The following is a 275,529-nucleotide window of genomic DNA, read 5'->3' on the forward strand; positions in this document are numbered from 1 at the left end:
CCCACTTCAACTAAGCCTTGACTGCAAATGATTTCCATACATCTTTAACCCTGAAATCCAATTTGATTTCTAACTAGGTCATCCACTAGCACTATAACATTAAGTTAATCAAAATTAACCAAAGAACTTGTATGCATATTTGCATAACCCATGGACACAGACAATAGGGTGGTAAAGGCCTGGGGGTGGGGGAAACAGGGGACAATCCTATCTAATAAAAGAGTAATATGCAAATTGACTGTCACTCCAACACAAGATGGCTGCCCCCATGTGGACACAAGCTGGCCACCACAAGATGGCCAGCAGGGGAGGGCAGTTGGGAGGGACCAGGCCTGCAAGGCAGGGCAGTTGTGGGTGATCAGGCCAGCAGGGGAGGGCAGTTGGGAGGGACCAGGCCTGCAAGGGAGGGCAGTTGGGGGTGATCAAGCCTGCAGGGGAGGGCAGTTAGGGGTGACCAGGCCGGCAGAGGAGGGAAGTTGGGGGCAACCAGGCCTGCAGGGGAGAGCAGTTGGGGGAACCAGGCCTGCAGGGGTGGGAAGTTAGGGGCAATCAGGCTGGGAGGGGAGTGGTTAGGGGGTGATCAGGCTGGCAGGCAGAAGCAGTTAGGAGCAACCAGGAAGGCAGGCAGGCGAGCAGTTGGGAGCCAGTAGTCCTGGATTGTGAGAGGGATGTCCGACTGCCCGTTTAGGCCCGATCCCACCGGGATCAGGTCTAAACGGGCAGTTGGACATCCCTTGAGGGGTCCCAGATTGGAGAGGGTGCAGGCTGGGCTGAGGAACACACACCCCCGTGCACGAATTTCGTGCACCAGGCCTCTAGTATGTAATACTTTTAACAATAAAGATTTAAAAAACAAAACAAACCTGATTTGTCATCTTCCATATGCTCTTGCTTCTCACTTTCCTGTATTTATTACAATTGCATCTTTTTTCTGGGCACGTGGTCTCACAATCTCAAAGGGATCTCCTTCACGTGTATCAGTACACACCTTTCCATTCCCACCTCCACTACCCTAGTTCACGGCCTGCCTTTATAAAAGTTGAAATGTTTCAATAGCTTCTAACTGGTCAACTTTTAACCCTGGATGCATGTAAGTATCACCTGGGAAGCTAAAAAATCCCGATGCCCAGGCTACCCCCAATCCAATCACATCAGAATCTCATGGGGTGGGTCAATGCTTCTGTATTTTCTAATACTCCCCAAGAGATTCCAGGGTGCAGTCAGGACCGGAAACTCCAGTCTAGACTCTTTCCCTTTGCAATGTAATCCACACATCAGTTTGTTTACATACCCTAAAGGGCAGTTGCCATTTTGCAACTCACTCACTCAAAAGTGTTTCACTTTCGCACCATGGAGCCTATGGAGCCCAATGCAAAACCAGTCACACAATCAACTCTCAAAAGTGACCCATGGTAAAAGATTAGAAACAAACAAACAAACAAACAATGGCAACAATGACAACAAGATAACCACATCATCTTGAGAAAGCTCAGACTATTTTCAAATCATGATAAAATATTTAAATAAACATAGATTAGAATCTAAGCTTCTTATTTTTCTAAAAATAAAGTGTTTTAGTTTATTTTCTTTCCTCAAGTCATCTACTGCTTTCCCCTGAAGTTCCAGTCTCCTTTGGAAGGGTTTCCAGGCTAAGATGGGAAAGTGCTATAAAAATCTCAGGCCTCACAGTGTGCTTAGAAATTTGGGACAGACGATTTTTTTTAGTTCTGAGATCAAGATAGATATTATAATATGGTGCAAATTAGAATGAAGATACTAAATAATTTACGCTAATGCTCTCAGTTATAAAGATAACTGCCTCACTTTGCAACTGATATAAATTAAGGGAATATATTTAAATGTATATTTTAATCAATCAAGAAGGCTCATCTGCCAGCCGGTGTCAGATGCTAATGCATGCTCTCAATGAAACGGTCTGTTTATTAACTAATTAAGTGCCAACTGACTGAGCTACTGAATTCAGACACAGGCATGGTGACAGTGTTCCCTTCAGGTCACCGGGTGTGCCTCACAGTAGGATGTTCAGCCCCTACCTAACCGTGAAAGGTAGTTTATTGCTAAGTGACCTAAACTGTCCTTTATCCAAAATGTGCGGTCTGTGGTAGAACTAACACAAATGAGATGTAAGAAGTAAGAATATACTGCAGAAAGCAGTATTAAGAAGAGCTTAATAGACTAAGATCCCTGGTTCCCGGATGTTGCTGACCAGCTGCTGAGTGCATAGTAGGTTTCTCGGTGAAGGTTTGTGGCATTGAATTGAATGAATTTAATGTGCTATTCAGTACCCTGATGAATTGGAAGAAAGATGTCTTTTCAGGGGATCTTGGGGACTTGATAAAAAGCATTTCTAAATAACTGCCAGTATCAAAAGACATAGAACAATAACAGAGATGGAGAAGTACAGGTATAGGTAGTGAATGCCTGAGTTGGAAGCAGAACCAACAAATTAGTGCACATTAACAGCTCAGGGAGCATAAGACATGGAAGAAAAGGCTTTTGAAAAGAAAGCCAGAAGAATGAAACAAACTGGAAATTCACAATCAGGACCATTTCCTTACTAATCAAAATCCATTTTTCAGCTTTTTATTTTTTTGTGCGCTGGCATTTTTCTCGCACGTCCTGGGCACAGAAAATACATCAGCCGGGAAAGTAGCAGCTCTTCGATGTCGCCAATGAGTTGCTATCAGACTTATTTTCAGAATCTTCTTATTTTTAAATTTGTCTGCTTTATTTTTTTGAAATTAAACAGGAAAACTTGAAGTTGATTCATACCGCATCTAGCCTGCTCAAATCATGGATTTTCTAAAGAAAAGTTCCCTATCCAAATTTCTTCCTCAAATGAATTGGCCTTATCATGACATATTATTTTATTTTATTTGCATTGTAAGATTTCACAGAACACTTTAAAAATGCACTAACTAGAATGCGATTATGTGAAATGTGGTAGTTACTGAACATAAAGCAAATGTAAATATAATTTTGGATTGAAAGTAGTTAATATATTTTTTAACTATAAATTTGAAAGCAGACTTAAGCAGAAAAACCCAAGTGGCAGATATTCTATGAAAATAATTTTTAATATCTATAATTTTTGAAGTTCTATTTTTGTCCTTTATTTGGTATCTTTTGATTTTCTATAAATCTTGATAAGACTTCCATGAAAACATCCCACCAAACTGGAGAGCTTACCTAGAGGGTGCCCTTTTTCATGGATTCTGGGGGAGGGAGAATAATTAATGGGCATTTGCCCTACTTTGATTATGGGGGCTGGCTTGAATAATGCTTATCTTCAGAGCCCTAACATAACTACTGAATTTTTAAAATTAAATTCCTTTTTTAAAAAGAGTTTTCATTTGGTAAGAGATGTAAGAAAGAGGGCAGTTGACAATGCCCAAAATGAGTTTCTTAGTTCTTTTAAACTTAGATAAATACCCAACATTAATAAGGTTTTGTGCTGCTAGTAGCTTAACTTGGAGTCCTGGATTCCTTAAAGTCTAGGAGAATTAGGTAAATGCCCAACCTCAGTTAGGATGCTCTGCACTCAAATTTACTTCTCTGGATAAATTTACTTCTCTCCCCAAACCAGCATTTCAGCTAAGGAAAACCATGACTTTCCAGGAGATGGAACTACTTCCTTGTGTCTTGCTGGCATGGGCAGTGATGGTAATGTTAATGTTGAGCAGAAGAGGAATTCTCACAATGCTTCATCACACATAGCCTGTCAGACCAGCCAGAAGCACACTGACTTTTCTTCCGGGATTGAGTGCCAGGGCACTGCCATTGAAGTTTCTCAACTTCTCTGGAATGCCATTCCAGCAGGAACAAAACTGCTAATACCTTGCCTGGCCAGTGTGGCTCAATGGTTGAGTGTCAACCTATGAACCAGGAAATCTCGTTCAGGGCACATGCCTGGTTGCCGGATCAGTCCCCAATGTGGGGCGTGTAAGGAGGCCACTAATTCATGATTCTGATTCTCTCTCATCATTGATGTTTCTATCTCTCCCTCTCCTTCCTCTCTGAGATCAATTAAAACAAATTCTAATACCTCTCTGCAGGTTATAGACTGCACCAAGGATGGCCAATTACTTCTTAACTGATGAAGTGCCAGCTACTAAGGAGCTGGGTCTAAGTACTGTGGAGCTTTAATCTTTTTTCCTTCTGTCCAGGCCCTTTCCCCCAAGGATAAAGTTGTATAAGGTTTTGGTAGGAGTAAGGAAAGCAGGATCATTTTAATTTTATTTCCATGACATCAAAACTTTATGTCCAGTCTTAGTTTTCCATGTTAATTTGTCTCTTTTTATTGCCCATGTAATATGTTAATATAACATTGTATCATTGGCATTTTTAAAGAAAATATTGAATAAATATTTCGGGTTCCTAGCGCTGAATTAGAGACTTTACATTCAAATGTTTCCTTTTGAAAGTAATATTTTGTTCTTTTTTTAATTTTAGGAAGGGGGGATATATCTAGCAAGTTGTTCCTAATTATAAAATTAAATGGAATGTATCATAGATCTAGTGGTATTGATAAAAATTGCAGTTACAAGTTGCAAGTGTCCTTATAAATTAGACCTCTAATCTTCCCACTTTATAGATGAAGAAACTGAGGCCCAGGGAGGACAAGTGATTTATCAAAAGTCACCATCTAATTAGAGGTAGAAAAGGAATTTCAACATATGTCTCTTAAGCCCTTGACCATTCTTTGCCTCATTGTTCCTTGTAATCGTTATTTGAGGCTATTTGGGATCCTTCAGTACTCTAGTCCCTGATATGAAAAACTACTCAAATGAACAAGGTCTGCTTTTAGCTGTAGTTCTTCTTTCTGTAGTTGTATTTAAGATCAGCAATTTATCTTGCCCTGAAATAAAACGAACAAATGCACAATATTACATGATAACATTTCTAAAGCTCCATGAACCACTGGAAATGATATAGACGCAACAACATCGATATAGTCTATGCCAATTATCGCGCCTCTCTTATGGGATAATTAGGAGATGTTCACTGAAATATGCTTTTCATTTCCATTCACTGGTAATGACCATGCACTCCTTCAGAGAAGATTTATTTTCCCTCCACCTCTGCTTCTACTAAGCTCAGCACTTATTCTAAACTCCTGCAGATGAAAGGTATACATTCCATGCAAGTGAGTATGTGTGTGTGTGTGTGTGTGTGTGTGTGTGTGTGTGTGTAATTAAGACGTGCATATTAACTCTTTAGCTGACACAAGAAGATACGGCTTCAGAATATTGGAAATCTGTTGCAGATAAAACACATCTTCATGTCCTCCATTTTCTATAAAACAAGCGATATTTACAGGAATAATTCTCTATGTAATTACACAATTATTAAAAACATAGTAGTGAAGTAGGAGCTTTTATCAAGTCATTCAAATTAGTGCTATTTCATACTAATCACCATCTACTTGAATGTGTATTGCTTGGATGTGACTGTGGAAAGCTCATTAAATAAATTTTCTTTAAAATTTAATTACTGGGAACTTCTTCAGATAATAATGATTATGGGTATAATTAGGATCTTTGTTCCTCTTTGTTGTTAGACTAAAAGGTACAAAGACTCAGAGAAAAAGGGATGGAAATTGCATATCCAACCATTGGAGAAGTAGTTGTCATGGGCCTTGTAGAATATTAAAGAGCCTAGAGCCCATGGAACATCGAGATGGAAGAATGGAAATTGCAATGTGGCGTTTAGTTATTCGGTCTTTCATTTTCTTTTAAAATTGCCTGAGTCGTGTTCGTGAACTGAGAAGTGAGAAACAATAAAGGGATGTTTCCTTTAATGTCTGACTGTAAAAACATGTTACAAATTGATAATGTCTTCACTTGTAAAGGCTGTGGGGCCTGGATCCTGCACTTTGGGCATTTAACAAGCATGGGAGGTGCTGTGTGCTGTGCTGGTGCAGATCACAACTACAATATACACTCCCTGGAGTTCATGCCTTTGACATCGCAGTTCAGAAAAAGGCACCAACACTCTGACCAGTGAAGTTTTCCGGGTCCTGTTTTTAAAATGACAACCAAACTTTTGAACAAACTGAAGGGTATACCAAAGCCTTCCTGTGAGTACTTCATTTGGAAATGAAGAAGAAGAATGGCTACATATAATTTAAGAAGAACGGCTACATATAATTTCTGGGTTCAAGCAGTATAAAAGTCTCCCAACTCCCCAATCAAAGACAGTTCCAAAGCAGGATTTCAGTACATGTACTGGACATTCTCTATGAGAAAATGAAATGGGTTAAGAAATGAATTGTGAATATTTTGTCAGGCTCCTGACAAATGTAAAAAGTGAATATGCCTTCGCTCATCTAAATCTGACACTAATTATGTTTGTAAAGTGTTCAGCATAGTAAGTTAGAAAATATTAAAGGTAAATGAGAAACCCATTTACAAGAGTGAGAGGAACTCTAGACTCTGGTTCCCACAGGCTAGCGCACAGGAGGAAGGAGTTTCGGGTGTCATAGCAAAAGCAATGACGTCAGGCAGTCATATTCTGACCCAGAGCCTTCGCACGCCAGTCGGCTAGGACCATTGTGTGTAACCTGTTGTGTTGGGCACCCTATAAAGCATTCCAGCTCTCCTTGTCATCAGAAGAGTATAGAGTGCCCAAAGTATAACCAAGCAGATCAACACATTCTGAAAAATGTAATTGACTGTGTGAGAGGGAAACTGCTTGATATCTACATTGTGTTTCGTTGCTCTTGGCACCGAGAGTTGCACAGTTTATTTAGGGTCCCTGGAATCAGGTAGTGAATAATAAATAGCCTCACGATTTCACTTAACACGAGAGAGACTTAAAGAGGTTTAGAAAAAAAGCGTAGAAGGAGAGAGAGAAGTAGAAAGAGAACTGCCAGCATCACCACCAAAACAATAGCAACCAGAACAACCACAGCAACAATGTCAGGAGCTGTGTAATGAGGGCGAACAAATATTTTCAGGTCCTTTGTTCAATTGAACGATTCAAACTCTACTAACATTTCCTGTCTCCTTAGCCAGTGTGCCTGAAAATAAAGCATGGCTGATTCAGAGGGCTTTGTAGCAAAGGAAAACCTGCTCTAGTGCCCCTATTGTGTTGTGTTGTGTTGCACTGATGTGCTGTTGTACCATCCTGAAGGAAAATTGCATATAGGTCCAGGACAGTTATTTTCATGGCGTTGCTTGAGTCTTTGCTGTGATTAAGGTTAATTGACTTGGAATTGTCACATAGGTGTTGAATGAACTTTATAATCAGAATTTCTTACGTCTCTCTTCCACTCTTCAAAGACATCTTTATTTGTAAATTTGGGATTTTAGTTCATTCTTTAGTGTTTTCAGCACAAAAAGTATAAAACAGTTATAAGATATTTACCTTTCCTTTAAAAAACTTACAATTTAGTTGGTGAGATAAGGCCAATGAAAACTAACAGCAATACAAGTATAGGATTAATATTAAATTGTGTAATAATTCTCAACCTTTCAATGTGATATACCTACTGATAGGTATTTATTATAAGCCTTTTTTTAAATATAAAGTGTGATTTACTGAAGAAAATGGAAATGCTGGAATTTGAAATGTCAAACATGTTTTAGTTTGAGATGCTGAAATGTTGACATGTAATGAAAATACAATCCACTAATGATTTCTACAGCATATTATTGTCCTTCTCGTCATCTTCAAGTTCTGAAGATTTAATTGCCTTAAGGTCTAGTCATTTTATCTGATTTATGTTTTCTTAATAAACTTAGAAATACCATAGCCTTTTCCATTCTCTTTGGACTTGTTCTTGCCATTTGCCATAATTCTTTGAGAAATTTTGAAGTGTGACAGTTTTCCCCAACTTTAGTTAATCATACGTAAAGTGTTCACATACTGACAAACCAGCCATTTTGTGTGTTGGGAGGCGTGCTTTTCCCATAGAAGGAGAAGAAAGAGAAAGAAAAAAGTCACACACATTATTGCACAATGCTGCAGAAGGTGTTTTTCTGAACTCTAGACAATGAACGCTAATGGATCATTTGTGCTGTGTGCTGAAGTCTTTTCAATCCACAACAAGAGAAATCATCTTTGATGATGCTTTACTCAGCCAAGTTCTCCAATCAGCCAAATTACAAACACTGAAACTTCAAGGAATGAGACCGTCTTTGGGAGGATGGAAATCTGTTTGGCAGCTTGGTCACTGAATAGCACGTGTATCAAGCTGGAGGACTGATTGTCTTAGAAAGGTGACAATGTGTATAGGGTCCATTACCTCGTGAATTAATATTGGCTAGTACTTCCTTTAACCTTATATAAGTAGCCTTAGAGATTCCTTTGTGATGCAGAGATCATGGGATCCTGTGACATATCCATCCCGACCCACCAGTTCAAATCTAGATAAAGCATATGACAAGTGAAAGTTTCCAGAAATCTGCAGGTGTTAAAACCTCTTTTCATTGCCCTAGTCAGTCCCTCCTAGTGAATTAAAACCAATTCAAGGGGATGGTTTAGGAGCAGAAAATTCTCCTCATTCCAACGCAGATGAAAATGTACTAGTAACAACTGGGATACCAGCTTTGTTCAGAACCAGGGCAAAAATCGGCCAACCAGGGTCGTCCATTAATTAAGCTACCCACAGATGTACTGCACACACTTTTGGAAGCTCCTTTGAAGGGTGCATCTTGCTGGTGGAGTGGGAAGGCCTGTCCTGTCCTGATTCTTTTGCTCATCCATAAAGCGAGTCTTCCTGGCTACCACTTATTGTAGGAAGTTGGAGCAATCATCTCATGGATGTCATTTTATTATGGCCTGAAAAATTGCTCTCAGAAATCTCCCCTTGCATTAAGCACTTTAAACATTTTAAAAACAATGACTTTGCATCAAAATATAAACACAAATCTTATTAAATTTCCTCTTACTTAACCCTAAAGCATGGCTATTGCAAAATTAACCTATTTTTCTTCAGCATAAACTCTCTCAGTGTCACAATATTGAGAACATTTAACATCAATGGAACAAAATCTATCTTGGCAGGTTTATTTGATATTGTTTTCATTTTCAGCAATGGATAATCCATTCATTCAACAAATATTAAGTGAGCACCTATTATGAACTACTGTTTAGGTACTAGGAATATAATATTGAACTTCATGAACAAGCATCACTGTTCTAATTCTACATTAGAGTTTGTTGGTATTCTGATCATGAAGCTATGGCATGATTTAAAGGTTTTGATTGTCTCAATGACAGTAAATGGTATAATGATACCTTTGCAGTTTTAAACTCTAAGCTCTACAAGAGCAAGTTCATAATGTTTTCCCCACAATTGAATATCCAGTGTATAACACAGTCTCTATCATATATTAGAGTGTTCAATAAGTATTGAACAATATGAGTAAAATTAAGGAAATATATTTCCTGAGGTCATAAGATATAAGGAAAGCATCTGAGGGTTCATAGAAGTTAAATGTTTTGGTATTTGTAGGCTGAACAAATGTCAGATAGCCTTTAATTTATCCTGATCACATTTGCTTTTAATATGTTGGTGAAAATCTTTGACATAAACTCAACATTTGGGAAATGAGGGTCAATCTTTGAGTCTGAAATAGTAAAATGATGACTCTTTACTCTTGAGTACCTTCCTTAATAATATATTTTTATTGTAGTACCTTTTATTAGAGAAGAATTTGATCATGATTATTGGGAATTGCCCAGTTGGTAATTGGTAATTTGTAAAATCCAGCTGTAGAAAAGCCAGACCTTATTTTAGACAGTGTGTCAGGAGGAAAAAAGCCAAAAATTTTACTTGAGCATTTTTCATCTGGAGATGAATCATAGGCAATTAACAGGAACAATTCTAATTAACCGACATAATTAAAAAACTAATAATGTTTAACATTATTGTTTTATACAATGACATTAGCTTTAACAGCCTAGCAACACATCAAGGCCTCATTTCCATAGTCACAGAATATATTATTTATCCTAGGTTTCTCTGGTAACCAGTTTGACAATAGTAACAGCAATGTGGGTTCTTAAATTGTTTTGCCATACAGCTTCATAATTTATGCCATTGGCAGTAATTGTAATGTCTGTATAATTTCCTTTTAATTATCAACTAATGAAATTTACATCCATTTGGGTAAAACAAATACTCACATTCAACTTCCAATCACCTGTCCATGCTTCCATTTAATTTACTCAAGTTTGATGCCTTTTATTTATATTTTTAATATCAAACTGTGAGAGGAATATTAACATTCATTTTCTGATTAGTGTTTAGGGAAATATTGATTATGTGGTTCCTTTCCCTTCTTTACCTTTAAATTTTCAGTGTGTGAATTTTTTAACCCAAGAAGATACACACTTCCCAGTTTTTTCACATTAAACTCCAAGGAGTTTAAGTGGAATTAATTTAGTAAACTTTAATTGCAGAATAATCTCTGCCGGTTCCCTTATCTCTTGATTTATTACAGGCATTTATTTCTACTTTGACAAATTCTCATCAGTTTCCCAGGGAATTAATTTAGATTTCTAAAAAGAAAAAAAAAACACACCAAATTGCATCTAAATTCAAATTAAGATGCTAATTACAATAATTATTTCATCACATTATATAGAAACTTTGTACATATGAGTATAGCAATTTTGAGGCAAAAAGTGTTATTTTTTCACAATGCTAATTCTTGCAACTTTTGAACAGATGAGTTTCCTAGTTTAATTAGTTATATACAAAGATTGCCCCTCCAAAGGAGTTATGCTGAATGCCAATCAACTGTTAATTTGAAAAATTGATAATAAATAGTCTTGATAAGTGAGCTGAATGTCAATATTAATCCACCAAAGTGAGATGAGCTTGTGATTAGTAAATTATGGGGGTCGATCATTAATAGGCATGTTATGCTTTGGACCAGTGAGGTTACACTCACAGAGAAAAAACTTGTTTAAAAAGTGATTAGAACCTTATTATTATTATTATTATTATTATTATTATTATTAAAAAGGGAAACACATTGGGAGGAGCATTGGTTTATTCTGCACCTGGTCCCCAATCACTGGGGATAGCTTCCCTATGGACCCACTCATTGATGTCCACAGACTGCACACTCAGGATTTAATTCTAGGGAAGAAACTGCTGGCCGAGTTGATGAGAGGAATGTGCACCTCCGTATTTGGGGAAGGAAGAGATTGGCAGCTCTGACTTGTTCTTTAGGTTGGGGTCGAAGGGGAAGCAAGGGTTTTGTTTGTTTTTACTTTTGTTCTCTCAGATGAATTCAAATTATTTTTCCTTGTGCCTACTGAGCTAAATGTAGACTTAATACCTATCTACAAATAGTACACATGCATTTGGAGTAGTTGATAGTTATGTTCCAATGCATTCCTGCATTTTTTTAGTAGGCTAGGGATAATGGTGTTTTAACTTAACACATTCATACAATGTACCAATTATAGTCATTCCTCACTTGGCCTTTCCTGGAAAGGAAAATCAGTTGCTGGACTTGAAATCTGCTATTGATCTATGCTAAGATTATGAAGTATGTGTTATTAGGAAGACTGTTGAATTTGAACCCAGAAGAAATGTCAGCTACTTACTGTCTATGGGACCCTGGGAAAGAGACTTGACTTCTCTAATCCTTGATTTCCTATTTGGCAAAATGTGATGGATAATAATACCTGCTACTTCAGAATTCATATGAGAACTAAAGGAGGTAGTAGAGGCCAAGGTCATTTATGAACTATAAAATGCTGTACAATTGTTAGATACTGTTAGGGTTGCAGCTATTCTATTCTGGTCTTCAGTTAATAATGGAATTAACTTAAATGCAGGTTTTATTTTGTAGAATGTTTGCATCAGTGCATAAGTACTCAAAGCACATATTTTATTAGAGTGAATCGATGATGCATCTTTGAATGTGCAGACTGTTTTATAAATATAAATTGTGTAGACTTCCTAACTTACCTGTTCTTGATTTTTAGATTTTTCATATTGACTGTTTTGCTTCTAAAATTGTACATACTTTTAGTAGTAAGTCTCTGATATATTTTAACAATCACATTATTAATATTCTACTCAATTGATTTTACGATAGGCTGAGACTATAGTATTTCCATTTTAACAGTAAATAATAAGTAGTTTTGCATTACTCCCTGAGTCACTAAAATATGCCATCTAAGGACTCCCAAAATAATTCTTAGGTCAATCTCCTGTGGCTCAGATTGAGAATTTACTTTTTGATCCTTCAATTTGAGAAATTTCCTTCCAATTTAGACAAGCCAAAAATAAGAAATGTATTTAATGTACATAATGAACCAGTACTTGTTACAACTGAAACATAGACAATGAATGGAATACCTATGTCTTGATATTTATGTAATTGTTTTAATATTTTTAAAGTCCATGACATCTTGCATTGCTCAATGTAGGTTTGGAGGAGTCATATTTGAGTGCTGTACTTGTGCTATATTCCTTATTATAAGAAGACCTGGCCTGCAGTAGAAAATGCCACTGGAGCTGATGTCCTTTTTGTGACCCATAGCTTGCTGTGCTCTTCAACACAAGAGCATTGTCCATATCAACACTATTTGTTGATTCTTGGAAAGTGCTTGGGAGACAAAGGTATATTCTAAGGAGTTCTTCCTCTCAAGAAGTTTTGGTTGGATTTAGGAAAACATCCTAAGAGATTTAAAAAAATACAAGGTCACTGATATCCAGTGTAAAATGAATGGTAGAAGTAGCTAGTAAACTTCCAAGGAAAATTCCAGAGGAGTTGGTTTTGGGCAGAAACGTGAGTATTGTAGCATTTTCAGGGCTACATCTTTAGTAAGCAGTGCTTGTGGAAAGTGCAGGATACAGGAAGTGAATTCACTGGCAGCCTTACTAATTCTGTAAACTTGAGCAATTTACTAGTACTGTCTCTGAGTCTCGGGTTTTTAAAAAATTTGTAAATGAAACTAATTATAGTACCTACTTCCAATTATAGTATTTTATATTATTACCAGAGGCTCAATGCATGAAATTTGTGCAAGGGGCGCGGCCCTCACAGCCACAGCAGCTGCCTCGGCCCTGGAAGCCCCAGCTTTGTCCGGAAGGTCATCCGGAAGGTCGTTTGGCTGTCTGGTCTAATTAGCATATTATGCTTTATTATTATAAAATTTTAATCTATATTTTATTAATTATTATTATTTTCATCTTCTAAATGAGGAAACTAAGGCACAATGAGGGTAAGTAACTCAATAATAATATGTCTGGGATTTCAACCAAGCTCTTAAACCCCATGCTACTTTGCTTTTTAGTAACTCTGCATACAGAATTACAGATCATCTCTGTGGAAAAAATGTATATTTCAAATTTTAACACAGATGGTAAATGCATCTCTAAGTTATCACTGAGACTTGAATTCCAAATGGATGAAACTCCTAATTTAGTTGAAAAAACAGGTTTAATACATGGAAGTACACAGTAAGTTGAATTATAATTAATGTTTTAAGTATGAGTTTAAAACAATTATAGTAAGAAATGTCTAAAGATAGTTCTTGAAATTGCCAAAGAAGTGGTCTAGCTAATAATTACTGCACTAGCAACTTTTTACAGAATCCAGAAGATTCTGATTGAGGAGCACATTATCATAACCAGGAGGTTGTTCCAGCCTCTATTCAGTTGGGTTAGGAGTAATAGAATAACCCAAAATAATAGTGATTTAAACAGGATAGAAGTTTATTTCTTTGCACTTTAAGAAGTCATGAGGTCCAGGGCTGTTATGGCAGGACATGGTATCAAGGTTTCTTCTATCTTGTTCTTCTGTCTGTGGCTGTTCTTGGTAGTGATTCTTATGGTTCAAGTGGCTGCTGGAGCTCCAGCCATCATAAATGGGGAGAGAGGGAGATGGAGAAGGATGTGTCTTCTATCTTTAGGGATGCTCCCTGGAAGCTGCACAGTTAGCTTTGGCCTCTATCCTATTGGCCAGAAGTCAGCTGACTGACTCAACTGATTGCAAGGAAGGCTGGAAAATACCAATCACTTTTTGGGGGGTTGGCAGTGGCTATATGACCAGATAAAAGTATTTCTGTTACTGGGGAAAGCAGAGAAAACAATTGGTAGTTTATGCTATACAAGCTCATAAACTTTGTGACAGCCCACACCCTGAAAAGGTTCAGAGGTAAGAAAAGGAATGAAGACTATGGTTATTGTCATGCCTCTGCTGTAACATTTTCCTTGTCCTGGCTGAGTGGCTAAAGGGCTTGGTGAAGCTAAGTTAACATATCCATGTCTTTACCTCCCCTCCATACTTATAGGTATCACTCACTTGCAGAAGGGGGGCAGATGCAACCAACAAAACCAGCAAGCAATATACTATGATCCCAGTTTTACTGAGAGTGGAACAATGAATCTCTATTCTCAAAAACTGATCATGTCTCTACAGTGCTCCCAAGAAAACTCTATATTTGTAAAAAGAAAGGAAAGATGTCCATGGGTTTGCAAAGTCTTTGCAAAGGGCACATCATAGAAATGCTTAGGGCTGTGGACTGATTATGTGAGCAGACGGTGTGTGAGATGGAGTCTCTGATCCCAACTTGTACTTGTTTTTGTTTTATTGGTGTTGTACACAATCTTGAAAGATTCACTTAAGCTCTCTAAGGGTCACTTTTCTCTTCTGCAAATGAGAGACCAAAATTAGTACCTGATTCCTCCCCTCACAAGGGAGAAAGCTGATTAGAATAAAGATGGGGCAATTACTTGAGCTCTGTGGAGAAAAGTACGAGCAATTTCTTATAAATTCCTACAGAGAAGGTTATTATTATTAATCTATATATATTTCTCTACCCTAGAAAGCTCTTCTAATCCATCTCTGCCTTCTCATTCCTCAGTATAATTTCACTGACATCCCTCTGGTTAAATGTGGATGTGCTTCTACCGTCTCTGACATATGTGTGACTCCAGACCCTTCCAGGATGTGTTTGTATCTTGAATGTGGTTTCTACAATCCTATCTTGGTTAGCAGTTCTTTAAGCCATGCCTTTCCCTACTATGTACTGGATGGTGTGAGTGGTTAAGCACTTAGGGGCTTTGTGAACAAAAAACAACCGGCTTCAAACTCTATCTCTGACACTTGCTGATTTTGTAAACTTTAGTAATTTCACCTCTTAAGCCCCAATTTCTTCAACTGTGAAGTGAATATAATTAATTCCTGTTTCATAGGACTGTTATAAGAATTGATTAAAATGATGCACATAGCCCTGACCGGTTTGGCTCAGTGATTTAGAGTGTTGGCCCGAGGACTGAAGGGTTATGGGGTTTGATTCCAGGTTGAGGGCACGTACCTCCATTGTAGGTTCAATCCCTGGCAATGGTCAGGGTACTAGCGGGAGGCAACCAATTGATGTGTCTCTCTCACATCAATGTTTCTCTCTCGCTCTCTCTCTGTGCTCCCCTCCCTTCCACTCTTTCTAAAAATCAATGAAAAAAGATATCCTCATGCATTGGTTGAGGATCAAAATAATAATAATAATAATAATAATAATAATAATAATATATATATATATATATATATATATATATATATATATATATATATATAAAGTTTCTTGGTAGATCTGCCTACACAGTGAGAGCCTAATAAATGAATGCTATATCATTTTAGTAAAATTATCAAAGATAGGAATTTTCTTCATTGCTGTGTCCTATGAGAACCAAATATTTGTTGGATAAGTGGTTAATAAAAAATATTCAGCATTTCTCTGTAGAGTGAATAGTGATCATAACATCATACAGTTTGGAAGTGGCAGGGCTAGAATTTACGTCTGGATTGTCTGACTCCAAACTTCCTGCAGGTAGTCACCACTCTCTCTCCTCCAGACCACTGAGACTCATAAAGTTGCACTCAGGCACCTCCAAGATATCAAGAGTTTTGTCTCTGCAGATGCTTATGATGCTCCATTAGGATTGATGTCATCTATGATATGCTCTATGCTCCGATGAACTCCAAACACTGGGCTGTCACTCAAACTTGACCCTATCCTTGGCCCTTAGAACTGGAAGGTGGTGCTGGGCATCCCCGGTTCAGGGCTGTGTTTTCCGCAATACACTGGAACAACTCAGCCCTCCAGCACAGCGTGCCCTGCACTGCTGCAAGTCATAAATGCTGCCCTGGCTCTGTCTCTGTAAAATGCTCTCTCAGCAGTGGCCATCTGGCAATGCCAACCCTGGTCCCCATAATGGGGACAGAATGTTCTAGCAAAATTTCCCCATGGATTGGGAGCTAAAATGTGATACTGTTAATTCTCAAATATTCTCAAAAATAGAGAGGAGCAGGCATATTCATTGGGAACATTATAATTGACTTGGTAGTGCAGGGAAATAGATTCTTAAAGTGATGTGGTATGGTTATGATGGTTATGAATGTGCATTTAGAACCATACCTCTACCACACACACACACACACACACACACACACACACACACACACACACACACACATACACACACACACTTATTCACATAGTAGACTCCTTTGGGATATCTCACAGCCTCTAGTTTTGGCTCAGTCTATAGGGAATTAGGGCAAAGGAGTTGGAGGTAAGGATTTTTGAGAGATGGAGAAATCTTTAGAGAGTTCACCAATCGCATAATTCACACATACACAATCAGAGGCTACTATACACGATGAGGCATGCCTGTAGACTGGAGTGAATGATCTTTGCCCAAACATACCAGAATTTCTAGAGACTTGAGTATTTTATCTTCATCTGTGCATTTCCTATCTCCACAGAGAGAAACTGAGAGAGTTGGTGCTGTCATCATTTTGTTGTTGGCCAAAACTGCTTTGGAATTCCTTACTGGAATCACAAAGCTGCGACACAAGCTTTTAAATAATCAAATGGTGCGAGATGTATTTTAGAGTTGGTTTCTTAATTTTAGAGAAATTTTTCAAGATCACTGGGAGCTAACTTTGGGAGATAAGGAAAGAGATCAGGTTGAGAAACAAATTTTAAAATAAAAAATAACCAGTGAGGACACATTTTCCTGTGATGCTCATGAAATGGCTTTGAGGGCAGTTTTCAAAGATGAGTTCAGAAAAACGTGTTTCTGACAATGGCAACACCCAAGGGGTAAAAGTGTGTGGGCCTTCTAATGTGTCTAATTTGAAGGGAATCAAATAAAACTGAATAGACAAAATCTGAAGTTTGTTAAAAATGGAAAGCTTTTCTTTAGAATTATACTTCATCTTCTGTAGCTCTTCACTTTTTTAAATCAGTGGACGACTCTCTTCTCTGGGATAGACTTAATTTGGGGGCTTTTAATAATAAGCAGCAAAGCAAATATCACACCAAGAGATGGAGGCCGGAGTGCTTTTCTACTCTGCCATTATTCTCTATCTCTAGAGTGTTAAACATCACTTGGATACTATCCACCCTGGTCCAAGTGCCTGGCTTAAAAGGATCCTTTTCCAATGATGAAAGTCCTTTGATGGGGAAGCAGATACAAGGCAAGTTACTTTAAATGGGGGTGTTTTTACTACCCTTATTATTATTCCCCCAAGCAGAAATGATTGACCTTTGTGAAAGCCAGTCATAAAGTCATTAACTTACATGGTCTGGTATGTCAACTGGTCTAGGAGTGTCATTACTTTATATGGTTTAAGGTCAACAGGGCCCTCTGTAAGTTAGCAGCAACATCAAAGTAAATAAGCATAATTTTGGATAGGAACGATATCTTAAAGGAACTTTACAACCATTACATGCAACATCCAACATTTATCTTTGGGAAAACTCTCCATTTATTTGTATCACTTAATACATTACCATAATTTGTTAATTATTTGTATTCTATTTCTGTGAGAGAGGAGAGACATTAGTTGTACAAGGAGTGCAAGTGGGCTTCAAGTCTAGAAAAAGGAAATTTGACCAAAGGTCTCCAAGATTTCAGTTTCTTTGGAACTTTGATGTGCAGGAATCATTGAGGATCTTGTAGAACTGGAGATTTGGATTCAGTTAGTTTGGCTAGATCTTTTGTTTTTAATTTCTATCAACATCCCACAAGATGCTGATGCTGCTGGTTTGAGGGCCATGCGTTGAGCGGCAAAGATCTCAAAATCTTTCTCTCTGAAGAGCCCTTATTAAAAATAAATAACAATTAAGAGGAGCAGCCTCTCAATTACAACTCAGACACATTCTCGCCATGATTCATGACATTCTAAGAGCCAAGTTCTGGAAGACATTAGGAAACTGTATAGCAATGTGCACCTTTCCATGTGTAGAGCGCGTGTGATCAATTAGTGAGGTTGAGACCAGGTGTTGCCTGATGGGTGAGCGGCCTGGGGAGTGAGCCTTTGTAGTTATTTCAGGTGTGGATATATTCAGATTTTAAAACAACAAGGATCACGGCAGTGGTTTTCAGGACTCCCAGACTCAGGGGCATATGGTACCTTTGGGTGTGCACATAAATCTTCGATTCGATAAAGAAAAGGAACTCTTGGGTTTAATTAAGAAATTTGTTAGAAGCAGGAACCCTGTCAGATATTTTGCTTTGATGTTAATTCTTCAACAGAAATGGGGATATGGGCATGGTGAAGATCAAGGTGATTACAAAAGCAACATAAAGTATAAAAGCAAAGCACTCTCCCCTAGGGAGGCCATCAGGACTTTCTCTACATTTGCTGTTACCACTTATTTTGCAATATAATGTGCTTGAGCATGATACATAAGGCCTAGATCTTTGTGTCCAAATGTGTTTTCTTGTATTAAGGGGAATTATTCTAATTAATCCTTGGTCATCATCTTAAGAATGGTAGATATAGGCAACCATGGCTAGATTCTCTGGAAACACAGATGCAAAAAAGCATGCTGTTCATGTCCTGCCATGTAGAATCAGATCAGAGGGATGGTTCAAGAGTGTGTTTAGAGAAGAGTGAAGTCACATATCAGTTTGTAATAAGGTGTTTTTTTAAAATCAATGTGGAGCTGAAAGTTACTGCAAATTTCTACTTCTATAAGTAGATTTCTAAAGATCTCAGATTGACAAAGAACTTGAGCCATGTTCTGCATATACTTTGAAGGACGGATCCAGTGTCTTTTAAATATCATAGATTAGGCAACTTATGTGCTGTTGGAACCCCAATCCTACGAAGTATTTTCAAAACATGAGTCCCATTTTCAAGTGCATTTGGGAAATGTTGCAGATATGTTTCTCACCAAGATTCACAGTGCACTCTAATTAAGTGAAGGCTCTGAGACATCCCACCACATCAGGTTTCCCATCTAACCTTACATCTAACAAGGTAAATTATTATCCTACACAATACTTTTGAAAACAAGGGTCCTAATCAAGCCTTTATATATCAGTGGTGTTTTTTATATTGTCAAATACCTGTGATTTCGGTATATGATTTGACTGTAGCCATGTTATGTTTACTGTATAAAGATTCCATATAATTTTAGTGAGTTGGAATGACAAGTAGAAAATGTTATGAAATTCAAGCTAATTCCATATCTATGATACAGTGATAACTTCAAATCTCCGGTCTTTGCTTATAAAACTTAGATCTCGGGTCAATACACATTTACTCCTTTGGAAAGGAACCCCGAAGATGAAGTTCTAGAATGAAGGGTCAGGAGCCTAACATAACCCTTTCTGTAAAGATGTAATTAATACTCTTTTATTGATTGATTGACTAAAAATATCTAGAGGGTAGCAATTACTATAAGCATTGAAATACACTTCGTGCTTTGGAAAACACAAAGGGAACATTTCTAGCCTTTTAGAATTGACAGCATAATTGGAGAGATAAGACAGCCTCCCTTGAAAAGTTAAATAAAAATGAAGACCACATGCTTGGCATAGATATTTTGGACAGTGGCTATTTAGAGAAGAAGGATCTTGCATGCTCCTGGTGGGTGAGACTATTTAAATTTATTTCTCATTTCTTTGCTCACCCTGGAAACTTACCACCTAATTTTATTGCGCTGCATTAGATCACATTGGTTGGCTTGAGTATTCAAAGGAAGCTTCATGGAGGACAGTGGGATTGAGAACAATTTCATCTGCTGGACATGTGGGCTCAAAAGGTTTGTCTTTATTTAGGTTATACAAGCAGATTCGTGGCAAAAGGAACTGGCACCCGGCAAACAGGCAAGTCAGAAGGAATCACTTGAGAGGATCTCCAAGCTCAACCTTAGGAGGCCCCAGTATTCAATAAATAAGCTTAGTCTGCAAAAGATATGGGAGCGCTCTTTACAGAAAGATGCCATGCCTCCTACAACTCCAAATGGCTCCTCATAGTAACCAGAGCTAGTAGCCAATGAAAAATTCCCCTTTGTTCAGAATGGTGGAAAAGTTACATATAGCTATTTTTGCCCTCTCCTTAAAAGAAATATTATACAGAGCATCCAGTTCTATAATTGTCTGTCTTGTCAATTTTAAATTTTACCCATGTCCCACAAAAGATACTGTAGGTCCTACAGCCCCCATACACCCTCCATAGATGTATCTGTCTTGCAGGACTTTTTCATTTTCTCTGAAACGTAACAGAAACCTCTTTCCTTTGTTTCTGTGCATTTAAAGTTATTTTAAATTATTACCTGCACTGGGTTTGTTTCTCTAACTTGGGACTAATTACAGAAGAGATGTACTGACAGCGACAGTAATAGAGAAGAATGAAGAATCATTTGGGCCCAAGTGAACAACATCTCTACCTATATGCTAATTAAAATAATCTGTTGCTTAGGGAATAATTGGTTTCTGTCAGTTTTCTTGGGCCCATTACTCCCATGCAGGTGTTCAAATCCCACTGTATCCACATATTCACTGTGATGCTCAACACTGAAGGTTAATGGACCATGGAGAAGAATCTGATGAATGGGTGACATGGGAATGCAAGAGAGCAGAGGACAGCAGTGTTGGTGGGATGGCTGTTGGCAAGGGACTTGGGTACCATGGTGCTTCCAGTATGAGTTTCATTGACTCCCAGCCTCTTATAGCCTCTCTGTTCCCTGTGACTGGCTGTAGGGCCTTTGTCAAGCCACTTACCCTCTCTTTGCTTCTGTTCATACTGCTGAGTTTGGGATGCTGGCTGTTTACTAGTTTTTAACAGGCTTTGGGATCCCTGCATGCTGTAATTTGCTTGATATTAACCGTAATTGCCTACAGATTTTTCTAAATCATCTAGATGAAGAATCTTTGCAATATGAGGTTAAATTATAGTATGCTAGTAGTCAATCAATGTTGAACAGTACACTTTCATACACTGAGTTGCCGTACTTTGCCTGCTCAAAGCAAGTGGATTCTTTTTCATGTTTAATGCTTTTTCTGGTTCAGGCTTACTACTGTCATGACATGAGGGAACTAAAATATTCTTGACATAAGCTTTTCTTTACACATAGATTGTGCCACAGTGCTTTGGAACTCATGCATGTACCTCCCTTCCTGGGAGAGTGACGGACACATTCCGGCATAGGTTGTGTGCAGCTGCGGTGAGAAGCTTGCAGAATTCTTGGGAACAAAGAAAGCTCTGTGCTGAAACTAGCTTAGAGGAATGGCATGAAGCGTGAGGAAATTTGCAGAAATCTACCAAAAGGAAGGGTTTGTCCAAACTAAATTTCAACCAGGAATAATGTAAATAAATCTAACTTGTGTAGGACATGTAATCCAGAGAGACAGCAGAGAGTGAAATGTACTTACTAGGAATGTAAGGGACCTGCTCCAGGTTTCCGACCTGCCTTGAAGGGCATGTGGTAGATGAAAGTGAAATAGAGGTTGCCGGGAAGACAGTTTTGGGCAACATTTACAATTTCTCCCCTTTGGCCAAGAAATTAGCTAGCTGACAGGACTTTATTATAAAACTACAAGTGACACCCAGCCGGAGTGGCTCAGTGGTTGAGCGACGGCCTATGAACCAGGAGGTCACGGTTTGATTCCCTGTCAGGGCACATGCCCAGGTTGCGGGCTCGCTCCCCAGTAGGGGACTTGCAGGAGTTAGCTAATAGATGATTATCTCTCATTATTGATGTTTCTATTTCTTTCTCCATGTCTCTTCCTCTCTGAAAATCAATAAGAATATATTTTTTGAGAAAACTACCAAGTGATAAAAATCAGTCTCTTACCTTAAGTAGCTTACAATTCAGTTGATGACACAAAGCAATTACCCTAGTTAAGTCCCCCTTTATGCTGGGAATCACAAAAACGTGCATCTTGAATAGAGAGTATGCTCATTGGGAAGAGTCTTTAGCAAAGTCTTCGTTTCCAGAAGGTGGAACATCATCCTGGGAGTTCAGGGACTTTAGTTCGTCACTATATCCCCAGCATCTGGAAGAGCTCCTGCCATATAGCAGATGATTAACGAGTATTGGTTGAATGAATGGATTCATGAACAGAAGTGAAAGGGAGCATATGAGTATAGTAAGCAGGAGTCTTCGCCACTTGCTGGTTTTCCATCCCATCTCTAACTTCCCATGAGACCTGCTCGTGAGCAAGCTCCAGGCATTTGAAGGCTGGGTTCTCTGAATCACTTTACTCCACGTGTGAGCCCATAAACACCCCCCTCAGAAGCTAAATTTTTACTTCAATTTAAGAAATGTCTAAGAAAAAAGTCAAAACCATGTCTAAATATAGTACAGATATGTCTTCAAGGGTCCCCAGAGGATATCTGTTTGTCTCTGCATAGTCTCTCTCTAACAGGAAGACTCATAAAGATGTTTCTCCTCCCAGCAATCTGGGGACAAGTAGCAAGAGGTCTGTGGCAGGTCTGCAAAGATAGCCCACCTGTCCTGCCTATTCCTCCACGTGCATGCCCCATCTCCAGTCAAGAGATAGACTGTTTTCTCTCTCCCGGATTCTGGGCTGGTATTGCAGCTTGTGTTGACCAATAGATCATGGCAGAAGTAACTTCTCTAGTTCTCGGCTGAGTCCTTATGTGATCTGGCAGCTTCCACTTTTGTCTCATAAGCCATTACCATGTAAAGAATTCAAGTATCTTTCTGCAGAGAGATGCCATGAGGGGAGAGAGAGGGAAAGAGAGAGAACAAAGAAGAGGAGAGGAGAGGAGAGGAGAGGAGAGGAGAGGAGAGGAGAGGAGAGGAGAGGAGAGGAGAGGAGAGGAGAAGAGAGGAGAGGAGAGGAGGGGAGGGGAGGGAAGGATGTGTTAGGTAAAGTTCTTAATATCAGATAGCTAGTCCTTAGGGGAACTGAAATTCGGACCCAGTTCTGTCTGTGTCCGAGGCTTCTGCACCTAACCTTGCCTTTTGTAGCTCTGTGGTATTGCACAATTATTTAATCCCCTGTAAGGCTTAGTTCCCTCTTTTTATGTATTCACATTCGTGGTTCTTTGGATAGTTATAAATTCAGATTGTCTTAAGGATTAACAAAAATAATGTTTAGAAAATATTTCACCACATATATATGTACACACACACATAAAATGCATACAAAACTGAATGGCCACTATATTGACATATGAAAATCAGAGATTTGCAGCAATACCAAAACCAGCTCAGGCATTTAATTATAATTGCAAAATGATAAAGAACTTTACTGCAGTGAAGATGCATGGGAAAAGATAGCTACTTTCTCCAAGATTGACAGTGTGTACCATTTGTGGGTCACCAAAGCTGCAGCAGTGGTCATCTGTGTGGGTGATAGGATTTGGATGAGTGAAGGTCATATCAGACCATCTGGAAACAGTGGGCTCTCTCTAAGTCCATCCTTATATCCATAGGAGCTTTCTGCATTAGCATGTGTCCTGCCAGGCCACCTCACCTGGGCCAGGTACCTCCTCAATCTTGGAGTTATGCAATGCACTATAGATCACGGGGTTCTGTATAATTCAGGCATAAGCAAAGTCCCCACTCAGACTGCACTTGAACCCTACAAGTAAGTACAACCTGTTCCCAGGACATCATTAAACTCAGGGCCAAAAACTAAAACAAAAGCCACTTTTCAAAATTCAGTTCACTTTCCGAAAAAGTAGACTGACCATGTCCTATATAATGAGGTGTGCTAGTGATTTCTTTAAACAAAAAACTGAAAACTAGAATTTATAACATCACATAAAATTATAGAGTAACTACCAGTGGGGTCCCTCAGCCTGGCCTGCAGGATCAGGCTAAAACCAGCTCTCCAACATCCCCTGAGGGGTCCTGGATTGCGAGAGGGCACAAGCCAGGCGAGGGACCCCACCGGTGCACAATCAGGGCCGGGGAGTGACGCAGGAGGTTGGCCAGCCAGGGAGGGACTGTAGGGGGGGGGGGGGGTGGTGCTCCAGGGTGTGTCTGGCTCATCTCACTCAGTCTGGATTGGCTGGACTCCAGCAGCAAGCTAACCTACCAGTCAGAGCGTCTGCCCCCTGGTGCTCAGTGCACATCATAGCAACTGGTCGACCAGTCGACTGTCTGCCCCCTGATGGTCAGTGCACATCATAGCAAGTGGTTGAGTGGACTTAGCATATCATTAACATATTATGCTTGATTGGTTGAATGGATGACTGGATGACCCTAACACTTAGCATATTAGGGTTTTATTATATAGGGTGAGGCTGATAGGCCACTTGTGGCTCTTGCTCTCCATAATTCACACACATAGATTTAACTTTCCACTGCTAGGAAGGTTTTCCTTGCTTCTGCACTGTGTTTAAATATAAGAGGGTTGTAAAACTGCTCAAAGAATTAGATATTAAAACTTCTTAGCAAGAGCACTATTGTAGGTAGATATATTTTAATACATGTACATAATGATTTATAATGTTTTTCTCTAATAGAAACAAAATAATGATTATTTCAGAAATTGTGGAAAATATAAGGAAGCAAAATGAAAAAAAAAGTAAGGCACCTAAAAGTCCATAATTATTCAATAACTAATATTCGTTTGACTTCTTATTTTCTAGTCTTTTTCTTACAAATTTATTGATTGATATTATATATTTTATGAGTAAATACAAGTTTTTAAGAGCCAGAAATGTTTAACATGATAAACATTTTATCCTATTAAATATTTTTCACCAATTGAATCAACTACACTGACTTCTAATACAAGAAAACCAATTACATTTCCACTTGAAGTGCTAAAGCCCACTCATCATTTTAAAGCCTACAGGCACTAAATATTTTATTTAAAAAATAAAAATTGGTACCTCTTTAATTTTTAGACAATAATCTTTTGCAAATTTCCTAATCCTGCCCTTTATGTCGTTTGGTGGGGGAAGAGAGTGGGAAGTTTTATGTGTTCTTACTGGTTGGTAAGACCTATTTCTATAAAAGAATAATAAACCTTTGTCTATCATTTATCATAAATATTTTCCTCAGTTTGATGCTTGGCATTCTTCTGGTCATTTTTAGTCATAGAAATTTAATATTCTTATGTGTTCAAATCTCAGGGACTTGGAAAGAACCACGAATGTGAATGCATAAGTAAATAAATCTTTCTAATCGGCACATTCCTGAAATAGTTTGGACGTGAGAGTGCTCTGTGTGTGTACGCAGGTGGCAGCTGGCTGGTCCTGGCCCCGCCTCCCTCGCACGGCCTCTAAGAGGGTGACTGGGTTTAAAATGCTTTTGCGGAGATCGCTTTGAGGAAAGCCAGGAGGCAGGGTAGGCGCCCTTTCTGCTGCTCAGAGATGAATAACCTGGCGAAGGACCCAGTCAGAGAGCGAGTAGCGTCAAGTAAAATGAGAGGAAGACTTTTAAGGGCTGGAACATCTGTGATGAGCTCATTTTCGGTGTGAGCACCAGTGGAGAAGCTGGGTGGGTCTGCTGAGCGGCATTTCTATAGCAGTCGAAAATTCATTTCATTTCATTTCATTATCGGAACTGCTCAAGCACCCCGATTTGGATCAGGGAACAGCTTCCTAAACCTGCAGGGAGCTCATTTACCCCCGCTGAGGCCCCAGCTCCCTTTCTTATGGGAAGGTAGAGACAGAGGCGGCTCACTTACAAATCCAGGCAGAGATATATATGACTTGTATTGGAGGCACACGAATAGGTCTCTGGATCTGCAGTCTCTAGCAGCCTTCATGTCATCTGTGTTCTGTTTGATCTGGGTCTGTTTCAAGGCCACTTTCCTGATCCCCTCATTGCTAAAAATACTGCTCTCAGCGCATTAGTAAACGGTGCCTCTGAGGTGGCGCGCGGGGAACAAAGAGCATCCATTCTCGCAACAGCCAGCAATAAGGCAAGTCGGGTATTTTTCAAACAACAAACACTGATTGCGAAAACTCCTAAAGAATCCAGATGGCATTTACAGATTCAGAACCAAATTAATGAAGGGGAAAATAATCCATAGAATTGGAAGCTTTTACAACGAAAGTCATAAGACCTATTCCTTGACTGCAGCTCTCCTGGGCTCAGAAACCACAACTGCCAGCGCCTTCTTACATCCTCCAGGTCAGAAGGAGGCAGGAGGCAGGGGGCAGGGGGAAGAGGCTAAGCGATGCAGAAGGCGTGAGAAGGTGGCATACAGTGGCAAATGGGGAGAAGATGATTGGGTGAGACTAAGACGCAGGTAACAAAAGAGATGAAGTCAGTTAGAGCAATGGGTGTCCAGAGGGTAGAGTGGCAAAAAGTGGGTGACAGCCTAGACAGTGTGTGCCAGCGTGGCGGGAACCAGGGAGGAGGGCTGCTGAGAAGTCCAGGCAAGTGGACCCGGTCAGGGTGAGGGTGTTTAGAAAGCGTGTAACTCCACAGAGGGGATCTAGGCACAGGTCTCCATCCCTGAGTCACTGGCCAGAGTGAGTAAGCCAGGATCCCTCCCTTGGAAGGAGCCCTGCGCAGCTTCCTCAAGCAGGGACCCAGGCCCAGGGACACGAGCAAGGTTTCCATCAGAGCGGACACCCAAAGAGAGCAGCAGCCCCTCTGCTCAGTACTGGCGGGGCAGCTCCGGGGAGGGGTCCCCTCTGCTCATCTTGGGTTCTGGCTCTTTCTAGTTCATTCCACTAACTATAGAATGGGTCTTACACCCTCCAGGGTGCTATGTCTGTGGGAGAGAGTCCAGTTGGGATAAGGACAAATCCATGTAATAATATTATGGCCAAGTTATGCTATTTCTAGGGAGTTAAAATGGAAAATACTGAATGAATAGTATTTTATTACTTTTTAATGCCTGGCAGATTGTGCATATTTATTTGTTTTGTTTTTTAAACTAAACTTTCATGCAAGCTGATTAAATATTTCCAATAGAGTCCCATCCGGTGTGGCTTAGTTGGTTGGGCATTGTGCAGTGCACCAAAAGGTTGAGGGTTCAATTCCCCAGCATGGCACATGCCCAGGCTACAGGCTTGATCCCAGTAGGGTCATGCCTGAGGCAGCCAATTGATATTTCACATAGACATTGATCTTTCTCTCTCTCTTTCCCTCTCCTGTCTTCTCTCTCTAAAAATCAATTAAAAATATATATATATACTAGAGGCCCAGTGCACAAAATTTGTGCCCAGAGGGGGGTTGTCCTTCAGCCCAGCCTGCACCTTCTGCAATCTGGGACCCCTCGAAGGATGTCTGGCTGCCCGTTTAGGCCCGATCCTCAGAATCCAGGACTGTTGGTTCCCAACCGCTCACCTGCCTGCCTGCCTGATTGCCCCTAACCACTTCTGCCTGCCAGCCTGATCACCCCCTAACCACTCCCCTGCCAGCCTGATCGACGCCTAACTGCTCCCCTGCTGGACTGATTGCCCCTAATTGCCCTCCCCTGCTGGCCTGGTTGCCCCTAACTATCCTCCCCTGCAGGCCTTGTCCCCCCCAACTGCCCTCCCTTGCAGGCCTTGTCCCTCCCAACTGTCCTCCCCTGCAGGCCTGGTCCCCCCCAACTGCCCTCCCCTGCAGGCCTGGGTTCCCCACAACTGTCCCCCCACCGCAGACCTGGTTGCCCCCAACTGCGCTCCTCTGCCGGCTCGGTCACCCCTAACTGCCCTCCCCTCCAGGTCTGATCACCCCCTAACTGCCCTCCCTTGAAGGCCTAGTCCCTCCCAACTGCCCTCCCCTGCTGGCCTGATTGCCCACAACTGCCTTCCCCTGCTGGCCATCTTGTGGTGGCCATCTTGTGTCCACATGGGGGCGGCCATCTTTGACCACATGGGGGCGGCCATCTTGTGTGTTGGAGTGATGGTCAGTTTGCATATTAACTCTTTATTATATAGGATTTCCAATGGAAGAGACCAAATTGGAAATTTGTAGACAGGTAAGAAGTGGAGGGGTAGGAATCAGGAACCCAGTGTGTACTTGGAGAATTTTAGCATTAACGTTCTTATGTTTTAAAGGGTATATAGTGTTTGTTTGGTACCACAAGCTATTTCTTTCCTCCAAGGAGAATGCTTATCATGCCACTGTGCACACAGTGGGAGCTGGATTAACATGTTGCTGGACTAGAGACGGCTAAGGAAAATAAGGGAAATTGGCATTTTGGTTAAGCCACTGGAACCAGTTCTGGTCCAAGGAACCTGGGTTCTGCTTTGTGGGATAAATGACTGGTCATGGATGGATGGCGGGCAAAGACAGAAGCAAAACTGTGGCAGATTCCCTTGGTTGAACACTAAACACAGACCACTCGTGTGGAAGCGTCACGTGCATTGTTTCATTTATAGACTCCTTATGAAATGGATGCTTTTCCCTCCATATCCACTTACAGAGGAAGAAAGTCAATTTCAGTATAAATAAGAAACACCCCAAGACCACACAGATAAGTGGTAGAGCCCGCACACAGACTTCTCTGACTTGGAAGCATGCTACACTATATACGACAGCAAGTCTTGGCCGGGTAGTATTTGTCACATGCAGTGTCAGGCTCAGCCTGATTGATTCACTGCTGTTTCGAACGTACAGGATCACATGTCCTGTCAACACAGCCAGGATACTTTATTTGAATTCCCAACCTTCAACTGATTCACCCTTTGCCCGCGTGAAATTAGTAAAATGGCTACATTAACATTTCTCTTAATGCTCTTTTTTAAAGAGTACATTTTTAAGCACGGAAATAATGCATTTAAATGTGCTCTATAAAATGTGCATTTGTTTATAATAGACCAAGAAAATTGCAAATGCAAAAGTACAAATTGTTTTAGACATGAGCAGTTTTTGTACTGATAGTACTTATAATGGCCTAAAATACACATTTTAGTGTATATGTGCTGAGAAATGCAGTTTTAAATGTTGGCTTGTAATGTAGGCATATCAAAAAATTCTTATTAATTGCAAATACATCCTAGTTACTACCTGTTTCTTGAATTAGAATAATATCTACCTCATTTTAATAGCAACATAGAACAATTCACACATATGTAATTTATGAGTAGGAAGCAAGATGGAAAATAAATGTGCAAAATGGTAAGTCTGTTATTTCAAAAGACAAACACCTTTATTTTATGTACTTGAACAATGTGCTCATTGTCTGATCTGAACAATAAAGGTGGAGATGGGGAGAAAGGAGAATCAAAAAGGAAAATGGCAGGAAGGAAACAGAATTAGACAAAGGTGGGAGTTGGGGAAATAACATTTATTTATCCACATGACAAATAAAAATGAATGAATTTTTGGCAAACATATTTCATTAAGGTAGAACTGTGTCTTTTTTACTCATGTATATTAGGCTTAAATGCCAGAAAAATGTTATTATTTGCCTACTCTCATTTATCAAAATCATTTTTTAAATGTAGTTCCCAGACATCCATCTGTGATAGCAGGAAATAAGCTAATTTTCTTTTTCTGTCTTTTTTTTTTTCAAATATGCTGAAAGATATTAGGTAAACTAATGTAATATAGTTTATTATATATTTTCTCCACTATATTAGAATACATGTAATTATTAGTAAAACTGAAATAAAGAAAAATAGAGGAGAAAAGTCAGTATTCTCTCCACTCAAATAAAACAAAGCTTAACAGTTTTGTGACTTTCCTTCCAGTCTTTGTTTCCTCCTATAATCTTTTGTGGGCTGAAACCCACATTTCTGCAAACTGTTAAAATATCCAGAGTTCAGTAATTATTAGGTACATTATTATTATTTTCTCCCAGAATAAAAAAAGCAACAAAATGGTTCAGGAACCCTTAAATCATGCACCTTGTTCTGAGTCCAACAGAAATGATGTTTTAGTCTAAACTGAGTTAATTTTAATCTTGCATCCCTCACTGCTTTTGATATACCCCAGCATATGTGCGACAAAGCAGAGCTTCCATATACTGTTCCCAAGTCTCTCTCCCACGTGCCTTGTAATGATGATGGAGCCATGAAAGCAGCATCAATGAAGAAATCGCTCAATTCAGAGTGTCAGTGCAGAATAAATCTAATGAACTTAATGTCTCAGTAGGTAGTCATTGGTTCCAAAATAGGAACATAATACATGGTAAGATTTTCCTCCCTGGAGACAGAGCCAGTAATATGTCTGTTTGGATTCCATTAGCTTCATTTAAAGTGTAAGTTGCTCCCTGCATACCTTGGTCTTTTACCAAAGATTGATGGGAGAACAGGCTACATAGTCCAAATAAAGGGAAATGTTTGATCATCCTGTGGGCAATTCAGGTTCTATAGGAGCAGACTTGCATCTGAATGTGCACCTCCATGCTTCACCCCAACTTAAGTTCCTGCTGTGTGACTGCTTGAATGAGGACTCAGGAGGCCTCAGGCCTTCAGTTCAGTCAGTCAGCCACACTCAGTAGCCTGACTGTTATCTTATTGTCTCCAGTTGAGGCAGGAGAGAAGTTATTCTAATTTTAAGAATAAAGATTTTATATTAACTATAACTGATATAGTTTACAGACTTAAACATTATAGACTCAAACCAATTAGGGATGCTTATTTACATGTCAGCATTTGGTTCCTTCATACATCAACAGCCAACCCTATGACAGGGGAAGTGATGGGAGGTTTTGTAGCTTTGGCAACATTATCACACAGAAGCGGTGATTTCTCCTCAATAGAATAGTAGTTCTGGCCTGATGCTTTATATGACATTTTTTGTCTTGGGAAGGTGCTATTGCCTTGATCTTCCCAAAGACTGTGTAACCCCAGGCAGTAGGACATCTTCCAATCATTATCTCTGGATAGGCCTGATGTTCTTGTGTATCTTCATACGTTTCCCAAAAGGTTGACATCTACTTTGAGCTTCTCTAGGTTCTAGTTTCTCTGCCCTACTCACCTTATAGTTAGTGTCAGTATTTTTGAAATGTGTACACCTATACTAGTATTTTAAAGAATTACCTGTCACATTACTGATTACTTTTTTGTATTTTATTATTGCTTTGGAATACAGAGTTATTCAGCATGCAGATGGCTTTCCTTGTTAGCCTTGGTTGATAATATGAAACTTTATGTTGACTTGCTCTTTCTTATCCTTTCCATTTCCCTTCAATAGGATCCTTCCCCTTGGCTTCAAAGAAACCGACTGCTGTTGATTCCTGGACATTAATCCACTTCTGTAACCACTTGCATCTATATAGTTTCTACTGTTTTGCTTGCTAATTAGCCAATCAGGGTAATTCTCAGACAGTCTCTTCCTTTGGTGTTTCTCTAAGCATTGCATTTCCTTTAGTTCTCATTTATCCTTCCCTGATTCCTTGTATTCTGTTTGTGATCTGGATGATGGGATGGCAAACATGTTCTGTAAAGGACCAGATAGTAAATATTTTAGGCTTTGCTGGCTATGCAGTCTCTGTAGCAACTTCTCAACTCTGCCACTGTAGCACAAAAACACCATAGATGATATTTAAATGATTGGTTCTAAGGTCCAATAATATTCGGTATGCTTATTTACATGTCAGCATTTGAATTTAGTCTGAGGGTTGCAGTTTGCCAACCCCTGTTCTGAACTGTCAGCTGCCCAGTCAAAACTACTGTTTTCTCTTAAGAGTTTGGCACATTAAGAATTTATAAATGTTTACATGCACAGTTATGTTAATTATTAACCATCAGTAAAAGATAATCATATTTTGTGAATACTTAATATGTTCTAGGTACCACATTAAGCATGATACATGAATTATCTCATTTATTTGGTCAGTGGCCTTATGAAATTGATTCTAAGGTTAGTCTTATTTTGTAGATGAGGAAATTGAAGCACAGAGAGGTTAAGAATCCTGATCAAGATCACCTGTGAAAAGGTATCCAAATAAAAACAAAACAAATAAAAACTCATAGATACAGGCAACAGTATGTTGGTTACCAGAGGGAAGGGGGTGTGGAGAGTAGTAAAGAGTAAAGAGGATCAAATCCTATCTAATAAAAAGGTAATATGCAAACTAACCGCCACTCCGTCACAAAGATGGCAGCGCCCATAGCCACAAGATGGCAGCACCCAGTCCTCTCAGCCCCGTCGGAGTCCCCCAGTCCCAGGGGGGTGGCTGCTGAGAGCGGGAGCGGGAGCAGCCTGGCCGAATGCTTGCTTTGTCGCCGCGGCCGCGGATGGGTCTCTGGGTCGCGGAGAGCCTCTGGGCAGCAGGCGTGGAGCGGCCAGGCCCCACAGAGAGCTACTGGTGCACAGATTCGTGTGCAGGGCTACTAGTATATGATAATGAAAGAAGATTTGACTTTGGATGGTGGGCATGCAATGCAATATACAGATGATGTATCATGAAATTGTACACTTGAAACCTATATAATTTTATTAATCAATGTCATGCAAATGAATTTAATTTAAAAAAGATATCCAAGTAGTATACCATCAGAGACCACTCATAAATAATCCATACACAGGAGCATATGACTCCAGGTGTGAAGACTATAAGCTCAATGGCACCAGGGCTTGTTTTAACTAGCTATAATCAAAGAAGTGACAACACTACCATTGCTGACCCACTCCTCTGCGATATTAAATGTCACTATCCTAGAAACCACAATAAAGCATTTTAGCCAAGGTAAGTTCTTTTTTGTTGTTGTTGCCTTTTGATTATCACAAGAACTGAAGGGGAGATGTAACTGTATTGAGAATATATTTATTCCAGGGAGCACTGGCATCTTTGCTTAGTTCCCCATTCACATGATCAACTCGGCAGCAAACCAGATTTTGGCAGAAATTTGGGGCTGAAGTAGCATGTCCTCATACTGAATCCCGAGTGGAAACAGCGTGGCCTTTCTTTGCTTTGTGCAATGTAGATACAGCAGGAGGGACCAGTCACCCATATGATATCTTCTAGTAGGCCTCTTAGCCTCTGTGATCAGTAAGTATGTACTTTAAACAAATCGTAGTCTGCATAAGAAAGCTATAAGAAAGTGAAATAGTTTAAGAGCAGCCTGTGTATGGAAATGCCCTCAGAATTTTTGAGGAAATGTTTTTATGTAAAAATGAGTAAAAGACTGAATGTCCTCTGAGCATCTATTATGTTAAAACTTGTATTTATTACTTAGTAGGTAACAGGCCCTGGTAACTGGAGCATAAATAAATATCTATTATACAATTCTGAAACACTCCACTGACATTTAAAAAACCTGTCTTTTTTTTTTTTTATGTGTTCATGGTAGAAAATCTGAAAAATAAAAAAAGGAATGAGGAAAAATTAAAAATCTTTAATTCCCTATCAAAGATAGCTATGTTACCAATTCGAGGTGCTTTCTATTTCCTGTGCTTGTTCTTTATGTGGATCATTTTAAAACATAGATCATTTGATCTACGTTTGCTGTACATACTCTCTCCATAGATCATTTTTGGAATAGCACAGAATATAGCTTTACATCTTCTGCCATTCAACGTTATAGCATGAGCGTTTTCCATATAACTAAATGTCATGCAAAAGTACAATTTAAATTGTACAGTACGCTCTAATTCCTGCTCACCAGGTAACAGGATTTCCTTCTCACAATTATCTGGAACTCACTTGGAATCCTCATCAGAATGGTTTATTTAAGAAATAAAGAAAGTTGATACCTTTCCATTAAAATGGTTCAAATAAAATTTCGTGGGTTTAATTTTTGTTATCTGGAAAATTTGCTTATGCAAAAACGTATAGCCATGATAAATGAGCTGTTAATGAATGCATGTCGTGTCTGGCCCAAAAACGTCTGTTTACATGACAGGATAGAACCCCTATTCTTTAAATCATTGCAGAGAAATAGAAAGTGTGGTATCAATAAAGCTGCATTTTTTAATGAAAACCCAAAGGACTACAGGTCAAGCAAAAGGTAAGTTCATTACTTGGCAAAATTAATTAATATACATAATTATTCTAATTCAGATACTCAAGAAATTTTTTCCAAGTTAGCAGTTTTAATCTTGCTACTCTCTTCCCCTTCAAAATGCATACATGCACACAACACAAATACACACATGCTTACAAACACATACATGCTCACAGACTCATGTCCAGATTTCCACTTTGCTATAAAATTTAATTATGATATTTAGTGACAGATATTTTTCATATCTTGTCACATCTAACTTGCACATGGTGAATCATATACACATGGTGAATTTTGTGCAGAATCATAACCAGGCTTTTTATCTAAAGTACCAATCAAAACATTTTGATCTTTCATTTAATATAAACAATAAAACCCTTTGCTTTACCTTTTTTGGTAACATTGTAAAACATAATCTGGAAAATGGATAGGGGTTGGTTTCACTGTATGAAAAGAACATCTTGAATCCTTCTGCCTTTTTTTCCCTTCTCCTCAAAGGTTCTTCAACTTGGAATTCAGCACAAAATCTGAGCCTAACTAAAATTCAATTTAGTTGTTAATCCCATAAGGGGATACAAGAGCTGCTACACATTCTGGCAGTCTCAAATATCTACAAATTTTTACTTTTAATAATGTTTTCCCTGTCTCTAATTTCCTGTGCAAGAAAAATTCTCTTGGACAATTACCCTCCTAATAGCCATGCCAGAATCAATTTCAACTTTAGCTATCTCAGAGAGTTCAGTAGCAGCCTGAGATTTCCCCCTCTCCCCTCATTTTTTGTTTTGTTGCACAAGAAAACGAAGTTTCTTTTCTTATTGTCTTCTCAAATGCTTCCACATATTGTTAAATGAGCACAGGACATACATGTTTTAGCATAATGTATTCAGACAATATTCATATTGTGTCCAACTTAAAAATGGGTTAAGTTCTCCAAGTCCTTTTATCAATTATTTGAAGCATGTTAGTTACACATCTCTGCAGAGAAACAGTGGTAGCATTAAAGGGCAGATTCCAAGAAAAACGAAAAATAATGTAAACTAGAATGCATCAGTATAAAGCACTTTGAGCAATATTTTAATGGCACCTTGCCACCAGTGATAATAAGAAATTCATTCTGAATTTCAGTAACAGACACCAGGAACACATCCTTCCCATTCAGTGGTTTCTCCGCAGGGGACATAAGGGATGGCATGTGGGGTTAGGATAGAATGGATGACATAGACATAAATAGTCTCCATGCCAATATCTTGTTAACACTCTACAGCTTCGAAAGGAAACACATTTCTCCCGATAAATCACACCCAAGGGGATCCAAAATGAGAAAAAAAAAGATAGATTTACCCTGAAGAAATGGGTGCTCTAGTGTTCAATATATTCATTGGCTTGGTGTTTGTCTGTCAGATTTTTTTTTCCCACTGAGAAGAGGGTAAACTTTTTTGGAAATAACTCAAAAATGTAATGAACTTCAACTTGTATAGCTTTGGGGGCTCAGACACTACCCTCAGATCACAGGAGAAAAACAGCACGTACTCACTGAATATATCACCAGTGAGGGACCAAATGACAACTTCATGGCAAACAAGCAGCCAATCCAGTTCCTGCACCCAGTTCAGGTGGCACTCCTCAATTGCCCCATTGTTACCTGCTGAACCTGGATGAGGTTTCAGAATATTTTCCTAGAATGGTGCCACATTCTTTTCATTAAAAAAGAATATATCATAATTCAATCAAGGTACTGTCACAACAAACAAGAATTTCCACATGATCATAACAGGAGATAGAAAAAAAAAACCACACCCAGCATTAGACAAAATTTATTCATGATAAAAACACTCAGCAATCTAGGAATAGAAGAGAATTTCTTCTACCTGATCATAGTTTGAGAGGTTTTCATAGAACAGTGCCCAGAATTCACCCAGGGTCAGGAATAGGACCTGGTCCCATCAGCCAAACTGAAAAACCCAGTATGATTCACAGGGCATTGCAAAGCTGCAAAATTCCTGAAACTGATAAAGGGCATCTACAGAAATGCTACAGGTGACATCATATTTAGTGATGAAAGACTCAATGCTTTCCCTGTAAGAGCAAGTAAAAGACAAGCATGTTGCTCTCACCACTTTAATTCAACCTTGTTTTGGAGGTTCTAGCCAGCACAGTACAACAAGAAGTAGAAATAAAAGACATGCAGCCCTAGTTGGTTTGGCTCAATGGATAGAGCGTTGGCCTCCGGACTGAAGGGTTCCAGGTTCGATCTTGGCCAAGGGCACATGCCTGGGTTGTGGGCTCGATCCCCAGTAGGGGGCGTGCAGGAGGCAGCCAATCAATGATTCTCTCTCATCATTGATGTTTTTATCTTTCTCTCCTTCTCCCTTCCTCTCTAAAATCAATAAAATGTATTTTTTTAAAAAGAAATAAAAGACATGCAGATCTCAGAGACTTTATTTGTAGACAATGTGATATCTAGTTAGAAAATCCTATTGAATTTATAACACAAAAGACAATAGAACTATACATCTGGCTTAGGAAGCACAGACGGGCTCTCAGTTAATCTGAAGAGCAGGTTGGGTGGGGTCTGAGGCGTTATGTACCCTCCTCCTATAGGCTTCACAATTCCTCTGCTGACTACTTAGGTACAGATTGATTCTCAAGGTCCCTTTTTTTTTTTTTTTTTTTTTTTTTTTACTTTGCTGTGGCCTTCCCAGAATTCATGAGAAGCACCTGGCAACTTTATCTTGCCAAACCTTGAGACTGCTGTCTTCTCTGCTTAGGTAGTAAAAGGGCCCTTTTTTTCTTTCCTCTTTTCCCCTCCCTTTCTGCATTCTCTCGTTAGGGAGTTGTTTTTAACCATTTGCTCTGGTGTCCTCGGCTGGGGAAGACAATGGTTTGTTAGTTATAAGCTGGCTGCAAGTTACCCACACTGTTTGGACTTGTTTTAACTTTCCTGTCTCAGTTTCCCTTTTCCTCCTATCCTGGAATCCTGTAACATTATTAACTCAAAAGAATGTCACAAAGGCACAGTAAATCTACTTTACCCACCCCTGTATAAAGAACTCTTAAAACTTAATGATAGGAAACAAGCAAAACAAAAAAAAATTAAAAATGAACAAAAGGTTTGAACCCAGATTTTACTGAAGAAGACATATGAATGACAATAAACTCAAAAAGATGTTCATCACGAGTCATTCAAGAAATGCAAATGGGAACCTTTAAGAGACTTGACTACACATAAATAGAGTGGCTAAAATGAAAAAGTCTCACCTACCAAGTGTTAGCAAGGATGCAGGAGAACCTGAAGTGAACGGCCAGTGGGAATATAAAATGGTGCAACCTTTGCAGAAACATTTGGCAGTTTCTTAATACATTAAACATACAAGTGGATGGATAAACAAACGGTGGTGTAGCCATACAATAGAATACTAGTTAGTAAACAAAAAATAAACAACATACTGAACATAAACAAATTTAAAGTGATTTTTCTGAATGAAAGAAACAAAGGGAAAAAAAAAGTACATACTATATAACTCTATTTATGTAAGATTTTTAAAAATGTAAACTAATGTAGAGTGACAGAAAGCAGAACCGTGGTTGCCTGGGGGTCATGGGGCAGGAATGGCAGGGAGAGATTGCAGAAAGGTACAGGAACACTGGTGTTTCACAGGTGTATTCATATGTCAAAATATATCAAATTGTATACTTTAAATACTTGCAGTTTATTGTATGTTGGTTATACCTCCGAAAAGCTGTATAAAAACTAAAAAATAAAAGTAATCACCAGTATAGACTCTTATTTAATCCTCTGGGGAGATAGCCAACTGGCTGAATAATTCATTTTCATGAAAGGAAGAAGTATCAATATTCAAGAATCGTTTCTAAACAGATAGGAGGTTGAAGAGCTATTTTAATTCTGTCCAACCCAGCTAATTTTATCAAACTACTAGAGGCCCGGTGCACGAAATTTATGCACAGGGCCGGGGTGTCCCTCAGCCCAGCCTGTACCCTCTCCAATCTGGGACCCGTCGAGGGATGTCCGACTGCCCATTTAGACCTGATCCCGGTAGGATCGGGCCTAAACGGGCAGTCCAACATCCCTCTCACAATCCAGGACTGCTGGCTCCCAACTGCTCACCTGCCTGTCTTGTGTGTTGGAGTGATGGTCAATCTACATGTTACTCTTTTATTAGATATGATAGAAGCCTGGTGCATGGGTGGGGGCCTGCTGGTTTGCCCTGAAGTATGTCCCGGATCAGGGTGGGGGTTTCCTTGGGGCATGGGGTGGCCTAGGTGAGGGGCCTGTGGTGGTTTGCAGGCCGGCCACACCTCCTGGCGACCCAAGCAGAGGCCCTGGTATCTGGGATTTATTTATCTTCTATAATTGAAACTTTGTAGCCTTAAGTAGAGGCCAAAGCAGGCCAGGGCTGCAGAAGCTGGGCTTCCTCCACCGCCAGGGGCAACCCTAGCCTCCTGCTCTCTCCAGCTCCATGGCTGCCGCCATTTTTGTTGGGATTTATTTACCTTCTATAATTGAAACTTTGTAGCCTTAAGCAGAGGCCTGGGCTGGCCAGGGTGTGCGGAAAGCTTGGCTTCATCCATCGCTGGGGAAACCCAAGCCTCTCTCCTGCTCTCTCTGTGGCCGCAGCCATCTTGGTTGGGTTCATTTGCATACTCACTCCTGATTGGCTAGTGGGCGTGGCTAGTGGGCGTGGCTTGTAGGTGTAGTGGAGTGATGGTTAATTTGCATATTACTCTTTTATTATATAGGATATTGATCATTTTTAAATAATTAAAATGGGCTATTTATTGGCAACAGTGGAGACAAAAAAGCAAATGTAGAATTACATATCTGGGCTTTTCCACTTCTGCTGTCAAGACTGAAGTCTCTGAGATTCCAGGCATCTCCAGCTTGGGAATGAGTGTGACTGGTGATGGAGAAACCTCTTGGACCTCAAAAGTCCCAGCTGGAAAAAGGCATCTCTCATTTTGGATCTTTAAAGAGACAACACAGCACTCTCACCTCCAAACCCAAACTCAGCATCTCATAATGCTCCCATTTCTCTCTCTGGTTCATACAACCTAGGCCACTCCTGTCTGCCCCTTCTTATCTCTTCAGCTGACATATTTGTAGAAAAGCTGTAGCTTCCAGTTCTTTACCCTGCATTGAGAGAGAATTGAATCAGTGTGTGGGATCCCAGCATTGCTATGTTCAAGTCTTGCTCACCAGCACCATCACATTTTAAATCAAATAAAAAATCTACTCCCAATCTACAGGGTTATGCCTTTTGCTACTTCTACCTTTCAAGGTAAGAAAATCCTAAACAAAACAACATACAATGTAACATTTTCCCTGGAAAGAGCTTTGCTCACCAATCAAGGGCAGGTAAAAATAAACAATCTTAAGGTCTCTTCTAAACAAGAAATGGTTGTCTAAACTTAGGCAGGTCACAACTTGTCAGTCCTTGGTTTTCCCAGCTGTAGAAAAGAAAAGATTATACGCAATGATCTCGAAGGCCTCATTCAATGCTATGCAGGCACATATGTTCCCAGGCCTTAGTGAGTTTACAATCTGGTAGGAGTGTAAGACTAACCATCCTGAAAAAACAGCAAAGCGTTACTAGACAAAACACAATCAAGGGTTCAATTATGTGGTGCAGATCCTGAGTGCTGTAAGAATTGAGTGCACAGTAATTCCTGAGGTTGGAGAAATGAGTCCAGGCTTCATGGAGAAGTGGTGATTTCATCTGGGTCTTAGACATGACGTATGAGCATTGTAATTCCAGAATCCACTGGGGCAGTGGCTAATTTTCAGGGCGGAAGCTGTGTCTTCATAATTGTTGTACTTTTTCTCCCTAGAGCTCCGTGTCTACACCATTGATTTAGCTCCACATCCAGTTTATCTTGTCCTCTTTACTGAGGAATCATGCATGCTAGTCCAACCACGTTGTACTAAGTTCTTTCATAGCCAGGCCTCTGCTCTATAGTTCTGTACCCAGATTCATCGATTCTATCTCAACACCAGAGTAAATCGTATTCTTTATGACACAGCCCTTTCCAAACTCTTTTCATAGAATTGAAATAAAGTGTGTGATAAGGGTAGAATTCAGAGGAAAAGAAGTGATTAGAGAGAACTCTGAGGAGACTGGAGAGTAGGGGGTGGTGATGGTGGATGCTCTGTCCTACATATATACCACAAAGGCACACATATACCCACATATAGGCCACTCTTTGTGGTCATTGGCTGATGCAAGAATGGGAGCCTCAAGGTTTTTGGTAGTTTTATCTGTTTGTCTTTAGCTCTACCAAACTTCTACTCTGTTTGCTGTCTTTTAAAACTCTTTCTTGACTCTTTATAATTGGGGTTCCCATGCTGAGGTCATTAGGAAATTGGAATCTAGTGGTAACTTTGTCCATATCTTTCCCCCAGCATCCAGTATGGAGCTGGGTATAGATTGATGATTTATAAAATATCCATTTCTTTATTTATCGCTTAAATTTAATTTTCCTTGGGTAATTGAAATGCTGTTGGCCTTATTAAATTACTATGGTGTCAAATTTCAGAGCATAATTCATTCTGATTCAGCAATTGACTGAGGCTAGAAGCCTCAATGAACATAGACCTGCCTGAACAAGGCAAAAAATGGGGACATGATGGCTGAGGGGGGCTTGAGTATGGCTTACGAGGCTCTGTGCAGAGCAGGAAGGGACTGGTAGATTGCATTAATGACCCAAAACATTCTTCATCTCTTCCTCAACTTCTGACATTTGCCGTGTGATTTTGCAGTTAGAGTAAAGACGTGAACCCTGTTTCCCCTCCCCTTGACTTTGGGCTGGACTTGTACTTGCTTTGGCCACTTGAATATAGCAGCAGTAACAGTGTGCCAGTGTCAAACCTAGGCCTTGGGACGCCTGGCATCTCCCCCCTTGCTCTGCTCTTGTTCCTGGGCATGGCCATGAGAACATGCCTGGGTGAGCCTGCTGGAAGCTGAAACATAGGAACAGAGCTGAGATACCCATCATCCCAGCCAAGGCCACACTAAACATCAGATCCCAAATGTGTGCGTAAACCCAGCCAAGATCAGCTGAGCCCAGCCCATATTCACTGAAGCCTGAAAACACGTGAGCCCACAAAATGTTCATCATCACACACCACCGAGGTTGTGAGATTGTTCTGCAGCATCACTGTGGCGATAGGTAACTGATGCAAGTGCTTCCCTGCAGCCATGGAAAGTGAGGCTGGTGTCCACCTGCATTTCTAAGTCACCTGGACACACCAGTGCGGGAGGAGTTGTCTGACTTCACAATCCTCAGCCTTATCTGTCTGTCTATTTTATTTGGAAGCAGAATTGACCTCATTTGGGCTGATAAAGTTTGAGAGGTTCTTGGGCAAGTGGGAGACACAAATGTCTTCAAGGTGGAGATGCTGTCCTTTCTACTAAAAGCGGGATGCTTTTTTAGGCTCAAGGGATTGGTTAGGAAAAAAATAAAAGAGTAGGAGCATATTTTTTAAGTAGGCTATGCCAATTACACTATGTTTTCAGGTAACTTGAGTGAATTAAAACAAAAACAAAACAACTAAGTCTAGTAGAATTCCCATCATAGATATGGTGACATTTGGATCTATTAAAATGTCTTGAATAGAACTGATCTATTCATTCACACAGCAAGTCTTTATTAAGCAACTATTATATGCCAAACACTCTTTGGGGTATTGGAACTACATTAGTGAACAAAACTTCATTGAATAAATACTATGGTCTGGCATTGTGCTAGATATTAGGGAGTCCAGAGATTTTATAAAAACAAACACACCATTTTTTTCCCTTCAGGAGCCTGTATGAGGCAGTGGTGCGGGGGATGGAGGGGCGAGGAGTCAATGAATAGTCTTAAATATTCATTAAAACATAGTCAAGTGCTATAAATAGGGTTTGAGCAAACTGTTGGGGGAGCACTGGAGGGAAGTTCTGTGTCTCTTTTCTTTGCTCCCATACAACTCCACCTCCAGTTTTGTGGTCAGTTCCTTGATTTACTATTTCTTAGATTCAACCCTTCTTCCTTCTACTCCATCAAGAGATGCTGGTTGGGCTTCGAAACAACAGACACATATTGGTTAATTAGATCAAATATTCACAGCTTCTGGGTTACACTCCCAGATAACAGCGTTTAACCCTAAAGGAGTTACCACTGAAGTTTGAATCCTGGAGTGCTGAAATTTGGGAGTGAGCATCTCAGATCCCACACTAGTGTGACTGCCTCTGCCTTCCAGCGCAGGGCCACACTGCTGGGTCCTCTTGCTTTCTTTCTTGGAAGCCTAAAGCTACTCCAAGTGTTGTATACATTCAATAAAAATAAAAATAAAAAACCAGGAAATCACCCCCCAGCTCTTGATAAACTGAGGAAGTTGTCTGTTCAGACGAGGACCCGAGCTCTGCATTCAAACCTCAGCTCCACGGTGAGTTACTTAAGTATCCTATGCCTTGGTTTCTTAATATGGAAAAGGGGGAGTTATATTAATAATAGGGTTGCCCTGAGGATTATAGAAGATAATCGAGGTAAAGCTTGACACAAAGTAGGTGCTCACTAAATTTTAGGCATTTCTATCTCCTGACTTTGATCCTTGATTTTTATAACTCAAATTTGAGTCTAGAGCCTAATCTGATTGTGTGAAACAGGAGAGCTGTATGGATGGTGTCCAAGATCCTCCCAAGCCCTACATTTTCTGATTCTAGGGGCACAGGATACTGCATCAGGAAACAGAATGTCTAGAAATTTTGCAAAATGACCACTAGGTGGCAACATGTTGTCATATTTACTGTCCCCACTGTCTAAGTTTGTGACAAGAACCCTGAGAGACCACATGTGCCTTCTCTGATAATTAAGAATTTTATCACAAACAAAAATGGACTGGCTATTGTCATTATTTGAATAGGAATAGCTCCAATTAGTGGCTTCTTGTTTAAAAAATAACATTTTTTTATTCACATGTTTGAATCGTTTACCCTATATCATGAGAGCAACACAAAGTTAAGTATTCCACTCTATATTCCCTAATCAAAGGCTCTTATGTATTTATTTGATTTTTAAATGTTCAGGTTTAACTTGGTTGCCTGACAAAGGAAGAAGAATTTAAGGAATGTTCATCTACATTATTCAAAAATTCCATTGTTTGCTCTCTGTTCATTTGCCATAATATTAACAACTTAGGGAGACAACTGATAAAGAAGTTTTTTCTTTTCATGGATTTCATATTCTTAGATTGAAGAATTGATAAAGACAAAAAAGTCAGAAATAGCACATTAATTATGTGACCAAAAAAGTGTGGAATTTTTTACAAATATCAGTCGTCTCTCTAAAATGAACTTCTATTTTCTTTGCTTTTGCTACTCATTGGTAGTATATTTATTTGAGGAGGCATAAAAATTACTGAAAAATAAGTTGATGAATCTGGGAAGCAGCTATGAATGAGAGAGCGAGGCATGAACAAAAACACGTTTCTGAACAAGGGAGAAAACATTCCTAGTGATGCGAATTACCATTAAAGATATCCATCCCGAAGTGGTTTAGGTTCATGTATGAAACACAATGATATGATAAAACCATTTTGGGGAGACTGTTTTGGAAGTAGTTGTATGATAAAATCTTATGCTACTTTATTTAATATATATTTGAGTACATTATGGAGACTTCCCTAATATATTTGACTACTTACTTACATTTACTATAAAGCATTAAATGGATGAGGGAAAATTGATATTAACGAATGAAGTTCCAGAACAAGTGTGGGCCTTGCTTCTGAAATCCCACTGCCTAGAATAAAATAATATAGTCCTAATCTATACATATGCTAAATCTTTAATTTTTAATTGAAAGTCATTAATAATCCAAATATTGCCTGGAAATTAACCTCGGGCCTATTATAAAATTAGCATTCTCAAACTCATATTTTAAAGCAAGCTTTCAAATCACTTTTGTTGTTGTTAGTGATGGTGCTGGGGTCCATGTTGGGAAAGGAGGTATATTGATTACAATTCACATTATTGAGGAAGGGTCATCCAGCAAAAGACTTCCATTATATTGAAAGTTAACTCTGTGGTAATATGTAAATATTTGCAAATGTTATAGAGTAGGTTTTTATATGTTTGTTTTGCAAAGAATACACTGTCAATCCATGGGTTGTCTAAAACTATTTAAAGTATAGTTGCTGAGAGCTGGGAGCATAGCATAGCCTTAGCAAGGACAAAGTATATCATTGTTCATTAAACAAATATTTATTGACTTGGTGACACAGGAGTTAGGAATTCATTGTTGATTCAAACAGAAATAATCTCCACCTTCACCATTGCTCATATATTCTAATAGGGAAACAGACAATAAGTAAACAATTATGATACATGTAGTAATGATGAGAAAGCAGGCTGGTGGAAATTTTGAGATACAAGAAGAAAGTTTTCCCAGAGCACACACTGAAATTTAAGTCTACTAAATCAATGACTTGTACATGTAGATCAAAGAAACAAAAACAAACCCATGTTGTTTAATATAACTAATTAATGATCTTTCAGATCATCAGCAAACATGTCATACTACCAACTTGTTGGTACCCTGCTATCCTTTATGTAGCACACAATCTATAAAAGGAACTCTTTATCTGAACCCCACCTCACTGCTGAGTCACTGAATTGAACTTCCAGTGCAGACTCCGTTGGTCCAGTCTATGAGTAATGCTCTCCACTCTGGGTGCTGGCAGCAGGTGAAGTAGTTCTCTAGAAAGCCCAGACACTTCTGCTCACACGAGTGAGTTGTATGCTTCTTAAGTATCAATTGCATTATTTTTCCAAATCTGTTTATGTCAGCTCTATGCAACATTTTAGTTTTGTAATTTATTTAAATATACACACTGATATAGTACAAAAATGAATAGTTGTTTTTATGAAAAATACGTTGAATGCTTTGAAAAGACTCAAAGGTGAGTTACTTAAATACTTTTTCTCTCAAAATAGGTGTAGGTAAGCCAATGAATTAATTAGTACAAACAGGAAACACATAGAAAGGACCTACACTTAGATTGTTTCATAAGTGTAAGTTCTTGCTTTCATTAAAAGAACTGAATTTGGACACTTTAGGCCATGCCTATGTGAGCATGTTTATTTAGAATCAAGATGCCCCAAGATGAACCATTAGAAGTCAGCCACTTACTCAAAGACTTGGGCCCTGCCTCAATATACCGATGAATAAATGTACACTTATGTTTTAAGTTAAAGTCAGATAAAGTATTTACATACCATTTTTTATGATTCCACCATTTTAACCAACTTTTTGGATTAAACTACAAATTTTCACTAAAAGATTCTTTAAAGAGTAGCCAAACATCCCCTATTTCCATTTCTTTACCCTTCTTACTCCTTAACACCTTAACTCAAGACTTCAGCAATCTGCCCAGCCAGCATGACTCAGTGGTTGAGTCTCGACCTATGAACCAGGAAGTCATGATTTGATTCCAGGTATATGCTATGGTCCGGGCATATACCTGAGTTGCAGGCTCCATCCCCAGTGTGGGGTGTGCAAGAGGCAGCCAATCAATGATTCTCTCTCTCCCTCTCCTTCCTCTCTAAAATCAATAATAATATATTTTAAAGAAAAAGAACTTCAGCAATCTCAGACAGTTCCCCCATCAACCAGAACCAGTGGCCTGCTCTCACCTGTCATTCATTTCCTTTCTGTTCCTAGTTCAGGCCCTTGCATTTTGCAGAAGCCTCCCAGCTATCCCACTGCCTCCTGTCTGCTATACATTGATGGCAGATTAATTTTCCTAAAGTAGAGTTTGGTTCAGGTTGCCCAAGTCCTACCTGGAAGATCTGTGGGGTCTGGCAGGAGTAGGTTTGACAAAGGAGGGTGGGCAAGGGAGAGGAGCATGGGGAGGAGGAAGAATGAGGAGGGGGATGCATGGAGGGGCTCCAGAGCAAAGTTGAATGAACCATGTAACCATATCAGAGGAGTGAGTAGAAAAATCCAAATTGTGGTAAAGGGGAATCCAGGAGACCTGTGCCATATGTGAAGAATGAAGATTTAAAGTGAAAAACCATAAAGGGAAATAGGATTGGAAGACAGGAAGGTGGAATATAGTATTGGATGTGGTAGAGTAATAAGAAGACCCTAAAGAGCAAGAAGTAGGGCTGGAGTTGGCTTTCTCTGAGCTCCTTGATGTGTGGTTTGGAGTTGGGGTTGAGTTTGAGAGCTGTGGTGACTTTCCAGTCTTCTACCTATCTTAGATGATTCCTTGCATGCATTCTTGGTGGGACTGTTGACCAAAATGCTCTTCTTATGGGCCAAATGATGAGCAATTGACACATGTAAGATTCTCTCTCTTGGAAATTTGAATCTAAGTGGAGAGAAGCAAAAGGTTGGAGTTGACTCACTCCAGCATCAGTGACTTGGAAAGACTCCCTCTGGGTCCTGCTTCTTGATCCCTAATCTAATAGAACTATCTGACTTCTCTTCTTCTGAGAGCTGGTTGTTCAGCTTTTCCTTTGATTCTGTGACTTCTTTTCAATGAACTAATCCAATTAATTCTGTTAGGTGCACAGTTTCTGTTGTACACTACCTGACTGACCCTCCAGCTTCCAGAGTGGGGCTTTTCTATCCTAACATTCAATGATTCCCTATGATCTGGAAAATCAAGTGCACATCCATCATAATGGAATTCAGGCATCCAAAAATACAATAGCAATCCACTTCTCAAGTTTTATTTTCTACTATTTATCTGCATGTATCTGCTCTCCAATAAATCAATTACCATCTGGGGTAAATCATTATGGTAAAGCCTGGCAGTGAATCATGCCTCCTGGTATCCACGCCTTTGTGGAGTCCCTCCTGCATTGACTCTGGGCTGGGCCTTGTGACTTGCTTTGGCCAGGGGGACATTAGTAGATACGACAGAAGCAGAGGATTGAAAAGCGCTTGTGCATTGGAGCTTCCCCTCTTAGAACGTTGCTGCCACCATGTGATGAAATCCGGTCTAGCCTATTTGAAGCTGAAAGAGCATACCCTCCAAGAGAGAGGCCCAGCTGTCCCAGCCCCCAGTAAGCCTGCAGCTGATGCCTCACGAGCACACCATAGAATCAGACCGCAAGAAATGACAAGTGATTATTTTAAGCTACTACATGTTAGGGTAGGATGTCACATAGTAAGAGACAACTAAGACAGAAATTGTTTCCATCTCCTTCATCAGAGCTACACGCTCATGAGATACAGTTTTTATCTTCCAGCCACCAGTTTGCCCACCTGCTTCACTGCCACAAAACGTGGGTCTGGGTCAACCCTTCCAGCTTCCTACAGCAGAGTCCTCACTGCTCTTCCAGACTCCCCCATGTTTCCTTGTTGCTCCTCTAGCCTCTGCCTGCTGTCTGGTCACAAAGTCAAGGCCACGTGTTTTCATTTATTTGTTATGACAGCACCTGCATAGCCAGTTTCCATCTCTTGTAAAATATTACCATCATATTTTTAATGTGATACAACATTTTTAAAAGATGAACCTTTCCTCCTGTACCAGATGGGGTTTCTCCCTCTTTTTGAAACCCTCACAGTACTCTGAACCTCTTTCGTGGTATTAATGGTTTGCGTCCTATTCTTTCCTGCCTTGCTGTTGTCCGCTGGGTAGTCTCCCATGCAGCATTTTACCGGGTATTAGAGCAGTCGACTCTACAATCTCTATGCTTTGCTCCTCAAAACAGGGTCCCCAGACCAAAGGCAGTAACATCACTTGGGAGTTTGTTAGGAATGCCAACTCTCAGACTCCACCCCCAAAATACTTAAACAGAATCTGCACTCTACGAAGACCTCCAGGTGATTTGAAAGCATATTGAAGTTTGAAAAGCAGCTGCACATTAGAATACCTTTGGGACATAAAAGAATATCCCAATGCCTGGGTACCACACAGATGAATTACATTACTTTACAGTCTGGGTTGAGACCCACTGTGCTACAGTAGAACTGGCAGATTTAGCAAATAAAAATACAGAGCACACAGTTCAATTACAATTTCAACAGTAAAGAACTTTTTAGTATATCTCAAATACTGCATGGGACATATTTACACTCAACAATTCTTTGCTGTTGACCTAAAATGCTAATTTAACTGAGTATCCTAGATTTTATCTGGCAGCCCTATTCTCATGTTTATTTGGGACAGTAAGTTTTCAAACATCACTGTGCAACAGAATCACTTATCAACCTGGAATCCTAGGCCCCCATCCTCAGAGTGTCTGGGTCAGTGGAGCTGGGATGAGGCACAAGAATCTGGATTCCTGACAAGTTTTCAGGTTGAACGTGTTGCTCAGGGAACCGCTTTTGAGAACTATTGGTCTAGCAGTAGATCTGTCTGAATGGATACCGTGGCTATCTTCATCAGCAATAGTGAACATGAGAAAAACCTTATAATGAAGATGAGGATCATGATAGGGTCAGGTACCTTCACAAGAAATAAGTTCCTCATTGGACATCATGAGCGTCAAGTGTACTGCTCCCTCCAGGGGCAGTCCAAAGCTTGGCTTATCTCTAAGACTATGACTTTAAACCAGATCTGTCCCATAGAAACACAATGTGAGCCACAAATGTTTTCAGTTTTAGATGTTATATTAAAACTAGAGGCCTGGTGCATGAAATGCATGAACGGGGCAGGAGGTGTCTCTCAGCCCGGCCTGCACCTTCTCCTATCTGGGATCCCTCGGGGGATGTCTGTCTGCGGTTTAGGCCTGATCCCTGTGGCATCGGGCCTAAACCGGCAGTCAGACATCCCTCTTGTAATCCAAGACCACTGGCTCCTAACCATTCACCTGCCTGCCTGCCTAATGCCCCCAACTGCCCTCCCCTGCAGGCAAATTCACCCCCAACTGCCCTCCCCTGCCAGCCTGTTCTTGCCCCTAACTGCTCTCCCCTGTTGGCCTGATTGCCCCTAACTGCCTCTGCCTCGGCCCCCACTACCATGGCTTTGTCTGGAAGGAAGTCGGACGTCTGGAAGATGGTCGGTCAACCCGATCTAATTAGCATATTACCCTTTTATTGGTATAGATATTTAAATAAACAGGTGAATTGATGTTAGCAATATATTTTAACACAATATATCCAAAATCTCATTGTTTTAATATATGACCATTACAATTATCCATGAGGTCATTAACATTCTTTTTTTCATAGCAGGTATTTGAAATCTGGTGTTTATTTTGTGCTTACACCACATCTCAGTTCAGACGAGTCACATTTCAAGTACTCCATAGCCATATATAGCTAGTGGCTGCTTTATTGAAAGGTGCTGCTTGGAACTATTGCCTGACCCTGAGCTCGGCCCCGTCCGGACACCTCACTCTTCTCTGACCACAAACTTGGGCTAGTTCCCAGACTAGTTGTGCCCTGTGATTTTTCTTTTTCTCAAATTCCTAGCCCTAACCTCCACCTTCTCATTCCTGTGCCCTCACTCAAGGGGAAAGACCACATGAGTGGAAATCTTAATGCCAACAATAATGAACCAGGCTTAAAGAGACCTTGTTGCCTTGTAATGTGAGAGACTGAAACATTGTGTGAGTCTACTGAGTCCTTGCTTTGAACAGGTTTTCCCATCACACATGAGGCTTACTAGGTGTACCAGTTAATAATGCGGATTTTTTTCAATAGATGGAGTTACACATATGTTGATATATATGCAATTTGATATATATGCTATTTTGTTGTATTGCTCCTTCAGATTACCACTTGTTCCGATCGATGGCACACACACTTTCTGAGCAGCACTTCAAAAGATACAAAGAAGTGGAAAATTGGGTCTCTGAATGGTCTGCCTCAAAACAAGAAAAGTTCTATTGTTCTATTTGTATCCACAAATTACCTGAAAGATGGGGAAATGTGTAGCTAGCGATGGACATTACTTTGAATAAAGCACTTTTGATGTTTCTCTTGAAATTATCGTGTTTTCTTTGATTACAAAATCTGCATTTTTAACCAGTAAAGAGTCAATCTGCATTGTTAACCAGTACTGGTTAACAATTCGGATATCAGTTAATAATGAGGATTGACCCTTTACCGATTAAAAATGCAGATTTTGTAATCAAAGAAAATACGATACTTTCAAAAGAAACATCAAAAGTGCTTTATTCAAAGTAATGTCCATTGCTAGCTACACATTTCCCCCATCTTTCAGGTAATTTGTGGATACTGTCCCAATAGAACTTTTCTTGTTTTGAGGCAGACCATTCAGAGACCCAATTTTCCACTTCTTCGTATGTTTTGAAGTGCTGCTTAGAAAGTGCATGTGCCATCGATGGGAACAAGTGGTAATCTGAAGGAGCAAGGTCTGGTGAACAAGGCTGGTGGGTTAATACTTCCCAGGCAAGATCTTTTAACGTGTCTTTAACTGGTTTTGAAGTGTGTGATGGTGCATCATCATGAAGCAAAATTACTTTGCCGTGTCTTCTGGCGCATTCTGGTCATTTCATGATCAAAGTGTGGTTCAAATTGATTATTTGTTGTCAGTAGCGATCAGTATTAACGGCTTCACCTGGTTTTAGAAGCTCATAATACCACACCTTCCTGATTCCACCAAACGCAGAGCATTGTCTTCTTTCCAAAGCAATTAGGCCTTGCAGTCCATGTTGATGGTTGACCTGGATCAACCCATGATTTTCTGCATTTGGAACTCTCAAAATAAATCCACTTTTCATCGCCAGTCACAATTCGATGCAAAAAAAAAAAAAAAAACAAAACTTTCTTTCATGCCGTTGGAGCAACATTTTCCTGATGACTTTTTGGTTTTCATTTGTCTTTCATTCAGTTGATGTGGCACCCATTTTCCTTCCTTTAAAATCTTTCCCATTGCTTGTAAACGATTGGAAATTGTTTGCTGAGCAATGTTTAATCTTTCTGCAAGTTGTTTTTGAGTTTGACACCCATCTTCATCCAATAATGCTTGTAATTGTTGGTCTTCAAACTTTTTTGGTTGACCTGGACGTTCTTTGTCTTTCACATGGAAATCATCACTTTTAAAGCATTTAAACTAGTGTTCACAAGTATCTTGAGATGGAGCATGTTCACCATAAGCTTCCCAAAGTATACGATAACTTTCAGCAGCACTTTTCTTCAAAATAATGAATTAAAACTTCCCGCAAATGCTCTTTTTTTTTGGCACAAAATTCAACATTTTTAAGCGTAAAAATAGCTATGATGTTAACACCTTCAGCAAATTTGACATGTGAAGTTTTGAAGCTTGCTGTCAATACAACAAAATAGCATACATATCAAATCGCATATATGTCAACATATGTGTACTCCATCTATTGAAAAAAAGCAGCATTATTAACCGGTACACCTAGTAATCAAAGTCTCAGTCTAAGAAGCCCTGTTGAGGCTTTGTTTCCCCTAGTTTTAAAATCATAAGTGCCAGCGAGATAACACTTCTCTAAGATAGCTTGAATGCTATAGCTTCAATTTTCAAGGAAAGGAGATTTGTATAAGTAACACAAGCAAAGGAGAAGAAAAATCACCGAAAGGTAATTGGCTAAAAGTCTTACATTCCTGAGTAAAAAATAAACAGTACTGTACTTAAAACCATCATTTATATATTTTTTCACATGTCAGTGGCATATTTATCCAAGATTTGACACTCTTTTAGTTGTAAAGGTGCCTAAGAGTTTAGTAATTCTACAGTTAAAAGTAAAAGATAAATTATTTATCCATCATATTGCTTTATGAGGCAGAAAAGCAATGCACTGATTTTCTGTGTATCAGGCCTATGTTCACAGCCTAGGAAGGTTCAGGTAAATTTCAGCTGGGGGATGTGTGAGATCTGGGCCTTGGTTGCTTTAATGGCATCTAGGGCTTTCTAAAGCTAGGATCACTGTTGTGGTCTGGAATTAGGTTTGAGGTCCTGAGACTTGGGTTAAATTTAACCTAGATCATCAACCAGATGAATTTTCGGCTACAATTTCAACTGTAAACAATCTGACAGGGTGATTGGCAGCCTCTCATTATAGAGGCGTACTGATTAATTAACACAGAGCTTAATTAATTTTGTAAGGCAAAGAACAGTATTTCTTTGCAGTGAAAATCAATATTGGAATACTTGGATCCCGTTCTTGGGGTTAATTTCACTCAGGTATTTAGCTCACTTTAAATTCACAGTTCTTAATAAATGTTATCTTCTTCCAACTATTAAGGTAATTGGGAATATTTATGATACTCTACCTGAAGTTATTTTTGGAAGACTATGAAGTGTAAATAAGTATATTCTTTTATTCTTGCTTAGGTTTCAAAAGCATATTTCTATTATTGTACTTGTCAGGATGTTACAATACACTGTTAAAGGCAAAGATGTATGTAGAAACTGTGGGAACATCTACCCCCACCCCCTGGGTTTTGGTAGGAATTATCTCAATGTTGTGCTCAATGGACATTTAAATCATTTTGCCATTGTCAATGCCTAGATAATTATTTCCTTAAATATTTTTGTGAGTCTTCGGGGCTCCTCAGAAAAGAGTTTCTTCCTTTGACATATGACTTAGCAGAATTCTCTATTCTGAAAATAAACCATGAATGGGAGAGTTTCTGCAGCCTGCAAGGTAATTTTCTGGGAAGGCCTGAAGAAAGTCCAGAGTTTGAAAACTGGAAGGGCTGAGATTCTCCCTCCTCCTGGGAAAGAGACATGATACCTGCCAAGAAGCTCAAGATGAAGACTGAGCTACAAGGCATCACTTGGACCATCTAAAGTCTGAGCTCAGGGGGACAAATGAAGATGCTCGCTTCCCTGAGGAAGACAGTGATGAATGTGGCTTTGTCCAGCTATGCAGCACAGAGACACACAGAGAGAGGGGACAGAGTGGGAGGTGGCCTCATGAGAAAAGGTGCTCTAGGGATGTCCTGTAGAGGGCAAGAACTTACTGTAAGCCCAGAAGCCCAGGAAAACTCAGGAGCAACTTCTTCTTTTCCTCTGCTAAACCAGGAGCTAGAGCACAGCTCCAGGGGCCCTAGAGGGGGACAGCGGAGAGAGCAGAAAGGACTGTGCCCTGAGAGGCCCTGGAAGGACTGTGAGAAGCAATGGTTAGGAAACTGGTGCAGGACTAACTGAGCATCCTGTTGCACCTGTAACATCCGTGAGAGATGTATTTTCCTGTAGCTTGCAGAACGATTCTAAGGTGATTTAGTAATTATTTGGTTAAGCCAACTTTTAAAGTAAATTTCACTCCTTAAAGAATCTCTTTAGGGCCATAGAGAGGGGAGCAGTAACCCCTTAGAGCTCAAGTGTGAGGGTGTCAGTGAACCCAAAGTCCAGGGAGAACCAGTGATGTGGGACAGGAGGAGCTGAGGTACCAGAGGGAGAATTTCAGGGTCAGCTGTGGACTCCTGAGGCCCCATGACTACTTTGTTACTGAAGCAGCTGAAATGTGACTCCCCAGGTGTCTGTGACCACTTGATACCACACACACAAGTCAAGTGCGCACAAAGGGGACTTTCCTTTGCCAGTAAAGATAAGCTGTGACTTTGGCCACTCTCTGTTTTCAGGAACAAGATGCTAATTGATTTCTTTACAGATTTAAAACAGATTCGAACTGTTTGAACTGTCCTAAATATCTTCCTTTTTGATTTGTAATCATTATTTCACCATTCATTATCATGAAAACATACATATGTAAGTTTTAAATGGTTCCATCTGAGTCATATTAATTAGTTAAATAGGTTTCTGATTGAATCCTATTTTTATGGCATTATGAAATTTATAAAAATATCTGAGACTTCAAAGCTACATATATCCAGTTTTTCTCCCAATTCATTAGCTGTTTTTTTCTTAATCTTTCCTACATCCTCCTTCTCTTTTTGTCATCCCAGTACTTTATCTTCGTACTCATTCCCTTATTTCATCCAGTTCTATAATTTTCCAATGCCTTTAATAATTCACATATTTATTTTTATATAATTACTAGGGAGCCCAGTGCATGAAATTTGTGCACTGGGGAGGGGTTCCTCAGTCCAGCCTGCCCCCTCTCACAAACTGGGAGCCCTCAGGGGATGTCCTACTGATGGCTTAGGTCCGCTCCCCATTGGGAGCGGACCTAAGCCACAGTCTGGCCTCTCTTTGCAGGAGGCGACCGGGCTGATCAGGGGAAGGCGCCAGCCCCATCACCCTGCTGCTGCAGCTGCCAAGGTATTTTCACCAACATGGACTCCAGTCCCTTTACCATGAAAAAAATGACAACTTTCTTTAGGCATTTTTAAGATGTGTCTTTCATAGGATATGACATCTTTATTTTCCTTTTTATCCTCACCTGAGGATATGTTTCCATTGATTTTTTTCCCCTTCCCTCCAATCCCAGGCTTGGCCCCTTCCCAAGCCTAAAGCCTCCACTCCAGGCTTTGTGCTTGGGAAGGGGTTCCCCCCATGGCACCTCCAATCACAGGCTCAGCCCCTTCCCAAGCCTAAAGCCTCTGCCCCAGGCTTTAGGCTTGGGAAGAGCCCCCTCCCCCCCCCCCGCCCTTCTGATGGCCAGCTGGGAGTGACCTGGGTGCTGAGGAGGTTCCTGGGACCCAGGTATGTATGCAAATTAACCGCAATCTTTGTTGGGTTAATTTGCATACTCACTCTGATTGGCTGTGGGCGTAGTGGAGGTACAGTCAATTTACATGTATCTCTATTATTAGGTAAGATACCCAGTCTTTAACTCCAGACTCCCATATAAAACTACCTCAATGTTAAATCTATTGGATATCAAATAGGTATTTTAGTCATAAAAGTTTGAAATGAAATGCTGCATATTCCTCTAAATATTTATCTTTCTTTTATTAATCCATAAAGTAAGGGTTGGAACTGTAATGCTGTGAGCAGGTTCAAGAAACAGATAATTAAAGAAAGTTCTCCTTGTTTGGTTTGGGAATATACTAGGTTTTCCCCTATTCCAGCAGAAGGAAAAAAAAAAAGAACAAAACAAAATGAGCTGCTGGAGTATATTGACATTATCCTTTCTAACTGCAGGTAGAACAAGGATAAAGGAAGAGAAGAGGAACAAAAGGGAGCTAAGACAACCCATCTCCACATTTAGGCTCTACCTATAACCAAAAACTGTCTAACACGACCTTCCCACGGCCTTGCTCTGGCTTCACATCCCTCCTCCAAACTTAGAAATACCTGGATGCAATATTTAGAATAGGCATCACAACTCCCATACCTTCCTCCACTGTTGTCTATGCCTCTTGCATGAGGGAAGGGATCACAACACAGAGGGAAGTTATATTATTATTCTAGCTACTGCTAAATCAGAGTGGGTGAAGCTTATAGCAGAAAGAAAGGTTATGAAAATCAGAACACATCAAGTCCAAAGGAATATACCAAACTGTGTGGCCTCCAGCTGGTTTAGGTTGGTTCATCTACTAGTCTATCAGATGCTTATGGTAGGCATCTTTTCTGATCGGTTGGTGCCACTGCTCAAACCAGTAGGCATGTATTTTGAATATTACCCTTGGTTATGTCATGGTTTCTGTATCTATTATGTGAAAGGAGCCTTACAAAAAATGCACCTAAAAAAAATGCACCTATTCAGACAGACGTGTATACACAAGTAGACACTCATATATTGTTCATAAATATTTGCTAAGTGTTCTACTGATGAACTCATAACAACAACCAGAGTTTCTTTACCAACAATGTAGGTTGCTAATAACTCCACATTCTTGTTAATCCTGAGAGGTTCCCAGCTTCCCTCCATACAAGATGTATTAAAATCACCTAGGTAGTAGTACATTTGCAGAACTATGAAATAGTACTTCATAACAATTCAAATTATGCTTTCAGGTTAAATTCCCCATCTCCCCCACAAAAGTGCACAGAAATCTCACCCTCCCCTCTAAGCTTGTCAATTTCCTCTGGGGCTTAAATACAAATTTTTTCTCTTAACTATTATTACTTTTAGCAACTTTGTCAAAAAATACTTGAAATATAGAAAATTGCTTAGCTCTGTGGTACTGGGCCATCTATCCTGTGTTTACCTGGACTATAAGGGTACATATCCCTCTCCAAGAAGTGTTAAGCCCAGGAAAAGAGATGACAGGATCTCAGAAAGCAGGACTGAGCCAGATCCCAGCTCAGAGGAGGAAATGTGGTGTTTATGGGACCAACTTGCAAATGCAAACATGAGCAAACCAAAGCAATGTAACAAAGGATCCTCAACCGCTGGATTTCTCCAATGTTTAAAGTTGTTATAAACATCCATGGCTAAGTTTGGAACAGGTTTGTTTATAAATATGCATTTATTTATTTAATAGAATCACAAGGGTAACTTAACCAAAACTTACCTAAGAAACATCAATTTTCACCTCTCCAATTGGGGGCTAGTCCTCAAGCTCATCTCTCTCTCTCTCTCTCTCTCTCTCTCTCTCTCTCTCTCTCTCTCTCTCTCTCACACACACACACACACACACACACACACACACACACACCATTCCTTTTCCTCTTACTGGGTTGGGACTCAGTAATCATAGGATTCCCAATAAGATTCTGAAAAGCCCTTGGATATTGGGGGAGGTGTGCAGCAGTTTTCCAACTCTGTTCAATGTGAGGGGGTGGATCAAATAAGTAGTTAATTATCCCCCCCCCCAGACCTAATACTTTATGAACTTTCAAAGGGACACAGAAGCCAACCCAAAAGAGTTCCCAATGGTCAAAGCTAGGACAATTTGAGCAACAAAATAAATAATGTAGTATAAATTACAGATCAAAGTATAAAATATACATGAGTCCATACTGGCATAAGTAAATGGTTGAATAGATGAGTAAGTGGGAGAGAAGGAACAAATCTTCCTTGCAGAGTAATTGCAGGTAATATGTATAGATACCCCACCCATCCAGCAGGTGGAGTTTTATTCCTCCCCCCCCCCCCCCCTTGGGTGTGGGCTGGATTTAATGACCTTCATCCAAAGAAGAGTGTATGAAGAAAGAATGACAGAGAAAAAGAGTAACTGCCTTGGAAAAACCTGGCAGGCACTGCTTTAACCAAGTGACTAAGGTTGCCATTCCCAGTACTGGGTGGTATTGTTATCTTGTGCCCCCACAGATGCTATGATGAGAAAGGCACTTTACCTTCCTGGTCTTCCTTCACCAAATTCATCACCACCGTCTAGTCAGGAGGAAAACACCAGACAAAACCAAACAGAGAAATCTTAGCAGAATAGCTTAGCAGAATTCTTCAAAACTGTCAAAGTCAAACAAACGAACAAAAACAAGAGACGCTAAGAAACTGTCACAGACTAGAGGAGATTAGGAGACATGACATTAAATGCAGTGTGGTATCCTGGCGGGGGGCCGCGGGGATCCACAGAAAGATGTTGGGGAAACTAGTGAAATGAGAACTAAGTCGAGTTTAGTTACTTGTATGGACAATGCTGATTTCTTAGTTTTGACAAAGGCACCAGGTAATGAAAGACATGAACATTAGGGGACACCGGCTGAAGGGGTTAGGGCACTCTGTGCTGTCTCTGCAATTTTTAAGTGAATCTAAAATTACTCCAAAATAAAAAGTTTAATTATCAACAACAAAAACAAAAGTTTATGAACTTAGAGTGCAAACAGAACCTTCTTTATAAACTATCCCCCTTATATCTCTACTTGAGAGGTGTGCGGTGTTCGGGAGCGCTGGGGTGCAGGCAGTGCACCCTGGGGTGCGTGGAGCAGGGAGTGTGTGTCTGGGCGCTGGGCGCGGCGGGAGCGCAGGCTCCTCCCCGGGGCCACCGGGACGCCGGACTTTGCCCCGGGCGCGCCCTTCCGGGCGGAGCTGATCTGTCCCCCAGGAGCTCTCAAGGCCCCCCGAGGCCACCCAGCGGAAGATCCCAGGGGAGGAGCGGCTCCAAACCCCGCGCGCTCTCAGCGCCCTCCAAGGTAGGCGATCTGCGGCCCCCAGCGCGCGCCAGGTCACCCCCAGGTGGGCGAGCATCCAGATGCCCTTGAAGCCGGTTCCACCAGCGCAGCTCAGTTAACCAGGGACATGTCCCTGTTAAGGGGCCCTTGTGAGGAGAATATACCTCCAGGTAAAGTGGTCTTCTGTGCCCGGATTCCCTAGGCCAGAAGTTTCTGCTCCTCCGAGAAGAGAAAGTAGCTTCCCCAGACCTCCTATCCCCCAAGCTTCCCTCCCCCTCCCCCTAGAGCAAAGATAAATCCTCCTTAGCCCGGTGAACACCAGATTATTTCGGTTGCCAGGGCCAGGGAGAAAGCCCTCTGGAAAACTTGCTGTCACCTGTGAATCCCCTGGTCGGGGCTCTGGCAGGTCACTGCTCCCGCAATTAAGAGCCCAGACAAATGAATGAATGAAGGTGGTTGTCTTGCCCTTCATTCATTCCTGCTGGACTCCGTAGCTGCAGGTGTGCTGTGGTGGGATGGTAGAGCTGGAAGTTCCAGAGCATTGCAGTTGTGCAAAGGCGCAGCGTTCCCTTCCTGAAAGGTTAGTACAGGACCGAGCAAGGCTGGTTTTTAGATGAGATAATGATATGGCTGTGGTTTTCAACCCTCTTCGTAATGAAAAAAGAAAAATACACACACAAACTCTCTCTCTCTCTCTCTCTCTCTCTCTCTCTCTCTCTCTCTCTCTCACACACACACACACACACACACACACACACACACACACACGGGTCAGCAAAAGTAGATCTACTGTGCCATCGTGACATTCTTTTGAGTAAATAAAGCTATTGTCATAACCTGCGTGTCTTTTTCCATAGGAACAACTATTAACCCACTTTTGCCCATATAGAGTATATTTGCCTGTAAATATACTATATAGATTGGAAGAAGCAATTAGCCCCGGATATAGCTGAAACTGTGCCAGTTCACCATTACACTATATTGTTTTATTTTAGGAATCCAAACCTCCTTTATTTCTTGGTATATAAGCAGAGAAATGCAGAGGGGAATTACTGTATTCTGCATTTGCAAGAGGGGAAAAAAGATAGTCTGTCCTTTTGATTTTACCCAACGCTATTAAATATTCAGCTCTGCAGAAGTCTGGTTTTCCAGAAATTTGATCTGAGCTGGAGTCTCAGGTACCCGGACAGACACAATTGGTGCTGTTGTTTCCTGTTGCTGGGCCGCCCCCTCCCCCCGCCCTCACACTCCTAGATAGTGAAAGTCGCTGACACAGAGGAATGCCTGCCTGGGCAGGGAATGGTCTCCCTGGGGCCCCTGGATTTACAGAAAGAATGAAAACAGTTTACACTTCCTGGGACCCAGGCAAACTTCCTAAGAAGGAGCCTATCTTTGTGAGTTGCTAAATGACTTCAACCTGTTCAAACTACAAAGAGGCTTTTGAAATAAATAGTCACTATTTCAGTTGTATTATTTATTCGCCTTTATGGTCCATGAATCAATACAAGAATGTTATGGGTTACAATGTGCTGGACATCCAGTGGGCTTAATCCAAGTTCCAGCCAAAGATGAAAAGTAAGCTAGGTTTGGCTAAAACTGAAAAGTGAAGTGTATGTTTATTTGTCTGGGATACGGACAGAAAAGGGAAAAAATGAAGATTTTTGGAGGGGATTTAAAAGTCTTTAGAAGTAGTTGTTTCAAGTCTTTTGAATTGAGATATTTACATCAAAATCACATGACCATGTATTCATTGAAAAAAGTTCATGATGGCAAAATGTTACTATCAATTTAATTACACGTTTAAGTGAACTTACATTTTACAAGCATGAAAATTTACCTGCGTTTGGAAAACAAGAGCCTGTATGTATTCCCATTCAATCTTAGAAAATACTTGGTGTGTCTGGGTTTCCGGCTTATTAATGCATCCATTGAACCAATATTTACTGAGTGCCCCTCCTATAGGGCACCGTGTTCTGTGTTGGAGACTCAGGGGGGACCCAGCCCTGTGTAAATAGCTCACATTCCTGTCCTTGTGGAATTGACACAACATTTGAATCCTCCAGGACACTGAGACCATAGATTAGAAACCACATCAATGATCATCAGTTTTGACAGTGATTTAAACCAGCTTAGTTTCAAATCACATATTGTCTTACACTGATTTAAATAATTTGTAAAGGAACTTGTGTGTTATTCAGGTCAGCGGTTTTCTTTTTTCTTTCTTTTTTTTCTAGTTCAAGCTTTTATTTAAGGGCAATGATCCAGAATGATTTAGATTTTGAAAGCAGCCACATCCACGGACTGCACATAGTCCTCACAAGCAGTGATCCACTCCTCCAGCATGTCTATTCCCAACTTTATTGTCTTCCATCACACACTATTATTTGAAGTTTTTAAAATTCCACGCCCCATGGAACTAGTGTAGAAGAGCCCCAGACCAAGCCGTCTGCTTGAATGCTCCTGACACACTCCTCTAATTTTGCCATTTCCATCTCATCATCCTCGGGTTTCATATCCATTAAGATGGAAGACTTGGCCACAAGTGCAGGTTTTTTTGGCTTTCTTTGACTCATGCTGCCCAAGGTGTTCTTCCCTTAGCCTCTTGCCTTCTTCACTTTCCTCCTCCTCATCAGATCCAAAGAGATCACTGTCGTCATCATCTTTAGTATCTGTAGCTCCACTACCTGTGGTGTCTTCCACATCAGCAGGGCCATACTCGTCCAAAGCTGTCTTCACTCCGGGCAGGCTGGCCTTGTCCTTTTTGTAGGACTTGATATGATTATACCAACGTGGGGGATGATACATGTTGACAGGTGGTAGGCCGGAGACTGCTTCAAATACTGCCACGTCTGCTTGTGATGGCACAGAGCCCTTGATGGATCTGGCTCTTGTCCGCAGGTAGTTGTTGAGCACTTTGAGACCAGTGGGCCTGTTCAGGCCTCCAAAACCTCTGATGTTGGCTGCGTCAGGAGTTGGGCAGCCGCAGAGGAAAGAGGTGCACAGGCAATCAGTGCCAAGCAATAAGGGGAGGCGGGGGGGAGTGGTTTTCTCTTTTGCTTAGATTGGGGAAGAACTTAGGAATCAGGTATTCTGGGTGGGTTTAATATTGAAAGGTGAACATGGTGGATGGTGCACCCAGGCAGGCTAAACAGACATCTCAGACGGTGATTAAAGAAAATTGAATTTATTTAGGGAAAGGGAATGGGGGATGGGATATCCAAAGGGAAGGGCTGCCCAGCAGTGACATTGCATCAGCGATGGCAGCCAAAATATACTTGGGACAGTGAAACAAGGAAGGGCATAGACAAAGCAACAGGAGAGTGTAGGCTGGGCTGCTCTGGCTCACTGGGAAGTCAGAGAAAAGGGGGCCTTAGAGACAGTTCAGAGGTAAGCCCAGGATGAGCTGCCCATTGTTCCCTTGGTTGCAAGTCTCATGTGCCCCCTTAGAGGTTGGAGGATGTGTGCCAGTGGGGGAATGGCAAGGGTGTGCTCCTTGGAGGAAGAATGTGCACTGGGTCCTTTGTCTTGCAGGTGGAAATCTTAGGGGAGGTCTCAGGGAGGGTCTTAATAGAATATTCATCAGCATTCCAGGTGTGCTCTTCTAAGGTCCTGGTCTCTACTGATTGGTCGGTGCTGGGGAGAGTGGGAGGTGGGGAAAGTGAGAGGGCAAGGTGTGGGTGGGGGGATCATTAGTCAATGTAGCTGGTCCTGAGGTAGCCACAGTGCCACTTGTTTGGTTTTGCTGATTTTCTGGACCTGGAGCGGAAATACAGTTGAGGCCTAGATGTTATCATTAGGGAAGAAAAGGTTACATGACCAGTGATATGCTAAGGGAGGATAGGTTACCCTGGGGGCAAGGTTCTTGTTTTCCCAGTTTTGCCTCTAGCTAGGCATTCCCGGCCTTTCTGCCCAACAGAGTTTTTGTACCTGCCCATCATCCTGGAGGTCTAATATTCTGGGGGTCTGTCTAATAAATATTATGAAATATTGAGATATTAAACCTAACATAGCTAAATATCAATTTATATAAATTTTATATAAATTTAATTAAAACTAAACTTTTAGTACTTGATCAATAATTTAGGAGGAAAAAATAAATGAAAAACTTCAAATTGAGAAAATTCTATTCATCAAATTATATTTTCCTGTATATTCTGATAGTAATTATATTTCCTCCCAGAGGTAAAGAGTAACTTTATTCAAGGCATTCTTGCCTCCCCTCTTTTTTTCTGCTCTTTTTAAAAAACAGCTTTATTAGTGGTATAATTTATATACTGAAAAATATATTCAAGTGTATAATTCAATGATTTTTAGTAAATTTACCGAATTGTATAACCATCACCACAATCCAGCTTTAGAACATTTTTATTATCTCAAGAAGAGCCCACATGGCTGTCTGCCTCACTGACCCTCAGCCCCAGCAGCCACTAATCTACTTTCTGTCTCTTTACATTTGACTTTTCTGGACACATTATACAAATGGAATCATACAATATTTGGTCATCAGCATCTGGCTTTTTCCACCTAAAACAATGTTTTTTGAGGTTCATTCAGGTCGTAGCATGTTTCAGTGGTTGGCTTGTTTTTATTGCTAATATTCATTCTGCTGTATGGTTGTGACTCATTTCTGCAATTACATTTAGGTGGTAAGACAGACATCTTGGTCTAAGCTTCCTTGGTAGCATAATTTGAAAATAACTGATGGGAGCCAACCTCTTACTTATATTTATGAAAAATATATTCCTAGTATGGATTGCCGATCTTTCCAGAATGTGACATAACTGATCTTTCTGTGATACTCCCATGAAAATTGTGAATATTAAACCTCATGCTGATAGAAAGAAGCCTCCGTCATTCAGTCCTTTTTAAAATGATTCTATTGATTTTTTGAGAGAGAGAGAGAGAGAGACAGACAGACAGAAAGAGAGAGAGACAGAAAGAAAGAGAAATATTGATGTGAGAGAGAAAAACATCAGTCAGTTTACTCCTATACACCACCCTGATCAGGTACTGAACCACAACCTGAGCTTGTGCCCTAACCAGGAATCAATAACACTCAACCAACTGAACCTCTCCAGTTAGGGCCATTCAGTCATTTAGGTTGGACTTGGAAGATGTTTAACTCTTGACATTAATATTTGTAAAGAAGATACATCTCCTTTGCTACATTTCATCCCAAATGTATGCATTTAGAATAAGGGAATTTTGATGATCCTTAGACCTAACAGTGACAACTGAATTACTCTTCGAAATATGAGCGCTTCTTGATAACACATTTCAGTGGTATACTTACCATAAAGCATGAATCATCCATACCCTTTAGCCAATAATTAGGAAGGAGAGTATCTAGATTTATAAGCTTTTAGTTTTATTATTCTGTTGTTTCTATGACTGTGCTGAAGAATGAAACTGATATACGTATTTTTTTATTTACAAAATCAGGCACTCGTTTGAGCTTTTACTAGCTAGTAGATCAGAGAAAATCCAAAACAGAAGAAATGCCAGTCCTTTTTTTTTTCTGTGTGTGGTTTTTTTTGTTTGTTTTTGTTTTTGTTTTAGGAGCTAGACAGAAATTGTTAATGACCCAGGTTCCTGTGAGATGGTGCTGTTTTTCTGTGTGTTTCCTATAGAACAGAGCAAATAAGAACCTCCTAACACTGCATAGGCATTGACCTTGGGATGCCTCTCTTAGCAATAGGGAACCTTGAACAGCAGTCAGTCACAGCTGTTTTCTCATACACCCCATTCACCCTGCTCTGTGCCAACTACCGAGCGGCAAATTCATTTTAGGAGGTTACACTTGACAGCTTATGCTTACAGATCTTCTTAAGGAGATTTCTCTAGTTGAGGAGAAACCCTTCTATAACGAGTTGGCAGAATCTGTGACACTAAAGAGAAGACAATACATATGTCTTTGAATTCGTGTTATGGCTGAAATTGCAAGTTCCTACTTGGGGTGTGGGGGAGAATTCACTAACATAACTTGAAGATCTACTGTATTGACAACTTAGAATGCAAAGGATTCTATCTTTAAACTTCTAAAATTTACAAACAGGAGACTCTAGGTTAAATAGTACAGTTTTCCAAAGCTGACTGTGCTTCCTTGGAGCTCAGTTTTTCGGTTTGAAATATCAAAACAACTTGCTGAAACTCCTGGGTGGGAACACTACTCTTTTGATGATCTGTGTTTAGATGAATTGATCAGTCTCTGTTGGTAACATCTTCTTTTTTTTTTTTTTTTTTTAACTTGGTCAGGGTTTAAACATTTCCAGGACAGATGCATTTCTGTAGCCATACACTGCCAATTTCATTTCAAATGTCTCCTAAGCGTCACATACCAATCGCAGGAATCTGTCTTCATCCTTTTCACTTTCATAGACTTTGAAATTGGCATGGGCATGCTTCTCTGGGGGAAGGTTCCATCAGCATAGAGCTGTAAGCATCTTCTCATTATTTGGATGAGCTCACCCATCATAAAATTTGTTGACATGATCCAGTATAAGGAACTTGGTTTTACCAGAACAGAAGCTACTTCTCACCCTTGTATTTTTCTGTTACCGCCTGGATTTTGGTGGGATGCTGCCCTCAGATCAGTCTGACATCTTCCTGGAGCTATATGGTGGGTGGAGCCTGCCAAGCACAGGGTCCCTGCTGCTTCAGGCGGTGGCCAATCTGAGCAGACTCTGTAGCCATTGGCCGGATAGTCTACTATGGGCAACTGCAAAGAATGATAATATGCTGTTCATCTAGAAAATGATTAGAAGAGTGATGGATAGATGAGACAAGGAGTTCTAGTTTCATGAATTAGATTTAAATCTTGTTGCAAATATTCTTACATAGTTTTTCTATATTTCCTCTTACTTTTCCACTTTAGTAAATAATAATTATAATTGACTTTCTTAAAATGTTTAGATTTCCCTTGTTTCTATCACTGTATTGAATGTCAGGTTTTACTGACTATTCTTATAGCAGCAATAATTCTACTATCAGCATCCCTGTTACCTGCTTTTTAACGATTCTGATTCCACTGCTGTTTTTTTTGCTATATTTACTTTTTTGGGGGTCAATAATTTGAATGGAGAAAAGAAAATCAAGCTAATTGTGACTTCCAGTTAGTTCTGATAAAGTCAGTTAAATCCTTGGATTCTGAAATCTGAATTGTATTTGGCTTTCTTATGGTACTATTGGATTATTGTTTTTTTAAACAAAAGTATATAAATTCACCCTTTTTTAATGTGGTGTTCTGTAGGTTTTGATAAATGGTTCCAGTCATTGAACCACCAACACCATGAGGACATAGAACAGTTATATCACCCACCCTCCCCCATCCCCCCCAAAAAAATACCCTGGCTCTCCTTTGTAGCCAGCTTCTCTCTCACTTCTGTCCCCAGGTAACCACTGATCTGTTTTCTGTCTCCAAAGAATTTTCTAGAATGTTATATAAATGGAACTAAAGGATATGTATCCTTTTGGATTTGGCCACCTTCAGTGCATTTGAGATTATCCATATTGTTGGCCATAACAGCAGTTTATTCTTTTATATTGGTGAGTAGGATTCACCTGTTGATGAATATTCATTTTTTCCTAGTGTTTGGCAGTTATAAACATTGTGTTTTATGGGACATAAACTTTCATTTCACTTGGTAAATACCTAGGAATGGGATTGCTGGGTTGTACAGTGTGTGCTTAACTTCATAGGAAACTACCCAGGGTTGTCCAATATGGCGGCACATTTTTCATTCCCACCAGCAACAGGCAGAAGTTCCAGCTCCATGTCCTCACCCACACTTGGTATTGTCTGTTTTCCCCCCACACTGGGTAATTTTTAAAACTAAGTAAATTACACTGAAGCTAAAATATTCCAGGATGAGTTTGGAAAGTTATCACTATTTTATATATTCCTGAGTTTTCTACTCAAAGTATTTTATAAAGCCACAAAAAAAATTTTCCAAAAGGACACTTTCCTTGTAAATGTTACAAATGACTGAGATATATGGCAATGACATCTGTTTCTTTTTGTATTTTTTTTTCAGTGACAAATTATAAGTGGCTTTTGAAATGATTGTTAATGGAAAAAAGCTCAAAGCAGGGGGAATAATTGGCTGATGGGAGAGCAATTGAGTGGGGTCAACTGAGTGTGTCCTTAACACTGTCAAGTGATATCCTTTTAACCAATGTGCACAATAAGCCGTGAATTTAAATATTTAGTATTCCTTAACTGCGTATTATGGGTCAGATACTCCAGTGAGCACTTTTTATGTGTTACGTCATTTAATCCTCATCTAACTCCAAGGGGAAGTCAGCATTGTCATCTGACATTTTCAGTTGAGGCCTAAGAGGTTTAAAAGGGTTCCCAAGGCCACCCAGCTAGTGGGGAAGGAGAACAAAGTCTTGTGGGCAGCACCTCGTCCAAAGCCCCTGTTTGAAGCCATGAATCCATACTCCTTCTGTTTGTGGGGTAAATCTATGGGGACAGCACTCTCTGCTCAGGTTCCTGAAGGACACACCTAGGAGCTCACATCAGGAGGTACTTGACTGTTACTTAGTGACTTGCTTTGGAAAACTCAGATTGCTAAACTCGCTTGGGCTCAAGAAACTGGGCCTTGAAATCTATTCAGAATGCAACAGGGGGCAAAGTGGTAAGCTGGAAAGAACCAGTGGACTCATAGGTTGGGATCCATGACTGTTAAGAAGTAGCAGTCTTCACTTGGTTGTGTTGAGCCTCATTTCCTCATCTGTGAAATGGAACTAATAACACCAACCTCTCAGGGTGTTTGTGAGGATTATTAAAGGTAGCATACCTTAGCCTTCATGTGATGGGCATGCAATAGACCCTGGGCCCTGCTCCCCACCTCTCCAAATGGGAAGGGATCCATGTGATTCCCCTGCCCCTCTTTGCAGTTTAGTTGCCATATGGGCACTGGGTGAAATCTTCAGCTGTTTTCCAAAATCCTAAATGGATAGATCATTTCATTACAAAGAAACCTGGATTTGTGATCAATCTATCTGGGTTCAGGTAATGAGGTCAATTTATGACCTTGGAAAACTTAAATCATTTGTATGTGACTTGGTTGTATTATACACACATATACAGGGATAGAGATAGAGATATATGGATAATAACTATAGATAGTGTATTATAATGATTAATTTTGAGAGCATATGGAAAATGATTTCTTGGTAAATGACACAGTACTTTGTCAAGAATCTATATTTGTATATTGTGTTTGTACCAACATTTCAATCCTTTCCCCCCCAAATTAAATTGCTTTTATTTCATATGTAGGAGCTTTGTATAGCACTGGCTCTGATATAAATATATGTGTATGTACAAATGAGTAGCATTTTCAAATGAATGCAATTAGTTCTGCTTTTAAGAACTTAGATTATTACTTGAAAACTTATTACTTTGGCTCAGTGTTAACATGCATGTCTTTTGATATACTGTGTGTCACTTTCCAGGTAAATTGCACAGTCACCTGAGATTTAGCTAGCTGACACTGGATGTCACCATTGTGCTGTGGAATGTGGATGCAGAACAGGTACGCTCTTTAATACTCAGGAGATTGTCTCTTCAAGAGTTTGGAGCTATGTGAGTTATTCCCCCCTCATATAACCCGATTATCCTTATGGTATTACTTTTTCAGTTTCTAATATCTAAGATCTATATAATAGTGATCAAAAATGATGAAACAATAGTTAATATTGTTAGCTCAGAACTGAGAAACTGAAAACTCAGAACTGTGTCCAAACCAACCAGAGCTCTTGGTTGCAAACCTAAGTAATTGACTCTGGCTAACTTAAGCAGAAATGGAATTTACTAGAAGGATGTGCAATAGCATCCAGAATTGATGGGAAAACTTGCAACGATCAGACTTGAGCAAGAGCAGGATAAAGTCCTTCTGGCATTGCCACTGGTCACTACATACTTCCACTGGCCTTCCTGCCTGGGCACAAAGCACCACCCTGTGCCAGCCTCCTTCCCTTCCCAGAATAAGAATGGGGTTTTCATTGACTCCAGCTTCGACATGCCTGATGGCCAATCCCTTACTAGCATTTCCAGGTGACAGCACTCAGTGTGTTGTGGAGCGAGCACGAGTGAACAACCACTGGAATCCAGACCAAATTAAAATTTAGGGAGCCTTTATTAGCCGGCCAGCTGGTTGGCTGGCCAGTCGGCCGGCGACTGCTCTACCTTTCTCCATGCAGGGAGTCCAGAGAGCAGCCCTGACCCTTTGTGCAAGACCACTTTTAAGCACATTAACCACATCCTGTTTTTGCAGAGCAAGTAACCCAAGACAAAACAGTTTTTCCCAAGCAATGTCAGGATCATGCCATTGACGACCATGTTATTCACAGGGTCATCCTGTTCTTCAGAAAGCTGACCGTGTTTTATGAAAGAAGGCCTACGTGGTGGGAAGGGACCATGAGACCATATCTCAAGGCCTAGCCTGGTGTCAGCACTGACAACTCTATCAGGGGCATAGTCCATGGCCTCAGTAGTGCTCAAAAATTCCCACTCTCTAACAAGTGGGCTGGGTCTAGGTGTTGTACCTGTGCTCCAGCCCCAGGGAGGGAGGAAGAACAGGTAAGGCACCTTTTCCTGCAAAGACTCTGTACAGATGCTGAGTCCGTATATCTGGGAAGAAGGGTCAAGTACTGAACAACCAAAACATGCCAAAGCTCCACCATGGAGCTTTTCAATCAGCACCCAGGGAAATGAATTGAGAAGACTCCTTAGTCACCTGGACTTTATGGCCCCTTATCTTGCCTGACCTGGAGTTAGCTGCACTTGCCTTGACTTTGTTCTACCCTGCTTTTCCTTGAACCCTGAGGAAACCTTACCAGCTGGGAGGAGACCTGTTTTAAGTGGCTGTGGTGACAGTTCTTTATGCAAATTGGAAGTCTTAAATTTCAGCCTATTAAAAAAAAAATCCCTGCTACATTAAAAATAAAAAAGAAAACATGGTAGGCTACACTGTGTTCCTTGTTCTTAGAACGCTAAGCAAACTCCAGCCTCTGTTCTTGCTCCTCCCCCCACAACCTGGAGTCCTCTTCTCCCGGATGGCCACAGGGCTTCACCTCTTTTATTCAAGACTTTTGCTTAAATGCCTTCCCTTCCCACCCAGCGCCTCCTTTTATTCTGTTCCCCTGCTCTGCTTTTCTTCATGACACTTGTTATCACCTCCCATTATTTTCTCTACATACTACTGTTTTGTACTTTCAGTATACCGAAAGTCCCATGAAGGCAGTCTCTGGCTCACCTCCGTGGCCACAGCTCTTATCACAGCTGTATTTAATAAACATTTAATATATGAGTGACTGGATTAAGGGCTAAGTAGAGGAAAGAAACACCTTTGTTAGAATCTCTAGAATATAAACAGTACCTGTGTTAGTGTCCTAGGGGCTGCTGTGATAAAGCCACAAACTGGGGCTTAAACATAGTCATTTCTGTCTCACAATTCTGGAGGCTGGAAGTCCCAGGCCCTGTTGGTGGATGAGTTCCTTCTAAGGGCTTTGAGGGAGAATCTGTTCTGTGCTTCTCGGGTTCCAGAGCCTGGTGGTTCTCTTGCAGTCTGGGGCGCTCTTTGTCTTGTAGAAGCACCACCTTGATTGCTGCCTTCCACTTCTCCATAAAGTGCATGTCTGTGTCCACACGTCCCCTTTTTATGAAGACGCCAGTCATATGGGATTAGGGATCCACCCTACGCAAGTAGGAGTTCATCTTAACCAACTACATCTACAGTGACCCTATTTTCAAATAAGGTTACATCCTGAAGTACTGAGGGTTAGGACTTCAACATGTAAATGGGAAAGGGGACATAGTTCAACCCATAACACTGCCTTATATGTGTTGATTGTATAATGGGTAAGCCATTCTTCTGTAATTACACAGAGAAGTAGGTTTAGTCACATTATTCTGGGTGACTAGTGATGTGTTGCTTTATCACAATTCACAATAATGTGTATGAATTGCTTTGTAACTTGTAAACTATTCATTAGATGTTAGCATAATCAGTTAGGATATTGATGGATTATTGATGCTTTTTCAAGAAAGAACCAATACAGTGGGTTTGCTGGTCTTTAGATTCCCCCAAACAGAGTTTCTCTTATAGCCCAGCTCAATCTGCAGACTGTTTAAAATATTACCTGGTTCATCTCTACCACTGGTGGTTTCATATTTTATTTACTCATTTGACAAACATGTATGAATCATTTATTATGTGCTAGGCACTGTTATAAGTGCTTAAAAAATGTTAACTCAAATAATTCCATACAGTTTATTTGTATTATTAATTATTCATGTTATTAATATTATCTGAATGTTATTAATAAGGAAACAGAGGCACAGAGAGGTTAAGGAACTTGCTCAAGGTCACACCTCTGCTGAGTGGCAGGGTCAGGCCATGAAGCTAGATAGTCTAGGTCCAAAACTTTTCTTTGTAGAAAGCTCTTTCTTCACCGAAAGTCTCACGGAAAAAATCAGTGTGAGACTGAACAAAGCAGAGCTTCTTTGGTTCAAATGAGAAGCCAAAGCCCAGTCTGCTCAGCACCTCCCCTGTCCCCTGAGAGTCCTTTCTGCACCGCTTTGATCTAGGAAATAACACCTCTTGGAGGGATGCCACTTGTAAGCTGTCTTCAATCCACTCTAGCAGAAAACAAATAAAATTCGTTTCTCACTTTAATTAACTGATTGTGTTTTATGTTGAAATTTTTATCTGCCTAATCTACTTCTGGCAGAAATAAAATGCTAAGATGGATTTTCCCCAGGAAGCTAATGCCATATGGCAATTTGGACTTTGTGAGCTTAAGTTCCCCTTGGGTTTCTTTATACAAATCAAGGACTGTGGTTGAAAAAGTTTTCTGAACCAAACAGAGAAATGGAATTTGATTTTATATGAATAGAGTTGAATATAAACCTTGCAACCAGCTGCTTATCTTCTGTGGTCATCAATAATATAAAATAATAGGAGCAGCAATATCAGCAGTTACTCTCCATTGACTGCCTTCTACAAACAGGGATTTAAAAAACAAACCTCGTTTTTTACAATTCGAGGCGTTTCCACCCCTATTTTACAGGTATGTAAATTGAGCCTAGGATTTCATGGCACTTGTTGAAGATGGTCCAACAGTGAGTGGACATAAGTGATTAAGGAGCTGCATACCTTGATATTAAGAATAAATGACACAAAAGAAAATATATTTTGGATATAAAACATGAGGCCCATCGTGGTTTTCAAATTATGAAAGACAGAGAAATCAGTGAAATCCATTCTTAAGAGTGATTACTTCCTATAATGAAACACCTCCTATCATTTGTTAATGTACGTAATGCATAACATAGTAAAAAGAAAACAAGAAGGTAAATCCATCAAATGGGACTATATAGATCAAGGGGTAATGAACTGGAGAACCAAAAGCAACTCAGCCCAAATCGATGTTTTGCTTGCCTCTTTTTTCCCACTGGTTTTGCTCCCACTCCTTGCCACATCCTAACCTCGGATTTTTCTGTAAAGGAGCAGATTAAACATTGCTTGTCACATATTTTCTCTGTCAACAGCTACTCAGCTCTGCTGTGTGTAGTGCTAAAGCAGCATAGACACTATGTAAATGAATGGCTCTGGTTACAGTAAAGCTTTATTTAAGGACACTAAATTGGAACTTCCTATAATTTTCATGTGCCATGAAATGTTATTCTTTTGATGTTTTTTTTAATGGTTGAAATTTGAGAACCATTCTCAGCCCATAGGCTGTCCAGAAAGACAGGAAGTCAGCTCGGGCTCATGGGCCTGGTTTGCTGACCACCACTCTGGCCTGCCCACTCCACCTCCGGTTTCCAAACACATTGCTTTTTTCTTTTCTTTCTCTTTAATTTTATTGAATTTATTGGTTAATAAAATTATATAGGTTGCAGATGCACCGTTCTATAATACATCACCTGTATATTGTGTTACCAAAGTCAATGTCTCCTTCTGTCACCATTTATGCCCCCTTTATCCTCTCCTACCTCCCCATATCCCCCCATTCCCTGTGGTAATCACCACACTGTTGTTTATGAGCTTTTTTATTTGTTTTTCTTTGTTTTGTTTAGTCCCTTCCCTTTTTTTCACCCAGCCCCCAAGCCAATCCCCTCTAACATCTGTCAGTCTGTTCTCTGTATGGATGAGTCTGTTTATATTCTGTGAGCTTATTTTGTACTCTGAGCATTTTGATGTTGTTTTGAACTGGGAACTTAATCCCAGAAGAGACTTAAGAGGACCCAGTAACAGAAATACTTCCACTCAAACTCTGTAACTGCAGAGCTGCAGCTGCCAAGTCAACAGCAGTCTAAACAAATAGAAGTCAGCGTGGCTGTCTAAGAAGATTTAGAATAAAATGGAAAATTCTTGGCATACTCCGTCAATTTCATCGAAGATTAAAGGATAAATGCAAAACTCTGCATTATCCCCAAAAGCTATCCAGCTGTAAACTGATGCTAGTAAATATGAAAATTCTTTCTGTGTTAACTGCATAGGCTATTGCTAAACTTTAAATAATTGTGTTTGTTGTTTTTTTTCTCACCAGGGAAGCCAGCCTTAATGTGATGGAAACACCCTTGAACTTGGTGTCTAGAAGACAAAAGTTTGAGTTTCCACTCTGTTAGTTTTACTGTGATCTCAGGTAAGTTAACATCACCTGTGAGAGTCTTGGCTTCCTTATCGGTAAAATGAGATTAATAATTTTATCTCATAGCACTTTTTATTTTATTTTTTAGTTCGTTATGGTTTATTATGAAAATTTCCCACAGACACAAAGTAGGCAGAGGAGTATAATGAACCCCATCTGCCCAGCTTTGACAATACCTTGCATTTTGCCCAAACTTCTTTCATCTTTGCCCACCCCACTTTTTCCTGTGTATTAGAATATTTTAAAGCAATTCCAAATATATTATTCACTGCAAATATTTCAGAATGTATTGTTGTGGAGTAAGCGCGAGTGAACGACCACTGGAGTCCAGACCAAATTAAAATTTAGAGAGCCTTTATTAGCTGGCCAGCTGGCCGGCAACTGCTCTACCTTTCTCCACGCAGGGAGTCCAGAGAGCAGCCCCGACCCTTTGTGCAAGACCACTTTTAAGCACATTAACCACATCCTGTTTTTGCAGAGCAAGTAACCTAAGACAAAACAGTTTTTCCCAAGCAATGTCAGGATCATGCCATTGACGACCATGTTATTCACAGGGTCATCCTGTTCTTCAGAAAGCTGACCGTGTTTTATGAAAGAAGGCCTACGTGGTGGGAAGGGGCCATGAGACCATATCTCAAGGCCTAGCCTGGTGTCAGCACTGACAACTCTATCTGGGGCATAGTCCATGGCCTCAGTAGTGCTCAAAAATTCCCACTCTCTAACAGTATGACTAAAAGATAAGATTAAAAAATGTATTATTGATTTCAGAGAGGAAGGGAGAGGGAAAGAGAGATAGAAACATCAATGATGAGAGAAAATCATTGATGGACTGCTTCCTGCATGCCCCCTCCTTGGGATCAAGCCTGCAAGCCTGTCATGTGGACCAACCAGGAATCGAACTGTGACCTCCTGGTTCATAGGTCAATGCTCAACCACTAAACCACACCGGCTGGGCAAGATTTTTAGTTAAAGAATGTCATAAATTCATTATCACACCTAGCAAAACTACAGTGAGTCTTTAACATCATCTATTATCCAGTCAGTATTACAATTTTCCCAGTTGCCTCAAAAATGTCTTTATATAGCTGGTTTATTTGAATCAGGAGCCAAAGACTATTCATATATTACATTTGGTCATATGTCTCTTAAGATTCTTAATTTATAGCAATTTCTCTTTGCCTCATCTTTCTTTATATAATTTATCTGTGGTAGGAACTAGTTTGTCCAGTAATATTTCACATAATCTGGATTTGGCTGATTGAAACCTTTACCCTTGTAGAAAGTCATTAAACCAGTGGTTCCCGACCTTTTTTTTGGCTATGTCCCACCTAAGCATCTCTAAAATCCTGATGCCCACCCCTGTGACATATAATTCTTACTATTCAAAAAGTGGACTCCTATTAACATGGAGGAAACCTAAATGGCCATTAACTTGGTAATGGGTACTAAGAAATTGTTAATAATAATAATATGAAGTGATATGAAAAAATAGCAAATAAAATTTCAAAACATAATAGAGAACTGAAATGCATAAATATGTCACAATATATATTTACTAGGGGCCCAGTGCACGAATTCGTGCACCTTGAAAGGAATTATGGGCTGCGAGGCTGTGGTGGGCACATGAGTGGGTCTCAGCCCATCCTCCGAGCCCCTGCTTGGCCCCTCCACAGAGGCCCTCCCCATCCCCTGTCTGCCCACAGCCCCGCTCCTGCCACCACCACTCCCATGCACTGACAGGGCCAGCCCAGCTCGCACTCACTGACGACGCAGAGCTATTGGGGCTGGTGCCAGCAGTGGGTACAAGCAGGGCTGGTGCCAGCAGTGGGTGTGAGAGGTGGCTGCCAACCCCGATCACCCCTCAGGAGCAGGGGGGAGGTGGAGAAGCCCTGAGGGGCAATGGAGGCCAGCAGCCACCGATCGCACCTGCTGATGGCGCCAAGCGATCACTGCTGGTGTTGGGTGCCAGCAGCGGGTGCGAGCAGGGCCAGCACCGACAGCAGGTGCGAGTACCTAGCGGGACTGTAGCGCATGGGAGCAAAGAATTTTCAGTAACCACCAGAGGCTCGCCTCCCAATGACAGCAACCGACACCCCGCCTTGGTCTGGCGCCCCTGCTCACCTACTCCAGCTGATACCTGCCATGTTCTGCATTCTGCCTCCTGCTGCCAATGCCCACTATGTTTCACACGCACCCACTGGTGGTCAGCACACATCATAGCAACTGGTTGTTCGGTTGTTCTACCATTCAGTCTATTTGCATATTAGGGTTTTATATATATATAGATATACTGTATATGATGCCCCTAGAACCATGAGAAATGTAAAAAATTCACTGAAAATAACTCATTCTCAAATTGCCCTCCTTAAAAATTAAATTGCCCCCTGTGGGGTGTGTGCACCACATTGAGAACCACTGCATTAAGCACTTTCCCCTTGTCCAGATATTTACTGCTTTTAGATATAGAAGCTTGATTAGATTCAGGCTCACTAATAAAAAATCATATTTCATAGGTGATGCTTTCTACTTGTGATTGTACCACATCTAGAGGACAAAATGTCTCTGTTTTGCGTATTCACAACTACAAACCTACATTTGCCACACTCTGTATATAAGTGATATATGTATATATACATACTATAATTATACTAGAGGTCTGATGCATGAAAATTCATGCACTGAAGGGGGGATCCCTCAGCCCGGCCTGCCCCCTCTCACAGTTTGGGAACCCTCAGGGGTGGGAGGCGACCTGGTGATCAGGGAAAGGCAATGCCCCCATCACACCTCTGCTGCTGCCACTGCCGGTAGCACAAGCCTCAGCCAGCCCTGGTTGCCTGCACCTTGGGCCGGTCCTGGGTGGCTGGGCAGCCGCCATCCAAGGCTTGCCTGTGCCTTGGGCCAGCCCTGGGCAGCTGGGGGGCTGAGGGGACTGGGGGACTCCAGAGGCAGGCATGCCAGCAGGGCTGAGGGGACTGGGCACCGCCATCTGTGGCTGTAGGCGCCGCCATCTTTGAGGGCATGGCAGTCAATTAGCATATTCCCTCCTTATTGGCTGTGGGTGCCGCCATCTTTGAGGGCAGGGCAGTCAATTAGCATATTCCCTCCTTACTGGCTGTGGGCACCATCTTTGCAATGGTGTGAGGGTCAATTAGCATATTCCCTCTTTATTAGATAGGATTATTTTATTTCCACAACCATTTATTAAGCACTTACAATGTGCTAGAATATAAAGATGAAGAAGCCACAGTATCTACAGTCTAATATGATGTGGATTAAAGAGAAAAATGTTACATATTTTCTTCTCAGATAATCTTCAAGTTTCTAATCAAGGATTGTTTCAGCTAGTGTTGTTTTAATGTTAAATAAATTCCTGGATTTATGGGTATATATACATATCAATAATTTATAATATTTTCTACTATACAGTATTTAATTATAGTGACAGCACAGTTTACACACCATATAATCATATCACCAAATGAGTTAGTCTAACTGATTTATGTGTTCCTAAAGCCAGAATTCACCATGACAACAGTAACAGTGACCACAGAGGTTCCCTCAAGGGGTAAGATAGAAGACAATCCTGCCTCATATGAGTCCACGTCAGCTCACATTATTGAAGAAACGGAATATGTGAAAATGGTATGTGGGTACCAGACATCATGTTAGCATGATATGATTTTTTTACAATAAAGTAATACAGATTAGAGGGCTTTGTTTCTCCTTCCTGAGAATGGGTGAGGAAGAGCAAACCTAGTTTGGCCAAGGACAATCTGGATAACTGGAGTTTGAACACCTGTTTAGTATCCTCTTGAGGCTATGAGCCCTCTATTTTCACACTTGGAGTAAAATAGAAGAATGAGCCAGGGGGTTTCGGAACAACTATCAGCACTTAATTTGTCCCACAGTATTCACCACTGCAGTTCCTACTGGGTACATTTCTTTTCAGTTGTTTCAGGAGTGTTGGTACCATGTCCCCTGGGAGATGTTTACATTTTCTGCTGACTTCCTGTCTTTCCTTACCTTGTTCCTTCTCACAGCTCAGGGTTGCTATCTGACAATGACTACATGTTGGCATGTTCCTTCATGAAAATTGTGAACTCTTGTAAGAATCCAATGATAATGGGTTACAAAACTTACATTCGTATGAACTGTTTCTTAGAACAGATGGAAAAATGTGGACATAGAGAATTTGTAACATTCAGATCTATTAATTCATCTCTGAGTGTCTTGCAATTCCATAGGTCACCAGGCCACGGGGCTTATATTTCATGCATAAATTTGTATCATCTCCATTTAGTAATTATTCTCTAGTAATTACTAAATAGCAATTATTCTCTACTAGATAGTAATTATTTTATAGTAATTACTAAATAGTCATTATTTTGTAGTGATTACTAAATAGTAATTGTTTTACACTAATTACTTAATAGTAAATTAGTACTAAATTACTATATAGAAAAGCAGAGCTAAATAGAATTAAATACTAATTACTAAATAGTAATTATTTTGTCGTATAGTATTCATTCAGATTGTATTTTAGATTTGACTGCGAATTATAAGGATCAAGTGCTTCATTTTCTGCAATCTAAACAATATTAGCCTTAATGCAAGTTAGATTAATGGTAGTTATTTAAATCTGACATCAGTATATATGTATTACTGTCTAGATAAATCAGGTACACTGCTGCTGGTATAGAGAGAAAAAAGTATTGGACATTAAATGCCTTTAAAAGAAAAGAAAATATTTTTATCTCCTAGATTCGAGCTACTCTGGAAAAGATCCGTAATCAAATGTTTAAAGATGAAACTGGACATAGCGATGCAAAGCACAAACTAGATGCAAAGGTAATGAATTTATCAAAACGCACTACCTTTATTTCTTCGGTAAATAAGCATAAAGCCAAATAGAAATTATTCTTTGATGTTTTGAATGATGAATGTTAAATATTTTATCACTATCTAAAGATGTTAATGGACATATGCATGAAATATTTAACCACAGATAGCATTAGGATCAGATTGGAATGACCAGGCCTTACCTGAATATTTTAAACTGGGCTTACTTATCTAAAGTATATGGGAAGATGTCAGCCCAGCCAGGATACATGGCGGCAACATTTCCCAATGACAGACAGAGGCACAAGCTTTTAGGTTTACCTGGGCCTCAACAATGGCCATGCAGTTGAAGCCATTAGGCTGAGTGACCAGACAATTGATAACTTTAAAAGACCGCCCTCCCCCCCACTGTGATCAGCCTTATATTCTTAAGGTTGAACAACCTGCACTTAGCCTTGTCTGTATTATTCAAAGTTAAATGTCATCTGAGCCAAGTGCACGTCGTCAGCATCAATGTCATCCACTATGTTGCCTGGTCATGGAGAACACCAAAGATAGGGTATGATGCATGAGCATAATCTCCTGTATCATCCTCAGCCCCGAAGCTAACACAACTAGCTTCAATTATTTTCTTAAACTAAGTGTTCTGAAACGGAAAAAAAAAAGTTAATGTTTATGAATGATGGGAATGATAAAAAAAATTCAGTTCTGTTGAGTTGCCTATTACCTCCAAGTGAAGGTTTCTAGTGGATGGGTTGGATATCTGATTCTGGAGTGGAGGCTAGAGGTCTGGGATAGAAGGTCCAGGCTACAGGGTAAAGATTTGAGGGAGTAAGGATGGTGCTTAAACTCCTGAAAGTGGAGGAGATCACCAAGCATGTGAGTGTGGATAGAAATGAGAGAAAAATCTAAGCTCTGAGTCCTGAGATTTTCAATATTAGATCTTAGGAAAAAGAGGAAGAATCATCACAGGAGACTGAGTAAAGAGACTAGTGGATTAGGAGGAAAAACAGGAGAAAATGGAGTCACTGAATACAAGAAAAAGGGTCTCAGAAAGAGGAGTTGGACTACTGTGTCAAATCGTGTCCATGGGCCAAGTAAATTGAGGACTGAACATTGACCATTGGCTATAACATTGGGGATGTTTTGAGGACCTTAATAGAAGTAGTTTCTTACGAATGGAGATGAATTGTGTTGCCAGTGTCTCTGCTCAGCCATCTCAAACCACAGGTCAGCAGACAAACGAAGCATCAAAATATCAGCCCCCTCCCTTTGGCATCTGGGTAATGTCACAGAAGAGATTTAACCGTAATGATCTAGGGCTCTGCTGTTACAGAACTAAAGTTTGTATGCTCAATGCTTTGAAATGCCAAAACTCAAAACATCAGAGCTCAAAGTAAGAAGTTTACTGTGCACCAACTGAGAAGATGGAAAATGTAATGGTACCTCAAGTCCATCTTCAAAGTGTACAGAGTTCAGGCTTCTTTTATGTCAAGAGAAGGGGGAATTGGAGTGGCAAGAGGTGATTGATGACCACAGACATCTGGGCACCAGTAGGGGTCCAAGAAAGATTGTGAAACTTCTTTGTTCTTAGTCTGTTCAATCTAGTTGATGTGAGTCAGGTCACAAGATTCCTGCAAATCTTTGAAAAACAATCATTTTTGTATATACTTCCCTTACCTCCTTGGGAGAAGCCCCTTCTAGTCAGGGATCTTTTTTAAAAAACTCGGGCTGCAAGCAGAATTCCTCTAATGATTAGCATGTATATCTGAAGAAGCTATTAACCTGAAGGCCATGAGGGAACAAAGTGGACTTCAATAAGATGGAGTCAAAGAGGCCAAGCATTTCACTCTGTAAAAGGCTCCTCTCAAAGTACGGTCTACATTCCCAGCAGCAGCTGTAGCAGCAGAGAGCTTGTTAGAAGTGTGGCATCTAGAGCTCTACCCAGGACCTCCTGAATCCCAGAATCAGAATCTGCATGTTAACCAGATCTATCACCAAGTGACTCATAGGCACATTAAAGTTTGAGAGGCACTGATCTATGATCTTTGTGGTTAACTACCACTGATAGTGATCTACTTTCTACAAGAGTTTTCCCGTCAAATATTTTTTAATAAATTAAAAAAGAAAACAATGCCTACTCTATATATGGAGAGTGAGAATATGCGTGAGGGTCTGAAGTACAAAAAACAAAACCATGACAGAATCAATTATTTATGTAGTCCATCTATTGTACTAAAGAGGATATAGGCTTTGTTGTTAAGCAAGCTGGGATTCTAATCCTGGTCTGAGCAGTTATTTTGGATATAACCTTGGGTTTATTAAACTCTCTAATCTTCAATTTCCTCATCTGTATAATAGACATAATACCTTCTAGTGTTCTGAATATTCAGACAAAGGAGTGTGTATAAAAAGCTAAAAGATTATCTGCCACATAATAGATGCTGAATGGATAAAAGTTGTTATAATTACACTAGTATATAATATTATATATTGTAACTATTAGGTTTGATTGTAGTAGTTTGTAATGCAATGTAAGTAACCAAACTGCATTTGTCTGTAACTTCAATTTTTTAAAAAAAAACTGGCCTTGCAGATATTATATTTCCTTAAAAGGACTTAATGGTACATTTAAAACTGTGGGGACTATAAAAGACAGAAAACATGTACTCCGCCTCTTTTAAATATAAGAATCTATTCAAATTTAAGCAAATATGGAGGCCAGCTGCTTCATCTAGAAATCTCTACTGGTCTTTGAGACTCAGAAGGTTTATTGGTGCCGACCTGAATCTCCCATGATATACGTAATAGGGAGTGATTGTTGTTGTTCTTGAAGCTTGTAGAGGAAAGGAGAGGTCGGGCCTGTGATCATCACGTTTGTTCGTTGCAGTGCTGTCGAAACATTCAGAACGGCTCTGACTCTGAAATACACCCCTCGTGCTGCAGTCTGGATCTGCTCATGGAAAGGATGAAAGGCAAAGATTTACAGCTCTTAAAAATGAACAAAGAGAATGAAGTATTGAAAATCAAGGTATGCCCACAAGGAGAACTCTAGGGTATTTTGAGGCTTTGAGCCAATAGGATAGATTCGTGGATCCGTGAAAGCAGGCCTGCACACACAGCCGTAGATCCACACCTAGGCTCACATAGATAGAGAAGCGTTTGATGTTTCATAAATTAAAACTCACTATTTTATTTGGGAGCCTACTTTTATTATGAAAAAGATCTCACAAAGGCTCAACGGTTATGAAGTCTCAGTTGTGCAAGATGAAGAATTTCTAGAGATCTGCTATATGACATGGTGCCTCTAGTTAATACTGCTGGACACTTGAAAATGTGTTAAGGAGGGTCGGTCTTGTGTGAAGTGTTCTTAATGCAATAAATTTTTTAAAAGTCTTCACATGTTTAATAAATCATGATATATTATACATATACATATACATATACATATACATATACATATACATATACATATACAGTCCTGCAATGACTATCTTGGTAGGTAAATCTTTGCAGTCATCCTTGATTATTTCCTTAGGTTCAATTCTTGAAAGGTTCATTACACTTTAGCTTTACTGCCTTAATACTCCAATCTTGTCTATTTCAATCACTGTTATTTCAGGACAATACATCTTTTAGTACTGCTGTGAGCATGGAAGATAAAATGCTTGCAAATACATGCATAAACTGATGGGCACTGTGGAAGTCTGAAGGGTACAGTCTGTACACGCAGGGCACTGATGTTCGTGGAGCTCTGGTTTGGCCTGCCCAGGGCCAGTCGGCCTGCATGCCAGCCCCACTAAATAGGGTTTCTCATTTTACATTTTCCTTTTACAAATTAAGCGTCTTTTCTCCTGTCCATTGACAACGGGGGTGCAAACCAGACAATTACCGCCTCTGTGTTTTACCGCCTCTGTGTTTTTAATTGCCGTCAAACCATTCTGCCTTAGAACCTTTTCACTATAAATGTCAAAACCTGCACAGTGACCTTTTTTCTTTTCTTTTCCTAGTTGGAAGCCTCCAGGGAAGCAGGCGCAGCGGCTCTGAGAAATGTGGCCCAGAGATTATTTGAAATCTACCAAACACAGTCTGAAGAAGTTAGAAAGCAGCATGAGGACAGTACACACTTCCTCCAGGTACTTGCCTTTTGGGTAAATTGCCCCCAGTCGTTCTGGTCCCCCTTTCTGAAGAGTTAAATGTGAAACAAGCAATGGGAAGGGCAGGAAGTGCTCTGTGACCATCCCCACTCCCCGCCACCCCTGCTTTGCGGGCTCCTGGATGTTGCCAAGCTGCTGTGTTAGCACCCTTGCCCAGGGGCCTGCAGAGCACAGGTGGCAGGTGGGCCGTGCCACCCTGCCTAGAAATCAGAGCTGTCCCAGGTGACCCTGGCCAGTGACTTCTCCTCTGGTTCTGCCTTTGACTAACTAGCTGAGGTGAGTCCTTCCACCTTGCTGGACTTGGACCTCCTTGTGTCTAAAACGAAAGAATTGGGCTATTGAAATGGTTTCAAAATGGCTTTAATCCTAGAATACATTTCTCAGGTTGAGCAAACAACGAACATGTGTGTATGTGTACATATATATTTTGAGATATATAACAATTATATATTTTGTATTTTAATAGATAAAAATTAAAAACATTAAAACCTAAATATGTATATATGTGTGTGTGTATATATATATATATATGTATATATATGTGTGTGTGTGTATATATATATATGTATATATATATGTGTGTGTGTATATATATATATATATATAGTAGACACACATTTTTTGTTTTGTTTTTTAATCTGAAGTATATATTGTAGGGCCAATAAAAGTTTATCTGAAGAATGTATTCTAGAGCTGGAAAAGAAAAATAATAATGCTCGTGCACGTGTGTGTGCGTGCGCGCGCCTGGATCCCTGCCAGCACCGGCCCTAGGAAAGCACAGTGGGGACACAGTAGGAAATTCTCTCCTAGGTGACATGCCTTCATGCTTCAGCCTGTGGAGGTGCTGGTCGAAAATTCACAGCACGCAGGGTGCGGATAAGAGCCTGCGTGACAGGACAGGCTGTGTGGACCCCAGCGCTCTGTGAGGGGTGAGCCTGCGGGACTGGAGTGCACATGTCCCAGCCAAGGTGCTCAGCCCCAGCCTGGAGTGGCCTGGCAGCAATGCCTGCCTGGTATTGTCAAGGGAAGCCAGACACCTCTTTTAAACTGTACACTCTCAAATCTGTTAACTACACACGCAGCTGTGAGTGTGCGTGTCAGAAGTCAGCTGAAACACGCCCACCTGTGGCCCGGGGGCGGCCAGGGGACTGCTCTCCACTGGTCTTCAGCCAGCTGCTACCCGCCAGGACACAGTGGAGAGAATTATTCTGCTTTTATGACACTTTTGTGTTAAAATAAAACATCATTTTTCTTAGACATATAAAATTTCATTTTTGTTCTAGATATGTTTTGTTGAGAAAAGGTAAAAAATTTTGTTTTTCTTAAATTTGTGTCTCTCTCATACCAGTTCAAGTAGTACACTTTATGGTAACAAATGTAAACATTCTAGGGATATTTATATATTATTAATTCTTCATTGATTTGGTGGTGTTGTAGCCCATCAGGTTTATTTAGAAGGAAACACTGAATTAAAAAATGAATTCTAAACAAGTGCAAATTGTTATTATTTTTTGGGTTACTCAGAAAATTATAGAAGATAATATTTGTACAGTGAAACCTTGATATAATGGACTAAGGAGTCGTCCGTTAAAGCTGATAGTCCATTATATAGGAAAGTAGGTTTTTCCAATGGGTATGTTAAAAATTTGACAAATTAGGTTACCTGTTTTTACTTATGTAGACACATTTGTGTAATTAAAATGAAGTATGTATGAAAAGTTTCCTATATGTATTACAGTAATTTTAAATTTATACTGAATAGATCTAGTAAATGTGTGCATTCATCAGTCACCATGAGTAAGCAAATGCACATGGCTGGGCGTGGCTTAGTGCACTGGGAACTTTGGCCAGCATGAATTACAACTGCTGCACAAAGTCACACCACGTGACAACAGAACTAATTACCTCACGTGACGCGGTGTGATCCCGTGCTAATCATTCCCTGAACATTGTTTACACGTGGTGACTTTTGGATTCAAATATATAGACCAGTGGTCGGCAAACTCATTAGTCAACAGAGCCAAATATCAACAGTACAACGATTGAAATTTCTTTTGAGAGCCAAATGTTTTAAACTTAAACTTCTTCTAATGCCACTTCTTCAAAATAGACTCGCCCAGGCCATGGTATTTTGTGGAAGAGCCACACTCAAGGGCCCAAAGAGCCGCATGTGGCTCGCGAGCCACAGTTTGCCAACCACGGATATAGACTATAGTTGTAGATATATAATATTTATGTCGGTGAAATTACTACAGTATTTTTTCCAACATCTGGCTTATTTTTTTTCTATTTTTTTATTGATTTCAGAGAGGAAGGGAGAGGGAGAGAGAGTTAGAAACATCAATGATGACAGAGAATCATTGATCTGCTGCCTCCCGCATGCCCCCTACTGGGGATTCAGCCCGCAACCCAGGCATGTGCCCTTGACTGGACCCTTCAGTCTGCAGGCCGATGCTCTATCCACTGAGCCAAAACAGCTAGGGCTATTTGTTAAAACTTGTTAAAAATAATAGTGACTTAATAACAAAAAAATTACCTGTTAATTTAATTATAACCAAATCTAGGTTAAAAGCATTTTAAAATTAACAGGGTGTTAATTTTTACATATGACATATGAACCAGAAATTTTGTCCATTAAATCCGAAGTCTGTTAAATTGAGGTCTGCAAAATCGAGGATTTGCTATATAAGTTTAACAAATTAATAAACTGACAACTGTCTTTCTGACCAAAGGTTAACAAACTTGAAAAAGAACAGGAATTGAAACAGCAGGTTGAACATCTGAGTCAAGTTGCTGATAAACTTGAAGAAAAGCATAATCAGATTACAGCATTGGAGAGCCTCGTACAGAGAATGGAAAAGGTAAAGGGCTAGAGAATTAAAGGGATTTCTTCATGCAATTAAAAAAATAGTACAAAATGAATAAGATAACGTTAAGTAGCAGTACTCTTTGCAACTCCTAAGACTTTAGGAAGTATTCAGTGATGCTAGTTTCTTTCCTTATACATTTAATATGATCTGTATTGTTCAGGATTAAGAAAAATTTATTAAAAGTTACATGCAGTATTCCTTTAAGTAGCTGTCACTCCAAATATATACAAAAAGTGAGCATATAATTTTAATTATCCATGTCTTAAAATTTAGAATTCAGACAAACCAATATGTATTCATTTTTTAGTAGCAAAACAAACTAAAAGAAAATTGGCATCTCTGAAACTGGCTTGGGGGTAGATAAGAATATAGGCTTTACTTCTAGTAAATACTTTCTAATACATTTTATATTTTTATTATATTAACTAGAGGCCTGGTGCATGAAATTTGTGTATGGGAGGGGGGGGTCCCCTCGGCCCAGCCTGCACCTTGTCCAATCCAGGACCCCTCAGGGGATGTCCGACTGCCAATTTAGGCCAATCCCCTGGATTGGGCCTAAACCGGCAGTCGGACATCCCTCTCACAATCCGGGACTGCTGGCTCCTAACTGCTCACCTGCCTGCCTGCCTGATTGCCCCTAACTGCCCCCCCTTTCAGCCTGATCACCCCTAACTGCCTCTGCCTGCCGGCCTGATCGCCCCTAACTGCCCACCCCCCTCCCATCGGCCTGGTTGCCCCTTACTGCCCCCTCTGCCGGCCTGTTTGCCCCTTACTGCCCCCTCTGCCGGCCTGGTCACCCCCAACTGCCCCCTGCCAGCCTGGTTGCCCCCAACTTCCCCGCTTGCTGGCTTGGTTGCCCCTCACTACCCCCCCTGCCGGCCTGGTTGCCCCTCACTGCCCCCCTTGCTGGTCTGGTCACCCCCAACTGGCCACCCCGCCAACTTGGTTGCCCCTCACGGCTTCCCCTGCCAGCCTGGTTGCCCGCAACTTCCCCCCTTGCTGGCTTGGTCGCCCCCAACTGGCCCCCCTGCCTGCCTGGTCACCCCCTCACAACGCCCCCTGCCAGCCTGGTTGCCACCAACTGCCCCCCCCCACCCCCTGCTGGCCTGGTCGCCCCACGCAGCCTGCTGTTCAGTTGTTACTGTGAGGGCATCCTGTCCAATTTGCATATTATCCTTTTATTAGTATAGATTCCCTGATTTACCTATGTTCTTTCCAGCCTTGTTTTATTTAATGAGTTTCCCTAGTTAATCCTATTTTATAAATGTCACTTCAAAAACATCCTGTTTCAATATTCACATTTCTTGGCAAAAGGACTTTGATTAATTTTTAAATATGTCCCAAGAATTTAATCAATAACACTTTGCATTTGGCCAAATTTGTAATCTTAATGAAAGTCCTATGAGGAAATCACAAAAACTAAGCCTAAACTGAACTGAATCAAATAATAATAATACACAGCTACATCTATGTTGTGCAGTGGGTCACTGAGTGTTGCACTTGAACCAAAGTCACTGGGCTACAATGTCCTTAAGCAACTGGTTTGTCCAAGTGTGACAGTCCGTCATTATGATGTTTTGGACAAGTTATAACATTTGAATGACTATTTGTAGTATTAGGATATTTATCATATAATAAATAATTTAACAAACTAAGCACAAATAACGCTTGCCATTAGGAAAGCAAGACAATTCTGGATTGCAAATAGGGTTGTTTAACCAAACAACTTGATTAACTAGTTTGACATTTAAATTTAGACTTACACTCACTTCAAACCCAGCAGCTTTGGGTGAGGGTTAGGGGCCAACTGTCAGTCCCTGAAAATGAACAAAAGAACCGTGGAATATACTTTTCATTTCCTAGAACTCTGTACTCAATATAGGTTCATGTCAGAATTCTGGGATATATTCATTCAACTTAATTCCACAATTATTTGAGTACCTACCATGTACCAGCCTGAGCTAGAGGCTAGGTATCTATTTATGAATGAACCAGATACAGTCTGTTTGTGGAGAGTACAATGTAGTATATCTGGGTTGTGTGGGACTCTAGGAACTTTCCAGATCTCCCTTCATCCATTCTCTTAGGGCTCCTTAGGGATGCTGGCACCCCTACTGAAGATAGGGTATATACCCCAGTAAGAGGTGAGATGGCTCAGAAGTGATGAGCATTTGTCTTGATATTGACCCATCATGGTGGACTGACTCTAGGAGTTCTGGGACAGAGTGAGTGGACAAGATGCCCATGGCTCAGCAAGGCCTTGCAGTAACTTCCAGAATACTAGTTCAATGATTTCTTAGAGTGGATCCATTTGGATATCTGGGATGTGGGGTAGGTGAGGATGGAATAGAAGGGCAATGGAGTTTTTCTGTGGATTTTTTTAAAAGACATTTAGTTTAAAGATACTTTATATTTGTAAAGCAAACAGGCAAAGGAATAAAACTTTAAGAAGCAAAGCTGGGCAAAGCATCTTGGTTTAAGGAAATACTGAAAATATAGGCTGTGATGAAGGGTTTCTTGGGTACAGAGTGTGTATCAGAAGAAGGGAAGGAGGTACAGAGATTTTTGTATTAATAGGAAAAAGGTGAGTCCAACAAGGAAATGAAAATTGAAAATGAACATCCAAAACAAAGGTTGATAAATACCACCCTGGTAGGGGGTGCCCCCGGAGAAGGAGTCATTTTCTACTCACCAGTAAATAGCCATTAGTGGTATGAGGTCTGGTAATGAACACATTACTTACAACCCTCACCATCTGTCCCACTTTAATCAGGGATGCAGTGAGAATAAATTCCATACACACAGTGATAAGCCAGCAAAAACGTCCAGTCAGAGCCTTGTAATACAGCATATGTTCCTTTTGCGAGCAGTGCAATTCTGTTGCGCCATATTTGTTTTCTAGTGTCATTGATTTAGCTCTATTAGAATTTTAGAGTTCAAAGGTGCTTTTGAGACCATCTAGTTCCTCATCATCATTTTCTAAATGAGGACAATGCAAACAGGAACTATTCCATGGTCATCCAGTTACCAGTTTACAATCCTTTCCATTATGTCTCTATCTCTCCGTCTTCTCTGATGCTGGATGAAAATGACATCCTTGGTCATTTAGATGTTAACATCTGGCCGTGATTTAAATTAGTGTCTGCTCCATTATGATGAATAGGGGTGATTTGGGAAGAGTGGATTGCCCACTGGGTGGCGCTGCGAACTCCTTTCCCTTCTAGAAGGCACTATCCCTGAGAAGCGCTGGCTGGGATAGTGTGATTTTCTGTGTTGTCAAAAAAGAAGCAGTAAGACCCCTCCTCAAGGCAGAACATTGACATGTCCAATTGTCTGGTCTGCTTGCACCTTGGTTATAAAGATAATGGAGTAAGTCCATTAAGAAGAATGTTCATTAAACACCATTTTCCTCCCTACAAATTCAAAGCATATTATCAGTAATATGTTTATTTGATGATCCGAGTATTATGATAAGCTTACAAGGCATATCTGTGATCCCTCAGAAATAACTTGAACACAACTAGTGCTACACTGGAACAATTTCTATGTCACAAGAATGCTATGGAAAAAATTTGAAAAAGTATAAATTTTAAAAATAACAGCATATAAAATATGAAGTGTTTGGCACCTTTAAATTATTATACATTGAGATCCTAATATGTTCCAGAGAAGCCCGTAGGCCTTTCACGTATATTATCTTCAATCATCCCAACTTTCAATATAGGAGTATTATTCTCATTTTAGAGATGTTCAAAGAGTCAAAAAACATGACTTATACAAATATAGAATAAATACATGTCAGATGTTTTATTCAAATCATTAATTAATGAGGGACCAGTAAAATGGTAAAACTGGTTTAAATAAAATATTTAGAGAAACTGGCTATTTATAGGCATTTTGAAAAAAGGCATATAGAATAGGATTACTAGGTTGGATATTTAGCCAGTTAATATTCTTTAAGGCAATTAATACATAACCTTTGGGATTATCTTTTCAAACAGACATGAATCTATAAATTAACATTCAACTTCAGAGTCAGGGCTGTAATAATAAATAATAAAAATCAAACACAGGGAAATTCTCCAAAAGAATGAAATAATCCTTGGGTCGGGTTATTAAAGTGACCCAATATGACATTAAAACCACATGCTGTATATTACTTTGATTTCCAAGTTTTGGTTGATTTTATTAACAGCAATAAGGCCCAGAAAGATGAAAGCTTTGGCAAGAATTATGCAGCCATAAAATTTCAAAACCAGGTCAATGCAGGTCCAAAGCCGCTCTGCTGTGTTTGCTGTACAGCCTGTCTTGTGTTTCACCCACACAGATAACGAGGCAGGAGTGAATGTAAACAGCATTGTGTGAAATAAATGTAATCAAATACAGAAAAGAACACAACCACCCCAGCGTGGTTTTTCATGGACTTGTCTATTTTCCTTTCAGATGGAAAGCGTTTGGCTTCCTAATGACATTAGGCTTATTCTTTCTCCATGTCATTTCACTTACTGGTACATCCTAATTAGGAAGTGACTTTATCATTTGTGACCTTGGTCCTTCCCTAAAAATGCATTTACTGCTTTCCTACTTCCTGACAGATGCCCTATGAGCAGGTAGGTATCAAGTTAAGCACAATAGTGTCCTTGGGTACCGACCTCAGTCTAAAGGAGAAGCACCTGTGGTGGGAGAGCCGTGGGAGAGATGAGCAGGGGCTTGCAGGAGTGGGATGGAGAGGCAGGAGAGGGGTCACTGGGCAGGCTGTGTCGGCAGTGCGCTGGGTTGCGGGGAGAGTGCTGCGGGCAGGCGAGGACAGTGAACACAGCCAGGGCAGACAACCGGACTTTGAAAACTACGTGAAAGCTACACAGAGAATGCCTGGCCAGGCTGCACTGGAGCGGGTTGTCACTGCTCCATAAAATGACCTCTTTAGCTCAAGAGGTATTCCTGTTATTGCAAGAAGCATCTTTTGTGAACAGTTTGCAATTATGTCTTACCACATGTACACATGTTGATAAGAGAGAGAGAGAGAGAGAGAGAGAGAGAGAGAGAGAGAGAGAGAGAGAGAGAAATAAGCAAATATTGTATCTTATTTTCTCCTAGGAAAAAAGAACACTGCTAGAAAGAAAACTATCTTTGGAAAACAAACTGCTGCAACTCAAATCCAACACTACGCATGCTAAAAGGTTTGCGAATCCACCTCCTAAGTAATAGCAGTTCCTGGAACCTTTTCTCTCCACTGGTCCACTGGCCAGTGGACAGAAGGCTACCGCGCCCTAAGAAAACGGGAGGCCTGTAAGTGCAGGAGAGTAGAGAATTCCTGGCATTAGCCGCTGTGTGCCTCCCCTTCCCCACTCACTGGGCTCCAGGGAAACTGTGGGAAGGTTAATCCTTCTGAAGACTGAGGGAGCCCCTCCCCAGTTACTCTTGGTGATAAAGGGGATGCTGTGGAGGTCTTCATTCCGTCTGTGCTTCTGACTTTTTGTTGATGGGTCTCTGCAGTGGCAGACATTAAATTGTCCAGCCGCAGTGGAATTGTAAGGTAGGTTTGTGGTGTTCCCCAACTTTGTAGGAAGTGACAAAAAATAATGTGAACAACTCCTTAGTTCCATTAAGAGTCCAGACAGTCTGGATTTTCTTTTAGAAATGATTTTTTTTATTGATAATAGTTTTTTTTTGTCAGTCTTAGAGCAAAAAAAAATAACCATTTGAAAAAATGAAATTGACCTATTTTTTTTTCAGTTCTTTCTATACGAGCAGTGGTTATAAAGAATTCTCAAAAAATTCTTAAAGAGGTTTTAGAAATATCTTGAGGGAAATGGATGTTTTGTGTTTATAGAAAGATGTTTGAACACCCAGGCTTATGCAATTTTCATAGATTTGTAAGTATCACAAATATTCATTTATTGCTTTTTCTGAGCTGTGTGTAGAGATATTCACTTTGCTAAGAGGCAAGAAAATGAAATCAGCATGAATCAGACTCAGGTTAAAGCAGTAGAGACTTGGTTAAGCTCCCACAGATAAAGGTGATCTCTGTTGGGTTAAGATTGGAGAGTTGTGGCCCTCGAGAGCAGGCATCGCTGGGAAGACAGGAGGCCACCCTGGGCACCTGACGTGGCTTTTAGAAACCAGATTATTTTCTTACTCCCATTCCATCCTGGGTGTGAGCAGTTTCACTCTTCCTTTGTTCTTCCTGTACACTTCATTAACTTTTCCCACCATTTTCACCAGCTGGTTTATATTCTTTGTATTTTCCTCTCCAGTTCCAGAGGAAAGAGACTGACTGGCCTAATACTGCTTCCTGAATTGGGCAGAATGTCAAGCCCTGCCAGTGCCTCTTGGATCAGAATATGCATAAGATCCCTGATAATTTAACAAGATCCTCCAATGCACATGAAGTTTGAGAAGCAATTTTTAGTACATGCTATGACACAGAACAGAGACTTTTTTTCTAATGAGAATATGTTCTGTAGAGTGGCATGAATTTCCATGACCTTTGTAATATTTGAACAGGCAATGGAAATCAGAATTGCAATTGCATTGGATGTTGGCCAATAATCGTAAAACCTTAATAAGTGAAAATTATATTCATATATTACTTTGTAAAGAGCTCATTTTCCAAAAGTACATTCACTTTACCCTTTAAGTCTACAGTACCATCTTGTAAAGTAGAAGAAGTAGGAATTATAATATCTGTTATACTGAGGCTTAGAAAGGTGTGTGACTTCAAACTCACAAGGCTCCCAAGTTTGGTGGGTCTTGCCATAATGCTGTTGTCTCATAACTCAGATAACATTAGCAATTGATTATAACTATATAATCAATTCCAGTTACCTAAATAGGGCTTTAGGAAACTATGAATAATCTAAATTCAAACTTCAATCATCTTTTTTTCACAATGGTTGATGTAGACTCAAAATATTAGCTGGAATTTAATTTCTTCCTTTTTTTTCCCCCTTTGAGCTACTTACAGGTAGCAGAATTACCCAAAGTAGGAAGCCAAAATAATAAATAGACAGACAGACAATCTATAAGGTATAATAACTGTGTCATTGGAAATTGGTTTCTGGTATGTATGTAAAGTCTCCATTCCTGGCCCCATGTTCTAAACTCTTACCCTCCTTGAATTCTCTGCGCATTCTGATGGGTGCTGGGTCTGTGGGTGCTCATAGGCAAGACAGATTCGATAGGCAGATGCTGCACCTGGGTCACTACAACTCGGCTCAGCTACCTGCTGGTGGGCCAGAAAGGAGCGTTCGACACGAATTTATATTCTTATTGAAGTTCCTGTCTGAGCTAACCAGAGGCTGCCTATGGCTGTTTATCTTCAGTGTGTCTTGTGTGAAGGAGCCTGGGCATCTGAGTCACATAATGCCCAGTAAGTAGCAAGGTAGCATGTGAGGAGAACCTAGCAGCACAGCTGTAAAAAACAAAACAAAACAAAAAAACAAACAAAAAAACAGCTGTATGATGTATTTGTGAATCTTTTACTCTCTCCCTTTGCATCTCCAGTGTTCAGGGTCTTCAGAAGGAGATTTCCCTTCTCCAAGAGCAGATCTCTCACCTGCAGTTCGTGATCCACTCCCAACACCAGAGCCTGCGCAGAGTCATCCAGGAGGTCAGGTTAATCCAGACGTTTCTGGGGAGATGGTATGTTTACAATGAGAAGACCCAATAGGAGCGGCTTGCCTGGGCTTCACAGGCAGCCAGATTCTTCTCCCAAACAACACGGCTCTGTTTTCAATGCCTCCCTTTTTATTTCTGTACACCAACACCTGGAATGTTCTCAACTAAGGTATCGAGGAAATTGTGTTTAACTGCTCTTTAGATCAGCGATTTTCAACCTTTTTCATCTCATAGCATACATAAACTAATTACTAAAATCCCGCAGCACACCAAAATATGTTTTTTGCTGATCTGACAAAAAAAATAATAATTTTGATTCATTCACACCCGAACGGCTCTTGTGTTGGCTGTTATCACTTTTTATTTGACAATCTAAGGGAAAAGAGGTCAGGTATTGCATGTTTAAAAATTTTTGGCACATCAGTTGAAAATTGTTATTTTAGATGTTTCAGTGACTTTTTAAGTGTCCTGAGCCACGTAATGTACAGTGTTCTTTAGAAGATTGTGTATATTTGGAGACTCAGCTTTTTCTTGAGGAAGGAATAATTGGTGAGTTTCATGTAAATTTACTTAGGAGGAGTGTTAGAAAAGGGGTGTCTTCATTCATTTTTTGTACTAATATTTGTTTCCAAAAGGAGTCTTTCTAAATACCTCAAACACCTTCCTGACATAAATGTAACGTTTGTGCTTCCATGGTTAAAACCTCACCAAGAGAATTGACTGTCGGCACTTCAGAGCCAGAAAGGGCTTAGGGGCATCCCACGTTCTCATTTTACAGATGGGAAACATGAGGCCCACAGCAGTTAAATGACGGAGCTGGTAGTGGGAGGTTGCCCTTAGAATCATGTGTTTCCTCTTCCTGCACCCTTCTGAACTTTGTCCACCTCCCAGCTCCACCCTGCCACTGGCCTGATGCTTTTCTTCTGAAGCAAAGCAGGCTCCCCTCATCATGCTGCTGGTTGACCAGATCTCTGCCTCAGGTTGCTGCCCCATGCCAGGCAGTGGCCTGGCAGCTTGTCCATTGGCCTCTGCATCTGCAGTCTGAAAACATGTGGCTGAGACACCACAATGGCCAATGCTGCTTTCCACAGACGCACTCCTGCTGAATTTGGTTTAAACAGGTTTCCCAAAGACTGAAATGTTTAACAGCACCGTCTGTGTGCTCGCATCCCCAGGAGCCAATTTGTTCAGCTATTCTCCTTGGCCTCCTGAGTCTCCTGATGCTTTGGGATTTCATTTTTGTATTGGATGTACATCATTTGACCACAGAAACCTGCACAATTTCTGACTTACGTAACTATTCCCTGTTGTCTGACAAGGTTTTTCAACTGTGTTTCCTAATTCTTAGATGGAAGGCTTAAAAATTAATTTAAAAGAACAAGATAAAAGAATTGAAAATTTGAAAGAAAAAGTTAATGTACTTGAAGCCCAGGTAAGGAGGAATCTCTTATATATTTTAGTGTGAATGTGACTGTGTGTGTGCGTGTGTGTGTTCAGTGTTTCTGTGAGCCTGTGTATGAATGTCTTGTGTGTGTGTGTGTGTATGTGTGTAGTTGTGTGCAACTGTGTCTGGGTGTTCATGTGTGAGTATATGTGCATATCTGTGGTGATCTATGAGTGTCTTTGTGTGAATGTGAGTATATGTGCATCTTCTATGCATAAGAAATTATAGCTCTGGGGAGAGGTGCTCTTAATCATTACTAAAGTATCAGTATTAAACAGTTGATATTATTAAATTATTAACATTACGTATTAATAAGTAATTGTTAAAAGTCATGTAAATTTTCCAGAACACTTGCTATATTGTGGAGACATGGACTGGCGTTAGAAGCTTGGTCAAGGCCAGCTTAGTCAAATAGCCTGTATGCTGTCTCCAGCCTTTACTATTTCCCACCCTGAGGTGCCCTCTCTCTTATTCTTCCTTTATCCATATCCATGTGGCTTCCAAGCTTTGCCTCAGGGCTCACTCACTTCAAGAAGGCTCTTATGATTTTCTTATTTTTCAGAGTTTTAAAACTCAGCGTAAGACTTGATCATTTACGGAGATGTTTTTCTATCTGCCCACTGTTCCCTTTGAACTAGGGAAGCCCCCACTGAGGTTGGGGTATATGAAGCCCCCATAGCTGTCTCAGCTCAACTTCCTGCTCAGGGTCACCCCTTCTGTCTTTGTCAGATGGCTAGTCACTGACTTCCCAGACCTGGCCACCTTGGCTACTTCAGCCCTCGGTCCTGCTTGCTGTCCGCTTCTGTGTTGTCCTGTTCTGTGAATACGCATAGGCTCTGACTTCCTTGCAAACCTGCTCATCTTTTGGAGCTTTGCTCCTCCCCAGGGCAAACCAGAGCTACATGGTCACACTCCCAGCATGCCGCCACACCATTCCTTCCACCTCACCATCATCCCTTTACTATTCTTCCCACCTCACCATTCCTCCCACCTCACCATCCCCCCCTCACTATTCCTCCCACCTCCCCCCTCACTATTCTTCCCATGTCACCATTCCTCCCACCTCACCATTCTTCCCACCTCACCATTCCTCCCACCTCACCATCCCCCCTCACTATTCCTCCCACCTCACCATCCTTCCCCCCTCACTTTTCCTCCCATGTCACCATTCCTCCCACCTCACCATTCTTCCCACCTCATCATTCCTCCCACCTCACCATCCCCCCTCACTATTCCTCCCACCTCACCATCCTTCCCCCCTCACTTTTCCTCCCATGTCACCATTCATCCCACCTCACCATTCCTTCCCCCTCACTATTCTTCCCACATCACCATTCCCCCCTCACTATTCCTCCCATATCACCATTCCTCCCTCACCATTCCTCCCACCTCACCATTCCTCCTACCTCACCATTCCTCCCACCTCACCATTCCTCTCACCTCACCATTCCTCCCACCTCACCATTCCTCTCACCTCACCATTCCACCCCTCAGTGTTCCTCCCAAGTCACCATTCCCCCCACCTCACCATTCCCCCCACCCCCGTGTTCCTTCTGCTTTCCCAACAGAAGAAAAAACTCATAACAGAAAGAGGTTGTCCAGATTTTTATGTCTTGAATTTTGTAACCATTTCTACCTTCCCAGAGGACCACTGTTCTCCTCATTCTGCAGGGTGAACCCTTCAAGCCTCAGGCTTTGCTTAGGTTCTCACCTGCTTTAGGTCATATGGAATTGTCCATTGATCAAGACAATGCTCACAACTCTCCATAGCTGCAAGCGCGGTGATTGTGGAATAATTGGCTCAAAACTAGTGTTCACTCAAGTGCCCCATGAGGGCTGACCATGGTACCTCAGAGGGCCTCAGGTGATATGATCCATGGCACATTACAGACTCTGCCTGCTAAGAAATGTCTTTAAAGGCATCTCCTCACTGCTTTTCTTACGTAGTGGCCTTTTGACAAATAGTACTTGATAAAATATTTTTCTTATGTTATTTTTACACAGCTAACATATTAATTCATTCTATATAAAGTAGTGAATATGGATAAGCAAGTATAATACAAAAAATCATGCAAACATACCATCAATGGGCAATCACTCAGTGCAGTTCAAAACCAACTGCCTTTAAGTCTTAAAAATCAGTGCCTGGCACTAAGCTGAGTTCTTTACATATTTTTATCTCATTTCAGAACCTCTGAAGAACAGACTATGATTGTATCTATTATACAGATGAAGAAATTAGGCACAGAGAAGTTAAGTAACTGAATGAGGTCACCCAGCTAGTGAGTGTGTAATTTCAGAGATATTAGTGACTTTCAACTGGTTACCTTCTGTGTTCTGACAGGAATGACAAGGAGTGATGTAGGGTTGATCAGGAGCATGATTAATGTGCTAGCTATGTGATTTCTGAACTATTTTTTTTCAACTTTAGAATAAAGAACTAAAAACCAAGGTGGCACTTTGGTCTGAAACTCCAAGGACAATGGTATCTAAGGCCGTCACTACAAGGTAAAGTCTCTCTTCTTCTACCCCCACCTGCCTTCACAACCTCTGTTGAACATTCATGAATGTTGACATTTATCCCACTGGAGAGAGATCCCAATGTATTAATATTTATGTCATTGTTTACTGTCTCTCAGTTCTTCAAGACTAGGAACTGTGTTAATCTTGTTCACCACTGACTTCTCAGAGCCTAACATATGAATGCTTACTGAATAAATGAATTAATTCACTTAGATATCTCTTATCTCTTCTTTGCTATAAAACAAGCCCAATCTCAGCTTCAATACTTTCTGCCATTGCTAACGACAAGTGTCTTCAATAACTACCTAATAATGACCCAATTAAGTAATGATAATGACCCAGTAAATCAATCGAAATGATAGTTGAAACCATCAAAGTCACTTTCTAGTGTTGACCAAATCCAAAGTGACAAGATGTAAAACAAAACAAAACAAAAAAAGACTTCTGGTCTCAAATCTCATTTTTATAATACTCTATGAAATATTCACTTAAAAGAAAACAGTCTGTAATTACATGAATAATTTAAAAAGTGATTAAAACCTTCCTGTTCTAGCAGCTTTTGAATTTCCCAGTCTAGCCCCTCAGGGGCAGAAGCCCATTTTCTGAAACTCTTGGTGCATGCCTGAGCTGGAGAATCCCGCTGTGATTAGCATCAGGCTAGGAGTTCAGGCCTTAGCATCTCTGTCTTAGTCCCTGAAACAAGTGCTTCACTTGGCTAATCATATATGTAATTACAGCCTAGAGAGGAAACCAATATGAGCCAGTCTTCTGAAATCATTGGGCTCCCAGATGCTCCGTTCTTAACTTTTGGCCACTAGCCCTGCAACTTCCAATCAAGAAATGAAAGCAGCCCAGGCAGTAGTAAAGGAGGCAGTGAAACGCCCACACGTCAGAAGCAGTGAGAGTACAGTAAATCCTTGATTTTGTGGACCTCGATTTAATGACCTTCGGATTTAACAGACAAAATTTCCAGTCTATATGTCATAAGTGAAAATTAACACCCTGATAATTTAAAAATGCTTTTAATTAAGATTTGCTCATAATTAAATTAATAGGTTATTTTTTATCATTAATTTGCTGTTATTAACAAATTTTAGTGAATAGGCCATAGGTTGGAAAAAACACTAGTAATTTCACAAACGTAGATCAATACTATATACCAAAACTGTAGTCTACATGTTTAAATCCTAGGCAGCCGTGGGCAAACTACGGCCCGTGGGCCGGATCCGGCCCGTTTCGCTGTTCTATCCGGCCCACGGAGCCGAAAGAGTGGAGGGTTCTTTTGCTCTCCCCTCCGCTCCTTTACTTTGAATTTATATTAGTTCACACAAACACTCCATCCATGCTTTTGTTCTGGCCCTCCGGTCCAGTTTAAGAACCCATTGTGGCCCTCGAGTCAAAAAGTTTGCCCACCCCTGTTAGAGTCACTGCTCATAAACAATGTTCAGGGAATGATTAGCACTTGATCACACCGCATCACCTGTGGGGTAATTGGTTCTGTTATCTGGAGACTTTCTGCGGCAGATTTAATTCCTGCTGGCCTATGTTCCAACATGGGCTAAGCCACGCCCAGCCGTGTGCATTTGCTTACTCATGGTGACTGATGGATGCATGCATTTACTAGACCTATTCAGTGTAAATTTAAAATTATAGTAATACATGTAGAAAACTTTTCTGTGAGATTAAACCTTTCATACATACTAAATTTTAATTACACAAGCACGTCTCCATAAGTAAAAACAGGTAAACTAAATAATTTGTTAAATTTTTAATACACACATTTGGAAAACTTACTTTTTTATATAAGGGACTTTCTGCTTTAACAGACATCCCCTCACTTGAATTAGTCCATTATACCGAGGTTTTATTAAGGTCACTTCAGAGCAGGGAGGGGGAAGAGTTTGGAATAGAAAGGCAAAACGTGACTTGTGACTTTACGAGGGAGGAGAGGATGGTCAAATTTTTGCTCCGTTAACAGTGTCATCTACATAAGAAGCTTCTGAACCTGTAGAGAATTTTTATGACTTTATTTGAGCCAAACTGACGACAATTGCCAGGAAGCAAAATCTCAACAGATTGGGCAAATGCTCTGGAGAATGGCGGTTTTGCAGCTTATTTTATACATTAGAGTCAAAGGTGGAGATTTAAGGGGGGAGGGGTTTACGTGGTATCCATTGGTGGTAGATTAGGGATGGGGGAGAAACCAAAGTAGGGAAATCTCAGAGATTAAAGAATAAAACAGAAAGACAAATCCTTTTACATTGGTGGGTACAGGATAGTTAATTAACATTTAGAGTACATACAGCTGGTATGTGGGAGTACAAGATACCAATGAGGGGCTACATGGTCTCTCACTCTGGTGGGAGATTGTGCCCTGAGGGGTCTGGAAAAGGGGGATTACTCTGACATTCCAAGGGTTTGTTATTGTAGCTGCAAAAGGACAATAGACAGACCCAATTAAGGGAAAGAGTGACCTTTGTCAAGGAAGATACTGGCCTAAGACATGACTAACCACCCTGACTTGCTTTTAGTTAGGAAGTTTTAATTTCAGACAACCCTATGTGGCTACTTTTGGTCTCTGAGTTTGCAAGGCCTGCCATATAGGTCTCCCCTGAGCTTGTCAGGTTTAATATGTGGCCCCTTTCCATTCACACCAGATACCATTCCCCTTGGGGTGGTGAGGCATTGTGGCCAACATCCACTGTTTTGACCCTGGAAGGAATGGAGCCAGCCAGGAACTGGTTGTCTCCTTACCGTAACCACTGCAGTAATGAGTGCGGAGATCCCAGTGGGGAAAGCTGCAGGAACAGAGGGGATGTGTTGGAGACAATGGCTTCTACGGGCAATCCTACTGCAGCTGCGGTTAATTTAGAGTGAAAGGCCTTTTAGTTTTAAAGATTTATTTTCTTCCTATGACTTGGGAAAGGGCACATGGGAATAGTTTCTAATTGAAATAGGGAAACTGGACTGAATATGCCCTTTATTTTATGATTTTTGATAGAAATTGCAATGTGAATGATATGATGGTGATGCAGGCATTCCAGGGGTCCAGGGACCTGAGGGTCTGGGACCCACTGTGAGCTCCTGGCCTCATGTAGGAACAAATTCAAATTTGAGCCAGAATATAGTTCAAAGTGAAAGTTTCGTAGTGAAGCAGTGAACGAGAAGGCTACTTCTTAGGCAGAGTAGCCCTGCCCTAGTGGGATTTACTTCCTTTATTGAGGATCATTTAATCTGAGAATACAACATTCAATAAGGGAGAGGAATATTCAGGATGGAGACTTCCCGGAAGATCCCCAGGGGCCATATTGTGTTCTTATATTGGCTTTCTGTTTCCAATCATGGTAGCCAGGTGTATGATTTAGAATGCTAATATGTTACAATGAGCATATAACGAAGCTAGGGATTGCTGCAAAGTGAAATTAGTCTCCACATTGGATCGAGCTGGTTTTCTGTGGGTTCTCAGTCATACATTCATTGGGGGTTAGTCTTACTATATCTGTGATAGTCCTTGTAGCCCTTATCCGTTAGAGTCATTTCACCACATACCCTATCTCAATGGTAGGTCTCATGTTTGAAAAATAAATATGGTTAATTGGTTCCTTTGAGAATGTGAGCAGTAGTATGGTTTGGTAAGTCTGGATTCACCAACATACAGTGGGCTTACAACTCTAGGGAGAGTGGAGTATAAAAGTAGCCCTTAACTCAAAGAAGGTACATTTAAAAATTAATCTAGGCAAATCTCTTAAATCACCCATAAAATACATTTCCATGCCACCTCTCAGTAAGTACCCAAAAACAAGTTTGTGTTTTGTTTTGTTTTGCTTTGCTTTTCCCTTGAGCATTAGAACATATAGATGTTTCTTGGGTTGAACACTAGTAGATGTGGAGATTAGAGGTCATTATACAGTGACAACGAAAACAAAACATGCACATACACACACACACACACACACACAGAGAGACACACACACACAGAGAGAGAGAGAGAGAGAGAGAGAGAGAGAGAGAGAGAGAGAGAGAGAGAGAAGAGGCGGTCAGGCTTTGAGAAACGCACAGAATTAAAACATTCTGAGGGAGCATTGATGTGTTTCCCATCTCCAGGTCACTCTGGTGAGTATCTTCACTGCGTGGAGTGGCAGACACAGGCTCTAACTCTCCCGATCCCCACACCCCCATGCTTCCTCACTTTTGTTCTAGTACAACTACATGAATTTATGTAAGTTTAATGCTTCCACAACGTGATTCTCCTGTGTCTCATGGGGAATTAAAATCCATCAATTAACCGCCATTTCTTAGATTAAAGCAATTAGTTGTGATGCAGTGGTATAAGACAGTGGAGATGGTAATGGCGGTGGTACAGCAATTATATCCTTGCAGGTTAATGTGCTTGATCTTGATTACTGTGTGGTCTTTTCTATAGTGACTTGAAGACTGGAGACTCTACCCCCTACTTGATGTTGGTTAGGCTACGGAAATGAGCTGGCTGGCTGAAGATCTGAATGAGAATGGTCATTCCGTGGGTCTTACTTAGTCTTTGAAACAGAATCTAAACTTGCATGTTAAAATGGCCCAATGCCAGTATTTAATGGAATCCATTATACATCAATAGCTTTGCAGCAAGATGACATTCCAGAAAATCAAACAAACATATATTTGAGGGAAAGAACTCTTTCTTCAAAACTTACATAATGGGTGAAGAAACCAGGAGCTTTCCCACGATGGAAGATAAATTCTGCTTTCAAGTTTTTAAAAATCTATCTTTTCTTGCAGATTTTTTACTGAAGAAAACGGTTTAAGGTTGTCAACTTGAACCTTTGATAGTGGTTTTTATTTATGTAAGTAGAAGAAAGTGTGTATATGTGTATGAATAAATGTTATATTTTAAAGTTGACTTTTGGATAATAAAATACATCTTACTACTAGAGGCCCATTGCACAAAGATTCGTGCAATAGGCCTTCCTTCCCCTGGCTGCCAGCACCGGTTTTCCTCAGGCACCCAGGACCCAGGCCTTGGCTCTGACTGCTGTCTTCCGTCTTTGCCCTGGCTAGAACACCACTCCTGTAGCTCCCTCAACCCGCCGCCCTTCCCTTCATATCAGGCATCCCGCCCTGCCCTGCTGCTCTGCACCTGCATGCGTACTGCCCAGAGGCCCGGAGTGGCTGGGGGTGGGGCTGCCACCATCTTTGTCAGTTTATTTGCATACACACTCCTGATTGGCTTGTGGGTGTCGGGAAGTGATGATCAATTTGCATATTTCTCTTTTATTCATGCATGTAGATGATATAAGTTCATTTTTTGACCATTGTTAGTGGTACAGTTATTCTCAATTGAGTTATGGGCAGGGGAAGATTCTTTTCAGCTAATTCTCCAGCACACACACACCCCTCCCAAATTGAGAAACATGGCTACTCACCACTCCTTAGGAAACCAGGGTTTTTCAGCTGGGATTGAAAATTGGTTGCTGAAGACAACGCACACCTAAGTACAAAGGAATGCACTTTGTGACTGCCTTCCTGGCTAATTTCCTTTTCAATATTTATTATATTTTCTAAGTAAAATATTGGGGGCGAGTAAGGACTGGAACACAGTGCTGTTGGCTCAGACCTCCATAAAAATGCCTGTACTATGAGTTTGAAGGAACAGTGGCTGCAGTGTGCAGCCAGGAAGAATCTGAATTCACGAATTAGAATTGTATGTCTAGTGCTCTTGTGAAAGTGTGCTTAAATGTTGGTTCATGCATTCATTACAGGTGAGCTTGTGATCGTTCTGAGTAAAACCAAATTCTAGCCTGTAGAAATGCGGACATACTGACAGCCAGGGAAGCAGAATGCTCTTCAACTAAAGGAATAATGGAAGACCTTAGTCGCCCTAAAGGGTGAACTACTTTAAGTCTTTTGATCATTCTCTCTAGTGTGTAACTCGAACCAATTTCTCAGGAAAGACGCTTAAAGCCTTTCCATGTGGAATGTGAAATGATCACTGTCATCTATGAAATATTTAAAGGTCTGAACAAATGAGGCGAAGTGATGTATTTATAAATCCATCGAAGTACTGTCACCCTTGAAATGTTACATAACTGTGCAGTAGGAGACTTCACTCAGAGACCGTGTAGGTTCCTCTTACCCATCAGTCATCATGCTGGATTGTAATAAATATAAGGTTTGTGAATAAACCCATCAAACTGAGCTAACAGCCTGGGTGGTATCCATTAGATAAAGTCGAAAATGGAAGAATACTATTGGATTTTACTTTGGTTCAACTATACTAATTTTTTAACAGGGAAGTACAGTGGACATAATACTGATAGGACCTGCTCATGGGGTCTGGAGGGCTCACTTTGGGATGAATGGCCTTGCGATCTCCTGAGTATAAGAATAAGCAGGTTCAGAAGCCTGAAAAGATCTGATCTCTTCAAACACAAAAGTGTCTTTTTAGTAGCATCAGCAGTACCATTTATTTGTCATAAATGGATTATTTCCTATCTCTTTATTATTTCGGCATTTTATCATTTGAAACGTTTTTTAAATAAACATTTCTGAGTCACAAAACAAATGATAACAGTGGAAAAGTTTATTAGTTTAAAAAGTAATGCCACACAGGAAAGACACAAAAACAAACACTAGTTCAGTTGAAGTCTAAATAATTGCACTTATAGTTATACTAATTAATATATTGGATAAGAAGATCTGAGGTAGACCTTGAAGTGAATACATGAATGTGGGAAATGAAAAGAAATGTAGTTTCATTTTTTAAAAAATATAATTTTATTGATTTCAGAGAGACAGAGAGAAGGAGAGAGATAGAAACATCAGTGATGAGAGAGAATCATTGATCTGTTGCCTCCTGCATGCCGCATACTGGGGATCAAGCCTGAAACCTGGGCATGTGTCTAGAATGGGAATCAAAGCATGACCTCCTGGTTCATATGTCAATGCTCAATCACTAGCCACGCTAGCCAGGCAAATTTAATTTCACTTTGATTACATATAGTGTTACAATTTATCATTAAGAAATATTTAAACCATTGATATAGTATGTTTTGAATAATTGCTTATAATGTCTTACAATAAGGACATTTATATTATAGTTTGTGAATTTTTTCTTTTAACATTAAAATTATTATACATAAATAAATGAACAAATTGTTATATAATTAATAGTAAAAACTGATTGTTTTTGTCAATAAACAAATACAATATGCAGATAGCTCCCTGAATTTTCTGCTAATTTCCCCTGGATCCAAATCAATGGCAAAAGGACCCTTTATGATTTATTTTACATTTGAAAAAGTAGTAGCATTATGAAATTAACACAAACATACTTCTAAAATTCTTTTATATTTCTTCACTTTGAAAATCCTTAACTCTCCTATGACCAGAAAATTATTATAGCATCCTTACCAATATCAAAAAAGGTACCCAATTCCCCAATAATTGAAACTCCCCTCACTAATATAATAATCATTATATTTCTCTTCCGTCCACCTCTTATTTCTTGATTAGAAATATTAAAGATGCAATAAAAATTTAAATTATATTTAATTGCTTTGTTATTAAGTAAGTATTTATGTGTTTAAAACTGTATTAGAAACGTGTCCTACGTGGTTTGGCTCAATGGATAAAGTGTCGGCCTGCAGACTGAAGGTCCCAGGTTTGATTCTGTCAAGGGTACTTGCCCCTGTTGTGCGCTCGATCCCCCGTAGGAGGCATGCAGGAGGCAGCCGATCAATGATTCTCTCTCATCATTGATGTTTCTATCTCTCCCTTTCCCTTCCTGTCTGAAATCAATAAAAATATATTTTTAAAAAACTGTTTTTAGAAATATGGAAAAAAAGTTCACTTGATCAATTTTTCAAACAGGATTCATTTATTGTTTTGCAACAAATATTTATTGAATGCCCCCTATTGTCTAGGCACTGTTCTAGATGTCAGGGCTATAGCAGTGAGAAGAGGGGAGGGGGATGCATGTGGCCAAGACTAAAGAAAAGGGCTTGACAGGGGACCTCAGCCTGCCTTCCACACCTGGCAGGGCTTGACAGGGGACCTCAGCCCACCTTCCACACCCAGCAGGGCTTGACAGGGGACCTCAAGGTGCACTTCCCATCCTGGTGCTGGGCTAGGGGACCTCAGGCTGCTCCCCCCCGCCCCAGCGCCAGGCCGGGGGACCTCAGGCCGCGCCCCCCACCAGGTGGGGCTTGACAGGGGACTTAGGCCACACCCCCCACCAGCAGGGCTTGACAGGGGACCTCAAGGTGCACTTCCTGTCCTGGTGCTGGGCTAGGGGACCTCAGGCTGCTCCCCCCGCCCCAGCACCAGGCCGGGGGACCTCAGGCCATGCCCCCCACCTGGCAGGGCTTGACAGGGGACCTCAAGCCACGCTCCCCACCAGGTGGGGCTTGATAGGGGACTTCAGGCTGCGCTCCCCACCCTGGCACCAGGCCGGGGGACCTCAGGCCGCACCCCCCACCCCAGCACCAAGCCAGGGTACCTGAGGCTGCGCCCCCCTGCCTGGCAGGGCTTGACGGGGGACCTCAGGCCATGTCTCACACCTGGCGGGGCTTGATGGGGGACCTCAAGGCACACCCCCCCACCACAGTCTGGGCTGGGGGACCTCAGGCCATGCCCCCCATCCTGGCACTGGGCCAGGGGACCTGAGGCTACATTCATTCCCTGCCCTGTGGGGCTTGACAAGGGTGGGACTAGCCAGGTCTGGATCTATCCCAATGAGGGGGGGCACTGGCCGGGTCTGGGTCTCACGTGTTTTTGAGGCACATGTGGGTGGACGGGGACTTGACTCTGGGTCCCGTGGTGTGCCCTAGACTCTGACAGGAGGAAGGTTTTCATATACATTTTACTAATTTTCTTTCATCTCTGACACCTCTATTATAGAGAAAGGGCAAATAGCAATATTAAATTATTTCCTCTAATTAATCTCCTTTTAATGTGCACGAATTTCATGCACCAGGCCACTAGTCTTAAATAAGAACTCACTCACTATGCTACACAGCTGAAACCAATACAGAATAATAATGAAAGTAAACTGTAATTAAAAAATAAAATAATAAAAGTTAGAAAAAAAGTTTTGAAAGTTACAAAGCATCATTCTGGTGCATAAAAAAAAAAAAAAGAACTCTCTCTTTGATGATAACATTTAGGCAAAGATGAGAAGAAAGGGAAGTGGCTGAAGGAGCTGGTATTTGGTGGGAGTGGCCCAGACAGGAGCGAGCACAGGTGCACATACTTTGCAGGATGGGCTGGCGGGAATAGTTAAAGGCTGCTTTAACTACACAAAATAATTGATAAAAATTCATTTTTATTTGGAAAGTGTGCAGTAATAATCACTGAATACAGTTCTCAGCCATAGTATTCAAGCCCAGACACCACAAAATCATTGGATGCAATGATTTCTGAAGTCACTAGTACTTTGGTACAACAAAATAATGACCTAATGGGGTCTGTCAGGCACCACAGTCTACTCAGGAGCATATAGAAGAAAAACTCTATACTTAAAGTTTTAAGTTACATTCATAGCACTAGTCAAAACAGAGATGTATGTAGATGACAGACAAAAACAACCAAACGTGCTTAGCCTAGAAATGAGGACGATATCACTTAACGGTAGACCATTGGGATACATGAAGCACATCAGTGTTATGTCAGAACATTGTCTACTTTTGACACATTAAGCAGGGAAACTTACTTTTCTTAAATAATTTCAGAGAATCAGTATCTTTCACAAGGCTATGAAAACAAAAGCCCTATTTGTACAAGGAGGTTGTTGACTAAGTTGTAATATACTATCTGGAATATAATTGGACTCTGTAAAGAAATACAAGTAACATACAAAATGAAATAGAACTCTTTTTTTTCAGTAACTTGAAATATATTAAACATTTTCAATCAAATACAATGACCTCAAGTTGACTACCCATTGGTAATTTCCAATGTATCTACTAAAATTAGTTGTGTCCCCGGTTTTAGATTATGATTGTGATTTTTATTAGTTCTTAGTTTGTGATAATAGTGTCTGTTTATGAAATGGAATAAACCTTACAAACCAACTTCTTATATATGTTCACCATGGAGCCTGAAATGAACGCTGAGAGAAATGCAGGGCTTGTAAGTCCCACATGAGGAGAAACGACTAAGATACTTAATAACACACATGTGTCCCCAACTTGTTCTTTCGGGACAAGGCTGCCTCTCCGTGAGCATTTGAAAAAAATAACCTGGAGAATAAAAGATTAAGGATAAGCATGTTACTACACATCACGAGGGACACTATTTTGATGTGCCAACAGACATAAAGACAACAGCCACTGGTTAAATAAGAGACCTATTAGGTTAAGGACAGATATACCAGCTCCTACACAATTTCCTAAAGATCCTTAAAGACTAAGTCAGCTGAGGGATATTAGTCATGACTTTCACAATCTGTGGGAAAGAAAAGAACCTGAAAACATTTAAATGACTCAATCCAAAGATGATTCGTTAGTATTTTTTTCTTTAAAAGATGACACCCTTTAAAAGAATCCCACTAGTTTGTCACTGTTTTCTCTCCTCTCTATATATGACCATAGGAAATCTCCCTCTGCCCCTCCCCACCCCCTCCACACCCCCCACCACAGGTGGGGGGAGATTTCCTATCATCATATATGTGATGCTACTTCAGTTTATGAGGTTCCGATAAAGAAAATGTTCCTAAGTTTCCAAAAGTTTGATGCTAATAATGAAATATTTTTTTAGCTTAAATATTTTTATTAGCTTAGTTCTAAGGATAGACTCCTCTACTTGTTAGATAAAAGGGATGAATAAATATTTCCCATGTATCTACTTACAAAAACTCTTTCTGTTACTCTTTTTTTCCTACCTAAAAATCAACCTTTTAAGTATGAACTTCTCCATGTTCTGCCAGATCTAAGGGCTCTACTTAGACAACTTTTACTAGTAACTCTTATCTCTCTCTATAGTGCTCGTTCAACAATGTCATCATGGGTGGGTCTTCACCCAAGCGTTCTAAGAAAATAAGTTTATAACATTCCCTATATATCTAGCAGTAATTTTTTATCAGTTCTACTTTGTGAAACAAGTATTTTCATGGATTTATAAAGCATTGAGACAACACTTATCTCAGATAATATTCTATATCTACTGTCCCTGGTAAGAGCTCAGCACTCTCCCTGGAAATGCGTTTATATCACCTTGCTCACAAAATCAAGAAAAAAAAACATAGCTTTTGGTGAACTTTTAGACAACTTTTTTCAAATATAGACAGCATCTTGGCATCCTTAAAAAATGATAAAGCTTTCCCTAAAATACTTAAACATTCTAGGCATCCCTTAATGCTTTAAAGCTAGATAGTAGAGGACAAAAGTAAACTTTTAAAATCACTTTGGTTAACATCAGCTCTCAGAACCTCCATTTAAAGAGTTATTCAGTATCTTAGAAAACAGAAATTTTAATATTATTTCTTTAAAGTTTGAGTTTTAAACTCCAAAATTCTTTATGGATGAGGATTTTCCCTCGAATGGGTGAGTGTGATACACAATGAGGAAAGCATACGTGAACCCCCACTTTTTTTTATTCAGGTGAACAGAGATATGGGCAGTAAACAATCTTGTTTCATAGACACAAGTCTCCAGGTAATACACTATACCTAGTTGTACACTCTCTCTATCACACATATTTACATATTTCTCTATCTGCTGTGCTCACTATATTGGTGAAAATATATGTTTCATCAAATTTGTTGACTCAATTTTACAGTTTAAAAATATTTGGCTATTATTACTTTTTAATATAGTCATGTCCTTCTCTAGAGTCAAGCTTCTGTCTCTTACAAGGGCTGATTAAAACTCTTGCCCAGTTCATCCAACCTGATTGGTAGAGGGTAACTGACACTAGAAGCATAAGAAAGACACCCCCTGATACAAAGAATGACCCACCTGGTTAAAAACAACAGGTAAAAGGTTTACTTTAGAAAATGCTGGCTTTGAATTGTGTGCAGTGTGATAGCTGATACTATGGAAATGTTAGCAAACTGGCAGAGTGTGACTTGGAAAGAATTTTAAAACGCTTCTGTAGAGACCTGCAAGCTCAACTTCCAGCATTTAATATTTCCTCTGCCGATTCCTGACCTGCCACCCTCGTCATACCGAGACAAACATTATGTTCTCTCAACTATTTTTGATAAATTTTTCAAAGGAGTTTTCTTTTTTTACACAGAAAGGTAACCTTCTACCTATTCAGTTAAGAGTCTCAAGTAATGCTCACTCCGTGAGAAGTGAGCTAGGAGACCAGGAGACGGTGGTAATGGTCTCCGATCCCGATGACGTCCTTGAACCCTTTGCCAAAGACATCAAAGACCTTAAGCTGTGTCAATGTCTCTGTGAGCCCTTTCTATAATGACACTGTAGGAAGTGAGCTATAGGTTGGAGACAAATGTGGTCACAGAAGTATCCGAGGCACTGTGTTAGAGCAATGTAAACACTGAAACAGAGCAAACACTCCAGAAGTGGTTTCTATACCAGAAAGGAATGTCATGTACACTGTGAAGATTTTTTCTAAGATACAATTTGGCTTTTACTAGAGCATTTGGGAGATAATTAGTTACAGGGCTCATTTTGGCTAAACATATATATTGTTGTGGGTTAAAGGGGCTATGCAATCCTTTAAAGTAGTCTATATACTTCAGGGTCCCAAATCAATTTGAAGTTGTAAAATAAATAATACAGACTACTTAACTGGGAAATAATAAGAGAAGGAATTTCTATTAATGTTGACATAGAATTTGGGGTCAGATGTCAAACTTGACAGAGAAAGTATTTCTTAGGTCAAGCTTTTATAAGTAGAATACCACTACAAAGTAATTTTCTTGTCTTAAGTGTTGTCATACTTGAGATTATTACCCAATAATTGTTATTTTTACAGGCGTAGTTCTATAATTATGGGCATCATCACCCTCTGCTTCACGCTGCAACTATCAAATGACAATCTTAAAATAGACCCTGAATAAATGCTTGTTAAATAACTGACAATGACAGAAACTTGGCATAAGTGAGTCAATCATGTAACTGGAAAATCAAAAGAAACAAAAAGACATATCCAAAATAGAATACCTTCAGGATTTTCATGAAGGCTCAACATTCCCTATTATGGAAATGCAGGGGATATCACAATTTGGATCCAAATAAGACATTGACATAATGACCTCAAAAGTTCACCACATTTTGCTAAAACAATAGCTACATTGTCTCTGCTCACTTTCTTTCAAAAGAAGCATCTTTCATGGTAGCCAATAGCTTTCTATCCTCAGGGCACAGGTACTGAGGTCATGAAGAGCATCACGGAGAAAAACACATTGGAGGGAATACCCAAGCACCATCTGTCTCAGAACTCCACCAGGCGCTAGCCCACCCAAGTTTCCAGATTGCTTTGATCCATGGCACATTTCTGGGTCTAGTCCACACTAAGAACAGTGTTAACTAGACATTCCCTCAGATCTGAGTTCCTAAAACAGATTTGATACCAGATAGATGTTGGTAGGCAGAGGTTAAGGGGTGGGAGGAGCTGGGTTTAGGGTTTCCAGTGTCTGTAACTTAACAAAATGAGTATGCACCAAGTTGGGAAAATAAAGTTTAAATGGCAAAATTTTATAGTAAGAGGAACCATTCTGAAGAAAGTAAAAAAAGAAAACTTAAAGTGTAATGCCTTTGTTATTGATGAAATTCACTGAAATATTTAAACCATGGTTTAATAGGAATTGATAATGATAAGTAATGATAAGAATAGGCCAATAAAAAATACTTTGGAGATCATCTTTAGAAAGAAAAGGCAGCTTCTTGTGATAAAAAAAGTGATTAACCAATTTTTGGTGAGATATGATAGTTCCATTCCCAATCCCCAAATAAAGGTCAACTATGGGCATTTTGCCTTAGGCAAAATAAAAACAAGTGCTAAATACATTATAACATGGCATGAGTTATCATCAAGTCTTACGTGATTAGTGACATGAAAATTCAGACTGACCATAACATGGATCCATGATTATTCTGAAGTTGTTGGTCGACAAAGTGACACACGTGTTTTTACAATTGATTCAAAGCCAGAGTATGGGTTAGAGAAAAGAAAATTCGATTTAGTTTCTGGGATTTTGTAAATTGAAAAGAACCCCACAATTAATAGTCACTTTCTGTTTCACATCACCAGCATATTTATCTAAAAGAAATTAAGGTGAAATAGTTTTTGTTGACTGCATTTTTAAAAAGAGGTTTTTTAAATAAATAGCAATCTTTAATTTGTGCTTGTGACTATTTATCACCATTTGCTAAAAAAAAAAAAATGAAATGTGAAGCCGAATACTGAACCTATTTCTAAAATTTTGTTTGAAATGGAAACCTCTGGATCATCTCTTAATCCCAGCTGATAATGTCAACTTCTCATTGGCTCGAGTGAAAGTTGGCTAAGTGACTCTTCCAGACATCTGTAACAGATACATTTAATTTCATTTGTCCAAATGCCATGTTTCCATCCTTTCATTTTTCTCCCAGGGCATTTCTCTTGTACATTGTCATCCACAATCTTGTTCTTGTCTATCTGCCGTTTATTAATTATATGAAAGTGGCATTATTACACACTCTCCTACATTTTAGCAGAAGTCTGACATTCATCCTCTCATAACCTCACCACTAATTAAGTCATTCTAATACAGCGTATTGGGTGTACAGAATAATGTCATTGTTAATGATCCATTTAGAATTCTTTATTGTGTATCCATTTTTAACTATGTTTCCCCAATGCAAACCTAAAAGTAATAATCAGATTCTACATGTGAAGTAAACCCACTCTTTAAAAAAAAAAAAATCAACTTTCTATGTTCTCCCTTTGGTAGCCTATCCCTTTCTCCACTGTGACAGGGTAATTTTTGTTCTCATTTACAACTCCCTGTTATTGCATCTTGTGTACTCCCTTACACATTTGTCTTCTTTATAAAAAAACAACAAACGGGGCATCCATGATGGTGAGAGCACATTAGAAATCTTTGATCTCATTTGAAGGGGCCTCAGAAACAACTGTTCGATTCTTTTGAATACTGCTGACTATTTTGGTTTCTTAAAATACATTTTCTGGCAGAAAAAGAAAGATGTGCCTTTATGCATGGTCTACCCAACAATTGTGTGGTCAGTCGCTGTTTGGGGAAGTAATATTTGGGTGAGATCTGGATGATGAGTTCCTGTGTGAGGTCTAGCAGGTGCATTTCTTCTCTGCTGGTTTCTCCCCATTGAGCTTCCCAGAGTTTCCACCATTGACAGAGTCGGGGACTTGTGTCTTCTCTACACACTGTTCCATTCGCTTCATTATTAAGTCCAGAAGAGTTTCCACAGCTTTCTCCACATCTTGGCCAGTTGCTGCACTTGTTTCAAAATATGGTATGCTAGCATGGAAGAGATGAGAAATATTTTCGAGAGGAAGAAATCAGAAAGAAGGCAACAAGATGTACAAATGAATCACACATATGAAAATATGGCTGACAGAGATTGCACAATATTCAGGGTTTTGCTGGCTGAGTTGGAAAGCATCCCTGTTCTTACTCAGTGAATAACAACTGGTGAGCTGCTCATAAGTGTCAATATAACCAGTACTATGGGCAAGAAAGTGGATACAGGAGGTACTCAGGAACTTGAAGTCAAGGCACTGTAACTATTTTTTAAAGTTTAAGAGGGTAAAAAATGGTAAACTAGTGATCTATGTTACTTCCCTTCTAATCAATTACCTAGAAATCTGATTTAGGTATTAAACTGCCACTGAGTAGGATATTCATGTGACTATAGTCTATACTTACTTGGAATCAAAAGTTTCAAGAATACATGTACCATTTTAATGTTCTCAAGGACAATCCAAAAAGAATGGCAGGTGTGATGAAACTGCTTTAAATTAAAAAAATTATGACAAAGTCTGATTTGGAAGTCAATTTATAACTGCATGGGGTGCTTTAAAATTTTTCATTTGCCTTTAAGTTCATTGAGAATAAAGGCTGCAATATTATATCCACATCAGGTAACACCTTTAGAGGTTAGTAGCTATCAATTGAGAGGCACTCGTAGAGGATCGTGTTGAAGAACGTGAGTTCTGATCTCAGATCGCCTGGGTTCAATTCAGCTCTGCTGCTTACCAGCTTAGCGATATGGCCTCCCCTCAGTTATTAATCTCTCTATGCCTAATTTTCATATATAAAATGGGATAACTCTAGGCCTTCTACATATGGTTATGAGGGGTTAAATAAATTAAAATCTAGGAACAGTTGCTAGTACCTAATAAGTATTCAGTAAATGTTAGTTGCTATTATTAATGAGTAATTGATTTAAAATATCACATACATTCCTCTGGAAGATCTTTGTAATTCCTAGTATCAACCTTGTGTCCCTTCCCCATTACTTAGCATCAGTGTGCAAGGTTGGATGACATTGCCAGGTGACTGACTTACCTGTATTTGTCAGCCAGGTCCCGGGCTTGCCGTTCATTGACTTCCCTTTGGTCTGGTAAGTCTGCCTTGTTGCCAATTAATACTATATCTGGATTTTCACAATAAGCATTTGCTTGCAGTTGGCCTTAGAAAGAAAGCAGATGGAACCAGCAAGCTAGTTACAAACAAGCAATGTCAAATGACTGCTCATATGAGATTCCTAATCTAATTGTTTATCTCCAGCTTTTTATATTATATTAGCCAAGTAAAATGGACACACTGCCTCACAGGCTGCATGTGGTGAAGATCAATCATAATTTACGTGAAGCACCTGTATGAACACCTATCAGTGCTCTTCTCCATCTGAGGAAGTGCCCTCCAAGAGGGACATATTGTTTCATACCACTTGTTCCTCAAACATAAGTGGAGAAAACAGAACATGATTTTAAAGTACACAAGTTTGTTCTTTCCTTTAAGAGCTTAGGTGATGATCTAAGGGAGCGGAACATTTTTGAACCTTCACAAAGTCATGTAAAAGCAATTTTAAGATAGGAAACTTGGTTTTTGTCTTTGTTTTTCCAGGAAATGAGAGAGAGAAAGAGAGAGAGAGAAAGGGAGAGAGGGAGAGAGAGAGAGAGATAGAGAGAGAGAGAGAGAGAGAAGAAAGGAAATGATAAGAAATGTGTCAACCTATGGTTTGGAGGTTAGAGGGATCACTCTAATGTTATCACAAGGCCTGCTACATGCAATTTTGCCAAGGAAAAAGACAAAGGCTTAGCCTATAACATCGACAATTTGGGTGTTAGAAATGAAAGATTTTTAGACATAGCAATGAATTATCTTAAATCCCAATAGTATCCTTCTGAAAAACTTTTAAAACAAGGAAGAGGCTCATCTACCTTGATAAAGAATGAAGAAGTCATTCTCTGAAAGTATTTTTCGAATAATCTTATCTCCTTATTTCCTCAGAATCTAATAACACCAAAGTTTGAATAAGGAAATCCTATATAATAAAAGCCTAATATGCTAAGTGTCCAGGCATCCATTCAACCAATCAAAGCATAATATGCTAATGATATGCTAAGGCCACTCAACCACTCACTATGACATGCACTGACCACCAGGGAGCAGTCGACCAGTCACTATGATGTGCACTGACCACGAGGGGGAAGACACTCCGACTGATAGGTTAGCTTGCTGCTGGGGTCTAGCCGTTGGGACTGAGTGACACAGGTCGGACATGCCCTGGAGCCCTCCCCAAGTCCCTCCCCTACTGGCCAACCTCCCGTGCCTGCGCCCTCTCATAATCCAGGACCCCTCGGGAGATCTCAGAGAGCTGGTTTCGGCCCAATCCCGCAGGCCAGGAAGAGGGACCCTACTCATGCACAAATTCATGTACCGGGCCCTCTAGTACCGTGGTCGGCAAACTGCAGCTCGCGAGCCACATGCAGCTCTTTGGCCCCTTGAGTATGGCTCTTCCACAAAATACCAGGGCCTAGGCGAGTCTATTTTGAAGAAGTGGCATTAGAAGAAGTTTTAGTTTAAAAAATTTGGCTCTCAAAAGAAATTTCAGTCATTGTACTGTTGATATTTGGCTCTGTTGACTAATGAGTTTGCCGACCACTGCTCTAGTATAGTAATAAAAGGAAATAGAGACAGATCCTAGGATAATTACTCATTTCGAGAAGCAATATTTTTCCCCAAGGTAACAACTGTTATTGAACTCACATTTAAAGCAGTTATATACATTATTCATTACAAATAATATATAATAATGACATATATATTACATATAACAAATAAAATATTATCTTAGGTGCCACATCAAGTAAAAATAAAAATAGTATACTATTCTTCTGTGCTGACATATATTAATCTGGCTGTAATGACTGATTAGGTGACTTTTAACTTCACAGTATATCAAAATTGTGTAGTTTTTCTATATGAGGCTTCCTCATATTGACTATTTTTTTGAAGAAAAAAAAAAGTACAATTTCAACGTGAGCTGCTTGACTGGCACACGGTCCCTCATCTTCACGTGGCTGGTCCTCTGCAGCAGCTTCTCTCCTGATCACCCTGTAGTTAATCAACCCATTACTTAACCCAAGTGCATGGGAAGACATTTTAGGTGCCAGTGTACCCTCTCAGGAAACACAGCTGTTTTTCTCTATGTCCTTTCTAGGTTAGATGTAATAGATGTGGAAGCTCGCATATTTCTAAGACAGGGAACCTCTTTTCTGTCGAGGGCCATTTGGATATTTATCACATCATTCATGGACCATACAAAATTAGCAACTTTAAAATTAGCCTGCTATATTTGTTCAAACATTTCATTATCTCACACCTAATGCCATGGCAGGCCCAGACCAAATGATTTTGAGGGCCTTTTCGGTCTGGCCCGTGGGCTGGATGTTCCCCACCTTTGTTCTAGGAAGTCCTTTAAATGGCTGGACAAGTAGAATTAATGGCCTTAAAATTGCAAAAATGAAGACCTTAAATATGATGGATCTGAAGCCACATTGGCTTCCTCTAAGAGTGTCAAAGGGAAATACAATTCCAGGCCACCTTGGGGGATGCACATAAAGGCCCCCACTTTGAAGGTGACACTGGAAACACTAAACTCATGAGTTCCCAAGGTTATTTTTTCATCTTGTGAGGCAAACAAGCAAATAGAGCTCGTGGGCCCCAAAGTGACCAACACAGGTTACGTGGTCCCACTTACTCATCCAGTTTCTGACATTTAAGAAGCTCTGTTGACTGGTGAGGTCAAACATTAGTAAGAAACCCATGGCATCTCTGAAAAATGCAGTCGTGAGGCTCCGGAATCTGCCGAGAAAGCACAGTGGGTAGTTCTGAAAGTTAGTCCACGTACGTATAGGGGTGACAATACAAACAACACTGTTTCCCTCTCAAATATGAAATCTCTATGGCATCCCTTATGGGTTATCCTACGGAATGGGAGATGACCCTGAAAGACTGCTGAAGGGGCAGAGGAGGGTGTCTGCTGGTAGGTTCTTTTTAAGACCACATCCTGGCTTTATGTTCCATAGCACTCACGCACAAGGAATTTGTAACATTTAATCACACACATGCTTACACAGCCCCTTGGGCTCATTGGCTCATGGGCCTCCTGCTAGCCACAAATAAAACTGAGAACACTTTAGAATATTGGGACTTTAACTTATACTTTTCAGTCATTCTTGTCTGTGCCCAGAAACTTTGGCTTGAAAATGAGTGTTTATGATTACATGTAGAAAACCACAGCTTGTTAGCATCTGGATCCAGAGTTCCTTTGTAGGCAAAAGCAATGTTGGTGAGAAAACTCTTTTGTGAGCACTCTTTGGAGTTAAAGAGTGGCATCTATGTCTCATGAGGAAGAGGGAAGACAGTGAAGAAAGGGGGATGAGGAAAATGATTATGGGAACCAAGGGAAGGCAGACTCAGCTGTTAGGGAGAAAAGGAAGCACTCATCTCTATTGGAGGATTTTGAAGAATACATTCTGTCCAGGGCAGTGTAAAGACTGTCTCTCCTCTGCTCTGACCCCCTCCACCACAACATCCTCAGCGAAGTGGACCATGTGCTGAGGCCCACTTTAATGTTAGGAATAGGTGAAACCAGACACCACATATATGGACCAGAGAAGGTTGACACAGAGATGCATTTGGCAATACATTTTTAGAAAGGCACATAACTTTGTAATTAAGAAGAATATCACTTCCTATCCTAAATGTCCTCAATTTTGGTCTCCTATTTTAGCTTACTTGTAGATTCTTTGGTTTCCTCGAGGTTCTATTCTTGACCTTGTCTTACTCTAACTACATTCACTGGGCAATCTCATCCACCTCCTGGCTCAGTTATCACCAATGTATTGAACCTCAAATTTATAGATCTAGAATTTGCCTGCCTTCATACTGTATGACCAATTACTTGCTGGATATTTCCACTTGGAGGAACCTAGCATACCTCCAACTTCCCTTGTCTAACACCAAACTGCCCTTTCTTCCTGATTTCCTTTTTTGTCATTGGTTTCACCATCCTTCTGGTTGCTATACCCTCTTTCTCCTTCACCTCCTGTATTCAATCAACAAATATCTCCTGTCCTTCATCTTTATGTCCATCCACCTTGCCACTATTCTAATTTTGAACGCATCATCTTTCACCTGGATAACTTCAACAGCCTCTCAATAGACTTCCTGTCTCCAGTTTTTTGGGGGACCCGTCCCTTCCCTGGTTTCTTCCTCTGATTATATAAATCATCTGATAAAAACACGTTCATGATGATGCATTACTTTTAAGATAATGCCTGAACTGTTTAATAAGTTGTCAAGGCTCACTAGCCAGATTCATCTCTGGACTACCCACAGGCATGCTGATCTTCTTTTAGTTCTTAGAAAGTTCACAATCTCCCCTGGACTTTCACACACGCTGTTCTTTCTGTGGGTAACCTCTCCTTAATGCTTCCTTCACCTCCTCCCCCTTTAGCCTGAAAAAGACTCACTCATACATTGTGTATGAGTATACAGATATAGATGTAGATGTAGATATAGATATCAGAGAAAATATCACCTCCCCAAGCAGTCTTCCCAACAACCACATCAGGATTATGGGCTCCTTCTGGTACACCTTCTGCCGACCACCCTTTGTGTCCTATCACGGCCCTAAGACTATATTAAAATAGTTTATTGTTTGTCCCAATTCTACCCTAGACGGTAAGCTCCATGAGCAAAGGAGCTGTGTTTCGAACTTGCTGTGCATTATGTCTCATGGCCCTGAACACAGTATTTACTCATTAAATGTATGTCAAATTAAGAGGGGTGAAATAAAAAGACAAGCAAAATATAAAATTAGTAAAGATTTAAATGACTTCAATAAAGAACAAGACTTTTACTACTGAAGCATGGAGAAGAGATATTTCAATGACTATTAATTTCCAAATTAGGATATTTTTGGTAAGACAATAATGATGATTATGAAATACCAAAAATTATATGCAATTTTTTCTTGTGGCTTTGTTTCTACTAGTCACTGGAAGCTCACAGAGATTATAGTACTTTTATTGAATGGATCCCTCTCTTTGGGAACTAGCTGTACTCATAAAATTGTCTGCTGCTCAACCACAATAGTGTGGTTAACTCAACCATAACAGCCTGTTCTCTTTTCTCTCCACGAGTGTGTGTGTGTGTGTGTGTGTGTGTGTGTGTGTGTGTGTGTATGTTTTATTTGAGGTAAGACTCTGCCTTATTCCCCTCTCACTGTTCACATGACAAAGTCACTTAAAAACATGCTTATTGTATGGATTTGATTGGGGCAAATACTTTTGCATCCATAGCAATGTGGATAGGATATTCTTAGTCTGGACATGGCTTATCCCCTGGACCATTTTTCCCCAGTACCCTTGTTATCCTCCATTTTTTCCAAAACTTATTCCAGAAGGAAGGTAATTGGTTTTCTGCTTTACCCACCAACTTCATTCTGTCTGCAGGGTGGAAAAAGCTAGGAACCCATTAAAAAAACACGCATATGCCAGGGTAACATTATCATTGGTTCTCCCTCACTGGGAATGAAGGCTGTGCCCTGTATCCTTTGGGCTTACATAAGGGGTATTATTTTCTCCTCCTTCCCATAATATCACTTTTATCGATAACCATTATTTTATATGGGTTATGAGGGTTGAGGTGTGAGGTCTTTTTATCTTGTTGCTTAGCTACACCTTATATTTACAGAATGCAAAATTCCCAAGGGATAAATAACCCCATTGTTACCAAGACTGTCCCCCAGTCTGCCCCATTTCCCTCATGGAGCAGCTGTCTTAAGAGGATAGATGAGAGAAGCCTGCCATCATGCTAGGCTGACAAATCATGTGTGAAGACATATGGGAACCACATTTTCTTATATTACTTCTTCAAATAGGAATCAAATTGGTCTACAAAACATACATCTTTGTGACAACCAAACTGACATATGAACAGAGAGTCTTGTGAGGAATGACTCCAGCAGCACCAGCAGTGTTGAAGGATGTGTGTGAATGGAATTCACAGTCAAAAAAGCTAACTGAGAGGGCCCAGCACCTCTCCTGGCGTTTACACTCACTGAAGGCGAGAACATTTGGATGCATTTCAAACACTGCAGTGTTTACAAGCATAAACATTCTAAGAAACGCGTTGCAGAATGTGGAGGTATGTGCCTTCTAAATAGCTTATCCTGAAAATCTATTGCCAGTTTTTATTTACTCTAATATTGAAGAGCTTCACTAGCTTGGGGTCTTTAGCACCTTTGAAATCTTGTAACTCAAAGAAATATACTGCCATCAAATAAGCAAGCAATACTCTTATCTACTGAGTAGCTCTTATCTTGGACATTGTACCAGAGATGACACTGAACAACCAAGCATAGTCACTGCCCTTATAAATTTGACAATTCTTTTTGGGTGACAAGGCTACAAGTGAATCAAAGAACAGCAAATAGAGACCAAAAATAAAAAAATAAAAAGATTGGCTTCATTAGGAAGTAAATACTTAATTAACTTAAGGGATGGTAGAGTAGGTGTAGGAATCTAAAAGGAAGAGGCAGCTGCTTTCAGCTGGGGGTTCAGAAAAGCCCCAGGGGAAGTGGATATGAGCGGGGCCTGGTGAAAGGAGAGGATCAGGGAAGGTGGAAAGGCAATCTGGCTGGAGGGCAATGCTGTGTCCTCGATCTTAGAGAATAAAACTAGTCAGATGGCACTGATCAGAGAGGCTCTGCAGAGAATGTAAAGACATGAGAAAGATCTAAACACCCTTTCCTTCACATCCCTCTTGGAGTAGCCCTTGTAACAGTGTAAATGCCCCCCCCCCCCCCCCCCCCCGCCACACACACACCTCTTAATTCAATTAAATTCTGGAGAAAATGTTTTTCCCTATTATGAAGTACAATGACAACATATAACAAGAAACTTCATAGAGATTTTTGAAATCTGAACCAAACTCACAATGCTGGTTATGGTTAATTAACTATAAACAATTTATTTTTATTTCTCAATACAAATGCCTATTTTTAAACTAGGGGAAGAGTTGCATATTATATGGGTAAGTTTTTTCCTATATAACTGAAACCAATACAAAATAATATTGACAAGTAAATTATAACTTAAAATAAATAAGTCATAAAATCAGTTCTTCTGCGCTATTTGTAGCTAGAAACAAAGTAATTTACTGTTACCGCTCTTGTCCGGCAGTGTCCCAAAGCTGAAGGTGCACCTTAAATGCTTTCCCTGATGATCCATTTGGCCCTTGTGTATTATAAACCTGAAAGATATGATTTTCATCAGTTTATACTGCTTTGGATTTTGTCAACATTCAAATTCTCTGGGTTCACTCAACATGTTTTTTTTTTCTCAATTACTATAATCAAAGTTCATAGTGCAGGATAAATATTTGCTCTGTTTTTTTTTTTTTTCCAGAAGTATCACATGTACTCTCACTTTTAAATGTCAAGTACAAGTATGATTTTCAACACAATTTAGGCATATTGCAAACTTAAATTAGACACCTTCTGTCATTTCCTCATGGAGGCAGCAAGCAGTAGATTTAGGACCCAAGTTCTAGGTTCAAAAATCAGCTCTTCATTTAACCTCTCTGAGTCTTATTTTCTTACCTGAAAATTGAGACCCATAATCTCTCCCTACTTTACAGTCACTGCAAATTTAAATGAAATACCAAATGTGAAGGCATTCTTAAAACATTAAAATGATTTACAAATATCTGAATATCTTTTACTGTGCATTGGACTTTCAGAACGACTTAGCCATGGCATTTGCTCAGAATTTCTTAATAAGTTTACACAGGATATTTCAAGTCTTCCTTTGTTAGCCATTTCTTCCAAGGCTATTTTTAAATTCTTTAACTTACGGTCTTTTGACTTCTTATTAAGCAAAGCATAACAATTTTAATATTTCATCAGCTCCCTTAAGTACGGCTTAGTGAAATGTTTCAAAGGGGAAACTACAAGGGCACACACCTAGCTCAGTGGGGGCACTGAGGAGGGGAGAAGACACAGGAAAACCCTGTAGGGGTTGGAAGCAAATTTGCTAAGACTACACTCCAGTGTATGGACTTTCAGATAAGGTACAGGACGTTATAAGAAACCATGGCCCTAACCGGTTTGGCTCAGTAAATAGAGTGTCGGCCTGCAGACTGAAAGATCCCAGGTTCGATTCCAGTCAAGGGCATGAACCTTGGTTGCGGCCACATCCCCAGTAGGGGGTGTGCAGGAGGCAGCTGAATCGATGTTTCTCTCTCATCGATGTTTCTAACTCTCTGTCCTTCTCCCTTCCTCTCTGTAAAAAAATCAATAAAATGTATTTTAAAACAAAAACAAAAACAAAAAAACCATGATTTACCTTCTCAACCATCATTTCCTTTGTGTGGTTTGTGGGTTTTTTTCTCAATTCTTAAGGAAGGAATAGATCTGTGACATCAACTGGGAGCTGCAGCCATCTTGGCAATCGAGGATACCTTGGGTGGCAGTAAATCTGGCAAGGCTTATGTGCCTATGCTACACGTCTCACATGTCACAATATCTTTATTCCTGTCATTAGCGTCTAGCACAGGAGAAGGAAGTGGTGGCAATTCTCACTTAAACTCCCTTATCTCAGAAAATAGCATGGATTGGTCTCACATTCTGTTCATAATCAGCTAGTGATTGATGGCTGAGTCTACACATAAATAAAAATGCAGCAAGAACTTACAAAACTCATGTTCCAGCTATTTGCCAATCACTCTTTTGACGTCTTTAAGAGTAGAAAAATGAACACTTGTTCTTTTTGAGGAACTTAACTCAGACTAAGAGTTAATGTTTTCCTATCCTGAATAATTCAAGTTTTGAAAGAGTCCTTAAGAATTTGTAGAAAACACACTATATAAATTCATACATTATTTATTTTAGTTGCTCTGTATACTTTTGGAGATAAGCGATAGTGTCACTCAACGTCTTTCTGTGCAAAATGTTATTTATGGGGGAGAAAGTAAAAAAGTAATATAAATTAAAGTGACAAGCCATAAATTGCATGTGATGAAAGACAAATGTCTCACATGCAATAAACATAGTTTCTTAATTCTTATCTCATCTGGGAGGATTAGCAATAAGTTTAACAGTATGGATAAGAACTCACCACACGTTTTTCCCGAAAATCTATTCCTACAGTTGTGATGAACTTGGGATTGAATTTATTGTCTGTGTACCGATAAAGAAATGTTGTCTTCCCCACTCCCGAATCTCCAAGGGCCAGGAGTTTGATCAGATAATCATAGTCCCCATCGGTCATAGTGATGGTCTTGTTGGGCCTGTGTAGAAGAGGAATAATATTTTGTTAGGTTTCAAAGTTTAAAATTTTGAATGTCTTCATTCTGCCACATTCTCAATTAACTGGTTCTGAACAGCTTCAGGAGTCAGGGCACACCTATTATTCCAGTCAGTACAAATCTTTTTACATCAGGTCAGTTAACATGGACAAAAGCTACATGATATCTATCATAGACATTGCCACAGCAATAGTAGAACTGAAGAGTCATCGCTTTTTGTTTTAAAGCCCTTTGGGGTCAGGCATATGGTGCTGGGAAGAGGAGAGAGTTACAAAGGGAACGGAAAAGCCCACCCAAGATGATGCAGGTATGCCAGAGAGAGACTGACATCATATTTGGGGAGTGGAAGAGAAAAGCCTAGAGGGCTATTTTGCATCTAATCATACAGAATGAGCTTTCTATCATGTGCGAACAAAATATTCCTTTTTAATTTTAAAATTTTAACAACTGGTATGACAACCTTTAAAAACACTAATTTGAAGTCATTTTAAAAGCAATGTTTAAAAATCTTCTGTTTTGGAATACTAAAGACTCTGTTCTCCAATGGTAAATCTGTTATATTTGGCAAGTCTGCTAAATGTTTTCCGGGCATTTAAAAAAAAAAAAAAGAGGAAGAGATAGTAAGAGGCATAATTGTGGTAATTCTGCTAATATTTAATATTTCTCCTCACTGAAGGAACAATGTCAGTTGCCATTTCTTCCAGTGCCTTAACTTCTGCCTCATTTTTTCTGTTGTTACGGTGATTATGAATGAAGATGAGCCAAGGGCCAATGCTAAGAGCACCCACACTGGTAACATCAAGACTACCTCCACACACATGTGAAGGACACCACCACCTACTGAATATTTGGTGAAGTTTCCAATCTTGAGTTTGGCAACATGATTGGTGGGTTATAGACATCGTTTTGTCATATCCTTGTATAGAGAAAGGCCTATAAAGATTTCATTGGAATGGGAAGGTTTCTTTCCTCACTCTGTAAGAAGGAATGTTCTCCCCACCTCTATGATCCAGAAAGCATTGTACTCTTCAGGAGTTCTCAATTGATTAAAATTAATTTCAATAACAGGTTATTCCATGGATATATCTAAAATTGTTAGATGATTCTAAAAATTTTCTACATGAGAGAAAAAGATACACATGTTCACCAATTTAAATAAAACAATTTTTTTTTTTACATTGTCACTTCAGTTAGTGGTCAAAACTAAAAGATTTTATGTCTTGGGATAAATAATAATAAAGATGATAATTAGGTACTTAATGAATCAGTACCATTACATCATTTGGAAGATTTGGAATTTGTTTACATTAGAATTTTCTAAAATTTGGACCATACTCTTGCTAAATCCGACTCAATTTCTTATGGGTTTATGGTTTTTTAATTAACAAGTGGTTCCTGAGGACAGGTGCTTCAAGAGCTGCCAATTGCCCTGTCCAGTTTGGCTCAATGGCTAGAGCGTCGGCCTGCGGACTTAGGGGTCCCGGGTTCGATTCCAGTCAAGGACATGTACCTTGGTTGCAGGCACATACCCAGTGGGGAGTGTGCAAGAGACAGCTGATCGATGTTTCTCTCTTAACGATGTTTCTAACTCTTTATCCCTCTCCCTTCCTCTCTGTAAAAAATCAATGAAATATATTTTAAAAAAAAAAAGAGCTGCCAATGCATAATTTTGCACTAACACTTTTCTTTCCAATTATATGCTTTCTTCACTGAGTTCTTAAGACTCTCAGGGTGGTTACTGACCATGAATGTTTATTTTTTTCTTTTTTAATATCTATACCAAGTATTGTCCCATTGCTCAGGAGGAGAGGCCACCAACAACCAGCCTTCCTTAATAAGAGGAAACAGATATCTCAACTATTGACATGGAATTCTACTCAGAAAATGCCTGCACTGGTTGACTACTTGACAGCAACTAGCTCTGAGTTTGGGTGATTCTAAATCTCTTACCAGGACTTTGTAGTTGAAGATGTTGATGCTTCTAGTCTTTGAGCAAAATGAGTTGCCAGAGAAGATTGCTGCTAAAGTCTCATGATTTCCCCTCATTTCAGGTCTATCACCACCACTACTCAACTTGTTCATGTACAGCTCTTTCTAAGTCTGTCATTTCACTAGAAGAATTGTATGAAACTGCTAAAATTCTCATGGGAAAATAAAGAGATTAACATTTATTCAAACTAAGAAATAAGTGACCAGAGCCTATTTTTCTTTTCTTGGACACACACATTGATAATCTGGGGAAGAAATTGAAGCCACTTGGCTGCCTAAATACAAGCTCAAGTTGGAGGGTACTATGGCTCCCTGGAAAGTGAAAACAATGCAACCAAGAAGATATATCAGCATACTTTAAAACTTAGTTTAAAGTTAACTGTGTTTTTTTGCAATATTTTTGTGACAGTGTCAGGGAAGGCTAAGTCTTGAGCAAATCTAGTTAAATATCTTCAGTATATAGTATCAGGTTCAAAGATGAAAATTCAAAAAATGTAATTCAAAATCTAGTTCCTGACAAGGCATGCATACACTTAAAACTTAAATAAGGATGCAAGAAAATGCAACATAACTTTATAAGACGGAACATGATTAAGTGATAAACGAGTCAAATAGTTGTGCTTTTAGTTCTAACCAAACATTAGTCCTCATGGTCTTCAGTGGTCTGAGAACCTTTTGTAGAGGAAGAGAACCTTATAGCATAGGGAGGGATTTAGTACAAGAGGAGGAGATACAGGTCCATTGCAGGATGATTACCTCCCACGTGTAGAATGAAACTATCATTATTTGCCAATTATGTGTATTCCTGATCTGAGTCAATTTGTTCTCTGTTCATACATAAACCTGCCTGGGCAATGCTGGGGTTGCCTCCCAGCTAGGCTTTAATCCAGAGTGAATAATCCTGGCTCACATGGATCAATTCCACTGTGGCCCACACTAGCTCTTTTCTATAAGTAAATGGTTGTGGGCACAACCCTTACCACAAATTCTCCACCTGAAATGAATGCAAAACTTGGCACTGTGGAAAACCTATATTTAGTGTCTCCAACAGACTACTTAAAGAAACTGACATATTAAATTAGGCATGAGATAATTCACCTCTAAGCTTCTTTCAAAAATAAATTTTGCTTCTCATTTTATATCTCTACACATATCTATAACTATGCATAATTCTTTTATATTTAGTTTGGTTCCTCTTTTATTACTATGTGGCTTTCTGAGTCCTAAAATCATATGATCTTGATATTCTATCCTTAGCACAGTATGTACAACACCACAAAGAAAAATAAAAGCCTTGGCAAGGTTTCCTCTTCTAAGAACTGGGCTAAAAAAATTATCTGGGAGGGATCAGAAAGCTGACAAGTTTAGCAGTATTGTTTATTCCTGTCCGATGACTGATGGTCTTGTCCAGTTCTTGGTTCTATGGATCCACAAGGGAGGAAAAAGCTAGAAGACTGCTGTGTTTCAGGAAGTGTGTCTGACTCCACCATTATCACTGTGTCACAAGCTATACCACACAAGCCAGGAGGTCCTTTAGATATAGAAACTGAAGTGTCATCCTTAGAACCCTTCATGGAAAGGTGTAGGGCTGGCAGAGGAGGGAAAATATCCAAAACACCCAGGAGGCTCTGGTTAATAAAGATTCATAAAGGCAGAAGGAAATCTAAGTAATCATGTGGGCTAGACTTCACTTTATGGATAAGTCATGTGACTTGTAGGGTAACAGTTTCTCATAGAAGGAAATCTAAAACTACTGGTCACTAGAATTTGAAGTGAAAATTGGGTTAGATAGGTAGAAACTAGAAACATTTTCATAAGTGGGAAGAAAATCTTCTCTGGGCATTAATAGGAACATGATTTTCATTGTTAGAATATCTAGAGGTTGCTCATAGTTTCTCTCCTTTTCTTTTCCCTGCTATGCTTCATTCTTGTTCAATATAAATTCCACTAGAGGCCCGGTGCACAAAATTTGTGCACTGGGGGGTGAGGATGTGTCCCTCAGCCCTGCCTGCACCCTCTATAATCTGGGACCCCTCGGGGGGATGTCCAATTGCCGGTTTAGGCCTGATCCCTGTGGACAATTGGACATCCCTCTCACAATCCGGGACTACTGGCTCCCAACCGCTCATGTGCCTGCCAGTCTGGTCACCCCCAGCTGCCCTCCCCTGCCAGCCTGGTCACCCCCAACTGCCTTCCCCTGCCGGCCCGGTCCCCCCCAACTGCCCTCCCCTGCAGGCCCGGTCTCCCCCAACTGCCCTCCCCTGTAGGCCTGGTCCTCCCCACTTCCCTCCCCTGCAGGCCTGGTCCCCCCCATTTCCCTCCCTTGCAGGCCTGGTCACCCCCAATTGCCCTCCCCTGCCGGCCCGATCGCCCCCAACTGCCCTCCCCTGCCAGTCCGGTCACTCCCAACTGCCCTCCCCTGCAGGCCTGGTCGCCCCCAACTGCCCTCCCCTGCAGGCATGGTCCCCCGCACTTCACTCCCCTGCAGACCTGGTCCCCCCCAACTGCCCTCCCCAACAGGCCATCTTGTGGCAGCCATATTTGACCACATGGGGGCGGCCATCTTGTGCGAGGGTGTGAGGGTCAATTTGCATATTACCTCTTTATTATATAGGATTAGTTCAGGAATATCTTCTGTCCGCTGCTGGTTCCACAAAGACCAGAACAGCGACTGGTATATGGTAGGAGCTTAATGCCTGTGTATTGAGTGTACAAATATATTTAAGCCTCTCAGAGCTGTGCAAATGTCATGATTAATCAATTCATCTCAGAGATTAGAAGTGCTGTGTCACTCCAAGTTCGGGACTCATCTGTGAAGTGAATATTTAGATTAAATGATTACTTGGTACTTTCTAGATCTGGCTTCCCAAGCTTACTTTTCAATTATATATTGCACACAAGTATAAAAAAACACACTTCTGAAATAGAATATTTATATCTTTAGAGGATCCCTTCCAAATAACGTGGAGAAAATGAAATATAGAGGGACCATACTTTATGAAAGTGAGATTTGTGCTGGCAGAGTTTATAAAGTTGTCAGTTGAATAGGTCAGTGCTCTGAGAACTGGGCTCCTCCATGAAAGCATCCATTCACCCATCTAACACATGCTCACAGGCACCTCTTATTTGGCATGGTTCTGAGGATACACTCTTCTTTCTCTAGTGGGAAGCTTAACAAATGCTACCAATATGTATGGATGACCGCTATCTAGACCTACTTACCCATGCAAACTGATGCTCTTTGCTAGTTCTCCAAGTAACAATCTGAAGAACACCATGGAAAGCTATGACCTTGTGACTTGAACTTATTAAATTAATAAACACCAACTTAACATTCTTAAGGCACATTGGAAAGCTTAAAATGATAGGAAAACAAATAATAATATCAGTAATATTATTTTGTATTCAGTTTAGATGGTTTCAGTAAAATAAAGCTGACAAGCAGAAAATAGACAGAAGTTTAATAGGTCCTCATTTATCTTTGAATGGTTTGTGTTGGGCTCCTGAAGGTACATTTTGAGGCGTGGGGTTTTCATAGCAAACACTTCAATGTCTGAAGGATAGCCTGAGGGTAATTCTCATATACTGACCTTCAAACACTGCTTCCCAAAACCACATCATGGCCTGGAGGTTGGAGCTAAATTATGAATGGCTGAAGTTCTAGGGACCTGTAGGCTGTGCCTCAGTAGAACAACAGTCATTTTCTAGAGGGGAGGGGTACATTTTTAAAAAATAAATTTTTAGTGTATTCTATAACATCTTGTTCCATTAGGAAGGTTTATTGAAGATAATTTTTATTTTGATTCTTCTTAAAGGTTATTTAAGATTAATGGATCTGAGCCTATATGGAAGATTCAAACCAAATTGCAAAGATAAGTCAACATTAAGTTAATCAAACAACTTTTACTTAAGTTGACAATGGTCAATGTGTCTACTAAAGGAATCAAATGTATTTTAAAAAATAAAAGTGTCCATTTTGTTTCATTCTGTGACCAAGGGATCTAAAAAAATAGAGCTAAACCAATAATCTATTGAATTTCAGCTTACCCTGGAAATAAAGTGTAAAGTTCTAACATAATTCAGTTTTAAATAGATTTATCTCCATTGATATATGACTTTCACATACAAAACTCACTTCTAAACCAATAAATACATTTATTTCTCAAAATTTTTTTTTCAAAAGTAACAGTTTTTCCTTTGGCTTAATGTTGTGGTATCTTTTGAAACTATATGAACATTCTTTTATTTTTTCCTTTACATTTTATTGCAAGAAATTCCAAAAATATACAAAACTTGAGGGAATAGTAGCGTGCCCCCATATACTGCTCACCCAGCTTCTAAATTACTAATAAATGGCCAATCTTGTTTCATGTACCCAAAATTCTCCCTATACCATATTATTTTGAAGCAGTTCAGGCACCAGGACAGTTTTTTCATAAAAAATTAAGTACATATCTCTAAAAATTATTCAACTTAGCTCTATGGACATTGTGCCTTCTCATAGAGAAGGTGATCAAATTTTAGGCTTTTGGAGTATTTGATAGGTCAGAAATCATATATTGATACTGAACAGATAGAAATATTAAAACTTTGTTATATGAGTTTGCAAATACATTTTCTCATTTGCCTCTTTACTAAGCTCATGGTGTTTATGCCACCCTAAAGACATTAAGTTGATGTTGTTTGGGGGAGGAGAAATCAAATTCTGAGTCACAGTTAGGAAGGTTTTCCCACCTCAGGTTATAGAGGAATTCATTCATGTAAAATAATGTGCATCCTTGTTCCTGGTTTTAGTTGTAAATTCTCTAGTGTTTTCCCACTAAGCAAGATGCTGGTGGCCTTTAACATGAGTGGCTATTGAATTTGTCAATTACCCTTTCTTCTTCTATTGAGATGATCTTCTGATCTCTCTCCTTAGCTTTATTTTATTAATGGATTTCCTTTGACATCTTCACATGTATAAAGTAAATTTCACTTATCATGATATATTATCTTTTACTGTGCTCCTGGGTTTTGTTTCTTGTGTTTTATTTAATTTTTATCAGTTTAATAAGATTTATCTTGTTGAAACAATCTTTGTTTTTAAGCTTTATATTATTTTCACTTCATTAAAAGAATATGAAAGTTTTTCTTCTTTTTCCATGCTCTGGAGTAGTGTAAGTACTGTTAAGATTATGTTTCTTTAAGTGTTGGAAAGAATTTCTATGTCTTGGTGATTTTGTATGGGATGTTTTTTAAATTACACCTTCTCTATTTTTTCTTTGGTAATTTGTCTATTTTTTAAAATATATTTTATTGATTTTTTACAGAGAGGAAGGCAGAGGGAGAGAGAGTCAGAAACATCAATGAGAGAGAAACATCAATCAGCTGCCTCCTGTACACCCCCTACTGGGGATGTGCCCACAACCAAGGTACATGCCCTTGACTGGAATCTAACCTGGGACTCTTGAGTCCACAGGCCGACGCTCTATCCACTGAGCCAAACCAGTTAGGGCATAATTGGTCCATTTAATCCTGTCTTCACTAGAATCAATTTTGCAAACTTGTAATTTTGTAGAACATTAATCATTTCATCTATAAATTCAAATGTACTTTATGAAGTTGTACAATCTACTTTTATATAAATTTTTACATTCCCTATGTTTTGATATTTATTTTTTCCACTTGATGTGTCCCATTCTGTGTATTTGTACTTATTTGTAGAAGGTTTTAAAAAGCCAATGAAAGGACCAGTCTTATTACCTCAAGAGTTTATTTTAATTTTCATATTGTGGCCCATAGTTCAGTAATACTATTTTCTATTATAATTTTTTCCATTGAAATGTCTTCTACCCCTCATAAGTCCTTCTCCACTTTGACTCCAGTTTCTATATACCCACAAGGGACATAGTGCTGTGGAGTCAAGTTCTAGTAGGCCTTGGAATTCTGAACTTGGCATTGTTAAAACCCCAATTTGCTTAAGGAGTACCCTTACTGAGACCCCTGCAGCTTGCCAATAATCTTTGTAATTAGGGTCAGGATAGGGCTGCTCCCTGATCTAAGATATTTTTACCAGAATTGAAAAAAACTTTTAAATTATTCTGTTTATGAACATTGATCCATTCATCTGTCTTGCTGCTATTGGGTCATTAGAACTCAGCAGGAGCCAGCCAGGCACAAAACTATTTTGTCCTCAGTTGTAGCACAATATCGACAGGTTTTCTAAATAGAATCTTGCTGAAAAGAACAGGAGAGCAATGACCTAGCATTATCCCTTGAAGCTCACTTATACCCCTGTAGAGAAAGCAAACCCCTCACTGATATATGCTTAAAAATATGTTAGCAGATATGCCCCAAAGCTCAGGGTTAGTCTAAGCAATGCAGGTGTTTGGCTTCAGATGAGTAAATGGTTGGTAGAAACAAAATAAAGTAGTTGTTTCAGATTCAGAGAAACCCAATGTATGTCCAGGGTCACGCTATGAGCACAGGTCTTGGAGCTTGCATACGTTGTCACTGATCTGTCAGCTTACCTTGTAGGCACAGGAAAAAAAAATAGATGTTCAGTTTCTGAAGCTCCCAAAAGACCTTGTTTAGCTTCTCTGAATCCTAGGCTGGGTGTGTGTGCAGCTCCATGGTGAAGGCATAGCCCCTTCAACTGGTCATTTGCACCATCGAGGCCAGAGGTGGTGAGAGACCCAGGCAAGTTCCAGGCATCCTCCTGGATCTCAATTTGACCTTGTGGACTCCTTGCTCTCCCCCATTTCATATCCATCTTTCTTTCCTGACCTAGGTTCTGCTGACTTCAGGTACAACACAAAACAGAAAAGCAACAGGCTTACATAGACTGCCGAGCCAGCTCCCACAATTGCATAACATTCTGTCTGATTAATACAAGTGTTGGCAAAAGTAGGTTTATATTTGTTCATATAGAAAATGGTATAATAATTTATAAATAATACAAGAATAAACTCTGTGGTTCACATACAACTGTAAACCTACTTTTGCCTACCTCTTACAGCTCATTTTCTATATCACTTATAGTGATTCTGTGTTGTTGTTTTGTTTTTGTTCTTTTTAAAAATTAAAACCTTTATTGATATCAAATGCTAGAAAGTTGAGAAGCCCACTTCAGGCATATGCCTTTATTGTTTCTACACTAATAAAAGAGAAAGATGCAAATTGACTGTACCTTCGCAACGCCCACCAGCCAATCAGGAGTGAGTATGCAAATTAACCCAACAAAGATGGTGTGTTAATTTGCATACACAGGCGCTGAGCAGCCAGGGGCAGGATGCTTGCATCGTCGCCATGGCAACAATGCAGGCGTTCCACACTGCCCCACCCACTCTGGGCAGCATGGGAAGGCAGAAAGGCAGCTCCAGGCCAGAGCAAAGGAGGTGCCGGCAGCCAGGGGAAGGAAGGCCCATTCTTGCACGAATCTTCATGCATTGGGCCTCTAGTAATAGCTATAAAATTAAGTAATACACATGGTATAGCTAAGATAAAGCCATGGAAAGGAAACCTATTTCCTAGCAGATCTCCTGTATAACTTAATTTAACTCATAAATCCCAGTTTTGAAAAAGCCACACAATAACCACATTGAGGATTGCTTAGCTATCCTGATATCTAGCTAAGAGGATCTTAAAATGAACTGGCCTATAGCTTTTGGCTTCACACTGAAGGGTTTATTTTATGTTCCATTGCAGTATTTCTACACCCACTGCAAAATGGTTTTGAGCAATTAACATTAACTTTCTCAACTGTAAGGCAGGACGTTGGCATATGCCTCCAAAATCTCCAAAAGAAGCCCTGTGAGTGCTGGCACATCCCTGTAACCAATGAGCAAGTGCATCAAAGAACGTTCACTTTAAATGTACACATCAGTCTTCAGCTCACATCAATGATTTGAAGGGGGGAGTTGGCTTCTAGCCCAACTTACAGAGTATTAAGCCAATGGGGGAATAATTTTTTTATGGATTGGAATAAGAATGTCTTTAGATGGTACTCTTAATTTAAAAACTTCATGACATTTAGAAACAGTAATTAGAAACTTCATAGATGCTTTTCTACACTATTACAATATAGGATTTTATGGTTGCTTCTTCAGAGAGGTAAGAATTACACTTGGGCAATAGAATGTACCAATTAACGGAATTTTCATATAAGTATAATAAGTTTTACCAAAGAAAAATATCTGTACTATGAAGGGGAAACTGCCACACACAAAACAAATGCACTTAAAAATAACAAAACATCAAATTATTGGAAAGGGATATCTGAGACAACTCAAATGAGACAACTCAAATAATAACAGAATGAGAGCTAAGAATAGTTATATTGCTTTATTATATACCAGTTACTGTTCTAAGCACTAAGTACTAAGGACTAACACATTTAATCTTTAAAACAACCCAGCAACAAATAGGTTTAACCCATTATCAAAATCTAGCTGTTGTTGGCCAGAAATTACAAGCTGTTGCTAAAATATGTAAATGCAAGGAACACAGAAAAACCAAAATAATCTTGCCCGAAGAAGAACAAAGTTTGAGGACTTATACTTTCCAACTTCAAAACTTACTACAGATACAGTAATCAATACAATGTGGCACAGACTAATGACACCCAAACAGATCGATGAAATAAAATTGAGAGTCTAGAAATAAATTCTTACATTGATGGCCAATTATGACCAGAGTGGCAAGACAATTCAATGGGTAAGAATATTCTTTTCAACAAATGCTTCTGAGGCGACTGGATACCCACATTCAAAAGAATGAATTTAGACTGCTGTCTTACTACAAATATAAAAACTAATGAAAAATGTATTATAGACCTACGTGTAAGAGCTAAAACGATGAAACTCTTAGAAAAAAATAGTAAATATTCATAACCTTAGATTGTGCAATGGTTTCTTAAATATAATACCCAACAACCAGGTGATAAAAGAAAAAAGTATAGAAATACATTTCATCATAATGAAAAACTCACTGTGCTTAAAAAGACATATCAAACAAGTGAAAATATACCCCCAGAACTATTTGTGAATCATATAGGGAACTTGAATCCAGATTACATAAGAATTCTTACAACTCAAAAATAAGAAGATAAATAACCAAACCAATAAGTGGACAAAGGATTTAAATCTATTTCTCCAAAGATGATACACAAATTTCCAATAAGCATGTGAAAAGATTCTAAGACAGCATTAGTCATTAGAATAGTACCAATCAAAGCTGTAATGAAAAACCACTTCACACCCACTGGGATGGCTATAATAAAAATATGAACAAAGCGAGTGCTAGGAAAGATATGTAGAAATGGAGCTCTCCTATGTCACTGGTGGAAATGTAAAATGGTGCAGCCATTTCTGAAAACAGTTTGGCACTCTCTCAAAATATTAAACATAGAGTGACCCTTAGACCCAGCAAGTCCACTCCTTGGCTTATTTCCAAAAGAAATGAAAACATATGTCCATGCAAAAACTTGTACACAAATACTCATAATAGCCCCCAAATGGAAATAACCCAAATGTTTACCAATGGATAAAGAGATAAAATATAGTATAGCCATACAATAGCATATTGCCTAGCCATAAAAAGAGAATGCTGTACAGATACCTGTTACAACATGAATGAACTTTGGAAACATTATGCTTAAGTGAAAGAAGCCAGAAGAAACAGGTTACATATTTTATAATTCTATTTATATGAAATATCCAGAATAGGCAAACTCATAGAGACAGAATGCAAAGTAGTATTTGTCGGGAATGTGGAGAGGAGCAATGGGAGTGACTGTTAATGGGTATGAGGAGTGGTTTTTTGTTTGTTTGTTTGTTTGTTTTGTTTTGTTTTTAAGGATGATGAAAATGTTCTGACTTCAGATAGTAATGTTGGCATATTTTTGCAAATATACTAAAAACCACTGAGTTATATACTTGGAAAGGGTGGATTTTATGGTATGTGAATTAAACCTCAGTAAAGCTATTATTTTTAAAGCTCAACAGTGTAAGAATACTCTATTTTATTTTTTAAAATAATTGATTTGTCTTAGCTAGATGTTAATTCATAGTTGTTTATAATGAAGCCACTTACTAATGGTGCCCTGTGTATTCAAACAATAATACCCTCCTGAAATCAATATAGTCTATGACCTAATTAAATAAAATAATTTATTATTGTAAAAATATTTATCATTTAACAGGGTCCTGAGAGCCCATGTGCTGAGCAAATGTGCTCACAATGAGGACTGAGTAATTGAAACTCACTGAGAAACATCAGGGCAGACCAGTTACCAGGACCCTGTGAAATACCACTGGAATGAAACTTGACGGCATATGTTATCCCGTGGGACCCAACCCTGGCTGGTCATCAATATCCTCGGTGGGATTTACAAATACAAATTCCAGAGCCTCTCCAGAATAGCCTACAGATTCTCTGCACTCATGTCCTGGAACTTGGAGTTTAAATATCCTGCTAAGTTACAACAGAAGAGCACCCAGCTTTGCCAATTACATTCTCCATCATCATTCTTCACCTCTAGCAGGTCCTCCAGAAGGTTGAGCTGTGTAACCTCCTCCAACAACTCAACTCATTCTAGTGTAGAAAACCAACTGGAGTTAGTTTATCTGACCTGATCCTATTATGGTTTAGAGCAATTTCTTTTTGCTGACTGCCATCAGCAAAGCTTGGCACACAGCTCATGGTCCCTTCTTCTGCTGAAACCCATTATTACAATGCACTTACTATGCTTTTCCAGCTACATGTAACTTTTGTTCCCTCACATATCCTAAATTTTGTTTCCCTGACAATTAGTAGCTCCCAAGATGGTATTGTACTCACTCTAAATACATGCACAGAAGATGTTGCATGAATGTTCAAATTAAATAAATTAAGCTTCAATAATGTTCTGAAAGATTTAGTATTTGACCTGGAAAGTTTTTCTGCTTGTCTTTATAAGGGGGCTGCATGACTTACTTTTCATAAGGGAGTCATATTTTTCTTTAATGCTCTCCTAGGTCTTTTAGCCAAAACTCCAGCTAGGGAGCAAGAGAAAGAAATATAAAATACTTAAAATTCTGCAAAGCCTTATATTGAAAGAATCTTTGATACAAATTATATATCTTCAAGGCTGGAAAAGCTTGTGATGTCATAGAGCAGATTAGGAAGTCTCTACAGAGAGGCCAATGTCTTCTTGAGATCAATCAGGAAAAAGATAAAAGGGGTTTCCAACTCAGTGGTTCTCAAACTTGGAGGCTTTTTATGCTAAGTGAAATAAGTCAGTAAGAGTAAGATGAATACCATATGATTTCACTTACATGTGGAATCTAATGAACAAAATAAATAAACAAACAAGATAGAAGCAGACTTGTAGATAGAGAGAACAGATGGTCAGCTGTCAGAAGGGAGGGATTTGGGGGGCTGGGTGAATAAGGTGAAGAGATTAAGCCAAAACAAAAACAAAACTTATAGACACAGACAACAGTATGATGATTACCAAAGGGAAAGTGGGGTATAGAACAGGGTATAGTAGAAATGGCTATAAGGGGGATAAATGTTGATTGGAAGAAGACTTGACTTGGGGTGGTAAACACACAACATGATATACAGATGATGTATTATAGAATTGTACACCTGAAACCTATATAATTTTCTTAACCAATGTCACCCCAATAAATTCAATAAAAATTAAATAAAAACTCCCTGATGCCCAGGCCACACCCCAAACCAAGTAGATCTGAATTCTAATGGTGATACAAAAGCATTAGTATCTTCTGATGCTCTCCAGATGATTCCAACAAGTTTGAGAACCATGGCCCTTCCTCTTACCCCAGAGACTCCTCACTGCCAATGAATGATTCCTAATTTATACTCTGGCTAATTGAAGTGAAGAGTGTACCACATTAATGAAGGCATATGGTCTCCTAAGACAGTAACGCGTCAGGACCATACTCACCTGCTTCAATGGGCCAACCAGCACAAGTCATAGGACAGCTCCTTTTCAGTCAACCCATCTCTTTTCTCTGTTGAGTTATGTGACGTGTCCAAGGACATTAAGTGTATATGCATAAACAGACGCATCTACTCTTAAACAATGTCTTCATGTAGAAAAACAGATAAGGTTTTAACTTAAAGAGATGCTCATTTAAAAGACACTTTGCTAAGTTTTCAGATGTTGGTCTAATCATCTTGCAAACTGACTTATGTTTCCATCTGGCTGCTGCTTTGAGGAAGTCATGACAACTTCTACTGCTTTGCTTCGCTTCATTATCTGAGAAAAGATAGACTAATCCAAAATGTGCCCACGAAGTCTGCCTCTCAGAGATATAAGGAAGCCACGTTAGACAGCATCGATGGGTTCATAGGCACATATCTATGAAAATAAGACGTGCGATATTATTATAATTTTCTCACTTAAACATAAGGTAACTCCAAGAATAAGGAAGATAAGAAATCCAAGAGCTCTTTAAAGAAAGAATGTTGGCTGGTCATTGTTTTGGCTGTTATTTAACAAGAAGCTTAGCAAATGTTGGAAAAGAGAGATTATATCTACAAAGAATGGAGTTAGTCCAAAGGAAGTGCTTATTTGTCTCACAGGGGATCTTTACGTTATGTAGTGCTTGTGTAAATAGAAATTTCTAAATTGGAATCTTATTTCTGCAATATGTATGATATGAGGCTGAATGGAAAATAAGGAAGACTATTACACATGGTTTTTAATTCTTATGTGGGAGAGAAAATAAACAAACATTAAGTCCCCTTTATCTGACTAATTATTTAAAATGAGGTCTACACCAGAAAATCTAGGGCTTTAAGACTAAAAGGTGTTTAGAGGAGAAGGAAAAACTCAAAGGATGAGCAAGTGTGAGCAGAAGTAATTAGGAAGGCTTCATGGAGGAGGTGAGATGAGAGCTGGAACTTGATAGGAAAAGAAGAAAAGAGGGATTGGGATGAGCAGAGCACTGGTCCTGCAGGCAGAATGTGTACCCAGTGTCACTGGGTATAGGAAACTTGGCTTAGAAGCACAGCACACATTCTGGAGGCTTGGCTGCTGAGGTTGGATCTGCAGGATCAAGGGTTGACAGTGGTGTAATGGTAAAAGGTAGCTATTGGAGTCCATTGCCCTGAGTTACTTTTAGCCATTTACCCAACATGTGGCCATGGACAAATTACTTAACTCCTGATTCTTATGGTCTTTATCTGTAGTTGTAAGTATGTAAAACCTCTGGCTCAATGCATTCCATCACCATGAATTCCCCCTCCACTCCTGACTTGCCACGAAATAAGGAACCATAAAGAACGAAAACATTTTGACTAATGATACAATGTAACAAAACCACAAATAATTAATCAATTCACAAATTACTTTATAGCCTAAGATGAAGTCAACAAATTCCTCAGGAAAAAAAAAAATGGTGGTAGAGAAATCCCAAGGAAAAGGCATGGCTGAGTTTTAAAAAGCTGGTTTTACCTCTACTTAACAAAGCACTAGATTATTTCACTTTTATCCCCCCTGGAGCCCTGATAAAAACGAAAATATGTCAACAATGACTAATTACAGCTTTAATGAGTCTATTGTTTACTTCCTGGCAGTAACCTAATAATTTGACCATGTCTTAAACTCACCTGGCATTTTCCAATATAAAACATTTATAATTTTGTCTTTGACAACTTTCACCCCCAGCTGTTGTGGTGAGAAAAGAAAAGTCATCATTAGCACAGAGACATTTACAGTATGCCCACCTTTCCCTGCTGTTTGGTGCATTTTAATGTCTACTCAGACGAAGCAGCAGGCAGCTTCCCAGTGCCTGGCGAGGAGCCTGCTAAGGTCTGATCATGAAGAGAATCCTGGCAGGGCACTGTGGCTCTCCAGTGTTCTGTAACTTCAGAACTTGCACACATTTCAGGTTAATCACAATTTTGGGCTGAGAAAAGCCATGAAATACTCAAAAGTGTGCATAGTTGACTGAAATTATACTTAAATAAGGTTGCTATTCAGACTTACACAACACTGAGAAAGGGACTTTTGTTGGAAACATACTCTATTGACTGCTCCAACCCACAGTGACTGCTCACTGAGAAAAGAATCATGATTTCAGCAAAGAAATAAATGGCAAGAGTTGGAGTTTTCATAAGCTAAGACTTGGTATGAGTCAGTTCTTAGGAAATTAGCTTTGCCTGTACTTTCCAGAGTCACTCTACCCTGAGTTGCTGGAAGAACTCGGATTGGCTTACACTGTATCTCATTTCTGCAAGGTCGCCACCCTGAAGTCCATTCCTGCCCAAGGAAAAGCATTACATTTCCCCTTAAAGATCTACATATTACTTTCTGGTATTTTTTAACAAAAGGACAGATATCATAATTTACTACATTAAGTCAAAATACTGAGAGTAAATGTTAACATCTTAGAGGGGAAAGAATCACAATAAAGCATCTGTCACAAAAAAATACATCTGCTTATCTGGCACTTCCCAATTTATTAAGGTCTATGTCCTTAAGAAATTCTTGGGAATCAATCTATTTCTTCAACATCAAACAATGCCCTTCCTATATCATTGTCAACTTTTAAACAGAAAAATCCACCTATATTTCTTCACTGTCTTGTTTCCTACGGTTCCAGTGAGCTTAACTGCAAGTGTGTGGTTCCTTCTGGCTAAACTAAAAGCTTTCCTGCTGAAATCTGAGCCCAGTTTGGTAGGTACAATGAGAGGCAACATTATGAAAGCTAAATGCTTGCATATTAAATTTCAGGAGTATAAGTTCGACTTACACAAATAAAGAAAGAAGTTTCACATTCGTTGTGTCTATATATTTCTGTTAAATACATTAAGGTAAATATTCCATTGACTATTGGGGAGTTTATGTTTGAGAATAAAGTTGGCTCTGCCCTTCTCTGATAATATCGGTAGCTGGTCTTCTAGTTCATATTTATACAATGACTAACACAAGCTAATATTAAGTCCATTTTATTTCCCCCAATTAAGCAGAGGGTGGGGCTATGATATTATACACCTGAAACTCTTCCAACTTCTAGAAGAGCTGACTTTCCCTAGGATCTCAAACAGAAACTAGTCTTATTTTTTTTTATTGATTTCAGAGAGGAAGGGAGAGGGAGAGAGAAGTAGAAACATCAATGATGAGAGAGAATCATGGATCGGCTGCCTCCTGCATGCCCCCCACTAGGGATTGAGCTTGCAACCCGGGCATGTGCCCTTGACTGGAATCAAACCCAGGACCCTTCAGTCTGCAGGCCGATGCTCTATCTGCTGAGCCAAACCAGCTAGGGCCAGAAACTAGTCTTATAAATTCAACTACAGGTAAGGTGTCCTTGTTGAATAATCGAATTATTTTACAAATGTCAGCAAATGATATACTATATGTCATGGTGAGTAGGTTTATATTTTCTTATGCAACACACATAAGTAAAATAAAATCTGAGGAATGAGTATAAGAATGCAAGCTGGAACATTTTTTTTTCTCCAGCATAACAGCATTGACTGGGTTACATCAGGTATTGATTGCAAAGAATTGGCAAGGTCATAATGAACACACAGGCATGTATGTACACACGCACACACCATGCACACATGCATACAGGTACATCAAGCATGGAAAGGTCTTTAGGGAGTGGACTGTGCACCCACTCCCTAAAGCCAGTCTTTTATTTTACCTGATCTTATCAGAAAATAAGTCTGCTTGAATGTTTATGGAGTAAGCCAGACATAGATACAATTTGCAATACAAACTTTGTAAAATATACACACTTGAATTTTTCTCTGCCCATAATTCAAAGTAGGAAAGTGAGATTACCTTTTATATTGAGAATTTGGTGCAAGTTTTCCAACGGGCAAAAGCTACCCTAGCCCGGCCGGTGTGGCTCAGGGGTTGAGCATCGACCCATGAACTAGCAGGTCATGGTTTGAATCCTAGTCAGGGCACATGCCCAAGCTTCAGGCTAGATCCCAGTAGGATGCATGCAGGAGGCAGATGACCAATTATCCTCTCTCATCAGTGATGTTTCTATCTTTCCTTCTCACTTCTTCTCTCTGAAATTAATTTTAAAAAATATTTTAAAAGCATCTAACTTCTAAAAAAAAAAAATCAAAAAACTACTCTAATTGTAAAGAGGGGATGGCATACTACAGAAACGATGCCTAGCTCCCTTTACCTGAGAGTAAGGTGGTACTAATTTCCTGGATGGGCAGAAGAAGACAGAGAAGGAAGTTCTTAGTATAAGAAGTGAGTGGTACATTAGGGCACCATCAGTGTTGTTAAATGGACCCTGACAGACTGCCCAGGTGGAGGCCTTATGAAGTTGTGCATTAAATGTGGCACAGTGTGCTTCAAAGGGAAGATCAAAAAGTTGCCTGGGGACTCTACACTGTCAATGACCTCTAAGATTTCTGCTTTTGATAAAAACTAGTACAGCAAACACATTTACAAAACCTCTATATGTAAAACACTAAACCCAGGAGAGAGGAGGAAATGAAAAAAGAACATGGAAATACATGTGAGACACTTCAGAAACAGTGAGAAGCAAAAATAAAGGGATATTGGTAAGAAATTAGAAAGAGTATGGAATATATAATCAAAATTAGACTCATATTCTACTTATAGCCATTTAGAAAGCAAGGATACTAATCTCCCCAGATTCACTCATTTACTCACCCAATAAACATTTATCACCATGTACTATGCTCTGGGCCCATAGAGCTTATTGTGGGATTAAATAAAATGGCATAAAAGGTCCCACTACCCCAACAACAACCGCAATAGCTAAAGCAACCGCATGCCCTGGTATGCTGACCACATGCCCAGTTTTCGCCTCCTGTTCTGTAAATAGCATCTCCTTCCACTCTCAGAAGGGTTCTAATTTGAACAAACTATCTGGTCACTGCAATCCATAAGAGCCTCCTAACTTGTCCTCATGCCTCCAGTTTTGCCTTTCCCCCATCCATTCACCATATAACAAGCAGTTCTCTTTTAAAACTGTAAATTAGACCACATCACTGTTCTGCCTAATACTTTGCAATGGCATCCTATCAAACTGAAAATAAAACCCAAAGTCCTTCTTCTGCCTTACAAAGTGCTGTGTTTCTTTTTGTTCATTATAACGTGCAATATCATAGAATCTCATGCAAGAGACTCATTGGCTAAAACCCTCATTTCTATGATCCCATATGCAAGGCTCCAGATGGGGCAACACATTATTTTGTTTCTTTTTTGAAATGTATCTTTATTGCTGGAAGTATTACAGATGTCTCCTTTGTTGTTTTTCCCATTGACCCCTTTCAGCCCATACCTGCCCCTCCCAGGCCTTCACCACTCCATTGTCTGTATCTATGGATCATGCATATGTGCATATAAGTTCCCTGGTTCATGTTTTTAAATGTATAAAAAATGGTGACTGTTTCAGGAAAATTCCAGAAAGCATCATCACCATAGGATGCTAATAACATTTACGTTCTCTGTAAACGAAAGGATGATGTTTGCTACTGAGCCCCTGTTTTCACTTTGGACTTAATCCCTGAACAGAGGATAATTAATTAATTGCTCCATAAGATATGAGACTCCACAGGCAGGTTTTCCTGTGGACAAATTTCAGTGAAGTTGAATACTCAGAACCTATATTATAGAGAACTTTTGGAGGATTAGAAAAATTTATAATTTACCTGCTTTATTTTTCAAACCCCACATATCTTAAAATAAAGTTATGCTTGATCTTCCCCTATGTGATACAAAGACAAAATTCTAGAAAAAAAACTCTTGTTTTTTTCCTATATTCTCCCCCGGCCCCCATAATTGTTCTCTAAAAGTGGCCTCTGTAGACGGTTTCTTGAGGTGTACATAAAGACTTTATTGGATCCCAGCATCTGCTCAGCCATGATGATTGAAGTCCTTATGGGAGACTCATTCCTTATGGGTCTAGTGCAGCCGTGGGCAAACTACGGCCCGCGGGCCAGATCCGGCCTGTTTGGCTGTTCTATCTGGCCCACGGAGCCGAAAGATCAGAGGGTTCTCTTGCTCTCCCCTCCACTCCTTTACTTTGAATTTATATTAGTTCACACAAACACTCCATCCATGCTTTTGTTCTGGCCCTCCGGTCCAGTTTAAGAACACATTGTGGCCCTCGAGTCAAAAAGTTTGCCCACCCCTGGTCTAGTGAAAAGAAGCAACTTTAACTATATTAAGGCAAGAAATTACCAAGGAGATAATATATTAACTAGCTTGCTCATTAGTGTTGATTAGGTTAACTCATCAAACTCATTACCTCCCACAATTACCTAAACCCATGTCTTCCAAGGCAAGTTTTCATTAGTAAAGTACCTGATAAAAAAAGACACAACATATTTTGTTAAATGAATTATGAAAAAGAAGCAAAGATTAGAACAAGGCATATTTATATTATGAAATTCCTCAACGGGAAAATAGAGAGGAAACCTAGTAGAATAAGGTCAATGGGCAGGTGGAGGGACACTGAAAAAAGAGGCGGGGGTGTCCGAAGTCAAACCCCCTATAACCGCTCCCTGGAAATTTTGTTCCTAGCTGGCCTTAAACACTTCATAACACAATCTAAATATCCATATTGTGACTTGTCTTGGCTCACATTGGTTGAGCTTCATATTCTAAAAGCTGTCCTAATATATAAAAACCCACGGTCTGTAACATCCAAAACGACCAAAGGCTTGACCGACTGGAAGTCAGTGCTGGGTTGCTGTGGCGACCCAGCACTGACTGCTGAGGGGGCTGCAGATCAGGCCCAGAGAGAGGCCTGGACAAAGAAGCAGGGTCTGAGCTGTAGCCTCTATGGCAGCTGTTGATCAGCCCTTGCCTCTCTCTTTCTCTACTCGCCTGGCTAGCAGCCAAGCCTCTGTTTCTCTCTGGGCCTCCGCGGTGGCTGCTGATCAGCCCCACCTCTCTGATCAGGCCCGTTGATAGGCCCAGAGATGCTGACTGGAATAGAAACCAACCAATCAGAACCAAATCTGGGTGAAGTGCAAGGAGCCAATGGCTGCCTAGGAGGCAGAGCTTTTGATGTTGATTGGCATAGAAACTAACCAATCAGAACCTAATCTGGGTGAACTGTGAAGGCAGAACCTAAGGGGGGGATGAGGAGGGGTTTTAAGGGCAACAGCTGTTTGGTGTAAGGTGTAAGAAAGCAGTTCAATTGTTTAATGACCTGTTTGGCAGTATAGTGCATATGGCTGGCTACCAGTCCAGATATAGGGATTGTGTATTTTTGTCTGCCAAGAGCATCTCCTCCTACTGGCTTCCCCCCCCCCCCCCCCCCCCCGCTGGCATTTAAGCAATCCTATATAATCTATCTATACTACTAAAAGGGTATTATGCTAATTAGACTGGGTTGACCAGCCATCTTCCAGACATCCAACTTTCTTCCAGACAAAGCCAGTGGGGGCCAAGGCAGAGGCCGTTAGAGGCGATCAGGCTGGCAAGGGAGGGTAGTTGGGGCAAGATCAGGCTGACAGGGGAGGACAGTTGGGGGAGAGATCAGGCTGGCAGGGGAGGGCAGTTGAGGGCAAGATCAGGCTGGCAAGGGTGGGCAGTTGGGGGTGATCAGGCAGGCAGAGGCAGTTGGGGGCGAGATCAGGCCAGCAGGGGAGAGCAGTTGGGGGTGAGATCAGGCCAGCAGGGGAGGGCAGTTGGGGCGAGATCAGGCTGGCAGGGGAGGGCAGTTGGGAGCAACCAGGCCGGCAGGGGAGGGAAGTTGGGGGTGAGATCAGGCTGGCAGGGGAGGGCAGTTGGGGGTGAGATCAGGCCGCCAGGGGAGAGCAGTTGGGGCGAGATCAGGCCGGCAGGGAGGGCAGTTAGGGGCGATGAGGCAGGCAGGCAGAGGGGTTAGGGGCAATCAGGCAGGCAGGCAGGTGAGCAGTTAGGAGCCAGTGGTCCCAGATTGCAAGAGGGATGTCCGACCGCCAGTTTAGGCCCAATTCCTGTGGATCGGGCCTAAACTGGCGGTCGGACATCCCCCAAGGGGTCCCCAATTGAAGAGGGTGCAGGCTGGGCTGAGGGAACTCTCCCCCCCACCCCGTGCATGAATTTCGTGCACCGGGCCACTAGTTGTAAATAATTAACTTGGGAAAACCACTCTGCCCTTTACCAGTGGCATTTAATTGAATATATAATAATCTGCATGTTTGCTACTACACTAAGTCTAAAGATGTGTTGAAACAAGATGCAATAAAATGGTGAGAAGTAAGGAGAAATACCAAATTGTTCAGCTAGAACTTACAAAGACATATTTGTATTACTGGATTCCAAATGTAAAAAAAGCCACAAGCAAAAAGCTACCAAAAAATTCAAATGAAAGTTGTCTGAACAAATAGGATAAAATGAGATGAAAACATTAGAAGTGAGATAATAAAAGGCCTGGGCTGGATAAAGGGGAATTTTATAAACTCCTGACAAGAGCTATGTATCATTCTGAGCATATACCACAAAGGCTAGTTCTTCAACCAAGATAAGTTGTACTAACAGTAAGAGACATGAAGAGAACCCACAGAATGGCCTACTGTGATACTTCAGAAAAAGACAGAATCAAGACACTTCAGACCAATTCACAGAATTAAATAAAAACACAAAGAGAATTGCCCTAACTGGTTTGGCTCAATGGATACAGAGCTGGTCTGTGGACTGAAAGGTCCCAGGTTCGATTCTGGTCAAGGACATGTACCTTGGTTGCAGGCACATCCCCAGTAGGGGGTGTGCAGGAGACAGCTGATTGATGTTTCTAACTTTCTATCCCTCTCTTCCTTTCTGTAAAAAAATCAATAAATATATATATATATAAACAAAAAGAAAACCAGAGAATTAATAAAACATTAAGAAATTGACCTAATTTCCATTTTTTTCTTTTTTTAGAGTCTTTAGAGAAAACTATACTTATAATTTCTTTGCTGCTATCACAGCATTTTCCTTTGAATTCTGAGCCATTCCTGGATGTCCTTTTTTTCTGAGTCCACACTTGCCATGGACTGCCACGCATGAAGCTCTCTCTGAAACTCAAAGGACCTTAGAGAGTTTCTCATCAACTTCTTGCTAAATGTTAGTGATATGCTCACTTTGCCAAACTATCCAGAATATACTACATTCTCACTTTTATTTATTTTTAATTTTTTAAAATATGTTTACTGATTTCAGAGAGGAAGAGAGAAGGAGGGAGAGAGAGATAGAAACATCAATGATTAGAGAGGATCATGGATTGGCTGCCTCCTGCATGCCCCCGACTGGGGATCAAGCTTGAAACCTGGGCACTTTCCCTGACTGGAAATCTAACCATGACCTCCTGGTTCATAGGTCAATGCTCAACCACTGAGGAACACCAACCAGGTGGTATATCCTCACTTTTAAAAGAGAATGTCAAGACAGTTCAACAGACATTTACTGAAGATCAACTATATGCAAGAAATTTCCTAAGTCTTGTAAATGGAGACAGAGGAAAGAAGCTAAGCCATGAATTGAATTCAGTTTCTACTCTGAATCTGCCTCAAATTTACTGGAAGATATCAGTATCAGGAAATGACCTTGAAACAGATACTCACATTGTGTTCTCTGCTGCAGAAACTGGAATGGTTTTGTGGTCTGTCTCTATATTATGCATTTCGTAAAACACATCCATAAAGGAAGAGAAAGACAATATTTGGCATGTGCAGAAATAAGATATGCACCTCTGCTGTTCTAATTCAGTTCCTTCATTTAGTCACACATCAAGACGGGTATGAGAGATACACATAATCTGAGCAAAAAGATAAAGTTCATTAGCAAAAGACACTGCTTGCTCTCCTGAATCACAACTCGTAATTCTGTTCGTTCAGTTTTTTTCATAAGCCCTTCATGCTCAGGTAATCCAAGACAGGTGAACAAACACAAAATCCAGAACTATCTTGTAAGGGCTTTACAGAGATGAAAGAAACTTGAGCCCAAAGGAATTTTACCTGTTTGGTTTCTTTTGCTGGTTCTCTCTAGAAGGCATTTTGGCTGGAGAAGTCATTCACTGAGAAACTAAACCAGCTATTCTGAATCTTTTTCTAAATTGAATATAGGAGTTTCAGAATTTTGTTGAGAAAGGTGGGAATCTCAAAATTAGGCCAGATTAGGATGTGACCTTAGCAAGATTTGGGATCAGACAGCTCCTCTACTTACTAGCTACATGGCCTGAAAATTTTATTCAACCTCAATCCCAGATCCCTCTTGAGTAAATAATGGGGTCACACAGTATATGTAAAAAACCTGGCTTACCACTCAGCCAACTTGAAGATACTGCACACGTGGAGATAGTGTTGGCAACAACTTCTTTGCAATCCTGTAATTTATTTTTAATTAGTATTGCAACTGCAAACACTCATTAATAACATTTCTCAATTTGTGCGTTACTTAAATAATAAAACCCTGGCCAGGAAGTTCAGTTGATTAGAGTGTTGGCCAATATTCCAAGGTTGTAGGTTTGATCTCCAGTCAGGGCACATAAGAAAATCAACCAATGAATGCATAAATAAGTGGAACAACAAATTGCTATTTTTCTCTCTCTCTTAAATCAATTTTAAAAAACACTTAATAATGACTGCAATAAACGACTCTGTTCCTAGTCAACCTGTATTTATCGGAAACATTTATAAAGTGCTCAAGTCTTGTGAAGAAAAGTAACATAGAATATAATACTTACTCTAAAGGGTTTATACTTTAAGAAACAATTTTGAGTGATTGCCAAAATATATTGTTAAGTAAAAACAGGTGTATGCATTTGTCAATGGGCATGGGACTATACACTTAAAATGGGTGTGCTTTTTAGTGTGTAAATTGTTCCTCTATTAAATCACTGAAAGAAAATCACTGGGGAAAAAAATATTGCTGTCCAAGTACAATTCCTAGACGTTCTGATAAAATTGGTCTGGAGTGGGTGGCTTGGGGAGAGGAGTTTTAAAACCATCCCAGATGATTCTAATATGAAAACACACACACACAAGCAGACAAATAAGATGCCAAACAGTAGAGTAGTAATTTAGAGATGCCAGAGTTAGCAAATAATATTCAGGACACTCAGTTAAATTTGAATTTCAGAGACAACACCAATTAAATTTTTAGTATAAGACCCAAATATTGTGCATTTAGCTGGATGTCAAGTATTTCATTTGAAAACCCTAAATAGTATCCTAACTTTTGTGCAAAAAAAAAAAAAAAAAAGGAGAGAAAGGAGAATAAGTGTATCTAATTATGTATTTATCTAGGTATAAAATAGATTTGGAAAATTTGCTTCTGGGGAGGGGAGCTAGATGGGAGGCAAGGAAAGGAAGGATACTTCTCACTGTATACTTTTGTGCCTTTTGAATTTTGGACCACAGAATGTAGTACTTATTTTTAGAACAAATATAATTATAAAATTTAAAAATAAATAACTTCTAATAGGAGTTAAGAATCACTATAGAGAGACAAAGCAGATACATATGGTACACTTAGAAAACAAAGCTGATAGGAATTTGCCCAAATACTTGATTCTAGTATACTCTGATTTTTCAGTGTAATTAGATGTAAGTAGATATTAACCACTTGTTGAGTTGCTAGACTATCACTGGAATTACTAGTAATTTTAGCAACCTCCTGTTGTGTTGCTATTATGTTGAGCCAGCAATTTCCAACTGGTGTGCTGCAAGAATTTTTAAAACCTGCAATACCTGACTATTTAGTCAGGGGCACTGACCTCTTTTCCCTTAGATTGTCAACTTAAAAAAATGACAACAGCCAACCCAACCATAACTGTCTGCTGTGAATGGATCAAACATATACCTATTTCTTAGTCAGATCAGCAAAATACATACTTTTTTGGTGTGCCGTTGAATTTTAGTAATTAGTTTATGTGTGCCATGAGATGAAAAAGGTTGAAATCACTGCAATCACTGTGCTAAGCACTTTACATACATTAATTAATTTAATTCTCACAAAAATATTTGGGGATTTTGCAAATGAAAAGACTGATACATAGAAAGGTTAGTTAACTTGCCCAGGACAACACAGCTAATGATTGGCAGGCTCAGGGTTCGAATCCAGATCTGTCAGAATCCACAGCCTGTTGCTTTTAAACACAAGACACCACCATACTGTCTTTCAGAATATGCATTCCTAATGTCAGGAAATTTGGTTTGGGGCATGGAAGTCAATGCAACAAGAGAGAGCAGTGAATAAGCACTTTTCTACATTAGCACAGTCAGCAAGCAATGAAACATGGCACACTCATAAGTACTTTCTTGGTTTTTAAGTAAATATACAGACATACTTCGCTTTATGCAGTGCTTCTGCTCCAGGTCAGTTCATAAATGCCACTTCTATAAGTGTAAACATATTTAGAATAAATTTGGAGTCTTCTTTTTAAATAAACTATTAAATTCCTTTATAGAAGGGAAGATATTTTGTAATATGACTGACCTCTAATTCAGTTGTTTCTGGACGGTGTGCAAAATGACATAATCTAGGAATCTGCTAATTGCCCTTTGGAGTTGAGGGTCTTCGTACAATACATGTGTGATGGTCTATGTGTGAAGAGGACTCTGCTAAATTACAAAGGATTTAAGTAGTTAAGTTTCTAGCTTGAGTCTGCATTTAGTTACTTTCTTAATTTAAAAGTATGAGTAAATATTTGACAGGGAGAAGCAGAATGTCACTGAACTTATCAAACCAGTCCTATTTTCATAGCTTACCAGAGATAGGACTATGTTAGCGGGCTGTTTAGTTTTCTATTGTGAAAGGTTTTGAAAAGATTTCTCCAAAACCTATTTTGGCCTGCACATTCTACTAGTATATATTCCCAGTGACCTTCCTTCTTCATACTGCAGGGGGTCAGAGGTAGGGGTAAGGGGATTCTCTGTTGGACATGACAATTGAAAGCTAATACTTCAACAACCTTTAAAGTAAATAATTTAAAAAACAGTGGACCAAAAGCTCTCATCCTATTGAGAAGAGAGCTCTGCCCCCCTGAACAGGTATCAGGGCTTCTGTCAGGTCTGGATCGGAGAGGTGGAAAGGCAGGTACCTTCCTCTCCAGCCCCAGGCCAACTAGAGGAGGGCATGCTGTGGTTAGAGCTGCCTTGTTCATATTTGTGCTTTCTCCCATCGTACATCAACCCCTCTGAGTAACTACTATTGCAAATTCATACTTTTAAAAAGTAAACTCAGGAGTCATTGAAAACGGTGCCCCAGAGACGCTGTTGGCCGGACTATGGCTCCTTTTGTCTGTAGCACCATCTCTGTTTAGCAGTGTTTGTGCTGTCGTCTGAATATTCTGTTCATTTTCTTCTTTATCTCTTATAAAAGGGAGCATTTTCTTTGAAAGAACAAAATTAAAGAATATGCACAAAATGCTTTATCTACACCATCAAGGATATGTCTCAAAAGCTATGGGTAATTGAGGATTTTATGTTAATTTTACCTCCCTCCACTTCCCTACTGCTTATCACCCCAAACCATACCATAAAATTTATTGTTTATATTTTTGTATATATTTGATTTGATAGATATTTTCCCAAATGTATTACATCCTCATAAGGTACTGCCAGTAATCTGCATAAAACTTACATTACTTCCAATAAATTAAATTGCATCTCCATTTAATTGTATTTGTTATATCTAACTGAATCAAGTGCTTTGTTTTCTCTTCCTAATTTTAAAATTACAGAAGTTGAATTATTTATATCCTTTATAAACTATAATGGTTAAAAATTTTTTCTCTTGGTTTTCTCAAGACCTCACTCCCTTCCCCCCCACCTCACGCCCCCCATATGTCACCAGCCTGTTCTTACTTCAATGTCTCCTTATCTAGAGCCTGTGGAAATATATGTACATTTATTTATGAATAAGTTCCATGAATTTTCCCCATTTAATATTTTAGCAATATGAAGGCCTAAGACTCAATATAAAAATATCTGTACAAGAATTGCTGATAGCCCGGCTGGTGTGGTTCATTGGTTGAGTGTGGACCCATGAACCAAGAAGTCACCAGTATGATTCCTGGTCAGGTCATATGCCCAGGTTGCAGGCTTGATCCCCAATAGGGGGTGTGCAGGAGGCAGCTGATGGATGATGTTTTTCTCTCATTGATGTTTCTATATCAACTTCTCTCCCTTCCTCTCTCTCTAAAAATCAATAAAAACATATGTTTTTTAAAAATGTTGATAATGCAGATTTATAAAACAGCCACAAACAATGATTTTTATAAATTTTGACAAGAGTTACGCTAATAATCAAATTAATAAAAAATCAGGACAAATTAAGCTCAAGAATTTGGGCATCAACAATCAATTCATAAAATATATGTGGGAAGGTTTCGAGGAGTTTATAAGCTTTCACTGAATATTTTTGGTTTTCCTTAAAATTTCACTATTTGAGCCTATTCTTTGTACCTTCCTCCACATCTTATCAGAAAATTCTTAGCACCAGTGGGAGAATGGATCAATAAATAAAAATGAGCATGCATATTTAAAAGGGTGAATGTTTGGAGGGGACACTTCCAGGTCGATTTAATTAAGTAGAGTAGTCAGTGTTCCTCCAGCCTTCCTCATTCTCCTGGGCTGCCCCATAGTGACTGTTAAATTCATAAATGCAGACCTCTCTGTCTACAGGATTTTAGAGGCACCAAAACAGCAGCCTGATCAAACATATCTCCCCGCTTCAATTTACAGAGGACCCGGTAATTTCACCATGACAATAATTTCATCTGAAGCTCTTTAAGAATGTGTGAGTATAACCTGTGATAACACTGCATTTTATGTCAGCATCCCAGCAACACACAGACTTTAGATCAGGGGTCCTCAAACTTTTTAAACAGGGGGCCAGTTCACTGTCCCTCAGACCATTGGAGGGCCGGACTATAGTTTAAAAAAAAAACAAAAAAACTATGAACAAATTCCTATGTGCACTGCGGGCCAGGGATGAGTTGGCTGCTAAGCAGGACAGGCTGCGGCACCCGGCGGGCCGGATAAATGTCCTTGGTGGGCCGCATGTGACCCACGGGCCGTAGTTTGAGGACGCCTGCTTTAGATCCTTGTATAAATCCTTCATCAAACAACATAGAGATCGTATTAGCGCCTTGGGCTTTGGTATTGTCAATATACAGGCAATCATACAAGTTCCACTTCTGCATCATTTATAAAACTACAATTGGAAACATATATTATGTGTTTTGTGCCCTAACATTACTCTTAGAATATAATGATGCCAAAAAATAAGTATCTCCTAATAAATTTCTTTAATATTATACTTTCTTTAATCTGTTAGGAAAAGTTGTATTACTTGTGATATACTTTCTTTAATCTGTTAGGAAAAGTTGTATTACTTGTGTTTTTGTTGTTTGTTTTAGCCTTGGCTACCTTGAAGGTCAGAATTCAGTTTTGCTTACATGAAATAGCCATCAAAGGTCCTCTGGTTAAAAAACTTGACCTTTTCCATTTCTGGACTCCATGACTCCATGTTTGCTTGTGTTTTATTTTTTCTTTAGCTACCTGACTACATTTTTTTTTCTAAACTATTGAAAATCCTTTCATGAGAGGAAATAAACACAGTTATTCATGGTAGTTTTGTTTTATAAAGACACTGCAAACATAGAATCAGGGAATACTGTGCTCCCAATGGAAATGCAGAGTGAAGTTCCTGTGAGCCTATGGCAATATTTTCACCAGCTGATCAATACAAGCCTTGTTTTATGTGTTTGTGTTTGAAGACACATATTTAATATATGTTGCTGATTCATAAACTTTGAGATCATGGCCAACAGCCCTGTAACGCATGCCTGAATGAGTCTTATGGAACATTTATATTTTCTCCATAGGCACATCACAGCCTTCCTGTGCTTAAAAACACTACACAGAACTTCAGTGCTATGCTTGGGGCCATTTTAAACAGACAAAATCTTCCATATAAAAGCACAAAAATGCAAGAAATGTGGCACTAAATGGGGAAAAGAACACCTTTTTACCATATGAGCTGAAGTAAGGAGGTAGAGTGTCAACTTGTTGGGAATGTGCATGTCAGGAAACTCAGAGTTGCCCCACTTCCAAACATGTCTGTGAATGACAGCAAATGCATCAGGGGCATTGATTTTGGGGTTACAAATGAGTTTTAACCAGTAGGCAAATTTACAAATATGCAATCAGCAAATCATGAGGATTGATTGTACAGTTTCCCAAAGGTAAAACCATTATTTTGGGGCCAGTTAGTGCATTAGCAACAATTAGAATCTCAGATTATTGAGTATAAAGGAGGCCGTGAGGGAGCAGAACCAGGGACAGGTTCACTTGGATAACCTTGTGGAAAGGTTAGAACAAAGATGAGAGGAGCAGATCCAGGGCAGCAGGCCCACAAGGGGCACAGGGCTCTGGGGAAAGGAGAGGAGAGACAGGTGAGCCTAAAAAGGAGACAGCATTAACCTATCTCACAATTTTACTTTGTTCCTATTACAATAATCCTTTTATTATATTCATTAATGCTTAACTAGAGTCATTCAGGGGGACATTTTTTCTTCCCCAATTGATTCCTACTCTAAACTGAGAAAAAGATATCAGTCTAGCTCTAACCGGTTTGGCTCAGTGGATAGAGCGTCGGCTTGCGGACTGAAAGGTCCCAGGTTCGATTCCGGTCAAGAGCATGTGCCTTGGTTGCGGGCACATCCCCAGTAGGAGGTGTGCAGGAGGCAGCTGATCGATGTTTCTCTCTCATCGATGTTTCTAACTCTCTATCCCTCTCCCTTCCTCTCTGTAAAAAAGCAATAAAATATATATTTTTTTAAAAAAGAAAGATATCAGTCTATAATGACCAAGAACTGTAATGCTAACACATCTGAGGGAAAAGCAGCCTAATCTGTAATGAATTAATTTTGGCCAAATGTTTAGTAAAAGTTGTAATATCAGATTCTGAGGGGAGACACCTCTTTCTACTGTTTATGATGAAAAAACAATAGTAAGCCTGGAACAGCTATTCCCCTCTCTCTCACACCATCATATTCACAGTAAAACCAACACAAAGACACACACTAGGCAAAAAAAAAAATGGTAGAAAGCGAGTTGGGAAAGATGCATGTGAATTTTGCAGCACTAGTATTAAAGCAAATTAGCCCATTCAATTAGGATGTTGCACATAGTAGGTCCTCTGGGGATCAACTACATAAGAAGTAGCTCTAAATTAAAATTAATTAGCTCCTAAAGTGAAGATTCAGTATGGTTTCTGTACTTGGCTTCTCACCAACACTAATTAACCCTATTGGATCTCTTATTCCGTGAGAACTATGGGGATTATTAACGCCATGGAGTTCTGTAGATATTTTCACTCATGGCTATTTGTTATGGTTGATGGCTAATTCAATGTCTTTTTCCATGAAGTTATTTCCTGTGGAGAATATTGATATATAGATAAATCATAATTGTACACTGTGTGTTATTCATGAACTTGGCTTGGTTCTTGAAGTCACACCCTTGTTATTTCAGACTCCACCCTAGTTACTATGATGCTCCTCCCCACTTTGCTGAAGCCATCTCAGGGTTATGAAATGACTTCTCTTCTAGTTCTGTGGCACTTACACTTCCTGTCCTTCATTTGGACTCTGGTCCTAAACCTATTTGGATGCGAGATTGGCATAGAGATTCCAGCATATGAGGGATAGATGCTGTAATATTCATGGTCTTAAAAATTATTTTAATCTTGGTTATCTGAAAAGGAAGAGGAATGTATAGCTCCAGTTTGGCCAAAGTTTATAAAATTTGAAGAAATATTTCAAAGAAGACTTCATCATTCACATTTTATATTTCAGAAGAATAGAAATAACCCTCCTGTTACTACCTTATATTTGAAAGTGTAATAATCAAATAGATTGAGGTAGAGGTTAAAATGTGTCTGCTTTCCAAAATAGCCAGTTTGCTCTGCTTTATTTTATAATAGTTTGACATTGGTGCCCTGGCCCAGCTGATATGCAGCAGGTACAATCCAGTGTGGCTTAAATGTTCCTGATATCCTGATTGGTCAGTAGGTGCGATGCTATTCAATATGTTTACCATCACCTCTGGTTCTCAGGGAATCAGGAGAGGAAACAGAAGAGATAAGTGCAAATACATCCCTGACCTATTTTTAAAACCACTTCAAGTGCAAGTTTTCTGTACAGAGATTCAGAAGCATCTTCTTGATACATTTATTTTAGTGCCTTCCTGAACCCCAATCATCAGAAAGTTTTACCAGAAACTTCAGTCTGGTTATGTTACTTGCTGACACAATACCCAGTGACAATGGTACAAGTAAATCTGAAGGACAGTCATTGACCTTCATAGAGGTTTACAGTTTCTCTGCTCATTCAAATGTAATACAAATGCATTAATTCAAGATACAACAAATATTTTTGTCTGAAACTAGAAAATCTAAGGAAAAATTGTTAGTTGCAGCAGACCACTGAACTAAGAATATTTTTAAATAGGCATTTTGCCCTTAAAAGTACAGACAGATAAGACCAAATGGCAATGGTTATCTTAAAATATATTGCAGTCAGTATTTTGAATTCTGCTTTGATCATCAGGAAAAAAAGTAATTTTACTTATATTATTGATATGCTCCCAATGGTTATTTTCTTTATCTTTCTTTATATTATCACCTAAGCTTTGATGGATTTGAGAATGTTCTGATAAACCATGTTAGTCTTAAAAATTAGTTGAAAAAAATATATATATATCCACATTTCCTTTTACACATAAAGCTTTACAGAAATCTATTTTTGAAAAATAGTTCAAAAACCTTGGGTCCTTGAAAAGAAACTATAAATGATTTTAGTTCATTCTATTAGATATTCTAATAGTTCTGCAAAGAAAAACCCATAAAAAATATTTCAAAAAATTTCAGTAGTTACGGTAGAATAAACAAGAAACTGCTTGCAGATCCCTTCTTACAAGCAAGTGTGTCAACCACTTCCAAGTCAGTTTTTTAAATTTCACTGACTTGAAATGAAGTATTGTTTGGAAACAAGCCAAGTACAGATAGAAAACCAGGACTAAATTTCCCCATGATAAACAACTTAGTTTTACTCTAGGGCTAGATCTTACAGAGCAGCCTTCTGCCATTAGGCATCTGACCTACCTTGTTACTTGGCAACACATCTAAATATGCTTAAACAGCGAATGCTGGACTCCATTTGGCTCACTATAATCAATAAGGTTTGATTTTTGTCTCTAAGGAAAGTCAAACTGTTACCTCTTTGTGATTCCTGTGAATTGTCTAAATCCTTAACTTGGAACCATTTTATTCTATGTAGTAATTGGGTTTTCTTAGGCTGGCAGGCTGGAAATTGGACTGAAGTATACTGGTGTCTATTTCTAAAGGTAAAAACTCAAAAGGACAGTGATGGTGTTAAGAATGACTCTACAATTACCAAGATACAAATAACCAAGTGATCTTTTGATATCACGTATCTATTGCTGATGGAAAAATGTTCAGGCAGTTTGATCTCTTATTATTACTTTAGTCTGTGGACTAACCACGGCATCTGCCAGCTTATCAATGGAGTCTATTTACATATGCTTGTAATGTTCACCCACAAAACTGGAAACTGAAAACTTATACTATCAAGGATACACAGGCAGGTGTTGCAGATAGTATTGGTGAGCAAGTCTCAAACTCTACGAGAGGCCAATTTCCTTTCTTAGGAAGGCCTTCAGAGACTCTACAGAAAGGTCACCCTTTCTACAAAGGAATGCGACCATATTTTCAGAACTAAGGATTTGAATCCTTATCTAACCCAGAGTCTGCCCTGGTCATGAAAGATTTTAAATGGTGGCTGCTCCAGAAATTGCAGGCTATACACCCACCATCCAACTGGGCAACATTAGCTTTAACAAATAAAGTTCTTTTTGACCCAGATTGTTCCTCTAGAGGTCTATCCTGAAACTTCTAATATTAGGCATGCCTTTGGATCTTTGCTACATGTTATAAAGCAAAAAGCCTACTGGGCATTAGCTGTTTTTAGTGATAGCTACTTTAGAAGAAATTGATTCATCAGAAAGACTGGTCAACAAGTCATTGATTTTCCATCTTGGGAGCAACAAATTGGTACCAAGCACTGTAGAAAAATATCAAAAGAGAAAAGTGGGCTCTTAGATACAGTTCTGAGAGAAACCAATTTTACCCATGACTTGTACTAAAAAGAAAGTTCTTTGTTCAACTGTCAATAAGTGTCAAAGAAAAAGAAGACTCAAGGAGACAATCTTGCCTCCATGATAAAATAGACATGTAATAAAATCATTTGCCCAGGCAGGAGTTTAGAGATCCCAGGGAATATTTGGCCTTATAAAAAGCTTCATTATTTCCAGTTATATAGGAGAAGCTGAAGATATATCATTTCTCTAAAAAGTTTACCAAAAAAGCATCTTTTGTTTCTTCCTTAATAAAGCGTCATGACAAAAGCAACTATCTTAAGAATAATATATGTTTACTTATAGACACCATTGCTGGGTTTAAATTTCGTTCTGGAAACTCACCACTGTAATGGCTATCATAGAAATATTCCCTCCCCTCTTTAATTCTAGTATCAATTAAATTTAGGTCCAATTAAACAGGGTAATTTTAAACTAATGGGAATTAAGTTATATTTTCTGCTTAAAAAACAAAAGATATTATTTAAGATCTAGTCTACTCCTTAGGCTTGTCTTAATTAGTGCTGGATTAGATATACATTCTTAGTATCTGGGGGTACTAGATAATACTAGAGGAAGGCCCCAAATAGGTAAATGCAACTTCTACTTCTGCTTTTATATACACTTTTCCTTGGAACTCTGTGGATTAGAGAAGACTTCATTGTTACCCAGATCATGTAGTTCAATTTTGCCTTTAAATTGTTCGTTGGGCCAATTTTGGTAATTGTGTTAAAATAAATTAAACTCATGGACATAGACAACAGTGTGGTGATTGCAGGGTGGGCAGGTGGGGGTGGAAAAGAGCATAGAGGGTATAAATGGTGATGAAAAATAATTAAAAATAATACTTGTGGAATAAGTGAAAAAAAGAAGTTAAACCCATAAAGATTATGGCTAGAATGAAAGAAATGTTTCTTTTTAACTTTCATCTTTTTTCATACATTGGAATATATACTGCATGAATGTTCTGAAATCTTTACAAGTTATATGTAAAATGTGTACCAAACAGGAAGCAGTTGTAAGAAAAAGCAGAATTTGTAAAACTTGTCCCATTAAAAGGAAAGTTATCAAACTTTCCTTTTCTTACACCTGAAAATTACGACATGCAATGAATACATTCTTTAGGTGATAGTATTTTAAAGCTGAAACTGATGGCCCTTGTGTCAGTCTTTAATTGAGAACTTATTATCAATGCAACCTTGACAACCATGTCAAACAGCCATACTTCATAGTGAACCTCAAATGCTCATCATATGTTACAGGAGGACTTTTTAAATCTGAGATAATATGTGTGCCTTTTCTTTGTATTATTATTATACTTCCACACAAATCCAAATACTCTGCAAAGTGAGAGATTTGTGTTCAGAATATTCACTTACCTCTTCTCAAACCCCAAACAAAAAAACACACACTGATATTTTTCAATATAATATGAAATATTAATGACTTTACAGAGGTGGAAATCAGTTAGGTAACAGCTTAGTGAATAACATAAGTAACAAAATGCTTGAGGGGGAAAAGTACAAAAGGACTAAAGTCAACATGGTTCCAATTAGAAATCTGACTGGGATATTTCTAGACCTGGATTATGTGTCTAACTCATAGATGAATCATCAAATATTTTTTAAGGATTTTGCTTCTCCAACTATAATAATTAGAATATAAATAACTGGGCTATTGGCTTATTTTAAGAAACTTTTATGAAAAACACATTTGTTTAGAACTAGTTGTCTGAAATGATACATCTATAACAAAGAATGCTTTACTCACCTGGAATTAATCCACAAGGAACAGAGAGAACCCCTCAATTGGACAAGTGGATATGCAGGAAGTTCATATTGATTATTTAATAATCAGAAATACTTGGAGTGGAGCGTGAGAAGCAGTAGATGGTTGTATAATGAAAAATTGTCGATGTAATAAAATATTGCAAACAGTGAACTGAAATGTGTATTATCATGGGAATGGTGATGGGGTAGGAAGAGGAGAGAAGAGAGGGAGAATAACCTTCCCTAAACTTCATCTCTTGGCAAAAACTTACAAGTCAATCATTTGACAATATTTTACATATTATAGGAAATAGCAAAAAATAATCATTACAAAAGAGTTGTTCTTCAATTCTTTTAGAACATTGTGATATATTTTGTTATGCTTTGTTAAGTAGATCTTGAGGTGAAAAGTGTCATAAATTAAGTCATAGCAGAGCTAGAGCAGAGCTCCTGAGTAAATGAAGACAATGGGAGTTTGTCTGTTCTTAAATCAATATGGACTGGGTGAGAGTTATTAAGGAGCCCAAATCAATAGATTCAATCACATTAGGGATCTGTTAGATTTTCCATTCTCTGGTAACAGACACATTCCTAGCTGAGACAGGACTTTTCGCGTTTCACTGTGTGGATGGGAGAGAATATGGGCGAACAGAATTACAGGAAAAAAATGTTACTTAAAAATGATTATCCCACAAAAAGGGATAAATTGTGTCATAGTCCTAAACTAAGAGCTACAGACATATTTAATATATCCTCTAAATTTAACAATAATAATTATAAATGTAAATAATCCTATCTAATAAAAGAGTAATATGCAAATTGACCATCACTCCAAGACACAAGATGGCCACCCCCATGTGGTCAAAGATGGCTGCCCCCATGAGGACACAAGATGGCCACCACCAGATGGCCTGCAGGGAATGGCAATTGTGGGAAGTTAGGGGTGACCAGGCCAGCAGAGGAGGGCAGTTGGGGGTGACCAGGCTGGCAGAGGAGGGCAGTTGGGGGAGACAAGGTCAGCAAGGGTGGGCAGTTGGGGGGGACCAGGCCTGCAGGGGAGGGCAGTTGGAGGGGACCAGGCCTGCAGTGGAGGCCAGTTGGGGGGGGGAATCAGGCCTGCAGGGGAGGACAGTTTGGGGCGGGGGGACCCAGGCCTTAGGGGAGGGCAGTTAGGGATGATCAGGCCAGCAGGGGAGGACAGTTAGGGGTGACCAGACTGGCAGGGGAGGGCAGTTAGGGGCAATCAGGCCGGCTTGGGAGCAGGTAGGCATTGATCAGGCTGGCAGGGGAGTGGTTAGGGGGTGATCAGGCTGGCAGGCAGAAGCGGTTAGGGGCAATCAGGCAGAGGCAGGCGAGGGGTTGGGAGCCAGCAGTCCTGGATTGTGAGAGGGATGTCCAACTGCCCATTTAGGCCCGATCCCACTGGGCAGTTGGACATCCCTCAAGGGGTCCCAGATTGGAGAGGGTGCAGGCTGGGCTGAGGAACACCCCCCTCCCCATGCATGAATTCTAGTTAGATTAGCCTTACATTTCCCCTAAGTCCTTCTAGAACTTAAATGTCATTGTTAGCCAAAGCAGGTCAGTGCTTACAGAAAAGGAATAAAATTATGAGTCCTATCTTATGGCTATATTCCTTCCTCTTTCCAGGATCTCTCTGGGATGGCATTAGTTCTTGTGAATTTTGATTATTACTGCACTGCAGTATTCCCTAATCACTATCACTAGCCTGACCAACCTTAGGAGGTGTAGATTCTGAAAGTCGTTTTCCTACACAAACCCAACTGAATGACCCCAAATGCTGTATGTCTTCCCCCCTCAATGTGCTTCACTTTTTTTATACCTCATTTCAGTTTTGAGGACCATTATTCATCCATCCATTGCCTCCTTAAACCAACTATTAAGACCTTATAAACATTTTTCCTTTCTCCTAATATCTGATCAATACCACTTATTAATTTCTCTAATCTGACTTTTCTTCTCTAACCTTATAATCACTGACCTAATTTCAGACCTTTTTTATTTTCCACTCTTAACTATCTCTCTACAGTTGTAACCCCCTTAAATTTATCTTCTTCTTTATTACCACATTAGAGCATTAAAATCACTGATTTTACCAGTTTACATTAAAAATTTTCTGCTCATGTATCTCTCTCTACCTTACCAGATTTTAAGCCCTTCAAGAACAGGAACTTGGTTTTATTCATCTTTATAACCAAAGTACCAAATATGATGCTGATACATTAAAGGTACTTAAAGAAGTTTTTGATGAAAAATTAAGATATATAAAAATTATACCAGAGACCACATTGCTATTATCAGTTTTAACATGGTGAGCAAATATTTTATTGTGATAAATAACAGTGACAACTTTAACATAACTAACTTGACATTTTCTCTAAAGTTTATGCTATCCAGGTAGAATTTGTGCTCTCCAAAGGATTTGAATAATTTTTGAATTACTTATTTTTATCTTTTGGATCAAGTGACCATGCACAATAGCATGTTTATGGTAGAAAAGACAAATTAGAAAGCAGTTTTGAGCTATTTCTTTAACCCTCCTATTCCAAGTTCTACACACTTTTAGAAAACATGGTTCCTGAAAAATAAGACAAGTAGAAAATATTATTCCTGTTTATAAAATATGATGATGCAAACAGTATATCTTTCTTTAAATATGTAGTTAACATTTATGATTTTAAATTATTCCTATTTTCTTTTGAATTAGTTGGTGCCTATCCCTGTAGGTGTGTGAATATTTACTATATTGATTTTAAGAATCAACATTACTACTCTAGACTCATTACACCATACTGTAAGGCTCATTAAAATCACCTTAGCCCAACACCTTCCATAAACTAAAGGACAGAAATCTAGTTTCTGATTCCTATCATAAGTTTACTGTAAAAGTCAAAATATAGTTTAAAAGAGTGAAACGCTGTAGGAGGTCAGAACCATGAAAACCACACTTGATTAGAAAAACTGTTGGGAACCAGGAAGAAAAAGCACTATAATTCAAGGGAAATTCATCTTCACAGCAACATAGTTATTTTCCTATTGTTGTTTTACAGAGGAAACCACAACATTGAACTCAGAGACATCCTTGCAGCATGCACTGAAAACATGTGCACATCAGGCTTTCTCCATGCCTGCAGAGGCAAGCCCTCAGGTTGGCGTTAACTTCTGCATTAGAGAGAAAAAAAATCAGACAAGGGTCCTTATCCTCATCAGGCCCTCGCCTTTACCAGGGATACTCTTTGTATCTCAAACAGAATGAATTCTCATCAAGTATATAAAGTCCTGGTGTGGGCAGAGTGCACCTCCATTGAGGGAGCTCAGGACCAGTACTAATGAGTTATGCGTTCTACTTTCGTTTGCTTGTTTTTTTTTCCAGTAAGTAAGTGAAAAATCAAAACCTAACCAGGGAGATTTGTATAGGTCGATTTCAAAATAACTAGCACCTGATGATGGTCTAGTGAGGTCCGGAGAGAAAAGAAAACCCAGGTTGCTCATTTCACTTGATTACTACTATGCAGTCTTTATCAACTAGCACCAGTTTCCAACTGAAGATTAAAGAATAGACCTTCCTCATATTATGCTTTATTTTTATGCCTGTTTCCTTATGTCTTAACCCTCAGTTATAGATACCAGAATATTTTTATTAAAGCAATTTTTCTAAGATATGTTTCGCAGTGTTTTCTGTATTGTTTCTAGTAGAAGCTTGTACTACTAAACCCTGAGAGACAACATTTCATAACAGGTATAGCCAACCTTAAAAAATTTAAAGTCAAAGACTGGATTGGGACAGGACAGGAAGAGAGACTGGGAATAATAGGTCCTACATAGTTAATTGTGGTAACTCTCTTTGTTTTACTCAATGAACTAAGAAGTTACCAAATGGGTTACATGGCTCCCGCATTTCCCAGCATTTGGAAGAAAACTTTAGAAAATCTCAGGCCCAGGTCAATCCATGAAGGTAACTGTAGGGAATTCACCCCACCATTCTTTTGACATTGTTTCTGTAAATGCCAACTCTGACTAATATGTAGCTTGTAGATGAACAGCATGTTTGTATAAAAATCCTAGGAATTAACTTCAAAAACTACAGACTCCAGCCTTCAGACATTCCAGCTCTTGGAGATTTGCTGACCTTCATATGAAAACCAGGAAGATGCACACCAGACCATTGCTTGACCAGTTTCAAGGTCTTTATCAGAAAAGACTGTGCTGGTCTGCACACAGTACCCTAATGGAGAACTCTCAACCCCCTCTCCTTGTTCTCTTTGTTCTGTTTTCCCTCTCCCTTCTTATAAAAACCTCATTCTATACTGAGATGGAGAGGTGAGCTTTGGGACAAGAGTCCACCATCTTCTCAGGTGGCTGGCACTTCAATAAAACACTTTCCTTCTCACCAGCCCCTGTCTCAAGAGTTTGACTTTCACTGAAGCAGGCAGCCGAACCTGTGTTTGGTTACACTCTTGATCTTGGAAAAGCTTGCCACCTTTTTTTTAAGCACTAAGAGATGCAAGTTTTTCTTATCCTCTTTGAAAATCTAATTTTGTTCTATATTTAAAATATTTTGACATGTCCAAAAACATTAACCAACAGTACATTTTTTTTAACAAAAAGAGCATATTTTGAATAATAGACTGCAAGAACTGAGTAATTTTTTTTAACAAACTTAGGCTGTGAGGTCCTTGCCTAAGTTAGACTGAACAAACCCAATACAAAGCAATTTTGCTTTTCTAATTATTTTTGTTCTGGTGTATCCCTCAGGTCAGATTTAGTACACAATTTCAATTTTCTGAGCAAGTTAAAGAGAGAAGCACAAGAAAACATATTGGGTTGATCCAAAGATCACTATAATTAAAAAAAAAAATGTGTGCTACAGAAAAAAGATTAAAATAAAATCTTGTACTTTTTCTCTAAGCCTTTTAAAATGAAATTTTCCCCTTTTATAGAATATATATATATATATATATATATATATATATATATACATATTTTTGCCTTTCTCCCTTTGTTCTCTCTGTGTGTAGGTATGTGCATGTATCAATATCTATGGCTATCTATCTACCTATCTAAATGGGTAGATAGGTAAATAATTGGAAGAAGAGAGGAAAGATACAAAAAAAGAGAAAGGAACTAAAAACATTAAGCAAAAATTATGTTACCTAGGTCTAAGGTTAGACAATAGAGATATTAAAATAATCAACATTTTTCTATCACACAGGAGAAAATCAAGCCTTTTGGAGACTAATTTAATATTCATAGCTATATTATTCAGCACTAACAGTATTTTATTAGTGATGATCTTCTTAATATTTTGATATAAACCTTACTAATTTATGAAATCTAATTAGCCTTCTCTGAAATTGTTCCCAAAATTACGTGGGTGAGTCTTGATAGCCTTGATTTTGTTTTACCTACTAAAAAAGTTTCTTTCTGCATTTCTGGGTATTAGAAATTTGGTTTATATGGCAACTACAACTTAATTTACTTTGATCTGTTATTTTTTTACAACTTTATTAACTATACTTTCACTACTATCTCTTAATTTGTGATCTGGAACATATATCAAACATCAAACAAATTGTGTTCTTATATTTATAGAATCACAGTTTTGGAAGAGAGCTTGAAGGTCATTTAGTCCAACTTCCCAATACAAACTGTCCCTAGAACAACTAAGTCTTGGAGAACTACCTACACTTATGACTTCCCAAGTGTCTTTCTGGCCTCACCTTGTGCCTCTCTCTACTGCCTACTTTCGACTCTCTGAACTCTTCTGCCAGCTCACTGAATGCATCAAGCTCTTTCCCAAGTCAGGAACTTGGCAGATACTTTAGCTCTGTCTGAATTGTTCTCTCCCAACTGTCCACCAGACTGACACCCAGATAGCCTTTATATCTCCAGGATAACACTGTTTCCTTAGACAAGTCCTCTTGACTGCCCCCACCATTATTCTTTTCCATTTGAAAAAGTTGCTTGCAGTCACAATAACTTCTCATATTTCTTTGATTTTAATTTTGTTTTAGTGTTGTCCCTCCTGTTTTTGAACACTATTTCTTTTCATTAGAAAGAAGAAGAAAGCAATAGGCACTGAGTAATAACACTTTCTCTCACATCTATTAACTTCCTTATTCACTGCTTTGCTCTAAACAACACTAGAAGAATTTGGGGCTGTTCTTAGCATTTTTTTTTTCCAAATTTCAGTCCACTCTGGGTTTTACTCTTCCTCAAACTATACTTACAGCTCATTTAACACCTTTGTAAGTATTTCTAATTATGTGTTCCTCAGTTCATCCATTCTACAAGCCATTTTTTAAAATGGATCTGATTAAAGTCTCTATGTATAATCATGAATTGCTCTAGTGGTATCTTTCTTGGGATAATGGGAAATGCTAATTCCAATATTTTTAAGAGTGAGTTTGTCTGAACTCCTTTTTTTAAGAATTCCATCTCCTATTGGAAGCTGCCAATGATTCCAAACTGGGTGATGTCCTCAAGAACAGGGCTCGAAAGAGCCTTCATGGGCACTTGATTCCTAACTTTCTCTATTTGCCTGTGACTTCTCCCAAGTTCTCCAGATGGTTATATCCAAAAGCCCAGTCTGACATTTCCATTTGGATACCTAAAAATATTAAAGGTCTGGAAATGAATTGTTTTTCTTTATCCATCCTAGGAAATGGCTTTACTGTCTACCCGGTAGCTCCAGTAAAAAACTGGGTGATCATTTTGTTTTCTCATTTCCTTCATTCCCACTCTTTATCCAATCAGTCAGCAAGTCCTATTATCTCTGCCTTCAAATACTTCCTGAATTTATCCACTTCTCTCTAGGAGCACTGTTTCCACCTATTTTATCCCACTGTCATCTCTGATCTACTGGAATACCCTCCTAACTGGTCTACTCTGGTCCCCGTATAATATGTTCTCTTCACTGAGGCCATACTGATCTTTTAAAAAGATGGCCTTGCCCTGTCTCAGGTGGCTCAGATTATCGGGCCATGGACCAAAGTGTCACAGGTTTGATTCCTGGTCAAGGGCACATACCTGGGTTTCAGGTTCAATGCCCAACCCCAGTTGAGGTGCATGTGGGGTGCAACCAATCTTTCCCTCTCTCTGTCTCCCTTTCTCTCTCCCTCCCTACCATTCTCTCTCTCAAAAAAAAAAAAAAAGTCAATGGAAAAAATATTTTTGGGTGAGGATTAAAAATAAAAATATATAATAAATAAAATGATGGCCTCGCCTGAGGCTCTCCCTGGACCATTGAATCACACCAAGCCTCCCTCTATCCCAGGTCACTCTCATGATTATAATTGAAATATTTTAATAGCATTGAAACTTCCATAATTGCTCATTTCTTTATTAACTTAGGTGTCTAATTGAAGATACTTTAAGCTATTTGTTAAACAGAATTTTGTTCTCATTATTAACACTCCAGACAAGTTTTCTTCATGTAAGGAGGGCCTATGAGAAAACGTTAATATTTAGGGCACATGAATAATGATTGCAAAAGGCACAAAGCAAAGTAAGTAATACTCTCAGCTCCATTTATGGGGAACTAATAGTTTCAACTTCATTTATGAGGTTTACAATAGGGTTTTACTGCCCTTAGTGATAGTCCTACTTCCTACAACTATATAATAAACTCAAGCTCCATATACACCTAACAATGACTTAAAAATAATTCTCCTTTAGCCATCATCTTTAGAAAGGGACATATTTGACATGGAAAACAACTTGTTTGTCCTGTCTGCTTTTACTATGTTTTCCTGCATCTCAACATTACATTACTTGCTCAAGAGCTTAACTAATGGTTAACCTGCCTTGATGATTCAACTCAAGAAACTGGATTAACTATGAGCTGAGTTTTATGTAAATAATTGGTCTACATTTCATGCTCTACTGATCTGAAAATCAAAAAAGTAACTAACCCGAAATTTCCGAATGAGGGTGGGAAAAGAGCAGATTTCTGTTCTGAACCACCTGGGGCTTTGGATGACTTCCACTTTTCCAGAAGCGTAGTTCAATACATGAAAAGCAATTCAGACACCAGCAGATAATTTTAGTAAAAGCTGGTGTGCCAATGAGCTGAGATGATCAGTTATCCTAGGGTTACCTTCCCTATCAAGTCAAGTATTCCTGTTCCAGAAACAACCTATGAGAGAGTGGTTTGCTCACATATGACAGATTCCTTTATTCCTTGTTGGCAACTATGAGAACAGGCCCATCCAGTTTCATCTGCAATGTTTTATTTTCCTTTTGAAATCAATGATGGTAACATTTCATAGGAGGCCATAGTCAGTTCTTAAACAGAAAAAGCCTCATTAATATCCAACTATCAAGAATACTTTTTTTTTGTCATCTGTAAGAATCCCCTACTCCCCTCAAGAAGGACTGATCCATCTGGGTAGAGGATTATGTTAGGAAACTATGAAATATATTTAGGGGGAATGGTTCTCACTTCATACTACAATTTGAACTTTATAGTAACTTGAAAATTCAATAAACTTAAATACCTAAGGCTATAATGCTAAGTCTATCTTTTCTGTTAACTTTTAAAATGTAGAACTATAAACCATGTATATAATATGTATATGCTTTTTATAATACTGAATATGCATGAATGTAACTAAACACAAAATTTAAAAAAACACAAAATTTTCTCTTAAACAGAACTGAAGAGAAAATTCATAGCTATTACTATGTTAAATAATAATTTTGTTGCTAATAATCCTGAAACTACATGTTATTAAGTTGGGCTTAAGTTAACGATTTAAACAACTGGAATCTTCTACCCTTAATTTTAGACCTTGTTATAGGAGTGTGACTTTAACCAAACATACGTTTTTCCTAGGAAGGAGGCCTCTAGCTTCCCTTGCTAGTTATATTTCACCTGCTTCAATAGTTTTCAGATTATGTTGTATTGGGTGGGAAACTCTTGAAAGCTAATATATTGTTACCACTTGAACGAATACATTCGCTCACACCCTAGTTACTGCAACACTTGGATCAGAATTTTTTTGGGGAAAAAAAAACAACACAACTGAGCAAAACATTGGAAGACAGAATTTACATTTTAATTCTCTGCTTCTATTTCACCCGAGGAAGGGCAAAGAAATGTGTGATCACTTGCCTGGCTCGCTTCACTAAATTACTTCTCCTTAAATGAAACTCTAAACACGTTCTTATCACGATCATCATCCTTATTAATCCTTGGTTGTTGTTTGAGACACCAATGGAAGGAAATTGCCACGGCAGTGCCCAGTTTTTTTATCCTCACCAGCTGTTTGAAATGCAAATACCAAAAAAAGACAGTCAGCTAGTTTTCTGATGCCTTCCGCGCGCGCACACATCAGGGCTCCGACTAGGATTTCTGCGGACGCTGCGGATCTAAGGCGCTCACACACAGCCAGGCTCCCCTCGCCTCTCGGCTGGCCGGCCGTGGATCGCTCCTCATCCACGTCTCACTTCCTTCTCCAAGGCCAGGCGCTGAGATACCCTGAGTGGGTGGGAACACATTCCAGCAATAACAACCCGACTTCCCCAACTCACCAGCTCGCGAAGTTTCCCGTGCGCAAGGGCTGGTGTCGGGTTTCAGAGGCTTCCTTCCCCTTCCCCGAGCCCTGGAACTCCTGGGCTTCCACACCAGCAGTGACGCGGGATCTGCTCTACAGGGCGACCATCGTGAAGACAGCTCCTTCTCCTTCCAACCTGTGGCTCTGGCTCGGTCCCCAGCCCCTGCCCGTCTGGACAGCGAGTGGCAGGACTTGAGCACCACCCCTGGGTCCGCACAGCCGCCTGGATCTGGGAGGTTTGTGTGAGAAGAAGGCGTGTCTCCCACTCCTAACGCGGATGTGCAGAGCACACCTCGGGCCAATCTTGGTTGTGACTCAAATGTGCTTGGCTCCTGGTTAAATTCTCCTTGTGGAGCTTCAAGCCCTAGCAGCAGCTCATTTTTATTCCTTATTTCCCCGGGTTTTCTTTTGGGGGGTGTGTGTGTGTGTGTGTGTGTGTGTGTGTGTTCTTGAGAGAGCCCAGGGCACTGTGAGAACTGCTCCCAACGCCTTGCATTCTCTCCCGGGGGAATGTCTCATTAACTATAGAGAGCGAGGAATTGCCAGTGAAGAACAGAGAAAGGCCCAGGAAATGGAAGGGCAGCTCGAAATTCGTGTTTTAAGTGAGGATCTGCAGATATGCATACATTCATCAGTATGGACAGGCTAAGCTTTGCCTCCTAGTCACTTCAGAGATCAATAGGTTAGTAAATAGAGATCAAACAGAATCAGGAGGACACACAGTCACTGAACAAATGCTAGTACTAAGAACCTACTGTGTGGCACACCCTGTCCTAGTTTGGATTCACCCACAACAGGGATCCTGGCTGGCTCTCTTGAGCTCACGGTTCAGACAGACTCACATCCCTAGTTTACAGACTAATGTAAAGGTAGGAATCCCAGGTCATATACATCAGATAGCAGCTGTTTCTTCCTCTGTGAAGAAAATTTTAAAAGGTCCCAACCTGTTGCTTGCACTCATGTTGGTCAACAAGGAAATGAATGCTTAAATTTTAATTGTTTGACCCAGTTCTGACAGGGGCCTTAGAGAATCGGCTAGGAAGTGTCTCCTGGGGAAGTGCGGTTGGGGGAGAGGGGATAAAGGAATACCCTCAAATCAAAATGAAACACAAACAAACAATAGCAAAGTAGTGGAGAAGAGGAGCATTGATCCCAAAAGAATTTGTCTATTCTATAGGGAAATATGGAAGAAGTTCTACTTTCTGTGTCTCAATGGTCCCATCTTGAAAATGGGATAATAAAAAACCTTCATAGGGTTGTGAGTTCAGGTCAGTAAAGTGCATAGAACAGTGTGTGGCACAGAAAATGCTATGCATGTGTTGGCTAAGTTTATTATTTTGGTGGCATTTATCTATTTCATTCTCCCAAAGTAAGGTCCAATTCATATAAATTATTCTGTTCTACCAGGAGAAAGTATAGGAGGTTCAGGCTGTAGATTTTCAAAATATATATGCTGGGAATCTATATTTGTGATAAATCTATTTTGCACTCATGAATAATATCTAACTATATAACAAGTGTGTGTCCACACTTGTTCCAAGGCCTGGAAAGAGATAAAAGACTAAACATAAGCTTGAATTTATTGCACTGAAATAGCACATTAATCTATATATATAAAAGGCTAATATGCTAAGTGTCCCTTCCTCCATCCAACCGTCACTATGACACGCACTGACCACAAGGGGGCAGATGCTCAACGCAGGAGCTGCTGAGCTGCAGTGACTTGGCAGCAGTGGTTCTCGGGTGACACACTCTGAAACCAGAGAGGAGGGAGCCCCATTCCTCGCGGGACCACGTGTACTTCCACCTTCAGCCATGGGTTATATTGTTGCTGGGGCACTGTCGGCCCCGAATCTGGCTTACTGCACACTTGCATTTGCGTTCCACACCCTGTACAACAGCAACTTTGCTGAGTGCCCTCCCGCACTCTGGGACCCCTTGGAGGATGTGGGAGAGCCGGTTTCAGCCCGATCCCCACAGGCCAGGCCGAGGAACCCCACCTGCCAGAGGGGCCCTGCTCACTCCACAGAGGCCTTTCAAAGCCACAGCGCCACCCCAGAGGCAGCTGGCTGGGGAGGGAACCACTGGATGTTGGCTCCAGGGCATGTACGGCCCATCTCACCCAGTCCTGGCCACCTCCTAATTAATTTTCTTTCAATGTGCACAAATCTGTGCACTGGGTCACTAGTTTAAAATAATTATCTGTGCTATACAATGATAATCTTCACCTATTGCATATGTTCACTCACATAATCCGAATGGCTATTTTTTCCTGAATGCAGTAGAGTTTATAAGGCTCTTGCCCATAGATCATCTCATTTGACTTTCATGACATTGCTTTGAAACAGGCAAGTCATCTATCATTTATATTGTCCCCATTTTAAGAATGAAGAAACTGAGATTGAGAAAGTCCCAACAGAATCACGAAGGTCCCTAAATGTAGAACTCAGGTCTGCTGATCCCGAAGGCGGGGCTCAAGGTGGTCACTATACAGTGCTGCCTCCCTGCTAGCTAGGAAAAGTCCCTGCTGTGAGAAAGTCTAACACATTTAGGGCCGGCCCTCCTGGTCACCCTCCCCTACTTAAGTGTGTCAGCTGCCAGGTAGGGTCAACTCTTGCAGGGACAGCCCTCTTGCAGTCACTTGCCCTGTAAGTCCTGTCTTTCGGGTTCTGAGGCTCAGAGGCACTAGTGTTGCAGAGTGATGCTGCTCAGCTACTCAGAGTGCCAACCTTCCCTTCCTTCCCTCTGGAAATGGTGCTGAGGAGGCGAGGGTGGTGCTGAGGAGGCGAGGGTGGGAGAGCATGAGAGGAAGGATGCTTGGTCACTCAGGAAGGCCACTCTGAACAGAGTAAAAGACCAGAGCAGAGTAAAAGACCCTGGAAAACCAGGGAAACAGGTGACAGCATCTTGTGACATAACACAAAATAAATGCCTTCTTATCCCTGGAGTTGATATAGCACAAATTAAGTAGACATAATTTCTGTCAGTAGGTTTATCATCCAATAAACATAGCACTGAGGTAAACATATAAATGTACATGGAGGTTTCTAGTGAAAAATGGCAAATTGATCACATGTTTCAGCTCCCCATCCCCTAACTCCTCTTAACACAAGAATAAATGAATATTTTAAAAGTCAGTGAATCATAAAGGCAAATAAAAGGGAGAGGAGAAATCAAAAGACAATAACTGCAATAGACGGTTGGAAGAGCCTAAGTCAGATGGAGGCTTGGGCTAATCCACTGCATGCCTATAGGAGGGGTTATGGATAAGAAGCAAGACAATTGACTTAACTGCTTTTCATCCTTCAAAATATTCTTAAAAATTGCCATCTTGTCTACCTACTTGAACCACAAGTGATGAGATGAGAGGTTCCTAACTCACCCTTCTCCTGGGATTGCAGAGAAGGCTTTGTTAGGTAGTCATGCACGGGTTTGCCTCCACCCTCAGATGATTTTCAGTTCATATGAAGGCTGTCTAATCACAAATAAAAATCAACCCCTCCCCCGTTTGAAGAAACCCCACATCATGACTAACAGTCACAAGATTGGACTTCCAGGTCATGCTAGTTTTAGTAACTACTTTTAAAGATGTTACTTCAAGAAATATATAGGCTTAAGTTAATTTATACTAGAAAATTGCTTTAAATGGGTAACACATCCAGACATATTCTAGGCACCAAAGTGGACTTGTTCACATAATTATACATAGGGCATCTACTTTATGATGAGGTCTTAACCTACCCCTGCTAACTTCATTTTGCCTCAGTTTCCTAGAATGTGAAACAAACACACACTGTGGCCTTGCCTGGAAATGATTATAACTCATTCTAATTCTTTCTTTCTATGTTAAAGGAACATTCTATGAGAAAGAATCAAATGGTTTCATGAGTAATTTTTATATATAGCTTTTATCTAGCCCAACTTTGAAAGAAGTCACAGTAGTGGGTAAGCCATTATTCTATGAGTAGTGTTAAGCCCCTTTATAAGTAACAGCAAAACTACTGTAAGTATAATTATGGACATAATTATAATTATAAAATTGTTTAATCAATTTATCAGGTTGATTAAGGATAAATAAATCCATATTAAACACTAAACAGAGAGGAAAGAATGTAATGAAATATATATACATAAACATAGTCATAGCAACACATATAACTGTGAACATATGTATAGTCATATATTGATATTTATACATTACATATATACATATACTTACTCAATGTTAGCTTTATAATGAGCTGCAAAATAAAATGTCATTTGTGACTACCATTTAAATGTAAATGAATATATGGTGATTTCTTCATTTTCCCAAAATATGTCACTAAAAAACAGTGTTCTTATTCGCAACTTTTGTTACATTTCAACTGCAAACACTTCAAATTGTCATATCACACAACTGAGGAATAATTCCTTTGTAAATTTCTTTGCCTGCCTTTTAACCAATTTTCAGGTCATTTTTCCCAAGCATTCAAACTAACATTGATTGATATAATTTCAGTCAAATATTCCTCCCCCAAATATTTTTTGTTCAAATTATTAATGTTCCATGATAAGAGATCCATAATGACATCAATATAAAGTCAATATCTTTTTTAAAGTATAATTTGGAAAATTATGTTGCCATATATTTAATCATATATACATATATATAAAGATAATTTGCAAAAATAACAATTAGCAAATGAAGATTTAGTGATAGCAAAGAATTCCATGCTAAATGATTACTTTTAAAACTATATTTTCAAGAAATAATGCTGCCTTAAGAAATAATCTTACATTATAATTACATGAAATATGATCTAATTTATTTTATCATCAATATGGTAAAAATTTATAAGCCCACATGAATTTTTATTATATTTTTAGTATTTATTTAAATGTTCTACTTCCGAAATGACCTGAAAATCCTGAGTACTATAACCATACAGTGCCTCCTAAATATGCATTAGTGCCCTAACCACTAAGTAGGTTCCTGTCCTGTGGAATTTTTAGCTACAATTCTCATTACTTCCATAGATTGAGTGAAGCACAGAAAAATCCCCACACACTTCATATATAATATATGCTTTTCTTAAAACTACTCAACCTATTTTATATACATTATAAGCAACTTATTTTTATAGTCATAAAAATAAGAGAGAGAAGGTGTTTTAAAAGAACATGTGATCAGAATGAAGATACCACAATAAGAACACATTTCCTTGCATTTATCCAGCTGTAAAATGTGGTAAATAATAGTCATCTTTTTGGTATTAAGCATTCAAATACCTTCCCTGTGTGTGGGTCTCCCCTAATGCATTTCCTAAAAAAATTAGAAAGGCATTAATGCTTAAGGACAATAGCAAGATAAAGGTGCAGCAGAAACTTTGAAGTTAGCAAGGACAAAGTGTGGTAACAGCCTTATCAGAGTGGAGGAAAGTTCCTGCGTAGGCACACAGAGAGTGACTGGCTTACTGGAGGCCTGAGGTACTCTGAAAAGTATTAAGTGGGAATAAACCTGAAATATAAGGATTGAGGGACCATCTCTATGTAGAGTACCTCCTCTCCCACCCAAAGTTTAAGAAAGGAAACCATCAACAAATTGAAAAGACAACCCACTGAATGGGAGAATATATTCACCCATGATACATCTGATAAGGAGTTAATTTCCAAAATTTATAAATAATTTATACAACTCAACACCAAGGACACAAACAATCGAATTTAAAAATGGGCAAAGGACGTGAATAGACACTTCTCCAACGAGGACAAATAGATTACCAATAGACATATAAAAAGATGCTCAATGTCAGAGAAATGAAAATTAAAACCATAATGAGATATCACCTCATGCCTATCAGAATGGTTATCATCAATAAATCAACAAGCAAGTCTTGGCAAGGATGTGGAAAAAATGGAACCCTCATGCACTGCTGGTGGGAATGCAGACTGGTGCAGCCACTGTGGACAACAGTATGGAATTTCCTCAAAAAATTAAAAATGGAACTGCCCAGTGATTCCACTTCTGGGAATTTATACAAAGAAACTCAAAACACTAATTCAGAAGAATAAATGCACCCCTATGTTCATTGCAGTGTTATTTACAATAGCCAAGATTTGGAAGCAGCTTAAGTGCCCACCAGTAGATGAGTGGTTTAAAAAGCTGTGGTACATTTACACGATGGAGTACTACTTGGCCATCAAAAAGAAGGAAATCTTACCTTTTGCAACAGCTAGTCAGAGAAAGACAAGTAGCATATGATTTCACTTATATGTAGAATCTAATGAAGAAAACAAACTAACAAATAAAATAGAAACAGACTCATAAATACGGAGAACAGACTAAGCTGTCAGAGTGGAGAAGATTTGTAGAACTGGGTGAAAAAGGTGAGGGAATTAAGAAAAAAAAAAAAAAGGCAGACAGACAGATAATAGTATGGTGGTTGCCAGAGGGAAAGAAGGGTGGAGGCAGGTAGAAAAGGGTAAATGGGGGATAAATGGTGGTGGAATGAGACTTGACTTTGCAAGTGATGAGTGCATGATACAGTATGCAGATGATGTGTTATAGATTTGTACACTTGAAAACTGTATGGATTTTATTAACCAACTAGAGGCCCAGTGCATGACATTTGTGCATTGGGGTTGAGGGGAGTGTCCCTCAGCCCAGCCTGTGCCCTCTTGTAGTCCAGGACCCCTCAGAGGATGTCCTTAGCACTACCGCGGAGGTGGGAGAGGCTACCACCACCACCACTGCGCTTGCCAGCTGTGAGCCCGGCTTCTGGCTGTGCGGCGCTCCCCCTGTGGGAGCATACTGACCACCAGGGGGCAGCTCCTGTGTTGAGCGTCTGCCCCCTGGTGGTCAGTGCACGTCATACAGACTGGTCATTCTGCTGTTTGGTCGATTTGCATATTAGGGTTTTATTATATAGGATGTCACCCTAATAAATTCAATAAAAAATAAGTTTTGGAAAGAATAAGTTCATTTAGTTTTGCCAGTAAAGGAATGCATAATCAATTTTAAATATTTTTTAAAGCATGTTAATCAGTTTATTGGCTTTGTTTGAACAGGTTGACACATGGCCCCAGGATGCTGGGCCAGCATGTGGAGGCCAGCTGCCCTGAAGAGTTGCCTAGACTATTTGTGAATAAGAAACAAACTGCTCAGCTACGGGTATTTTTCATGCCACAGCATTTCTGAACTTATTCAAATGAGTGCAAAGCATGTATGGTATCTTAATTAGTAAACAATGAACAACATTTAAATATTTATAATTGCATAATATTTAGCCAACTTTTTTTGTTCTTACAGGATTTCTTACTTTTATTATGATGGAAACTCCTCTGGCTTTTGGTTATTATTTTAACCAATGCTAAGCATGTAATTAATGCAAAATTAACTCCTACATTTAAAGATACAAATAAACTTGAGCCAAGAGTGAGACAGGAAAGACCAAGCACCATGTATTCCTGTGTTCAGAGACAGGTGACAGCCTCTGTGGTGATGGAGAAATAAGACAACTTTTAAGGTCTCGTTTCTTTTCTGAACTCTTTTCCCCCCCTTGCACAGATGTGAGTGGTGTTTACATGTTCCTCCTCTCTCCCCAGCATGGAGGTATCCCATTTTCAGAACTCACCTGTGAGTGCAAGTATAGATGAAGGGCTTGGTAAACTTGATCATTTTCCCACTGACTGTTTAAGATCAAAACTATTAAAACATCACTAGCAAGATATTATAGGTGGTACTTAAAGCCCACAAAGATATCATTACTGATACACGTCCACCATTAATATAACAATCTATAATAATAAAAGCTTAAAATGCTTATTAGACCAGACATCCTTCCAGATGACTTTCCGGATGGAGCCAGGGCTGCGAGGGAAGCCCAGGTCCCAGGGGCCAGAGGGAAGCTGGTGCTGGCAGTCTGGGAAGGAATGCCTTCTCTTACATGAATTTCGTGCATCGGCCCTCTAGTGTAATATAATAATGGGTTTGTTTCCATAGCTGGTGATATGCATATTGATAGAGTTAAATTAGCTGGTTTTGTCAGAAGCTGAGGACTCAGAAGAATGGGGAAATGATTGTGATCACCCCTGTGAAGCTCCAAGTTCCTAAGGAGGTTAGTTTATGTTCTTAGGGTAGAAAGGTAAGAATGGCTACAAAGCCTGCCCACCTCTTCTGCTTGTTGCTGACTCCTACAAGAAAAGTTTAAACCTCAAGAAAAGACATAGCCTCAAAATCAGTGCCCATAAAAACATTCAGAGATGTTTTTCCTTAATACTTTTGTTCAGAGCATTCAGAGACTTTTCATTTTCAGAAATGCTGCACATAATGGGTGCTTTCTCAGAGCAAGAAAAGTTACTAGTAAATTAAAACTAAATGCCAGTTAATTTAATTAAACCTCAAAGAGTGGTCCAGCATGTCAGAATGAGCTTTGTACTCACCTTATAGTAAATTCACTTTGCTTAAACCTAACTTATGTTTGCTTTTAAGGGATTTAGAATGTTTGTTTCTGATGTTGAGCAGGTTGCTATTGGTATAATTTTTTAAATGTTTAATTTTATTTTGGCTAGTTTAAACATGGTGTTAATGCCACATGTTCTTATCCACTGAACCATCCCAGCTTGATAGTAACTAACAAAACATCCTGAAAGCTTATCTAACTATGCTATTTATATCTAAAAGATGTTGTAAAATTATATGTATATAGTCCTCAGATATGTATTTATGTTTCATATATGTTATCCTTTTGATAGGTTTGAAATTTTAAAGTTTTGCATTAATATATTGAGGCGTTACATTTTAACAATGGTTACTCCTATTTGTTCCTTTCAACATTCATTCCATTTCAACTCATATTTGGGCTAAGATCCAAGAGTATCCAAATGTAGTACATGGGTGTGGCTGTGTGAGAGTCACCCACCTTCTAGTGTAAGAATTTCAATCTGCAAATACCGTGTATTAGTATTAGCAGTCATAAAAATCCATCATTAAAGAGCCACAGATTTTTTAAATTAAAAAAAAGAGTATTTCTAAGGCTTTTAATTCCATAGACATCTGTTCTCTATGAGGTCAAAGAGTGGGTTTTTTTTTAATAATTTATTAAGTAAGCAATTTAAGAAACATTGAGGGTGAATAAACTTCAAATATTTTCCAAGTAGGAGACAAAATGGCGGCGGAATAGATGGATGTGTCCTGAGCCTTGTCCCGGAGCAAATAGAGGGAGCAGCTGAAACGAGTGGAATCCAGCCCGAATTGGCAAAGGAGGTGCAGCTGGTGAGACAGTTTGCAGCCGGGAAGGGCAGAGATCCCCCCGATAAAGGTAAAATCAAAGATCTAGGGCAGTAGAATCTGCCAGACCTCTGTTCCCAGAAGGTCAGGGAGAAACTACACAGCGCCAAGCCACGTCCCTGAGGACAGGCAAAGCATCTGACTGAAAAAAAAAAAAGGGGGTCCACGGGACTGTGGGAGGTAGGGGATTTTAGACCTTGGAGTCTGGATTTGGGATCTGAGCTCCAAGGCAGCCCTGAAGAGCTGCCAGACCGCGCAGTGCCGGCAAGAGAGGAACTTGCAGAGACGCGGTCCCTCCTCGCGCTGGGGCCTGTGCCTTTCTACACTGAACCTAGTTCGTAGGACCTTTCAGATACAGACACTTACCTGTTGCTGAGGTGTAGAAGAAGGGGTGGGGTTGTGGAATCTGGGGAGAGAAGGCAGCGGACAGTCCAGGAGAGGTGGAAGCAAGTCTGGTGCTGAGTCATATCTAAGCCCCGGTTGCCATTTTCTCCTGAGAGATAGTCCCTCCCTCCAGTCTCCAGGCAACCAATATAGCAACACCCAGATCCCACCCTGAATAACACCATGGAATCTGAATACTCCCTGAGGCCATAGAATCTGCCCTAAAGAGAAATCTTTAGAAGCTAGGCACCTCAATTACACGGCTACACTGCCAGGGCCCTTCAGAGTGCTTCAGTGTGCCTCGCTGGTAACTTACCGCGGGTGCTCCTGTGAGCTGCCACTGGGAGTAAGTGCCTATCCACCATAGGTGCAGCAGCGAAAGCTGAGTCTGCCCACCCCATAACTACAGAACTCTGGGAATCACAGTCACACCTTTCCAGAGTGCAGGCCCCCTGAACCACATCACCCCGACAGACAGTTCCTTGGTGCCACTGTGAGTCCCCACTGGGCACGCGTGATTTCAATTAAGGGTGCAAGACAGCAAAAATTGGGATACTCCCCTCCATGGCTGCTGATTTCTAGACACTGCAGTTGTGCCTCTCAAGCTCGCAGGCCTACATCAAGAGAACCCAAATAGCTCAAGTAGGGAGCTACACTAGATTACCAAGCCCAGGAGAACTGAGAAATTACACCAGTAGCACCATCACCAAAAGAACCTGGGTAGCAAAGCAATTGGATCTACAATTAAAACATTACAGGAAAACATGGGGAGACAAAAAAGCAACTCCCAAAGGAAAGAAAAAGAGGAATCACCAGAAAGGGAGTTAAATGAAATTGAGGCTAGCAGCTTAACAGAGAAAGAATTCAGAGTAATGGTTATAAGGATGTTTAAACGAATGGATGACAAATACACACAACTCAATGACAAATACACACAACTCAATGAGAACTATAAGAAGCTGAATGAGAATGTCATCAACATGAAAAGAAACCAAGAGGAGATGAAGAATGACATAGCTGTAATAAAGAACACATTGGAAGTCTTAAACAGGAGACTAGAAGAGGCTAAGTACCACATCAGTGAATTAGAAGACAAGGTAGGAAAAAACACACAAACACAGCAGCAACTGGAAAGAAGACTTAAAAAGCAAGAGGAGAGCCTAAGGGAGCTTTGGGACAACGCAAAACAAAACAATATTAGAATAATAGGGACACCAGAAGGAGAGGAAGAGAAGCAAGGAATAGAAAACCTTTTTGAAGAAATAATGACAGAAAACTTCCCTGATATTGGCAAGAAAATAACTATGCAAGTCCAAGAAGTACATAGAATCCCAAACAAGTTGAACCCCAAAAGACCGACACCAAGACACATCATAATTAAATTGGCGAACACTAACGACAAAGTAAGAATCTTAAAGGCTGCCAGAGAGAGACAGAAAGTTACCTACAAGGGATCTCCTATTAGAATATCAACTGATTTCTCAACAGAAACATTCCAGGCCAGAAGGGAATGGAATGAAATATACAAACTGATGCAAAGCAAGGGTCTGAATCCAAGAATACTATACTCAGCAAGGCTATCATTCAAAATTGAAGGTGGAATCAGGAGCTTCACAGACAAAAAAGGGCTAAGAGAGTTTATCACTACCAAGCCAGCAATGCAAGAAATGTTAAAGGGACTGCTATAAAAAGAAGAAAGAGAAAGGCAAAAAGAAACAAAAACACTAAGGAAAAATATGACAACAAACATGTACTTGTCAATATTAACATTAAATGTAAATGGATTAAATGCACCAATCAAAAGACATAGGGTAGCTGAATGGATAAGAAAACATGACCCATATATTTGCTGTCTACAAGAGACCCACCTCAGAGCAAAGGATTCACGCAGACTGAGAGTGCAGGGATGGAAAAACATTTTTCAGGCAAATGGAAATGAGAAAAAAGCTGGGGTTGCAAAACTTATATCTGATAAAATAGACCTCAAAGTAAAGGCCATAACAAGAGATAAGGAAGGCCACTACATAATACTAAAGGGAGCAATTCAACAAGAAGATATAACTCTGGTAAACATATATGCACCCAATGCAGGAGCACCCAAATACATAAAAAAAACTCCTGGAAGATATCAAGGGAGAGATCGACAACAATACCATCATAGTAGGAGACTTTAATACACCACTGACATCACTGGATAAATCCTCTAGACAAAAAAATCAGCAAAGCAACAGCAATTCTAAATGACGCACTAGATCAAATGGACCTAATTGACATCTTCAGAGCATTTCACCCCAAAGCCACGGAATATAAATTCTTCTCAAGTGCACATGGGACATTTTCAAAAATAGACCACATACTAGGTCACAAGCAAAGTCTCACAAATTCAAGAAGATTGAAATCATATCAAGCATTTTCTCAGACCACAATGGCATCATATTAGAAATAAACTATAATAAAAACATTCCAAAAAATTCAAACACTTGGAAGCTGAATAGCATGCTATTGAACAATAATTGGGTGATCAACGAGATCAAAGAAGAAATTAAAAACATCCTGGAGACTAATGACAATAAAAACACAACAATGCAAATGCTATGGGACACAATGAAAGCAGTCCTGAGAGGGAAGTTTATAGCTCTACAGGCCTACCTCAAAAAACAAGAAAAAATGCAAATAAATTATCTAATTTAACAACTCAAAGAATTAGAAAGAGAGCAACAAGAAAAGCCCACAGTGAGCAGAAGGAAGGACATAATAAAGATCAGAGCACAAATGAATGACATAGAGACCAAAAAAAAAAACAATACAAAGATCAATGAAACCAAGAGCTGGTTCTTCGAAAGGATAAACAAGATTGATAAACCTCTAGCCAGGCTCACCAAGAAGCAAAGAGAGAGGACCCAAATAAACAAAATCAGAAATGAAAGAGGTGAAATAACAACAGACCCCACAGAAATACAAAGGATTGTTAAAAAATACGATGAACAACGCTATTCTAACAAACTACACAACCTGGAGAAAATGGACACATTCCTAGAAAAATACAACCTTCCAAAACTCAATCAGGAAGATTCTAAAAATCTCAGTAGGCTGATAACTATAGAAGAAATTGAAGCAGTCATCAAAAAGCTCCCAGCAAACAAAAGCCCGGGGCCAGACGGTTTCACAGGGGAGCTTTACCAAACATTCAAGGAAGGACTAAAATCTATTCTCCTCAGACTATTCCAGAAAATTCAAGAGGAAGGAACACTTCCAAGCTCCTTCTATGAAGCCAGCATCACCCTAATACCAAAACCAGATAAATATAACACAATTAAAGAGAATTACAGGCCAATATCCCTCATGAATATAGATGCCAAAATCCTCAACAAAATTCTAGCAAATCGAATCCAGCAGTACATCAGAAAGATCATACACCATGACCAAGTAGGATTTATCCTGGGGATGCAAGGATGGTACAATATTCGCAAATCAATAAACGTGATACATCACATAAACAAACTGAGAGATAAAAACCACATAGTCATATCAATTGATGCAGAAAAAGCATTTGACAAAACCCAACACCCTTTCTTGATAAAAACTCTCAGCAAGGTGGGAATAGAAGGATCATACCTGAACATAATAAAAGCCATATATGACAAACCCACAGCCAACATCATATTCAATGGGCAAAAACTAAAACCATTTCCCCTAAGAACAGGAACAAGACAGGGATGCCCACTCTCACCACTCCTGTTCAATATAGTGCTGGAAGTACTAGTTATTGCAATCAGACAAGAAGAAGAAATAAAAGGCATCCAAATTGGAAAAGAAGAAGTAAAACTGTCCTTATTCACAGATGACATGATACTGTACATAGAAAACCCTAAAGACTCCATCAAAAAATTACTAGACTTAATAAATGAATTTGGCAATGTAGCAGGATACAAAATTAACACCAAGAAATCTATGGCATTTCTATACACCAATAATGAACTTACAGAAAGAGAGACTAAAAAAGCAATCCCATTTACCATCGCACCAAAAAAATTAAGATACCTAGGAATAAACTTAACTAAGGAGGTAAAAGACCTATACGTGGAAAACTACACGACACTGAAAAAAGAGATAGAGGAAGACATAAACAGATGGAAGAACATACCATGTTCATGGATTGGTAGAATCAACATCATCAAAATGTCCATACTACCCAAAGCAATCTATAAATCAATGCACTTTCCATTAAAATACCAACGACATATTTCACAGACCTAGAGCGAACTCTCCAAAAATTTATCTGGAATAAAAAAAGACCCCGAATAGCTGCAGCAATCCTGAGAAAGAAGAACAAAGTAGGTGGGATCTCAATACCAGATATCAAGCTCTATTACAAAGCCACTGTTCTTAAAACAGCCTGGTACTGGCACAACAACAGACATATAGATCAATGGAATAGAATAGAATAGAGAACCCAGAAATTGACCCAAATCACTATGCTTAATTAATATTTGACAAAGGAGGCACGAACATACAATGGAGTCAAGACAGTCTCTTCAACAAATGGTGTTGGGAAAATTGGACAGATACATGCAAAAAAATGAAGCTAGATCACCAACTTACACCATACACAAAAATAAACTCAAAATGGATAAAGGACTTAAACATAAGATGGGAAACCATAAAAATACTAGAGGAATCCACAGGCAAAAAAATCTCAGACATATGCCGAAGGAACTTCTTCACTGATACTGCCCCTAGGGCAATGAAAACTAAAGAGAAAATAAACAAATGGGACTACATGAAAATAAAAAGCTTTTGCACAGCAAAGGAAACCATCAATAAAACAACGAGAAAGCCCACTGCATGGGAGAACATATTTGCCAATGATATCAACGATAAGGGTTTAATCTCCAACATTTACAAGGAACTCATGCAGCTTAACAAAAAGAAGATAAACAACCCAATAAAAAAATGGGCAACTGATCTAAATAGACACTTTTTGAAAGAAGACAGAAGGAAGGCCAAGAGACATATGAAAACCTGCTCAAAGTCACTAATCATCAGAGAGATGCAAATCAAAACAACAATGCGGTACCATCTCACACCTGTCAGAATGGCTATTATCAACAAATCAACAAATGACAAATGCTGGTGAGGATGTGGAGAAAAAGGAACCCTCATGCACTGCTGGTGGGAATGCAGACTGGTGCAGCCACTGTGGAGAACAGTATGGAGTTTCCTCAAAACACTAAAAATGGAACTCCCATTTGACCCAGTGATCCCTCTTCTAGGACTATATCCCAAGAAATTAGAAACACCAATCAGAAAGGATATATGCACCCCTATGTTCATAGCAGCACAATTCACCATAGCTAAGATTTGGAAACAGCCTAAGTGCCCATCAGCAGATGAGTGGATTAAAAAGCTGTGGTATATCTACACAATGGAATACTACGCTGCGGTAAAAAAGGAGTTCCTACCATTTGCAACAACGTGGATGGAGATGGAGAGCATTATGCTAAGTGAAATAAGCCAGGCAGAGAAAGATAAATATCACATGAGCTCACTCATTTGTGGAATATAATGAACGGCATAGACTGATGAACAAAAACAGATCCAGAGACTCAGAAACATCGAACAGCACATCATACCTCAGGGTAGGTAGGGGAGGGTGGGGGTAAGGTGGAGAGATCAACCAAGGGACTTGTGTGCATGCATATGAGCCTAATCAATGGACTCAGACAACAAGGGGGTGGGGCAGAAGTGGGGGGTTGGGGTTATGGGGGAATAAGGACACATATGTAAAAAATAACAATTTAAAAAAATTATAAAAAAATAAAATTAAATTAAAATAAAATATTAAATCTAATCCATACTAGTGGTCACCATAACCTTAAGAGACATCGTTTCATGTGACAAAGATTTTTAAATGAAACTCTGTAGCCCAAAAATTATTTTGGAAGGAAACAAAGAGGAGTTTCCTTCAAAAGTCGTAAGGATTGTAATTGAAAGTCAATATATTTGGCCTCTTGAACTAAAGTAAGTAATTTGTGTTTTTGCCCCCCTGACAACATTTATATAAAGTTACAAAAAGAAATTGACAGCCAGTTTGAAATTGAATTGCCATGGCCTAGAGCAAAGAATATCCTTACATGATATTATTCTACAATGTCATTATAATTTTAGATATTATACAACAGCGTATTGTACAATTATCCCAAACAAACTTACAAACTAATTCTTTGAATGTTTGGCAGCAATTTAAAAAAAAAAGGACATGAAAGGATTTAATCCTTTTCAGAAGGAATTAAGGCGCCGGGAAGGCACTTGAGCATTCTATATTGGCCCCTCTTGCCTTTTGTGCCAAGAGGGACCCTCTTCTCACAATCCAGTTGCCCTCAGCTGTTGCCTGAGCTTTCTGTTCATGCTGAGCTTGAAGCCTCGTGGTGGCTGGTACCATGGATCTGTCTCTCGCCCAATCGTGTGAGCTGGGCCCTCCCTGGAGAAGAAACCTGAGTTCCCCGAGATATGTGATCAGTGCTGGGGCCCTGCCAGCAGGCCAGGGGATCCCAAGGCAGGTGCTGGTTGTGGAGGCCACGGGGGCATAGGCTACCAGGGAGACAGAACTGAACCTCACATCACCCTGCTTGGCCCTGGAGGATGACTGGTTAGCCAGAGACGGATAAGATTCCTCAGAGAAGGAACAACCTAAGACAGGCACAGTTGCAGAGGGGCCATCAGGAGAGAACTTGGGGGTCAACAGAGGTGGGGCACAGACCCTCACCACCCCAGCCTTGCAGGGGCCTGAACCCTCACCCCATCTGAGGGAGGTCTCCTGCCCCCATGGCTGCTTTGCTTCCCACGCCCAGCTCAGATTGGGACCCAGGTAACAGACAGAGACTTGGCCGACAGCAGCTGCCCTATATCTAAATTCAGCCTAGCACCAGGAATGCTCAGGGCCTACTCAAGAATGCAAATAGCCCTAGCTGGTTTGGCTCAGTGGGTAGAGCGTCGGCCTGCGGACTGAAGGGTCCCAGGTTCGATTCCGGTCAAGGGCATGTACCTTGGTTGCAGGCACGTCCCCAGTGGGGGGTGTGCAGGAGGCAGCTGATCGATGTTTCTCTCTCATTGATGTTTCTAACTCTCTATCTGTGTCCCTTCCTCTCTGTAAAAAATCAATAAAATATATTAAAATAAATCCTTTCCACTAATATTTACAGGGTAAATTAAGATTGTTGGTAGAGTATTAAATTTGACAGTAAAATAATAATCAAGTTTTCAGATTAATTTAAATAGGCTAATTGAAATAAGTGAATATTCAAGAAAATGTAATTGTACTGGACAAAAAGCTGTTCCTAATGTGGTAACTAAAATTTCTATTGGTAGTTCATCTCATGGTAAAATTCCTGAACATGCAATGAAACTAAAGCAGTCATATTTTTGTCAAAGAATTAAAATTTAAAGTCATCAAGACTGCATTATAAAAGTTACAAAAGCCTCCATTAATCAAAAAAGGGGGGATAGAAGGGTAATATTATGTAAGGAAAAATATCCTATAAGTAAATTACATCTAGAAAACTTTTACTTTATAAAATTAGTTTTCATTTGTAATGCTAACAGCAAGACACCCATGAAAAACACACATGGTGTCTAAATAAGACAAAGGAAAATCGTTTGGGCAAAAATAGAAAGGATCCCAAATCAATTATATAGAAAAGATTCCTTTATTAACTTTTGGTCGACAATATGTTTGTATATTTTCAGAAAACAACTCCAAGACCATGTGGATTCCTGCAACAGAGAGGAATTGACAGGTCTGCTCCAACCAGGAAGACAAGAGGAGAAACAGTCCAGAGATGGAAGACGCTGATGACGCCTTGCCACGCTAGCAGACAGCAGCTGTGCGACCCAGCAGGTTGCCTAGGACCAAACCAGAGAGGGTGGGACCTGCATTGCCACCATGTGCCCACCATCCAGATATCATTGCTGACATGTACACATAAGGAACTGTTTGACATTGAAACGGGGACTCAGAACTGTTGGACATTGAAATTGGGACTCAAACATTTTTTGTTATTATATGTTTATTTCTAGTCTGCAGAGGCAAGATTTTTTAAAGGAATGAAATGGGGGAAAAAATAGATACAGAGGCAAAGAAGCATTGAACAGACTGTCAAACTACAGTGGGAAGGCAGAGGAGGTTGCGGGGGGGGGGGGGGGGTGGCGCTGTAAGAGATCAACCGAAGGACTTGTACGCATGCATATAAGCATAACCAATGGATAAAAAACACTGGGGGGAGTGGGCAGGTAAAGGCATGTACTGGGGGGAAGGGGAGGCCAGGGGAAGGTCAATGGGGAAGAAAAAAAAAAAGGAGACATATGTACTACTATTTGTAATACTTCAAACAATTAAAAAAAATTAAAAATAATTAAAAATAAATAAATAAATAAATAGGCTAATTGAAATAAGTGAATATTCAAGAAAATTTAATTGTACTGGACAAAAAGCTGTTCCTAAAGTGGTAACTAAAATTTCTATTGGTAGTTCATCTCATGGTAAAATTCCTGAACATGCAATGAAATTAAAGCAGTCATATTTTTGTGCAAAAAATTTAAAGTTATCAAGACTGCATTATAAAATTTACAAAAGCCTCCACTAATAAAAAAAAAAGGGGGGGGATAGTAGGGTAATATCATGTAAGGAAAAATATCCTATAAGTAAATTACATCTAGAAAATTTTTACTTTACAAAATTAATTTTCATTTGTAATGCTAACAGCAAGACACCCATGAAAAACACACATGATGTCTAAATAAGACAAAGGAAAATTATTTGGGCAAAAATAGAAAGGATCCCAAATCAATTATATAGAAAAGATTCCTTTATTAACTTTTGGTCGACAATATGTTTGTATATTTTCAGAAAACAACTCCAAGACCATGTGGATTCCTGCAACAGAGAGGAATTGACAGGTCTGCTCCAACCAGGAAGACAAGAGGAGAAACAGTCCAGAGATGGAAGACGCTGATGACGCCTTGCCACGCTAGCAGACAGCAGCTGTGCGACCCAGCAGGTTGCCTAGGACCAAACCAGAGAGGGTGGGACCTGCATTGCCACCATGTGCCCACCATCCAGATATCATTGCTGACATGTACACAAAAGGAACTGTTTGACATTGAAACGGGGACTCAGAACTGTTGGACATTGAAATTGGGACTCAAACATTTTTTTGTTATTATATGTTTATTTCTAGTCTGCAGAGGCAAGATTTTTTAAAGGAATGAAATGGGGAAAAAATAGATACAGAGGCAAAGAAGCATTGAACAGACTGTCAAACTACAGTGGGAAGGCAGGGGAGGTTGGGGGTGGGGGGCGCTGTAAGAGATCAACCGAAGGACTTGTACACATGCATATAAGCATAACCAATGGATACAAGACACTGGGGGTGGGGGCAGGTAAAGGCATATACTGGGGGGAAGGGGAGGCCAGGGGGAGGTCAATGGGGGAAAAAAAAAGGAGACATAAACAAACAAACAAACAAAAAAACAAAAAAAAACCCACACAAAATATTTTTCAATATGCAGTTGACCTTTGAGAAACACTGGTTTGAATTGTGTGGGTCCACTTATACGTGGATATTTTTCAATAAATATGTATGGTATTGTAAATATATTTTCTCTTCCTTATGATTTTCTTAAAACCTTTTTTTTTCCTAGCTTTCTTTATGTAAGAACATAATATATAATATATATAAAAGGCAAAATATGTGCCGATTGACTATTTACTATGTTATCATAAGGCTCTCGGTCAAGTAGGCTATTAGTAGTTAAGTTTTGAAAAAGTCAAAATTTTATGTGAATTTTCAACTGCACGGGGGTCAGTTTGCCTAACCCCTGTGTTGTTCAAGGGTCAGCTATATGAGGGTCTGTTTCAATAAGCAGAGACTGCCCAGGGAGTGATAAAAATATGTCCCATCAGCCACTGCTTCAGTCCCTCATAGCTTCTCCCCTCTTTGTCCGAAGTCTTAGTGTTAACTTTTCTTCAGGTCCACACAGGTCATGCAACATTATTCCTAACACATTCTCCATGTCTAAGTCACATCAGAAGTGAAAGACATTGCAAGTGACTGATGAAAAGAAAGCATGCTTAAAAACAAAACAAAACAAAAAAAACTTCCCTTGTTACCTAATTAGTTCAGGGGAATAGGAGCCTGAACTAAAGAATCATAATTATGATCTTTTTCATTGTGATAATTCCTGAAATATTTTTCGAATTAGGTCTAAATTTAAGCTCTTAAAATATGAATGGAAAAGGAGTGAGTGCTCAAGAGTGGTAGGAAGGCCGTAGTTTTCATGTTTCATGTAGATACCCAATGCTTATATACACTGGAAACCAAAGTGACTTGTGTAACAAGGAGATAAAAAGAGACTGCTCCTCTAATCGAAGGCTTACATGTTCCCCACAAGGTAATACACAATAGTCCCCGTGTCACCCCGGGCTCCATCCCCCTAAGAAGAGGTGGGTTCTGAGTTAATCAGATGATTCAGGCAACAGCCACAGTTTCCAGTCCTTGACCTAAGGCTGAGTTCACTGCTTATCTGTGAAGCTGTCAACAGATTTCAAAAACTGTGACTCTTCACAGAGCAAGATGTGGGCCTTGGCGGGGAAAAGGAAGCAGCAGCAGTGTTTCATATCTCTGAAGAAAATCCCACAGCTTACAAGCAAATCCAATGGGCTGAATATATAATTCATTTTTATCCCAATAGGTCATGATGGAACAGCAAAATCAGATGCTCTATAAGAGAGCAATGTGGAAAAAATGAGCAGATGACTTCCTATAAAATGTGTTTGTCCACTTATGAGTAATAAATGCATGATTTTGATGGAGAAATATTTAATTATTCAATCCACACATTTGGAGACCTAAATTATATTTTCCAATGGAGAGGAAAACCTAAACGCATTTCTGAAGCATTTTTACTACTCAACTGTGTAAAATTCAATCTCTTGAAACCTGATCTTTGATTTCTGAACTTAAGTTTCAAACAACAACTATAGGCACCTGCCTGGTGAATGGTGAGTTAACCTTGAGATTGCATTCAACTCTGTTAATATTTTCTAAGAATTATCTGCCCTTAGTTTTCAGGTCATAATAGCCCATGATCTCTAAACTCACAAATTACCTAGGATGTTCAAGTCTTTCCAGAGAGGGAATTCTTCAACCACATTAGGATAAAACCAAACTGCTCATGGATTCTCCAAATCATTGGAGTAAATCATCATCATTTATGATTGTAAAAGTTGTTTTGTGCTCTGAAGCTATATCTAGGATAACACGTGGCAATTTCAAATAGAAGAAATACATTTCTACAAAGGGCGAGAGAGGCCTGCAGAGCGACTTGTGCATCTGATAAGGCTTTGTCATCCACTAGCTGAAATTTTAAGGAGGGCACCACCCTTGGATTGAAGTGAGACCTTTCTAAGAATTATCTGCCCTTAGTTTTCAGGGCATGATAGCCCATGATCTCCAAACTCACAAATTACCTAAGATTATTCAAGTCTTTTCAGCTGAAATTTTAAGGAGGGCACCACCCTTGGATTGAAGTGAGACCTTCAGAAACTCCTCTCTCAGCTCTGTCACATTTGTATCAATATTGCATACAATGGGCCCAGAGCAGTCAAAATTACAAAACAAAAACAGAAAGCAAAACCTTCAAACATATATAAAAAGGTGATCTCACAGTAAGAAACCCCCATGTGCCCTTCATCCAGAGACCCCATCAGGCTCAGCCAGCTGTCCCAAGAATATCATTTAAAGCAAACGAATCCCGTTCCAATTCAGGATCACGTGTTGCACTGAGTTATCGCCTCTCTTTATTTTCCTTTACCCAACAGCTCCACAGTCCTCCTGAGACCTTCACGACCTTGACTCTTTTGAAGATTACAGACACATTATTCTGTAGAATGTCTCTCAGCTAGGATTTGCTGAGGTGTCCTCACAATTTGATTCAGTCACCCTTTCCTAACAGCCATACCTAAATGTGCATAGGAATTTCATGAATATCTTGTTAACATGCAGATTCTGACTAATAGGACTATGTTGAGATCCTTGGTTCTGCACTTCTAACAAGCCTTAAGGCCTTGTGGTCCGACCACACATTGATCAGGAAGAGTCGGGAAATATCAATCAGGAGGAGGAGGACATAATTAGGGCTATTTACCCACCTCCCCCTTCATCAGGACTAATCCTCCCATCCTTCCTGACTGTTGAATGTAGTCAGATAGAAAATTACTGATTACCAGAAATCCCAACCTTCCGGAACTATTGATTTCCTTATCCTTAAATGAACCCCTAAACCTGTCCTCACCAGCATCTCAATGAAGAGTCCTATTGTCCACCCAGTTGCTGAAATCCAAAACCAAAAAGTCATCCTTGATTTTTTCCTCTCATGCAGTTCCCACAGTCTGGCACAGATCTAATTCCAAAACATCCCCAATCTATTCACTTCTATTTGTCTCTGCTGCCCTGATGCACTGCATATCCCCATTGCCTTTTGCTTAGACATACTGACGTTGTTTCCCAACTGGGTCTCACTGCTCCCACTAAGCACAGCCACCAAGGAGAGCTTTTCAAAATAACAGTAGTGAGGTTTCTCTCCTTAAAACCCTCTAATGGCTACTTATCATATTTGCGGGGGGAGGAGGGGGGAGAGAATCTAAACTCCTTTATTTGCAAAGACTGTGTGACTTCTCTCACCCCACTCTTGCTTGCACACTATTTTTACTCTGACCAGCCAAGCTTCATGCTCCTTCTTGGATGTGCTTTCTGGGGAACTTTGAATGGCTTGCTGCTTTATATCATTCAGATCTCTGCTCAAAGCCATCTCTTCAAAGTACCTCATAATCGACTTATCTCAATAGCCCCATCCCCAGTTTCTGTACTTCTCTACCCCTACCTTTCTTTATTTTCATGATAAGCATCATCACTCTGTGAAATTATGTTATTTGCTCATGTTTCTTTTTCCTTCTAGATATAAATTCATAAGAGGGGGGACATTGTATTTTTATTGATGTACTTCCGCTCCAGTGCTATGCGTAACATAAACACTCAATAAATATTAACCAAATAAAATAACTTTTAAAATGAGTGCTATCCTAAATAAAAATATTTATGTAAGCAAAGGATTGCCAGTGAGGAATTAGCAAACCTACTACTTCCCACATAATTGCTCACCATCAGTATATCCTTTTCAAATCTGGACATGCCCCTCCACCTATATATATTGGACACTGGAGTGGTGTGTAGCCCTTGGACCATCCCTCTTGTGACATAAAGGAGTTTACTTAAAGCCTTGCAGAATGATACTCATCCATTTCACTTTATAATTCTCAGAGAAGGCATCCCAGCGTCCCCCATTCCAGTCAGGGGATTTATTCTAATGACTCCTGGTGTCAAGTGGCAAATTGAGCCTGCGACTTTGAACTCCTTTTGTCCCATATTCCATTGAAATAACTAAAGAATTTAAAAATAAGAAAATATCTGTTGCAATCTAGAAAAATAGGAAAGGGTAGAGTCAGTAAGAAACTTGAAAAATGTCAGAAGAATTTAAAGATAAGGAATTTGGCCTGAAAGAAAATCGGATCCATGCTGACCAGTGAAGAGAGTAAAGGGCCCACCTTGGACATACATGAAGGGGTTTCCCCAACAAGTACTAGAAAAAAAGGCAAATCTTGAGTCACCACCTACCAGATACAGGACAGGCACTGACCCTGTGGGTGAAAGCCAATGGAAGCACTAAGGGAACAATGACAGCCCCTACAGCAGCTGGCTTCGGTTTTCCAAAGCAGAGAAACAAATGGAGAAGCTCCGCTCGGCCCAGAAGGATAACCTCAGTGTGATCCCTCTCTGGGAATTCCTTCCCTGCCTCCCACTGGCAGTTATTGATGAGGGAGAACACATCCTCCAGTGATGCTGTTAGAAGCTGGGACAAAGGAAAGAATACTGTGAATCCTGGCACGGCTGGGCTTTCTGCCCCTTCAGTAACTTTGACTCCTGGCTTTATTCCTTCTGGTCATCCTGGTGACAGAAATGGAGGCTCTGCTGTTTAGAGAACCCCACAGTCAGTATCTTACTCAATGGGTAGGAAAGGGACCAGGACACGTAATTGTTGATTGCTCCTGGGCTACCTGTTCTAAATGAAAACCCATCTGCTGCCCCCTCTCCTTCGGCTCACAGGTCCCAATTCCAGCTCACTCTCAGGTCTCCGCACCCCTCGTCCACACACAAAATAGGAGGGATGCTTCATAGGGGACAGTGCAAAGTGACCTTCACCATTGCTGATGACCCCTTACTTTCTACAAGTGCGAACCAATCTAGATCAGAGGTCCTAAGGCAGCGGTTCTCACAGAGGAGCTGTTTTGACCCTTCTTCGCCCCCACCAATCCCCTGCCCCAGCCCCCCCACCCCGGGTGGTTTGGCAAGGGCTAGAGACATTTTGGGTTGTCACAACTGGGTGGTAGAGGTTGTGCTATTATAATCTAGGAAATAAAAGTCAAGGATGCTACTGATTATCCCAAAATCACTTGGCAGTCCCCCAGTTTCCAACAAAGAATTATCTGGCTCAAAACGCCAGTAGTTCTCAGGTTTATAAATCCTGCGCCAAGGTTAATGGGTCTAGATGGGCAATGGTAAATGTGGAGCTGGCTGTGAACAGTGGGCGTCATGAGGAGAGTGGGAGCGGTGATACAGCAATGTGGGCCCAGTGATGACAGGTTTTCTAATTTTTTAAGAGAGGGAAAAAGTTTGGGGTTTTAATGGCTGATTTGTATTGTTGCAGACCAGTTGTACCATGGTTTTTACAAACGTTGGAAATCAATTTTATAATGTTGAAAGCCAGTCCAAATTAAAATACAGAAACAAAGCAAATTAAAAAAAATAAAGGCACTCCATGAGCCAAAAAGTAATATGTCAGTGGTCTGGACCTGACCCATGGGTTGCTGGTTTGACATTGCAGATTCAGTACTTTATTTATTATACATGAGCTGACTATAATAACACAATTAAGTCTGAGCACCTAGGAGGACAGACAACAGTTTAAAAGTGGGCCTTAATCTGAGCAATAACCAGAGAAAATGTCTATCACTAGAAAATGTTAATATAAACAAGAGCTAAATTTAAACGATATCATATACTTGACATAACTGCAGATGATGGCGAAGGGGTAAGCAGGGTCCAAAGTCTTAATATCTATAATCTATATACTATTTAAAATAGGTATTACAGAGAATATACAGTAGAAGATTATGCAAATATATATTAACAGGTAAATCTTAAAAGAAGAATTGCAAACAGTTGCAAAAGATGCTCAGCTGCAGTGAAAATCAAATGTATACAAATTAAAATGAGATTTTTAAAATGAGATTAAAAGGGAAGTAGTGCCCACTGTTGCTAAGCAACGGGGAGAGAAAGACAGGTACACTAATGCACTCTTGGCAAATAGAAACTTTCTTTGAAATCTACAATTTGTATCAAATTAAAAATGTACTCATTCTTTCCTGCACAAGTCAACATCTAGGAAGTTGTCTTAAAGAAACCATTGAGTAGGAGGATTTATGTATACATATAATTCTGTTTGTTCATTCTAATATAGTTTTTAACAGCAAATAATTGGAAATACCCCAAATGTCCATTCACAAAGGGTTGATTAAATAAATTATATTAATAACCACACATAGTACAAGGTTATACAGCAGCCAAAGAGAATGAGATATCCATATGTATGGAGAAAAAATAGCTAAGGTCCCTTTAAGCCTTAACCTTCTATGATTATATGATCATATCCAGGAATAGGCTTTAATCCTGGACTCCTCAGGATCTTTTCTTAGCATCTCTCATCCTTTGAGGAGGATTGCCCATATGTTTAGCTTACTCTAGGTAGACAGTTGTCTCTTGGGCTTCTGATATTCTCAGGAACCAAGAAATAAATTGCTAAACAATAGGGAAGGGAAAGGAGTCCTCAATATGAAACATTAATGGGAAAGAGAAGCAGAAAGAAGAGAGACATGGGAAGAGAAGTCAGTGGTTATGTTATAGAATAGACCAATGACTTATTAGAGCTACCAAGGAGATTTTGAACAAAATACTCAGCTTCATCCCAATCAATTACATCCAAATCTTCCAAGGTAGGATTGACACTAATATTTAATCAAGAATAAAAATAGTAAGACTCCCAGGTACTTCCCTTGCATAGCCAAGACAATGCTCACAAGACAAGATGACAGTGAGAGTATCATTTGAGAGAGGAAATTAATTCAAAAATATACTTATGCAAATGAATATATTTTAAAAATACCTACAAACCTAAAAATGGTAATTCTTCTGGATTTATAAAGAAACTACAAATCACTGTTTTAATGAGTTAATGAGGCAGCCAAGGTTGCAACTCACTAGAGTGTAATGTACTGTGTAACATTTTAATATTTGACACTTATTAGATTTCAAACTTAGGGCTTTGGAAAATTGAGACAGGTGTCTGTTTATTTAATCTGTCATCATAAATGAGGAAGGCTTTAACTTACACTCAGCTATTCCGAATAAAGAAGGAATGGATTAATATTTTTGCATTTTAAAATATCTTGATCCAAAATTTCATTAAAAGATTCCATTCAAATATTATTGAACCAAAAACACTGCAATCTACATGGTCCCCAGTTGTCACCTAGAAGTCATTATTCTGGGATTCATGAAGAGACCAACTTTGAGTGTGTTGCTACATCAGGTATGCACATCTGTATTTTCAGTAGATCTCTTCCTATGTTTCCCCTCATTTATACCTAAGCCATCGCTTAACAATTACTCTCTGGAAGTGACCAAATTAGCATACCATGGTAGACTCCTAATTGGCAACTCTCCCAGTCTCCTTGTTTCTGGGAATTATCTCCCCCTTCCTTTTTTTCCCTCATATTTTCATTTGGGTAAACATATTTGGATAATGTGACACTGCCTTTTGTCACAACTGAATGTTTCAGGGCCAGACATATGACCCAAACTTGTCCAATGGGCTACTTCCCAGAGTGTCTGTAATTCTGAGAATCTAAGCAAAGTCAGCATATGCTCTCGAGGAGTCGAGATATAAGGAGGGGAACATGCTATTGGCATTCATTTTCCAGCCTGGAGACTAAAGTGGAAGAATTTGGTTTTGAGAGAAATGGAAGAAGAAAGTCCATGTTCAGAGGGAAGCAAGGAGATGAGAGAGGGAGCAATCAGACACACTTGCTTCCAGGCCATTTCTCTGACCCAGCTTCCTTGATTTACACTAGACACACTTGAATCCCCACAATAAGTTGTCCTTTGGCTTCTTACTGTGAGCTAGAGTTAGTTATACCTGGTATAATCAGTATATCTAAAAGTACAATAATCACCATGTGTACATATATAACATATACCTATAAACTTATATGTCAATGTGTATATAAATGTATATAAATGCATTCACACACACTCATTTCCACAGGCTCCATGGTTAACATTTTAAAGCTGAAAGCAAAATATTTACTAATTCAGCCACCACATTCAAAATGCTTTTTGGAAATGGATATCAGCAAAAATCACAGTAGGGGAGGTGATAAAACACATTCTTCCAGCTCTGGAAGAATTGTCATAGCGATAGTCATCAGCTTGGTGTATTCCCCCAAACGCTCTCTAAAATGATACGGTCAGAATCATGTCAATGTCACCCTCAGAAGCCCACAAGGACCCTGTCACTGTGCCAGTGGCACACTCGGTTCTGGTTTCCTACAGGATTCTGATACTGTATATCTATCTTAAGAATGGAACTGAGTTTAAGTACTGCTTGGCATAGTTCCAGTTTTAAGAAATACGTTGCCCTAGCGATTACTCACTGATTTGTTACTATGGTTTTCTGAGGTTGCACAAAATTCAACATCACTCCTATTCAGAAAATGCATGAACAGTCTGTGTTTCACAGTCAAATTTAAAGAATCACTTTAGTTTTAACAACCATTTTGAAATTCACTATAGAGGTTTTCTTGGAATTTATATAACAATCAATGACAAAATCGTATCAGAATAGCCATAAAATTTTACCTTAGTGTTGTTTTATACAAGGGACAAGGGAAGGAAGAGGGAGTTCTTAGAGTATTTAAAACAATAAATTGCAAAGAGACAAGAAATAGAGCTATGGTCGCCAACACAGATCAATTTCATTGGAAGAAGAGAGAAGAGAGAAATAAGTGTATAAAGCTGAGTTAAACAAGAATGAGATAACCTTGAATATAAGATAATAATCATTTATGGCTACTAACTTTCGTTTTTGAGCATTTACTAAATGCTATACTGTGAGCTATAGGAGCACAGAGTCTTTTATCCCTAGAACCAAGCACGTTGCCTGGTACAAAGCTGGTAATCAATATAAATAGGTTGAATGAAGGACTAAAAGTCTTATGCTATTTAGTTGGTTTATACAGTTGTTATCTCCCTTATAGCTTCCCAGAGGTTAGCTGACGTGCCCAAATGTCACAGGCAGATTTGAATCCCAAATTGTGTGACTCAAAGACCAGTTGCCTTTAGGCTGTGCTCACTGAGCTAAGGAGTTCATTTCTGAGCTGCAGGAAATGGGGAAACAGTGGCAAATTTTGAGCAGGGCGGGGGGTGGGGTGTCAAGCAAAGACGCCATTTTGGAGAAAATAGGGCTTTTTAGGGTGTTAGGTTGGGAGTGATGGCAGGGTGCCCGAATGCAAACTCTGAGGCACCTTAGAGGAGAGACTGGCAATGGTGGAATGTGTGGGGTATTTAAAGAAAAAGCATATGACTCATTGGCCAGAGGAAAACTACTGCGCCTTTCAACATTAGGCTGAAGATTTTGGAGAAAGAACCTACTCATGACTTTATTTTTCCGCCAGGTTGTAAATTGTTATAGCAAATAGGCCAGGAGGAGATTTCTCCACGTGTACATTGATTTCTGTAGTAGCTTGGCTTTTTAGAATTGTCCTTGTCTGACACATGCTTGTTATTTTATATCTTCACCAGAGTCAATAAGTGCAAGTGAGAGCTAGACTGCGAGAAAAATAAAAGGAAGATGGGAATGGAAGGGAGAGGAGAGGGAGACAGAAAGGCCTATTATAGCCAAAGAAATCCTTAAAAACCAAATAGTCCATTCTTAATTAAATTTGTGAGCAACCTTGTTTTTGATTATATCATGAAGGAAATAAGGAAATATAGTTGCAATTTAAATCCATCTTTGAGGAGGTAAAGGGGGAAAATTAAGACAAATGGCACACAAACGAAAGCTAATACCCATGTGAAATGCAGTCACCCTGAAGAACTCCAGCCAAAAGCGCATAATATACTTCTTGAGTCTACAAACCACAGCCGCATTCTTTTCTCTAATTACTGAAATAAAAGGTAAGTTGTCTCCATGTTGCTTTCTAATTTTCTCCCCAACCCCTTCAGATTTTTAAAAATACATTTTTATTGATTTCAGAGAGGAAGGGAGAGGGAGAGAGAGATAGAAACATCAATGATGACAGAGAATCATCGATTGGCTGCCTCCTAAACACCCCACCCTGGAAATCGAGACAGCAACCCAGGCATTTGCCCTGACCAGGGAATTAAACTGTGACCTCCTGGTTCATAGGTCAGTGCTCAACCACTGAGACATGCCAGCCGGGCCCCTCCAGTTTTTTTTTTTTTTTTTTTTTTTTTTAATATATTTTATTGATTTTTTACAGAGAGGAAGAGAGAGGGACAGAGAGCTAGAAACATCGATGAGAGAGAGACATCGATCAGCTGCCTCCTGCACGCCCCCTACTGGGGATGTGCCCGCAACCCAGGTACATGCCCTTGACCGGAATCGAACCTGGGACCCTTCAGTCCGCAGGCCGACGCTCTATCCACTGAGCCAAACCGGTTAGGGCTCCAGTTTTTATTTGAGGAATTTCCACTGAACTTAAGTGTAGGTAGAACACAGACCGTGCAGACGTGCGGGGCTGCAGACTCACTGCCCCCTTTCCTAACTCTGCAAAAATCAATTCTCATGTCAATGCATTTCTGCTAACATTTTCTGTTCACCACCTGTTCCCAGCCCCATCCCCAACTGATCTGTGAACACGGCCAGTTCTCTTTTCTCCTCCCCACTTCACCATTTATCATTCTTGACCCTTTACGTTAACAAGCCAAAGCTCAAATTCTTCTATACTGTAGCACTTCACTAAACTTGTGCAAGTTAAACATTTGAGAACGTCTCTCACTTCTCCCAATGAAGGGTGCTTCTAAGCACCCCATTTTTATATATGATTGATGTTATCGTGATCAGAGTCATTCATTCAGCAAGTATTCCCAGGGCGCTGGAGTTATTCTGGGCACTGTGAACACAAGGATAAGACCTCAGTGATTTTTCACAGGCCAGGGCCCAGGCAGAGAAGCTGACAGCTGTAGAACAGCATTGAAGGCACCCACAAAGAAGTCTGTCCAGGGCAGCATGGCAACAGCCCCAGAATCCACCCTCCGGGAAGGTCTGTCTTGTTCCCTGCTGGGAATGCAATCTCCCAAAGGAGTGATGACACCTCTCTTCCGGGCTGCCCTTGCTGTGATCCATTCACCCACAGGGCATGGAAGTGCCAGGAAATCCAGGGACCAAGACCAGCCACTTGAGCTGACCGACCCCTGTCACCTACACAGTGCAGGCCCTGCATTGGTCACATCCTCAAGCTGCTCCTGCTCTCTCTCTTTCTCTGAAGGTGAGGAGACTGTATGACTGAGGCCTCAGAGCAGCTGCCCTGGCTTTGGGGTAAAATATAAAGGTGTGTAGGGATTAGTGGGTGGGGTGGGGCCTATAGCCAGGCCTTGCCTGTCTGAGCAAGAAAACCCTCTGAGGAGGGGAGGGGAGGGGAGGGGCTCTAATTCCTTTCTTCACCCCCCTCCCCCCACTCTACACCCTACCTGCCCCGCTCCACACCCTACCCCCCACTCCCATAGCTGAGATTAGGGGCAACTTTCTTCCCTCATAAGAAACACTGAAGGGCAGTTTCTCTGTTTTCTAAGAAAACTGCAGTCAAGCAAGTTCGATCTACAAAGAAATAGGATTTACACCAAGGGATTTGCCAATAGTACCCGTTCTGCTCTTTTGTGTCACATGTGGCCTATTTACTGCGTAAGCGGCACATAAATCTTGGAGTAACTTACTGAAGAGCTATAATCATAGTCTATTAACTCCGGTACCTTTTCCATAAGAAATCTTATCTGTGGAAATGTCAAAGGGTCTTAGCCTTTTCCTATTGGTACCTTGTAGCATCACTATGCTCCTCAGTGTCCGACCCACTGCAAGATGCTCAATAGGCATATGACCATGAGTGCCCGCACCGAAGCGCAATGGATGATGGGGCATCAGGGAGGAAGCGGAGAAATTGGCGATGGTCACAAAGAGGGAAGAAGGGACAGTAGGATCAAAAGCTGTGAGGAGAGGCAGTGTGGCTGACATCTGGGACATTACAAGTAGTTCTGTTGTGGGACGCGGGGGGGGGGGGGGGGGCGGGTGGTAGAGATGAAGAGGAAGAAATAGACAAGGGCTAGATTGCAGGGTACACCGTGTGTCCAGTTCAATGCAGTGGCACCGTTATTCTGGGGCCCGACTCCATGTGGTCCACATACCTCAGCAGCATCCCAAAGGCCAGGGCGCACAGCCTGACAGTGGATGGAAAGCTTTCTGGAGGCTGAAAGAACCGTGTTATTGCCTGGGGCAGCAGGTTTTTGGAGACAAATCCCTAGACACTTTTTTCTTGGCAATATGATGCCAAGAGGACAAAAATTAGGCCAAGAAATTCAGCCTGTTTTCTGGAAGAGGAAGGGATGGAATATTGTTGATTTGGCATCCACTCGAGACTCAAGGAAAAGGCCTAAAGTGCAACTGCCACGTTCCATCCATCATTCAGCCAATGGCAGCTGAGGATTTGCCAGACCTCATTTCTGGGCTTTCCATGATTTTGGAGCTGCTTTATACTGACACTGTAATTATCGCCTCCTCTAGGCAGAGGTCAAGCAAAAGGAGAATGGCGAACACACTCTCACGTTGAGCCTGGGTTGGAAGCTGGATTGCCTGTTCCAAGGTCAGGCCCTTGGAAGAAGCAGTGAAAAGTTCTGAGGCCAAGTTCCTCCCAGATGCAAGAGCAAGGACTGACTGCCCTCAAACACAGACTTCTCTTGTATTTATTCATTCAACCACTGATATTTGTGATGTGCATAGTGTTGCTAAGGCTCAGTTCTAGGCTCTGAACAAAACACAAGGAGCTTCTGATTGAGTGAGAGAAATTGATGATACACAAATGAATACAAAACTGTCAGAAGGAGGTAAGCTATCTATACTAATAAAAGCCTAGGTGGTCCTCGCGCCCTCGTGCGACGCCCTCACGTCATCACAAGGTGGCCACCCTCACGTCATCACAAGATGGCCACCACAAGATGGCTGGCAGGGGAGGGCAGTTGGGGGTGAACAGGCCAGCAAGGGAGGGCAGTTGTGGGCAATCGGGCCAGCAGGGGAGGGAGGGCAGTAGGGGGTGAACAGGCCAGCGGGGCAGGGCAGTTGGGGGCAATTGGGCTGGCAGGGGAGCAGTTAGGTGTCAATCAGACTGGCAGGGGAGCAGTTAGGGGGCAATCAGGCTGGCAGGCAGAAGCGGGTAGGGGCAATCAGGCAGGCAGGCAGGCAAGTGGTTAGGAGCCAGTAGTCCTGGATTGTGAGAGGGATGTCTGACTACCCATTTAGGCTCGATCCCAGTGGGCCTAAACAGGCAGTCGGACATCCCCCAAGGGGTCCCAGATTGGAGAGGGTGCAGGCCAGGCTGAGGGCACCCCTGCCCCTGTGCACAAATTTCATGCACCGGGCCTCTAGTTTGGTAAATAAAAGCAGGATAAGGGGATAAAGAATGACTGGGAAAAGATGCTATTTTGAGGTCTTGAGTGATTATTGAACAGTGTTTCTTCATTATAAAATGGAAAAGAAAATAGCAATCCATAGTCTCAACTTCTCTGGGTTGTAACAAGAATTAAATGCAATGTAGTTAGAAAAGACTTTGCCACATCTCTGGAATACAGTCAGTAATCCATAGCTTTCATTATTACTGAAGGTGAGACCACTATAGTGGTTAAGTGCTGTTAGAACTGTGAAACTTCCTGTGTTCGTTTGCTTCCACTCCTTACAATCCACATGGCCTTTGTCAGTTACTTTATCTCTCTGAGTCTGTTCTCCTGTCTATAAATGGAGTAATATTAGTATCTTTCTTGTTAAGTTGTTGAAAGGGTTAATGAGATAATACATACAAAATGCCTAGCTCGGTGCTTGTCACATAAAATAGATGCTCAATATAAGTTATCCACTAATATGGTAACCTCTTCAAGAAAGGTTTTCCCAGCATGAAAATCATCCTTCTGGGATTATAATTGTTTTTTAATAATAGTGATTTTATTGGTAGCACCCACTTTTGGGAGGTGAGGGAGAGTAGAGTTCAGAACAAATTGGCAGGTGTGTGTCCTACCTATTCACTTACACGTGAATGTCCTACCTATTAATTCACTTACAGTTTCTTACAGACACCTTTGGTTACTATTTGAAGGCAATCATATGTTAGAAAAAAACCAGAAGGTATATACCTGGTATCCCACTATTCAAAATGTAAATGCACTGACGCATTCTGCTGTAGGAAGTAGCAGATATCCTGCTTAATGTACCCGAATCCTCCCTGGAGCGTGCACTCTCATGTTAGAAAACCTTCCTTAATGGTGTGTATTTGCAACACCTACACAGTGCCTGGAAGAGTGTAGTGGTTGGAAGATAAGGTTAAATTGACCTGAGGAGCCTGAAAGGAAAGGAGCCCATAACCAATAGCCACAGGCCTAGAGCAGAGGCCATCACACCAGGCCACACTTATGCAGAATGGAACTGGGGTCCGCCACCATGGCAACACCCCTTTCCCTTCCCTTCCTTCTGTAGAGCCTCCCTGGGCCGTTTCCTTTAGGAAGAATCAGGCCACAGTCATCTCCACCTGGTGCAGTCACCTCCTCTGCCCCTCCATCCACTTCCCCAGTGAAATGTGTTATGGGAGCTGAGCTTGCATTTAGAAGGGCCTTTTGGGAGCTTCCTTGAAGAGGCTGGGCATTGCTACATCGAATCATGGCCTTAGGACCAGGAAAATATTGATTCCTCTGTTTACATGAATAATAAAAACATTCATCTTCTTTTCTGTTTTAGAAAATGAAATTTCAAAGCCAATGTTTGCTCAATTCAATTAAACTCACAACAAAGTGTGAAATGATCTCAGCCAAATGAACCAAAAGTAATTGGTGAAAGTAAAGAGAATGCAGGCCTGACAATTAGTCTGCAGCTTTTGAAAAGTTCTGAAAATACAGTGGATTTGAAATTGCATGCAAATAAAGTAATCAAGTACAAAATGCATGAAAAGAACATGAAATTAAATTATGGAGGAAACTGATATTATTCTTCCAGACAGCAAAGGGGAAGTTGTATGAAGAGATGAGGAAACCAATGAAAGCAGTGAGAAGCAAGTATACTAAAGCACATAGGGTGGGACACCATTGCGCCTGATGATGGTGCAGAGTACATCCTTCATAAAAGCTTGTTAAATAAATGCATGAATAAGAGGAATGTCTTATGAAATTAAAAATGCAACAAATTAAGTATAAAATACAATATCATTATTTGGCAATAATTCATAAAGGAGACTGGGTTTAGAGTAAGGATTTTAACTGTCCTAATTCAATTCAATGCAAAACATCTCTTATCCTCACACTGGATGTCTATTTGCAATTTGGATGCATACAACTATTAAAATGAAAGTTCCCATATTTTAAATTCAAATTGCTGCATGGAAATGTAGGAGCAATCAAATAGATAAACCCAGAGGCCAATGCAGAATTCAGGATGGGCCACCAAAACGTTGTCTTTTCTCCCGCCGCAAAAGGACTGATTCCCAGGAATCATTTGCACATGGCGCCTTTCACAGATGAATAAAGCATGCCACTTTGTCAGTCACCCCCTGGGTCCACAGCACGTAAGCACAGAGAGGAAATGGTCCAAGAACCATTGGCATCCAACCCATGATACATTATGTTACTACATATCTGGCATGGCAATTGGCTAAACCTCATCAGCCAGTTGCCAAATGTCATTTAACAAAGCAGTCCCCATCCAGGACCTCTATGTGACTAAACTGGAGGTGAAGAGACACATTCCCTAAGGAAACTCATCATTAGAAATAAACATGGCAGCTCATCAAAAAGCCAAAGCAACATGAAGAAATTGAAGAGGAGCTTTTGCATAACCACTGTGTTTGTGTGGTTTTGCATGTGTGTTAGTGAATGTGTGCAAATGTGAAAGTCTTTATTCTATCACGTGATATTTTTTCTCTTAATTGCCTAAACTAGCGATTAATCTTCCCCCAAATTATAAATAAAACAAATATTTATTCTTGCCAGCCATCTTCAGGTCACAGAAACCAAGGCTGCTTGGGTTTTAGCTCTTCCTTCTAAGTATTTTGAGAAAACTGTGCAAAGATTTCTCCTCAGCCTGCCTTCTGTATGAGGAAAAATATCCTTTGCCTCTTTGCCAAGCATGCAGTCAAAGGTAATGTTTTAATGAGAGAGTGGAAAAATTCCTTTAATGAATTTTTATCTTCTTACTTTGCATGGTCTTTTTATACAATCTCACCCCCTGCACGTACACACACACACACACACACACACACACACACACTCCTCAACAATCAGCTTGACCCCTATGATACTCCCTTTATGCATTCACTTTTCTATATTAAAGTTATATATCCAGGTGAGACAAAAGTAGGTTTACAGTAGGACAAAAGTCTGGTTATTTCTAACCAGACCTCTCACCTCAGCTCCAAATTCATATCTAATTTTTAGGCACTTAAAAATGAAATGTGTTCATTATTGAGTTCATTGTCTCTCTATTCCTTACCCTGACTTCCCTTTATGAATGCAGTCCCAGTCCTGCCAAGATCTCGAGTCATTAGATACCACTATGTCTCCTTCAACTTCTCAGTCGGTTTCATTAAGAACCAATATTGACTGTACCTGCAGAGTAACTGTTTTCTTTTTCAGCCCCCGCTTCTCCATCCTGACTGTCACTGTCTTAGCCTGGCTGGACTCAGCATTTTCTGGATGGTGGCAATAACCACACAATGGTCTTCCTCATCCCGTCTCACTGAAACCTAATCCACTCTTCCCATTCTGATGATGCTCTGAACCTTCAATATATACATCTGAGCTCTGCCAGTGTCTCAATGATTAGAGCATTGGCCTGAACACTGAGGGGTCATGGGTTCCATTCCCAGTCAAGGGCACTTAACCTGGGTTGCAAGTTCAATCCTCGGGCTGTTGGGGGGGAGGGGGCAGGGTGCATACAGGAGGCAACCAATCAATGTGTCTCTTTCACATAGATGTTTCTCTCTCTTCCTCCCTTCCACTGTCTCCAAAAATCAATGGAAGAAATAGCATCAGGTGAAGATTAACAACAACAAATATATATATATATATATATGCACACATACATATATATATATATATGTGTGTGTGTGTGTGTGTGTGTGTGTGATCATGTCTAGCCACTGCAGAAAATCTTTCAGTTTAATAAGAAAGGGATAATACATAAATAAGGAAAATTATGGTGTCTTTGCTCTGAAAATTAATATATAAATTTAGTGCAATTAGAGCTTCAATAAGATTATTTGAATTAGACAAAATGATACTAACATTTATATAAAATAATAAATGTTGAAGAAAATTTTGAAAAATAGTGTTTAGGGATGAATATGCCTTACCAGATAGTAGAAAGTAATATAAAGCTGCTATTACAAAACATAGTATTGGTACAGGAATGGAAAAATAAATCAATGAAACAGAACTGAGGTTCTAAAAATAGATCCCAAAATATTAAATAACTTAGTATATGATAAAGGTTGTATTTTTCATGCAGTGGGAGGAAAGGTAGTTTATTTAATAAATAGTGTTGGCCCAATGGTCTACTTAACTAGAAGGAAATTAAATTGGACCCCAAATGTACATTATATATTAAAACAAATGCTACATGTAGTAGAGACTTCATTGTAATGTATAAACCACAAAATCTTGGAATAATATCTCAGTAAATATATGTGCAATGTAGGAGAAAGGAAGACCTTCTTAGCCACAATGAGAAACCCCAGTGCAATAATTGAAATAAAATATCATATAAATGTTAATTTTTTGTATGGCAAAATATACTAGTAACAAAGTCATTAGACAAATAATAAATTTTGAAAAAATATTACTATTGCAGAAAATAGACAAAGAGCTCTCAAAAATTAACAAAGAAAAATAAAAGCAACAAAATTGGTCAAAAAATAGAAAGAGGCTATTTCCAAAAGGTCAAATCCAATAGAAGAAAAGATGCTCTAATGTAATAATAACATGGCATTTGATACTCAACAGACTGTCCAAAACAACAGCACTACATCACCCTGTGCTGGGTGTGGAATACAGAATGCTGCTGGCAGAAACAGGTGTTGCTGCAGCCTTTTAGGAATGTAATCTGTCAATTTATTAAAATTAAGTCTTTACCCTGAAAATATAAATTCCAGTTTGTAAAAATATAAATGTATATGTATGTGTATTTATAAACTGGAAACAAAGAAGAGCCATATTGATAGAGGAATAAGTAAATTATTAAATAAAATATGGAAAATATGGCACATTCACATTTTAGAATGTCTTAAAAATGTAAGTTGTTTTGGAGGAATTTCAAAGAGGCATTAAGATAAACAGAATGTAGAAAAATATATATATAATATAAACAAGTGATTGTAAAACAATGACAACCCCATCTAGATATGTCTGTGTATAGGGTTATATAGAAATGGGAAGAACATGAAATTTAGATTAGTTTGTTAACATTGGTTACCTGGAGTAGGTATTCTCCTGGTAATGAGAATACAGGCAAAGTTAAAATCAAATATGGAAAGCCTGTATGCATTCACTTTTCTATCTTAAAATTATATAGCCAGGGTGGGACAAAAGTAGGTTTACAGATATTCATATGGAAAATAATACAATAATCCATATATAAAAAGCCAGGGACTGTCACAACCAAGACAACTGAATGGACGACCGAACAGGCTGCATGGGATGACCAGGCCAGCAGGGGGGACAGTTGGGGGCAACCAGGCCAGCAGGGGGGGCAGTGAGGGGTGACCAGGCTGGCAGAGGGGGGCAGTTGGGGCAACCAGGCCAGCAGTGGGGGCAGTTAGGGGCAACCAGGCCAGCAGAGGGGGACAGTGAGGGGAGACCAGGCCAGCAGAGGGGGGCAGTTAGGGGTGACCAGACTAGCGGGTGAGGGGGAGCAGTTAGGGGTGACCAGGCTGGCAGGGGCAGCAGTTAGGGGCAACCAGGCCAGCAGAGGGGCAAGTTAGGGGTGACCAGGCCAGCAGGGGGGGGGGGTGGCAGTGAAGGGCAACCAGGCCAGCAGAGGCAGTTAGGGTGATCAAGCTGGCAGGGGGGGCAGTTAGGGGCGATCAGGCTGGCAGGGGGGCAAGTTAGGGGTGATCAGGCAGGCAGGCAGGTGAGTGGTTAGGAGCCAGTGGTCCAGGATTGTGAGAAGGATCAGGCCTAAACTGACAGTTGGACATCCCCTGAGGGTTCCTGATTTTAGAGAGTGCAGGCTCGGCTGAGGGGACCCTTCCCCCCACCCATGCACGTATTTCATGCACCGGGCCTCTAGTCCTATATAATAAAAGGCTAATATGCAAATCGGCCAAACGGCAGAACGACCGGTCACTATGACGCGCACTGACCACCAGGGGGCAGACGCTTAATACAGAAGCTGCCCCCTGGTGGTCAATGCACTCCCACAGGGGGAACACCACTCAGCCAGAAGCCGGGCTCATGGTTGGCGAGTGTAGAGGCAGTGGTGGGAGCCTCTCCAGCCTTCGCGGCATGCTAAGCCATCAGTCAGACATCTCCCGAGGGCTCCCAGACTGTGAGAGGGCACAGGCTGGGCTGAAGTCCCCCACTCTCCCCTGAGTGCATGAATTTTGTGCACTGGGCCTCTAGTTAATAAATAATAGTTCAAGAGTAAACTGTGCTTCACATACAACTGTAAACTACTTTTGCCCCACACTCTATTTGAATGTAGGAAAGATAATTAAAAAGTTATGAATGGCTATATATTGGCTTCAGGCAATAAATTATTTTTAATTTAAAATTTTTCTGACATCCAAGAGCTTTCATTATATAGTCATTGCCTATTATCCCATTTTTACAAATTCCTTCATGCTTTATTCCTAGGAAACATTTTTCCAGTTCCATAGCATGCCCCATTCTTTAATTCTATATTTTCTTTGGATTTGCTATAATAAGGATTTCCTCTTTAACTAACTGATGAATTTCTACTCATCCCTCAAGTGTGAGCTCAAGTTTCATCTCTTCCAGGGTATCTGTCCAGTCCCTGTACACCTCCTTGTCTCTACCCTGCAATGGCTACTACCAGATAGGACTGATTGTTCTTTGACTGTCTTTCTACTCCAAGTCTCTTTTGACCTAGGATTTTTGGAAAAAAGAACCATCTTTTTTATTATTATTACATCCGGATTCATTTAATCTTCTTACTAGCTCCCCCGACACAGACATTCCCTAAAATTATTCTAGGTTATTTTGACAGAGCAAAACATTTCCTTACAATCTGATTGCTTTATTGGAGATAAGGCTCGGCTTGTGTCTACACAATGATTAAAGCTCAATCATACAACAGTAGCAACATTCCATGTGCAGAGGGTGGTACCTGTGGTTATCTTGTGTGTTCTGGTGTGATTTATGGGAAACAGGCAAAAGAACATGACTTCAGCTGGTTGAGGACCCGCTAGATGGAAAGAAGTGAGTATATATTTAATAAGATAAAAGAGGAAGATAAACAACATGTATCGACTTCATAGTATCCAGGGTCATTCTCTAAAATGCAAAAGAAAAGTGATTGCCTAATTGTGTTTGTGAACACCTTGATACAAACAGTTCCTACCTGTAATATTTTTAGTTGTATAGTGTTTTAAAGAAAGACCATCTGATTGGGGGTTCTCTCAAAAAATGCAAGTAGCTAAAGAACTGCAGCAATTAAATGCCCTCACAATCATTGTCTTACCAGAGAACTACACTACCACCTCTGACCATTTAATTAGAATAGCTGGGCGACTCCTGAAAAATCAGTACTACCCACCACATATCAGCATGAGCCCCTGGTTAAACCGTGGCTGTGTGTGGCATTATTTGCCCTTTCAGGTTATTTACCCATCGGAAAACCTGCTTGGGGAGTAGTAGAGCAAACATTTCAGAGAGAAAATAAAGTAGTTCAGTGTTTCATGTCCTTTAGGCAATATGTTAAAAGTACAAGATAAAAGAAAAGAAAATGTTTGTTTCCAGGGTGGGAAAAGACCTTTGTGATTGACTCAAGTTTTTGCACCTTTCTCTGTTTGAGTCTAGAGTACAAATTTGTATTCATTCACAAATTAAGTGAACTGGATTGTCTTCAAAAATCCCTTGTCAGTTATGGCCAAATTCCTGTCATTTGGCACAATTAACGGAAGAGCAAAAAAACAAAAAATGAAGCAGTAACAACCATCTAGAGAAGCCTTTGGGAAAGTCCCCTGTGATGCATCAGTGATGATTTACCTCCAGATTCACGTTAAACATTCCCTAGGCAGTGGTGGCTCTTTCACTTTAGAATGAGTAACTGATATTACATTTCAAACTAACAAACTCAGTTTATTATCTCTGGGGAACCAGCACACAAAGTACCAGGGGGGGACAGGAAACATATGCCAGTCACCTACACATACTAGAACCTTGTCATAGAGTTCTGGTATATCATGCATTGTCTACCAGGTGTACCGGTTAATAATGGCAGATTTTGTAATCAAAGAAAACACAATAATTTCAAGAGAAACATCAAAAGTGCTTTATTCAAAGTAATGTCCATCGCTAGCTACACATTTCCCCCATATTTCAGGTAATTTGTGGTTACTGTCCCAATAGAACTTTTCTTGTTTTGAGGCAAACCATTCAGAGACCCAATTTTCCACTTCTTCATATGTTTTGAAGTGCTGCTCAGAAAGTGTGTGTGCCATTGATCGGAACAAGTGGTACTCTGAAGGAGCAAGGTCTGGTGAATACAGCAGGTGGGTTAATACTTTCCAGGCAAGATCTTTTAATGTGTCTTTAACTGGTTTTGAAGTGTGTGATGGTGCATCATCAGGAAGCAAAATTACTTTGCCATGTCTTCTGGCCCATTCTGGTCATGTCATGATCAAAGCATGGTTCAAATTGATTATTTGTTGTCGGTAGCAATCACTATTAACGGTTTCACCTGGTTTTAGAAGCTCATAATACACCACACCTTCCTGATCCCACCAAACGCAGAGCATTGTCTTCTTTCCGAAGCGATTTGGCCTTGCAGTCCATGTTGATGGTTGACCTGGATCAACCCATGATTTTGTGCATTTGGGATTCTCAAAATAAATCCACTTTTCATCGCCAGTCACAATTCGATGCAAAAAAAAACTTTCTTTCGTGCCGTTGAAGCAACATTTTACTGATGACTTTTAGGTTTTCCATTTGTCTTTCTTTCAGTTGATGTGGCACCCATTTTCCTTCCTTTAAAATCTTTCCCATTGCTTGTAAATGATCGGAAATTGTTTGCTGAGCAACGTTTAATCTTTCTGCAAGTTGTTTTTGATACACATCTTCATCCAACAATGCTTGTAATTGTTGGTCTTCAAACTTTTTCAGTTGACCTAGATGTTCTTTGTCTTTCACATCGAAATCATCACTTTTAAAGCATTTAAACCAGCGTTCACAAGTATTTTGGGATGGAGAATGTTCACCATAAGCTTCCCCAAGTATGCAATAACTTTTTCTTCAAAATAAAGTAATAAATTAAAACTTCCCGCAAATGCTCTTTTTTTTGGCATGAAATTCGACATTTTTAAGTGTAAAACTATGATGTTAACAACTTTAGCAAATTTGACATATGAAGTTTTGAAGCTTACTGTCAATTCAACAAAATAGTATACATATCAAATTGCATATATATCAACATATGTGTAACTCCATCTATTGAAAAAAATCCGCATTATTAACTGGTACACCTAGTATGTCTTAGGCATGTTTCATGGGTTTGTATGCAGAGGTAAAAATCCACCTAAAAAGTAAAGAACCTGCATTACAAAAACATAGACACAACCCTGGAAGGAATTTTAGTGCTTAATGAATCTAACCCCTTCATTTTATAAATAGAAGAAAAACGGGACCTGAACACATTAATTTACCTGTTCAAATAATAGGGCAGTTGAGGGCAAAGCCAGAGGTGGAACCCAGGTCTCCTAAACTCTAATCTGGTGCTCTTTGCATATGGCCTGTCTGCTTCTACTCAACCTGCTAAGCAACCCCTATAAACTAATGTTAGAGGTTCATCACTGCCCTTTTACTCATCAATAATGACTCAATTTATAATGTTCCATGTTTGCTTATATTGCTTCATATTTGTTTTCATTTTTGTCTGCTTGTGACAATCCCTGGAGGGTCTACCATGAAGATGACAAAATGGTGAGATGGAATGGAGCCAGGTGCTACCTCATGCAACTATTATAAACCTGGAACTGAACTCCAGGAATTCTATGGTTCACTGAGGTCTAACATGGGTGACTCTGGAGGTGTGATTGTTGAGCACCAGTTTGAAAAATGTGCCACAACAAAAACGTTTGTGTCTTGTAGTTGAGTAAGTTTGGGAAACGACAGTTCCTGGTAGAATTCAATGTTTATCGGCATAGTAAAGGATCTGAGAAGTCCTGCTGTAAATAAACCGGTCACCCATTATTTCTCAATCATATTTGAATATGGAAGCTCTTTCTAACACAATTCCTGACAGAACTAATCTTCCATAGAACAAACATTAGTAAGTTGCTTTATCATAGTGAACAATGGGGTATGGGCCAGTACCTCATCTTTCAATACTTCATTTTATTGTAAAGTATCTGCAAAGGTTACTTTCAGGCAGCTCACTGTAAGGTGGAGGTGGGCACAGGGAGAGGAGAGGGAAAAGGAGATATAGGAAGTTAATAATGACTCTAGATCCTCCACTTTATAATCTTATTGTGTATAAGCAAGATAAACACAAGTAAGGAAAGTCATGAGATTGTGAGTAATCCAGCATCCAGTATCCCCATAAGGTACAGATAAAGGCAGTAGGATTTTAGGCTTGAGCTCAACTGGGACAAAGTACATTTTATATTAGACCCTGAAGGATATGTAAAAAGGATAGTGCCTTGCACAAAAGTGGATCAATGGATGTTTGCTTAATAAACGAAGGACATTCTGGGCTGGGGAGCAGTATGAACAATATCTTAATTCAAATTGAATGTAATGTGTTAGTCATGGAGGAGTGAAGAATCTCTGCTGCCTGGAGTGCCACTGGAAGCGAGCAATGTGCTGGAGGAAAAGGAAATTAAGATCAGAGGGGAAGGATATATGCAGAATTTAAACTTTTATATTCTGATGAGGATTCGGGTATCTTCCTGGAGTTGTGGGTCTCCTCTTATTCATCCTTAGCATTTTACACATAGCCTGGGCATGAAATAGGCATTTAAAGGATGTTAGTTAATAAAAAGAACAAATGAATGAGCATGAATAGAAGTACAATGGGGAAAAACTGGAGGGTTTCCATTTGAAAAGCCGTCTTTAAAGTGGGTGTGAAATACCATAGACAGTAGAGATCGGTTAGAAGACAAAGGTAGAAATTAGGGACAAACTTCTACTTTAGAGTAGATATATTTGAAATGCATTTTGAAAGAAGAGGCAATAAGCTCAAAATGGCAGCTAAATAAAAAAAGATGGTTGGTAAAAAATAGCAATTAAATTTAAACCAGAGAGTGATAGTGTCATTAATAGACAAAGGAAAATTCCAAAGAGGGATAGAATTTATAGAGAGAGTGACTATTGTGGCATGATGGCAAATATTCAACAGGAGACATCCCATCACCATAAGGGTGACATAAGATAGCGCAACTGCTCACAAAGCACATTCATGCATCTTGGCTTATTTTCCAAATGAGATGTGGATATGATTATTATCACCCCAACTTTGCAGGTGAGAAAAGTAGATATCTCGGGCTGTGTTTTAAATACACATACTCAGCAGGAGCATAGCCAACATTCTGATTCCTGTCTCCTAATTTTTTATTCAGTGTTCTCTTACAATATTACATTTCTGGGGATATAGGATTGAGAGACCATATCTGGTCAGAGGAAGAGATTTGAAATTTGCTGATGTAGATATGAGAGTTGGAGTAGTGAAATAGCATTCATTCCATGAGAATTGAGTTCAATGTGATGAGCTTTAATCAGGTGCCTGGTGCGTGCCCGGTTCTGTGATCCTGATGAGGGAATGGCAAGATGGTAAGCACAGGGTCAAGAACTACCATAGGGGGAGCTAAGAAGATAGGAAGGGAGAGGAATCAGTAAACAAGCCAAGTTAAATAAAAATCAAGTTAACTCCTATTCTCTGAGTACCTACTACCCCATTATGATCAAGAAAGGGCATGGTTGATGGAAAAAGAATGTGCAAAGGGGAAAGTACAATGTGTCAGAGGCAGGGATGGCAAAGAGGGATGGCTTGGTCAGAGGTGAGAAAGGCCACAACTAGGGGATAAGAACTTAGAAATTTCTCTTCTAAATACTACTCCCCTTTGGACAAACCAACAATGAAAAACAGGCTCAATGAATACCTCTTATTCATCCAATTTGCCAATTTCTACTAAGAACAGACTCTTGCTCAAGCCCTGGATTGATTATGGGGCTTTACTACTTAAAATAGTTGGGGTCAAGGGAGAAGAAGCAAATGATGCCTAGTGATTTAAGGGGGAAAGCCTGAGTCACAAAGTTTTTCAAATGTATTTGAATGACCCATTCAAGGTAGAGATTCCTTCTACCCGTTTTCTCTTTCCCTCAAACAGAATCAGAGGAATTGAATGAAATTAGGACCATACGCAGGATATTTCAGTCTATCACCCACCTCTCTAGGCTTCTCTCCCACTAAAACAGGACACATTGCACATTTGGCAGATCAGTGGTATTATTTGATGCCCTCAGAGCACACTCTGATACCCTCCACCTACCAAAATCATTCATACCTTCATAGCTTTGCTCAAATACCACCTCACCCAGGAAGCCTTCCCTGAATAACTTGGCCTGAAATGGCCTCTCCCTTCCTAAACTCTATAGCACTTTGTGTTTTGGAAGGAGCATGTCACTCACTGGTCTGTATTGTGACTTTCCAAAGAATATCATCTAAAAAAATACGAATTAATTAAAATATTTTAAATACCAAAAACAATGGCACAGTCTGTGAACCATGGAACTCTCACTTCAGAACATTTCTGTTATCCTCACTTACTCTTTTTTTTAAAATATATGATTTTCTCTTTTAAGTTTTAAGTTCCCTGATGGCAAAGACCAAGTTTTATACATCATAATATTCTTCAAAGAACTGAGCTTAGAGACTCAATAATATTTTATGGATGAATGAACTAATTAGACAAATATATGTGAAGTAAAATAACTTTCTTTAGCTTAAGCATTTACTCACCTATTCCTGGGTATGCTGGGACACACACTGTTATAGGTGCTAAGAATACAGGTGGGTGGGAGGGAAACAGGCTTACAGACTAGAGGGAGGAGCCATATAATATGCAAGTAAAGGAGGAAAATATTTGCCAAAGGGTGATAAGCCCTAGGAAGAATAATAGGGCAGAGGGGAAGGATAAGGAACAGGGTGGGGGGTGTGCTATTTTAAACTGATCATCAGAGAAGACCTGGAGGAAGAAGTAACCTGGGCACAGCATTAAGGAGGTGCCAGGGCAAGCCGTGCAGATACCTGAGGGAAGACTCCCTGAGAGATGATGGCAATGTGAAGGCTCCAGTCAGAAGTGTGTCTTGGTTGTTTAAGGAACAGCAAAGAGGCACAGAAGACAAGGGAATAAGGTGGGCAAGAGAATGTATTAGTTTCTCAGGGCAGCCATAACTAATTATCACAAACTGGGTCACTTAAAACAACAGAAATTTATCAGAAGTTTCAAATCAAGGTGTCGACAGGTTGGTTCCTTTTGGAGACTCTGAAAGACATTCTGCCATAAGTACCTCTGAGCCTATGGTGGTTGCTGGACATCCTTGGTGCTCTGTGGCTGTACATGCATCACCCCAATATTTACCTCTGTTTTCATATCTCCTCTGTGTTTCTGTGTCTTCTCTTTTTCTGTCTCTTATAAGGACATGCTCATGTGATTTAGGACCCACTCTCATCCAGTAGGGTCCCATCTCTATCCTTACCTCTCGTACATCTGCAAAGACCTCATTCCCAATAAAGTCAGATTCTGAGATTCTGGGTGGGCATGAATTGTGGGAAGACACTATGCAACCCATTACAGGGAGCAAGGTTGAAGATTCAAGAGCAGTTAGCGGGGAGCATTCCGATGGCAATAATACACCAGTGAGATCATGTGACTTGAGTTGGTAACAGTGGAGGTGGTGAGAAGTTGTCCTACTAGATCTATTTTTATAGAGTCACTGATTATTGACACATAGGATTATTAACTTACTGGGTTTTCTTCACTACTTTATAAATACGAGAAGACTGGTGTTTGGACTAGAAAGGGTTATGTAGCAGTTCAGTAGTCATTGTTGCCTGTATGAGTCAGCTGTGAATAGAGGATAAAGTGGAATGATGGTTTGCAAACCATTGTGTGTAGGTGGGAAAAGTAGGAGCCCTTTCCCAGTTTTAATAATTGGTCTTTCTTATTAAGTATGTCTATGACAATATATTTTGTTGAAATTGCAATAGAGCAAAATATTAAAGATAAATAAGTTGTTCTGGGGATGAGAAATACATTCACAAGGCAGGATGAATGAGTGCATTACAGTTTTTATGCAAACCCTAGAACTAAAACAATACAATATTCTGATTCACTGTATCTACTTGAAAACAAATATTTCTCTTTAGGGAAGGAAACTGCTCTCACCCATCTAGGAAAGCAAAGACTTGCATCTTAAGTAAATTTAGAAGTAGAACTCATCGGAAAAATAATAATGAGGCTTAATATGAACTTTTGAGTGCCTTGGTAACAGTTTCTGCTGAAATCCTGATTTACTTCCCAAGTGATAACCTCAGGGAGATAGGACAGGCAGGGCTAGTGAAGGAAATGAGAAACTATAAATTATCCTCCTTGTGATGCCAGATCCTCAAACAAATTCCTTGTTATTCATTTGAAAATAAAAATCAAGAACGCCCCTCATTTAACAACTGCCACTCCATGGACCTTTCCCATTGATTCAGCAATAATCTTGTTATTATCTAAAGAATATTCTCCCATTTTCTGAGATAGGCATTCAAAGGCCTCTCAACTAACTCTCATGCTTCCCTCTCCTTCCATAAGAGAACTCAGGGTTCCAGTTACAGCCACTCAATGTCCCTCTAAACATAGCCTCCTCATGATTGTCCCCAGGCTCTTCCTACCCTGACAGAGGAAGTCACCATCTCTCTCACTCAAAGTTCTTCTGGTTTTCATGATCTGGTTTGAGTCCTACTTCCTCTGTGGCCTCAACTGACACATCAAAAATATCTCCTTTTACTAAAACGTTTATAGTCCAGCCATGTCCAAGTTCAAGTCATCATCTCTTGCCTGGACTAATGCACTAGCCTTCTAACTGGTTCCCTTGCTTCCAGCCTTGACTCCTAGAGTCTATTCCCACATAGTAGCCAAAGTATGTTTTCAAAACATAAGTTATCTTATGTGATTCCTTGCTCAAAGTCTCACATACAGTAAAATGCCAAGTTCTCTCTGTAAGCTACAGCCCATCTCCACCTGCAACACAATGTTCACCCTTGGTCCAGCTTTCTGTAGGTCTGATCCCATTGGCCTCATCTGACCTGAAATAATAATTCTCTTTCCCAGTTTCACTCTCTTCACCTTTCAGATCTTAGCTCAATTGCTGCATTCCCATAAATGCTTCTCCATTCTATCAGATCAGGTACCCTGCTGTTTTGTGCTCATCACACCATATTATATTTTTTCATAGCACTTATCACAGCCTAGGCTTGAGTGATTATGCAATTTAATTCTGTGCAGAAAAGGGATCATAACTGAAATGTCAAGATTGTCTCTAATGTCTAGGAGGTCGACTTGCACAGAAAAATGACTAATTAAATGCTTGTTTAATTAATGAGTACATTGTTTTTCTACCACTAGTTTGATATGTATTATATTTTACCCAGCATCCCTCATTATTTTTGCATTTACACCCCGCTAAATATATGGCATATTCCAAAGCATTGTGTCTAACTTTCTCAGCACCAGTTACCACTTGTCATATTTCTTGACACTATTGATGATTAAACATGTGCATACTGACCAATCACTGTGTGCAAAGATCAGTGCTACTCACTGATAGAATAGACAATTTAAAAAATGAAAAGGCAACATTTCTTTACTTCTGGTAGAATATGCCAATAGAAATTGGTGTTTGGTTTGTGTTTAATTATGCAAGCCCAGAGCTCTACAAGTATTGATGTCTTCTGACCCCACAAGCTCATTTTAAAATGAGGCAACAAGGCTTGAGCAAGTTAAGTGACACAAAGCCAATTTAATGAGCACTCAGGGACAACCACCCAATCTCCTACTTGCTACTCTGATATTTGTTGCTACTTCAGCACACTACAGAGCCCATTAGGATCATTAGTCCTATGCCTTCATTTTTTTAAAAAATATATTTTATTGATATTTTTACAGAGAGGAAGGGAGAGGGATAGAGAGCTAGAAACATCGATGAGAGAGAAACATCGATCAGCTGCCTCCTGCACACCTCCCACTGGGGATGTGCCCGCAACCAAGGCACATGCCCTTGACCGGAATCGAACCCAGGACCCTTCAGTCCGCAGGCCGGCGCTCTATCCACTGAGCCAAACCGGTTTCGGCATCCTATGCCTTCATTTTAAGGAAAAGATAAATAAGAATGATTGGCTTGTCCAGAGTGACATAGTATGAATTCATGGCAAACATTATCATTAGAATCCAGCAGGGTCTCTTATCTTCATTCTCATTTCTCTATTTTTGTTTGATTTTAGTTACTTGCAAACTGGAAAGAGGCACCTCTGTCTACTGACTCCCCAGTATTTGAAACCGATCCCAGTTAGTGTTGACTCTTAGCACTTCGTTTATAACACATTTTGGGTATTTCTCATATTGATTTTTATACTATACTAGAGCCCCAGTCCATGAAATTCATGCACGGGGGGCATGTCCCTCAGCCCAGCCTGCACCCTCTCCAATCCGGGACCTCTCGGGGGATGTCCAACTGCCGGTTTGGGCCCGATCCCGCAGAGATCGGGCCTAAACCGGCAGTCGGACATCCCTCTCTCAATCCAGGACTGCTGGCTCCTAACCACTCACCTGTCTGGCTGCCTGATTGCCCCTAAGCACTCTGCCTACCGGCCTTATAGCCCCCTAACCACTCCCCTGCAGGCCTGGTCACCCCCAACTGCCCTCCCATGCCAACCTGGTCCCCCCCAACTGCCCGCCCCTGCAGGCCTGGTCGCCCCCAACTGCCCTCCCCTGCTGGCCATCTGTGACAATGTGGCCATTAATGACAATATGGGGGCAGCCATCTTGTGACATGAGGGCGTGAGGGTCAATTTGCATATTACCACTTTATGATATAGGATTTATTTGGATGCTTGTTTAATTTCTTCCATTGAGTTGTCAGTTTCTTGAAGGTAAAACCTTTATAAATTCTATTTTCATATCACCTGGTTTCTAACACAATGTTGTACATATAATGGCATTTATAAGTATTTGGTAAATTGAATGGAATTAATGAGAAATTACCACATATTATACTTGTTCTATAAATTACAGTGAAGGTAGTTTCTAAATCCAATGACCAGAGATTCACACTCTTAATTGTCATGCCTTCAACTACATAAGTGTTTTAAGAATACTTGGTTATTATTTAAAGAAGGACAAAGAATTTCCTAGAAAACACAGAAAGAAAACCTAAGTTATAACATACAGCATTGATCTTATACCTAATATTTACCAGATTCTTTAAAAGTAGTTGTTTAGTTCTAACCAAAGTCCCTCTCATTCCCCAGAGAAAGGAAGGATACCACTCCCAATGAGTCCCAACTGGTTTCACAAAAGGATGTCTCCCTGTTCCAAAGAAATGATAAGATCAGTGACATAAAAATGTGATTCTTGATTTGTATCGGGTTGTTGCCACATGCTGTCCTTTCTGAGGAAGAGTGCATTATTTCTTTGTGGTGTGGAGACAAAACAGGAGAATCTAGTGAAATGCAAATGAGCCCTTGGAGAGGAGCATTCAACAAAGCCTACTTGAGTTATGGAAAGATACAATAAAATAATAACTGGAGCTTTTAGAAACTAAATTTTAGTTTGGATCAAATTATTCAAACAAGTTAGCCACATGCAGAAATTCAGAGCCTTGGCATTTACTGGGAGAAAATTTGAGTTAACACAAAAATCTAACTTTATTTCTGGTAGATACAATAATCCTATCTAATAAAAGAGTAATATGCAAATTGACCATCACTCCAACACACAAGATGGCCACCCCCATGTGGACACAAGATGGCTGCCACAAGATGGCTGGCAGGGGATGGCAGGTGTGGGCAATAAGGTCAGCAGGGGAGGGCAGTTAGGGATGACTGGGCCAGCAGAGGAGGGCAGTTGGGGGCAACCAGGCCTGCAGGGGAGGGAAGTTGGAAGGAACAAGGCCTGCAGGGGAGGGCAGTTAGGGGTGACCAGGCTAGCAGGGGAGGACAGTTGGGGGTGACCAGGCTAGCAGGGGATGACAGTTGGGGGGAGACCGGGCCAGCAGGGGAGGACAGTTGAGGGTGACCAGGTCTGTAAGGGAGGACAGTTAGGGGCGACCAGGCCGGCAGGGGAGGGTAGTTAGGGGCAATCAGGCTGGCAGTGGAGCAGTTAGGTGTCGATCAAGCTGGCAGGGGAGTGGTTAGGGTGTGATCAGGCTGGCAGGCAGAAGCAGTTAGGGGCAATCAGGCAGGCTGGCAGGTGAGCGGTTGGGAGCCAGCAGTCCTGGATTGTGAGAGGGATCCCAGATTGGAGAGGATGCAGGCTGGGCTGAGGGACACCTCCCCCCATGCACAAATTTCGTGCACCAGGCCTCTAGTTTGGTTATAATGTCCAACAACTTTTAATCCACTGGACATTATGAAAAAATAAATTCATTCTTGGTTAAAGTGTGCTTTATGTTTTACATGATGTTAATAACCACCTCTATTGAGTTCACATAATTTGAAACAATACTGCTCAGTTGGGAAACGTGCAGAAAAAACAAGGACTGAACTTTTGAGGGCTTGGTGTTAGGAGTCAAGTTTATATACACAAGCTTGGGGCAAAATGAGATTCCAAGAGTCAGATTCCTGAACCGTGACACACTGACCGCCCTTAAAAATAGATGATAGCACCTGAATAAAGTACTATTCAGGTAAAATCAGCAAATGTTTATTGGGATTCTTAGCTTTGTGTAGGGTATAATCTAGACAGCTATTTACCAGGGATAGAGCCCAAGGTAGAATCATACATCCTTTCTGATTCTTGTCCTAATGAGAGCAGACCTTCCTACATACAATATAGCAAGCAGGCCTGACAAGGTTTAGGAAAATGATGAATTGGGGGGTTAGAGAGGACAAATTCTGATTAGCTTGCATTTCTCTCATCATGTTCTGAAAACAGGTCATGCTATTGGAATTGAAAAACAATCCTGTGTCATTCTCTGCGTGCATATGTATGGGCAGTATAGACAGTTTTATTTCACTGGTTTTAAAGTAACTCTTATGTCAATGTATTTACAAATAGACATTACTACAGATTTAATTGCTTGTCAAAGAGCATTAAGAATCATGTGTTTCTCAACTGTATATTGATTGTACTTGCTATAATGGATACAATTTGTTCATATTTGGTTTTTAGTTGACACATAGGATTCATTGTATACACAACAAAAGATATTGTAAATGATGAAATTAGATCATCAACAGCTTTCTCAGGGAAGAGTAGACTGAATTTCATACTATCTTTTTTATAACTATGTCAGCCATCATTGTCTCTCAAATTAAGATGAAAAAAGTTTATGGCCAAAGATATGACTCATTGCAAGGCAATAGTAACAGCAGTGTTTAGACCCACTTGGATGTCACTAGAGCAATAGGTCCTTTCCTCCCCATCAAGAGTCCTAATTCTATCTTCAAGTTTTGGTTCTGACTTTCCATGATATTGGCTTGGGTATCCAAGGGTATCCAGGATCCTGGTTCTGTTCTGACTCTGGTGTCCTTTTAACACTTGTCACCTACCCTCTTCCCTATCCTGTGCATTCTTCATGTATTAATATTTGTGTCTGGCTCCTAATTGAGATTTTTGTCTCTTCCTCCTCTGAAACTAAGACTGTCTGTCAATCACCTCCCCACGACTTGTGGCATTGAGCCTAATGGTCCTCTGCCCATCTGGTTCTTGGCTCTATCCTGACCTCTAGCGACCACTACAGGGATCACCCTATCTGAAGTCATTGTGTGCCATAAGGGTTAGAATAGTTGACAGTCTCAAAGAGGACTACCCTAGAAATTGTCTACTTACATCAGTGCGAAACTTTAGTTAGAAATAAAGACCTTACTGAAAATTAAGGTTATAAGTAACAGGAAATACCCTGTTCTAAGCAAAATGAACTTTTTCAACTGACCTTAATAATTTATTCCTGAATCTGTCACCTTCATTCTTCATTCAGCCACCCATTCACTCAACATGAATATGGCAAACTGCTAAGGTACATCACAGTTTGGCCTGGGGCTTTCCCTGTCCAGACTCATAAATATATTCAGCTCACAATGTACGTTTCTGTCCAACAACACCAGTTCTGGGGTGAGCACCTTAGTTTTAGTATTCCCGTACTCGCCACAGTGAACAGGAAGTGCTCAATAAAAGTATGGTTGGTTCCCCAGGGGCTGGAGGAGGAGGCTGAGACTAACATGTGCTATAAACGCAGTGTTTTAGAGTCTGGAAAAATATGAACCAGCATTCAGGGTTCTGAATGAATGTATGAATGTAGAGTCACTTAACCCAGAAACTGAATCAGTTAGGTGCAATGCAGAGTCGAAAGGAAAGGCGTTCAGGTGAAAGAGAAGCAGATTGTGGACATCAAGGAAAGGCAGAAATGATAATTGTACCAAGAAAATGTGAAATGGTGCTTTCGTGTTGTCATTCTGTTACTAAAGGAATGTATCAGTGGAAAAAAGTAGGCAAAATTTTGGGTAATTCCTCGATCATTCCTATTGATTTCTGTATAGTGTAGGTCACATTTAATAGAATTACCTGGCAGACAGGTCAATTATCATCTCTTTTTTCAATAGACCACTCAGTTATCATTTTTTATTACTCAGTGATACATGCTCTCACTTTTGTTTAGAGACACAAATAAACTGTCGATTGAACAGTTTATTTGAGTTGATACTACTCAGATCCCCCCTGAAATGACCTATCAAAACAGAGTCACAATTAATGGACTGAGGTCTCTATGGGTTAATTGTTTTTTATTTCATGCAAAGCTTTGAACAAAGAACAGACTGTTGGTGACACTGTTATTTGCTTTCTGTGTAATGTTCAGCTTCCTCTCGTGAAACATTTTTACATGATCGTTGCCCACTGAAGTCTAGATTACTACCTTCTACCAGATCAATTTGGCTGATGGCATTCTGATGGCTGTTCTAGAATAGGGTCATTTGCTGTTATCGACTTTTCCCCCCAGGAATGTAATATTGATAATGATGGGGATCTGAGGTCAGACTATGCATTTGCACAATAAAACGACTGCTGAGTGACGATCCCATGCAGTCTATTCTGTTGGCTTGTTTTTATTTGGGCTCTTCTTAGCTCTAAAGAGGGTTAAATGCCAAAGTGTCTAGAAGGGGAAGCCATGCACTGGCCATTCAATGGGGTCTGCCGCTGTTGAGGCTGCACTGTCACATGGGGAAGAGTCCCAGGGACTCTCCTCAACCAACCATAGCAGGATGCCCTAGAGAACTTATTACTGGATCCAAAAACCCTCTTTTAAGTGAAAGCTTCTAAGCAATTATTTTTAATATAAATAGCAAGCATTTCCAAAGTGCTGATAGAACAATAGGCCCTGTACAGAAACTGTTCCATTCCCAACATTTCTCTTTCACAGGAGAGTCAACATTTCACAATAACTTAGCAATAACAATAGCCTATATTCATATAGTGAGTACAGCTTACACAGCAGCTTCGGAACAAGGATGCAAACCAAAGAGAAATGTCCCATTCAGCCATCACAGCAAACAGGCACCATTCTCTTGCTCTAACCCCTCTACGATATGCTCTTATAAATATTGCTCTGAACACCAAATGTGTGAGCCTGTATGAGGTTGGGAGTTTAGGAATTAATTTATTTCTTTATAAAACAGCCAAAGTTTTGGACATAAATAAGTGAAATAAATTATGCAATGAAATAAATTATGTACGAATTGCCAAACAATTAACTTACACTGGTATATCTCCCGTCTTATTCTTTTGTTGTTCTCTACATTGAAAACACCTGTGAAAGCTTATAAAAAATGTTTTTGTTTGAGAGAAAAATCTAAGTGGAAGAAAAGATAAATAAACCAATAGTAAAATAAATTACAGAAAATGGATAGAGTTGTGGTGCTACGTGACTTACAATCTGTCTAGCACCGTGCGAAGCTCCTGAGATGTATTACCTGATTTAACTTTGACAACCAACTTGGGGAGAGATGGAGAAGCGGATGCTAGAGGAATTCAAATAACTTGCCCACGGTCAAACTATTATTGAGTAGCTAGGCCTACAAGTTAGAACACAAGTGTTGGAATGTGCTGCCTGGAGATACATACAGAAAGTGGAGAGGCAAGTGGATAGCTTAGAAAACAGGAAGAAGGCACAGGAGTCCCAAGGTCAGCCATTATAAACATACAGCTGGCACATCTCTTCCGTTGGTGAGGGTGACAGGAGGGCTTTCACAGACCAGCCGGCTGCTGGAAAAAGCACAGAGACCTCTAGGATGCCTTCAGCCTGAGTCAATTGTCTACCCCAGCAGAGGTACATTTTAAAGTTAAAAAACAACAAACAGACAAAACAAAAACCTCCTTCTTGCTGCTTTCTTAGGACATTGCTATTTCATTCCTCTTACATGATGCTCTTACAATTTGATTCTACTTTCACACATGTTATTTATCTTATTTGATTTCCTCCCTGCCACCCTGATTTGGCAAAGCAGGTGTTTCGTTACTTGACAGCAGTGATTCTCAATCTTTTTTTTATGATGATGCATTCATTTTAATAGTCAAAATAATCACCCTTAATTAGACATTTCAATAATTGGTAACATTTACAATTCTTCCTAATAATACTAGTTTTGCAAAATGACAGCTGACAACTACACCTTATTAAACACTTTTCCTAATGACAACTTTCCTCAAAATGAATTCATAACCACAAAAATAGCGGGATTATCAATAAATGTGACCAGGGTCTACTTTCTTTTATTTATTGTTATTAAGATTATTCCTAATCAGAAATTGGGACAGGTTAAGAGGCATTAGTTATTTACACATCTTTTTCCTTTCTTCCATAGTAATATTTTTAAAGGTGAAGAGTGGCCCTGGATGGTGGGCTCCGTTGGTTGGACATCATCCTGTACACTGAAAGGTTGCCGGTTTGATTCCTGGTCAGGGCAACTGCTTGGGTTGTGGTCTTAAACCCCGGTAGGGGGCGTGCAGGAGGCAGCCAGTCAATGTTTCGCTCTCACATGAATGTTACTCTCTCTCTCTCTCTCTCTCTCTCTCTCTCTCTCTCTCTCTATCTATCTATCTCTCTCCCCAACTCTCTCTCTCTCTCTCTCTCTCTCTCTCTCTCTCTCTCTCCCCAACTCTCTCTCTCTTTAAAAAATCAATAAAAATTTTAAAAATATTTAACTAAAAAAGGTAAAAAGTGTATTGGATGCTGAGAGCCTTAGTGTTTCCAACTACTGGCTATGTGACTTTTAGAAAGTGACTCAGCCTCCCTGAGTCTCAATTCCTTTGTCTGTTACGATGGAATGGGTCTAAAGAACATCTCTAAGTTAGTTTACTTCCAGTGCTGACATTCTCTGGGTGGCCTTCCAAATACAGGATCTTAAGAATGTACAGGAAATTTGAGAAGCTGTTTCACCTAAATACCTGAATTTAGAAAAAGAAACACTTCCATCATGCTTACTATCTGATGTGCTCGAACAGAGTGTTTGCTGCGTGTGATTCTCAGTATTATCTGCACATTAGAGTTGCCTGGAGAGCTTTTCTAATGTGCACAACATATGAGTGCCTGAGCTCCACCCCACAGCAATTAAATGATAATCTCTCAGGGTGGGGGGGGGGGAATGAGTCAAGGCATCATGCTTTATAAAAGCTCCCCAGATGATTCAAGGTGAGAGTTGCCTTTAAGCCTGAATGAATGGAGGTTCATCACTTAAGTTGATGAAATGGGCCAACCATCCACTGTGTTCCCCTGCCTCAATTTACAGAAAAATATACAGTGGTGTGTTATGAAGTGCTAAATGGAGTAGATTCAAGCAGTAATAGCTTTTTTGAAGAACCATGTCCTCATCCTAACCCCACAAGTGGGCCCTAGCATGTGAGTCAGATGGGGCCAATGGGGATAAAGAACCCCCCAACTCCAATGAACTGTTACTTTTCAGCCCCAGAAAAGTGACAATCAAAGATATTTTAATTTCAGGAACTATTTTCCCAGCCCAGCATTTGCTCTACTGTTTCACTTCCCTAGTTGCTTTCTTACAACCTAATAGATGTAATGCTCAGTTTTTGTGGGTCTTCTTTATTCTGAGTTTTATTTATTTCCCTTCATCTTTTACATCTTCCCTCTGGCACCTGGGTAGACTTAACCACCTTATTAATCATATTTTATGTAATGTGAGAAAAATACAATCCACACATATACTGCTGGTCTCAAAATATGCCTCACTCAACCTCATTTCTGAGTTTCAGACTTGCATTGCCACATTCCAATGGGTCCTTGAATTCACTGTGTCCCAAATTGAACTCAAATTTTTTTTCAACTACCCCCATAGTCTTGTGAGCCCCAAATCTACATTGTCTACCTAGATTGACTTTCACATTAAAATATCTACTTACCTGTGATGGCTACCCCAAGAGTGAATACACACCTCCAACTCAATGTTTCTAAAACTAAATTGAGCGTATTCCTCTTCATGCCTAGGTCTTCCCCAAATTCTCAATCAGTGGTATCACCATTCATCTAGTCAACCAAGCTAGAAATCTGGGGGTCATTCTTGATTGTCCCCTTCATCATTACTTCCTATATCAATCAATAACTAAGTATTACTAATTTGATTTTCTCTATATTTCTCCTACCATTTTCTTCAACACTCCTGCCCTAGTTAAGGCTCTTATCTCTCTCTGCCATCTCTCAATAAATATTTGTAAATTGACTGGCTGAACAAATGCTTCTGATGACTCCTGTGAAGTATTCTTCTTCCTCAGATGACATTGGTCCTAACATTCTTTATATCCTTCTATAAAAAGAAACAAGCTAATAGTTCTAGATAGTAGGTGATGAGATATAGGGTCACTTATGATCTGGGCCCCCCAATTATAGTATTATCAATATAGTCCAAATCTTAAAAATTGTTTTATCTTCTCTTTGAAGATGTCTTTATCACATTTTTGAAATAAAATAAATAAGTAAAATCCTTGTGCTGACATGAGGTAGGAAAGGTAAAAGGAATATTAAAGATCTCTATCTGCTAATCTTCTCTGGGTCCAATATGAGCTGCCTAAGAAATGCACCTGTAGACATAGCTCAAAAACCTTCAAATGAATAAAATCAGTCTATTTTATCAATGTGACACCATTTTATTTTAAGAGAGGCAGTGGTTAAGAGGACAGGCTCAGGCACAATGCTTGGCACCAATTCTCTTGAGAGATATTCACTAGATACCAATTATGTCAGAATTACTCCTGTAACCCTGGTTTTAGCCACCCTTATCTCTCATCTGGACTATTTTAAAAGCTTTGTTACTGGTCTTCCTGCTTCTCCCCTTGCTCCCTTGCCCTGGGAATGACCATTATACATGACAGTCTTGGCTCCAACTCCTTCTGTACTTCCCATCCCACTGGGAATAAAGGCCACACTTCCACAAGATTCCCCACTCTGGCTCTCTGATGTGATCTGATCTCACTTCCTATTTTTCTCCTCTCTCATTTTTTCCAAGCCATATGTACACTCTTGCTCTTCCTTGAACATAGCAAACACACTCCCATGCAAAGACATTTACTACTCCTCACTTTCTCTGCCAGAGGTGCCCTTTCCCACATCTGTTATCTGTGCAGCCCATTCACTCACAGAGCTCCAGTCTCTACCTAAGGACCACAGGTGAGAGTTTCCTTCCCTCACCATTTAATCTAAATCAGCCCTCTCTCTCTCAGCCCTTGCCTTCTTTGGCTATTCCTATCCAACATCTTATAGATGCATTTATATATTTTTGATGTACCTATCCAGAGTCCAGGATAACAGGGATTCTATCACCAGCCCCTAGAAGAGTATCTGACACATAGTAAGCACTCAAACACTTACTGAGTACATAGAATACCTTCACTGGTAAAGTTTATGATTCTATAATAAGAGGATGTAAAACATCAAAAACAACGGCATGGAAAAGCTAAATAGCACCATATTTGAATGATATGGCCAGATGTGCCATAACAGCCTACAGTAAATCTGATGTTCTTGCATGTCTGAGGTTATGTTGCACAGGTCCAGGAAAGAAAATTATTCTCTCTGTTTCTATTTGTGTTATTGAAAATCCCATCCCAAATTGGAGGACACACTTTTGAGGATACTCAATTTCTGCCAGCTTTCAGAAATAGTACAGGGTCTGACCACCCCGTCAAGAGTTGTCCCACAGTAAGAGTGGAGAGGGATGCAAAGTTCACAAGGTTGAACACTCTTGAGGGGATGAGACCTATCAACCATGTCCTGGGATATGGCCACCAGGGGAAGCCAAATTGTTATACAACTGAGAGCTTTTGGTCTTGCTATTCAAGTCAGCAGTCTCCTGCTTGTACTTGACCCCAGAGATTGGCTATGTTCTCTCTCACAATCTAGATGCACAGGAAATGTGGAAGCCACCTTGGATTACACCTACCACTCTGATATCTTCAGGGCACTTTGCTCTTATAATTACTTGCTTTGTATTAAAAAAAAATGCAAATAAACTTAGCAGAAGCAAACCACAGAAATGAAGGTAAATCCACTGCAGAAACAGCAAATGAATTTTTAGTAAATAAATTATGACTGATTTAGACATCTTATATGTTTTAATATATATCTGACCCTAACTTTTTCCTGCCTTTCATTATTATAATCTCAGATAACTGTAATTACATGTATTTTTAGTGGGTTTTTTTCCAAACAAACTAGGATGCTTATAAACTGAGTAAGATGAAACTGCATCCAGAAAGTTTAGCTACAAATAAACAGCATTTATGACAGTAACTTCAACACTGTGCTCTCCCTACTCCCATGACTCAGGAAGGGCCTCTCCTATACATTCTTGGGAGATAGTGTTCCAAGAGGCTCACAGCTTCCTCCAGGGTTGCAATTATGTCACCTTGACAAGCAATTGCTTTAAAAGATTTCCTCCCAGTCATTCGCCCGAATCAGAAAATAAGACAGCTTTAGATTCCTCTTCAAGTTTTACACGTGAACACATTCACTCTTCAATAAAAAGCTGCATTAACTTTTATGCTGCAGCATACGTTTATTTGTAGCATGAGCCTTCAGGCTAAAACCAACCCCTCTGAGACTTATTTTGCCAGAAGGAAGAATGTCAGAATCCCCAGAGCTTGTTTTCCTGAGCAGTTAAACTCTAGAATACATCTTCAAAAATTACAGGGGCCTCACCTCCTACACCACTTTCTGCCTCTAGGCAAGAGGAAAGCCAACCCATTAAGGCTGAGAGGTGTGTCTCTTTCTAGCAAAAGAACTTGCAGGGTTTCTGTTTCTGCATCAAATTCAAGAAGGTAGGGATAGAAGTTTTAGCCTGGTCATTCTGTGGGTGTGACATGCTAATTCATAAGGCTTTCTGTACACCTATATATCTTTATAAGTGGGTGTTCAATAGTGTAAATAGGTATATGTAATATATTGACTTTCATGTAACAAAAAGGGAAGTAAGACTATATGTTCAGATTTGTCAGTTTTGGCATAAACACTGAGTAGGTAATAAAACGATGCACTTTGGCGAATGGAGGTGTGAGGAACTTGATAGGCAGGGAGAACAATGAAGTGAGTCTTCTTGGTGTAGCCTTATTGTTTGAGTTTTGAACTATGACAACTTATTTAAAAAGGTAAAAAGTCCCATAGAGAGATATAGCCTCCCTTAATAATAACATTTAATTTTGTGTTATCTTTGAAAATAATTGTGATATCACTTGGCTCTTTGGTGTTGTATGCCAAGGATATTATTCAATACCCATCACTTCCGTGGCAAGTTTTTTGTGAAAGTAGATTGCAATTAGATTGTTATCATGACCAAAACCCCAGGTGGGATTTATTGAAACTAAAACACAAGTTTTTAATCTTGTCATCTTTTTCCCTGATGAATTTCTCAGTTCTTTTTCTTCTATTAATAAAAATGCATGAGAAATAAAATTTCTATCCATTTCATCACTTATATCACCAATCAATAAAAAAATTACCATTTAGTGAGAGCCTACTTTATTCCAGTGTCTATATCCTAATCTTTACATTTTACAGCTGAGGGAAATTGTGACTTAGAACATTGAAGTGACCGACCGGCTCATGTTACTAGCCCAGCATACATGCCTAATTCTGCCTAATTGGCAAGCTCTCCTTCGGTCCACAGGACCATGTTAGCAATTCCCAATGAATGATACTACTTGTAAGTGATACATCGACTGGAGATGTTACACTTCTAAGTGGTGGGATTCAGGCAGGCATCCTATAAATGAAAAATTGGAGAGATATTCCTTATTTCTAGTCCTGTCCTAACATCCAGATGAGTTATGCTACATTGCTGCCTACAATGAAAATGTGTTCTGGAAATGTGCATTAGAAAAATGATCTGGCTGTTAAAATGTTTATCCAATGAATGGAAAAAATGTCTTATTGTTTCCTTCCAAACCCTGAGACTCTATAACTCTTTCTACTTAGACAACAAAGGGATTATGAGGACAATGTTTATGAATCATTTAACTACCCAGGGAACTAGTTGATAAAAAGTATAAGATAAAATCACTGTGAACTTATCACCAGGCCATGCACAAACATAAAAACGACAAAAAAAAAAAAAAAAAGTCAATGGGCTGTATCAAAATTAAAACTATTGCTCTGAGTAAAGAAACTTAAGAAAGTGAAAAGGCAAACAAAATTAAACATGCTCTTACCATACAATCCAGTATTTACCCAACTGAATTTAAAACTTATGCCCACACAAAAACCTGCACGTGGATGTTTATAGCAGCTATATTCAAAATGACAAAACCTAGAAGCAACCAAGATGTCCTTTTATAGATGAATAAATAAACTATAGTACATCTAGACAATGGAATATTATTCTGGGCTGAAGAAAAAAATAGCTATTAAACCACAAATAGAAATGCAAGAACCCTAAATTCCTAAATGAAGGAAGCCAATCAGAAAAGCCTGTATACTGTCTGTTTCCAACTAAATGACATTCTGGAAAAGACAAAACTACGGAAACAGTAAAAAGATCAGTGGTTACCAGGAGTTGCGAAGGGAGGGATGAATAGGCAGAGCACAGATAGTTAGGACAGTGAAAATATCCTGTATGATACTATAATGATGGATACATGTCATTACATTTATCCAAACCCATAGAACGTACAACACCAAGAGTGAACCCTAAAGTGAACTATGGACTTTGAGTGATTATTATGTGTCCAGGTAGGCTCATCACTTGTAACAAATGTACTACTTTTGTCAGGAATGTTGATAACTGAGGAACCTATGCATGTGTAGGGGCAGGGGTTATGTGGGAAATCTGTGTATCTTCCTTTCTTTTTACTGTGAACTTAAAACTGTTCTCAAAAAAAAAAATATTTAAAAAGTGACAAGCCACAGAATGAGAGAACATATTTGAAATGCTTACTATCTTACAAGGAATTTGTATCCAGAATATACAATCGTGCAACTCTAAGACAGTCTGCTCATTTGCCTACTAGAGAGGTGCAAATTAAAGTCACAAGCTACCACTACACCACCCCCTAGAAGGACTAAACATAAAAGCATTAAGAACATCAAGTGCTGGTGAGAATGTGGAGAAAATTGAATTCTCATACATTCCTGCTTGGTAAGTAAAATGCAACAAATACTTTGGAAAGAATTTGGCAGCTTCTTACACAGGTAAATGCACACTTATTGTGTGGCTCAGCAATGCTGCTCTTACATACTCAGCAAGAACAGCAAATGCATATTTCTACACGAAGACTTAAAAACCAAGGTTCATCCCAACTTTAGTCATAGTAATCAAAAATTGGCAACTACCTAAATGTCCCTTAGTAGGAGAATGGATAAACCAATTGTAGTGTAACCATAAGACGAAATATTATTCAGAGTTTTGTTATTTTTTAATCTTAAACTATTGATACATGCAAGGGTATCCATGAATTTCAAAAAACATTCCACTGAGTGAAAGAAGCCATACATAAAAGAGTACATCCTATATGATTCCATTTATATGTAATTTCAGAAAAAGAAAATGAATTTATAGTGACAAATAGCAATCAAGAGGCTGCCTATGTCCAGGGTTGACTGTAAAGGGATATCAGGGAACTTTTGGGGAGATGATAACCTTCTCTATCTTGATTGTGCTGGAGGTTATAGAGAAGTATGCTTTTTTCAAGATGCATTCAGTTGTACCCTTACGATGCAGTTTATTTGATGTAAAGTACACCACAACAAAGTTGTTTTATGAAAAAATGTTCTTGTCTAAGTCAAGTTACGTCCTACAAGTGGCAAAAGATGCACATCAAATTCTGAAAATCCTATTAATGTGTTTGTGTTCTAAAGGCGGGGGGGGGGGCGGTTAAGGTAGAGATACATTATGTAAAAATATGCTTACAACATCTGGGATATTGTAGGGGATCAACAAATTTTAATTTCATTTTTTTCTTTCCAGTTGTTCTTATGCGGAAAATATAAGTAACGTCTTCAAAGGCAGTCACCTATAAAATACTGGAAGAATATATGCAAAGGGACAAGCTAATAAATCAGTGATTAATCATCTAAAAATAAGTAAAGGAATCTGGACTATATAAAAGCTCTTTCCTTGTTTCAAGCATTCAATTAAAGTTGAACATATTATGGATGATATTTATATTCTCATTTTTAAAAATCTCTTGCTTTATCAATATTATTTAGTCATATAGCAGATATTAACTTACTTGCATATAAAATGAAACATTTTATTTAAGAGATTTAGCCAGGTAATTTAAGGTTTTTTTTCTTTCTCTTAATATATTCATAAATCTAGGATCCTGCATTTATTCACTTTAGTAGTCACTCAATAAAAATATATTGAACATCTCTTTTTGTCAAGCGTTATGTTCAATGCTGGAAATACAGAGATGATTATATGCTCACATTCTAAAAAGTATGTCAAATACAGCCACAAATTTAAAATGGTGGGATAAATATACCATGAAGAGGTGTGTGTGGAAAGGGAGAAAGATAACACTAAGATAATGTTCCAGATAAGGTTCAAAAATAAAATTTTGATCCATCTATTCATTAGCTAATCTTAAATTCTGCAGTCAAATTTACTATCATTTAGATAGCTGAATGCAGATTATCCATAATTGATACTATAAATAAAGGTTGAATTATTCGAGAACTAAAATTGTGGTTATTTTTCCAAGCAAGGAAAGTAACTCTCTTTCTCTGATTACTTAGGCACCTGCAGCTTTACCTCAATCCAAGGTTTGACTCTTATTTATAAGACAGAAACTTTGTTTGCGTAAGACGACCCAGAGTGTCAACAGTGAACCAGTAAATTATGATTAGATTTGGAGCCGACCTCTTCCAATTTGGACTTGACCTTATTGGAAGGTCAAAATGACTACTACATGGCAGCTATCTTCCAAAGAGTGAAACGTTTTTGGCAATTTTGAATGAGAAGTTGTAAGCAGGATTTTGTCTATATATGTATTCCTTTAATTGCAATTTGATATAAGAAGTATCCTGTGCCAATATTACTCTTTTTCTTTTTGCCACAAAAAAGGGGAAGTAATATTTAAAAAGTTTTTACAAGTTGTTAAAGAATCATCCAATCAAAAAAGTAAAAGCTCATGGTACCTTCTTGGCCAAGGACCTTCTACATGATATTTCCTTTATGAAATTTCCCACCTCGCTCCCTCCACAACTGCTCTTTGCCTAGAAAATCCTTAGTACCCTACAGATCCTAATCTAAACCACTTTCTTGGAGATGCCTTTCTTGACTATATCCTTCCAAATACTCAGCGCTTATCCCAACAGACTAGGAAAGTGTTCCCCTCATATGCTCTCATAGTACTTTGTCATAAAAATTACATTAGTAATTCATTAGTTATTTGTTTATTTTTGTCTTCCTTACCAGTCTGTACCCTTCCATATGGGTAGACACTGTTTCTGTCTTGTTTGTATAATAGGCACTTAACAGCTATTTGTTGAGTAAATGATAAAAATTTACAAACAGTAATGAAATTCAGGAAAACAATACTTTCATTTTGTTAATGAGAAAGCTAGTGGAGAGAGTGTTGGGAGGTTGGTTTCCCAGCCTTAGGCTAGAAGACACACTAAAGAGAATTTTAAAAGTCCAATTCAAGATTCCTTATGAAAGTTTTCAGACAGAAGTAAATTTTGTGGCCTTAGTGGTTGCTCAATACTCTATGGCCCCAGATTTGCAGAGCAAACTCCAGGAGGCCTTGGTTAATCAACACTTTCGGTAAACCTATGGAAATACGCAGATCAAACCCATGTTCCAATAAGACTTCATTTACAAAGCAGAAGATGAACTAGATATGGTACACAGACTTAGCTGTCAACCCTTATTCTTCTCCATGGAAATGAAGCAAAAATATGGGCAGAAAGTACTTTCAATAACATATGGGACAAAGGCCATCAAAGATTGTCTAAGGGAAGGAACTTAATTCACCTTACTATTTATTAAAAGTCCCAGATTTAGTGAAATTACTTGTTAACTTGTAAGCTGTTGTCCCACACAAATGCAAATAATTTTTATCTGATGAAACAGGTAACCCCAAAGATTAAATCTTTTTTTTAACTCTACAGTCTTATCATAACTGTTTTTGATATTGCCCATATATATCAAGTTTTTTTTTTTTTTAGTGCTTTTCAAACTAGTCATTACATTGTACTGATGATGGTCTTCATTAATGAATGAATTGAAGAAAACCTCTTACACATGCCCATTTTTTATTTTCCTGAGAGTTGTGATTTTACATTTTGAAATTGTACTTCAACAAACTTGATGCTGATACAATAAGGCCTGGTTGAAAATCATCCGACATGGTTTCTTCTCCCACATCTGGCATGTAATGACCACTTGGAACCTCAGGCTCTTCATCTCTAAACTGGGGATGTGGGACCAAGATTTCAAAAGTCCCTTCCATACTCACTTTAAGTATTCTAAGTCAGAAAAGTTTGAATAAATTAAACTTATTATTGAAATAGAATATTACTAAAAGAAAGAAAATTGGACATTCTGCAAAGAACTCAGACTTGGAATGTACTGTCTTTTTATTGCAGCAACAACTAAAGGAATCCATTCAAGATGAAAAACCATCATTTAAATAATCACCTTGCCAGGAGCAATTGTTCTTTAATTGAGCCATTTCTTTTTCAGCTAGATAACTGATGACATACACATAGAATGATACACAATTTATATCTTTTGTAGAGTTTTGTTCTTGTCAAGGCATAACATGGGGTCATTCTTTATCAGTGAACACATACCATGCTCAGAGAATAAGTCTCCCTGCCCTGTTTGGACTGAGAGCAAAGTTGCTATAGATCTGAAATGGAATTTTGATCTAGTTTGAATTTAGACAGATGAAAATTATAATTAACTAAAAATTTTACAAAGAAGGGCATTGGAATGGTCTATAAAGAGTCATAAAGAGTTCTTTATTCTGTCCAGCTGGCATTGCTCAGTGGTTGAGTGTCGACCTATAGTATGAACCTGGATGTCATGGTTCATGGCCCAGTCAGGGCACATGCCTGGGTTACAGGCTCAATCCCCAGTGTGGGCCATGCAGGAGGCAGCCGATCAATAATTCTCTCTCACATTGATGTTTCCATCTCTCTCTTCCTCTCCCTTCCTCTCTGAAATCAATAAAAAAAAATTTTTTAAGAGTTCTTTATTCTAAAGTTTTAAAAAATTCTATATAATAAAAGAGTAATATGCAAATTGTTCCCTCAATCGAGAGTTGGACTGGAGTTCAACCAGGGGGCAGGGCCAGCCTGCCAACTGCCCTGGGCCCCTCCCCCTGGCAGGCGTGGCCCAATCTGCCAGGCCAGCCAGACCCCACCCATGCATGAATTCATGCACCGGGCCTCTAGTAATTTATAAAAGAAGTGCAAGGCAAGATGATAATTAAAACAATATAGGTAAAAATATAACACCTATAATATTCATGATGCACATTTTGAAAGTCCATCAATAATGAATTTGGTTGGTATTTATTATATGCAGTGATTGAAATATTTTCTCTATTAAGAAATATAGGATATTGCAATATAGACCATCTTCAATCCAGTTATAAGTTAATTCTAACCTTGAAAATGAGATTTACCCACAGGTCCTAGTAGTTATCAAAGTAGGCCCAGTAAAAATTTGGCCTCAGAATCTGAATCACATATTTATTATAAACCAACTTATTTATTTGGTTATCATGAAAATGTAGTTAAATAAGAAAATTTCAAGGGTGTTGAGTTCAGAAATCTGGTTGTTTTACCTAACCCTAACACAGTACCCTGAGCATGGTTAGAAATAATCCCATGAGATGCAGGAATAAAAGTGAAGTTTTTTAAGGGGATCAAATTAGGTTTAATAACTATTTTAAGACTAGACAATATTTTCTAAATTTTCAAGTCTGAAGTATATTATTTTTGATATTGTATAAGGCTAATTTGAACTACATAAATTTCTGATTAAATCATGTTAGCTACGATACTGATTTTTTAAAATATGTTTTTACTTATTTTAGAAAAAGAATAAGAGAACGGAATAGAGAGATAGAAACATCTATGAGAGAGAAAGATCAATCAGCTGCCTCCTGCACATCCCCAACTAGGGATTGAGTCCAAACCTGGGCAGATGCCCTGACCAGGAATTGAACCGGTGACTTCTTGACTCATGGGTCAACGCTCAACCACTGAGCCACACCAATTGGGCTGATTCTGATTTTTTACATTTGTTGAGACATACTTTATATCTTGTGTTTATAAATTTTTATGTATAAAAGGAATGTTTATGTATGTTTAAAAATAATTTTATTGGTTGCAATTTTCATATAAGTCCATTACATTGAGATTGTAAATTGCATTGCTCAAATTGTGTATCCTTTTTCATTTTTAGCCAGTTTTTAAGAGAATTTGGTAAAACTTCTAACTATGATTGTGGATTTGTCAATTTCCCTTTGTTTTATATATGTTAGTACTATTTTGGATTCCATTATTAGGTACTTACAATTTCAAGATGGATATATCTTCTGGTGAATTGTACATTTAATCATTATTTAATAACCCTTTTTATTTTTTAAAATATATATATATATATTATTGATTTCAGAGAGAAAGGGAGAGGGAGAGAGAGATAGAAACATCAATGATGAGAGAGAATCATTGATCAGTTGCCTCCTGCACTACTGGGGATCGAGTCCACAACCCAGGCATGTGCCCTTGACTGGAATCAAACCTGGGGCCCTTCAGTATGCAGGCTGACGCCCTATCCACTGAGCCAAACTGGCTAGGGCTAACAACCCTTTTAAATCTTAACTGTGCTTTCTGCTTTAAAATGTATTTGCCTACCAAAGGACTTGTATGCATGCATATTAGCATAATCAATGGACACAGACATTGGGGCGGTGGGGGCTTGCCCGGGGTGGGAATGGTTTGCGGGGGGGATTCAATTGGGGAAAAAGGAGACATATATAAAACTTAAGACAATAAAAATAAATAAATAAATAAATAAATAAATAAATAAGAAACTTATAGACAAAAAAAATGTATTTGCCTACCACGATTATTGATACTCCAACTTTTATTTGGTAATTATCTACCTGTTAGATATTCATGTATTACACTTATTTCTCAGCTAATGATATTCATTTATTACTAAAATTCAGTATATTGCAATAAAGAAACCAAGACCTAAGTAGATCAAGTTACATTTCCATGGACACAGAGATGGACATGACAGAGCTGCAGACAGATATAAACACTAGCAGCACAAAATCTCATGAACTTGAATTGTACTTCTCGATCTACCCTCACCACTGCGTTGTTCACCCTCAGCGAGGACCTTTGTTTTTTCCTAGTCCTGCACAAGGATAAATTGTAGTCTAGGTTTGCCAATTTGTCTGTGGCTACTGCTCTGGAGGATTCCATCTTCTACAAAGTCAGGAACTTGGCCATATCTAGGCCTGTCAGGGAATTATTTCCCCCAAGTTTGCCTTTTTTCTATTCCATTGCCTTTCATTCTTTGATTTTAGTTTAGTTTCTTCTTTTGGACTAGAGGGCTGATGCATGAATTCATGCACATTGAAAGGAAATTAATTAGAAGAAATATTTTAGAGGCTAGGGAAGGACCACGGGAGGGCTCCAGGAGGTGTCCGGCCTGCCTTGCCCAGTCCCAATTGGCCAGACCCCAGCAGCAAGCTAACCTACTGGTCAGAGCATCTCCCCCCTGGTGGTCAGAGCGCATCATAGCAACTGATCAAGCAATTGACTTGAATGGTCGACCGATCGGTCAGACACAGCATATTAGGCTTTTATATATATAGATTCTGTCTGATAGGAGCTTTAAGTATATCTAGCTGATAATCCAGGATTAATGTTTTCCTTTGAAGTGACTAAGAGAACATGTTGTTGAGCAGTTTTGCCATTCTACATAGCTGTATTGTCAAGAGCAATAAAGGGAAAATACTTAAAAATCACTGCATAGCAATTTTCCACTTACAATAAATTTTTAAATACAGATAATATACATGGTTGCTGTGTGCAAGTATATATCTTATGGCTATATGCTGATGAGATGACAAAACTCTGAAAGTGTTTAGATGCGACTCATTCCAAATATCAATGAACTACCTTCTTCATCAATGAACTTGCTTCTTCAGCTTGAACTTGAACCCTGTGCTGTGCACTATAAAGGCCCATGTTCATCTCACTGCACATCTCAAGAAGTTGTGTTTGACAGGCCAAGCCCAGTAAGCACAGTCCTGCCAGTGGATATATGCCTAACCTCCTCAGAGATGACCATCTCAGCCCAGCATTCCTTGGGAGGAACAGCACCTTAATTAAACCTCATCAACCACCGTTTTGGTGGTTTCTGAGCAGATGATCAAAAAGTCTACCACAATTGCATCAAACAAAGCTCCTAACTGAGACTTGGTCTTTAGAAGATTCAGGAACAATGCTCTCCCTCAAGTGTGTGATAGACCGAAAGTATTTATGAAAAGGGGCGCAGGAGTGACAATAGGTCAATAGTTGTTTCTTTGACTAGGTATTTAATTAGTGAATTCATAAGTTGCAACATTTTATAAGTCATTATGGTCATGGACACTCAAGATATTATCATGGACATTCAACTTATTTTTCCCCAAAACTCTATAAAGCTCATTATCCTCAAGACTCTGTAAGGTTTTATCAAAGGAATAAAATGCTCAAGATTTCAAGGCTTAGGAATGACATAGAGTGGATTTAATTGCAGCATGTTAGCACAAAGTTGCTCTTTCCATTACAGCACACTGCCACTCACTACTTAGCTGCCTCTTATGCTCAGATCCCTCATGTGTCACCTTTTCACACACAAAGAGCCATCAAGTAATTCTTTGCCATTGCACTCTTCTAATTTTTAAGTTAGTACCTATTAAATACATTCTGTTTTGTTTGATTTGTAATAAATTAAATAATAATTTTAAATGAATTCTAATAATAGGGTGTTTGGTTTATAACAGTTCTTTGTTGCCTATTTCCCTTTGCACAATGATGAAGACCATGAGTTGTGGGAAGTATCTTGCTTATTATCTAACCCTGTATGTATACCTGGCATACAGTGAAGAATCCAGTAATATCTATGAAAAAGAAATAATGCAAAAATATTAAATGCTATGTCCATAAAATTTACACTGATTCCAAGGTACAAACTACAGTGACTACATTATATTTGGGGGAATAGCTCATTTGCAACTTAAACATCTATTGAATCATGATTAATATTTATCGACAGTTTCCTTAGAATTTTTAACTTTGTCCCTCTTAAGTAAAAGGCATAAGTGAAAAGGAATGAAAGTACAGTAGTGGTGACGGTGTCCATATCACTCATGGTTGTGTGAACCAGGAGGGACAATGAAAACAACGTTTTGGATAAACCTGCTAATAAATAATGCATGGCACACGTTTCATATTGTTAATTGGCCTCTTATACTCAAAGGCTCAATCTCATATATTTAAAAGCTTTCTGCTTCACCCACAAACTTATTTCTTTACAAGTAAAATCAATTTTTGGAAATTGCTTTCGAGAAAACCTTTTTCCCCAAACTATATGAATCATAGTTTACCCCCTTTTGCAAACTTAGAAAAACAACAACAAAAAAAAGTGAGAAACCAAGATGGCGGCATAGGTAAGCACCTAAACTGCTGCCTCGCACAACAATTTCAAAACTACAACTAAAAGACAGAACGGACACCATCCAGAACCACAGGAAAGCTGGCTGAGTGAAAATTCTACAACTAGAAGGAAAGAGAAAAGCTCACAGAGAATTGGAGGTACGGCAAAGGGTCTTTGTGTGCGCAGAGAGGAAGGGTGGCTAAGAGCCTGGCTGACTTTCTCTGGCAAAAGGGGGAAGGAAGACCCCGACCGCACTGAACCCCAGTTCTGACTGCACTGAACCCCAGTTCCGGGCGAGCCCCTGGGGACCCACACTCTTACGGGGGGAGTCTGGATTCTCGGGCGGAGACTCGGGAGCCGGGGAAGGCGGAGGACTGAAAGCGCACGCATGCCAGTGCGCACAAAAGCTGTGGAGGTTGCCACAGGCTTTCCCTAGTGGAAGGGAGTCGGAGGCTCCTGACTGCACTGGGCCCCAGTTCTGACTGCACTGAACCCTGGTTCCAGGCGAGCCCCTAGGGACCCACGCTCTTGTGGGGGGAGTCTGGACTCTCGGGCGGAGACTCAGGAGCCAGGGAAGGCGGAGGTCTGAAGGTGCACGCTTGCCAGTGTGCACAAAGGCTGCGGAGGTTGCCACAGGCTTTCCCTAGTGGAAGGGAGTCAGAGGCTCCTGACTGCACTGGGCCCCAGTTCTGACTGCAGTGAACCCCAGTTCCAGGCGAGCCCCTGGGGACCCATGCTCTTGTGGGGGGAGTCTAGACTCTCGGGCGGAGACCCAGGAGCCGGGAAGGCAGAGGTCTGAAGGCGCACAAGTGCGTGCAAGGGCAAGGCTGACGGGAAGCCAAGACTGAGACTCCACCCCATCCAAGCTGAGCACAGAGGCTATTGCAATTTGGCAAGTCTAATCCTATAAGGCTGTCTCCAGCACCGAACTTCTCCCAGCATAGACACAGCTGATCCTTACAGCCAACTGGCCTGGAGGTCAATTCTTCCCAGTGATACCAACAACAATAAAGACTTAATTACAACAAGGCTGTACACACAGTCCACAAAGGGGTGCACCAAGAGTGTCCACCTCAGGTTAACTGGGGAGGCAGACCCACTGGGCCATATTGGAAACCTAGCACACAAATCTACCTTACCAACTCAGGGAAGCAGTGAAAATGCGGCGTCAAAGAATCAGATCACAAACGAGAAAAATGGAAGAAAACAAACGACTGGATATAGAATTCAAAACCACGGTTATAAGGCTTTTTAAGAATATCCTAGAAAAGGCCGATAAATATAATGAGACCCTCGAAGATATGAAAAAGGACCAACTAGAAATTAAACATACACTGACTGAAATAAAAAATATTATACAGAGACCCAAAAACAGACAAGAGGAACACAAAAATCAAGTCAAAGAATTGAAATACAAAGAAGCAAAAAACACTCAACTGAAAAAGCAAAAAGCAAAAATAAAAATCCAAAAAGTTGAAGATAGTGTAAGAAGACTCTGGGACAACTTCAAGCGTACCAACATCAGAATTATGGGGGTGCCAGAAGAAGAGAGAGAGCAAGATACTGAAAACCTATTTGAAGAAATAATGACCGAAAACTTCCCCCACCTGGTGAAAGAAATAGACTTACAAGTCCAGGAAGCGCACAGAACCCCAAACAAAAGGAATCCAAAGAGGACCACACCAAGACACATCATAATTAAAATGCCAAGAGCAAAAGACAAAGAAAGAATATTAAAAGCAGCAAGAGAAAAACAGTTAGTTACCTACAAGGGAGCACCCATACGACTGTCAGCTGATTTCTCAACAGAAACTATGCAGGCCAAAAGGGAGTGGCAAGAAATTTTCAATGTGATGAATAGCAAGAACCTACAACCAAGATTACTCTACCCAGCAAAGCTATCATTCAGAATTGAAGGACAGATAAAGAGCTTCACAGATAAGAAAAAGCTGAAGGAGTTCATCACCACCAAACCAGTATTATATGAAATGCTGAAAGGTATTATTCTTAAAGAAGAGGAAGAAGAAAAAAGTAAAGAGAAAAATTATGAACAACAAATACATATCTCTCAACAAGTGAACCTAAAAATCAAGTGAATTAAAAACCTGAGGAACAGAATAATCTGGTGAATATAATAGAATCAGGGGCATAGAAAGGGAGTGGACTGATAATTCTCAGGGGGAAAGGGGTATGGAAGGTTCATGAAGAGACTGGACAAAAATCATACACCTATGGATGAGGACAGTGCGGGGGAGGTAAGGGCAGAAGGTGGGGTGGGAACTGGGTGGAGGGGAGCTATGGGGGGAAAAAGGAGAAACAATTGTAATAATCTGAATAAAGATTTATTAAAATTAAAAAAAAAAAGTAGACTACTCCTCCTAGTTCACACAACTATAACTGATGTGGACATGACAATCCACCGATATAAGTTCTTTCCTTTCCGTTTAAGTCCTTTATTTAACAAGAGAACATCATAATTAGATTTCAAAGAAATTCTCAAGTTACATATAATTCCCACTTATTGTGGCTTGCATATGTGACCAACGGGTTCTTAAAAACTCATGTTAGCATGGTAATTATCTTTCAGGACAAATTAAAAAGGACTATTTGTTATTTCTTTACTTTTTAAAAAAATCTTTAACAAAACACTAAGTGGTTTCCTGAGAAGTGAACCCCCAGCTGACTTACCACATTTTCTGGAGCTTCGACTGGGAGACATTGTTTTTTTACTTAAAGCATAGGTCCTCCGAAAACCAAAATAAAAGCACACTGAAATGCCAGAACAAGTGTGGCTGAGGCAGCTCTTTAATTTACATTAGCTCCTTCCAGGTGCTTTAAGGATGTAAAAGCCAGCTTTTCCTATCTCTTCCTAAAATGTCTTACCAAGCACCCTATTCATGTAAAATATGTCCTTTAGAGAAAACAAACTGCTAAGGGTGAAATTGGTGTAACCAGATTGGCTGATTTGCTTAATCTCTTTTAAATAAAAATATGTATGTTCAAAGTAATCTTTTAGAAATATCTGTCTTATTCTTCTTATCCATTAAATCTAGGGAATAAGAATATCCACCAGATCTCCTGGGCAGGGAGACCTTTCAAGGATAAAGGGATTATCTTCAGGGATAAAATCACCAGATAATCACTACTTTCACACTTTAACAAATCAGTTTCAGCTTTTGCATTTTATTCTTCAGCTTAAGCCCCACTTATTTGCTAGCAATCCAGACTTCTGTGAATGGTTCCTCCTGTCTTCAGACAATTAGATCTAGCCAGTGGACTTAATTTTAGGAATTAAATTTAGGAAGAAAGTTCAGATTCTGAGAAGAATACCAAATTCTGAATAAGATCTATGTTCTTGAGATCTTATTCCATCATCATTTAATTCAGTGAATCTTCCACTCGACATATAATGAAATTATTTTAAAATGATTTATGATGAGACCCATATAATGAGTATGGCATAAAACTGAAGTCTAAGGCTGCAAATCATATGTTGGGCAAATATTTCCAAAACTAAGTATTAATCTGAAGAAATGAGTCATCTTCCTAGACTTGGAATAGAGAGAAAAAAATTTAAAGACAGAGGGAGAATCTTTATTAGCACAAAGTTCATGGAGTTGTAGCACATTGTTATACCAACTATAAATAAATGTAAAGGTTACTTTTGCTTCACCATCTGACTTCCCTAACTTCCTCTGTTTTGAAGCAGATTTTTCCAGGCTTAAGATACATTCTACATCAGTTTTCACATGTTATATTTATATACGTATATTTATTTGCTTTTAAAGATGCTGCAAATTAATTGTTTTAATCATTTGTAATTTTTGTTACATATTTTTAAATGTAAGTAGCATATTTACATAGTAAATATTCAATGAGAATGTTTAAAATATTTAAAAAACATAAATCAATTCTCCCTCATCTCCTCTGTCCCTCTTTTCTCTACAAAAGAGTTTTAGAACTACAGTTATATTTTCAAAAGTTTAATACTTAAACAATTTGAAGTCTTATTTAGGGTCATTCATTATATCACATATAATGTACTTAAACTATATAATATTTGAACCATTAAAATTATTTTGAAGGTTATTTTAAAATACTTTTTATTAAAGTCACATTCTCAATATTGGTGCCTTGCTTTGAGTCTTAGTTTGATATTTTCTTTCCTGAGATAAATTAATGGCACTGTTTATCTTAAACGTTCCTATGAATTGACCATTAATATGACTCAACATTTTAATCATTTTAAAATATGTTTACATATTACATTTTGGTTTTAGATACCCAAATTTGATCTAATTTTTTAAGGTAATAATCTAACCTAAAAATGTGGTTTTAAAATGTTTTAAAGTTTTCAAAGACCTTTTGATACATGAAGTTGCATTTTCAACTAATTAGTAAAATGCTTAGAAAATGTTCAATTTTCTCTGCAGTCTTCTTCATTTGGGTTTTCTAATAGCAAACTACTACCTTATCTCACATAGGAGGATGAATTGCTGAGCAGGAAAGGGAATCTTGAATTATTATTTTTTTCAAATGTTTCAGTGTGTAACCTACTAATTGTAGTACTGAGTATAGTTTGGCCAAGGGAAAGCAAACTAGATTTTTCTTCAATGGCTTTACACCAAGAGGTACAGAATGGCTTAACAGCTTTCTGGCAGCCCACATTGATGATCACAGTATTTGGAATGCAGACATAAAGCATAAGAAGACATACACTGCACCACAGCAGTGATTAGAAAGGACAATCTTGGAGCTTTGGAAACGGAAAGCAGACAGCCAACAACCAGGCAGTCTGCAACCCTGAGCAAAACCTCTTTCCCATCAAAACTCTGCTGCCAGCCCAGCTTCTCCTCTCCCAGACCCACAGGCTGGCCGTGGCAACCTCCGCCACGCCAAAGTGGAGTTTCAGGCCCATCCTTAGTGGTTTCTGTCACCCTCTTGGTGCTTTTCCTTCATGAATGAAATATGCAAATGGCATCTCACATTGGCTCTTTCGATGAGGAAGAAGAAGGTCAGGAGACAGAAGTGACACAGCCAGCACGTTAGAGATTTGGGACCGATGTACTTACACCTCCAAATGCCTCCAGATTTCAGCCTCTGGAAATATCTAGCCCATTTCTTTATGGCACTGTTGCTTCCATCAGCTGTGAAAATTAACATAAAATAATATAGTAACCCAACAAGTACTGGACAGCATCCAGAGCATCAGATTAAGTGCACACTCAAGGCACACGCCGGGTGTACAAAATCTGAATGGTAAATAACAAGTAAATACCTTCCGATCGACCGGAAGGGGGAAGGATGCTGAGCGGCTACAGCTGCTGCCTGCTCTCTTGTGTAACAGCAAAGGCAGCTCAGTCCCACTGACAGGCTGTGTGAAGCGTGGCTGCCTATGGGCGTCAGGGCGGTCCTAGTGCCTGCCCCTGGTGAGCACCCAAGATAGCTCAGAAGAGCCTCTCTACTTCTTGTGATACTTCTGGGGGTGTCACCAAGGGTTTCAGGAACGTGGGCTTGTTAAGCATCGGTGCAGTGGGTTTGAGTTTGGGAAAAGTGAGCAGGAAACAGGGCCCGCTAATGTTTCCAGACACTGATATTGAAACCAAAACGGATGATGGATGCTCTTGTCTGTTAACTAAATGGTGCCCTTGAGAATGTTAAAGCCTTTTAGAAAGAAAGCTAATTTGCACTTTATTGATGGCCATCCATGTATTTTGTCCCTCCCCCCACATTTAAAATGCACAGGGAAAAAGAAATAGGGAAATTTTTAGTTTGATTTATATTTTCTTATATTTGCAAAATGTTTATTAAAGGCCTAAAAACTCCACGTTTAGCACATTCTGTCCATAAATCTCAAAATAAATGCAAAAATAAACAAAATAGAGGCCTCCAGAAGCTTATTTTCTAAGAGGCAAAATGCATCAGACTCCATATACATCAACACCTCCCTTCATCCTTCTCCTTTATTTGCCCCACTTTTTCCTCTATTGCACCTTTTTCCCATATAACATCTAGATTTTCCTGATTCCGTTATGGAATAACTCCCCCACCACACCATAATCTCTATGAGGTAGTCTGCTCTATTTACTTTGAGAGAGTAATAGTTTGATCAAGTAAGAGTTTGATAGCCTAGAGCAGTGGTCGGCAAACTCATTAGTCAACAGAGCCAAATATCAACAGTACAATGATTGAAATTTCTTTGGAGAGCCAAATTTTTTAAACTTAAACTTCTTCTAACGCCACTTCTTCAAAATAGACTCGCCCAGGCCGTGGTATTTTGTGGAAGAGCCACACTCAAGGGGCCAAAGAGCCGCATGCAGCTCGCGAGCTGCAGTTTGCCGACCACGGGCCTAGAGGATTGCTCAGCACAGATTAAGCCCTCAGCAAATATTTGTGGGAAGAATGAAATGGACACTAAGCTAAAAAATAACACTAAATAAGTTAATCTCTTAACTAATTAAATTCAATTAGCAGAGATCTCTGAGCAGCTGTTTAATTTAAAGGACTGTGTTAAGTACACCTTTGCCTTTAAGGAGCTTATAATTTAAATGTAGAGAAACGATACTAATATATGTGTGTAATCAAACAGTTATGTATAATATTTGCTATAAGAGAGTGAACACTAAAAGTCAGAAGGTGCCATATTTGCTATGTTTTGACATTGTGGGTGTGGTGTTGAGCCAGGAGATAGGGCTTGAGAATTCCACACTGATTGCTTCCCCTACCCCAACCTGAGTGTAGTTAGTTTGGTTGGCAATAGGCAGAAGGGACCAGAATCTACGTTAACTCCAGTAAGATTTGTTAGCTGAGTAAATGCAGATACTAACACAGGTAACGAGAGGGAGGGCAGGTAGGTAGATGCTGAAGGCTCTGGATCAAAGCCTCCAATAGCCAGGAGACAGCATGGCCGTCCAGCACCCACCAACAGGTGGTTGCCTTCAAGAGCAAGAAGGGGCTGCTCATACCAAGTGGTCTGGATGGTAAGGCCACGTAGGGGACGTATGGCAGCCAGTAGCAAGGTATATTGGCTCATAACAAGGTGTGCTGCTAAAGCTGAGGCTCAGAGGCCAAGAGGGAAAGAGAGAAATGATAAAAAATTAAAGTAAGATTCTCTCCATGGAACACTCAAGGCAGGATTTTCTTACAGGAAAAGTACATCCCTAAGGAGCACAGAGGAGAGAAACCTGTGAAGCAAATGGAGAAGGAAGACAGAGGAGACGGAGAGAGCCTCCAGACCATAGAGCAGACCTGACCCAGGTGTAGGAGTCAGGAAAGTAAGGGCAGCAGCATGGAAAACAGGAAGGTCTGAGACTAGAGTGCAGTGCAGGCATGTGCCCTCCTGAATGCCCTGCCACACCTGGTCACTGGGTAGGCATAGCCTGTGGGAAGTGTGGCTTGGGCCCAGATACAGTGATGGAGCTCAGAGCACAGCACTCAGCCGTGTTTGTGAATTGCTCTTATAGCAGAAGTTATGAGAAGTATATTCCCATGGCTGCCCCCACACCAAAATGAGACACTTTAAATATGCACAGTTAATTGTATGTCAACTATGCCTCAATAAAATTATAAAAACAAGAACATCACAATAGCAGATAAAGCAGAGATTAAATATAACAAGAGAGCGCTGTGGACAACCTTATGCCAATAGATTTGGAAACTTGGAAATGTAATTTATCAAATCTTATTCAAAAGAAACAGAAAGTCTGATTAATCCCAGTATTATAAAAGAAATTAAAACAAATACTTTACAACCTAGTAATCCTGTCCAAGGAGTAATACCCAAGAGACATATACAAAAATGCTCAGGGCAGCAATGTTTGAATAATAAAAACTTGAAACATTTAAATAGACATAAAGGAGACTAGATAAATCAGTTGGGCTCTATTTACACAAAGAATATACAGCAGCAAAAAAAGAAAAGAATATACAGCAGTAAAAATGTATAACCTTAAACTATACACAACCAAATTTTGGAAACATAAAACATAATATTTACTAAAAAAGTAAATCCCAGAAGACTAAACATGATACAGTGTTCATTGAGACAACAAAAAATAACAGAATTAAACAATATGTTGTTCAAGCATACATGCAAATGTGATAGAATTATGTATTTTAAAAAGTGAGGAATTCATAATCAGGCTAGTAATCCCTTCTGAGATGGGGGGGGCGGTGTGTGGGTAGAGGGTGAAGCATGACATACAATCTGTCAGGAATGATAATTTTTGGATTTACAAACATTGATTATATTATGGGCATCTACCTAGGCCAGATACCAGTCCTATTTATCATAACTCACATCTTCTCACCTTGTTAAGAAGATGGTCTTTGCAAACTTGACCTTGCTTCTCTTAGCCAATGCTGATTAGTCATGCTACACTGCAGATTTTCAAACAGGCGTAGCTCTCGGAGAGGCCTTTCAGGTTACTCACCATGAATTCAGAATTCATGCATCAATGGAATTTTCCGATTGTGACTGAAGACCTGGTAGATTTTCAGTTTGCAAACATGATTTAGTATCCCATTTCAAATTTTAATCTTATCTCACTTCACAATTTTAATTGCATATAAAAGTGGCATTTTCCCTGGTGTCAAAAAATAATATGTAGTTATAACAGAAAATGTGAAACTACAGATAAGCACAAAGTAGATAATAAAGTTCACTATGATGCTAGCACTCAAAGATACATCCTGCTGAAAGATTGGTGTACAGACACATATATAAACATATTTCACAAAATTAGAAATACTGTAGATATTTTAAAGCCTGTCATTTTCCATGTTATTATTTTTGTTAATAGTGCCATATTGTCTCTAATCCTATATAATAAAGAGGTAATATGCAAATTGACCATCACTCCAACACACAAGATGGCTGCCCCCATGTGGTCAAAGATGGCTGCCCCCATGTGGACACAAGATGGCCACCACAAGATGTCCAGCAGGGGAGGGCAGTTGTGGGCGATCAGGCCTGCAGGGAAGGGCAGTTGGAGAGGACCAAGCCTGCAGGGGAGGGCAGTTGGGGGCGACCAGGCCAGCAGGGGAGGACAGTTAGGAGTAACCAGGCTGGCAAGGCAGAGCAGTTGGGGGTAACCAGGCCTGCAGGGGAGAACAGTTAGGGGTGACCAGGCCAGCAGGGGAGGACAGTTAGGGGCAATCGGGCTGGCAGGGGAGCAGTTAGGCGTCAATCAGTCTGTCAGGGGAGTGGTTAGGGTATGATCAGGCTGGCAGGCAGAAGCAGTTAGGACCAATCAGGCAGGCAGGCAGGCGAGTGGTTGGGAGCCAGCAGTTCTGGATATTGAGAGGAATATCAGACTGCCCTAAATGGGCAATCTGACATCCCTCGAGGGGTCCCAGATTGGACAGGATGCAGGCTGGGCTGAAGGACATGCACACCCTTGGGCATGAATTTCATGCACCGGGCCTCTAGTAATTACATAATATTCAGATATAAGGATTGTCAAAATATGCCCTGAGGCCACACCCAGCCAGCCACCTGTTTTGTTTTGTTTTAAAAAAAAAAAAAACAAGGTTTATTGGAACACAGCCCTGCTCATTGTTTTACATATTGTCTATAACTATTTCAGCAGAGTTGAGTAGTTGTGACATAGACTGTAACATAAAACTATTTTGACCTTGGACAGAAAAAGTGCCAATCCTTGCTAAATGACACAATTTAATGGCTATATAATATTCCATTTTATGAATGTATCGTAAATTAATGTATCATTAGTGTGCATGTTGGCTGTTTTCAATTTTTTCCTGTTTTAACCACCTTGGATCACAAATCTTTTCAGCCATTCTAAATAGAAATTCTATGTATCAAAGTAAATATTCTATATAAGGCTTTTCAAAATGTGGCCAGGTTTCCTCTGGAAGATGGCACCAACTGACATCACTACACTCTTCACAGTAAAACTTGTGGATGGAATAGCTCCCCCACAGCATACACATTCTTACCACTGACTTTCGATCATTTGCTCTTGGTGGATATTAATGATCTCTTAGTTACGACACCAATTACTTGTTTTGGTCTATCTTCCTTGACCTCTCTCAGGCCTTTGACATACTGACCCTCCTATTTCCTTGCCTCTGAGGCCCTCCAATCTCCTACTTTATCTCTGCTCACTCTGTTTGCTTCTTCGTCCCTTAGCTATTCTTCTTCCTCCGGTATCTTCCTAGTGGAAATTTCCCAAGAACAGGCCTTGACTCTTGCCTAAGTCTCTTTTTTCTTAGCATTTATGTTTGATCTCTTTCTTCACACCCAGCTTCATACCATCCTGCCACCAGGGTCTACCTGGCATATTTTACCTGTATCCTATGATGCTGAAATAGCCTCCTCACTGGTCTACTTATAGTCTTACATTTTCCTCAATTTTTATATATCCCAAACAGATTGCTTTCTTTTAAAAGTTGTAATTATATTAATTTCTGCTCATGAATCTGCAATGAATTTACATTGCTTACAGAATAAAGTTAAAATTCCTTTCATTGTTATTTAATACTCTTCAAATTGGGCCCCCAATTTGCCTTTTAGGCTTTGCTTTCCTTAATTAGATTGTTTGCCAAACTGTTAGCTTTAAAATATTGAGCTATTCACTATTCTTTAAGTATGCGTTTTTAAACCCTTATATATTTTGGTGAGCTCCATATGTATAATATGTTCTTTTACCATTTTCCTTAATGCCTTCTACCCATCCCATCAAATCATACCCATTCTTCAAGGCCTAGATTTCATGTAGAGTCTTTTACAAAGTTTTTGCTTCATAACATCAGCCAGAAAATGTACCTGCCTCCTATGAACTCTCCATAGTAATTATATGGTTATCTGTACCTGTCATATAATAGTTACTTTATACACAATAATTCTGAAAGTCTTTTTGTGCTATTTGTTTTACATTAAAGTATTGCATGCTTTGTGTGCCTTCTTTTTCTTTGTATCCTGGCTGTGCTGTCCACAAAATAGAGACATTACTATTGAATAAATGACTGAATGAATGAATTGCTCATTAATCCAATAGAAGAAAGAGAGGCTTGAGGTAGTTCAATACTTTGTGATTCATCTAGAATTTGGCATAAAAAAAAACAGAGAATTACAGATTCAGGCCTTCCAATGGTGTTATATAACTTACCATACCAATGTTACTTACTCACCTAAAAAGAAGTATTATTAGGTACAATATCTGTACCTCATGGTACATCAAGATAAAATACTAATACACCAATTCAACCAGGTTTGAATCTGTTTCTTTCTAATTAGATTTCATGAGGGAGTCACTGCTGATCCATTCCCCTGAATAGGTGGGTGTGGTGTGGTACTTAATGTACTTCGAAGCAGATGGAGAAGAAGTACTTAAGTTTGAGGACACTTCCCAGATTGGAAGCAGTAAAGACTTCTCATTGTTCTGGTTCATTACATTAGACACAGACTAGATGGTGGGTTTCGTTTTATCCTTGCTCTATAGTCTCAAAGATTTGTTTACTCACAAAATTCCATATGACAGAGGGACAAAAACAGTATAGTATTCATTATTAATATTATTTATAGAATATAAGTGTATCAGATGACAAGGAAGCATTTGTTATTGTAGGAAGTCAAAAAATTCCCTGGCATAATATATTTGCATATTTGTGTATGTTTTGCTGAACACTAACTTTATCTAGATTGTTTTGTAAGGTATAGAGGAAAAAGGACTTATGTTGAAGGCAATTTTTGTCTAGGGTCCTTCATTGCCCAGTTGTAGAACTTTGGGTACAATATTTTACTTCTCTGGGCTTCTGTTCCTTATACTGAAGGGAAGGGGCGCAACTAGGTGATATCTAAGACCCTTTCCATCTCAGAACATCTGCAAATAGAGAGCAAAATCTCAAATAGACATGCCACTGAAAAGCCTATGTTGTGTTATGCAACAGCCACCATAAGGTTTTGTATTAGGAAACCTCCAAGGACATCTCCCTCCTTAACCAAAACTGAACTCACATTTAGAGGCTTAAACAAAACATGTGTTCTGAGAAAGACCTAGATCAGCATCCTGGGAATTAAATTTTTGTAGAAGCCACTAAGCTGAAATGGAGTTCTTTAATATGAGAAAAAAAAGCAATTTTCTATTTAGAAGTGGCTAGGAGTTCTGGTCTTCTACAGTGAAATAGATATAATGCTAGGACAAGCACTCCCTGTTTCAATGACTCTGTCAACAACAGTCACATATTTTGCATGAGATTTTACTTAATTTTTCTTTGTACATTTATCTTTACAATAGTGCAGTCTCAGCAACTTTTCTGAGAATTATGATTAAATCACCTCCGCTTTAGTAGATATCAGACCAGGAGAGCACTTTTAAAAAATACCTGTTCTTCCTATATTGCTTTAACTTATTTTCCTTATATTTCTAAAAATCCTAACTGTGCTACAAGGGTCAGCTCTCCCCCATACTTCCTTAGTCAAAAATTTTACTGATTAGCTGAAACCGGTTTGGCTCAGTGGATAGAGCGTCGGCCTGCGGGCTGAAGGGTCCCAAGTTTGATTCCGGTTGAGGGCATGTACTTTGGTTGTGGGCACATCCCCAGTGGGAGGTGTGCAGGAGGCAGCTGATCGATGTTTCTAGCTCTCTATCCCTCTCCCTTCCTCTCTGTAAAATATCAATAAAAAATATATATTTAAAAAAATTTTACTGATTAAATTATAATAGTGGCATGCTAGAGCTTAAAAAGATCATAGAAATAATTTAGTTCAATCTCTTCATTTTCCAGTCATTAAAATTGAAGACCATGGAGATTTAATAGTTTAAGGTCACTGTACTATACTAGATTTCCTAAGAAACAAAGCCTGAGGCAAGGATTAAATACTAATGCCCCATTGAGAGGGAAAACCCAGCTGCTGAGAGTCAGAGAAAGGGGAAGTGAGATAGGGAAGGATGGAAAGCAAATATACAATGATGCGTTATTATGCTGCCCACTGAGTCCCAAGATCCCAAAGACAAAGCTGGTGACTCTGCAGATACATGTGTTCAGGCTTTCAAGACAGCTCCAGACACCCGTAACATGCTTCCCAATGGTCTGTCCGAGAGAGAAGGAAGAGACAATGTACCTTATGGATTGTTCTTGTTCTCCTTAATGCTCTTCAAAGTTCACCCATGGGGAGTTCACTCCCTCACACTTCCAGGTTGTGTTACCTGGCCACTTTGGCATCTTCTGGGAAAGCCAAATCCCACGCCCTGTTGCAGGTTGCCTAGAAGTGTTGGTAGAAGTCTGAGGCTCTGGATGAGGTGCCGGTAAGCCTCCTGGGGCAGAAACATGAGAACCCAAATGGACTTGGTTGCTGCTGTAACTGTCAAAGCAGAACAAGTAGCTGGGTATTTTGGAGCCAGGAAAGGCCAAGAGAAAACTGAAGATGCGTCCAATATTGTTGCATTGCTTCAGAATAACACAATCAAGATCACAAACCAATGTCTTTACACTAAATGTAATGCTCAGATAATAGCCCAGTTTCTCAACCTACCTTCAAAATTCTCTGTAATCTAAATTGACTTATTTAGTCAGCGTATTGCCAACTAAACAGCTTTCTGAGAATTTACATCATCTGCAACTAAACAACTCCACCTTTGGGATTGAGAACCCAGAACGCTTGTGTTGACATGACTATTCACTCCAGGAAATTCTCACCAAGGTAGATAAGGGTGTAAACTAATTAAAAAGTCAGAGTTTGCTTTACAAAATTCTTGCAAACCCATTTGTTCAATAAAATCTTTTCTCATCTGGGCAAACAGCTTGCTTTTCAAACAATAGTTTGCTATTTTCAAGATCCTCCCTCAATCTTAAACTGTTATTTCACAAATTTTACCGAATTCCAATCATCCACCTTGAAGGGCCTGCTTTAAACTCTTGAGCCAAGGTCTCTACCTTTTGAAATAAACATTTGATTGACTTAGAGACCCCCCCCCCCCAAAATAAACCCACCAGGAGATAGGCAATTAATTTATTTCATTGACATTTAGGTACAAATGACCAAATGATTCACACAAATAAGTGAAATCATAGTCTGAATCCCCCAAATAAAGTCAGAGAAGACCCCACACAGAATGGATAAGACCAATCATCTATTCAATTCTAAAAATTCAAAATATCATAATGCAATAAAATTAAAATATATCTATTTAAAATTACATGAATATCACCCAATTTCATTGTGCATAGTGCCCAGTTTGTTGTATAAATTCATATACTTTTCACTACATTCCTCTCTGTTTGTAAAATGGTGTGAAAATTTCCCTCAAAGGTGGATTGAATTAAATACCAGCCAGTCAGTCCAATGAAAGCTTTAGGTTAGGAATTCTCCTAACATATCTGTGAGTTCAAAAGATACATAAGTAAGCCTATGAACTTCTGTAAGTAGTGAGATAAAAAAGTTAAATAGATTGATATTTATAATAGCAACAATACCATGTAAAATGCCAACATCATCCTAGTTAGAAATTAGCAAAAACTACATGAAGGAAAATGTAGATATTTACTAAAGGACATAAAAGAAGACTTGATTAATAGAGGTAGATTAAGTTCCTTGTTGAAAGAATTTAATATTGTAGGGCCAAGGAGTCTCACTAAATTCATCTATAAATATAATGCCAATAAAAACCACCAAAATTTCTTTCTAAGAATTAACAAACTGAAAAAAATAATTAACAAACTGTTTAGAAAAGAATAATTAATTTTCTCTTGCCCTATTAGCTTTGAAACCACATTATAAAGCTAGATTATCTTGGAAATTTGTGGCATTGGTGCAGAAATCTACACATTTCATAGTAGAACAATTGAGCATGAAACAAAGGCATGTATTTATGAAAATGTAATTTATAACAAAGGTAGAATTCAAAATAAGTAGGAAAATGACAAACTATCCAACAAATAGTATTGGCATAATTGGCCATTCATTTAGGAAAAATATGTCAGATACATCATTCCATACACAAAAATAAATACAAATGGAGTAAGTAATTAAAAACAAATTATAATGGAATATTTTATAATCTAAAAAGTTTTCTAAGCAATACACTAACCCAGCAGTCATAAAAGTGATACATAAAATTTAAAAATATATATAAAATTTTAAATATAAACTATGTATAGATTTACATCTATAATTAATAGAGAACAAAATCAAATTAAAGAAAATAAAATCAGCCACTTGATAGAAAAATGGTCACATTAGGTGGTCAGCAAATTTCCAAAAGAAGATACACAAGTAAGATAAATGAAAAGATGCTCAACCTCATTGCAAATCTGGGACATTCTAAGTGAAATGAGTTCTCATGTTTTGTCCATGACATTGTCAAAATTTAAAAAAAATTGATTCCATACATAAATGACAAGAAGGTAGGTAAAGTCACTTGCTGTCATATTTTATTTATGGCATTATACATTGCTAAATATTTAAAAAGAGAAACTTGATGTTTTCAAACAAGGAGCAATACATAAAATATAATTCAATTATACAATTTCAAAATATTATTTGTATGTATACATGTGTATAAATGCCATGGTTAGGGATGAAACGATATCCATCTTTCATGTGATCACTTCTAAAAACTGGAAATAAAATTCGGGGAGGAGAAGTAAAAGTAAAAATAATGCTTTTGTTTCTCTATTTTGTGAATCTTTTACTAAAATTTTTTAGTCAGATACCACTTATCTAAGATATTTTTAACTTTTTACTGAGCATAATGTATGTTTTACACACACACACACACACACATACACACACACACACACACCCTCAGGCACCTAAAAGCATAGAAGAAAGCACACCTATGTGTATATAGCTTAATGAAATTCCCCAAGCTGAGCAAGTAATAGCAGTCAGATTATAAAACCCTCCCCCTCAAAAGGTAACCATTATCCTGACAGCTAACAACTAATATTATTTTTACCTATTTTTTTATTTTATACAAAAGACATTGTGTGCTTGGCAATTTTTTTGTATCTGGCTTTTTTGCTCAACATTATGATTTTGAATCATGTTTATGAAGATTTTTCATTCTCAATGCTGTTGAACATTCCAGAATGTATTTATTCAGTCTACTGTTGTTGGTCATTTGGGTAAAGACCCATGTTAGGTCTAATATAAGCAGTGCTGCACTGAGCATTCTTCTACGTGTCTTTAGGAGAATGAACATACGTACATGTTTGTGCTAGGTAGACACCCAGTTATTCTTGAGAAGATGTTGCCAAACAATTTTCAAAAGTGGTTTTACCAACTTCCACACACACCTCTGGCATACAAGAGTTCAGTCTACTCTATAATCTTGCCAACATTTGATATTATCAGTCTTTTTCACTTAATCATTCTAGTATTTACTTAGTGGTATATAGTTATGGTTTACCTTGCACTTTTAAAAAAGCAGTAAAGTTGAGTACCTTTCCATAGATTTATTATTTAAATACTCTCTTGTGATGTGTCTGTTCAAGTTATTTGCCCATTTCTATTGGGTTGATTTTTTATTTCATACACACACACACACACACACACACACACACACATATGGTAAGTATCTGTTCTCATTCTGTGGGTTGCTTTTTAACTTTTTAAATATATCTTTTGACATGTATTTTTTAAATCCTCACCCAAGAGCATGTTTGTAATTGATGAGAGAGAGAGAGAGAGAGAGAGAGAAACATCAATGTGAGAGAGAAAGATCGATCAGTTGCCCTCCATACTCACCCTGACCAGAGATCAAACATGCAACCTAGGTATGTGCTCTGACCAGGAATCTAACTATCACTTTTCAGTGCATGGGATGATGCTCCAACCAAATGAGCCACCCAACCAGGGCTGAAGAGTATTTTAATATAATCCAATTTATCATTTTTTATGTATAATTAATCCTTTTGGTATCCTAATTTAAAAATTTACTATTCCTAGGTGGCAAAGATATTCTGTGCTATTTTAGCTTACTTATTTGGTTTTTTTAAAAGGAATCCTATCTAATAAAAGAGTAATATGCAAATTAACCATCACTCTGCTACATCCACAAGCCACGCCCACAAGCCAATCAGGAGTGAATATGCAAATAAACCCAACCAAGATGGCTATGGCCACAGTGAGCAGGAGGAAGGCTTGGGTTTCCCAGGCAATGGAGGAAGCCAAGCTTTCCGCCTGCCCTTGCCAGCCTAGGCCTCCACTTAAGGCTACAAAGTTTCAATTATAGAAGATACATAAATCCCAACAGAAATGGCTGCCGCCACGGAGCAAGCAGAAGGCTTGGCTCCGCTCCAAGCTACAAAGTTTCAATTGTAGAAGATAAATAAATCCCAGATACCAGGGCCTCTGCTTGGGTCGCCGGGGGGCGTGGCCGGCCTGCAAACCACCACAGGCCCCTCTCCCAGGCCGCCCCATGACCCAAGAAAACCCCCACCCTGATCCGGGACACCCTTCAGGGCAAACCAGCTGGCCCCCACCTGTGCACCAGGCCTCTATCTTATCTAATAAAAGAGTAATATGCAGATTGACCATCACTTCAACACACAAGATGGCTGCCCCATGTGATCAAAGATCCTGCCCCCATGTGGACACAAGATGGCCACCACAAGATGGCCTGCAAGGGAGGGCAGTTGGGGGTGATCAAGCCTGCAGGGGAGGGCAGTTAGGGGTGACCAAGCCGGCAGAGGAGGGAAGTTGGGGGTGACCAAACCTGCAGGGGAGGGCAGTTAGGGGTGACCAGGCCTGCAGGGGAGGGCAGTTAGGGGCAAACAGGCTGGCAGGGGAGCAGTTAGGCATCAATCAGGCTGGCAGGGGAGTGGTTAGGGGGTGATCAGGCTGGCAGGCAGAAGCGGTTAGGAGCAATCAGGAAGGCAGGCAGGTGAGCAGTTGGGAGCCAGCAGTCCTGGATTGTGAGAGGGATATCTGACTGCCCGTTTAGGCCCAATCCTGGTGGTATCGAGGGGTCCCAGATTGGAGAGGGTGCAGGCTGGGCTGAGGGACACCCCTCCATGCACGAATTTCATGCACTGGGCCTCTAGTCTATATATAAAAGCCTAAGCAACTGGTTGACCAGCCGGCCAACTGACTGGCCAGTAGCTATGACGTGCAATGACCACCAGGGGGCAGATGCTCAATACAGGAGCTGCAAAGCAACAGCAACTTTGCAGAGTACTCTCTTGCATTCCGGGACATCTCAGGGGATGTTGGACAGGTGGTTTCGGCCCCCATCCCCACAGGCCAGGCCAAGGGAACCCACCTGCTGGAGGGACTCCACTCACTCCGCAGATGCCTTTCTAGCCCCAGCGCCACTCCAGGTGAGGCCAGCAGGGGAGGGACAGCAGGAGGTTGACTCCAGGGCATGTCCGGCCTGTCTTGCCCAGTCCCACCCTGCCAGCCATCTTCTAATTAATTTCCTTTCAATGTGCATGAATCTGTGAACCAGGCCTCTGGTACAATTATAAAAGACTAGGGACCCAGTGCATGAATTCATGCACCTTGAAAGGAATTGTGGTCTGTGAGGCTGCAGTGGGCACAGGGGTGGGTCTCGACCCATCCTCCATGACCCTGCCCAACCCCTCCCTCTGTGGTCCCCTGTGCCCTGTCTGCCAGCAGCCCCACTCCCACTGCCGCCACTCCCATGCACTGATGGCGCCAGCCCTGCTCGCACCCGCTGACAGTGTGGAGTGATTGGGGCCGGCGACAGCAGCAGGTGCAAGCAGCGGCTGCTGCTCCGATAACCCCTCAGGAGCAGGGGGAGGTAGAGAAGTCCTCAGGGGTGATCAGGGTCGGCAGCCTCCGCTTGCACCCGCTGATGGAGCCGAGTGATTGGGACCAGCGCCGGGCATTGGCAGCAGGTGTGAGTGGTGGCTCCAGTGCCAGCTGTGGTGTGTGGGGGGGCAGTGCTGGCAGTGGGTGGGAGTACCAGGCAGGACCATGGCACGCAGGAGCAAAGAATTTTCAGTAACCACCAGAGGCTCGCCCCAATGACAACAACTGGTGCCCTGCTCACCTGCTCCATCATCCCATCATGGCCAATGCCCGCCATGTTCCGCACACGCCCCCTGGTGGTCAGTGCATGTCATGGCGACCGATTGTTCAGTTGTTCGGTTGTTCTGGTTGTTCCGCCGTTCGGTCTATTTGCATATTAGCCTTTAATTATATAGAATTAACAAAATATATTTTACCCTGATAACACCTAAAACTTAGAGCACTAACCTTCAATAGAATTTTACAGTGAAAGTCAATACCTTCCTTGGCATGATCTTGCTAGGAGGAAATATATCATTTCCATTTAGCATTATAAAGTTTAATACCACTTCAATATTAATAAATGAAATGCATTGCCACTTGACTATAAAACTGATGATTACAGTGAATAGGCATATATAGAAAGTATAGGTGAATTCACTGAAAAACAATATCTTAGGTACTTCAGACTATTATTCATTATCCTGACAACTATGGAAACAGACTTGCCACCATGACTATCAAAAAGGACTTAAAAGATACTACATGCCTTCAGTGTTAAATTGAAAATGGTTATTGGATTTAGCCAGCATGGATGAGAAAGCTATTTCTCTATCTTATTTTAAGCACTCTTTCTTTATATCTTCTTATAACTTTCCTCGTTCTCATTTTCTTGGATTAGCAAGAAGAGTCTGATTGAAGATGGACTTTACTGAAAGAAATCAAATTTTTCTCTTTAGTCTATTTCATTTCTTCTTGATTCTTAGTGAGATTTTGTTTAGAGTTCCACAGATTTATAGAGCTCAAAGAGATTTTAAAGTCTTATCCTATCCATCTTTCAAAAACATTCACGCAATATGAGAACCAATCCTGATTGTGACAATTTGCCAAGCCTTAAGCTTTAGGGAACATAATCATCTGGTTCTGTTTTTCATTTTGACTAAGTAAAATATGAAACTATAAATAATACTGAAAAATCACTGAAATAAACTGGAAAAGTTGTTTTATTCAATGTCAGTTTTTTTCCTAATTTCTTTTACTACTGCAAATTCTTAAATGATTGTAAAGTGTTACAAGATTAAATATATTCAGTGTCTTAATGAAGAAAATGCATTCCATTATTCTCCCAAGGGTTTGGAAAGAAATGATATTGATTTGCTTAATTTCCCATGTATACTATTTTGTGTATATATTATCCTTTTTAAAAAATTCCACTTGTCACCATTTGAATCTGAAACTTGCCACTGGTGTATCTGTCATTGAAATAGCTCTCAACTGCACTTTATCTTCTTAGTCTCCTATATCTCCAATGTACCCCAATATTTTCAAGTTTATCTTCTTACTTTACCCAATTTTTTATGTTGTTTCACTTTGCACATTATACTTCAGTGGCTCCCCATAATTAAGGGGGTAAAACTCTAAGTGTCTCAATCAAGCATCATAGGTCTTCTAAAAACTGTCCTGAACTACCTCCCCAACCAATACTCATACATTCTCTGATGGCTACTTCTGATCTTCAGTAATCACATACACATGTATCGCAACTTTGCAACTAAAATCAAATAATGTTCTCTACTCCTGGAATGCTCTCCTTTTTCCTTGATTATCTGCCTTTTTCAAAGCTACCATCAGGTCCCCAGCCTTGTCATTTTGCTAATCACCCTTTCCCAGGGATAAAAACTTCTATGGAACACATTGGTTTTGTCATACATTTGAAGACTACTAAACACTGCCTGCCTTTCCATCATCCTTCCACCCATTTATTTAATGAATATGTTTTTAAAAACCTACTATTACTAAACATTAATCTAGGTAGTAGGTCAGCAAAGTCTTTACTTCTATTCTTGGAGAGACAGAAAATTAATAAATAAATATTTTTAGGTGAGAATAAGCACTATGAAAAATAAAGCAGAGTAAAGACATAAGTCAAGAGGAAAACCAAGATGGCGGCATAGGTGAACACCTAAACTGCTGCCTCACACAACAATTTCAAAACTACAGCTAAAAGACAGAACAGACATCATCCAGAACCACAGGAAAGCTGGCTGAGTGGAAATTCTACAACTAGAAGGAAAGAGAGGGGCACACGGAGACTCAGAGGAGCTGCAAAAGGCTGAGGTACAGAGACACGCACGCAGAGAGGACGGGCGGCTGAGTGCATGGCTAGCTTTCTCTAGCGGGAGAGAGACGGAAGCTCCCGACTGCACTGAACCCCAGTTCTGACTGCACTGAACCCCAGTTCTGACTGCACTGAACCCCAGTTCATAGAGAGACCCTGGGGTCCCAGACTCATACAGGGGGAGTCTGGACGGTCAGGAAAAGATAGGAGTGCACGGAAACTCAGGGGAGCCACGAAAGGCAGAGGTCTGGAGGCACGCGCTCAAGTGCGCACAGAGAGGACTGACTGCTGAGTGTGCCACCGGCTTTCTCTAACGGGAGGAAGACGGAAGCTCCAACTGCGCTGAACTCCAGTTCTGACTGCACTAAACCCCAGTTTCAGGCGAGACCCTGGGGACCTAGACTCATACGGGGGGAGTCTGGACTGTCGGGAAAAGAGAGGAGTGCACAGAAACTCAGGGGAGCTGTGAAAGGCAGAGGTCTGAAGGTGTGCGTGCGAGTGTGCGCAGAGAGGACTGACTGCTGAGTGTGCCGCTGGCTTTCTCTAACGGGAGGTAGACAGAAGCTCCCGACTGCGCTGAACTCCAGTTCTGGGCAAGAATCTGGGAATCCAGATTCATTGGGGGAGAAACTGGACTGTCTGGCAGTGAATGAAACTCAAGGGCGGCTTTCTCTCAGAGGTGCTTGCAGCGATTACTGAGGGACACTGAGACCCAGAGGCCTCATAGGGCAAGGCTGACAGGAAGCCAAGGTTGTCTGCTCAGCCCTGAGACTCCGCCCCATCCAAGCTGAGCACAGAGGCTTTTACAATTTTGCAAGTATTGTCTCATAAGGGTGTCTCCAGCACAGAAGTTCTCCCAGCATAGACACAGCTGATCTTCACAGCCAATTGGCCTGGAGGTCAATTCCTCCCAGTGATACCAACAACAATCAAGACTTAACTACAACAAGGCTGTACACACAGTCCACAAAGGGGTTCACCAAGAGTGTCCACCTCAGGTTAACTGGGGAGGCTGACCCACTGGGCCATATAGGACACCTAGCACACAAAGCCACTCTATCAACTCAGGGAAGCAGCAAAAATGTGGAGACAAAGAAACAGATGACAAACGAAAGAAATGGGGGAAAGCAAACAACCGGATATAGAGTTCAAAACCACGGTTATAAGGTTTTTCAAGAATTTCCTAGAAAAGGCAGATAAATTTAGTGAGACCCTGGAGGATATGAAAAAGGACCAACTAGAAATTAAACATACACTGACTGAAATAAAAAATATTATACAAAGACCTAACAGCAAACTAGAGGAACACAAGCATCAAGTCAAAGATTTGAAGTATAAAGAAGCAAAAAACACTCAACTGGAAAAGCAAAAAGAAAAAAGAATCCAAAAATTTGAAGATAGTGTAAGGAGTCTCTGGGACAACTTCAAGCGTACCAACATCAGAATTATGGGGGTGCCAGAAGAAGAGAGAGAGCAAGATACTGAAAACCTATTTGAAGAAATAATGACTGAAAACTTCCCCCACCTGGTAAAAGAAATAGACTTACAAATCCAGGAAGTGCACAGAATCCCAAACAAAAGGAATCCAAAGAGGACCACACCAAGACACATCATAATTAAAATGCCAAGAGCAAAAGACAAAGAGAGAATATTAAAAGCAGCAAGAGAAAAACAGTTAATTACCTACAAGGGAGCACCCATACGATTGTCAGCTGATTTCTCAACAGAAACTATGCAGGCCAGACGGGAGTGGCAAGAAATATTCAAAGTGATGAATAGCAAGAATCTACAACCAAGATTACTCTACCCAGCAAAGCTATCATTCAGAATTGAAGGTCAGATAAAGAGCTTCACAGATAAGAAAAAGCTAAAGGAGTTCATCACCACCAAACCAGTATTATATGAAATGCTGAAAGGTATTCTTTAAGAAGAGGAAGAAGAAGAAAAAGGTAAAGAGAAAAATTATGAACAACAAATACATATCTATCAATAAGTGAATCGAAAAATCAAGTGAATAAAAAATCTGATGAGCAGAATAAACTGGTGAATATAATAGAATCAGGGGCATAGAAAGGGAGTGGAATGACAATTCTCAGGGGGAAAGGGGTCTGGTGGGTGTGGAAAGAGACTGGACAAAGGTCGTACACTTATGGATGAGGACAGTGGGGCGGAGGTAAGGGCAGAGGGTGGGGTGGGAACCGGGTGGAGGGGAGCTATGGGGAGAAAAAAGAGGAACAATTGTAATAATCTGAACAATAAAGATTTATTAAATTAAAAAAAAAAGACGTAAGTCAAAGTGACAGTACAGGTGTGTGATCTATTTTACAAATGATGATCAGGGAAGACTTCTTCACTGAAGCAATATTTGAGAAATAAATGTGTGCTAGGCAAAGTAGCTGTGGTGTGCAATAAAAAGTGTCTGCATATTTCCACTGAGGGGGAATATCATATGCAAATTTCCAGCAAGATAGTCTGTTGTCTAGGAATTCTGCAGAATTATTCTCTAAAATATTTATTCAAAAGATTTCTATAGGGGAGACTTGTCCCTTTTTCTCCAAATAAAGTAATATATCTAGTAGAATTTTACCTGAGTGGAGGTCACAGCCTTGGGATGTTACAACAGTGGCTCACAGGGCCTCCTGGATTGCTATAAAGGTAGTCTGAACCTATATTGATTTCCTTTGGGCAAATAGGAAAATTCTTGGTCTCCCTCTAAATCTCATTTATGGAAAATCTATGCCACTTATGGAGCCCAAGATGATCAAAATACATGAAGTTTCCTACTTTCATATAAAGTTTCCATATAACAATAAGGAGAAAGCCTAAACATTCCATGGCCATTGCTCTTAAAAGAGAATCAGGGAAGGGAGACACTTTGAAGGTCACCTTTCTCCTATTGTCTGAAATTTCCTTCTCATTGTGATGAAGAGAACCAAGGAGGTCTCTGGCTAGAGGATGAAAGAATCTCTAATTTCAGAAGATATTAGATTCCCAATAAAATAATATATAACTTTTGAGTGAATAAATGAGATATTCTATCATCTTCATGGGAATTAAATCTTAGAAAGAAATTAATATATATAATGATGGTCAACCCAATATATATTAAGGAAATATGGATTATAGAGCTAATTAATGTCAGGGTTTAAACCTAGTTTCTTAGTTTGTGTTTGTTCTAAATTCAGTATTTTTAATTTGGCTATAGTACAAATGCACTAACATGGGAAGTATTTATTTTTATACTAGAGGACCGGTGCATGAATATTCATGCACTGGAGGGGGGTCCCTCAGCCCGGCCTGCCCTTCTCACAGTCCGAGAGCCCTCAGGGGTGGGAGGTGACCTGGCGATCAGGGGAAGGTGACACCCCATCACACCTCTGCTGCTGCCACTGCCAGCAGCGCAAGCCTCGGCCAGCTCTGGTTACCTGAGCCTCTGGCAGCCCTGGGCAGCTGAGCAGCCACCATCTGAAGCTTGCCTGCACCTCGGGCCAGCCCTGGGAGGCTGGGGGGCTGAGGGGACTGGGGGACTCTGGAGGCAGGTGCACAGCAAGGCCGGACCTGCCTGGGGGTGGGCCCGGCCTTGCCGCACGCCTGCCATCCCAGTGGGGCTGAGGGGACTGGGCACCGCCATCTTGTGACTGTGGGTCCTGCCATCTTTGAGGGCGGGGCAGTCAATTAGCATATTCTCTCCTTATTGGTTGTGGGTGCCTCCATCTTTGAGGGTGGGGCAGTCATCAGCATATTCCCTCTTTATTAGATAGGAGGATTTAAAAATCAGTGTTTTATTTTTCTAGTATAAAATGTTTTGCCATTAGCAGGTCTATAGTACAAGCAAATCTACAATAACTTCATTTAACCTTCAAAAGTATATATGATATTTTATAAAATGATACTACTTTCTATTGACTGAAGATGTTTGAAAACTAAGAGTTTCTGAAATTACATCATTAGAAGTCATTAAAATGAGATTCTGAAGCAATTTGAGGGAATTTTTTAAAATCAGAGATATTTTCTTTGTATCTCCCATATTTCTTCTTGTTTCTTTCATTTCCATATTGAGTCACCAGGCTTGCTCACATCCTGAATTAATTTCTTTTCATCTTTCTTCTATGTTGAAGCTATCTGTGTAATTGTCAGTACGTCACTACTCTATCTTCATTTCGCAGATGACTAAACTGAGTGAATGACTTGACTTGGACTAAGTTGTTAGCCTGGGTATACTTTGAGCTCTCAGCTGGAAAAGCACTGGCCGATGTAAGGTGTAATTACAATTTACAGCCCCTTATTCTGCAGCATGTTGGTTAGCTACTAACTCGCCCTCCATGTACACTGATCTACACTTCCCCTTTTGGGCTAGTTCTCCTTACAAAAGCTATTATTTGGATACACCTCACTGTTACTCTTGTCTTCTCCATATATGAAAATGAATAATTTTTATGGCAAATTTATTTTCTAAAAAGGTGAAAAAAATCCACGGAGGAAAGTGTCAAATCACTTTTAGGACTCTTTGTTTTTAAAACGACATGTCTGCCACATCTTTAATATTTGTGCAGTGCTACAAAATGTTCCTCATAAAATGATGCATGTGTAGGTTTGAGCTCATTATGAGTAAAGCTTTAAATTAAATTATTATAAGTGGTTTTAGAATATACCAATAATGCATTGACCATCTGTCTGCTCGATTGCATTTCTCAGTAGCTGATTCATAAAAAGAAATTCCTCTCAAATTCAGCAAATGTATAAATAACAGTTGATAATGTTTTTATTCCTAAAAAAGTTAAATACTAAAATATGTTATGGTCTTTTCTGTTTTCCCTTACTGAGTCATATCATAAATAAGAGAATTTTATGTAATGTATTTTGTATCATTAAGAAGACTGAATCTAAATGGGAAAATAAGATTTAAAAGTGTATGCCACTATATTATTAAGTGAATAATAGAATGATTCATAGCCTCGAAGGTGTAAAGCACTCAAGATTAGAAACAGACTCCTTGAGGTCAGGCTAGTCTGGTAAGGTTTCAGAGAGTAGGAAAATGAAAAATTTGATATGAATGAAATATTAGATGAGGGATGGCAGAAAGTAATGGCAATAGCAGGAAGCCGATTTTTACATGGTTGAACAATACAGAAATAAATCTAGAACGGTAAAGAGATGAGCTATGTGAATTAAAGATTTTGTACCAGGATGATGAGAGATGAGGTCAACTGATGAAGTTGAACTACCAAGCAGATTAAAAAATTTGAATTTTGCCCTAACTGGTTTGGCTCAGTGGCTAGAGCGTCGGCCTGCAGACTCAAGGGCCCCAGGTTCGATTCTGGTCAAGGGCATGTACCTTGGTTGCGGGCACATCCCCAGTAGGGAGTGTGCAGGAGGCAGCTGATCGATGTTTCTCTCTCATCGATTTTTCTAACTCTCTATCCCTCTCCCTTCCTCTCTGTAAAAAATTAATAAAATATATATTTTTTTAAATTGAATTTAACCTGCAAAAGTGAACATTATTTTTTCATGAGCATCTTAAGTGGCATCTAATACTAATAGGAAATGTTTTCTCTTCATTTAGTGAGCTGTAGACATGGAGGGTTTCTGTGGTAGGTTGCGAATAAAATGCAGATTTGGGCATTTTATAAGGCATACTAAAAATAAGCAGAAATACTACCAAATAATTTAAAAATGAGAATGAATTTAATTCTATCTTACACCTTTATTAAATTGACTATTCTATATCCATATTCACTAGTTGTATAGTAATATTACTTGGGGTAAAGTTTTCTCAGGTTATATGTCACCAGCTGTACAATGAAAATAAAAAAAATAAATGCAAATTGTAATATATATTTGTTTGATAGCCCTAAAGATAAATTATTAGCCACTACTTGGTTTAATACTGTGGCATAGATTATTGCAACTCACCATACCTTATCTGCTGCCCTACACCCCCAACTTCCCCTATAATTAGGTTAGGATAATGAGATTGGTTCCGGCCAACGGATTGTGAAAAGTGATGTGTAATGTATATTTCTTCTAGGCCAGGACAATGAAGATTATGTGTGCGCTTTTAATCCTTCATGTCCCCTTGCTACAGCAACCTTGGAGGTCACATGCTGAGATGGGGACATGACAAGATGCAAGCATAGATCTCCAAGTCTCCAGTGGATGGGAGTCCTCCAAAAGCTTCATAAGGAAAAAGCAAGCTCTTCCTGTGTCAAACCAAGAGTTCACAAATTATGATCTATTGGCCAAATCTGGCCTGCAGCCTGCTTTTGCATAGATTTCAAGCTAAGAATGTTTTTCACATTTTTAAATGGGGGAGAGCCAAAAAATAATATATTCTGATACATGAAAATCAAGTATAGTGTTCACAAAGTGTTATTAAAACATGGGTGCTCTCATTTGTTTATATATTGAGTATGGCTGCTTTTGTGCTACAACAAGAGTTGAGAATTTGTGATAGAGACCATCTGGATCACAGACCCTAAAATGTTTACTATTTGACTCTTTATAGAAACATTTTGGTGTCAATGCTCCCCACATCCTAGGCACCCATGAGATGGATCTCTGTCATCATATTGTTACTAGTGATTCCTGCCTTCTGCCCAATGATAGCTGATGAGATCAGAGTTGAAAATTCACCAAAACTGAACAAATACAATGGTCTCTGCCATAAAACTGGAGTAAGAGTTTAAATTCAAGAGATTAGGGAAGACTTATGAGAACAAGATAATTTGGGAGGTAAATCCGGTCATTGCCCAACATATGTTCAAAAAAGCAGAGATACAAGCCAGGAAATCCCACCAAGAAGGAGGGAGAGAGGTGCTTTGGGTTGTCCACTACGTCTCCTGTTCTCAGGTCCAGGCATTCCATACTGCTCCTTTTCTCACATTCCACAAAATTCCCCTTTACTTTTATTTTTAAAACTCCAGTTAATTGATTCATTTATCTGCTTGAACCAGCATGAACGATTTTTTTACTTGAGAATGGAAAAATACATCCAGACACTAACCTCAAGATACATTTAATTAAAATTCCCAGAAAATATTTATCAGTATTTAATAGGGAAAAGCTCTAGGGGAAAGAAAATGAACTGTCCTAGAGATAGCACTAACATCCTGGAGATATCCTAGAGAACTTTGCAAAGTTTCTAATAAATTTAACATAATGTTATAAATAAGTTTTATACTTTATTTTTCCTTTTATAGTTTTATTAACTAGAGATATTTTCTATATGAAGGTGTTTGACCCCCAAACTTTCTTGCTGTATGATTTTTAATCCTCTCCCAAGAATATGTTTTTATTGATTGAGAGAGAGAGAGAGAAAGAGAGAGATATAAAGACAGAGAGAGAGAGAGAGAGAGAGAGAGAGAGAGAGAGATCAGTTGCCTCCTGTGCATGCACCAACCAGGGATTGAACATGAAACCTTTGGTGTACAGGACAACACTGCAACCAGCTGAGCTACCCGGCCAGGGCCTTGCTGTATGATTTTGTAGAGTCGCTTAAGCATGTAAATTTCTAAGAGTCAGCTTCAAGCTTTAATGAGGAGTAATACTCCATAAGTCTAATAACAGAATTTCTAAACTTGAAGTTCATGGATTAAATTCAGCAGTCCTAAATTCTCCTGAATATTGTAAGCAAAATATATGTGTACATATTTTCATTTTTTATTTAGGGAATACAAAGCTTTCATCAGTTCCTTAAAGGGACCCATGATGTAAGACAGTGTTGAGAAACATAAACCTAAAGAATCATCATTACGATCAATGAAAAAAAATATTGTTATTAACATACATAAATAGTACACAGTACACTTGACAAATGCTTGTGTGTTTCTCTTTCTCCTTTCTCATTTATTCAGACCTCACCTATATGAGCTTTATTCCCCCAATTATGTTACAATTCTCTTACTGGCAAAGACTACCTTATAGTTCCTTGTATGGCTTCCATTGCAACTAAGTACAATAGAATACTGCTACAGATTGAATATCTGTGCTTCCCAAAATTTCCAATATTAACACCTAATCTCCAATGTGATGGTATTAGGAGTTGGGGCCTTTGGGAAGTGATTAAGTCATGAGGCTGGAGCACTCATGAATGGGTTTCATGCCCTTGTAAAAGAGACCCCAGACAGCTCCCTCACCTTTCTGACATGTGACAATATAGGGGAAAGACAGCTGTCTAGGAACCAGGAAGTGGGTCCTGATTAGACACCACATCTATCAGCATCTTGATCTTGGACTTCTTCTTTTTAAAAATCTATTTTTAAATAAGTAGTGTATTCACATGGAACAAAATCCAAAAGGTGCACTTTATTGTATCATTGAAATTTGCTAAGAGAGTAGAATTTAAATATTTTCAACAACAACAACAAAAGATAAACATGTGCAGTGATGTGTAAATTAACTAGATCTTGGACTTCTTAGCCTCCAGAACCGTGAGAAATGTCTGCTATATATAAGCAATCCAGTTTATGGTATTTGTAATAGCAGCCTGAATGGACTAAGACAGAACCTATTAAGTATTTATTGAAAAGATTGCCAAAACAGTCATCGTGGATATATGTGTATGTATGTGTGTGTGAAGAATTATTTTTAATATCAAATGGTTTTTTTCCTTTCTATGTTTTTTCTTGCAGCTTTTTAAACATGGAATAAAAGGTTCATTTAAAACTGGAACCAAAATCCATCACCAGCTCCTTCTGTCTTTTTATAATCCTATATAGTAAAAGCCTAATATGCAAACCGACTGAACGGCGGAATGACCAGAGGAACGACTGGTTGCTATGATGCACACTGACCACCAGGGAGCAGATGCTCAACACAGAAGCTGCCCCCAGCCTGCAGGCCCAGGCCAGCCAAGATGGGTGCCAGCGCACCCCCCGCCCCAGTCGCCCCGCTGGTCGCCCTGCAGAGGGAGGCAACTGCTGGCAGCAGCGGGGGGTGGAACCGGTGAGTGGGCAGTACCAGGCAAGCCAAGGTGGGTGCTAGTGGGGCCCCCCTGATTGCCCCACTGGTCACTCCACAAATTGTCCCCGATCGCCAGCCAGGCCTACGGACCCTTCCCATGCACTAATTTCGTGCACCAGGCCTCTATTATTTTAATAATATTTGTATTCTGAGAGTGAGAAGGATATCTTTATACAAATAATCTCATAACCTACTTTTTCCTCAAAACTATAAAACTTTCTGGAAATGTGGAGAGAAACGTTTTGGCAGCTACATCTTTTTACATTAATATCTATGATTGTATTCCCCTTTAAAACTCCAGGCGTCTTCCTGTTGGGTTATTTCCCTCAGAAATGCTGTTGTGGAAATTCTCTGTCACTCAGCTGTCGCTGGCCTGCTCCCTTCCCTGCTTAGACTCCTCCAGCGACACATCCCTCTTGGTTGCTACACAGTCACCCTGGGAGGCAGAATCACTGTGCAAGTGCTTTCCTTCAGCTGGATGGCCTCTTTAAACGTGTTTTTATTCGGCCATAATTTGAATCTAATTCTTTCCAACTCTTGGATTTTGACAAACTATTATATTACAGTACACAGGACCTGAGATTTCTACTTTTTATTTGTGTGGGGTTTCTTTTCTAGGAATTCCCAAAACACAGTAAGAAATCAAAACAATCCACTTAGAAAATGAACAAAAGACACGAACAAACATTTCATCAAAGAAGCTATATAGCTGGTAAATAAGCATATGAAAATATGTTCAACCATCATTAGCTATTAAGGAAATGCAATTAAAAATACAATGAAATATTACTATATACCTATCAGAAGAGCTAAAATAAAATAAACATGATAATAGCAAATGCCGACAGGGCGGCAGAGAAACCAGGTCACTAGTATATTGTTGGTGAGAAATTAAAATGGTATGGTCACTTTTGAAAACAGTTTAGAAAGCTGCATAGAAGCTACACACACCATATGACCAAGTAATTGCACTCCTGAGCATTAATCTCAGAGAAATGAAACTTATGTTTATACGAAAACCTGGATGTGAATTTTGTGTCAGCTTTGGTTGTAATAGTGAAATACTAGAATCTGATCAGATGTTCTTCAACAGGTGAGTAGCTAACAAATTATGGCACATATATAGCCTGGAAAGCTACTCAGCAGTAAAAAGACACAAAATATTGCTCTACTGGAAAACTTGCATGAATCTTCAGGGAATCATGCTGAGCAAAATGCCAATCCCAAAAGGTTATGTATTGTATGATTCCATTTATATAACAGTTGAGAAGTAGAGATGGAGGATAGATGAATGATTGCCAGGGTTTAGTAACCCTGGGTGAGGGGGGAGCTGAGAAGGAGGCTGCAAAAAGGTGGATGTAATTATAAAAGGGCAACAGGAGGGTTCCTGTGGTTTTGAAACTGCTCAGTATCGCAACCATAAGTGGTGGGAACACAAACTTACATGTTGTGAAACTGTACAGAACTAAACACATGCACACACACACACACACAGAGAGAGAGAGAGAGAGAGAGAGAGAGAGAGAGAGAGAGAGAGAGAAAGAGAGAGAGAGAGAGAGAGAGAGAGAGAGAGAGAGAGAGAGAGAGAGAGAGAGAGAGATGAGTACACACAAAACTAAGGAAATCTGAATAAGATTAGTGGATTGTGTCAATGTGATATTATGGTATCGTTTCACAAAAGGGTCCATTGGAGAAATCTGGGCAAAGTGTCTACTGACCTCTCTGTATTATTTCTTACAACTACTTGTGAATCTATAATTGTCCCAATAAAAATGTCAATTTAAAAAAATTTTGATTAAAATATCCACAAGTGCAGAAAAGATACCTTATGGGAATTATCATTTGCTTGATTCAGTAAAGAAAAAAAATTTTAACCTCATGAGAGGATCATCACAGTAATTCTTTAACTAAACTTTAAAAAATATATGTGACATGTAAAGTTTTTTCCTAGAGTAAACTCACAAGGAGATATACCCAGTGTTTAAAGTGAGTTGAGCATCTTCTTACTTTACTGTCATTAGAGAGCAGACAAGTCCCACTCTAATAATTTCTCTGCAAATATTCTATTTACAAAATGGACCCAGGGTGATTGCTTTAGTGTTAGTGAAATCTCTAAATTCTATCCTGAAATGCTAAGGAGAGTTGAAGGGACTCTTGAGCATCATGTGATTTTCCCCAGGGGCAGGTGGCCAGCACTGCAGAAATGCCCCGATGCCCCAGCCCAGGGTCCCAGCACTGAGGCCACAGTAGAATGCTTGAATGGTAACAGACAGGAAGCATGAGCTCTGCGGGCCCCCAGAACCTTTCCAAATTGTCATCTCTACTGTCGGTGGACTCCTTTCATGATGTCCTGTTTCCTTCTGGAGTGCCTTTTTCTCTGCTATTTGGGGATTAAAACGGTTGAGTATGAAACAATATATTTTTTCTTGGGTCAAATGTCTTTCACCTGGATACACACTTCCAAAACTACAAATGTGATCATTTTGCAAAAATTTGTTCAAAGTTCATAATTGACTATCTTTGTAAGTAAAGTACCCTTTTTTATTGTTTTTAAGATGAGATCAGAAGTGAAGATGTTGATGTAGGTATATTTTCAGATAGTATAGAAAACTTCTTGTTGAAGTGTTCGGGTATATTTCTAGGGCACTTTGGGCCTCCACGCACCTGCCCAAAATAAAAGGTTCAAATCTTCATATCATTGCTTCTCTGAACCCACAGACATCTGTGGCTAACCACGCAAAACCATGACTGAACTGAAGCACCACAGAGACATCTACTGGTTGGTTTCTTTTCTTCTGGTCTGGGTTTTTAAGAGCTTATTTTCTTGCCATAAGAAAAGGTGACTAACCAGCGTCATTCGGCATTGCATAGAAGCACTGAATATACACTATGCAGACAATTATATTGCCCAGTCACCTGGGACAATTAATCAGAAATCTGGAAGGACTGAAGTGCTCACAGTCCAATCTTCTCACCACATGCACTCCACTGGTTTTTATAGGGATTCTGACAACCAAGATGGCAAAGAGCCAACCCTGTTAAATCCAGCCTGCGAGGCAGGGGGTGGGCACAAACAGGGCAACACAAATATGACCCAATTGGAAAAACACGAACATGGCATTCTAGTCTTTACACAGCTTATTTCCTATAGCTCAGTAATAGGCAATAATTCGGAAAATAGATAATGATTAGAAATACTTGTTTGGGACATATTCTTAGACTCACATCTGCAGCTGAGAAACTAAGGTTTATTTTTAAGAGGGAGGACCAGTGGCAAGTGTCAATTCCATTGGGCTCCCCCCTGAGAGAGGCTGACCCCTTGGACTGAAAGGGATGGTGGCTTTCAGGTCCCTGCTTCGTGATACGTTTGCGTTTTATAAACCTGCTTTCACTTGTCTAGAATGTTTCAACTGTTGTTCTGTACTTTCATACTTTATATGGACATCTTTGGAGACCTGGTTGTTTTAAGTTTCACTAGAGAGAATATTTTACCTCAAATACAATTGTGGAGAACAATGATGGCACAAGCTGAGCTGTGTGATAGCTGATTGAATTTTAATTGATTCAATTATAGAATGAATTTGGAACATATGAGATGGTTCATGGATCTTAGGTACAATTGAGCTAGACATTTGACACGAAGTTATGATTTATTTCTGAGACTGTCCTCTCTGGCTTGCCTACACAAGGAAAAAGCATAACTTTATGCTAGAACCAAAGACAAAAACCTGAACTGTTGAGCAGATTTCATATAAAATATATTTCCATTGATATAGAAGAGAATGATATTGATTTGCAAAAGAGAAATAAATAGATAAAGAAAAAGGTACCACCTTTCCTTTGTTTTGTTAAAAATCTACTTCAGAATTTATCATATGCCATAAACATTAGCTATGAGGTAGGATTCCTGTTGTTTTCACTGCTTATGGAAGCAGCATAGCTCATTGTAAAAATTTAAACCCCTTATTATTCCATCATTTCCCACAGTAAACCAAAATGGCTAAGTTTGCTATATATTCTTTTGGTGTTCATATGCATATACAAACATGCACATCTACATACAAGCAAAAACATGAAAGCATACCATAGCACTCTTTTGTTGTCTTTTTTCTAAACTAATTGTGTGTCGGATATATTTTTTCGTAATACAGATATAACTACTTCATCCCTTTAAAATGCATTCTCTATTCACCCATACATTAGCTTTCCTCTAATTTCCTCTTTGAGAGGACAGGGTTCTTTAACCCACAGCATAATCAGAGGATTTGGTTTTTCTGTTGAGGGTCTTTCCCCATATCTTCTCATTTTGACACGGATCTCCCTCTCTTATTATCTGTTGCCACCTACAAATGTTTCTTTACATCCAGCAGCTAGGTGGACAATCCTCCCTTCTTGTTACAATGCCATGATTCATTCTCTCCCTTGTCTTAGAGAGTCATTCAACAAGTATAAAGTGCTGACTATATTTCAGTCATTACATAGACATGAGTCATCAAAATAGACATGAGCGCTGCCCTCTTGAAGTTTATAATGATGTACATATTTCTTTTAAAAAATGTATTGTTGACAATATTACAGATGTCCCCCATTTCTCCTCTTGGCCACCCTCCCCCCTCTCCCCTTGCACCAAGCCCCAGCTCCTCCCCAGGCCTTTACCACACTGTTGGCTATGTCCACGGTGTACATATTCCTTGATTAAAAGAATGTATGAAGGAACCAGGAGACTGGAGCTTAAAGGAAATAAAGCACTTGCCCGGAATAACTCAGCTAGTAAATGGCAAGCTGTCATATCATCACACTCCACTGATTTAAATACCTTTGTTTAAAGTATCTATTCATCCCCCCCCCCTTTTTTTTTTGTTAATCCTCACCCAAGGATATTTTTTAGAGAGAGTGGAAGGGAGAGAGAAGGAGAGAGAGAAAGAGAAACATTGATGTGAGAGAGACACATGGATTGGTTGCCTCCCATATACACCCCAACTGGGGCTGGGGATTGAACCTGCAACCCCGGTACTTGCCCTCGACAGGGAATCGAACCCGTGACTCTTAGGTGCATGGGGCGATGCTCCAACCACTTAGCACACTAGCCAGGGCTCTACTCATCTCCTTTTGAAAAAACTCAAAGGGAGAGATGTTTCTTCCTTCCTGACTCTCCTGAATGCCCCAACTATGAATTTTCTTTCCGAACCCCTGTGGGCTTGGGACATACGTTTACTAAGGCTGGTGCCCTCCCAAGTCTCCCAGAATAGCTGGAAGGAGGGAAAGTCTGGCAGGAAAGGGGAAGATCTCATGTTTCCACGTCCAAAGTACAGGGATAGTAGCAGAGTTCTCTATGTTTTATATTTTAATATATTGTTTTCAATGTGCTTTTCTTCAGGAATGCAGGTTTCGTTTCCATAGTGGGCCATTTACATCAAGCACATGTAACCCTTCCAAAAATATATACTAATTTTCAGAAACAATTTCTTATACCTAATCATAGAAATATCTCACTATTCTTGTAATTTCTGTGTATTGTCAGTGAGGTCATGTGTCTTCCCAACCATTTCTATCCATTAGTTGTTGTTTTTTTTCTGACGAGCACATTTATGTCCTTTGTCCACGTTTCTTTTTGCTCATCTATAAGTATCTCATTAACTTGCAAGTACTCACTAAACACAAAAAATATTTTTAAATTTTTATCATATGTTGAAAATATTTTTCTCAGTTTGTTGTTGACTTTGTTTCATTGTGTCCTTTTCTGTGTCAAAATGTAAGGACTTGCATGCAAGTGCTATTTGCTAATATTTATCTCGACAGCTTCTGAGTTTTGACATGGGGTATACAGTGTCTCTACAGAAATATAAACTAATTTTGTTTCTAATTTTTAATGAAGAGAGATGGTATAATATGGTCAGCATATTTTTACTCCATAGCTATCACAGTATTTAGAAACTGCTCAGGAAATTTCACTTTAGTTCTTTCCTTAAATTCTTAGAGGTGAAGCCTGTCAGAGATGGATTTGGGGCGTGGCCTTGAATCTAGAGAATATAAAAAAGAACTTCCTGGAGATCTAATGTACAGAATGGTGATGCTAGTTAATAATACTAAACTGTATACTCAGAATTTGCTAAGTGTTCTCAACACACACACACACAATAGTAACTATGGGGAATTTATGGATATATTAATTAGCCTGATTGTGATAATCATTTCACAACAAATATGTACATCAAATCATCCCATTACACACCTTAAATACATACAAATTTCATTTGTCAATTATACTTCAATAAAGCTGGGGAAGAAAAAGGAACTCCCTATGTCAGAAGAGAAAATCAGTAAAAGCTAAAAAAAAACAAAAACAAAAAAACAAGGGAAGTGTAGGAATAAATAGAAAAGGTGAAAGATGTTATTCTCTCCTACTTTCTCAAATGGTTTTGGGTGTGTGACCCACAAAAGCAACCCCGCATGTGACCAATGAATCTCCCAAAGCATTCTGGGGTCTGTGTTGTCAGCCATTTCAATGGCCAATTAGCACACAATTGATTGGATTAAGCATGCAGTCGTCTAAATTAGACTTTCAGTAATCTGACTGACCATGTTAGACCCTGTGCAACACAGACTCCCCTCAGGCTAACGCTAAGGACTTCACACTGTGAGAAAAGAGGCTGTGTACCAGCAACACAGACTTTGCCAGGACAAAGCAAATCAACCCATATGGACCGCAAAGACTACTCAGGATGGAGAGGCCGTGGAACAAAGGGTTTTGCTTGAAGCCCAATTTCACCCCCATGCTGCCCTATTGTGACTTCAGATAAGTTATTTAAGACCATAAGCCTTAGTGTCCTCCTAAGATGGAATAGACAAATTAATATCTCTATTACGTGAATGTTTTATTAAATTAAGTAACAATGTCTATAGTGCTCCTAGATTATAACCAGATGTGCAGCAAATTCTTGCAAAGCTTCTTCATGAGCTTCTCTTTCTATCTCCTCTTCATGTTTCATAATCTCAAGGCCTCATAATTTTCTTATCCATTCAAAAAATTGTTTCTGAGTGCCTACTTTGCATAAGACACCATGCCTTGGGCTACTAGACTGGTATACCATTGAATAAAACACGAGTTTTGCTCTTAAAAGGAGCTCATAGGTTAATTAGAGAGATAATAATAATAAAAAGGCAATATTCATTGGGAAATTATTCTGTGCTAGATGCTTAATTTCTTCTTAATTTTCACAGCTACCCTAAACGCTACATGCTATCTTTACCCACGTTTTTACAGATGAATAACACAGAGTTAGGAAACGTGTTCCAAAAGTCACGTAACCTGTAAATGTCTGAGCGAAGATTCAAACCCAGATTTCCATAAAGTCAGAGCCCAAGTTTTTAACCAGGCTTAAGCACGCTGGTATACTAAAAAGTAACATGGT

At 39.6% G+C, this 275,529-nt stretch overlaps 2 protein-coding genes and 1 pseudogene across 4 annotated transcripts; 1 reads left to right on the forward strand and 2 right to left on the reverse strand.

Moving 5' to 3' along the window:
- Positions 1-60,210: 60,210 nt before the first annotated feature.
- Positions 60,211-69,625, reverse strand: LOC308256550 (elongation factor 1-beta-like; annotated as a pseudogene). The gene is made up of 2 exons: positions 69,400-69,625; positions 60,211-60,899 (listed from the first exon to the last, which is right to left on the reverse strand). The product of its transcript is annotated as an elongation factor 1-beta-like (transcript).
- A 6,506-nt stretch (positions 69,626-76,131) lies between these two features.
- CCDC68 (coiled-coil domain containing 68) lies at positions 76,132-100,540 on the forward strand (the record flags this gene model as incomplete). Its single annotated transcript, XM_080683443.1, is given in 13 exon segments — positions 76,132-76,248; positions 77,368-77,454; positions 78,782-78,784; positions 78,788-78,855; positions 78,857-78,887; positions 80,336-80,476; positions 81,456-81,581; positions 84,335-84,463; positions 89,570-89,652; positions 91,979-92,084; positions 93,441-93,524; positions 95,968-96,044; positions 100,483-100,540. Coding segments are annotated over 13 exon segments (1,110 nt in total).
- A 6,784-nt stretch (positions 100,541-107,324) lies between these two features.
- RAB27B (RAB27B, member RAS oncogene family) lies at positions 107,325-243,454 on the reverse strand. 2 transcript variants are annotated; one of them, XM_080685916.1, is made up of 7 exons: positions 243,376-243,454; positions 243,170-243,244; positions 121,674-121,845; positions 119,723-119,808; positions 115,247-115,350; positions 112,546-112,669; positions 107,325-111,495 (listed from the first exon to the last, which is right to left on the reverse strand). In XM_080685916.1, the coding sequence occupies exons 3-7, from the start codon at positions 121,824-121,826 to the stop codon at positions 111,306-111,308; spliced, it is 657 nt and encodes a 218-aa protein (XP_080542042.1). In that variant the 5' UTR covers positions 121,827-121,845; positions 243,170-243,244; positions 243,376-243,454; the 3' UTR covers positions 107,325-111,305. The 2 variants fall into 2 exon arrangements, with proteins under 2 accessions (XP_080542042.1, XP_080542043.1); XM_080685917.1 differs by lacking the exons at positions 243,170-243,244; positions 243,376-243,454 and adding an exon at positions 167,313-167,564 and having other exon boundaries at positions 110,545-111,495.
- Between the last annotated feature and the right edge of the window lie 32,075 nt (positions 243,455-275,529).

The sequence above is a fragment of the Plecotus auritus genome (assembly GCF_963455305.1).
Source record: "Plecotus auritus genome assembly, chromosome: 8".
In the NCBI taxonomy this organism is placed as follows: domain Eukaryota; kingdom Metazoa; phylum Chordata; class Mammalia; order Chiroptera; family Vespertilionidae; genus Plecotus; species Plecotus auritus.

What these genes read in the sequence shown, in the direction of transcription:
- RAB27B (XM_080685916.1), bottom strand. Translation starts at nt 121,826, where the DNA reads ATGACCGATGGGGACTATGATTATCTGATCAAACTCCTGGCCCTTGGA. An exon ending in GACACTGCCGGACAAGAGCG is followed by an intron (nt 115,351 to 119,722) that starts GTAACAGTAAAT and finishes CTTTCTCGGCAG; the next exon opens with ATTCCGGAGCCTCACGACTG. An exon ending in GACCTGGCTGACAAATACAG is followed by an intron (nt 111,496 to 112,545) that starts GTAAGTCAGTCA and finishes CTTCCATGCTAG; the next exon opens with CATACCATATTTTGAAACAA.